Source organism: Callorhinus ursinus, unplaced genomic scaffold (assembly GCF_003265705.2).
Source record: "Callorhinus ursinus isolate GAN/ISIS: 27379988/994484 unplaced genomic scaffold, GSC_fseal_2.0 scaffold8, whole genome shotgun sequence".
NCBI classification, from domain to species: domain Eukaryota; kingdom Metazoa; phylum Chordata; class Mammalia; order Carnivora; family Otariidae; genus Callorhinus; species Callorhinus ursinus.
In genome coordinates this window covers 26,725,263-27,013,620 of record NW_027397070.1, presented here as the reverse complement: position 1 = coordinate 27,013,620, position 288,358 = coordinate 26,725,263, and the positions used below count along the sequence as shown (strand labels likewise).

At 41.9% G+C, this 288,358-nt stretch overlaps 3 protein-coding genes, 2 long non-coding RNA genes and 2 pseudogenes across 10 annotated transcripts; 4 read left to right on the top strand and 3 right to left on the bottom strand.

Moving 5' to 3' along the window:
- Nucleotides 1-11,505: 11,505 nt before the first annotated feature.
- Nucleotides 11,506-69,706, top strand: NID2 (nidogen 2). Of its 2 annotated transcripts, XM_025870044.2 has the most exons (21): nt 11,507-12,335; nt 12,978-13,286; nt 20,836-21,068; nt 25,748-26,469; nt 35,839-35,988; nt 36,430-36,675; nt 37,870-38,070; nt 39,358-39,588; nt 48,004-48,147; nt 48,844-48,972; nt 49,838-49,981; nt 57,409-57,528; nt 58,283-58,513; nt 61,970-62,191; nt 62,790-62,959; nt 65,198-65,327; nt 65,770-65,941; nt 66,607-66,764; nt 67,619-67,742; nt 68,642-68,754; nt 69,041-69,706. In XM_025870044.2, the coding sequence occupies exons 1-21, from the start codon at nt 11,892-11,894 to the stop codon at nt 69,049-69,051; spliced, it is 4,404 nt and encodes a 1,467-aa protein (XP_025725829.2). In that variant the 5' UTR covers nt 11,507-11,891; the 3' UTR covers nt 69,052-69,706. The 2 variants fall into 2 exon arrangements, with proteins under 2 accessions (XP_025725830.2, XP_025725829.2); XM_025870045.2 differs by lacking the exon at nt 69,041-69,706 and having other exon boundaries at nt 11,506-12,335; nt 68,642-68,762.
- Nucleotides 52,602-85,518, bottom strand: RTRAF (RNA transcription, translation and transport factor). Of its 3 annotated transcripts, none has more exons than XM_073895222.1 (8): nt 85,348-85,518; nt 83,709-83,833; nt 80,910-81,009; nt 75,771-75,857; nt 74,791-74,879; nt 72,523-72,591; nt 70,248-70,296; nt 52,602-52,645 (listed from the first exon to the last, which is right to left on the bottom strand). In XM_073895222.1, exons 1-8 carry the CDS (start codon nt 85,406-85,408, stop codon nt 52,617-52,619), a joined length of 609 nt encoding a protein of 202 aa, XP_073751323.1. In that variant the 5' UTR covers nt 85,409-85,518; the 3' UTR covers nt 52,602-52,616. The 3 variants fall into 3 exon arrangements, with proteins under 3 accessions (XP_073751323.1, XP_025725832.1, XP_025725833.1); XM_025870047.2 differs by lacking the exon at nt 52,602-52,645 and adding an exon at nt 69,814-70,133; XM_025870048.2 differs by lacking the exon at nt 52,602-52,645 and adding an exon at nt 70,012-70,149.
- A 5,538-nt stretch (nt 85,519-91,056) lies between these two features.
- Nucleotides 91,057-92,050, top strand: LOC112822399 (non-selective voltage-gated ion channel VDAC3 pseudogene; annotated as a pseudogene).
- Nucleotides 92,051-98,824: 6,774 nt separating this feature from the next.
- LOC112822400 (prostaglandin reductase 1 pseudogene) lies at nt 98,825-99,978 on the top strand (annotated as a pseudogene).
- A 16,087-nt stretch (nt 99,979-116,065) lies between these two features.
- Nucleotides 116,066-239,010, bottom strand: GNG2 (G protein subunit gamma 2). Of its 3 annotated transcripts, XM_025870049.2 has the most exons (5): nt 238,773-239,010; nt 223,335-223,376; nt 170,479-170,552; nt 147,637-147,752; nt 116,066-119,383 (listed from the first exon to the last, which is right to left on the bottom strand). In XM_025870049.2, exons 3-5 carry the CDS (start codon nt 170,486-170,488, stop codon nt 119,255-119,257), a joined length of 255 nt encoding a protein of 84 aa, XP_025725834.1. In that variant the 5' UTR covers nt 170,489-170,552; nt 223,335-223,376; nt 238,773-239,010; the 3' UTR covers nt 116,066-119,254. The 3 variants fall into 3 exon arrangements, with proteins under 3 accessions (XP_025725834.1, XP_073751322.1, XP_073751320.1); XM_073895221.1 differs by lacking the exon at nt 170,479-170,552 and having other exon boundaries at nt 238,773-239,001; XM_073895219.1 differs by lacking the exons at nt 116,066-119,383; nt 170,479-170,552; nt 238,773-239,010 and adding exons at nt 142,474-145,534; nt 238,426-238,697.
- LOC141373244 (uncharacterized) lies at nt 150,269-200,037 on the top strand. Its single transcript, XR_012378986.1, has 4 exons — nt 150,269-150,366; nt 174,598-174,724; nt 176,279-176,375; nt 199,519-200,037. It is a non-coding gene; the product is annotated as an uncharacterized lncRNA (long non-coding RNA).
- Nucleotides 239,011-246,518: 7,508 nt separating the features above from the next.
- Nucleotides 246,519-251,573, bottom strand: LOC112822781 (uncharacterized). The gene is made up of 3 exons (XR_003207780.2): nt 251,271-251,573; nt 249,494-249,696; nt 246,519-247,812 (listed from the first exon to the last, which is right to left on the bottom strand). It is a non-coding gene; the product is annotated as an uncharacterized lncRNA (long non-coding RNA).
- Between the last annotated feature and the right edge of the window lie 36,785 nt (nt 251,574-288,358).

The following is a 288,358-nucleotide window of genomic DNA, read 5'->3' as shown; positions in this document are numbered from 1 at the left end:
TGAGGGACTTGGAAGCACTGGGCAGGGTGTTAGGGTGCTGCAACTGTTTGGTTTTTTTGTTTGCAGTGGCAGTTATATAACTCTAAGCATTTTCAAAACTCCTAAACTATACACCAAAAAGATGACTTTTATTATATGTAAATTTTTTAAAAATTTTAAATGCTATTTTAAAAAGATCTCATTAATGTTTTATTTTTATAAGTCCACAAGTCTTGATTCATCCTATAAATTTTCTGGGTAGAATTAGGAGAAACTGCTTTTAAATGGACCGGGGTACTTGCCAATTGTAAATTAACTGTGATATTCTTGCTACTTGAGGAGAGATTGGGAGTTCAGGGCCATAGCTGGTAAACTCTCTGTATAAGTGCAAACTGTATGAAGTGTGGGTCAATACTCAGTCAGGAGTAGACTGTACAGATTGTGATGCTGTCCCTTAAGGCTTCAACCCCCTTTGCACTGGAGGGTTGCCTTGGCCACCCATCAGTTAGATGCAAAAAATCGTTGATCACATTTGTCTCAAATTCCTATGCTGCTCCTTCCTTTTACCCAAACCTCGAGTGAAGAAGGCCCTTGAGGTCCAGAACAAGCAAGGTTCTCTCCCCTCTAACGGTTTTGTGGATCCTACCTGCATATACTGCTTGGGCTCCAAAATCTATGTAATGCTTAGTGGGCAACATTAGAATAATCTTTAGCAGTTAGCATGGTATTTGGCAAAATAAAAGCACTGTTTCCAATTATATTTTCCCCTTAAGTTTGTGTGTCTTGTGGAGGGGCAACAAAAAAATAAATAAATTTTTTAAAGGGGAAAAAGAAGAAAAAGGAGATAATAAAATAACAAAATCTGCCAGCCTAAGGCTAGAAGCCTGAGCTTTTCTTGGTCACATCCATTCTACAGCTCAGCCTAGAAAGGAAGCCTCCCCTTTTCACATGGTTTATTAATGAGTCAGGCTTGACAAATTTGGGTTTGTTAATAGAAGAGGCTGAAACAGATGGTTCCATATAAATAAGTCTTTAAAGTGGCACCCTAAGTAATGGTTATGATGCCCCAGATGTTCTTAATGAAGTGACCGCTTCACATAACAGTGTGCCCAAGTGTCTACACTGAAGGAAGTGCCCTACCCCAAATGCCTGTCTATCGTTTTATTTCCCTTCTTCTAATAGAACATCTCCTCCTGCCCCCATCAGAAAATAACAGTGGGACACTAGCTTGCTGCCTATTTGATTCTCTCTGGTATTCTGTTTACTGTGGCTCCAAGCTGCTTCAAATAGGTGCTAAAAGGAGGTCTTTTTAGCCCAGAGCATCGACTTAATACTTCCTTATCTCAGTCAAGTGAACAGTGTCTTTGTCTTTGACAGGGTAACAGCCAGAAAGCTCAGGAAAGAGAGTCTCACTGCTGCTTGGAACTGATCTGAGAGAGGGTGCTTCTTCTGATCATCACTGTTTATGCCCAGCATGCCTGCGCTGGGGCTGCAAGGCCTGGAGCTCTGGCTCAGTGATTGCTAGCCTGGGAACTAGGCTTGATTTGTTCCTACTGGCGCTGTGATGTGTGAACAAGTAACCGTAACTTTCTGAGTCAGAGTTTTGTCACACTGAAACAAGGAGATTAGATGACAGGGTGTCCTGGGCCCCTGCCAGTTCTAAGAGACCATGAGTCTATGAAATAAGGGGAAAAAAGGAGATCAAATCAGTGGTGGAGCTCAAGGATACATAAGGCCTAGGATTCTTCCTGAATCATTAACTCCCCTGTGTAGGGGTTTATTACTCATTCAATATGTAGAATACCCAAAGTCAAGCAGCGGCAGTTGGAGACAAGTGACACTACGAGAAAAGGAAAATTTGGAAAGATTGGGGATGTTTCTCAAGTTCTAGGGCACATGGCATAGTGATGTTAGATACTCAAGTTTTCGAGTCAGCCTGCCCAGGTTCAAGTGTTGGTCTCAGTACTTGGTAGCTGTGTATCCTTAGCCACATTTCTTTCTTTGGGCCTCTATACCTCAGACGTAAAAAGTGATAACAAAGGTATTCTCCTCAGAGAATTGCTCTGAGGATTAAATAAAATAATGCCTGCTGGCGTGGATCGTGACACATTTGAAGTCAGTTACCAACACCACTTCTGCTGCTGCAGCTACGTACAGTTTGTGTTGAATGACTCACTCCAGAATTCCACGGAGCAGCGGATGGGGTGAGGGAGGGATGACTGTGGTGGAGTGACTCAGGCACCAGACTTGGCCTCCAAAGTCGGGTTTTAGTTCAAGATAACACAGAGACCAAGAATGTGCCCGCAAACAAATTCCATGGTATAAATTACGTGAGGCATGTACAGCTACTTCCTAGCTGGGTGACTTTGGCCATGTTACCCAACCTCTCCGATCCTCGGTCTCCCCATGAGGGTACACTAATGCTTATCCCCCAAGGATGTTCGAAGGAGCTAGGTGAGGCAAGGTATGGGAAATCACACATTGCCAACCACAAACTGCTCTGCAAATGCAAGGATTCTTAGGAGCTACTGAGATTATGAATGAAAACTCAGGACAGAGGTCTTTCTCAGACAGATTGAGATGACTTGCAATTTTTTTGGATGACTCAGGGTTATCTTCCTGAACATCTATTACTGGCACAACGTACCTGCCTTTTGAGTTTTATCATTTTAACCTGCGTTCACATAGGCAACTTCCTCCTGTCCCCACTGAAAGGCACATAAGCTGTTTGTCCGCATCCTGACCCCATGCTTCGTTCTCATCGGCATCTTCCTTCACAGCTGCCATGGTCTGACCCCTGCTCCCGCTTCTTTTCTCTCATACCACATAGTTATTATTGGAAGCAGATGTAAGAATCATATCAGACATTCATCTCGAATGCTAGGTCAAGGGGAGCCTTTGAGTAAGGAAGAGGCATATTCAGGCGTTTTAGAAAGCTTACCTAGCAACAGTTGATTTGACAGACTGGGAGATGGGGACTGGGGTCAGAACAGAGTCTTGTTATTTACTGACAAGGAAAGGTGGGAAGAGCCTGTACTTGAATGATGGCCGGCAGGAGCAGGAGGAGGGAAAGACTAAAGAGAGCAGGAGGCAAGCTGGCAAGGCTAGAGAACGTTATTCACTCAATAAATATTTATTGAACATTTACCCTGTGTCAGGGACTGCGCCAGGGAATACATCAGTAAGTAAAATAGGCAGAATCTTGATCTCTGTGAAATTATGGTCCATTCCACTTGTCAGGTAACTGGAGGTCAGCGAGAAGGGAAAGGGGGAAATCCAGCAGAGGGGACTGAGGTTTCCAGCTTGCGTATCTGGGGAAATGCTGGTGCAATTGACAGCAGTGGAAGGCAGGAGGAAGACTGGGTCAGTGTGAAAGATGACACATTCAGCGCTCAGCACAATGAACTTGAAGAATTGATATCTAATTAAAATGCTTTCGGGGCGCCTGGGTGGTTCAGTCGTAAGCATCTGCCTTCGGCTCAGGTCATGATCCCAGGGTCCTGAGATCGAGCCCCGCATTAGGCTCCCTGCTCGACGGGGAGCCTGCTTCTCCCTCTCCCACTCCCCCTGCTTGTGTTCCCTCTCTCGTTTTGTCTCTCTCTCTCTCTCTCTCTGTGTCAAATAAATAAATAAAATCTTTTTTAAAAAAATGCTTTTCTAAAATGAAATGAGCTCTGGCTTCAACTCTTGGGTTTTGTGACTTGCACCAGGTGATGATCTATGTGGAGTGGTATAGTTTCTCTGTGTCTGATCAAAGAGACATTCAGATTGGGACTCATTCCTGGTCCCAAATTTTAGGAGACTTTTTTTTTTTTTTGGAAACCTAATATGAGAAAATTCATTAACATAGACAATAAGTATAGTTTTATAAAAAGATACTAAAATATATGTCAAGTTGACTTTTCCCATAAAGACCTTCTATGAAAGTTGAAAGCATAAAAGTAAGTCTTAACCCAGTCAAGGTAGTTTGTGGAGGCAGCAAGACAAAATAATCCAAGTACATTTATTTCTAATGATATAAGTTAATATAGGGATAGAATATAGAGAATATGTCCTGTAGGCTGTGTTTCAAATATCAGATGTGTCTAGGAAACTGTTGCCAAGGGTGGATTTTGGTTAATTTTTGGCCACATTCTCTGCCTGCTCCCTAATACAGCAATATTCACTGTGGCTCATCAAAGAAAGCTCTGTAGACCACAGATATATACCAACAGAGTTGACATGCTGCTGGGAAAATTTAGAACCCTTACTTTTTTTATTCTTTCCCAGGCCAGAGATCATTCTACTGCCTCACAGAGGTGGGCCACGGAGATGGTAAGATCATCGTTTTCTCCAAAAAAAAGTATAGTGAATCTGCTCATACTTCTAAAGGATTTGTTTAAACCTTACTGCTTTGTACCACAGCTATGGAAGAGACCATTTTATCTTGAAAAAAATACTAAGAGTATGTTCAAACAATCAGTGACTTGTAAATAGGTTTTCCTTAGGTCAAAGCAGCCAGCATAAGCTATTTATAAGGAATCTGTAGAACAGTGGTTTTCAACCTTGGCTATATTTTGAATCACCTTGAGAACATTTAAACATACTGATTACCAAGTCCGACCCCCAGGAGCTCTGTTTTATTTGGTCTTTGAGAGAGAAAAAATTTCCCCGGTAATTCTCACGTGCAGCTATTGTTGAGAACTATAGCTGTAGGACACTGGGCTTGAGAGTAAGACTGTATCCCAAAGGGCCTTGCCAACATAAGGTGGCTGAAAAATAAGGTCCAAAAAGAGATACTTATTTACTATGACTGTGTGCTAAAATAGTGCTTTTCACTTTGATGTACTTCACTTTGGCAGTAGAAATGCACCCTGGCCAATTCATGGAGTATCTTTATCAGGTTACATGTCCACGGTAGAAACAAAACAACAAAAAAAGAGGGCAGCCATGGGGCATAACCCACTGTACATCATTTAGAACTTGAGAGTTTGTTCTCACTCATGCTAACCTTGGTAGTAGTATTACATTATAAAGAAACATGAGTAGTATCTGATATGGGCGTGCTACTGCTTGGGGAATCTATCAATACATTAATGGAATCAAGCACTGAGAAGATTTTGTAGCCTTCACATGTTTGTCTTTTCTTCATTTATTTGTTGTTTTTGTTATTTTTGATATTTATGCTTGGAAAATTGCTGGCTCATTTTAGTGCTCACGGTCATTCTGCATGACTTATGCACCAGGTTCCTGTCACCAGATGCATGGAACAAAACTTTACTTACATTTGGTGTGACTGCTGGGGCCATCAGATCCTAGCTCGGCTACTGCTAGTTGTTAGAGCCTGAGCAAGTCAGTTAAAGCCTCAGAATCTCATTTTCCTTATCTTGTAGGGTTGTTGTAAGGATTGCAAATAATATATTACAGTGTCTGTTGCATAATAAATGCTCCATCAGTTATAGCGATTATTATCTCCAAATCTAGATTGCAAACTCATTAAGGGTATTGGGTCATATTTTCTCTATGAAATTTAGGTATTTATAATTCCCTAAACATGCATGAGATGGTTTTCAATAAAGATAACACAATTCCAACTTTATAAATGATAGGGAATATTAGAACGAATTACCTTTATCAGGCTTACAGAATTAAAGGTACTATCTATGAACATGTTCCTGGGCAAAGTAACTAGTCTACCAGGGAATCAGATCCACAGTCTTCCAAGGTTAAAAGCTTGGGTGCTGGAGTCAGACCACCTGAGTTTGAATTCTGGTTTCAATTCTTGCTGGCTGAGTTTTTGATCAGGTTGCTTAATCCCTCTCTGCTCGTTTCTTCGTCTGCAAACTGGATATGTGGAATGGATTAATGAAATAATGTATATACAGTCCTTAACTAGAACCTGGTACAATATAGAGGTTCAGCTAAGGCTTGCTATTATTATCTTTGGCTTTATTAACATTGTTCTGACTCATGCACTAACTTCTAGAGGAAGGGACAATTGCCAGCAGGTCACATGCAATAGAAACGAGGTGACTCAATTTGGTAAGAAGCACAGGATGTCTAGGAAAGAAGCACAGATGAAGCCAAGGACAACAGCCTTTGGAAACACAATCACAGCCACTACCCAATGGAGACAGCGCACACTGAGGTCACTCTTGGGCAGTCACTCAACTCATTAGAAGTTGACCAGCCCTATTTATTCAACATTGTGTCAGAGAGTGGTGGGAGTATTTAAAGGAAGTAAAAAGTAGACCTTTTGAGGAATGTATAGTCTGGGTGGGGAGAGAAGTCTTTCTGAAGAAGATGGATGCTGATGTTAAGTGCTAACTTGTGAGGTTCAGCCTGTGCCCGCCAGGGAGTTACAAGAAGAGAGAGAACAATTTTGGCCTTTCCGTGCCATTCTTTCTAGAGGAAAATAATGCCGTTAACCATAATACCTTCAAATATAATTAGTAGTGAAGGTATCCTGGCTATCAACATAAAAGCCACATCTTTCAATTCCTTTTATTCCACAACAATCCAGAATATAACCAATATGTGAAAAATCAGGGAGTAGGTTATTCAGGAAAAAGTGTGGGCATTATGGAAGATTTCTTTTTATTTATTTAATTTTGGGGAAGATTTCTTTACAACACTTGTTCCCGATTCAAATCAACAGCGGTTTCCTAAACAGCCCAGAATGCTGTACTAGGTACTCTCCTAGACCTGTGATGTTTAGGATGAGGAAGATACGGTCCTGTCTTCAGGGCTGGTTTGCATTTTAGTGACCTATCAAGGCCTGTCTCTTTCTCTGTGCTCAGGCTTGTGGTAAAAATGATCTGAAATAGATGTACCGAGTCCATAAGAGTGCCTGAGAAGAAAAGAAGTCTAAAGTGTGCCATTATATGGAAACTACCCTGAGGCCCTTTTAACCAGTTGAAGGGACAGATATAAATAGACCACTTCGGTATTTTTGGTGAGGACTCGAGGCGGGAGTGTGCCCAGGCGTTACAACCCTCAGAGCCTGCCAGAACTCTGGGAGGCTGCCCATGTGAAGTGATGTCTGAACTGAGTCCTGGAGGCAATGAGAGATCATCAGAAGATAAGAAGGGTGTTCCAGGCAAGGAACAGAATAAACAGGGCACACTGGAGTCAAGCTATCAGTGTGGATGGGGAACTACCAATAGTTCAGTTTTGCTAAAGGTCTAGCTAGGAAAGGGCAGGAGGTGACAGAGAGAGGCCACGCCTCAGGGCCTTTCCAGCTCACGGTTCAGCCTGCAGGTGAGGGAGGATCCACCTAAGGGTCCTAGACAGGAACATGTGGTGGTCAGATTTGTGTGTTAGACTGAGGTAGAGGGAGGAGTTAGCCAAGTATCAGGATTAGGTACTGCTGCGCATAACGTGGCTTACACCAACGTAGGTTTGTTTTCTCACCTCACACATAGTCTGGAGGGAGGCAGTTACTCACCGACTAAGACACACTCATCTCCTACCTGTCTTTTTGCTTTGCCAGGCTTTTGTCCTCAAAGTTGTCACTTTACGGTCAGAAGAGGATTGTCCAAGCTCAAACCAACACATCCACAGGTAAGGCAGCAAGAATGGAGAAGGATACAACTATCCCCAGAAATCACCAAGTTAAGAGCAAATCACCAGCCTTTCCGCACACTGCTAGTGGTTTGGCCAGGACTCCACTAGATGGTGACTCTAGCTGCAAGAGAACCCGAGAGAGCACCACTCATCTCCTTCCGTCTGTGGTGGATTCACACGAGGGAGGAGATTGGGAATATGAGTTGGGTAGCTAACCTATTGTTTCTGCCACAAAAGGCTAGTGGGTGAGAGCCTGACGAGGACCAGAAAACAGAGCAATGGTAATCAAGAAGGAGTGGCTATTGCTGCCATCAGCAAAAACTGAAAACTCAGAAATTCTGAGTAGTGGATCTAATTCTAGAAGTAGGTTTGATATGTCATCCCACCTGGGGAGGGATATAAATGAAAAGCTCAAGTGAAAGCCTACGGCTTGGGATATATTTGGAGGTGGTTAGAATGTAAAGGGATCCCACCAAATCTATCCCAAGCACTACTCAGAACTTCTAAGCAGTGCATGGTTTTTCTTAGGCCTAACAATTTCAATTAAGCCTAAGTCTGCGGAGATGTGCTAATTTGCACAGCCCTGTTTTTTTTTTCTACATGCTAATATACCCACCCTGGAATTTAATGGATAATAAAGTTATGCAAAGAATCACTGTGCGCAACAAGAACCAGAACATTTTCTGCCAAGCCCACCTCCAGTACAAACACACATACATACCAGTCAGGGCTATACATAGAACTTGCTCTTGAATCCCCACATCTATTTGTCACACTGTGGAGCAAATGTGTTTTCATTCTGTTGATTAAAATAACAGGAAGTATCATCATTCTTGAAGTCTCGGTATTTCTAACAGACATATAACCACACACACAAAAATATAACTGTGGAGACCCTTGACAAGGTCTACTGGCAAGGCATCTGGTACCATTCCTGGCTTGGGATAAAAAGTTCTGTACCTGAATCATCTGACCTCTCAACTAATGCTTGGAGCTACCATGCAGATGCAATCCAAGAGGACTAAGATGTCTACAGAGGTCCTCTTAGAACTGCCAACCCCAAAGGGGCCTCTGCCTCTTCAGCCAGTCTGGCAAGTCACGGAAATTCTACTCTGGGACTGGATACAAGAGAAGTATTTCCCCAGTATTTACTTTGACCGGGGAAATTACTATGACAGATTTTTTTCTTTTCCTGAAGACACAGAGTGACGTTTTAAGGGAGAAACCACTGGGTGCCATGGTCTTTTAAAAATAATATTAGAATAAGAGCTCAAAGGAATGTCTGCTCAAGCACAACTGTCTATAGCCTCGTATTTCAAGAAGAATTCGGCCACTTTAAGCAGCTGGGGAGCCAGCACTGCTCATTTCAGCCCCTGCCCTATCGGATCTACTTCGTTGTACTCCGCGTCCGATTCGGAACTGGTGACACCCTCTCAGGGCGATAGCTCTTTTTGTTTGTTGTGCTGCTAAATCTGTGCTCCATTGTGACGTGGCTGCTTTGTCAGATTATTGCTTCGTTTCCCCCCTCCCCCACCAGCTCAAGAGTTTCTTGAGGTCAGGGGTCACCCATTACACTCCACTGTGTCTTGCCGAGTTATGTTTGTCATGGTAAACTTGCAGGAAATAGTTGTTGGATGGATGAATGAAAGAATGACCCAAACTGGAAAACAGTGGAAGGGGAGCTGCTCTGTAGCCTGGTTAAAGAGGAGTCCAAAACTCAGGTCAGATTAGCAGGAAAGGTGGTGTCGGGGAAAGAATGTTTCTTTTGTGTCAGCAGACATGGATCTTAGCCCCAGGCTGGTTTGCTTGCTTTCACTCATTCAACAAACATTTCTCTAGTTTCTCCGGATGAGCAAGGCAAGCATTGCGGCAGGCCCCGAGTAAGACAAAGTCCCTGCCCTCAAGGTGTGGCGGTAGGGGTGAGGGAGACATGGGGCAGTCAGGGATTAGGGGAGATATGGTGGGATTGGCAATATGATAATGGCACACACAGGACACATGGGGTTCTCAATCTGACTGTGGTTTCCAGGAAACTTCTGGAAAGAGAATGATTTTTTATTCAAGTGTTGAAGGATGAATGAGTGTTGGCTAGAGGCGACTGATTGGGAAAAGCATTATAGGTAGAGGGACTAGCATGTGAAGGTGTTCTACGCCATAAAATAGAAGGTTGCATTTGAGAACTAAAGTTGCAACTGAAACGGTAGCTGTGACCAGAGCTGAAGTTAGAGAGGCAGGCTAGAACAGCTTCGCAAAGGACCTTGTGGCAATATGATTTACTGCTTCAGAGCAGAGGTTTAGAAATCAGACAGATTAGTTCAAATCTGAGTTCAAATCCCAGCTCTGGTACTTACAAGTCATGTAACTAACTGATTTTTTTTTTAATTCCTCTAAGTCTTGGTTTCCTTAGCACAGTGTCTAGCTGTATCACTTATCTATTGCTACATAAGAAATTATCCTAAACTATAATAGCTTAAAACAACACACATTTATTAAGTTCTCACAGTTCCTGTGGGTCCAGATCTGGTCTTCTGCTTCAGGGTCTCCCACAAGGCTGCAATCAAAGTGTCAGCCAGAGATGAGGTATTATCTCAAGACATGACTGGAGAAGGATCCATTTCCAAGCTCACTTACATGGTTATTGGCAGAATTCGGTGCCTGGCTGGCCATTGGCCAGAGCCGGCCCTTAGTTCCTTGCCATATGGGCCTCCCCAGCATAAGAGCTTGCATCATCAGTCAGTGACAGAGGGTCTGTGACCAAGACAGATGTAGCCTAATCACTGAAGTGACTTCTTGTCACTATTGCCACATTCTATAGGTTTCAAGTCACTAGACCAGCCCACACTCCAGGGAAGGGGATTATACAAGGGAATGAACACCATAAAACAGGGATCTTTGGGAGTCATTTTAAGCCACTAGCCTATCGCTGGTAGCTTATATTAGTAGCTGATAGCTTATATTACCACCACATAAATGTTAGCTTTTTAAAATTATGCTCAATTGAGAGACTGGGAAAACCTAGAGAAAGTCAGTGCAGGATTTTATATCAAAGAGTAACTTTAGGTGACCTTGGCTAGGTCAAATCACATCATGTCTTTGAGCCTTCATTTCTTCCCCAGTACAGTGAAAATACCTATCTCCCATAGAAATGAGAACATATATATGCAAACACAAATACACTTTTGTAACAAGCATGCAACTCTTCACACTCGGAGGAAGCAAACTGCTTTGGGTCAGTTTTCCATTTTGTGCTGATACTGTGAGTCTCACAATCTGGTATCTTCAAAGTTTTCAGGGCTTGGCCCTGTGGGCCCAGAAGGGTTTGTGTTACTGGAATAAACACCCACAAAAAGAAATTTGTCTTTTGAACATCCCTTAAGGCATTTCCACAGGCTTGCTTTTTTTCCTTCTTTTTAAATACCTTTGCTTCCAAGGACCCCATGGGGGCTAGAGAGGGAAAACAGATGATCTGGGAAATTTCAAGCTCTTGATAATAAAAGCCGTAATAAAATCTCCTCTGGCTCCTGATGCTTCACAGAGGGGTTGTTGGTGGGTGGGGTTCCCCCACATCTAGCAGCTGGTTTCCAGTCCCAGGGAGCGGCTCAGTTTACCACCCCCTTGCCCACCGCAAGGGCAGCCCCGATGCCCGCAAGGCAGCGGGTGAGAGACCCAAGGCACCCCCACCCTGGCGCCTCACCCATTTCCGCTTGGTGCCCAAATGGGATGCTTCATTCCATGCCCCGCATGGAGCCGATCATACACAGTAGTGTTTCATGGTCCTTCCAGGTCCCGTTTTCCCTGGGAAAGGTACACAGCGCTCTCTTGACCCAGACCCAGACCTGTGGGCATTTCGGCGGGTAGCCCAGTCTTCCCAGGCGGTAGTCTCTGGATGGGGGTCGGAACTTAGGAACTGGACACCCCCCCCCCAATCATTCCGGCTTCATACAAAAGCGCGCTTCTCGGCAGGGCGTCTCTGGGTGGAGCAAGGGAGCTGCGGCTGCGACAATGCCTCCAGAGCGAGGGGCGCCCGGGACCCCGCCACCACACCCTCGCCCTGCCAGCCTGGCGGGGCGCGTCGCGCCAGCCAGCACACGCCGCTGCGGGGTTCCCCCTTGGCGCTGAAGTCCTCTCCTGCCGCGTCGCTGCCCTCGGACTTCACTGGCAGTTTGGTCCCGGGGGAGGGGCTCGCCGACCCCGCGGAGCAGTCCCCGCAGGAGGGCAGGAGCGAGCCCGGCCGCTCTCGGACTGCGGAGGCGGAGGCGGAGGCGGAGGCGGAGCAGCACTCCGGGCCGCCGTGGCCGGAGGCTTCTACCTCGCCTGCCCCGCCGCTCCGGCGACCGCTGCCTTAGAAAACTTTTAACAAGAACCAGATGTGGCCGCGGCTGTCGAACTTTCCCCGAGCCGGTGATTGGTCCCCGGCCGAGGGCCGCAGCCAGTCAGCGCGCTGGGAGGGCCCGGAGGCCCGGCAGGCCCGGGCGCCCGCGGGGATCCAGGTTGGAGGCTGGCGCGGCGCGGCTAGTGGGCTGGCGGGCCGGGCCGGGACGCGCTCTGCCGCCGGGCAGTCCAGGAGCCGAGCCAGCATGCGGGGGGACCGGGCAGCCCGGCGACTGGCGTTGCAATCGCTGCGGCCGCCGCCACTGCTGCTGCTGCTGCTGCTGCTGTCCCGGGCCGGGGCGCTGCACCCAGACGAGCTCTTCCCCTACGGGCAGTCGCGGGGGGACCAGCTCCTGCAGGAAGGCGACGACGAAAGCTCAGCCCCGGTGAAGCTGGCGAGTCCCCTGCGCTTCTACGAAGCCCAGTTCAGCTACCTCTACGTAAGTTCAGTCCCCGCTTGGTGTGGGAACCGGCAGAGTTCTCGCAGCTTCTTCCCACGGGCCGATGTAATGTGGATCTCACCGAATCCCTGCCTTCCAAGGGGAGGAAATAGTCCTCACGCCGGACTGTCCCCGAGCGCCCCTGGGGTGGGACGTGGCTCTGCAGCGATGCTGATGTCTGAGTTGCTTTTCTTTACCTCGAGAGGAAGAGCGAGAATTCAGACCCACACATTCGCAGCTACATAAGCGGCCCCGACAGAAAAGGAGGTGGGGATGCTGGGGCGGCCAGTGGGGTTTGCAGTAAGGACGGCGAGTAGGCTGTGCACGTCTGCAGAGCTAGTGCGTTCCCTCCTCGGACCCGGAGGTTTTCTCCAGCGTTGTGCGGGAAGTGAGAAGATACGTGAACCAGGAATTTTAGGGCTCCTGGACCTACCGCACCGCGCTGTGGAGTAGGGGTGGCGGGCGGCAAGCTGGCTGAAGTTGTGCTGGCCGCCCTGAATCGGGAATCGGGTTCCCAGCGGGGAGGGAAGGGGCAGCTTCAAGTCCCGGGCGGTTCCCCTCCCTCCATGCGTAGCCGGGTGGCCGCCCGAGGGCGTCCTGCCGCGTACGCGACCGTCACCTTTTGTCCCTCTCCTCCCACAGGTGGGCACCAACGGTATCATCTCCACTCAGGACTTCCCTAGGGAAACCCAGTACGTGGACGATGATTTCCCCACAGACTTTCCGGCCATTGCCCCCTTCCTGGCGGACATCGACACGAGCCGGGGCAGGGGCCAGGTCCTGTACCGTGAGGACACGTCCCTGGCGGTGCTGGGCCTGGCCGCCCGCTACGTGCGCGCAGGCTTCCCGCGCACCGCGGCGCCCTTCACCCCCACCCACGCCTTCGTGGCCACCTGGGAGCAGGTGGGCGCCTACGAGGAGGCCAGCAGCCGGGTGCCGCCCTCAGGAGAGGTAACTGACCAGGGGTGCTTGGCCGCCGAGCCAATGGAGGGATGGGTTTGGAATTCTGGGCTGGAGCCCAGGGACTGGCTTGGAGTTTCTTTTGAGTCGGCTCTCGGGCTGAACCTGAGGTATCCTTTGGTGGCACCAGGGCTGACGTGGCTTCGAAGTGAAGAAGGCTGTTTTCTCCAGGCCGTCCTCTAAGGATCTGAGAGATGGCCACTTCTAGCAAGGATCGGGTATGAGGGCCCCAGTGCAGATGCGGAAGGCCCTCAGAACACAAGGCCGTTCACTGTTTGGTTGTTTATTTTTAGAATCACCTCTAAGTATATAAGAATTATTTCTAATTATATGTTCATTGAAGGGAAAACATCAGCAAATACAGGCAATTTAAGAAAGAACACTCACTCATTTTCCTACCACTCAAAGGTAATCACTGTTAAACATTTTCATTTATATCTTCCAGAAGTTTTTTTCCTATTAATATCTGTATTTATCTGTCACTGTCTATTAACACTAATGGGTTCGCACTGCACATACTGTTTTGTAAACTTTTTCACTCAGTAGTATATTGTGAATATGTTTCATTGCCACTCAATATGTTTCTACAACATCATTTATAATATCTGCATAATATTCCACCCGGTGAATTTACCACTGTGTCCAGTGGTCATTAAGGTTATTTACAATTTTTCATCATTATAAATAATTTTGTGAAGCACTTTTTTTTTTTTTTTAGCTAAATCTTTCCACATGTCCTTACTTGATATTCCAGGAAGTGGAACTGGTGGGCCAGAGAGGATCTACTTTATAAGGTTCTTGATAGCTTTTGCCAAATTGCCCTACAAACATGAGTTTACATGCTCCCTGGGTTAGAGGGGACTGTCCTCCATTTGTTTTATAGTCTCTACTTGAGAAGGTAAAACAACCCAAGCTCCCAGCCCTGTAGGCTTGGCAGCAACATTTAAAGAACTCCAAATGGACATCAGGTGGGACCAGGGTGGCTTGGCAAATGGTAACCTTCTTCATTCCTGGAATAAGTAAGGGCTTCCTCCTGTGAAATAAGACCTGAATTTAAATTTCATACTCAGGGGCACCTGGGTGGCTCAGTCGGTTAAGCATCTGCCTTCGGCTCAGGTCATGATCCCAGGGTCCTGGGATCGAGTCCCACATCGGGCTCCCTGCTCAGCGGGAAGACTGCTTCTCCCTCTCCCTCTGCCTGCCGCTCCCCCTGCTTATGCTCTCTCTCTCTCTCTCTGTCAAATAAATAAAATCTTGAAAAAAATTTCATACTCAAAGGGCTGAAACTCTTATAATTTATCTCTATTTCACTCATCATAGTGTTTCTTCGCTATAGAAAGATGGCACATATCCTCCCTGAAAGATTAAGCAGCTTACCCGCTCTCACTGAGTAGTTCAAGATGGTGGCCATTCTTGTTTTGTGTTCTGTAAGAGAAATAGTCCCAAAAGGCTATTCAAAGAAGATCTGGAAATAAAAGATATTTGAATTTTTTTTTGACATTCATTTTTTGTCAGGCAGCATTTAGTTTTTTTCTTGAGTAATTTTTTTTTACAGATGCGGGTTTGATATTTCAGTGATTCAGTTCATCAGAATACATTTAAGTCAAACAAATATATTGGCCTTCCTTTGTGTAGGGCATTGGGCTAGGTGGAGGTTTGGAGAAAGATGAATTATGTTGCATTCATTAATTCACTCATTCACTCATTTTTATATAAGGTTAAAAAAACTTATTTAAAATCAGGGGCGCCTGTGTGGCTCAGTGGTTAAGCCACCGACTCTTGTTTTCCCCTCAGGTCATGATCTCAGGGTCCTGAGATCAAGGCTGGTGTCAGGCTCCCTGCTCAGCAGGGAGTCTGCTTCCCCCTTGCTCCCTCTGCCCTGCGCCCCCCCACCCCCGCCCAGCTTGTGGGCTCTGAAGAGAATTCAGCTGCATTTGTCTTACTGTTTTAACAGAATAAGGATGAAGTTGAGTTGAGTGAGATGAATCGGAGATGAGCAGTTACACAGACATGCTGGGATGGTGAAATCACACTAGAGCTTTAAGATTCCATTTTTTTCACAGCTTATTTGAAACCAAAAATTATAATACAGACACGGTGACTTTGTTAATTACTGTTTCAATTTCATCTGTAGCATGGGAATACCACTCTTTCATCCAACTTTCAGGGTGGTTGTGAAGACCATGACAATATAAAAACATTTTGAAAGAAGATGTGCATTATGAAAGGTTATCCAGTGACTTTGGAAGCAATGACTCAGCCTCGTTCTTATTTCCTAACCTGTAAAATGGGGGAGCAATGCCTACCTTACAAGATTGTTGTCAGAATTAACTAAGGTGGCATTTTTAAGTAGGGGTCACAGTATTCTTTTAGACCTAGTGGGTGTGGATGCTCAGCCAATCTGTGCTCCTCCATGTTGGCTTGATAGGAAGATTCTGGTTTTTAAATTTCTCTATCTTGTAAGGACACTGATGTAAGGCCTTTGCATAAGGACCCTTTAAATACTAGGTTTTCTGAACTACAACTTCCGTCTGGTCTCTTTTGGGTGGGAAGTACAGGAGGATTTGTAGATTCCATCTCTCTTCTAGTTAAAATCATTCTTCAGACATTGCCATATGCTGAGTTGGCTTCAGAATTTGTTTCGTTTCGAAAGGAGATAGGGTTCTGTTTGGAGAGAGGATGTATTTTCAATTACCCACGTTGAAGGTTCTTCTGAATACTTTAAAGAGCCCTGTGATTTGAGTTCTTATTTTAATAATTCTTTGGAGATAGATTTTTGGCAAACAGTAATCTGCCTTGCGTGAAGGGCTGTGTGAGTTCTTCGTGGCTTAAACCTTCACACACTAACCCTATGTTGCAAAGTTACGGGAAACTTGAAGATGTCAGCGGAATGGCATCTTTACCACTTAAAACTCTTTCAGTTGTTGCCCTTTCTCTCCATGGATATTCATGATGGGTATGACAGGATGTTGTATGTGATGTTGCAGGAATGGCAAAGTGTAACTACAACTAAAAAAAAAGTGAAGAAATATGGGGTGCCTCGGTGGCTCAGTTGGTTAAGTGTCCGACTCTTGATTTGGGCTCAGGTCTTGGTCTCAGGGTCGTGAGATCTGCTGTGTTGGGTGCCTTGGGCGTGGAGCCTGCTTAAGATTCTCTCCCTCCCCCTGGCTTGCCGGGGTGGGGGGCAGGGTGGTGCACTCGCTCTCTTAAAAAAAAAAAAAAGAACAAATAGTGTTTATCAGTTCAGTTAATCTGAGACTCCTCAGCTGTCATAGGTACTTTATCGGGCAAAGAAGTCATGGTATTGACCTTCAAAGAACTTGTTGACGGAGACATAAAGAGGACTAGTGTTTACTTCAGCTGTGGTTTTGGGGGGAGGGGGAGAATTGTTTTGTTGTTGTTTGACGGATGGGAGCTGTGGAGAACTGGGTCACACAAATCTGTGTGATATGGGAGATGTTTTTTTATTTTTTTGACCTGGAATTTAAGTTGAGCCAAAAGGGCTGAAAGAATGGATCTTGAGAACAAGGCAGCAGGAGAAATTGTTCTGAGCAAGGCCTTGTCCTGGGAGCAGGCTGAGAGAGCTGAGGTAGGAGACATGGATGAGGGGAGTCGTGGAGCCTCAGTGTGGGGACTAAGGTGTGTTGACTTATTTCAAAGGACGACTGTTGTTGACGGAGGGGGGCGAATCCACAGAGAGGAGGAGAGGTAAAAGAAGGACTTTGTTGTAGCTTTTTGACCTCTGGAGCTCAGGTCCGGAAGAGGGGAGGTCTGGGGTCTATCTGAAGACGTTTAACCTGAGGCTAAAATATACTATGAAGCTGTACTGAATAGAGACATATATGGAAATTGGTTAATGAAATGCTTAAGTTTCGCTAAAGACTAAGTGTCAGGAAGGATGTTACCTTAGAGACTAGAGCACAGATCTTTGAATTTGGGGCAGGATCTGTAGGTTTTAGGGCACTCCAATGAATGAGAGAAGATCAGGCCTGTGACAGTGACCTACAGGGGCTGGGAGATGGGGAAGTATATTAAGGAGTGGAGGTTAGTGCTCAACCCAAACCCTGGCAGCCAGAAGTCAGTGATATCACCACGGTGGAGAGTATGTGATCCCAAGGAAGACAGGAAAGAGAACTTTGTGACCCCTGTAAGAGTCACCCTACTTCTTCATTTTCTCTGGAGGCAAACCCGTTTGGGACAAGGCTGGCACTCTTCTGTTTCTTCACTACATGGCTGAAATTAATTAAATGAATTGCAAATTTAGAAGCTTGTAGAGGGGCATGTTTTGTATCCATCAGCCTGGCTCTGCCGAGTGTCAGGTCAGCATTGCTTGGTGATGTCCCATACCTGAGAGGGAGAGTCGGAGCCTGCCTGGTTTCTGCTGACAACTCTGGCTTTTCTCTCTTTCGGATAACAGGATGGCAGAAACCTTGAAGCCAGGCAGCCCCTGGCCCTGATCCTTTCTGTGCTGTTCATCTTCCCATGGAGGCCCCTCTCTCCTCCCTGGGATCCTGAGGAAGTTGGGAACCGGTGACCCTTTTGTGGGGTTTGGCAGCCCATCTGAGGGTTTAAATTCAGAGACAGAGCATGTGCGGTTCTTGCAAAGGCGCTTGTCTCCAGGAATGTGAAGACCTTTCCGGTCTGGAAGCTGGTCGAGGAGTGCTTTGGGAGGAGGAGTCCTTCAGGACTTCGTGAAGTGTGCTCTTTAGCAGTTAGATGTAGAATTTTGTAGAGCCAAGAGAGAGAACTTTAAAAGTGATCATTTGGTGTGTGGGTGGTTTTTTTTAAACAGCCAAACTCTTTTGGCCTGTACTTTGGGATCATAAATTCTATCTAAAATCCTCCTTTTTGCCTATGTCAGTAGAGACAAGTAAATTAAATAAAGCCTTGCCACCTGCATAGTAAGTGCTTGGCTCAGGGATGGCATATAAAAGGCACTGAATAAATTTTCATCGAAATGAATTTATTGACTGACAGAATGAATAAAATAAAGTGCTAAATTCCCAGACTCCACAGTAAAAGCCAGACACTCCCCTTCACAGCTCTGTTTATTTTCTCCCTCCCCTCCTCCCCCATCCCCTTCAGTTCCCTCACAATCTGTGGGACCCCCCTCCTTATCTTAACAGAATTTCTCTAAACTTAGAACCAGGATTCTTCCTATCTTACATTTGTTGTAAGTAATCAATGCCAGGAGCTTTGAAAGCCCAGCTTGTTACATACAACAGGTCCTTTCTCTTTGCTCAAGTGCTTTCCTTCCCCACCCCCCCACCCCCGCAGCTGAACTTTGTTGATTCTGACTAAAGGAGTACTCTGACGTTATGGAATCAACGTTAATCGATGATGTAGTATATATTATGTATAGACATGATGCAGAAGAGGCTTTGTTTACATTTGGCAGAAGTTATGGTTTCCTAGTTTGAGAAATTCTAGAAAACATCCTTTGCCTTTTGTTTCTGGAACAGGCACTTTGCTGATGAAACAACTGCAAAAATAACAAATATACTGCCCCCCAACCCCCGCCATCTTGAAGTGTGTGAGCTTCAAGAAAGAAAGCAGGGGTGCCTGGCTGGCTTAGTCAGTAGAGCATGTCATTCTTGATCTCGGGGTTGTAAGGTCGAGTCCCACGTTGGGTGCAGAGATTACTTAAAAATAAATCTTTAAAAAAGGAAAAAAAGCGAAATAAGGTAAGTGTTTCTATGTTAGCAAAAAGAAAGGTTGTGTGCTTTTTTCCTTGAAAAGCATTTAACACCTGAATTAATTTGTGTTATCAGCCAAGTGTCAAAACTATACTTTGCAATTAAGCACTGAAAGGAAGAATAAACATTGGAAGAGTCTGAGCACCATATGGGGAAGGGCCCAGGACAGAACCAAATGCAGGACATTTTCCTGTTGTTTGCTATTTTATTTAGTAAGATGTGATGTTCTTCTCTGTGCCTACTTTTGCCTGTCTAGCAAAATGGAGAAATGATACTGTTTACCAGTAAATAATATTTCTAAGAGTCACATTATTTAGGAAGTAGTAGTATTTACAAATAGCTCCCAGTTCCCTACCAAATTATAAAAAGAGGGGGACTTAGAGAAGAGTTCTCAGAGTCCTAAATATAATACTTTTTTAAGATAAGGAAGTACCACTAACAGATCATATGGGGGTTTGGGTGGAGATAGCATTACGTAGGTAAAGGCAAAAACTATCTGGCTGAAAATACAAGAGTAAATTGAACTTTAAGGAGTGATTTTATGAGGGCCTGGGTGCTGAGTTTGCGGCTAATTCAGACTCCTGGTCTCTCACTCTGGTCGGCTTGGCTCCTCCTGTGTTTATGAACGTTCACAGGCCACCTCTGTGGGGACGCCTCCGCACCTAAGCCTAACGTCTCACACACCCTTCTCTGGCCTCCACTGTCTTCTCCACCAACTCTCCTAAATGCCAGCCACGGCTGTTCCCTTCTAAGTGTGAGAGTCTCCCTTCCTTCGGTCCCTTTTCCTTTGGCACCAAGCATAATGTCTAGCTTAGTAGGCACTTGGCTGAATTAAGGTGCAAGTGAATTATTAATAAGTGGAGTTTACAAACACTTAAACAGCTAACCAGGCAAAATGAGGTGGATGGTAACTGGAATGGTAACCAGAAACACCCGGTATTATGGATGGTCAGAGAACAGAAATAAATCTACAGGGAATCATAGAATACCTCAGAAGGGCAGCATTAGAGGGTGAGGAGGGTTTCCTGGCACAGGGAAAAATGAGCAAAAATACAGAAGCATTAAAGTACATGGCACGGGGGGTGGGGGGGAATATGACATAGTCTGATGAGGATGCAGTGGATCTAAACCCGGGAGAAGAGTTTGGGGCAGTTATAAACCACCTTGAATGGGATGCTAAGGAGTAGTTGGGGTGGACAAGCAGTGCGGGGCATGGACTCTGGAGCGGACTGGCCTGCCACCATGTACCAGCTACCTGACCTTAGGCAGATCTGTTAGCCCCCATGTCTTGTTTCCGGGTCCGTGAAAGGGGGGTTGGATAACTCAGGTGCTGGTGTGAAAAGGCAGATGAAAGAGAAAAGAGAGCAAGACTGTGAGAACAGTAAGGAGGCCTTTTGATCAGCCAATGGCTAACACCGTGCCTGCCCATAATAGGCGTTCAGTAAACGGGTGAATGAATGAATGAATGAATGATCTACATGAGTGCCCAGGGCAGTAAACTAGGGCAGCGGCTGTGGGAATATACAGGTTAATTTTGGACTTGCTCTTAGCTCTTAAAGAGGCTTGGATGAGAGAAGTTTGAAACCTTAAAAACATTATTTTTGTAACCTGTGGTTCTTACCTACGCATATTTCAAGTATTAAATGATAAAGGAGGATTATGATAATAATATGGCTTACACAATTACAACTTGAAGAGGAAATTAAAAAGAATAAAATATATAAAAGCAATTTGGAGGAGTTCTGAGAAGGGGGAAGACCCTTGTACTTTATGATGCTTTGCTTGCATTCTGTTTTTTCTTGTTTGTTTTATTAAGATTATTTCCTATTTTTTGTTTTTCATAGTTGAACACTTTCCAGGCAGTTTTGGCATCTGATGAGTCTGATACCTACGCCCTCTTTCTTTACCCTGCCAATGGCCTTCAGTTCTTTGGAACCCGCCCCAAGGAGTCTTACAACGTGCAGCTCGAGCTTCCCGCTCGGGTGGGCTTCTGCCGAGGGGAGATCGATGACCTGAAGAGAGAGGGACCCTATTTCAGCTTGACTAGCACTGAACAGTCTGTGAAAAATCTCTACCAGTAAGTAAGCCCTTCCCTGTCTGATGTAAGGACCCTTCGGAGCTACCCAAACTCGAGTAGCCATAAGACCATTAAATAATATCTTGGTGGCTTCTAAGGTCAGGTCAAAACCACACACCACATTAGACCCTGAGAGGAGCAAATTCACCAAAATATAAAAGACCCTTTATTCTTCCTGCCCTATTGGGTATAGATACCGGAAACAGAACAGTGTGTATATGTTTGCACAGCCACTGAGGCTTGCTATGAAAAACATTGCTCTTGGAGCCACATGAAAATGTCCAGTAATATAACTGCCCAGAGTGAGATTTTTCCAGGTTAATCATTTCACAAGGAGGAGATGTTGTGAATTAGTCTTTTAGACAGATACATGTTAAAAGTTAAATCAAGAATAGTGCAATTTGGGGAAAAGGGAAAACCAGACACATGGGTAGCATTTAGAGGCCTCAGGGTTTCTGTATGGCTTCATTAACTGAAACCATACTGGTTGGTTTTCCATGAGGTAGCCAGCACATTCCTGCGACCCATCAGAGGCTTACCCTGCTAGCATAATAATAAGCCCCTTTTGCTGTTTGTCAGTCCACATAGCACCATATCTGGGTTAGCACCAGTTGAGATTTATTAATTTTAGGGCTTGTGAAAAAATATCTTTGCTTTTATTCCTTTCCCAAATCCTGGTCTAGAAGCCAGGCAGAATACATTGGTTACTTAGCCTTGCTTAACTGCTTCTCCCTTCCATTACATTATTCCTGGGCACTGGAAGCCCTTACACTTTTGCGTGCCATCTGCTTTGCTCAGCGGCCAGGGAGCAGGCCCTACCACCAAATATGGTTACCTAGAGCTGACATTTATTGAGAGCTTATTATTTGCCAAACACTGTGTAAAACACTTTCCAGAAGTTATCTTAATTAAAACTCACAAGAATCCTAGGAGGTAAGTTCTATTGTTTTCTCAATTTGACAATGAGTTTAGGGAAGTTAAGTTGCCTGTGACCTTGAAGTTACTCAGTGGCAAAAATTCAAGCACAAGCCTGAAAACCCAAACTACTTCTTTTGTGCCGAAGCCTGGTCTCCTTTCCCAGTCTTAGGACCCACCTTGGGCATCTTTAGGTCTCCTTCCAGGCTGCCTTTAAGTCCAGGTGTGAGAAAACTGAGCTCCTTGCTTTCTCTCCTCTGGTTCCACTTTCCTCTTCCACTCTGGAGCCCCCAGATTCTCTACTCCTCAGACGTTATTGAGAGATCACAATGGACCAAGCACTTGAAATACAAAGGTATCTGAGGCACAGGCCCCGCACATGAGCTGCCTGCACTCTGGTAGGGTGGACAGATGAACGGGTCACACACAGCACCCCCATGTACCTTCCTCCGTGCCTGTATCCGTTTATCTTTGATGCTTCCTAGATACCTCTGAGTTGCTTGACAAGGACAGAAGACATGGGACTGACAGAGGGATTTTTCCTTAGTATAACCCATGCTTATCATAAAAAAGAAAGCAGAATAATGCGAAGTAAAAGTACGAATTACCCACCATCACCACTTCAAGTGCTAGCCGGTATTTGTAGTCATTCTAGAATGCAAGAACTTTTTAAAACCAATATGGTTCTTTTGCTATACATGTGACATTTTCCCACTTATCACTGTCTTAGAGGTATCATTCAGGAAGATGTTTGTTTTATTATCTTAAGGCTACAAACATCGTGTCATATTTATATACTATTAAGATAATAACTTATTGATGAACGTTTAACTTGTTTTTTTATTTTCTTTTTATAAATATCATTGCAGTAAACAGCATAACACACATTGGTCGGATTCTCATTTCCATGAAAGATAACTTCTTGAGAGTAGAATTGCCAAGAAAAGCTATACTTAGTCAAACATTTTGACAAACATGAACACACTGCCCTTCAGGAATGTCCGGTTTATGTTCTCACCAATAAGATAGAGCTGTGATCGGCAGCTTCTTTTCTTTTCAGTATTTGTGAATCTGGTTGATGTCAAATGTTCATACTCTCACTCTTAATTTACTTGATTACTAGTGAAACCAAACACCTTTTCATATGTTTAATAGCCATTTATCTATCTTCGTGACTTCTCTGCCCCTGTCCTTTGCTGTTTTCTGTCCAGGTGTGTCCAAAGAGCTCTTATAAATAAGAAAAAAATATAGTGAGGAAATTAATCCTCTTATACGGTGTGAATAATTTTGTCCAGTCATTCATCTTTAAAGTTTCTTACCATCTACAAGCTGTAAGTTTAGGGTTGGCAAAGTTACTGCTCTTTTATGATTTTAGATCTTTGTTATTCTTGGGAAGGTCTTCTCTACCTCCAAATTGTAGAAATGTTCCCCAATTTGATCTTCTGTTTTACTTTTCACTCTTTAAATTTTCAAAAATACACAGAAGAGTGGAGGGAATAGCTGAATGAATGCCCAAAAGCTCAACACTTAGATTTAGAAGTTGTTGACATTTTGCCAATATTCATCATTTTTTTTGCTTAAGAATTTTAAATTACCAACATCATGCTCATACGAAATACTAGATACTTCAGTGTGCATCTCTAAAGAATAAAGTTATTTTTCTAGTCAATAGAATCTTTGTCTTCCTCATATTTGTCTCATAATTGTAAGCTTAAAGGTAATAAATTATGTAATTCATAGTGGATTTGGCATAACTCCTCTTCTGGCAATTTAAATGTGAATCTACCCATTTGTATTTTTCGAGATTATACTTTTCTATCTCCTCGAAGACAAATTGTAATTACTGAGTACTAATTATGTGCAGAGCCTCATGCTAGGCATTTTATGTGGCTTTCTTACTTACTCCTCCTAACGACCCAGGGAGGAAGGCACTGTCATCCCATTTTGTAGCCTTGTTTTCCTTTCTAGAAAATAAATTCTATCACCAAGCTTTCCAGATGACCTCGGATTTTAGGATAAACTCAAATTGGTTACTTCTCCATCACGCACGATGACAAAAGCCAAGGTAGTGATTTATATTTCATTAGAAGGTTATATTACTTAGTTTCTTTCTGCCAGAATTTGTATTTTCCTACTCTTTGAAGCTTTATTAGTTTTCTCTAACTTCAAGAAGAAATTTCACAGCTGCAACACCTCTGATGTGATAATAAAGGCAGTATCCTCAGATCTTCAGGACTCTCCCTTTTTACTAAAGTGTTCCTTATCTGCTTGCCAAAAAACACCAACATTAAATCTTAGAACATACCAAGTATACATAGCATGTTGCACAAAGGATCATGGTTTTGCTTTCTCTGCTCCTCTTTCCCCAAAGTAACTATAATAGCAGCAGAAACAACTATATGCGTGCACATGTGCACACACATACGAGAGAGAGAGGGAGGGAGAGGTGAAGAGAAGAAAGGAGGGAAAGGGACATTCTCAGAATTGTGTTGAAAAATACTACTGCTATAGGAATCCATGTGAATGTGATCAGTACCTACCCAAATCAGCAAAAGTCTCTTGTTCTTATAATGCTTGGATAAATTTCTTATTGTCTTATTAGTCTTTAACTCTTACACTTCACTGACTGACTTTTGAGGAAATCCCAGATGGGGGACTTTGAGCCTGGTATTTTGCACATTACCAGAGAAGTATAGAAACTGGTGCATTCAAGCTAGCCAGACCCTTGTTTGTTCAAAGTTTATTTTTTTAATTTTTAGAAATCTTATATGTAGTTGTTCTCTTTAGAATGTATCATTGACTAAAATAATGTATCACTGGAACATTTGGAAGACTGAATGGGGTCCATGTTCTTTTCTAGTAAAGAAAATGCATGAGCTCTCTGGTTCCAGATGTTTCTGAACACCTCTCACCTATAACCCATGGCATTTTGACTAAACTGCCTTCTTATATTCCCCTTAACTTTGTTCTGACTTGCTCAACATTTTTTAGACATGGGCATTTATTTTTCTTTGAGTTTTTTTTTTTTTTTACATCAACTCGCCATTGTATGTCACTTAGTTAATTGATTAATCCATGTGATTGAACAGGGAACTGTCTGTAACATTCTGTAAATCAATGATAATTCAGATGCTGTTAATTCAGTATATTGGTTTTTTTGACATAATGTAGATGTTTGGAGCATGGGCTTTGGTGTCAGTGCTGAATTCAGGTCCAAGCTCTGCCAATTATTTGTCGTATGACCTTAAGAAGATTGGTTAGCCTCTCTAAACCTATTTTCTCCTCCGTAAAATTGGGCACGATCACTGCCCCTACCTTGCAGATTGTATCGAAGAACATGAAGCATTTGGTACATGACTAAGTCTCAGAAGTATGTTCTAGTCACTATTGTTTAAGTGTTTGGCAAAGGTTTTTAAGCATACATTTTCCTGAGTGTGTTAAAAGTAGAGAAAGTATAAAGTATTCCCACATTCCCTATTTGTTTTCAAATAACCAGATTTTAGACAAAACGTGAATTTTAGAGCAGATTTCTAATTTGATGGTCTAGCATTCTGAAACCTAATGTTAAGTAAGAGGTAGTTTATGTCAAAATTCCAGTATACTCCTTTTAGTTAGCATGTAGGCCTGGTTTTTATTTGGTTTTATACTAGTGAAAACTCTGAATCTGATCTTAATAGCCTTTCAGTTTTATGATGAATTGCTCACTGTTGTGGGATGGTGGGTAAATGGACACTTGTGTCATGCACTGTTTCCTTTTAATTTAGACAGAGCAACGTGGGGGTTCCTGGAGTGTGGGCTTTTCATATCGGCAGCTCCTCCCCACTGGACAATATCAGGCCAGCCACCTTTGGAGGAGACCTTACCAAAGCCCACCCTTCACCTCCCCCGGAGCAGTCCTTCGGCCCTACGGCAGCCCCAGGAAGTGACTACACTGAGGACAATCTGGATTATGATGATGAGAATGAGGGAGAAGTGGGATACTCCCCAAGTGAGCCAGAGGACGCCTGGGGTGGCCACAGCAGGATTGATGTTTCCTTCCAGCCAAAAGCTGAGCCAAGACCTTTAGGAGGTGGGATATCTCCGTCGGAATCTGACCCAGCCTCCCCTTTGCCACAGCTGACGGCTAGTGATCGGCCCCTCTACCCTGAAACCGAATCTGCCACCTTCGACCCTCAAGCCAAAGAGGGGAGAGCTCTGGGCGGGGTAGATGCCCCAGGTTTAAATGGCCCAGTCGAGTCTTGGGAACAGTGGGGGACCAGAGGCCCGGCTGCATCAGAGATAGAAGGAGATTTGCTGGGTCCTGCCCGGGGAGCCCCATCTCCCTACCCAGAGGGAGGGGCACCACCTTCAGAAGAGGATGTTCCTCCAGTCCATCCTGAGGGAAAGGCCGTTCTTCTAAATTACCCTGCGCCCGCTCACACTCCACTGCTGGGCCCGGGAAGGCAAGTGCTAGGCGTGGAGGATGTCATCGGTTCCAGCACTGAGGGTAAGTGCCTGGCGAGACCGGGTGCTGGGGTTTCATTTTTAAAATGCTGGTTTGCACAGAGTTGCGCTTTTTCTCTCAAGTGAGATGGCGCAACGTTTAGCAAAACGAAGATTGGAACAGACTTTTTAAACCTATGTTTCAGGAGACGGAGTATGTTTCCTTTGCCAGATAAATCTTGGCAGGCAAATTCTGTTGGAATCTCTTGACCATTAATAATGTTTTTTTACAAACGGGCCTCATGAAGCAAGTGCGGAAGAACTAGGCTGCTTGGGCCAGCTACGCTCTCGAGTGTAATGAAGTATTTCAGTTTGAAAGTTCAGCAAAGGTGAAACATTCTGAGGTTTCATATACATTACAGGGTTGGAGGGGTTAAGGCTGTAGTTTTAAGTGGCTGGTTGTGCTGGCTCAGATGAACATTCCCGATTCGTTCTCTGTTGTGGGACAACGCTTGTGCTCCCCTTGCTTAGAGATGCATCGGTGGTGTGTGGGAGCAGAGACCCACAGGGTAAGAAAGTTGCTAGCCACCTGTGTCTTGTCATTTCTGGTTCATGGCTGTGCAGCTGTGGTATTCACCTCCCTGGAGTCCCGTCCTCATTCCATGACTCACTGACCAGAGTGAGGGGCCAGAAAAGAAATGCCGGGAGGAGGCAGTGGTTAATTAATACAGACATGGAGCCATTTTGCCTTCTCCTCCCAGTTGAGACTTGTCACTTCAGTTCTTTCTTCCCAGTCAGGGATGTAAACACGTGAGTGGGAAACTGAGCAGGGATTCATTCCATTTGTTCCAGGGACTGCTCATCTGACCTCTAATAGGAGGAAAGGGGCCAGAGGTGAAAGCACTCTTCAGGATGTCTTTCCCCCTTCACCCCCCCCCCACCTACCTTTTCTGTTTCCCATTCTTTTGTAGTAAAGACATGTTGACCCAGCAAAGAGGGCCTTCTGTGTTCTTCTGCTGTGGTAGTGATCTGTAAGAATATGCTTGAAGAAGTGCTATTTTAGGAGGAAAGAAACTATTTTGTGATGAAAGTGGCATCGTGTCATGATCAGAGGGAGAGAGCACTGGTGTCAAAGTTAGGTTTGAATCCTAGCTGCCTCACTTGCTTGCACGCTCGCTTGCTGGGTGACCTGAGGCAACTCACGGAACCCCCAAGCCTCTCGGATTTCTCCTAAATTTGCTGAGGGGACTAAATGAGATAACAAAGTTCTCAGTGTCTGCACCGGTTGATCCTTTATAAATGGTGGCTGCTCTAATTATAGGAGATTTAAAGAGGTAGGAATGGGGTGGGGGATGGCTAGAGACTAGCCAAGAGGCTTGTTGAGTCACCGGGCCTTGATTTGTGCCGAAGGGCTACATTTCTGTCAAATCCAAGATGTGAATTTGATTGGAAGGCTTCAGAACCTTCACACCCTTCTGACAACCTCCTGACTTTTCAGTGAAAATTCCATATATCTAAAGAAAATGTAAAGCCAAGTATCAAAGATTTTTAGTCAAGGGATTTTGAAGTGAAGATGGAATCCTAAAATGGTCTTTTCGCTTGTGCTTTCCTGCCCTGGGAAGAGGTTGGAATATGAAGAAGCAGATTTGTGGAGTGATTTATTAAAGAGTTCAGAAGAAGAGGCTGCACAGCCTGCTTTGAGCTCTGAGAGGTTGAGCTCACTGGAGTGACAGGGAGGAGGCTTAAGGAACGTTGAGAACAGAGACGGCAGCCATCATGCTTCTGGGGCATGAACTCTGATATTTAGCAGCTGCTGGAGGGCGTCCACTCCTGATGTCTTAGGGATGGCAGAATGCATATGAAAAAGCTGGTTAATACACTAAGACATTTAGAAAAAAATAACTGGACATTTTTGAACCTTGAAGGACAAAAAAAATCAGCAACCGCATGTTAGCACAGAGGGAAGACTTTAAAACCTGAAAGCAGAGAGGGAAAATGGGTGAGCTTCTGTTTTCACCTCAGGCTTTAGGAAGACTGCGTGGATTATGGAACCATGCAGTTGTTAGATACTTTTTTTTTTTCCAGATGAAACATTGGCACCCCAGAGGTCCGTCAGGCAGAAGTGGACTTCCTCTGGGACAGCTGGTGGGTGGGGGTGTCAGAGACGCACACAGAACATTGCCTACAAGGGCCCAGCCGTGAGCCATCCTGCCTGGCTGTTTCTACTAATGGCATGGAGAAGGAGGGATTTTGGTATTAGGTGGACTTGAGCTTGATTCCCAGCTCTGCTGTGTGGTTTGGGGTAAGATATATACTCTGTTTGACCCTCATTTTCCCCAGCTATAACGTGGAGGAAGTATAGACCTCGTGAGGTAGCTGTGAGAACCAAAATTGAATATGGGAAGCTCCAAGCCCCATACTTTAATTTCCCTTTTAAACTTAGAAGTCATCTTGCCAAACAAAGATCTTAAGATTTAGCTAAAGAAACCCCAAATATCTCTCCCTTTCTTTTCAAAATTTTTTTTTTGCCCTTAGGGACTCTTTTTACAGACTTTTCTTGTTGTTGAGAAATCTAGATTCTTTTCAGAACATGTGTACGCCACGCAAGAATGTCCCAACCACCCTCCAGTTCTGGCCTCAAGTGTATCATTCGCTTTGGTCTGTTTTCATAGAGCACAGAACCAGCCATGAAATGGAAATGAAAGCATCCTCAGTCTGAGGTGTCTTGTTTCTCCAGGGAGCTCCAGGAGCTTGTCGACAGCCCAGAAAGTTACGTGCGCACCTGCCACATGTCCTCTGACCAAAGCACCAGTAGAAGTTTGGGCTGGCATTTCCTGCATTCCCACCGGGACACTCAGTGGGAACTTGCTTTAGTTTGTGCTGTCACGATCGCTCTTCTGAACTGCCTTGTGAGGTAGATACTGTTAGTCTTCCCATGCTACAGAGGAAGAAACTGAAGCCTGGAAATACTGACTTGTCTGAGTAAGAGGCAAGGAAGCCATGGAAGGACTGGCCCCAGCTGTGAGCTGACCCATGTGTCCCTGCAGTTTGGGAAGTCTTCGTGGAGGAGGAGGGCCTTGAGCCAGCCCATGGGGTCAGAGTCTGAGTCCAGAGAGGGAAACTGAGGAAACAGTCCGCACAGAGGACTGACGTGTGGACATGGAAAGAGGGAGAGAGTCAAGGGGGCGGGTGAACGAGGTGAGGACGACAGCTGACCAGGACCACCTGTGTGGTGGGGAGCAGGGATGATGACTTCCAGAGCTCTTAGCTATCCTTACGCCTGCTGAGGTGGTGCTACAAGGAGCGGCATCCTGCCTCCAGCTGCATGGTGAGTTAGAAAGGGGGAGGGACACCTGGCTTTCAAAACCTCTTCATACTCCATTGTTGGATCCTTGTGTTTCTCCTTAGATGGCAGTCGAGCCGGGAAAGCCCAGGGTGTCACAGGGATTTCCCTGCGGCTTCTAGTCCCACCATACTTTTGGCTTTGGGAAAGGCTGCAGGAATGTGTTACTCAGGCGGCTTCCACCCCGCAATGGATTAGAGCAGGCTCTGCCTCCCCACCCCGCCTTCCAGACGAGAAAGCCTCTCTCCCGAGTACAGCTCCAGGTTGCTCGGGGTCTGTGAACACCAAGGCCTCCCATACCCGTGAAGACACCTGCATGGCAGAGCCTGCTGGCGTCATAGTCCTAATAACTATTTGCCCAGCCAGCATCACTGTACACTACCCACAGACACACACGCCAGGAATAAACATGAAAACGGGAGGAAAAAGCAAGCCACTGTTTTTCATTAGAAAGTTAGATGTGGTTTTTCTTACTAATCAATCATTCTTCAAGGCAGGGAGACTTGGGAAGATCTTTCCTGCAGTGAAAATGTGGGTCCTTTTCTTTAGTAAAAGCTGTTAAAAGTAAAAGTCACTCCAGCTGCCAGGGGCAGCCCCACGCTGGACACCCTCCATCCCCTCTGTGCTCCCACACTGTGCCTGGAACACGCCCGCCTTCCCTCTTCCACGTGGCTGGGCCAGACCCTTAACAAAGGAGGGCAGGCCCAAGGCTGCAGACAGGTGCTTAAATGTTGCTGGCAAAATGAAGACTGAAGGACAGATCAAATCTGGTGCAGAGTTTTCCATTTTCATGAGTAACTCCCAAATAGGACAAATCCTTGGCCCTGCCTTTGCTTCTTTTATGTACCCATTTTTCTTTCTATTAAGGGTATGAGAAGAGTAAAAAAGCATTAAATGGGAAAAAAAGATTTAAAAGTCCTCATGTAAAGACTGCTTTCCCCGCTGTCTAACCACAGTTCACAGAGCCTTTGCAAACTCAGTGCTTCAAACCTGGCTGGCCTCCGCCCTCCTGCTGTGCCCTGAAAAGCCAGCAGACTTGTCTCTACTGTTTGAGTCTCTGTGACAGGTGCTCTCGGGCAGAGTGGGTCCCAGGAGGGTCTACGAAAGGTAGCCTCTGGGTAAATTCAGGAGAAAGGAGGCCATGGAAGAAAAAGGATTTCTCAGGGTGAGCTCTAGTTCACTTGCACCTGACTCACCTGGGGCCCTTCTTTTTAAAATGTGGATTTCCACACTCCTCCTCCGCTGTCTGAACCAGAATCTGCATTTTTAAACCAGGTCCCCTGGTGATTCCAAAGGCCACACATGAGTACTGCCCCGTGTAATGGAAAAAGCATGGGATTTAGAGCCAGAAGGCCATTATCATGTCCATGGGCCTCTTTTTTCTCATCCATAAAATGGAGATAATATTTCTTTACCAGACTAGGGAGAAGTGTGTGAAAATACATCCAGAAGTCTGATGTGAAGAGGCATATCACTGAAAAAGAAAATTGCCACTTTGTTTTGGGATGAGCTCATCGCACGTCTCATCTAGCTGGGATTTCAGACACTGATTCTACACCTTCAAGTAGTGCAGCATCTTTGGATCTCTCTGCATTTCCCATAGAAATTTGAGAAGGCCCATTGGCCAAAAGTCTGGCTTTTCTTGCCTGGGATTGATAGCTGCATGTGGGATCTGTTTCTAGGTGCAGTTCTGCCTCTTCTTCAGGGAAGGGTCTGGCTTCTGGGCTTCCTCCACTAAAGGATCTTCACGTTGCTTGCTTGTGGCTCTGGGCCCAAGTGGGCAATAAGCACTGAGTCCTGTTGCTCAGCCGGCCAGGAATGAATGTGAGAGCATTCTCTGAAATCCCACCACCCTAGGAGCTGCTGTCAGATGAAATTCATTAACTACGTTAACGAGCATTCCCTAGCTCAGAAATGGAAAGTTTACAAACGTCCTGAACATCATCACCAGTGGGCATAAGAACCACCAGGGCAGTGGCTCAGGTGCAGATACCTGGGATCCACCCCTAGAATGTGGATTGGTAGCGCTAAGGTGTGCCCTGGGAATTAATGTTTTTAACAGGCACCCCAGGTGATTCTGATGCAATAGTCCCCCCTCCCCAGCCCACGAAGAAATGCAGCTCTCCTTCTGCGTGGTTGAATGAGGCCCTGCTGAGGCTATAGGTCCTGTCAGAGGGGGCAGAGCTTCCCTGATACCTCCAAGCCATTGCTGGAACTGATCGCTCACAAACCTCCGCCACAGCGTCCCTGTCTCCGGAGATGGCAGTTCACCAAGATGTGAATATCACGTGGACTTCTCTCTCTCTCTGCTCTGTCTTCTCTCTCTCCCTCGCTCTCGCCTTCTCCCCCTTTCTGCTCCCATTGTCTGCTCCCTCCAAGCCATCAGCAAATCCTGTCTGCTCCATCTTCAAAATATTCTGTATCTGGGCCCTTCTTCTCCAACGGCACTTCCAGCGGCCAGGACACCCGCTTACTGGCTCATTCTCGAGGTATCGTAAGTCTGATGTCATCACTCTTCTGCTCCAGATGTCCCAGTGGCTCCCCTTCTCACTCAGACCGAAGCCCAGCTCCTTCCTGTGACCTGCAGGACCCTCTGCCAACCGGCCAGGACCTGCCCAGTCTTCTCCCGCTGCCCCTGCTCCTCTTGTGTCCTGCTGCCTCTGCCTCCAGGCCTCTGCTCCGAGGTCACATTCTCCCAAGGTCTTTCCTGATCCCGCTGTTTAAAAGAGCGAAGTCCCCTCCCCTGTCAGCCCTCTTGACCTTCCCTGATTTAAGATTCCGTATAGCTCCTAACGACAACCTCTGTACTAAATCATTTACCTGTTGGTTCACTGCTGCCTAGGAGAATGTAAGCTTCGGGACAGAATGTTTGTCTGCTCTATCCCTAATTCCTAGATCAGAGCCAGGCTCATAGTGAGTGCTCCCATTATTTGTTGAGTTAACAAATGAAAGAAAAGCACAACAGGCGTTTACCTCTTTCCCCTGACAAGCTGATGTTGTAAGTTTTAAGTGTGTGCATCTGCGAGCACACCTGTGTGAAGGCAGGCACGGAAAAGGGATCCTAAGGGGAGCCTGTGATGCCCCTGTTAGGAGCGAACCCATCTTCTTTCCCTGTGTAGTTGTCATGGGGCTGGAAGGCTGAGCTTCTGTTTGTGACCCGATAAGCTTCGTCCAGAGAATGCAATATCCCACAAAACTGCTTATGAATATCCCTGAGCAGCTTCCCAATAACCAATAACCTGTTATGATTATAGTTTCAGTTGCCTAATGGCCTTTCACGCGAGCCTAACCACTGTTTTTTGTTGTGAGAAAAATGCAGTCCGTATGGCATCAGCTCAAACTTTGGCACAGCTGCCTTTGTAAGTTGCTGGCTACATCGCTGAGCTTCTCTCCTTTTGCCCATAGGAAAGCCATGCCTGTGCCTTTTAGTTAAATTAACCTAACTCTCCCTATCAGTGGTCTTCCTGCATCCCATCTCTCCCTGTTCCGATGACCCACTCTTGCAATGGGGACTGAGTGCAAGTCTTCACCAAATAACAAATACAGGGAATATAACACAAACCCACCATTTCTTTAATTCCAGAGAATAGGGTTTAGAGTTTGGTTTTATTTTTTACTCGACTTCACCTGAAAATGACTATCCTTTAGGCCTGTATCAGATTGCTTCTTTACCTTGGTACTCAGGGTACGTTCAGGAAAAATGTGACTTCTGGCAATGGAGGTGTGGAGGAGTGTCACCCTGATTCTAGGAGGGAACAGTGCATTTCTGCGGTTTGCACAGAGCCACGGGCACGGTTGAGCTCTGGAGGTGGGGGGCACCCTGCTGTTCTCCCCACACACCCACGTCCCTTCCCCCGCCTTCTTCTGGAGGTGAGTCCTGCCTGAGCACTTGCCCCTGGGCGAGGTCCTCCAGGCGCTGTTGCTTTACACTTAGCTGTTACCTTAGGGGCTGGAGACACCTGAGACTGACAAGTTACATTGGTTTCTTTTCTTTTTTTTTTTTCCATTGGTTTCTTTTTACTCAAACTGGATCCCCCTGGACTTCTTAAACCAATGGTAGACAGTGATGCATAGTTTTCTTCACAACAGTTTCTGTAATATCCACTCTGGGTTTTTTGGGGTGAGGGGGATGTGAGCTCTGTATCACTTTCCTATTTTAAAAAAAACGTTCAGGGTTATGCCTAAATATCTATTTTTATCAAACTGAAATTTTTCAACTGTGTCATCAAGGTGCTCTCCTGACTTCATTCTCCCGCTGCTCCCAGACGTTCCACTGGAGACCGTATTACCTGTCCTGCCAACCCCTCAGCCTGCCGCTCTCTCAAGAACCCGTTAGCATCAGTCAGGGATTGTCCTACTGTCCAAAAGCTAATGCTCTTCCTGTGCTTTGCCCCCAGCGTGCCGTAAGCCCCATCTGGATTGTCTCAGCACTCTCCTACCATTCGTTAGGCTTGATTTATAAAGTATGCCTCAAATCTGACCGGCTGAAGTCTATGCTGATCAACCTCAAGCACCTGATCAGATCCTTAACCCAGCTCTCTCGGTCTAAGTACTTGGGTTGCACTGGAGTACAGCTCCTAGGAATCTGGAGCCAGACCTCCTGGGTGTAAATCCCAACTCTGCTACCTACTGCCTGGATGACTTCAGGGAAGTCCCTTTAATCTGTGCTTCGCCTTGTTTATCTGCAGAACTGGAATAAAAAGGCCCGTGCTTGCGTGCAAACTGAAAGCGTGAATAAATTTCATAGAGCAGTATCTGGCATAGAGGAAGCACTATTTAAATGTTAACTGTGTTCTGTTTTCACTGGTTGATAAGTCTCTGGCTGGGTGTTAACTTAACGTGGTGCTACATCTTCCCTCCCTCGGTTTCTTTTTCTGTTCTTCCCTGGAATCCTGTGTCCCTACCTGTTGATCTTTCCATTTCTTCCTTGCCCTCCGGTTTCCTCCTCCTCAGACCTAGATCTGGAGCACGGCTGCCAGCTAGGTTCACCCAGGGGTCGGGTATCTGTCTTCCTCGGGAGCTGACCCCTTGCAGCAGTCCAGCACTAGGCTTCTGTGCTGTCCCTGCTTGCCCCTGTGCTCCCGGAGTCTCCCCCAACTGCTGCTCCCAGGGAGGTGGAGGCCAGGTGTGCACAGCCACTTTGTCTCCTGGCGGCCACGCTCAGGATTAGCATCATCCCTGGTGTCCTGAGAAAGCCCCCTCTTCTCCATTAGAGCCCCCCAGCCACGCCCCGCTCCCTTGGCCATTTCTTTTATGGACAATGGCATCTGCTCCAATTCCTCTGTTTCTTGGTAGTACAGATGGCCCTCTTTTTTTTTTTTTTAATGGGCCGAATAAGTGGGAGACAGAAGGAACCACTACTGGTCCACATGGGTCTCCCAGAAGAGCTGTGATTGTGGCCCCCTCTCTTATACTGCGTGGCAGTCTGCTTGTGCCATACCCGCCACCAGAAACCCTTCAAAGGCACAGGGCAAACAAGAGCTGGCTCCCCTCTTCCCTCTCCTCCCTCCCTCTCCATAGACTTTCCTTAGGGGGGGGGGGTTGTGTGTGCTCTTGCAGGCCCTTCTCACAAGAAAACCTACTTCCCTGGGCAGTGAGACAAGCTACAAGCTATTCTCTCTAGGTTCAGGGTCCCCCTAGAAGAGAAGAATGCTTGGACCCAAGACTGCATTCATTATTTCTCTCTTCAGTCTTCCTCTTGGGGTCGTTCCTTTCGGGTTGAGCCACATAAACCTGCTATTTGACCATTGTAGACCCACAGGACGGCAGTTTTGTGCAGTTCAGCCTAACATGTGCTTCCTGGTTGGCCTTTCTGTTCCTGCACTCACACCGGAGTGGTGCAGCCTCCTCCGCCTTCCCCAGCTCTGCACTGAGACCAGATGGGAGCCGTCAGCAGTACTCCTTGCCAGAAGACCAAGCAAGTTAATTCCCTTGGGTTGAATGTTGTTCCTGTCTCTTAAACATCAAAAACCCATTTGTTTATTACCATCTAAGCGGATTTTATGGCGCAGATGTGGTGTCCATAATGAAGCTTGACAGCAACGATGCTGGAATCTGTCCTTTTAACGCAAGTTGGTTTCTGCTTTCCAGTCTTCACGTATAATGCTGCCAACAAGGAAACCTGTGAGGACCACCACGGACAGTGCTCCCGGCACGCCTTCTGCACCGACTACGCCACCGGCTTCTGCTGCCATTGCCAGTCCAGGTTTTACGGAAATGGGAAGCACTGTCTCCCAGAAGGTAAGGAGTGTGCACTTGACCGGGCTGGGGGCTGCGCCCTGTATGATTTTGCTGCTCGCTGGTTTGCGACTGGGGCTGTGAACTCTGCTTTACGGACCGCGCATCTCCACTGCATGCATCCCAGCACTGGCCACTTGAAGGTGCTGGATAAATGTTTGAGAAATGAACACATTTGGGCTCCTTTCCCAATTTGAGGATTAGCCAGAAGTCTTTCCTCCTTTTTGCCAGCTCATTAGAGTCAAAGTGGATGGGAGAGTGGGAGGATGGGAGAAAAGAAATTGAAGACAGGTCTGTTTTGTACCTAGACAGTTAATCGGTCGGTTAAGGAATCATGAGAATGGCCAAAGACTGAGTTTTGGGAATCGTGAGTGGAATGATTTTCCACGCGTCCATTGCCAACCTGGACGATGGACCTAGTCGACTGGATTTGCTGTCTTTCAGGGGCACCTCATCGGGTCAATGGGAAAGTGAGTGGCCACCTCCATGTGGGCCACACGTCCGTGCACTTCGAGGACGTGGACCTGCATGCTTACATTGTGGGCAATGATGGCAGAGCCTACACGGCCATCAGCCACATCCCTCAGCCCGCGGCCCAAGCCCTTCTCCCGCTCACACCAATCGGAGGCCTATTTGGCTGGCTCTTTGCTTTACAGAAACCAGGCTGGGAGAATGGCTTCAGCTTCACAGGTGAGTAGGATATTTGAAGGGGCCGCTGGTCACTGGCCATCACACTTTGGTCTTGATATTCCATGAGTGAGGATTGGCTTGTTCCGTGTTCCAGAGCCTCAGGGGGTCTCGCTTTCTGTGGGGGCGGTAGTTGGGAATGGTTTGGTCTCACAGGACTGTTTTTGAAAGACTGATTCCTTCCACATGTTCTTCACATTGTCCTGAGGAATAGGATGATTCCCTTTGGAACATTTAGGTCCTTTCACCCGAATGGGTTGAAGCTTGTTTGTCAGGCTGTGTTTACTTGAGTTGTTAGGCGCAGATCTGTCAAATAGGGATGCACAAATGGTGATCACAGGGTATCTGGAGAGGAGTTTACTTCATGAGTAAACTTCCTTCCTCCTCTCACCCCAACAACTCTGACCGATAATGGTACAGACCAGTCCTTCTCAGACTCTAACCTGCACACAGATCACCTGCAGCCCTTGTGAAAAGGCAGATTCTGGCTCTGTGGCCCCGGGGTGGGGTCTATGATTCTGTTTTCCTAGCAAGCTCCCCGGAGACGCTCATGCTGGTCTAAGGACCACGCTTTGATAGCAAGGGTGTAGAGGATACTTTGGGGCACTTTCCTCCTTACGTGCAAAGGCTTGTTTCCTACTGGATTTATCTTTATCACAGAGAAAGTACTGAGAGAAAAGTTCTTCCCCCCACCTTCAGCTATAGACTCAAGAGCTATTCTGGGGATCTTGTTTTTCGGCAAGTTTTGAATAAAACAATCATCTTCTGCATAACTTAGTAAAAGTATGTGCCAAATATTGTATGAGGTGTATTCTGCTAAAGTATATTCATTATTTATCTGAAATTCAAATTTAACTGGGTGTCCTAAGGTTTTTTTTTTTTTTTTGCTTGTTTGTTTTTTAAGTCTGGCAACCTTACAAAGAGAAGGGTCAAGATGTCCCCAGTAGCTTCTCACAGAAAACAAGCTGTTAGAAAGAGAAGCAGTGTGAAAGGAGGCAGGATGAAACCACACCGTTTAATAGAAAATTTGGGGAACTGATGAAATCAACAGCTAATAGTAGTTAGTCTTGGATATCAGATGATCTTCTTAGGCACCATCTCCAACAGCAGTAGAAATTAAGAAGTATGCACTGATAATTATTACTGGAAGATGCTACCTCATCCTAGCTCTGTGCTAAATTCTTTCTTCCTCTCCAGGTGCTACCTTTACCCATGTTATGGAAGTTACTTTCCACCCAGGAGAAGAGAGGGTTCGAATCACTCAAACTGCCGAGGGACTTGACCCAGAGAACTATCTGAGCATTAAGACCAACATTCAGGGCCAGGTGCCCTACATCCCAGCAAATTTCACAGTCCACATAGCTCCCTACAAGGAGATTTACCACTACTCAGACTCAGGTATGTATAACCAGTTTTGACACCTATAACATGGGGATGGTACATATTTTGCGAGATATTTGTGAGGATGATGAGCTATTACATGGCATGTCCTTAGAACAGCGTGTGGTACATAAAAGGAGCTCAGTATCCTTTTTATTACTCTTATCAAATATATAGTATAACTGAGAGAAGTGTTGGCTGCTGCATAAATGAATATCAGTGTCCCCATCCCAGTGTTAATGTAATGCCAGTGATAAGGTAAGAAACAGCAACCTTGTCTTTGGGGGTGTGTAAGGGTTGTATGAGTACATACAGTTTTAAACCATCTGGACCACAGGAAAGTAGGGATTATTGGAATTTTTACTTGTCCTGTACCCTCGTTTCAGCCTGTTTTAAAATGAGATGCTGCACAGCGTTGTAAAAACGATTTGGAGTCAGAAGATAGGAATTCACATTACAGATTTGTAGTTGAAAATATATGGGGATAAGGTCACTTACCATCTGACAGCCTATTTTCTCCTCTTCAGAATGAGCATAAGAATACCTTTTCTCCTTGCTTTCCGTGGTTGACATGTGTCAATCCTGATGAGTTCTGGAAAACCACCCGAATGCAAGATGTTGGCTTAGTCACAGTTGCTGTCCTGCAGCAGAGTGGTTTGCTTGGAGCTGTGCCTTTCTTCCTTCTGTGGTGTGGGAGTTGGAAGCTGGGCAGGAGACGAAGGGAGGAGAACGGGTGGTGGAGACCCAGACAGTGAACAGAACCCTGGTCCAGGCTTCCCACTGCACGCTCAGACTGAGAAACAGCCCCTTCCTTTGCCCGAACCCTTCGGGCTTAAGTGCAGGGTGTTGGGAGCAGTCACGTCTATGTCCTCTAGAGCGTGGACTGGTTGAAAACTTGGGGTATAGAGTCAGGCTGACTTGTGTTCCAGTTCCAGCTCTATCACATGTTGGCCTCATGTCTTAGGCTACTTCTTGACCTCTGTAAGGCTCCCTGCACATGATCTCGGGGCTCACCTCGCTAGTATGAGGCATGAAGAAGGCCATGCTTATAGAGCGCCTGGCGTAGCTGGCACATGGTAGCAGAATTTATTCTTTGCTAATAATGACAGCAATGACAGCACTTTGGCTTTGCATCTACTCAGATTCCCGGAATTGCCTTGCGGGTTTTCCATATAAACTCAGGAATTTCCCAAGGGAACATGCTCCAGGCATTAGGTGAAAAACCCTACAGAAAAAATCGACCCTACATGAAACTCTCTAATATTTTAAACGTTTACCAGTTGGGCTGAATAATGTCTTTTGCAGCTGTGACCTCCACAAGTTCCAGAGACTACTCACTCACCTTTGGTGCCATCAACCAAACACGGTCCTACCGCATCTACCAGAACATCACTTACGAGGCCTGCAGGCACGCCCCCAGACACCCGGCCGTCCCCACCCCCCAGCAGCTGAATGTGGACCGGGTCTTTGCCTTGTACACGGATGAAGAAAGGGTGCTTAGATTTGCTGTGACCAATCAGATTGGCCCAGTTGAAGGTACATTTCCTTCTGTTGTTTTAGGCAAAAATTGAATCTAACATTGCTTCCTTTTTGAGTCACCTCAGAATGATTCACAGATGTTCCTAAGGGTTACTGAGTGCCAGGCTCTGTGTTAGGTGCTGAGGGTAAGGATGAATAAAGCAGAGTCTTGTCTTAGAGATGGAGACAGAGGTAGAAATGGAACTTTTAGAACAGTGTCCCTGCCAAACAAAGGAATAGAGTACGATATGTGAAGCTGATCTGTAGTCAAACTCCGTATGTGTGCCAGTCTGTGTTGGGGAGACACCTGTGAACAAGGTGAGGCCAAGTCAGGAGGGAAAATGATGCTGACAAGTATTTGTTACAATTGTGATGAGAACAGGGTGCTATGAGCCTAGCCTGGAGGTTCAGGGAAGAGGTCCCTAGAAAGTGACATTTTTAGCTAGAACTTAAAGGAGGGGAACGATTTCACCAAGTTAAGGTAAGACAAAGAGCCAGTGCCTGGAAAAACAAAAAGAACCGCATGTAAGAAAAACCCAGGTTAACATCGTACTCAACGAGGAGAGACTGGATGCTTTCACTCTAAGATCAGGAATTCGACAAGGGTGTGTTCTTGCCACTTCTGTTTAGCTCTGGATTGGAAGTTTTAGCCCGGGCAATTAGGCAAGACAATAAAAGGCATCCAGACTGGAGAGGAAGAAGTTCCCCTGTGATGTAATCTTATATGTAGAAAATCTAATTCATTAAACTATTAGAACTAATAAGTTCAGCAAAGTTGCAGGATATAATTTTTGTATTTTGATCTTGTATTTCTATATAGTAACAATGAGCAAACTGAAAAGGAAATTTTAAATGATTCTGTTCCAAAAATGTTTAGGATTAAAAAAAAATTTTTTAGTATAATTCTTTTACATTAAAACCTATAAGGCATTTTTGGAAAAAAAAATTGAGACCTAAATAAAAAGAAAATTAGAAGACTGAATTCCATGTTTATGAATCAGAAGACTTAGTGTTAAAATGGCAGTGCTTCCTAAATTGATCTATAGATTCAACACAATCCTATTAGCTGGCTTTTTGGCAAAAACTGAGAAATTGATCCTAAAATTCAAGGAAATTTAAGGAACCCAGAATAGCCAAAACAATACTGAAAAAGAACAGAGTTGGAGGAATTCCACTTCCTGATTTCAAAACTTAGAGTAATGAAGACCGTGTGTTCCTAGCATAAGAATGGATATACAGATCAATGGAATAGAAGCAAGAATCCAGAAATAAACACAAACACATTTACAGTCTGTTGGTTTTTGACAAGGTTGCCAAAACAATTCAGTGAGGAGAGAGAATAGGTTTTTTAAACAAATCGTTCTGGAACAGCTGGATATCCACATTCTAAAGAATGATGAGGGACCCCTATCTCATACTACATACAAAAATGAACCGGGGGCGCCTGGGTGGCTCAGTCGTTAAGAGTCTGCCTTCGGCTTGGGTCATGATCCCAGGGTCCTGGGATCGAGCCCCGCATCGGGCTCCCTGCTCAGCGGGAAGCCTGCTTCTCCCTCTCCCACTCCCCCTGCTTATGTTCCCTCACTCACTATCTCTCTCTCTGTCAAATAAAGAAATAAAATCTTAAAAAAAAATTAACCCAAAATGGGTCAAAGATGTTAATGTAATATAGCTAAAATTTTAGAAAAAATAAGGTGTGAATTTTTGTGACTCTGCATTTGGCAATGGCTTCTTTAGAGGGGATACTAAAAGCATAAGCAACAAAGGAAAAAATTGGGTGTCATCAAAATTAAAAACTTGTGCTTTGGATGATACTATCAACAAAGTGAACATACAACCCACAGAATGAGATAAAATATTTGAAAATCCTATACTTTTTAAAAGATTTGATTTATCTATTTGAGAGAAAGAGAGCACAAGCAGGGGGAGCTGCAGAGGGAGAGGGAGAAGCAGATTCCCCGCTGAGCAGGGAGCCTGATGCAGGGCTCCATCCCAGGGCCCTGGGATCACGACCTGAGCCAAAAGCAGATGCTTAACCTACTGAGCCACCCAGGAGCCCCTGAAAATCCTTTATTTAATAAGAGACTTGTATCTAGAATATACGAAGAACTCTTATAACACAATAAAAAGATATTTGGATAGAACATTTGTCAGAAGATAAACACCCAAAGCACATGAGAAGATGCTCAATATCATTAGTTATCAGGGAAATGCAAACACAATCAAAACCATCATGATGCTACTTTACATGCATGTGGACAGCTACAATAAAAAACAGATAATAACAAGCATTGGTGAAGATGTGGAGAAACAAACCCTCATACACTGCTGGCAGGAGTATAAAATGGTATACCTACTGTGGAAAACAGTCCAGTTTCTCAAAGTTAAACACAGAGTTACCACTTGAGCAATTCTACTCCTAGCTATATAACCAAGAGAAATGAAAGTTTATGTCCCCACAAAAACTTGGACACAAATATTCATGGCAGCATTATTCAGAATAGCCAAAAGATAGGAACAACCCAAATGTCCATCAGTTGATGAATGGATTTTTAAAATGTCCTATATCCATATAGCAGAATATTATCAGCACATAAAAAGGGAATGAAATACTGATGGGAATGAATTTTGAAAATATGCTGAGTGAAGGTAACTAGTCACAAAGGACAACATTTTGATTCTATCTAATGGAATATCCAAAAGAGGCAAATCCACAAAAACAGTAGATTAGTGGTTGCGTCGGGCTGGGGCATAATAGGAGGGTAAGGAGTGGATAGCCAAAGGGTGCAAGTTTCTTTTGTGGGGGATTAAAATGTTTTAAAATTGATTGTGGTGATGGTTGCGTAACTGTAAATATACTAAAAAACATTGAATTGTGTACTTTAGATGTGGGAATTATATGGTTTGTGAGTTCTATCTTAACTGGAAAAAAAAATAATTGTAGGGGGGAAAAAAAACTAAAGCAGTGTTTCTCAAACTTCAGTTAGAATTAACCATACCTGTGAAGCTTGATAAACATGATGGTAAAAATGTTCTAGGCTTATGAAGCATTAAGGACGTGAGTAACCCGAAATACACATTGCTAAGCAAAAGACGCCGGTCTGAAAAAAGCTACCTTGGTGTGATTCCAACTACAGTTGACCCTTGAATGACATGGGTTTGAACTGGGCAGGTTTACTCATATGTGGGTTTTTTTTTTTCAGTATAGTACTGAACATGTATTTTCTTAACATTTTCTTTAGCTTACTTTATTATAAGAATACAGTATGTAATATACAAAATATGTGTTATTGGTAAAGCTTTTGGTCAACAGTAGGCTACTAGTTTGGGGGGAGTCAAGAGTTATACAGATTTTCAGCTATGCAGGGGGTCAGCACCCCTACCCCTCGTGTTGTTCAAGGGTCAACTGTATATGACATTCTAGGAAAAGTGAAACTACAGAGAATAAAAAGATCCGTGGTTAGCAGGAGTTCAGGGGGAGGGAGATGGGGTGAATGGGGAGAGCATGGGATTTTTAGGACAGTGAAGCTATTCACTGTAGATGTGGATACATCTACCGAAACCTACAACTGCATGACACAAAGAGTGAGCCCTAATGTAAACTAGAGATTTTAGGTAATACTATATCCATCTTGGTTTATCAGTTATAAATGTACCACACTAATACAAGAAGCTAATGAACTGCAAACTGGAGAAAGGGGAGGGTATGGAAACTTTACTTACTTCTCAGTTTTTCTGTAAACCTAAAACTGTTCTTTAAAAATCTTGATTAAAAAAATAAAAAATGTTTAGGTGAGCCAGAAGATGAGCTTGCAAAGTCCGGGAACCCTAGCAGGTAGGAAATTGTCAGATGGAAGGGACCTTTTATTTATTTTTTTAAAGATTTTATTTATTTGAGAGAGAGCAAGAACAGAGGGAGAGGGAGAAGCAGACTCCCTGCTGAGCAGGGAGCCCGATGCAGGGCTCGATCCCAGGATCCTGAGATCATGGCCTGACTAAGCCACCCAGGTGCCCGAAAGGGACAGTTTAATTCTGAAAGCCAGTAGCTAGTGCTTTCCCCTAGAATGCGAGGGGCACAGGAGGAGAAAAGAGAGGGTCTCCCACACGTGGCTCCATACTGATACTGTTGAGGCCGGAATTGGTGTCTCCGAGAGATGATTCTAGGACTCAGCATTGGAGAGGAGGGCTCCGGAAGCCTCCTCACGCTCAAGGTGCGACGGTCACTTCAGCAATATGATACCGAGATTAAGGCCAGAGGGCCGGACTCTTCAAGGATGCAGAGATGACTTGAAAGGAGAATCCAGAGTTTGCTGGTGCGGGGTGGGTGGGCAGCTTGGTTTTAGGAAACTTGCTTGGGGGTGCAGGCATTGGGACCCCAAGGATTATAAGGTATTGAATTAATAGCATGAAAATGTCAGTTGATTTTAGAGAAACGTGTATCGGAAGAAGGGAAAAGATTATTGTCTCTTTCTCAAAAGATTTGAGCAAAAACAAAGGAAAACCTCCTTCTGCCCTTTGCTGGGTGTAAGGTGTCTGATGTGTAAAAACCAACGATTAGCGGAGGAGCCTCCCAGGCCAAGGAATCCTGCTCCGATTCTAGAAGTATGTGGGGAAAAGATAAATCTCTGGGTGTATTTTTCCTGGAGACCGACCAGATGGGAGTAACAGAAAGAATGCCAGTAAACTGTCAGGTACCAGGCTGCTAATTTGTCTTTAGAACTTTATGTGATTTTCCCTTCCACGCAAGTCAAATCCTAACACTAGCAAAGGATGGTTTACTTGGTGCCAAGCCCTGTTCTGAGTACTTAGTCCCACACAATCCCCTACCCAATAGGCCGATCATCAGCCGCCATGTTATAGAGACTTGCCCAGTCGCAGCTACAAAGTGACCAGCTGGGACCCAATCCCGGGCACCAGCTCCAGAGCCCACCCGGTCACCTCGCCTGGCCCTGCTTTCCCACGTGGACTCCACTGGCCTCAGGACGCCTCAAAATTTGGGCCGAATTGCAAGAGGGAATGTGTGTTTTAACCCTTTGTGTCTGCACCCTGTTGCATCCACCCCTATAGAACACTGCAATACGGGTTATGCTCCCTGAATAGGAGAAAAACGGGGCAAAAGAAAACAAGTAACAAAATCCTTCCCCCACACCCCCTGCACCCCCCTCTCGCTGCCCTCCATGCACAGCATTATCATCTTGAGTGTTTCCGTCTCTCCAGAGGGAATGACGGTCCGGCTGGAAGGTCTGGGCCACAGCGTGGCCGCCCCAGTCGACGTGGGCGCGCGTGGCTTCCCAGGGCCGCTGAGGCCGTGCTGTCGGGGCTGCGTCCGCCCCGTGAGCCGTCAGAGCCTGGGGCCCGGCCCAGCCGCAGCCCCCGCACCTCGCCCAGTGTTTGCGCTTCAGCTGCGGGTCGGCCGTCTCTCCTGGGCTCCTAGAACCGGACCCCCTGGCGCCCACTTCAGGGCTCCTTCTGGCAAGTTGAGGAGACTGGGCAGAGGGCCACGCGGGGAAGCGGAACGGACTGTTCCTTGAAGGAAAACCGCTCTTCTCTTGATTAAATGAGTAAATTAGTTCCAGCTCTCCTGTCAGAGAGTCAGGCTGTTGGAGAGGGTGAGGGCGAACTAGAACTCGTCGTGAGGAGGATCCCGTTGTTCGTGCTGCGATAGGGGGAGAGCGAACCTGCCAGAGAGCATGCATAGCTATGTGGCTTTAGGAATGTATTTTTAAAACAAGGGTTTTGGAAACCGAATTCCGTGAGCAGGGCCTGTGTTCAGAAGGACTCTACACTTGGTTTACTGCTCCGCTGCTGTCCTCTTGAAACTCTTAATTTTTGAGCGAGGGCTCCACATTTTCCTCTTGCACTGGGCTCTGAATTATGTGGCCTGCCAAGTCAGTGAAGCATATTTTAAATCAGTGTCCTGTAATTATGGACATTATTTTCCCCTTAGTTTCAGGTAGGCCAGGGTATCCCATCCAAGTCTGAAAGTCAGCTTTTGGACTGCATTTTTTGCGTGCCTAGCTGGGTGGTAAGCTTTTGACATCTCTGCATACTTACTAATCTTTGCCAGAACGTGCCACAGTGCAAATTGGATGCTGGAAAGTACGGAGCAAGAAGATTAAGCATTAGTGTTTACAAATTAAATCATTTCAAAGCTCACTTCCCCCTTTGGCTGGGTAGGCCAGGCATTTTATACAGAATCTTCTCCTAAAATGGAGAAATAAGAATTGTCTTGAGTCAGGCCTTCAATGAGGATATGACTCTATTGTTCTTAACTATAACCCTGCTGGGGACTGTCTCAGGAACTTGGTCTGTACAACTCTGTAACCCCAGCATTGTGTTTCCATCCTGTCCACCAGGAGATGCGGAGGGAAGAACGAGGAACGTGCAAGGGTGTCTGCTTGCTATTTGGAGCTAGGCTCACGTTGACATCCTTAAGTTCATCAGGTTTAAAAAGTGCCGGAGCCATTTGTTGGTCCTTTTTTCTTGGCAAAGATTCTGTAACCTTCTCCAGCCAGCATCATTGAAGCAATCCAAGGATAAACGCATGGCCCTCCTTTTTTTCTTTTTAGGCCATAATATGGGAATAAGAATATTCCCCTGCAAGAGCACATGGTGGGGGTGTCTTCTAAGGCAACGGGAGGAATTTACCAGAATGCAGGGAGGTCCCTTTGGAGACTCAGCCAAGGCAGCCCAGTTCACAGCAGACTAACACAGAATAGTGGAAGGGTCCACGTGGGTAGTGGGGCAAGCTGTGGGCAGGTGGCTGGACATCCTGAAGGACAGGGAGGGAGTCCAGTCTGACACAGGTGACAGCAGCAAGCACTTGGGTCTAGACTAGGAGTTACATGGGCAAGGCCCAACTGCCTGAGGTAAGAGCGGTGAGGAGATGTGGGTGAGCTAAAGAGATGTGAGAGGGAACCTAGGAGGAAGTGGTACTAGGAAGTTAAGGCAGGCGGTACTGCCACTGTGTCCCCCGATGCCAGGATGCTGGTCCCTGGAGCCGTGAGAGCGAGGCAGGACTTGGGGTGTGCTGAGCTGGCCGTCAAGACAGGGACTCCGGCATAGGCAGAAATCCAAGGCAGAAGCTCAAGTTATGACTTAGACGAAGCCCCATTGGTAGCTGGGATGGCTTGATGTGAAGCCTGGGAGGTTTGGGTGAAGCTCCTGAAACCTTTGAGATCTAAGATCAGAATTAATTCTAGGGACTGAGACAAAGCTGAAACCAAGTGAGGACGAGCAGGGGTCCCACCGAGGAGGAAGAAGGAACGTCGTCCCTAGGGACTGGGTAGGCCTGTCCACAGGGGGAGTTGCCTCTCATATATATCATGTCAGGGTTTCTTTATTTTCTTCAGTTTTAGCAGATATGATCATTATCTTTATTCCTGTTTTACACCCGAGGAATCAGAGGAGTGAATGGAACTGCCCAGTGAATGGATTCATTGTGTCTGGGGTCCTTTCCCACATCACATCTGTGCCCTAGGCTTAGCTAGCTTTATGAAGTTCCTTTGGTGGTGGCCGCAGCAAAGTGGCGGAAAGCCCAGACAGCCTGGCTCTTTACCCCTGCTCCGCCCACCTCTTCTGACTGGGTGACCTTTGCCAGGTCACTTGGCCTCTATGTGCTGCAGTAAAAATGAAGACAGTAATACCTTCCTCACAAGTGCAGTCGTGAGGATTTAAAGGGATGGTATATATAAAAGGTTTCAGAACAGTGCCTGGCAAACAGGTTTGCAACAAGCATCACTACTGTGCTCTATCCAGAAACAAAACTCTTTAGGGAAGATTTCAGATGTTAAGCATCATCAATACCTAGTGGATGGATGGATCTGTGGCAAGGTTAATCCTAAAACGTAAATACTGCAAAAATCACCCCTCCTCAGTCTTCCAAACCTTAAAGGCGGCAAGATTTTCCCAGTAATTAAATTTTGACCTAGGAAATAGTGAATTTCAGTGAGAGACTGCCCAGTTTAGAGGCAGAAATTTGGGGTGTGAGTTCTTGCTGTACCGTTTCCTGGCTTTGTGAGCTGGGGCAATTTTTCCAGTGTCTCTCACTTATCTGTGAAAATTACCAATCATGGGTATGACAGCCCACCTCACAAAGTCATCCTGAGAATCACACGAGGTGATCGAGTGAGAGCGCTTTACGATCAAGTTATGCCATGTGATGTGTTCATTCCCTGGACGCAAGCCTACTGTAAGCAAGAAAACGTTACTTGTCTGTAGGGTAGGCGAGAGGAGGCCGTTGTGGAATTTAATACTGCAACTTAAATAATCTAGCCCGGCTCGGGGTATTAAAAATTTAGCAAGGTCGCCAGGCGCGCCCCCAAACAGATGAATATGTGGGCCATCCCGAGGAGTCCTCGATCTCCCATCGGCGCCGTTCTCTGTAACAACCCGATTGTGCTTGTGTCATCTATTTCCTCTCTACTCATGCAGGGGACTCAGACCCCATCCGTGTGAATCCTTGCTACGATGGGAGACACACATGTGACACGAGGGCTCGCTGCCACCCAGGGGCAGGGGTAGACTACACCTGCGAGTGCGTCTCTGGGTATCAGGGAGACGGACGCAGTTGTGTGGGTAAGTTGTGTGCGCCCTGTTCGTTCACGGGGTCCTCCAGCTCTGTGTTAACAGAAGACCAGCGCGTCTGCTTAAGGATCTCTACTGATGCACGAGACACGTTTAGCAGCTGTTAACCTAAATGCTCCTATTTCAATCCTAAAGCACACTGAGAGGATAGGTTGGAGGTGGGTATTTGGGGCTGGGACTGGGAAAAGAAGACATGTATTTGTAATTCCTGCATATTTCGAGTTCTCAAGTTTGGTCATTTTAACCCTGTAGTATTTCTTATATTTATGAAAACATGTTTTCTGGTTATCTTTAGGTTTCAGACCTTGTGTTCCTTTTACCCATGACATCCCCACAAGCGACAGAAATTTCTTTACATTTCTAAAAGAAAAATTGTTAGTGTGTTTTTCTTTTAAATGTTGAGTGGGTTTTGTTTTTTACTGTTTAAAGAATTCTCAGAATATTCAAATATTTTCCCTGTGACTTATATACTTGAATGACTTGAGATAAAGATTATCTGAAGGTTATCCTGCAACATGCGTTCACGTCTGATGCTTAGAAATACTACATTTTGACATATCCCCCCCCACCACGAATTTATTTGTTCTGTTGGAGCATGATGGTAGTGAGAAAACATTGGGTTTTCAGACCTGCCACTTGGGGAACCGTTGATTTAAGCAGTGCTTTTCTGTCCTTATTTCTTCTTAGATGTAAATGAGTGTGCCACCGGCTTCCATCGCTGCGGCCCCAACTCCGTGTGTATCAACTTGCCGGGAAGCTACAGATGTGAGTGCCGGAGTGGTTATGAGTTTGCAGATGACCAGCACACTTGCATCTGTGAGTGCTAAGGCGCTTCTCTTTTGGGCCAAAGTGGCGTTGAGCCTTGTTCTCTGATTCATTAATGTTTCCACTCTGACCTACAGAAGTTCTGCCATGTGGTTTTAGAAAACAGTTTACGTTGAAATAACCTGAAGCTGTGGATCAGTTCAGCCCTGTGTTGTGGTTTTCCTCTAAATAGATACTTTTGGTGTTGAGTTATTGAAAGGTGTTCACCCAGTTGGGATTCCCGTGTGTCTTGGTATTTGGCCCAATCATGTAGCAAGACTATGAACCTCTAATACCACCAGTTCTAGATAGAAGTAAAATATTTCTCAAATTTAAATGGAATGGATTATAATTCAAAGATGCTTGTTCCACATACCCAGGTATAGAATACCCTCTGTAATAAAGCTCTTTCTAGGGTAAAGAAAAAGACATCTTTGGACCTAAAAGTAGATCCAAAAGAACTAGGATTCCAGATTCATCCCATTGGTAGAGCCAGATGATAATAGAGAAAATACACTTTTTAACCCACTGAGATGAAAAAGTAGCCGTGATCATAGAAATTGTGTGTGTGTGTGTGTGTATGTATGTGTAGTTCTGTTGAGTTATAAACTTTAATCAAGGACTATTTTAATGACTGATCTCCATATCTAGTGTTTTAACAACAAACCCAAAGCAGCACTTCTCAAACTTTAATATGTATACAAACCATCTAGGGATCTTGTTTGAAGTCAGATTCTGATTTGCTGGCTCTGGGATGGGGCCTTCGAAGCCCTCAGATGTCCTGATGTTATTGGTGTGGAGATCACACTGTGAGGATCAAGTCTCACCCATTCGCAGGTCTGAACTCTTGGACGTCCTTGCCTTCTTCTCTTTTCAGTGATCACCCCACCTCCCAACCCCTGTGAGGATGGCAGTCATTCCTGTGCTCCTGCTGGCCAGGCCCGGTGCATTTACCACGGAGGCAGCACATTCAGCTGCGCCTGCCTGCCTGGTTACACGGGCAATGGGTCCCAGTGTACTGGTGAGTACCTTGTCAGCCTCAGTGACTCTGGAAAGTCGCCTTGGATGCAACACCCTCACATAGCCAGAACCTTTCTCAAAAGGACTTCTCCCTTGCTTGACTCACGCAGCCTTGGACTTGTCTAAAGAGCAAGAGAAAAGCTGTCCTTTGAGTCAAAAAGCAGAGCCAAGGGTGATTTCCCTTGGACTAGACTGTTGAGCATATATGGTTGTCCTTGGTGGAGACGTTCCTGGAGCACTAGGAAGCCACTGCCAGCTTGTAACCTCCTGTTCCTGGGAGCTAGTGTAGGCTGGAGGAACTTTGGGAAAGCCCACTCACCTGTTGGGAGGTCTCCATCCTTCAGTGTCTTTGGTTAATGGCTTCATCTGGCACTTCCAGTCATGCCTGACTTTTAGTTGCTATCCTGCTGGTCGAAGTGGCATTTGAAGCAATCTGTAAACATACATGCAGTGCTTTCTCTCTAATTTTTTCCCTTCCTCCTCTCCGGGGAGAGAGAGAGAAAGAACTCTACCGTTCTGAAAGAATAGTAACGAATACCTAAGCACTCACCCCTTTTCTCCCAGAAATCTAAAGACGTTTATGATGGTTAAGGCTTGATACAGTATTTAATAAAATCACTAAACTGGAATGCGGACTGTTAAAATTTAACCTGGTTAAATAGTAATAATGATGCAAGACGTTGTTACTAAAGTAGGTATAATTCTCTGGGTATATATGTACATGAAACCGGGATTAGTAGTACTTTAATACAGAGATTATTTAGCAAATCTGCATAACCCACTAAAGGTTTTCAAAATGTATCCAGTGACATGATGGAATTGAAACTCAATTTCATGCTGTCAGTAATACCCCCAAATTATGGTAAAATGAGACACTGGGAGAGAATGGTGGGGAGAGGGTCTGTTTGGAGATTATGAACCCAAAACACAGGCTTTCCCCCCTTCTCTTCAAATTGCTGCTTGCATTGGCCAGGCCACCCTACACCTGGGCACCCTGAGTTGATTTGCTAGAACAGCTGTGTAACTCCTGGGAGCTTTACAGCAGCTTAAATAGCACGCCCCGCCCTCCTTTACCAGATGTTGGCTTCTCATCTTCCTCCCACGTCGCCTCCCTTCGGTTTCCTTGGAGAGGCTGTCTGTGAACCAGCAGACGGAAGCCATATGTTATGGACAGAACAAATGTGTCCGGGCAGCCAGCCGTCCTCTCCTTCCCAGATGTGACTGGCCATTTGGTATTGTCTGAACTGTCTCTTTAATGTTTCCACGTCTGTTGTACAGAAGCTCTGCTGTAGGGTTTTCTTAAAAACACAGTTTATACTGAAATGACCCAAAGCAGTGGCTCAGTTCAGCCCTGTTTTCTTTTCTTTTTTTTTTTCCCCTCCTATAAACACCCCCCTGCTTTAGAGCTCAAGTGTTTCTCCAGTTAGACCGAGGTAGATTTGGAATTCACAGATGCTTCTCTCACTTGACCAGCCCAAGAGCTCCGTCTGTTATAGGACTCTCCAGAGAGAGGGTAGCCTCCACAGGTGTGCGGGTCAAGGTGTGAGGTGCCCTAACTCCTCATTGTTCTGTTATTTCTCACAGTGGGAATAATATTTTTTCCACTCTCATGGAACTTTGTCATTCAGTTCTTTTTCTTTCTTTTTTTAAAGATTTTGAGAGAAAGAGTGTGTGCATGGGTGTGCATGGGTGGGGGGCAGAGGGAGAGGGAGAAGCAGGCTTCCCGTGGAGCAGGGAGCCCAATGCGGGGCTCGATCCCAGGACCCTGGGATCATGACCTGGGCCGAAGGCAGGTGCTTAACCAACCGAGCCACCCAGGTGCCCCTGTCATTCAGTTTCATTTAACACACTACTGGCTCTAAGAAATGAGACTACATGGAGAATCAAAATCTTGTCAGAATTTCATATTTAAACATCTGGCTGCTCGGGACAGCAGAGAGAGTGCTTTCAAGGTATTTAACTCCTCAGGTCTTTGGTTTAAAGCTAACAAGTTGAAATTAGTTGCAGCCTAGATGTGATGAGTGTTAATAATCAATGTTAATTGAGTTGATGTTTCTTGCCCTAATCCCTTCTGAATCATTCTCTTTTCCTTCTTTTAACTTCTACTTGTCCTGTAAGACTTAGATTACCTTTGGGGTCATATTAGGACCCTGAAACTGGCCATTTTTCCATGTTGAGGACTTTGGAATAATGCCATTCATTGTTATTACTGCCTTCTTGCTGATTTCTGCCGTTTTTTAATTGTCCCTATTCAATCTCTTCTTCTCTACTTTTGGGATTTTCTCTGGAACCCACAAACCTGAAAACATGCCAAACCCATCAGTTGCCTCCCTAGTGTATTAGTTATCTATTGCTGCATAACAAATTACCCCCAAGTATGGCAGCTTAAAACAATACACATTTATTGTGTACAGGTCAAGGGCCTGAGGATGGCTTAGTTTGGTCCTCTGCTTTAAAGGATCCTACAAGGGGTGTGGTAGACTTGGGATCTCATCTAAAGGCCTAACTGGAGAAAGATCCTCACATGGTTACTGGCAGGATTCAGTTCCTTGAAGACAGAGAGCCTCGGGGCCTTGCTAGCTGTTGCCAGGAGGTAACCTGCAGCTTCTTGACACATAGACCTTGAACAAGGTAGCTTACTTCCTCAAAGCCAGTAGCAGAAAGTCTGCGAGCAAAGTGGAAGTTAGATACAAGTTACTCAAGGGAAGGAGATTACACAAGGTTACAAATAGTAGGAGGGAGGGATCTTTGGGGTTCCTTAGAGGCTGCCTCCCAAAATCAGTTGCCATTTAAGCTTTTCAGACTGGAAGAGTAGAAAATGAATAGTCATTTTCCTAAAGACCTATGCCATGCCTAAATCGGTCTGGGCTAATCATGAAGGCGACTTGGAGGATAAGTATGGTGTGTGTGTGTGTGTGTGTGTGTGTGTGTGTGTGCGCGCGCGCGTGCGCGCGCGCACACATATTTAAAGGCATGCCACAGTGTGCATGTGTCTCTGACCACAGAGAGAGAGAGAAAAGAGCAAAATCGAGAAAAATAGAGATAAAGGCTCTATTTTGTGGAAAGCATGCATTCTTGAAGCACACGTATTTTTCTTTCCTCCATTAAAGTAGCAATAAAAGGGTGTGGGGGTTTGCTCTAGCCAGTTTGTCAAAAACTTGAGTTCCCTGATCCGAAGGGGTACGTGCATCCCAACGTTTATAGCAGCAATGTCCACAATAGCCAAACTGTGGAAAGAGCCAAGATGTCCATCAACAGATGAATGGGTAAAGAAGATGTGGTATATATACACAATGGAATATTATGCAGCCATCAAAAGGAATGAGATCTTGCCATTTGCAACAACGTGGATGGAACTGGAGGGTGTTATGCTGAGTGAAATGAGTCAGTCAGAGAAAGACATGTATCATATGATCTCACTGATATGAGGAATTCTTAATCTCGGGAAACAAACTGAGTGTTGCTGGAGTGGTGGGGGGTGGGAGGGACGGGGTGGCTGGGTGATAGACATTGGGTAGGGTATGTGCTATGGTGAGCGCTGTGAATTGTGCAAGACTGTTGAATCACAGATCTGTACCTCTGAAACAAATAATGCAACGTATGTTAAGAAAAAAGAAAAAAGATAGCAGGAGGGGAAGAATGAAGGGGAGTAAGTCAGAGGGGGAGACGAACCATGAGAGACGATGGACTCTGAAAAACAAACGGAGGGTTCTAGAGGGGAGGAGCGTGGGGGGATGGGTTAGCCTGGTGATGGGTACTAAAGAGGGCACGTTCTGCGTGGAGCCCTGGGTGTTATGCACAAACAATGAATCATGGAACACTGCATCAAAAACTAATGATGTAATGTATGGTGATTAACATAATAAATGGAAAAAAAAAACCTGAGTTCCCTGGAGAGACTGGACTTGGCTTTGGGCTCTTAGTCTAGTCTGAGTCACCAGCAGGAATTACTTTTACCAGAGTAGAGTTAAATCTTTTCCAGCTTCCCTCAATCAACCCCGGTTTCAACGGTTTCAGGGTTGATTTCAACCTTGTATTGGAGTGAGCCAATGTCTCTCAGGCCTGTTGGTCCTCCTAGATCTTGGTGACTTTGCTAGGTGCAAAAGCAGATTGTCTTGAGTTAGGATCTTTCCAGGGAGGAGCAAGTGTGAGTTGAACAGGTGGGATGTCACTCAGAGCCCTGACTGCTCAGGAGGGACATGAGAAGAGGTACATGGAGTAGTCTTTCTCAGGTCTCCTGTTCTAAGAATGGAGAGGTTAGGTAAGGTATGGTAAAGTCTGTGCAGCTGCAGGAAAAGAGAGCAGGGCTTGAAAGGAAGGAGTCTCTTACACTCACGGGTCCCAGAGAGAGGGTCACCGCATACCACACGGGGGCACAACCAGTCAGGTGCTTGATTCAATAGGTGGGGAATGAGAACTTGTGGGCGGAAGCCTTTACTGGGGTCTGGAAATTTCACTGGATGGTTTGGAAGCAAAGGGGGTGGGGTGGGATGGGTTGGGGGGAGCCAGAATCTGATAATCCGGTGATTGGGTTTGTTTCAAAGGGACTTCACCTGGTTTTGGGTGTGGGCAGAAGGAGGGCAGTGAGAAGACTGTTGAAACACCAAAGTATGAATGCAAAATGGAGAATTTTAACACATTTTCCATAGTTTTTTTTTTTTTTTTTACCAGTTTAATAGGTAATAGAATGGAGAATTATGCTGAGATGGAGCCATGTTTCATCATCTGAATAGCAAAGGAGCCCTACTATGCCTTAAACTTTGTTGTCTTGACCTCAGTGTCCTGACAGCTCCTAAAGACCCCTGACGTTGATAAGCATCAATGGCAGCTCCCTCCCCCAGTGGTACAACAAGGAGTTTCTCCCTTGCCAAGGGGCTGAAAGTCTTTATGCTTTCTGTCCTGACACTTGACATCCTGTGACATAGGGAGGAGCTCCCCTTCTTTACTCAAAAGCTCCAGTTCCCGCCAAACCCCCACACAGTGTTAGCACTCCTGAGGAGGAGTCATAGTAGCACTCCTGAGGAGGAGTCATAGCCTGCTCTGAGCTCAGGCCCTGGAGTGGCTGACAGGCTTGTTTTCTGTCACCGTGGGAGGTCTGTCTTTTAAGGAGTCATCAAGGACTGTGCTTCGGGGAGACTTAACCTCCTCCAGCCCTTAGGGGATGGGGGCTCCTCACTTGTAATGCTTTCCATCTCCCAGTTGGTCATCTATACCCATTACTAACCCCCGCCCCTGCAACTCTCGTATCTGTGGGGAGGATACCTGCTCTTTCACTCTGATCAGAATTCCTAGGCCATAGGCTTTCCGAACATGAGTTAACTTGGTAGTTCTGGGGCGTCCCCTCTCTCTGAGTTCAAAAATAATCTCAAGAAACTGATCCCTGGGTTCTAGAATTAGGCCCTGTGTCTCAGGAATTCCTGCTTCCTGTCATTGCCTGGGGTTCCTGTTAGCCTGAGAAGTACTTTTAGCATATGTATTATGAATAGCTTTAACTTCCTGCATTTACTTTCCTGCTGGATGTTCATTTTTACAGCTTTGGTTTCACAGCGTTTTGCAGGCCCAGGGAGCTGGGTCGCCACCGGCTTCATCCAGCTAGGTACTGGGGTTGTCCTTCTGAAGAGACAGCCAAACTCAGGGATAATTAAATACGACAATAGAGAACCCATATTGATTAGATCAGAGATAGGGTTTTTGTTGTACTTGGTTTTGTTTGGTTTCTTTTGGTTAACTGAGGAGCTAACCAGAAAACCTGGTTTGTTTCTGACTTTGCGGATGAATGTATAACTACTTTCCCACCTTTGTAGGTGGACAGGAAGGTAACCGGGGAGGCCAGCTGCTCATCTGGGCAGAGCCTCTCTGGGTGGCATTGAACTTGGTTGTGTCAAGCATTCAGGATTCTTTTGGACTTAAGGGAAATCATTTATTTCGACCAAACTTTCCCAAGACTGAGGACACACAGAATGTGAATTTGCTAATTACAGTGTCAGAGATTCCTCTCCTGTGAACAGACATCTGGGTTTCACATCCAGCATGTCCGCTCACCAGCACCTGGGAGAGGAGCTGAGCCATGGCAAAGGGGCTCGGTGAGAGCATGGTCATAACAAGGCTGGTACCGACAGCCCTAGAGCAGATTTCATCGGGTGCATGGGAGGCTGGGCGAGGAGCCACCTCTGTCCCCAGCTGATTCACGTCACATTCAGGCCGTCTCTCCGGCATCCTGGGTTCTATGTGTCTGCTGCGGGCTGTAGCAAATGGATGCAATTCACTTCTGGGACTTCTAGGTTTCACACTGATCATCGCAACCCACATTTTTTCCTATTCACACATTTTTAAATCATTTTTGGGGTATCTTTGTGGAAGCGACTGCTTTCTTTTATTTTCAGTTGAGACTTGATCAGACCTACACCCTTTATCTTCCTTTTACTCTGGAAGACTTCCTGTCTTTGCAGATTGCTTAATCATTGGCCATTGCTTTTGTTTTATGCATTTTTTTTAAGAATTCTTTTTTAAATTTTGAAGTAATCTCTACACCCAGCGTGGGGCTCGAACTCACAGCTCCAAGATCAAGAGTCCTATGCTCCACCGGGCACCCCTGGCCATTGGTTTTAATAGTTTGACCCTCAGAGGTTTTTTGTGGGGAGAGGGAGGAGAGCCTTGCTAATGTCGGCACATTCTGATTGCAGTAAATAAAAGGACTATAAACTGGCATTTGAAGTTCCAGGATGTTGCAGTTTTGAGAATTATGAAAATCTTCTGGTATTGTGTGGAGGGGGGGTGCTGAATTGTTTACACTGATAAGCCTAACAAATTTAGATTTTTTTATGTGTTGTTTCAAAACTACTGATATTTTTCTTACACCTTTCTATTTCTTCTAAAGGTAGAAAGTAGAGAAAATTTCTGATTGATTGGGCATTGTAGATAGTAGGACCCTGATTGCATGAGACTGAACGTGCTTCTACCTTAGTTGAAAAAGCCCTGGAAGCCTCTTCCGGCTGCTTTGCATCTGCATCTCCATGCTAGAGGGACAGCCTAGCCAGCAGGGCAAGAACAAAGCCATTGTTATACACATTCACTGCTGCAGGACGGAAAGGAAGTGAATGATTTACAGTCTAAAGGCTAGTTCAAAGGTGATGACTTCCTGGAATTCACTGTGGATGAAAGATGCTCTAGAAATACACTGCAGGATATTTTTTTTCTGGAAGTAACCACACTGCACATTCTTAACTCCCATCACCCTCAACTTTGTACATTAAGCTTGCCTTTAGCTGTCGTCATAGTCCTGCTCATGTCCAGAGGTCTTCTGAGGTTGACCCCTTGCCACTGACCCACGTGTACTAAGGCCGTGTAGTAGCCCCAGTTGTGTGCAGTGAAGTCACGCCGTTCCCTCCTCCCTCCCCCACCCCCTCATCCCTGTTCCTGCCTCTGCAGATGTCGATGAGTGCTCGGAAAACAGATGTCACCCCTCGGCTACCTGCTACAATACCCCTGGTTCTTTCTCCTGCCGATGCCACGCTGGCTACCATGGGGATGGACTTCAGTGCACACCAGGTAAGGTTTGGAGAGCCAGACAAGGCACAGAAAACCCTGACTCCTTCAGTGCGATTTTTCTACGGCCTTCAGTCCACTCCTATTGCAGACCAGGGCTTCTCCTGTTCCCTCTAGCTGCCTAGTTTGTTACTGAGAGCTCACTGGTTATTAGCGTTCTGGGAGGCCAGGAGTATGACCCATCTGTTGTCCTACCTAGCGTCCCACCCGTTGTGGTCAGCTCCCTTTGTGATGGGCTTTGCCTCAGTAAGTGTGATTGAGATAAAGTACTGAGATCAAGCTTACTAAACAGGAGCCGTATGCACTAGTGAGTTGGTAGTCAGCCCCCATGACTGTTCTAGGAGGTCTTGGCCAGCACGGTGCAATCTAGTGATTGCCATTGACTCGGAGCTTCTCAAGACTTAAATTCTGGACTTCAGGGGCTGAACAGAGTTTTACTTATTTTCTCCCAAGTCTCTTGGGATGTTTGGACAGAAGCCATGGTGGTTCTTCATTTTACCCAGACAGCAGTGGGGAGTCAGCTCAGGACAGGGTGAACTGTGAGAATTAGGGAGATAGTGACAGAACTAAAAGAATCCGGGAGTTCAAAATCTCAGTACCTTGCTATTTTTCCCCATGCAATGCTATTGTCCAAGTATACGGAGGGAAAAACAAAAAACCCCTTGGATAGGAGCTTTGAAGTTAGCTGGTAAAAGTGGATGGGTTGCCGTGTCTTTTATTCCTCCTTTGTACATCTCCTTTACCCCGGCCTCGGAAGACCCCTCCTCAGGGCTGAAACCCTGTGAACAGCAGCAGCGCCACACGCAGGCTCAGCACGTCTCTACCGGCAGCCGGCTGCACATTCCTCAGTGCGATGAGCAGGGTCGCTTCCTGCCACTGCAGTGTCACGGCATGACCGGCTTCTGCTGGTGCGTGGACCCCGACGGCCGCGAAGTCCCCGGCACGCGGACTCCCCCAGGCTCCATGCCGCCGCGCTGCGGACCACCAGGTGAGCCAGTCAGGGAAGAGAACCGCTTCCAGCCTCGGCCTGGGGCTCGAGAAGCAGAACAGTGCTGACTCGGGGGGGGGCAGATGATCACCCCTGCCCAGACCAAGCAGACCCTGGGCCGATCTCCGCCCTGTCATCGGCTCCTTCCTCCTAGGAACACTGGAATGGTCTGTGCACACCTGTGTGCACGTTGCTGTGACAGGGACGGACGGAGGTACACATGTGAATCACTGCCGCACGCTGGACTGTGGCCTCACGCTTGTCCAGGACAAGCCTGGAAGTGGAGACTGAGCGTGTAGGTCAGGCTGAGGCCACTGCCCTGCATCTGTTACAGCGGCTTCGGGAGGTCTTGGAGCGAGACGATCTTGCCAGACCGGCCTTTCGTCCAAAAGGAAAGCTGCCTGCCCATATTCCTATTCCTTTGCTCCACCTTCCGACTTGCAGCAAACAGTATGAGGGCCGTTTTAGTATTGATAGGAAGAACAGGTAGGACACCTGGGGGTGGGTCTAGCTGGTTTGCCCTAAGCCGATCGCCCCAGCTGTCTCCAGCCAGGCCTGGCATGTGGATGGGGAACCCCTCACCTGCCCCGGCCACTGTCAGAAGAGGTGCAGGAACCTGTTGTGTTAGCCCATGCGGCCAGAGATGCTGACAGTGAACTCATCTGTTACTCTCTGAGCACTCCCTGTCTGGGTGGGGCCTGGTGGTCAAGTGCTCACGTTTCATGCCAGGGCAGACTTGTGTTCCTTGCTGAGTTGTTCAGAGTGGGCAGAACTTTATTATGAAGAACATAGGACTGATTTGATACCATTTTAGACAAAATAATTCCTAAACCATGAGCTTGCTATTCAGAGGTCCATTTTTACTACTGACAAAGATAAATACTAATTTTGGCTTTTCACATATAAGAGTAAGAAGAGCCGGAGAGTTACCACCAGTTTTGATCCCTTCAATAATATCGTTATGGCCAGCACATTAGTGCTTCTAAGATGCATATAGGTAAAAATTGGTAATGCTTGATTCCAATGTATGTCCTTGTTTCCACAGTGACACTGCTAGTTCCTCTCTGTCCCTATTTTTAGGAAAAGATTTTGTAGGTCCAAAAAAAAAAAACAAAAAACAAAACCCCACCCAGAAAAATCCTGTTTCACTCCTGTCTACTCTTTAAAAAGTCTCGGTTCTAACTCCATCTGGGATTTAAAGAAATCAGATGGTTGGGACACGCCTTAGGGAACGGTTCAGAGTTCTGTTACACTTACTAAGACAAGCCTGTGTTAAGGACAGTGATTCAGAAGGAAGCCAAGAGAATGAGAAGTTAACGACCAAACGAGGGACATGTTCTCTTGTGCAGACTCTTTCTCCATGGCCCAGACTTCTCTCTTGGTACTGGATGGGCCTTGGCTGCCATTTCTGACTAGTCTCTGCATTAATGGGGTTTGTTTGAAGGGAGGGAAAACACTCTGTGTCCAAGATTTCAAAATATTTAAAAACCCTGCCAACCAAAAACAGAAAAGAGCAAAATCTGTGGTTGAATTAAGAAGGAGCTCCAAATAGTAAGGAACGAGAGGGAGGCACACATATCAGTTATGTGAGGTGCCCATTTCCCAGAAGCTGGGTGTGCTGTGTGTCTGCATTCCAGACAAAGAGCTTTGCCTTATTGGGTGGTCCTCTGAACCAAGAACGTACCCTCCGGGTTTGCAGTGTGGGCCTGGGGTAGTGTTGGGAGCTTCTGCAGGGAATCCCACCTTGAGATGGATGGCTAGTGGTTTGAGGAAGCGACATTTCCCCATCTGGGGTCTTTGAGACACACCTGGGGAAGGAAGTGCGAGACTCCTTCTCCATGAGGTCTTAAAAAGAGCTTGGCTTTCCAAGGGTCATGAGCTATAGAGATGACCTGAAAAGCATCCACTTCCCCCAAACCCGATGAGTCTTGTAGTTGAGCTAGTTGGGTTTGAGCTCTGAGGATTTTATTTACCACCCTCCCGCTTTCCTAGAGGTACCCTTTGGTACTAGAACCAAAGTGTAACGTTTCCAACTTTGTTCTTTGAAGCCATTGGAGGTTTTGACCAAAGGAGTGCCATGAAATGATTGTTTTAAAGGGACTCTTCCTGGCTGCTGGTAGTTTACACTGGGGGGCAGGAAAGGGAGGGAAAGCCACGGAACGAGTAAGAAAGCTTTGGTAATAATCCTAGCAGGAGACCATGGGGCTTGGACCAGGCTGATAGGGGTGGATGAGGTGAGAAGTGAAGATTTTCTGAATGTGTTTTGAAGGGATGGCTGACATTTTCTGACCTATCAGATGTGGAAAGCGAGAGAAAGGAATCAAGGATGATTAGGCCTGAACAATGGAAAATGGAGGTGCTGTTTACTGATAGGGAAAAGTCTAGGGCAGAGCAGCTTTGATGGTGGAAAGGAGGGGCCCCGTTTTTGTTCTGAGATGGATGTTAAACATCCAGGTGGTGGTATCGAGTTAGGTACTTGGCTGTATGATTCTACAGACCACAGGCTTTCAGTTGCAAGAATTAAAAAAGAAGCACCTTCTACTTGAGTTCCTTTAGATAAGCCTATGCTAGATGAGTGGACGAGTTATTTAAACATCCTGCAGCAGAGTCCCTGCAGACCAAGAACCGCTATGTTTACAACAGAGTGACAGCCCTTTGGAAGCAAGGCTGGGAGAAAACAGAGAAACCACTCTGCAAGAGCACGCAGGAGGTTGAGCCTGGTGGGGAGCTGGGAGGGGGAGCAGAGAGGGGAGGATGCTGGAGAAGGGGGGGGGCAGAGCTACATGGCGGGAAGCTGGAGCCTGCCGAAATAAAGGTTCAGCTCTGAGCCAAAGGGCTTTCAGGCACTAGAGTGTCTAACGGTCAGTATGGAGTTGTTGGCCACCACCTCTGCTGTGCTCACGGATGCTAATTACAGCAAGTCTTACTGCATATAGTTTTCCAGTGAGCAGACACTGAGGGCCACATCAATAGAGCACTCAGGGAGTTTCTAAAACACATGGCCAGTCTCAGGATTGCCCTTGGGGTGTTAGGTCCTGGAGCTTGAACCAAGTGGGAAAGAATAAATATTACCTTTAATTATCATGTAGGCCACTGAGTTCCCGATGAGGGTCCCCACCGAGTACTCTGTTAGCAGAGGCTCTGGGCCCAGGCGGAGTGGTCCCCGTGGGCCTCTCCTGGCCTGAGCATGCCTTGCACCCCTGATCTGACCTCCTCTTGCTACCGATGTGGCTGGGCCTTGATGACAAATCCTCTTGGCCCAGGAGTCTTACTTTCTCTGGATTCCTGTGGAGAACTTCATAGAGCACTTTACTGCTTTGGTTCAGTGTCTGGGGGCCTGGCCGAGGCCTTGCTGGCAGCACGAGGTGGAGGGAGGCCAGGTGTGGGGAACTTCAGCTACATGCTATATTCTGTCCTTGGCTCACCATCAAAAGCTTTTTGTCCCCATCTGCTCAGAGCCCACCCAGAGGCCCCGGACCGTCTGTGAGCGCTGGAGGGAAAACCTGCTGGAGCACTACGGTGGCACACCCAGGGACGACCAGTATGTGCCCCAGTGTGATGACCTGGGCCACTTCATCCCCCTGCAGTGCCACGGGACGAGTGACTTCTGCTGGTGCGTGGACAAAGATGGCAGAGAAGTGCAGGGCACCCGCTCGCAGCCAGGCACCACCCCTGCCTGTAAGCACCCAGGGACCGCCCCCATTCACCGCATCTGCTCGGAGGGTTTGCTGGAGGGCAACTGCCAGCTCTGGGTGAAGGTGGGGAAATGGGGGGTCCCCAAGGCCAGTGAAAGAAGTCACTAATATGCCATGTTGATTTGTAATCTGGTGTACCCGAGATCCCAATTTGGATTTCATGCTTGGTTTTGTCATTAGCAGTTTCTGTAATTAGAACATCTGGAACTCAGCTCAATGTGCAGTTACCCCTCCTCCCCAGCCCAGGGTGAAAGGAGACACGTGTCACCCTGGGGGCCCAAAGAAAAGCGGACACAATACTGGCTAGTTTCTTTCCCTTAAAAAGAAAAAATCTTTTGCTTTGTTCTGAGGGGAAATGTTTTGTTGTCTTCCTCCCTAGTAATTGGCAGTGTTTTACATAATCCTTGGGAAGAAAAAAACCCTAGAAATTAGAATTTCCTTTAAGGAACATCTGGAACACATCTGTCTAGGGTAAAAACCTTTTCATGTTTTTGGAGGTTCTGTGTGGAAAGTTAACTTCTTCCCCTCTCCCCACCTACCCTTGTTGCCTTTCCTCTGTTCTTCGTACTTTCCCATGGCAGGTATCCCCACGGTTGCTCCGCCCACAGTCCGGCCCGTGCCGCGGCCTGACGTGACCCCTCCGTCTGTGGGCACCTTCCTGCTCTATGCCCAGGGCCAGCAGATCGGTCACTTGCCCCTCAACGGAACCAGGCTTCAGAAGGACATGGCCAAGACCCTGCTGTCACTGCATGTAAAGTGGATTTCTGCCGTGGGGGTGGGGCTGCACAGGGCTTTCAGATCTGGGCAAGGGCCGGGGGTAGAGGGAGGTCCTGGAGGGTTTCTGGGCTGGACTCCGACTTCCTGAGTCTGACACTGCTCTCACAGGAAGTGGGGGCACTGCTGCCGGGAGTTCTATCTGACTGACCCAGGCTTTCTCCAGTGGTTCATGGGGTTTTGGATAAGTGGAAATGGAGTTTCAGATCTGTCAGGATACTGAGGCAGTATGGTGATCCAAGGCAAAAATGACAGAACCTTAACCCGTCTCTAGGGTGCTCTCCATGCCAGACTCTCCCGAGGGTCCAGGAGGACCAGCGAAAGGGAGTGGTTTCTGTGGTCAGTTAAGAATCCCAAGTGGAAATAAATTAATGACTGCCTCATTGTTGCAGCCCCCTCCCCTCCCATTCCGGTTCTGTGGATCAGTCTCTTCTCTCTTTCACAGAAGATCTGGGTGGAGGGGGAATGCTGGGAAAGGAGTTGACAAGCTTTCCCTACATGCCTGTTGCTTCCTGCACCAGCAGCATCCCTACTGTCAAGGCACTCCATTTTGGGGGAGGGATTTCTTCTCTAAAATGGAGAAAAGAGAAGGGAGTTCACCAGAAAGGCACTGCCACTTATAAAGGAAAGCCATCTGATTCCATTTCTAAACCTCATGCAGCAGGTACTTGCTCATCTAGGATAAAGAACAGTACAGTGTCCGTGTTTGCCTTTACTTTTGTTAATGAACTAATGCCTTACCAGATTCCAAAGAAAGTGTAGAAGCAGCCAGTATTCAGAGGAAGATGTTTTTTCTTAAGATTTAGGTTTTGTAGTCGTGTTGGCAAACACTAGCAAGCTGTTGTGTAAGTTTCTCTAAAAGATGTAGAAACTAAGAAATTGTCAACACCTCAGTCTAACCACCCAGCCAAGTCTGACGGCTGTACCGCATTTCTGAACTTGCCTCTCCTAGGGCAAGGTGGCGGTGCTGCTAGTGGGACTGAAAGAGAATGGAACATGGGTTCTAAGCACATCTTTGGGAAAATTTACTTAAAATGATTTATTCTTCCAAGAAACTTTGAAGTCAATACTTGGGTTAACAGATCCCATGATTCCCTAGGTCAACGGAAACGGACATGGATGTGCATTCCTGCCTGAGACAGAGGACTTCTACTTTTCAAGTGAAACTATACTTTGACCTTCAGATCCTTCCATATATACTGCCCACTTTTTCACAGGAGCCAAATCCGGCTTTGTTCAGTATTTTTTATATTGACTCTGCTCCCAGAGGCATGTCAAGCCAGCCCCAGAAGGCTCTGTTAGGCAAGCCAGGAACTGGTGTGATCTCAGGGACAGCCAGATGGCCCCTAGATGTTGGCTTTGCACATCTGTTCAGTTTCTCAGACCAGGAGTCTGAGTTGGAAATTGAATGAAGCAAGTACTGTGCAGAGTTTTGCAAAGAAATATCACAGACTCAGCATTAAAAACAAAACAAAACAAAAAAAACGACATTTTATTTAGCAATGAAGAAGGGAAGACCTTCCTAGCCAGAGGTTTGGTGACCACCAGTCTCCAGTTCCTTAACCCATCCAACTGGAGACTTTTACTTACGCGTACAACCAAAAAGTTTACTTTGTAGTAGGGAGAGAGATGGGGTGAGGGATGACACCTCGGGGGGAAAGACTATATTCACAGGGGGAGGGGAATAGATTCTGTCATTATATGTTGGTGAATTTTAGAAAGGCTGTTCAAAAGTGCAGATACCATTTGGAAGGAATAACATATTTTTTTGCCCAGTAAAATATTAAGAACTTACTTTGCTAATAATGTTTGTCCTTTAATCATTAAAGGGGCTGGTTTTCCATGAGATCATTTTAGTAGTGCTGGCATTAGTAGCGATTAGGCACTTGCTATAGACTAATGACTGATTAGGACACTGTGGAAGAATTTATGGTGTTAATTTTTAGAGCAGCACTATAAAATACAGTTATCTTCATTTTGCGAATGAGCAAACGCAGGCATAGAGAGGTTAAGTCGCACAGCTGGTCGGCAGCTAAGCCTGGCCGGGCCCCCAGAAGTCCGCCTCCAGGCCCACTTGTGTAACCACGCTGCTTAGCTGCCCCTAAGACTACATTACGGGGTGTTCACTACAGCCATGCGAGAGGCGGCTGAGCGCGAGCTCCAGGGAAACGCAAGGAGTCCTAATTCTTCCAATTTCATGTTTTGTTCCACAAAGGGCTCCATAGTTGTGGGAATTGACTATGACTGCCGCGAGAGGATGGTGTACTGGACAGATGTTGCTGGACGGACAATCAGCCGTGCCAGTCTGGAACCAGGAGCAGAGCCTGAGACGATCATCAACTCAGGTCAGAGACTTCCTCCAGAAGACCCCTTTGTATTTCATCTGACTCTACTAAGTGCAAAAGGGGAGGTCAGGTGCCATACGAGTCACTTCACTGAGTGGTACCAGTACCATACCAGCCCCGCCCCTCTGTAAACACACATTCATAGGTAAGAAACGAGGAGGTGATTCTTACTGAGAAACAGGGCTCCCAAGAGAACTCAGGGTGGCCACAGCTGACGCTGCCTGGCCCCGCACTGTGAATATGCCTGGTGCCATCAGGCCGGTGTGTTTGTCTAGAGGAGAACCAGAGGTGGCAGAACAAGTTCCTCTGTTAACCTGCTCCTTGCAACTGAGAGCCTCTCAGGACTTTCATTTTTAAACTTTTCAAACCTAGAATCTCTCTCCACTTCAAGTTCCCTTTTCATATTGCAAATGCTCCAGTCCTGCCACTGTTCTATTTCCAGGTCTGATAAGCCCCGAAGGACTTGCCATCGACCACTTCCGCCGAACAATGTACTGGACGGACAGTGGCCTGGACAAGATAGAGAGGGCCAGGCTGGACGGCTCTGAGCGCCAAGCCCTCTTCCACACGGACCTGGTGAATCCTCGGGCCATTGCTGTGGATCCAATCCAAGGGTCAGCTGGGCTTCCTGATTCCCCTGCCTCCTGTAGATCTTAATTTGAAGCCCTTGGATTTTAAATGCCATGTGGGGAGGGTCAGAACAAGAGCCTAAAAGCTCCAATGTGTGAATTTAACAGTATATAGGATCTACTGGGTGTAGACACTGTTCTAGGCAAAGACAAGGTCCATTCTTTCATGACTGCTTGCCCTTCCCCACACAAGCACTTGGTATACTTTTTAAAGTGAAAAGAAATTTTACCTACTGTTGAAACTGACAAACTTAGTTAAGTGAACAAAAGGTTTTCTTTTTTTTGCCAGTATTAGGACATTTTTAAATATCTGTTGCTTTACTAGTCAGGCTGGTATGCTGAGAACATTCTAGGAGGAAGGAAGGTAGTAAACTAATGAATAAACTAGAAAATTATTAAGACTGTGGTACAACACACAGAGAATTCAGAGACTATGTGAGAGGGACTGGGGACTGATGCGGATCAGATGATCAGGCCAGGCTGCCTAACACTTAACCTGGAATGAGGCGGGTCTCCTTCAGCAGTGCATTAGGAAATCCTAGTGTTGAAATCCTAGGTTTATCTTCATTAAATGGTGAAAGCAACCAAAACTCTGAAACCGACACTTATTTCTTGGACTGCATTTTCACTATATTTAATTTATCCCACAGCAACTTGTACTGGACGGACTGGAATCGAGAAGCTCCCAAAATTGAAACATCTTCTTTAGAAGGAGAAAACAGAAGAATTCTGGTGAATAAAGACATTGGACTGCCTAATGGTTTAACCTTTGATCCCTTCTCCAAACTGCTCTGCTGGGCAGACGCAGGTATTACTGATGGCAGTGAACACACAGCACTTAATTACCCTAAGGGCCGTTCTCTACCTCAGAGTTTACAACAAAACCAGATCCCATCATGTAGAGCTTTTGGCTTAAATTTTTAACAGTATAGCACAGAACTTACTCCTTTTAGTAGGTGTATAAACTGTTAAAGAACACTTTGTATTGATACTTATAATCCTTCCTGGGGTTTTGCGGGGGTGGTGGTGGTGGTGGTCTGTGAATTAGGTGGTAATTTGAGGGCTAGTACTATGTCCAACTCACCTTTTTTTTTTAAAGTTACATTTTTAAAAACTATTTGAAATTTAAAGCCAAGTTCCATAAGAAACTTGTTTAGGTACTGCAAAATTTTGAAGACTGCTTCTTTTACACTGAAAAACATGAGCCATGTTACCATTTTAGCTACTTTTAATTCCTATCTAGGAAATAACAGGTCTTTAAAAAATATTTAAGGATTTTAGTTAAAAAGCATTATACATTGCTTATGAAGGGCAAGTATTTATCTAGATGTTATGTTTACAATTTACGAGGTGACACTTGAAATTAATTAGAACAAAGTTTATCTCTAATGTCCTACTTTCGGAGAAAAAAATGCAATCCTGTCTTCCAAGAAAGGATCAAGAGTCTAAATTCTAAAAACTAGAATGCTATTAAACAAACTGAAGAGTGATAATAGGAAAATTTTAGTTTCTAATTTGTATCACTGTATATAATTAAAGCGTCTTATTTCCTATTTTACCTTTGTTTCCTTTCAGAAGGCTTCTACCTGCTACAATTTTTGGCAAAGTTTTCTTTTCTCATGGTATGAAAGATCTCATTTTCCCTCTCTGGTGTTTTAAAAGGAACCAAAAAACTGGAGTGTACACTACCTGATGGGACTGGACGTCGCGTCATTCAGAACAACCTCAACTACCCCTTCAGTATTGTCAGTTATGCAGATCACTTCTACCACACAGACTGGAGGAGGTGAGCCTGACACACCCTGGCCAAGCCTGAAAAGGCAAACTAGTCTGGAAGACATACCACCGTTTATGACCTTTTACCTAATGTCACTAATGACTTTAGTAATTAAGCTTTTCACTGAAGTTTTCATTATGTCTTAATTAGTAGATAACATTGTTCAAGCGTTATTGCTTTTAAAATCATACTTAATGGTATTGCTCACACGCTGCTCAAAAGTGGCAGAACTGATACTAAACTATCCAAAAAAGGAAGTACATTAATCTAAATCTGATCTTCAGAGAATAAAAGACTACACTTCAGTGGTACCATGAGCTCTATTAGCTGTGTGATTTAAATTGATTTTTTAAAAAATGACATTATGGACATATTAGTTGTCCACCTGGGAGAAGGAAAAGTACTGTAATTTAGACTAGTTCTCCAAGGAGGAACATTAAAAACATATCTAGATGTCTAAGCCCTTCTACCCCATCCCTTGCAGTCTTGATTTAATTGGTCTGGCAGGAGGCCCAGGCATCAGTATTTTACTAGATCCTCAAGTAATTTGTTCAGCAAGGGTTGAGAAGCACTGATTTGCACAAGTGGTTCTCAAAATTTTAGGGTGGCATCAGAATCATTCCAAGGGATTGTTAAAACATAGTGCTAGGTCCCATCCCATAATTCCTGATTCAGTAGGTCTGAGCTGAGGCCCAAGAATTTGCATTTCTAGCAAGTTCCCACATGATGCTGGTCTGGGGACCACTTTGAGAACCAGTGATAGAGAAAATCTTTGAATCTAAATGAGTCAAAACACATTTGGTTAAATTAAAAAAAATACATTCTAGAAGGCTAGCTAGCTACTGAAAGTGACTTTTTCTCTTTCCCACCTTAAATCCTACGAATTTACTCTTCCTTTCTGTTACCAGGGATGGTGTCATATCAGTAAACAGAGACAGCGGCCAGTTTGCTGATGAGTATCTCCCAGAGCAGCGATCTCATCTCTATGGGATAACTGCAGTCTATCCCTACTGCCCAACAGGTAAATAAAATGCTCAGGCTGCTCCTTTGGACCAGGGTAGAGAAGGCTGTATCTGGTAACCAATTACCTCTGGCCCAAATACAGCTGCCACTGAGAGCCACTTTGAATGGAAAAGTTAATGGCCAACACATAGGGTACTAATGATTGTTCACCCATAAGTCTAGTCTACCTAGCTTAACTATACACATAAAAGGTCAGCCTATTAGGATATCTCCCCTTAACCGTACTTGCTGTTCCAACTGGTTATAAAATATTCACCCCCTGTTCCTTCCACCTCTCCTCACAGGAAGAAAGTAAATATGGCATCACAAAGCACTTGGGAGTTTACAATCAGAATCTGGACCCTAAAGAACACTTACTGCAAACAAAGGTGAAGAAAGTGAAAAAGGAATTGGACTTACAAGATGAACACTTTCAGGACAAAAAGACTATAAAACTTGTGAAAAGTTTATACCTCAATCTTTACTACTGTATTCTGGAAAAGCAAGTTACCCCAAGTTTTAAAAAGTAACAATTTTAATTGCTGCTGATTAAAGCAATTTTTTTATAAACATTTCTATCATATTTAAAAGGTCAAGTTCATTCAACTAAGAACCAATTAGAGTATGTGACAACCCTAAATCTAATTTTTTAAATCTAATTTTCTGGCCAAGAAATCAAGCAAGGTTATCCATGTAAAGACAGACACAATCCTAAAGACCCTAAGCCTTGACCTGGAGAAGGCTATGCACAGCTGGTGGGGAAAAACAACTTATTTATAGTTTTCCAGCGAAAGTTCTAAGTTTGGTTTTTTGTTTTTACCTCTGCATCACTGCATTTCTATTTATATTAAAAGGTGCTAGAATGTTTCAATTTGTATCTTCTCATTCTGTAAGTCCCTCTATAGTTACCCACAGAAGTTACTACATTTATAAATACCAAAGATGTAACAATTCTCAAATTTTCTAGATTACTCCAATAAAATATTTTGTTTTCCTATGATTTGAATATCTGTATTGTCTCTGTAACAAAGCTGGGGGTCGGCATTATAGATACATAAACATAACAGTCAAAAAAAAATCCATTTCCTGAACTTTATTAAAGAAAAAGCAATGATGGTAAATCTCGAGAACAATTTTCTAGGATTCTTCCTTGAAAATGTGACATTTGATTTCCAAACACATGCCAGAGTGTAAATGGTTCCCAATTGTACTAAGTAGGTGAGAAGCTGAAATCCTAAAATGTTCATCTTCCAACTTTCCCCAGTCTGTGGTCTGTCTTTGGATCAGCAATAATTGCCTGAACAGCTACTATGGCTTCATTAATTTTTGTCTGTAGCTCTCTGAGCTCTTCTATATGCAGCAATCGCAGAATTTGAGCAGCTTCATTAAGAACTGCATCTATTTTATAAGAAAACTGCGTTAAATCAGTATTCAAGACCATTTACTTGCCCATGTCTCCCCCAAATATTCACCTAGTCTCTAAAAAGTTTGAATTCAAACAAAATCACTCACCTCCTGTGTCAAAACCAAGAATATGTTTGTCTAAAGCAACAGGCAAGCCCTTAAAAAAAAAAAGACAAAATAAAACTTTATAGTTAAGAATCATGTTCTGTTCTCATCTGTAACTGAATTAAGCTAGCTATTCTGTTAGCCCTTTGAGCTGCAGTGCCAAGGGGGTGGAGAATTCTCTCTCTAGATTTGCTTTTTGATGAGTGCAAGAATGCCCCCTGCATGTAGTGGGAAGCTAGTTCCATCACTCATTCCCTCCTTTAAGACTAGGCATATAAAACAGTAGCTCCTTTGACGGCTACGCTCTGTCGCGGCTGCTATGGAAGGGCGACTGAGCGGGGCTGCTCTGTCCTCTTTCAGCTACAGTAAAGCAGCAGAGTACAGGGCAATGGAATAGGATTACATCACATTGTCTTTATACAAAATCTAAAACATCTATTACCTTTTTTTCAGCTAGCATGATTACGAGATTACCTATATATAATTTAACTTTCACTAAGAGTTCATTTGGAAGTTACTCTGAAATCTAGGAAACGGAATGGGTTCTAAAGCATTTAATTAACCCGCCAGCAGCTCTCCAGAGGTACGCCAAAGATGGTGACCATGATGCCGAACTCTACGGAGTTCACAGTAACAACAAGAAGAGGCAGTCTAAACTCTGCTGATCGTGTACTGTATAAAATCTACACTTTCAATGTTACAAAATGCTAAGCTGTCACTACTCAGTTCTTGCCTAATCTATTAATGCAAATCTACCTAGGCTCCAACTGCTTTCAAATACTACATTATGTAATGAAGAAATAAACGGGTATGTAAATTCAGCAATCAAAGCTAACAAGTAGAATTGCACTGAGTGGCTTTCTATGTCAGTCTTGTTTTCATTTTATTTGCCAACAGACCACCAAGGAACAGCTACCCCTAAAGATCCTGACCAAATGCTAATTATGGTTATAAACAAGAACACTAACTGTAAGAACTTCTCCTCTGTATTACTATAGAGCATGGTACCTTGAGATGATCTAAACTTAAGACTTGGAGCACTGAAAATAAAATTTTACTTTGCAAACAAGAGCAAAAAGATCTGGCTATGCCCTTATTTACACTGCCTTCAAACCTAAGGCATAGTTTTGCTGAATGAATGAATGAATGATTTTATTATGCCAGAACAATTTACTAACTGTTCTACAGTGTGGGTGAAAGAAGCTGATCTTTAATCCAACTTCCAGTGGCCTGATTCATACATAATTAATAAGCAATAAGAGCCTTTAAAACAAACAGTGTCTTTCAGGGGGGACTACACTGCCCTGGCGTTAATAATCTTTTCACACTGCTGGGCCCTGCTAAAGATGAGATCAGAGGACAAAAGACACCGGGGAATTAGGGGAGACAAAAAAGGACCAAAATCAAGAATGTCCCTTGTGCCCAAGGCACTCACTGCGGTATCTATGCACAATAAGAAACGCTATCAGACACCCGCAGCTGCTGCTGCTAACCCCTGAGGACATTCTGTGCACTGTCCAGACAGTCAGTGAGACTCGACGGAGTATTTGGATTTCTAGTGCACTTCATCTAAAATAACGCAGAATTAAGGGAAAAATAGTTACGGTGTGTAGTTTCCGCAGCCCACAAAGCAGGACTGAAAGAGGACAGGTACAGTCTAATATAGCCTCTACGCCCCTACCCCTTCACGTGGGGTGGTCAACTAGCTCATGCAGGCCTTCACACAAAGACCTCTGTCCCCAACTACCGTAAGAGCACTTGGCTCTTCAATCAGACTGCCTGAACTCAACCACTTACCAACTAGGTGGCCTGAGGTAAGTTACTTTCTCATAAGTGATACTAGGAAATGTGAATAAAATGAGAACAGATTTCTCTGAAGAAACAAAAGAGAAAGGACAGGATTTAAGTCAAAAGAAGGAAATTAGTAAGAAAGACAACGTGTGTTCTATTTTCCAGCAATGAGTCAAAATAACCCAGTAAATTTTACAAGGTAAATTCTCTTAAATAAACCACTGGGCATGTGCAGTGGTTTGTGCTGGTAGACTGTGGATGGGCTATTGATAGCTGCTTTAAGGTGTGAAGTAAGTTTTTCACTCAAAAATGGCTGCAATTTGCTTAAGAACCAAATTCAATCCCACTGAAATAAGCTACCCTTTCTCTGGGCAGTTCTAACAAAGAATGGTTACCTTAAGCAGATACATACAAAATTTAAACTCATGACAATACCAGAAGAAACTTTCATTAATAATTTAAAATTTATTTAAAAAATAACGCATACCTCTTTCGTTTGATTTGCTTTAGCAACTGCATCCTGGGTCAGGCGCTCCTGGACCAAAATGCGAATTGCCTAAGAAACGCAAAAATAGTTTTTTGACTTTTTATTGGCTGTTCATCTTTTCTGCTCTGAGTCTAGAGAATAAGGATACCCAGTTTGATGAAGTTAGAATCACCTAGTTCATTAACAAAATTCACCAGTAAATTAAAAACAAAACTGCTAATAGAATGAAAGTTTTCATTTTAATACTTTATAATGTGGAAAGATGCTCACAACAATTAAAAACATTTTTTGGAATAGGTAATTTATACACACGAAAAAATTTTTTAAACAAAGGATACGTGGTTTAAAAAAAAAAAAGGGTCTCCTTCCTACCCAAGCCTCAACCATCCCTCCAGACAATCACTGGAACCAGATTACTATGTATCCTTACAAGGATTCTATTATATTACAAGCATGCTCAAGTATAAATGCACACACATGTGCAAATTTGACACAAAGGGTAGCATATCATACACACTATCCTTAATTTTTTTTCACTTAATTATAGTAAAATGTTTTCAGATCTCTCATACGACACACTGTTTTTCTTCATCACCAAGGCATTTTATTATGGCAGACACAAGTGCATTCATGCACACTCAAAAAATAAGATTTTTTAAATGGAATTTTAATTAGTGGATAACAATTGTAACTCAAGTGCAAAAACTTGAAAAATTATTACTAGAAGAAGCCAAATGCTACATTTAAAAAAGAACCATTAAACCAGTCTTTAATAGGAGTCACAAATTTATTAATCAGTTCAGTTGCCCAATAGTCAGTACATTGATTCTCACACGTGGCAAATTATCAAGATGTTTTTCATACTGTCGTGGATTGTTTGAATGCTACTTAAAATAACTCCAAACATGCAGCTTACAATTTTATAAAGCTTTTGATTATTGCTGATTTATACTTTTTTCCTTTGGGGTTTTAAAGTCTAACAAAGTAACCCAAATATGCTAGTCTATTTGTCTTCTCACTCAGTTTATGATTAAAGGTGACACGACCACTGCACAACTGTTCCAAAGCAATATACATAACTGCCTGAGCAAGGAACAAGCCTCTGAAAGAGCTAAATTTCAATAAAAACAACTTTTTGTCTCTTTTTAAGAAGTTTTTATTCATTTAAGTAATCTCTACACCCAACGTGAGGCTCAAACTCATGACCCTGAGAGATCAAGAGTCACATGTTCTACCAACTCCCAACTTTTTGTCTCTTGGCATCCAATCTGAGTTGAGAAAATCTGAGTTAACATGCAGACTCAGTATAGAGAATTATAATAATCTAGAAACAGTTTTTCTCATGTTACAACTATCATTTAGTACATACAATCCTAAAAAGAGTAGGATAAGTTATGGCTAATCTCTGGTGGGTAGAATGGAATTTAACTATTAAATTTACTGCAAAGTAGATTAAAGTAATTTACATGTATAAGGTATAGTCAAACGCTCTTTCAATTTCTCATAAAATCAGTAATAATTTCTAAGTCTGGAATCTTTTAATTATCTTAAATACTACTCCCTTCCCCCCCATCCTGGCCCACTGTACTATCACAATTACGTTACATAATCTTCTGAAGTAGGAGTATACTTTTCCTCTTAGAAATAAGAGATCTCGTTCAGATCACTGGGTTACCTTAAGTATAGGTATGAACTGAGTGGCCTATGTAGGATGGAGCACTAGGAAAACAAAAACATTCAGTCCTCAAAGAGATTTTGACCAAATCCACCATGACTCATATGGCATTTTCTATTATCTTAGTGAATACAGATCACAAATCTTTAAAAGGATTGACTAAATATAAGTAGGAAGGTAATAGATTCTGCTAATAGAATGAAAGTTTTGGTCACAGGGCCTAGATTAAAATCTGGCTCTCTCATTTTCTGTGTCATCTTGCACATTATTCTCTTTAGGTCTCAATTTCTTCATATTAAAATGAAAGGATAGCAGCATCTACCTTCACTACCTCCAGGACTGCTGGGAGGACTGAATGAAATCATCTTTGCCAAGGACTGAGCACAAAAGCAGGCACAAAGTAAACACGCTTTCATATTGGTTATTAGATAATCTAAAACAGATGGAATCATGAAATCTGCTTTAAGTCCCACACTCCTCCACATTTCAGTCATTTAGCCATACATCTACATACCAAACATAGGTAATTTTTAGAAAATGAGGTTTTTCTTCTACATACAGTTACTGTCAAGAATCAAGAATACGAAACTAACCTTAAGCATTACCAGGTAATCATCATGACGCTGAATCTGAAGAAGGTTAGCCAAAGCCATTACACCAGCCTTAAAATCAGGATTATTTACTATAAAAGATTAAAAATGGATACTTATAGCTCTGCAAGCATGTAATTACAGACATATATATAAGCATATAAACCTACAAAAAAAGTTTTAATTTTTCTAACAAAAAAAATCTTTGTTTTTAAAACTGCTGCTAAGAGCAGTGTAGGGACACTGACAACTAGGTAAGCTGATCAGATCAATGGGTTCCCTATTGATAAGCCAGCCACACTGAGCAAACCAACAACTATGTTAACTCACATAAGGATTGTGCTGTAACTTTTCCTGCAAGGCACATTTATGTAGCAATTTTAAGTAATATTTCTTCCCAAAGCTATTAATTTTAAACTGGACCCCTTCAATGGACAATTTTCCCAAAACCTTTTCTCTAAGCAGCAACAGTCTGTCTAAGCAGCATATTAATTCATAAGGGTAAGGAGCTTATTAATTCATAAAAGTAACTTGTAAATTATAGGTCACAATGAATCTGTCATGAAACAGTAACTTAATTATAATAGAATTAGAAACTTTATACTTTTAAAAAGAGAATACTTAAAGGCATCTGGAAGCGAAAATGATGAAAAATTTTACCACTTGTCTCATGTCATTAGATTAGAAAAAATATTTTATGCATTCAATCAATGCATAAGGCAAACAATCACTGATTAAATACAAATCAAAACCCCCAAATCAGTATGAAGAGATCAAAAAGCATTCTAACACATACTCAGCTATAAGAGGAGGAAGAAAACATCTTGTAAATGATAACAAAAAAAAACCCAGAGATTAAAACATCAACATAAAGCACTCTTAATTTACTAAAACCAAAGAAACCCAGGCTTCCTCATTTTAGGAAATAAAGAACATTTAAAGGACCAAAAAAGTTGATTATTTTTATGCACTTACATACTTACCATCCAAGTTGATCAATGGCTCTGCATTTTTAGCTGCATTGTCAGCATTTTTTGTATTATCAGGTACCAAGTCCTTGTATTTTTCAGCTATAAACAGAGGCAAAAATACAATTTGTAGAACTGTACCTTAAGATAAAATAAACATTGCTTATTTACTGAAGTTACCTGAGCCAAAGTGATAAGACTAAGATAACTCATGCAAAGTTATTTTGTGCTATTAAAAAATCCATCAGAAGACAATGTGACTGTAGCTTTCTGATTAAGCTAAAATGATTACCGAAATATCTATACAAATATCTCTTCAATATCATTTGCAAAAGTAAGACATTTCAAACTCCATCTAAGTTTGAGGAGAGAGGGTGTGCATTTACAGCTTGCTCAGAAACTTAGCAGGGGTAAAGAGTGGGAGGAAGGTAGGTATAGGTTACATGAGATTCAATACAAATTCACTAAAAAGTTTCTTTCCAAATCTTTTGAATGCCATATATGGAATCCAAAAACCTTGCCTTCTAAAAAAATCAGCACTTCAAATACACCATCATATATAAACCTAAAATAATTCTATGGAGACCTGAAACTTAGAATTCCAAAGGCAGGTTTTATTATTTTTACTTGAGAAATACTTAACAATACTTAAAAAGACTTTACAAATGTTAAGTATATAATAATAATTTACTAAAAGTAATGCCCAAAATGCAATCTTTGGTTACAGTGTTTCTGTGATTTGTAACTGAAACAGAAGGGAAAATAAAAGCGTTAAACTTTAAGTCAGACAGGGGTTAGCTTAAAGGAGTTCCCACTGGCCAAATCAGAACAGTGTAAACATCAAAATATACAACAACAAAAAAACCATTATGCCCACTGAGTAAAATAAGAATACACATACCTACACTAATTTAAACAAATAAATTGGAGAGAAGGAAAAGTTCCTCTTCACAGTAAAAAGCCAACAAATAAATGTAGACTGAATGATGAAATTAGAAAAACACCTCTAGCAACCATCATCAACAAAGTAATTGACTCAGGCAAGAATAATCAAATGGAAGCTAAAGGTAGAGGTAAAGTTTGAGGAGCAGAAGCATACTGACATCATCTCAAAGCATCTCCCCACAAGATACATATTTATTACAGAGGGGGAAATATTAACTTTACAGTGGAGAAACCTTATCAAAGTGATCAGAACAACATGACCAGTAACAGGGCATATCACTAACTTAAAAGAACACATTACTTCTGTGTTATTCTTAACAAAAGTACAAACCTTGAATCTACTTATGAAGAAACATCAAACAAACCCAAGCTGAGAGACATTCTATAAATGTCAACATAAAGAAGCACAAATAATGACTGAGTAAATGTTCCAGATGATAGGAGGCTAAAGAAATATAATAACTGAATGAAACACATGGTCCAGGATTGCTTTTTTTTGCTTTTATAAAGAACATTATTGAGACAACTGGTGAAATGTGAATAACAGCTATATACAACCGTTCTGAGTCAGTACTTTATTCTAATTATGTGAGACTTTTTTTTTTTTTGGAAATATGCACTGAAGTGTGTAAGGGGAAAAGAATCATTCACAACTTATTATCAAATGGTTGAGGAAAAAATTACATATATGTATATGTGTACATAGACAATAAGGCAAATGAAATAAAATGTTAACATTTGCAAAATATGGAAATGTAAAAATTCTTTGTGCTATTTTGCAATTTCTGTAAATCTGAAATTATGTCAAAGAATTTAAAAGAAAAACATTTAAGTCAGATTTTAATCACCTTAACTGACAAGCTAATGAAAGGATTCAAAAAGTGTTAAGGCAGAGATAATAAAAATCCACAATGGTTTCATCAAATAATACAAAATTCAAATACCTTAAAAGTCAAGAAGAATGCAACATATTAATGTAAAAGAAAAGAGCAACAGCACCTCCTATTGATAAGGGACAGTATTACTACTTTAAACCTTTTTCCAAAAAATTAAACAAAAACTTGTCTTCTAGTTTAAACTTTTAATATGCTTTTGATACTACCTACTTTTAAACTATAATTCACCTAAAGTTTCACATAAAATTCAATTATAATTTTTCAATATAAAACAATTTACCATACTTCAGATACAAATGCAGATACAAAAACCCACTTTTTGGGTTTTGTTCCCCACTAAAAAAGATCATGCTATCACTGATAGATAAATGTACTTAAGAGCTACAGGCAACTGTAGGGACACACAATCATATGGCATCTACTGTTCTTGGTACCTAGGTAACCTAAATTGCAGTATTATAAAAACAGTACAAGTAAAATTAAAAAAGGGTAAAACAGAAATAAACTGAGATGTGACAACAATTTTATTTGGGAATAGCTGAAAAACACTTTGGAAAAGCTGGAGAAAATTTTGTTGCAAATTAACAGAGTTTCTGCCAACTCAGACCACAACAGATAAAGATTTTGCTAAAGACCCTAAAAATCAACTAATGCTACCAAGGCTTATGATTACATTTATTTATTAAAGGAAGAGAATCACAAGTATTTTCTTTCTAAACTAAAATTGAAAGTAAAGAAAGCCTTAGAGTTTTCCTTAAGATTTCTGCCATGACGCTTCTGAAATTTAAGTCTGAGAAACCAGCAAAAAACACTGGTTGATGCTCCGTATCAGTATACATAAACATTCATACACTATATTCACCAAACATTTATTAAAGATGATAAGCACATCTACTGTGTCAGATACTGTGGCAGTAAAATCATGACTGGTCCCCTGCCTCCCCAAACCCCCAGCCCCAAGATGTCCATTGTCCCAATTCCTGGAACCTACGATTATGTTACGTTACATGGCAAAACAGACTCTGCATGTATGATTAAATTAAGGACCTTGAAATGGGGGGGGAGGGGGCTTATATTCAGGTGGGCTCAATATAATCACAGTATCCTTACAAGAGGCATGAAGAGCAGAGTCAGAGAGGATGTAACAACAGAAGCAGAGTCCCAAGAGAGATTTGAAGATGCTATGCTATAAATCTGAAGATAAACGAGCCAGAGATAAGGAATGCAGGCAGCCTCTAGAAGGCAAAGAAGACAAAGAAATGGATCTTCCCATAAGGCCTCCAAAAGGAACCACTTTAGTCCAGTAGGACAGATGTTGGACTTCTGACCTCCAAAACTGTAAAATAAATTGTGTCTTAAGTCACTGAATTTGGTGGTAATTTGTTACAGCATCAATAATAAATAGAGGTACTACATAGGAAACAATGAGGCAAGTAAGGCATATAAAGCAAAATACAAAGTGATGAATGACACAAAAACTATACAAGGCATAGAGTTAAAACCTATGAAAGTTGAGAAAAAATATTATTGTTGCTAGGTGGCATTTAAGCTGGATCTTACAAGGATAGATAGAATTTCGATGTGTAGAGATAGACTGACATGGCATAATGGCCAAGGAAAAGTGTAAGCAAAGAAATCTAGGGGAGAAAAAAAGATGTAAACAGGAAACAGCACTCTATATATAGTCTGGCTGGGATGTCAAGTATGTGAATACTGGTTAGATACCAGTATTCAAAGGCCTTGAATACCAGGCCAAAGGACCTGGAGCTCCTTCTGTAGAAAAAGGAAAAGCAATGGTGTTTCTGAATATATAATAAGAGCTGTTCTTTGAAGGCAAAGCGTAACATTTTAAAACATTTATGTTTCAAAAAGTAAGCCTGGTGGGCCTTGAGGATGAAAATAGAGGATGACACTAACTAACAGGAGATGAGTTTGAAAGATACTACAATAATTTCAGCAGAAAATGACAAAGAGCCTGAACCAGGGTGATAGCAGTGGGAATAAAGAAGAAAAGGTACAATGGACATCGGAAAAGATGGATGGTGACAGAATGGGAGGAAAAAGGAGAAGACAAAAAGGCTTCAAAAGAGGCGCCTGGGTGGTTAAGCATCCGACTCTTGGGTTTTGTTTTTTTTTTTATAAAGATTTTACTTATTTATTTGACAGAGAGAGACACAGCGAGAGAGGGAACACAAGCAGGGGGAGTGGGAGAGAGAGAAGCAGGCTTCCCGCTGAGCAGTGAGCCCGATGCAGGGATCCATCCCAGGACCCTGGGATCATGACCTGAGCTGAAGGCAGACACTTAACGACTGAGCCACTCTTGGGTTTCAGCTCAGGTCACCATCTCATGGGTCGTGAGACTGAGCCGCCTTGGGCTCCACACTCAGCAGGGAGTCTGCTTGAGGTTCCTTCCCTCTGTCCCTCCCCCAACCCCCGACTTTGTGTGCACACATGCATGCCCTCTCTAAAATAAATAAACCTTAAAAAAAAAAAAAAAGGCTTCAAAAGCAGAAGACGAAAAGGACTGGAAGTGACAGCCCCATAGAAGAGAACATAAAACTCAGAGGATACAGGTAAGATAATTGGATTTGCATTTAGACATTGGCAGGCCTTTCAAAATCAAATGGTCTAATGAGAGGAAACACAAGTTAACTGGATTTTTTTTTTAACTATAGGTACTAATTTTTTTTTTTACTACAGGTACTAATATTCAAAAGTTTCCGATAATATAAGTATCTATAATAAAACAACACAAAGCATAAATAAGAAACATATTTTGGCCTATAGTACCTATTGGCATTAAATGTATGCTTCAGTATCTTGTGAAATTACCTGCTGCAACCAACACTGAAATCCTTATCAATTCTGGGGCTCTAACAATTTAACCCAGAAGGCTAAGGTACAGACTGTGAAAGATACAATTTACCAACGTAATGTTGCTTTGTGAGAAGACAATTACCAGGAGACACCATTCTCAAGTTCTAAAAGAAAAATCTAAATACCAATGAAAAACAGTTGCTTTTCATGTTTTATGATAAAAGACTATAATTTTTGAAAAGAAAACTCTTTCCTAGACAATTTGGGAGTTACCGGGGGGTGAGAGCTGGACACAGAAGGATGATTACAAAAGTAAACTGTTTAATAGATGCTAAAAGGGAAATGAGGATATATAAAACTTATTTACAACAAACCCAAGGTAAAACAATGTAAGACAAAGAAACTCAAACTGGTAAGTTCCCTACATTTTCACACTCCTTTTGCCCCCGCCTTTCCTCTCCCTCTCTTTAAAACACACGTTCCCCACAAAACATACCATTATCTCCATACTCAAGTCTAACAGCTAAACCAAGAAGCCAGTCAATTGCTTCTTGTCGCTCTTGAATCTTGAAAGGACAGTTAACATCTTTGAGATACTGTGAAGAAAAAAATATCTAGTTTCATTATTACTATAACATCAGAGAATGAAAAAAATGGTAGAGTTGAAAGAGATCTTAGTTTGGAGCTCTAAGAATATAACAACATTTACATTATTAAACTGTTGATGCAATTATATAATCCAAAGGAAGGAAACATTTAAATGTACCACTTAAAGAATGTATTTCCATCATGCTTTTGGAAATTTTTACTTTTGCAGATTCCAGGAAGGGTGCCACTGTTCTAAAACAACTTCCTTATTTTACAGATGAGGAAAAAAGGCCTAGATAGTTAAAACTTGCCAATATTTACACAACTTAGATCTGGGACTTGAACCTAAAACTTTCTGATTTCAGGTCTGAAAACACATGGAACAATTAAAAAAAAAACTTTAAAAAGAAGAATATACAAATAAACCAATTATTATCTAAACTTTAGCTTTCACAATATGGAAATGCCACTGAATAGAGTAAACCATGTGACATACATGTAGAATGTAACCAAGTATTTTAGATGATTGCCAGAAGCTGTATATCCAAGTGACCACTGTCCTTCAAATGGGTCTCTTAGGAGCTGAAAATCTCATTCCAGGAACAATGCCATTAGTCAAAACTTGCGCAACTCCCCTTTGGAAATCCTTTTGGGCCTAATTAATAAATCAGTACTTTTCAGCTGTAACTCATTTTCTAACCAAAAATTTTATACCCCTGCTTTAAAGAAAACACTTCATTCACAAGATTTGGTCATGATGCAAAAAACAAATCTAACTTCAAAGTATAAAAAAATTACCAATATTAAAGATATTCAAAATATGTCTCATGATCTAAAAGTAATTCGAAAAGTTATCAACATGCTTTAAACAATGACATCATCATTCCAAAGAGACCAACTTAAAAGATAATGTCTGTTTGGATTGTTTATTTAAGTTATCCTACTTTACTGTCACTTCTAGGTGTTTTTCAGTAGAAAACTTTTTATATTCTTCAAATACCCTTCTGTGAAACTGTGTTGTCTTGTTACACGAATGGGTCATGAGATGTGATATAAACAAATATAAAATCCTAACAACATATTTCCAAGTCTTAAACATACCAAAAATTTCAAAACAAACAAAACTTTTTAAGAGCTAAAGAAAATAATCCAGTAGTAGCAATAATGGTAGTACAGGCAGGGGGAAATAACAAAGCATATAGCACTTGCTATGGGCCAAGCATAGCTCTATATCACTCATTAACAATACATTCCACTGTTCTGACATAGGAACCACTGCTATCCCATTTCCTGATGACAACACTGAGACACAGAAAGCTCAGTAAAACTTGCCTGTGGTCATAGAGCTAGTGTGTAACTTACACATTTCCCTAATTTATAAAGTCTGATTCTAAAGAGAAAGTACCTGATCACTTTGCAGCAAATAAAAAGTCACTTTTCATATTTTTAAAGGAAAATATCTTACTCTTCAAAGTAATATAACTAATTTAAATGTTTAATGTAAATAATGATGCTGGAAAATGTGATTTTTATTCTACTTTGGAAACAATTCCCTTTTCTGCAAAACTGTTACTACAGTTACACTAAGTAAACAGGAAAATTAGTCCAGCCACAAAAATACAAATGGGTATATATACAAAGATATATACACGGACCTTTCAGGATTATTTATATTGTGCACAACAATGGACATCTGTGTACGTTAAACCACAAACAAGAAATAATCTTAGTTTTGAAGCACGTCAGTGTCTTTCTTTAACAAAGTAAGTGTGGGGGCGCCTGGGTGGCTCAGTCGTTAAGCGTCTGCCCTCGGCTCAGGTCATGATCCCAGAATCCTGGGATCAAGCCCCACCATCGGGCTCCTGCTCAGTGGGAAGCCTGCTTCTCCCTCTCCCACTCCCCCGGCTTGTGTTCCCTCTCTCTCGCTGTGTCTCTGTCAAATAAATAAATAAAATCTTAAAAAAAAAAAAAAAAGTGTGTTACTGCTACCTTTTGGTCTAAGGAAAAAATCTGATTTTGGCCACCTTTACCATTTATAGAATACATGTCACCGTTTAAGAAATCTCAGTGTTTTCAGACAAAACTTTCTAACACTGAAGCCCTGTAAAAGATAATGATTTGGGGCGCCTGGGTGGCTCAGTTAAGCGTCTGCCTTCGGCTCAGGTCATGATCCCAGGGTCCTGGGATCGAGCCCCGCATCGGGCTCCCTGCTCCGTGGGAAGCCTGCTTCTCCCTCTCCCACTCCCCCTGCTTGTGTTCCCTCTCTCGCTGTCTCTCCCTGTCAAATAAATTAAAAAAAAAAAAGATAATGTGATTTGCTTTAAAAACAAAAATAAAAAAATTAAATCCCTGAAATCCAGCTTTTCTAACACCGATCATTATTTTTACTTATTTTAAAAGAACAAAGTAAGTAAGTAAGTATGTATGTATTTATTTAACAGAGAAAGAGACACAGCAAGAGAGGGAACACAAGCGGGGGCGGGGGGGGGAGGAGCGGGAGAGGGAGAAGCAGGCTTCCTGAGGAGCAGCGAGCCCGATGCAGGGCTCGATCCCAGTACCCTGGGATCATGACCTGGGCTGAAGGCAGATGCTTAAGGACTGAGCCACCCAGGCGCCCCAGAACAAAGTAATTTTAAGCTTACCTGTCAACACATAATTGTTAGAAAAGCTCTCTGTACTACTTTTATTTAACTTTCTAATTCATTACCTTTTCAAAGAACTTGGGCCAGTCACTGCTGTGGATGTTTCTTAAATTACCTCTATCTTCAATCTTGTAGTGTCTGATTTTCTGGTCTTCAAGCCAAACAATAAAGTTTCTAAATTCTGTTTCATCTGCAACAAAAATATCTCATAAATTACTAGAAGCACTAGATAAAAACACTTTCTCCTTACAAATAAAAGGTCTCGTGGATTTTTTAAAAAACTCAAATAGTAAATTAACTGAGATGCTTGAAGTAGGAGTTGAAAAGTGCAGGTTTTGGATGAACAGATTAACAAATGTTCTGTTCAAATTCTGGCCTGCATTCATATTCTAGCTACAGACACTCAGTGGCTGTGTGAACTTGGGCTTATCACCTTAAATTTTTGTGCCTCAGTCTGAGTTACAAAATGAGCGTAATAATAGGACTTACCTCTTGGGGTTGTTATGAAGATAAAATAAATATAAAAACAGTGTCTGGCACAGAGTTTTGCTATTTAAGTGCTGGTTATTATTCCAGTTCCTTTGCGGGGGAGAATGAGGGAGAACTGGGCAAAGTAAAATTTATAGCAAAGTACAAGAAACTAAATGACAACACAGTAGAAGCTACCATTGTCACTTACTGTCCTAAGTACATACATGAGAAAAGTTCATTCATTTCATTTAATCCTCCCACAGCTTTCTGAGGAAGGTAATATCCCCAATTTACACACGAGAAAACTGAAGTCCAAAGATTCAAATCTAGATCGAAGCTCTGTTGCCACTGACCCTTTTTTTCTTCTTCTCCAAGAGATCAACAAAACACCCTTATACTGCTCAGAAATAATTTTCAATTTCAAATTCAGGCTTCCATTATGAAGTCTTGAGAATTATACAATGGTCTTAGTACCCTGAGTTGTATGGGATCACTTTCAAACTTATTAGTCTACCACAGGCCAAAAACTCTGGAAGAAATGAGTAGTGGTGGGTAGTAACTGAATAACACGGGTAGCAATGTTAATGCATTTTAAAATTTTAATGCTGGGAAATCCCAAATACCTTTCCATCTACAATTTAATAGCCCTGATCACCTATTAACTTTTTTGCACGACTCCACAAGCCTGTTACCGTGCGTGCTTACCCCAAAACTGTCGGTCCTGGACTTAACTGTGCACTCTCTTGATTTCAAACTGCTGGGTGGGCTCCGACTGCACCCCCCCTCCCAGTCACCCCTTAGTTCCTGGCGGCCAGTGAACTAGTCTTCAAGTTACTCAGCACATTCCTCAGATTTCAGCAATGTGCTTAAAATATCGCCCAATTACCCGGGCAGATAGAGCGAAGAGCTAAGTAAGAACGCGAATACTCTCGTGTGCTGGGGGGGGGGGGTGGGGGCTGGGGGCTGGGGGTGGAGACTGAAGTTTAGCAAGTGCACAAAGTGGCAATGCCCAGGCAGGAGTGGGTGAGGAGGCTCCGAAGCCAAGCACGGGCGGCGGAAAACAGGTGCCTGGCGGCCAAGAAAAGAGGGGCCAGGGGCCAGGGCACCCCCCCGCCGCCCCCGGGGGGAAACAAGGCCGCGGAGGATCCCCGTGGGAAGCCCAGGTAGGGGCGTTGAGGAAGCGGCCGCCGGCGGGGTCACAGATGCGCGGCCGGCCTCGGACCGCCGCCTCACCTTTGCAATTGAAGCCAGCCGGGTTGTGGTAGTCGAGGGCCGTCAGCTTGCGTCGGAACATGGTCCCCGCGTCTCGCTCTGGTCCCCCGGGTTCGGCCGGGAGAGGACAGGCGAGGAAGAGCGGGCGGCGCAGGCACCGGCGACGCGGCGAAAAGGCGGGCAGGCGCCGGGACGCTCCGAAATGACGGCGGCCCTCGCCAATCGGGGCTTAGGAACGGCGGAGCCGGCGAATACCCACCAATCGCGGCTCCGGCTGGGGAGGCGGGGCCACGTCGGGGCACGTCGACGCTCAAATAAACTTTATTGTCAGCTTCCTGGTTGTACAATAGGCAGAAAGCGGCTGGGAAGCCAGTTAATCTCGTTTTCCGAGCCAAGTTTCCTCTTTTTTTGCTTGCCTTCTTGATAGAGCAGGCAGAGAATAGTAAATGTAGAATTTCTATTAGCCATTCCTCTCATTGGGCCCTAGAAGTACTGTTTAGTTGTTCATTCATTATATGCCTTCCACATAATAGGTGCTCTTTTTTTAAAAAAGATTATTTATTTGAGAGAGCGCGCGTGCGAGAGAGCATGAGCGAGCATGAACAGGGGAGAGGGGGAAGCAGACTCCCCACTGAGCAGGGAGTCCCACTCTTGACTGGATCCCAGGACTCTGGGATCATGACCTGAGCTGAAGGCAGCTGTTTAACTGACTGAGCCACCCAGGTGCCCAACAGGTGCTCTTGTTGCACTGCTAATTCAAAGACTTTTAGCAAGGTCCCTTTCAGACTAGTTGGGAGACACCCACAAGTAAACATACAACTGTAACACTGTGATCATTCCAGACATCACCACCAGCTGTGGAATCTCTGACGCCAGAAACTGGGAGCCATCCTTTACTACCTCTCACCCCCTGTCATAGCATCCCATAGATCATCCATTCCTGCTGTTCTCTCATGTTTCAGATCCCTCACCTCCTCCCAGCCCACTGATGCTACCTCAAATCAGGCCTTCATCATTTTTGCTTACTCCAATGATCAGATTTCTTAAGGTCAGTCTTGCCTTCTCCAGTCCGTTCCCTCCCACTCCCTACAGCAACCATAGTGCCTTTCTAAAACAAAAATCTGTTTATAATATTTTAATGATTAGTATCTTTAATGGTTAGTATCTTTGGGTGATTCCCTGTTGCCTTTTGGAAATAGTCAAAACTTACTGTATTTAAGACTGATTGAGTCCCTGTTTTCAGACATGGGTGAGACAGCAGTGAGCAGGACAGACCAGGCCCCCACTTTCATAACATTTAAAAGACCACCAAGGGAAGACAAGCAATAAACAGATAAATAAGTATGAACTATGGCTTAAAGATGGCCAGGAGTTCACCAGGCAGTCAAAGGGTAATGTGTTTTGAGGGAGGCAAATGTACAAAGGCAAGGAGTAAGCAGCAGCATGGTCCAGAGGGGCTAGGGCTTATGGGATCTGGAAGGTAGGAGAGAATGACAGCTGATATGACAGTGGGCAGAGATGGGGGCCTGATCAAGAAAAGCCTTTCATGCCATGAAAAGAGGAGCTACTGAAGTTCTTGGGGGTAAGCCAATTCTATATGTTTCATTTCATTCAACAGATTATTATTAAATACTGTATTAGCACTTGTGGGGCATAAAACAAGACATTTTCAGGAAGTTTAATAGCAAAGATAGATACGTAAAAAAAAATACTTATAATCTAGAGTTAGAAAGTAATAATTTATGGAAAATGTAAAGTGTGCTGTTAGATCAAAATACAGGTTTCCCTCGCTATCCGAAAGTAGAGCGTTCCTATGAAAACTTTCATAAGCTATAAATGGTGCAAGCTAAGAAGCAATTACCATTAATTTATATGGAAAAAAATTGTAAGTGTTCCCAGAACTCAAAAATGACCTCTCTTAGGCTTTTCTGATACCTTAAAACACATCTCACTAATGAATGCACAAAATAAATAAAAATAAAGCACAGATGCTCACAGATAGACTTCAAAGCCCTGAGGCTTGATGCAGAGATGCTAAGTGTAGTTCTTGGGGAAGGGGGCTTGGCTGTGCCCCTGTTGCTGCTCTGGGTGCTACTGTCTCTAGGATGGCTCACTGCAAAACAAAAGTGGCAAACTATTTTTGCTTCTCGCCTTTTATTATACTAGCAAAAATCCCCGTCAGATTTCTTACAATTAGCAAAAAGAGGGGCTGATAGCGGTCTTTCGTAAAAGTGAAGTAGCATAATGCAAACTTTTGAAAAGCAGGGGATACCTGTATAGCTTTAAGGAGGCACTGTGAGACAATCTATAGTTTCCAACTAAGCTGCTCAAAGAGTGAATCAAGAAAACCAATTTCAAGAGTGTCTTACCTCAACTGAAATTTGCTCAAAGCTGCAGCTATAGGCATATACTGTGGTGCATGCTAGTTGTATAATCAATGAAATACTAGTGAAAAAAAAGAAGAAGAAATGAACCAGACAAGGAAGGGAAAATAATAAAGGAATGTTTACATGCAGTTGCAGATAATGCATTTCTTTAACAAGCAGAAAAAAGCATCTGTTAAGATTTGTTTTCTGCAATTGACCCTTTAATGCAAAACAGCAGCAACAACAACAACAACAACCTAAGTTGTTTGCACCTGACTGTCTATTTCAGTGCCCTAAGGTTCCAGTCATTTGGAACTGTCTCTGGTCGTCAGCTCCAGCCACCCCCAGGTGTGGGGCAGTTGAAAGAGGATTCAGACAGAATGCTGAAGGGACCCACCAGACTTGAGTAGGGGATAAAGCTAATTCTGGAAAAGAAGTATAATAAGTTATAAGCATTCAATCTCTTTTTTACAAGAAAATCTTTTGTCTTTTTTTCCTGCATTGGAAGGAGTTCCTTTGGCCTATCTTGAATGAAGTGTCCAACGGGAAATGAATCCTAGACAATTTCATCTCTGAAGACTAAGTCCTCTATGCTTCAAGGAGGAGAAACCAACTTTTACCATCAAATAGCCTGAACTCCAACCTAGTGGTTGATCTAGGGTTTGATGGGTCATGAATTCATCTGTTTAATTATCCAGCAAAGCTGTTAAGTGTCATCTGGGTGCCGGGAAGTCTTCCAGGCGCTTTGGATGCACCTGTGAACCTATACACAGAAACCTGTGCCCCCAGACAGCTTGCCATCTGGCAAAGGAAGACAATATTATTACAAATAAGTATTTAGTATTTTAGAATGTGTAAGTCCTATGGGAAAATCATAATGAAATAAGAGGAGTGTGGGGTAGAGGTGGGGACCGTGGGGGGCAGGCAGTGGGAAATGATGCAGGTTGCGGTTCTAAACAGGATGGTCAGGTTAGGCCTCATTGAGAAAGGGAAATGCAGAGACTTGAAGGAGATAAGGGAGTTAGCTTCGTGAATAAATGGAGGAAGACAGTTCAAGATCAAGCACTTGGTACAAATGAGCCATAAGAAGGGCTTATAGATTTTTAAATAGTTGAAAAATAGTAGTTCATGACACAGGGAAGTTGTATGAAATTCAAACTTCAATGTCCTTAAATGAAGTGGTAATGGACCACAGCCACACCCATTTGCTTATTGGCTGCTTTGGTGCTACAAGGGCTGAGTGGAGTAGTTGTAACAGAAACTAGTGCACGGACACTAAAATATCTGTAAGAGTTTATATGGTTTCATAAATGCAGAAGCTATTCTGCATTTCACCATTATTACCAGGCCAACACGTTATCAAGTAAGATTACAAATCATAGATACAGGTTGTTCTTTGAAGGTTATTTTCACAACATTTCTTAAAGTCTTATCTGTTTTACTAGACCCCTTTGTTCGAATTATTCTTCCAAAGACAGTGAACAGAACAAGTTGGTAACACTTAGGAATATCCACAGAAGTCTCTATATTGCACAGAAAAACAAGTCTGATGTTCTAATGAATGTTATCAGTTTAACACCCCATTAAATCAGATCTTTTTTAACAAGTTGTAAATGTAAAGAGGTCTTTCTTCCTTGAAGGCTACTGAAGAGCAAACATCTCCTTCATCTCCTTCTGAGACTCTTTTTGTTATTTATGAAGACTTGCTTTTTCTTTTTCTTTTTAATTTAAGTCCGGCACTGGAATTTCATGATTTAGCATGAAAAGCAAAAAGCAAGGCAGTAGAGCTCAATTTGAAATGTAGAAACAGAATAGGAATAAATAGGAATTTCCTCGGGCATACAAGGATCATGAAGCATTCACCTTCCATATTTGATACAGCAGGGGAAAAGCTTGCCCGATAATGAAAACAACAAAGAGAAAACAGACCCAAGAGGTGGAGAAAGGCAATTTCTGAAAATGTCTTATGAGGGCCTAGACCCAGCCTTTCAGATATGGTGCCAATAAAGTTCTTTTGGTGCTTGAGCCGGTTTGGGTTGGGTTTTGTCACTTACAACTGAAATAGTCCTGGGGCACCTGACTGGCTCAGTTGGTACAGCATGTGACTCTTGATCTCAGGGTTGTGAGTTCGAGCCCCACGTTGGGTATAGAGATTACTTAATAATAAAATCTTAAAACAAAACAAAACTGAAGTAGTCCGAACATGAGGACAGATTCCAGGAAGAGGTAGAAGAGATGATCCACAGAGTTGGTGGGACTCAGTGAGGGATGAGAAGGAGATAGATGGCTTAAAGGTGACCTTGGAAGTGTCGCACATCAGAGGTTTGAAGAACAGTGGGTACAGGCATAGAAACAGGAACACTGGTGGAAGTGAACCAGCTGGGCAGGCTCAGGAATCAAGTTCAAGTTGAATTTGAGGTGATGGTAGGTGTTGCCTATGTGGGAAACTTCTAAATATGCTGTTATAACATAAAAATTATTTTGAGCTGAAAGCAATTAGAAGCAGCAAACCTATCAAAATCTCCCCCTTTTATACCTAAAGACAGGGCATAAATTCTCCTTTTACTAGAGACAGACTCTTACCGGCCCAGAGACGCAACAGAGGAATCTGCAAACAAACTTAACTCCATTTGTTTCCGCTCATATATTTACCTTCCCACGGTTTGCTGCCCCTGGAGACTAAAACTGCTTTGTCCTGTCATTTCTTTACAAATGAATTGTTCCTTGTTGAAGATGCTACATGAGCTGGAATTCTAAGCCTTCATTTCGAGTTACTTTTGGTTTAGGTTTCTGCTGCATGTTGTGCATTGCATGTATTAATACAGGCATACCTCGAAGATATTGAAGGTTTGATTCCAGACCACTGCAATAAAGCAAATATCACAATAAAGTGAGGCAAATGAATTTTTTTATTTCCCAGTGCATGCAAAAGTTATGTTTATGCTGTAGTCTATTGAGTATGCTGTATAGCATTATGTATAATCTCTTTTTAAGATTTTATTTATTTGAGAGAGGAAGCGCGTGCATGAGCAGGGGGGAGGAGAAGAGGGAGAAGCAGACTCCCTGCTGAGCAGGGAGCCCAATGCGGGGCTCTATCCTAGGACCCCCGGATCATGACCTGAGCTGAAGGCAGACGCTTAACAAACTGAGCCACCCAGGCATCCCGAAAAATGTATAGTCTTAATTAAAAAATACTTTATTGCTAAAAAATGCTAACCACCAACTGAATGTGACCATCAAGTCGCTTTTTCTTTTGCTGGTGGAAGGTCTTGCCTCGGCACTGATGGCTGCTGACTGATCAGGCGGTGGTTGCTGAAGATTGGGGTGGCTGTGGCAACTTCTTAAAATAAGTGATGAAGTGGAAGAAGACCTTCAGCGTTGCCCTGGCGGAACGGGGACAGGCCCTCTGGTTGGAGATATGTGTAACACACCGACTTACTGTGACCTAGGAAAGGCCGCCAAGGATGTCTTCAATAAAGGATACGGATTTGGCATGGTTAAAATAGATCTGAAAACCAAGTCCTGTAGTGGAGTGGAATTTTCTACTTCCGGTCATGCTTACACTGATACAGGGAAAGCGTCAGGCAACCTAGAGACCAAATATAAAGTCTGTAACTATGGACTTACCTTCACCCAGAAATGGAACACAGACAATACTCTCGGAACAGAAATCTCTTTGGAGAATAAGTTGGCTGAAGGGTTGAAACTGACTCTTGATACCATATTTGTACCGAACACAGGAAAGAAGAGTGGAAAATTGAAGGCCTCTTATAAACGGGATTGTTTCAGTCTTGGCAGTAATGTTGATATAGATTTTTCTGGACCAACCATCTATGGCTGGGCTGTGTTAGCCTTTGAGGGTTGGCTTGCTGGCTATCAGATGAGTTTTGACACAGCCAAATCCAAACTGTCACAGAATAATTTTGCCCTGGGTTATAAGGCTGCAGACTTCCAGCTGCACACTCATGTGAATGATGGCACTGAATCTGGAGGGTCTATCTACCAGAAGGTTAACGAGAAGACTGAAACGTCAATAAATCTTGCTTGGACGGCTGGCAGTAACAATACCCGTTTTGGCATCGCTGCTAAATACAAGCTGGATTGTAGAACTTCTCTATCTGCTAAAGTAAATAATGCCAGCCTGATTGGACTGGGTTATACTCAGACCCTTCGACCTGGTGTCAAACTGACCCTATCAGCTTTAATCGACGGAAAGAACTTCAATGCAGGAGGTCACAAGGTTGGGTTGGGATTTGAACTAGAAGCTTAATGTGGTTTTGGGTAAAGCATCCGATTTGTCCCTGGAGGTGAAGAGAACCCACTATGTTTTGGCCTTAAAATTCTGTGAAATTTCAAAAGTGTGAACTTTTTATTCTTCCAAAGAATTGTAATCCTCCCCACACTGAACTCTAGAGATCGCAAGTCCATCCTAAGAGAGGTACTTGAAGGCATGCCTGGAAGTTGTCGTGTTTGTGCCACATTTCAGTTGAGTTCCGCAGTGTTATTTTAAATGTGTTCCTCAGCGACAATGTAGTGTCATGTTACAAAGGAAATGACCCGATCCTCCAGTTTGTACATCACGTCCTGCATGTCCCACACCACTTCTTCATGACCTTTTCATATATTGGTCTCTGTGCTGTGGTGGAATCTTTGGTTTTGCATCAGAGTAAAATAAAATAAACCCATCACATTTGGAACATAATCGCTCATCTGACTTGCTAGTGGTGGTTTTCTTAAAAAAATAAAAAAATAAAAAAAAATAGGTGATGAAGTTTGCCAACATTGACTCCTCTTTCACGAATGACTTCTCTGTAGCATGCTTGCTGTTTGGTAGCATTTTAGCCACATTAGAACTTCTTTCAAAATTGGAGTCAGTCCTCTCAATCCCTGCTGCTGCTTCTTCAACTAAGTCTATGACATATTCTAAATCCTGTGTTATCATTTCAACTTCTTCACAACTTCTCCACCAGGAGTAGATTGCAGCTACCCTCTGGGGGCTTCAGACATTTCCTCTGAGGCTTCCTTACCACTCTCAGCCTCCCCGGAAGTGAAGAGAGTGAGGGCCTGGCTCTGGATTAGGCTTTGGCTTAGGGAAATGTTGTGGCTGGTTTGCTCTTCCATCCAGACCACCGAAAGTGTCTCCATATCAGCAACAAAGCTGTTTTGCTTTCTTATCATTCATGTGTTCACTGGAGAGGCACTTTTAATTTCCTTCAAGAGCTATTCCTTTGCATTTGCAACCTGGCTAACTGGTGCAGGAGGCCTAGCTTTCAGCCCGTCTCTGCTTTCAACATGTCTTCTTCGTGAAGCTTAACCATTTCTACCTTTTGATTTAAAGAGAGAGACGTGCAACTCTTCCTTTCCCTTGAACACTTAGAGGCCATCATGGGGTGATTATTGGCCTCATTTCAATATTGTTGTTTCTCAGGGAATAGGGAGGCCTGAGGAGGGGGGAGAGAGACAGGAACACAGCAGGTCGGTGGGGCTTGTCAGAACACAAGCAACATTGTCAATTAAGTTTGCTGTCTTCTGTGGGCACGACTTGTGGTGCCCCGAAACAGTTAGCAACATCAGGGATCACTGACCACAGATCACCATAATGAATATAATTTAAAAAGTTTGAAATACTGTGAGAATTACCAAACTGTGACACAGATATGTGAAGTGAACAAATGCAGTTGGAAAAATGGTGCTGATAGACTTGCTTGATGTTGGGTTGCCACAAACCTTCAATTTGTAAAAAAACAACGACAACAACAAAACCACAGTATCTGTGACGCGCAATAAAGTGAAGCACAATAAAACAAGGTATTCCTGTGAACTGTTTTCTCCTGTTAATCTTTTTGTTACCGGGGTCTCAGCCAAGAACTCGGAGGGTAGAGGGAAAATCATGTCTTCTCTAGTACACCCATACTCACTCCTGAGACTCAGCACTGAGCTAGAGTGAGTCATCCAGACTAGAAATGTCCGCGGGGGAACCATCCACGTCAAGTTGTAGTTGAAACCACTCGGATGAGCTCCCCGGAAAGAAAAGAGCCATGGAAAGCCATGGAAAGAAGAGAGGGGTGATAACTGCATCTCAGGAAAACCCAGTGTTCCCATTCAAGTGGGTAGGAGAGAGTCATGGAAAAGTTTTCATGAGAAAGTGGTTGGAAGGATAAATGGTACAAGGAATACATCGTGTCCCAAAAGGCAGAGAGGAGAGGGTTTGGAGAGGCAGGGCAGGACAATGGAGATCAACATTTGGGGGACAGAATTCTGTGGAGGCTTCTCCTGAAAGTTATTAAAAAGCCACCTTTGAGGGCTTGAAAGCAGGTAATAAGGGAGAGATTACGATCTCATATAGTAACTAACGTACAGTCCAACTGCTTTATAGACTAGATAATCTGCTTTATAGACTCCCACTGATACTCCTCATCCCTCTCCTCATCACCCCAGTGAGCGCTCAGGCGGGTTGGCTCACTCTGAGGCAGCCACAAAGGCTTGGCCATTTCCCTTTTTTCCCAAATTTCTGAGAACTGGTCTTTCTCCAGGATGCTGGGAGTTGGCCCCAGACTACTACTGCAGGGATCCTGGTCGTGCTGGAAAGTCAGGTTTCTCAAAGGACCATGATCATCTTGTAAAAGGCACTGTCCTGTTGGGTAGGCTCCAAATTCAGGCTTCACTTTGGGACCAGACTTCCCAGGCACCTCCCCGCAAACCACAGCCCTGGAGTTCAGCCTGCAAGCTGCAAAGAAGGCAGGGGATGGTGAACTCCTCCAGATAGGCCCAGATCTCACACTGGCTCTCACATAGGAGGACATTTTAGGGAAAATTCTATTTTGATGCAGGAACACAAGATTCTCTCCCTTTTGCTTCAAAGCGTCACAGAATTATTCTGTGCTCAAATGACATTCAAATGCATAAGCCAAAGAGCTCCTTTTGGTGCCTGAGCCAGGTTGGGTCGGATTTTGTTAAATTAGGGCAGTTTAGGAAGAAGTCAGACCTGGCTGAGGGTCAAGGACACTCATTCATTCTTTCAGCAGTTATTTATTGAGCACCTATTATGTACCATGCTAGACCCTTGAGATTATAATGATGAAGACAGACCTGATGCTCATTTTCATGGTGTTTACAGCCCAAGGAGACTGCAAACAACAGCAACAGACAGAGGGGATAGAGATGAACATGACGGGACTACTTTAGATAAGCGTGGTCAGAGGGGCCTGTTGGAGGAGATGTCATTCAGGCTAAGTCATAAGATAGGAGCTGTTACTAGATGTAAAAACGAGGGGAAGTAACACAAACCAGTGTAAGCACAAAGGCCATTTGGTAGGAAGGGTGTGACACTGTGGAAGTGAAGGCACACCAAGTGGTAGGAAGCGGGAGGGGGTGTTCAGGGAGGAGGGAGTGAGGACGGAGGACAGGGGAAGGGCAAGTGACAAAGACCCTTGGGTCCTCTGAGCCCTCTTCTCTCGACTAGCCCTCAACCCTGGTGTATAAAGACCAGCTTCTAACAGCTCACAGCCACATCCCTAAGATGACTCCAGCCCCCCGCCCCCCACCTTAAAGTACCTGCCTGAGAAAACTCAAGGCTGTCAAAAACCTTTACTGTTTGTTCCTGAACAATCACCTGAGGACAGGGCCCCTGCCCCTCAGTTCCATGGGAGGACACAGTCCAAATGTGGGTAGTTGCCAGCTCGCAGACATAGCTGGCCTAACCACATTTATACTGACTATCTCTTTGTAATCTGTAATTTGTCACTTCCCCGACTGTACTAAGGCCCCATTTGCCCCTTCTCCCTACTCCCTCGTTGGCCCATTCAGCTCTACAAATCCAGGTTGAGTTGAGTTCAGGATGGACTCCTTTTTCCTATTGCCATAGTTATTACTGATTAAAATCTGTCCTTACCACTCTAATTAGCGTCCAGCTTTGTTTATCTTTGACTCAGGCCAGCAGGACCTTCGAGGCCACGGCCAGAAGTCTGGGTTTTATTTTCAGTGTAACAGAAAGTCCATGAAGGGTTTAAACAGGGGTAACAAGCTACGACTTGGGTTTTAAGATCCCTCTGGCTACTGCGTGCAGAACAGAATGTAGCTGGGAAAGAATGAGTCAGAAGCCAGTTAGGCCACTGCAGTGGGTGGGTGAACATCCAAGCTACGCACAGTAGCTATCGAGTACATCATAAACTATCAAGAGGTAGCTATCGCAAATTACCCTTTACTCTCTTTCAGCCATCACTGTGGGCGAGTGAGAGTCATTCCCATGAACTGTTTGCTTCCCTACTTCTCCCATTTATTACTCAGCATTGCTGGAGGAGCTGGATCGCCACTTGGGTAATTTTTCAAATGTAGAAAAATAAATTCTAATGCCGAGAGAAAGGAACATTGGAAAGAAAGGGAGAAATACAGCTGTGATCAGTCAGGACACACATTTCCCAGCTCTCCCACCGTGCCTCTTAATTCAAACAGATTTTCCTATTTTCCAGTGAGATGGTGGTCCCCATTCTTCCCCTCAGCTCAGGAAAAGCACGGTAATTTCCCTATATGCTTTTTCTTTTACGAAGCTCCTGGAAAATATTGCCAATGCACTACGACATTCGATACTGAGAGCAAATTTTTTCCTCTAACACTTGAATACAGTCTCTGTTTTTCATGTTCTCTGGGTCATTCCTGCTTTTAGTTTTGGCAAATGAGAACAGCAAGGAGCCTCCTGGGAAGTTAGCATTCGGTACCTAATATTCCATGCTGGGCACGGGTGTTAGCAAGTGCAGGGGACAGGCCGTGTCTCCCATCCTTTCCTCTCCAGCTGAAATCAGGCAGTCTCCCGGACGGCACTGCTGGAACCTGAGACCGGACTTCATCGGTCCCGCTAATGACTGCATAGGAATAAATAATTGAGGTTGTTAATGAGGGCTTGAGTTATTTTCCCAATGAGCCCAGCTTTCTGGCAGCTGCTGTCATTTTCACACGCTTGCCTCAGAGTCAGCAAATATTTGGAATTTTTTTTATGTGGGTGTCTTTGATAGCGCCCCTGGGAAATAAAGTAGGTCCCAGCCTGTCCACTCCAAGCATTGCGGGAGAAAGGGAAATAAAAGCAGTCCACAACTGTGAACCTGTTTTCTGCTTTGAACCTCCTTTCTACACGAGGTAGAAGCCAAGTCACACATAGGGTCTCTTTCTCTCGGGGTTGAGCTTAAATTTGGGGGCAACTTCTCTAAAGCCAAGGAGTGGGTGTCAAGGGGCAGATTGGTTCAGCGTCCTCCTTGACCTCCGCTGGGACGTTCTCATTTGTGGCCAGTCTTTGTTGGTGCACAAGTCAACGCTTTGCCTGCCTCTTGCCCACCACCAGGTCACCGGCTTCTCTGTGTCGTGCTGCCCTCTGTTGTTCAGAAACACCTCAGGGCTCCTGCCCCATCAGAGGGACAGGAACTCCATTTCCATGGCCGCTGGAACCCCCGGCACCACAGCATTGATCCCCTGACACAGCCTGTGAAACAGAGTAACTCAGCCCTACCTGCTCATATTGAAGATTGCACCTGGTGGCCCACATGCGGCCCTCAGATGTGTCTTGTCTGATAGGTACTGATCAATGAAAAAATTAAAAATTAGAGCCATCCCATAAATCAGAAAATTTCACATATTTCAGATTCTCCTCCCATCCTTTTCTGTCTCTTGATGTTCTTGGAGCCCACAAATAGGCTTATATCACCTTAAAAAAAAAATCATTGCCCACAACATGCCTCAATCAGCCACTTCAAGCTTTCTTTTCCAAGTCTGCTTCACAGGTAACACTGTATGGCCCTAAGGACTCAACATTCCCTAAACCCCATGTTTCTCCAACTCTCTGTGGTGGAGGACCAATTTTTAAGTTTCCAATCTATCACAAATCAATCCTTTTGTAAAAAAAAAAATAATAAAAATAAAGTTAAAAAGATACACACAAATACGAGCTCAATTTATTATTATTCTTAGTGTGAACAGAAGCAAAATTACTCTATAAAATTGCTATATAAGCTTTTTAAATGCTTACTCTGAGTTTCTGTACTGCCCTCACTGTGGATCAATAACAGTTGTAAGCATGGCCCTAAACAATTCCCAGACTTTTCTGCTTTCGTGGCTTTGCTTATGTTCTCCCCTCTACCAGGATGCTGTGCTTGCTGTCCACATTCCCTTCCTTCCCTCCCCCACATCGTGCTCAACTTCCAAAGACCTTCTGATCCTTCAAGGCCCTTTCAAATGTAGCCTCTGGTAGGAGGCATCTTACCTGCTCTGGGACCCCCCATTGGGCACAGACTGACTCTCACCCCCTTGGCATTGTATAAGGATAATTGTGCGCTCTGTCCTCACTCCTACCTGATGTTAAACTTCCTCAGCTCAAGCACTTTCCCACGGTACTAACCCAGAGCCTTGTATATAGTAAGCTTTCAACACACTGTTGCTGGGTTGAACTACTTCAATGAAAAAAAAAAAGAAAAAGCGAGGAAGCCATTGGATTGGTCACAGAGTGTTACTGGCAAAGTGGGAACAAAACTCAGTGCTTTGGGCTCTTAGTTTAATTACCATGAATTCTCACAAATTTAGCCCTAAAAGTGAAGTAAGTCAGACAGAGAAAAACAAATACTGTATGACATCACTCACATGTGAAACCTAAAAAAACCCAACTCATATATATATGGAAATTAGAATGGTGGTTACTTGGGGCTGGGGGTGGGGAACTTGGGGAGATGTTGTTAAGGGTACAGCCAGCAGATAAATTAGTTCTGGAGATCTAATGCACAGAATGGTGAATACAGTCAATAATACTGTATCATAAACTTCAAAGTTGCTAAGAGACTAGATCTTAATTGTCCTCACCACAAAAAAGAAATGATAATTATGTGATGTGATGGAGGTGTTAGCTAATCCTATTGCATTATATAAATGCACCAAACCAACATGTCCTACACCTGAAGCCAGCGTCCATTAACACTAGATGTCCTATCACCCCCAGGCTCAGCCCAACCGACCAAGGAACCTGTAAGAATTGCAACCCCACTAGCTTACGAGGAGTTAACCAGCACGACCTTAGAGATATAATCACCAACTGTACCTAATGAATTCTCTAATATAAAGAATAAAGAGACAACCGCAACCACATTCTGTCTAGGTAGTGGAACCTGCGGGCTGGGAAACTTCAGGATGGCTCATGCTAAGAGCTGGACCCTGAAGAAGCCCTTTGAAGGCAGCCCTACTCATAGTAACTTTGAGTTAAAGACAGTTGAACTCCCATCCTTAAAAAATGGAGAGGTCCTGCTGGAAGCTTTGTTCCTTACCGTGGATCCTTATATGAGAGTGGCGGCCAAAAGACTGAAGGAGGGTGATATGATGATGGGGCAGCAAGTGGCCAGAGTTGTGGAAAGTAAAAACTCAGCCTTCCCAGCAGGAACTGTGGTAGTGGCTTTTTCAGGCTGGACGACGCACTCTATTTCTGATGGGAAAGATCTGGAAAAGCTACTCGCAGAATGGCCAGACACGTTACCGGTGTCTTTGGCTCTGGGAACAGTGGGCATGACAGGGCTAACAGCCTACTTTGGCCTACTTGACATCTGTGGTGTGAAGGGTGGAGAAACAGTGATGGTTAATGCAGCAGCAGGAGCAGTGGGCTCTGTGGTGGGGCAGATAGCTAAGCTCAAGGGCTGCAAAGTTGTTGGAGCAGCAGGGTCTGACGAAAAGCTTGCCTACCTCAAAAAGCTTGGATATGATGTTGCCTTTAACTACAAAACAGTAGAGTCTTTGGAAGAAACTTTGAAAAAAGCCTCTCCTGATGGTTATGATTGTTACTTCGATAATGTAGGTGGAGAGTTTTCAAACATTGTTATCCCCCAGATGAAGAAATTTGGAAGAATTGCTATATGGGGGGCCATCTCTACATATAATAGTACTTGCCCTCCTCCCCCAGGCCCACCCCCAGAGAATATTATCTATCAGCAGCTCCGCATGGAAGGGTTCATCGTCACCCACTGGCAAGGAGAGGTCCGCCAGAAGGCTCTGAAAGACTTGCTGAAATGGGTCATAGAGGGTAAAATCCAGTACCATGAATACATCATCGAAGGATTTGAAAACATGCCAGCTACATTCATGGGAATGCTGAAAGGAGATAACTTGGGAAAAACAATAGTGAAAGTATGAAAAAAATGACACACGGAATCTAGAAATCATTTGGATAATTATTTCTTTTTAACCATTTAGTAAAAATGTATACTACCTTCATCATCTAAGAAATAGTCATTGTGATGAGTTTGATCTCCCTAATAAAACACATGTAAGTGGTATGTAAAAAAAAAAAAAAAAAAAGAATAAAGAAATCTTGTCAGATCCCAAGTCTCTCAAAAGGGAAAAGACCTCGAGGGACCCGACAAAGCAGTACCAGAGAACCTGCTAGCATGATATCATGGGCATCCAACCAACAGCATCCACTTTCTCAAAAGACCCCTGCCTAAATTTTGCCCTTAAAACGCCTCCATTTGCAAGCCATCAGGGAGTTCAGGACTTCTGAGCATCAGCTCCCTGTTCCCCTGGATGATGCCACACCAATAGACAAGCTCTCTTTCTTCTCCGCAAAAGCTCAGTGTCCGTTTTTATTGGCTTGCTGCACATCGGGGAGAAAAACTCTCATTTGGTTCAGTTACACACCTTAAATTACACGATATTTTATGGCATATCTGAATTTTAGAAGCAAAAATAAAAACAAAAAACCTTGAGCTATTATAGAGTATCACAGAAAAACCTGATGAACAAAAGAAAACCACAGCTCTATTTATTGTTGCCAAGTGAAATTTGGCAGTCTGAATACCTTACCTGAATTATAATGAATGTTCAGACATCTTGAAGAAGTACCTGTAAAAGCCTCAGAATTAGAATTCGCATGTTCTTTGACCTTGGTACATGTTCACCTAAGAATGGGAATTCCTAATTCTTTTTCTGGCTTAAAAAAGGGGATGGGGAGAGGAACTCAAGAGAATCAGGAGATCCAAAAGAGTGTTACTCAGGTGGGCGCTAGAGGGAGATCATCCAGCTTCAAAGAGATTGTTCTTGGAAAAGAACACCTCTCGGGGCTGCAACAGGGAAGGAACAAGCCAGCTGGGGAGGAATATTGAGGACACATGTAAAATCCTGACTTCCCATTCAGGGCCTCCCTGAAGTTGAGAGAGGCTAGACCATTTCCAGTTTTTGAGGTTTTAGGTTGATTTTGAAAATTAAGGAACTCAAAGCCTTGTAAAAATTGTGGTATATATTGTTTAATATATACCAAATCACGACTTCTCTCCCTCTCTCTCTCTCTCTCTCTCTCACACACAGCATATGTAGCTTGACGTGGAACTTAAAAGTCTGTGAGATTGTTTGGAATTCAGCCAAGATATGGGGGTTCAGGTTATTTGTGGCTGATGTTCCCTTCTTTCTGCCCCCCAAATTTTGAATATTTGCCTCTTAGCCTGTCTTGGGAGCCATTTGCAGCCATTTCCCCCGGTATAGTCAAACATCCCCCAACATTCTTATTCATTTCCATGGTTTTAATTGCCATATGTTTGCTTATTCTCAAACATATACCCTCAGGTCTGGGGAAATTATTAAACTTTCTATGCCTCAGTTTCTGGATCTGTTAAATGGGAATAATAATGGCACTTGCCTGGTAGGCTTGTGAAGTTTAAAATTTAATTAATATATGCACCAATGTATATTGTACATATATTATACATGCATACATGTACATATATGTATGTATATACAGTACACACAAATTTGTATGCAGACATACACATAGTATGCATGTTTTATATATACATACATGTGTATAGGCTTGTGTGTATGTTAATTCATATGTACATATATGTGTATACATGAATATACAAGGAATGTGTTTATGTGTATATAAAGTGCTTGCAACATAGCACACATTGTATTATTTTCTTCTCATGCTCAGTGCTTGAACCACACTGAATCAACAGTGGTTTCCTCTCTTCTCTGCTCCTTTGCACTTGCTCCTCTCTCAGCCTAGAATAGCCTCCTATTGTCCTTCCCTTTGGCTGTCTTTCTGACTCAGATCAGGTCACCACCTTTAGGTGGCCTTAGATCACCTTCCCTCCAGTTAGGTGTCCTTTCCACATGGCAACTCTCTTCAGTATATCACCACTCCATGTAATTATTTCTTTTTTTATAATGTTTTATTTATTTATTCATGAGAGTCAGAGAGAAAGAGAGGCAGAGGCAGAGAGAGAAGCGATGCAGGACTCGATCCCAGGACCCTGGGATCATGACCTGAGCCAAAGGCAGATGCTTAACCATCTGAACCACCCAGGCGCCCCCATGTAATTATTTCTTATCTGTCCCCATCACTAGACTGTGAACTCCTTGATGGTAGCATTTGTGTCTTACTGCTTTGGTATGCTCATCATCTAGGACAGTGTCTAGGTACAGAGCAGGGCTCACAAAATATTTGTTGAACAAGTGCAATCTAAAAATATCTTCAGGCAGGGCTCATATATACATATGTAAGTGTAGACCAATGACCCCTGTGGAGAGCCTGGGCCATCTACAGGAAGGGAGGGAGGGCATAGGGTAGGTATAATGGGAGAAGCCCCTCTATTTCCCGGGTGGTGGAGGAAGGGGGCAGGGTTAGCAGGATTATGGCCAGCTTTGCAGGTGAGTGCCCTGGGTACATTTTGCTGCTCTTACCTCTGCAGTGCTGTAGGTTTCAGCCATAGCTTTGCCCCTAATTTGACTGTGATCTTGGAAAACAACTTTGCTTAACTTCAACTTCCTCATCCCCAGTTAACTACTCTACCTGCGATGGCATTTAGCTGGATCGACCTCTGCAGCAGAGTGGACTACTTCAGGCTGTGTCCCTTCTGACTGGGCAGTGTCCATGCCTTTCTAGTTGTTAGCTTCAAACAGCCACCCTAGCCCCTAGCTACATGTTAGGTATAAATGTCAAGTTGCTTTCCTTTTCATTTCATATTTCGTAAATATTAGTCATTTGCATACCACTTTCTGATTTGTCCTATATTCACATTTTTACCTAAACTAATTTTTGGCTTAACATTTTTATTTAAATTCATCACTTTTTATTTATGCCCACTTTAGCCTTGTTCTAAGCAAAAATATTCTTAAATTCATGAATTTGATATGCAAGGGGCACTTCTGAATACACGTAAAAAACTATAACAGTTACAATGTGTAATAGTCATCTGCGTGGTTTCTACAATGATCTTGGGTGATGGCACGCTCATTACCCTTTGGGAAATCTCAGACACGGGTCGTTCTCAAAGGGGGATTCCCTGGATCAACAGCATTAGCATCACCTTGGAACCTGTCAAGAATGCCATTCTCCAGCCCCACCCGATTTATTGACTCTCAGACTGAGGGTGGGGCCAGCAATCTGTGTTTTAACAAGCACCCCACGCACCCCCCCCCCCCGCCCAGGTGATGCGCTCAAGATTAACAATGCTGTCAGAGAACTTGGTACACTCCCATGAGCTGACTTCCTCTACCCAGGAGTCTCTAATTCAGACCCTTCCCCCAGCTTTGGCTCAGCCCTGCCTCCCTTCAGGACCATTCATCATTCCGGTTCAGCCACTGAGACATGAGCAACAGCACAGATGCACCTGCTTTTCCTGCAGCTAGCACAGCCTTCATTGGAACAATTTCCTTCCCACCTTATTGTTTCCCAATCTTTCAGGCACTGAGTTGATTAAATTCAGAGGAAGAAACAGGTCAAATCCTCTGTTCCATAAAAACTAGTTACCTTCTCTGTCCTCCTCATTCTGTCCTGTGAGGTGGGGTAATCTTTTTCCTTCCTTTTTCTCAGCATGGTCTTCTACATTGTCAAGGCCCTCTCCATGGGGCAGGGGGGCATGAGGACCTCAGATGTTGTGTAGGTGCCCTAAGAGGCATCTCTGGTCCTCTGAGCAGAACCACTATCCCTGAAGGGAGAATCACAGGAGCTTGTAAGCCATCTTGCTTTGCTCAGCCATTGATACTGCAGTATATATATTGATGCTGGCAGTACAAGTCCAAGGACCCAGAATGGGGTCCCACAGAACCAGTCAAGAGGGTCCTTGGCTTCGAGCAGGATAGAAATCAAATGTGAGCCAACAGGAGGTGAAAGCAGAGTTTACTGAAGATATATACAGAGAGAGATACAGACAGAGCATCTGGGACACTCAGAAAGGAAAAGAGGGAGTCTCATCTTTGCTTGGGCTCTGGGGTTTTTACTGATGATTGTCTGGTGCACTTGTCCTCTCAGACATCCAGAAACTTGTCAGAATGAGGACAAGATCCAAGTGGACATCATAAGTCACTTATTCCCTGAAGCCAGGGGTCTTGATGTTGAGATGTCTCTAGCACCAAAGGTCCGGAATATGCAGGATAACTTCCTTCCTCTGGTCCTTCTCAGCTGGTCCTTCCTTAGATGTTATCTATTCTAGAGAAATCATTAACTCCTTGTCCCTTACAAGGAGGACATATACTTTTTGCATTACAAGGCGTGTGTAGAGTGAGGTGGGGGTGCAGGTCCTGGCAAGAATAGAAGCCAGAAAAGAAGCAAAGGGAAAAAAAACAGCTTTTTCCCTTCTGGGGTCCCTTCAGTTTCTCTGTCTCAATATCACTGTTTCCTGCAGGCAGCTTCTTCATCTCTTCTCCCCCTATGCTCTCAACTATGCTGATTTCAGCTATTTCATGCTTCAGCTTCCTACCTGCCAGGGAAGCCTAACCATCTCCTCTGTTCCACCCCCACCTCTCAGAGAAGCTCTACTGTTGCATTGTTATCCCCATCCTCTGAAACACCCAGCCAACAGGTCCAAAGCTAGAACATATCACCTTTGAGGGGAGGGGAAAAAAATTTTCCCTCTACCTTTCTTGGTTGGGGCCCCTACTACAAAAGACAGATTAACAAAAGAAAAACAAACAAGTTTATTAGCTTGTATATCTCATGTATACATGGGACACACCCCGGGGAAAAATGAGAAACTCTCCAAGAGGTGGTTTAGAATTCAGGCTGAAATACCATCTTTAGCTAGAAACAAAAAGGGTATGGGGAAGGCCAGTGTATGGGGATAACCAGGGAAAGTTTGGTCCATCAGAGTTTTATTACGCAGATTTAAGTTGGAGGCTTCCCCACTGATAAGACTTTTTTAGGATTCACTCACCCCTGTCTTCCAGGTATAGAAGGGAAAAACCCTCACAAATGCAGATTTCTTTTATAAATGTAACTTTCCTTTACAAAAGGGTAACTTCTACAATGTTTTCAGAGCTTCTCCTCTGTCTGCTGTTTCTTAAAATAATCAACTCAAAACAATCTTTATGCCAAGAGGGCCTATTTGGGGATGACAAATTCTCACCCTTCACCTTCCACAATAACCCACTTATTTTCTTGCCTTTCCCATCTCAGTTAATTGAGCCAAAGTCTGTTGCATCATCCAAGCCAGAAAACCTTGCCTCTTCCTCATACACATTCAGTGGGTCAGCAAGGTGTGGGGATTCTGCCCCTTCATCCTGAATCTTTCCTCCTTGTACCCTGAAAGCCATGTTCTTAGTGAAGATCCTCAGTCCATTGAGACAATAGTTTCCAAGCTGGTCAGTCCTTTCTGCACCTGCCCCCTACTTGGCAGCTGAAGTAGATTTTAAATAACAAATCAAATCATTTGGCACTTCCCTATGAAAACTTTTTCCACTGCCACCTCCTGGATAAAGTTCAACACTCTCACAAACCAAGCCCTTGAGCACCTGATCCCAAACTTCTTTCCTGTTTTGTTCCCAAAGCATGCTGGAGTCCAACCACACAGAACCATTTGCCATTCCCAGAACACAAGAGCCTTCCTGCCTCTAGGCCTGGGATGCCTCCCCGTGGGCCCTCCTTTCCCAGTTTGGTGATTTCCCACCAGCCCATGAATCCCAGCTCTAGTGTCAACTCTGGAGATTTCTGTGACTTCTCCCCACATCCAGCCAAGCCTGGGCCCTATCCACTGTGCATCTGCAGTAGCTCTTAAATGAGGGCCCCTGCAGAGCTCCTCCCTACTAGAAGGGGATATGGTGGTCTGTCATTTGCCTTGGCCCCCCTGGGGACCAATGCAGACACTAACAAGTATTGCAGCAGCCTACGGAGATCAACCCCTTTCCAGGCTTTGGGGAGGAGATTCTCCTCTACCCTGTTAGGTTTCCTGACTGAGTCTGAAAATTAAGCTGACGAGGACAGATGAACAAGAGAAAAGCATACACATTTTTTTAAATGTTTACATGTACTTGAGAGTCTTCATAAGAGAGAAAGGTGACCAGAACAGGAAGCTTTTATACCATTTAGACAAAGAAACAGTGAATTTGTGAAGAATTGACAAGACAAAGGGATTTGGGCCAGGAGTAATCCAACTAGGGCTAGGTAGTCCTTGGAAGATAAGGGTTAGTTTAATAAGATTTGTTTGCAGATTGCTCTGATCCCATCTATGGGCTGATTGGAATCCGACTCCAGTAAAAGAAGAATTTATTTCCCGCTGACAGAAAAGGGGTAGTTTTCCCCTCAGGGTTTGTTGCTCCTTAACTGCCTTCAGCTCAATTTTTTTTTAAGGTTTATTGATTTACTTTATTTTATTTTTATTTATTTATTCTTAAGATTTTATTTATTTGAGAGAGTGAGAGAGAGAGAGAGAGAGAGAGAGAGAGCGCGCGCACACACAGGAGCAGGGGGAGGGGGAGAGGGAGAAGCAGGCTTCCTGCTGAGCAGGAAGCCGGATGCGGGCTCTATCCCAGGACCCTGGGATCATGACCTGAGCCAAAGGCAGGCGCTTAGCTGACTGAGCCACCCAGGCGCCCAAAGTTTATTGATTTATTTTCGAAAGAGAGAGAGACCATGTGCATGTGGTGGAGGGGCAGAGGGACAGAGAGAATCTCAAGCAGACTCCTGGTGAGTGCGGAGCCAACGCAGGCCCCCATCTCTCAACCCTGAGCCAAAATCAAGAGTTGGATGGTTAACTGACTGAGTCACCCAGGAAACCTCAAAATAACTTTCATGTCAAAGAGGTATAATTTGGGGTGACATATTCTGGTTTCCTTCATGGGCTACCTCATAGCCACTCTAAACATGAAGAGTTGTAAACACGTTCCAACTCCTAACAAATCTGGAAGGTCCCACATTTTGCCTCAAGTCACCAGGGCCCTGGGTGTGCTGCCATCGCATCCACACTAGGCTCGTTAGACAACATTCACCCTCTTAAGAAGCTGAGAACCCAAACCCTCTATCCCCAAACCCTGCAGCTAACTGTCTTTAGAAATTCATCCTCACTCTTCTGTCACCTCCGTTAGCATAACGAGACTCTTACCTTGGGAAAGCAAAGTTGCAAAACTTTGTTTCATTATAGAAATTCTGGAAAGTCTTGTCAAGTCATCAGCAGATAGTTTACATCCTAGATTTGCCTTACCTTGTTGTTTCCCCCAGTCATAGACTGTTATAATCCTTACCCAATCCTTACCGAAATCCTAACCAAATCCTTACCCAATCCTTCCTTCCCCAATCCTTCCCCAATCCTAACCAAACCTCCTTCTCCCCACCTCAAAAGATCTACCTTAGGGGTGTGCGGGTGGCTCAGTCAGTAGAGAATGCGTCTCTTGATCTTGGAGGTTGTAAGTTCAAGCCCCACGTTCGGTGTAGAGATTACTTAAACATAAAAAAAATCTTAAAACAAACAAGCAAACCCAAAACCTACCTTAAACCAGACCTCAAGGTCTTAATCAGACCTTCCCCTTTCCCTATCAAGACGTGATCAGACTTCCGTAGGGTGGTTTGCAATAAACTCAGCTTTGCCTTATTAACAGGTTGTTTGGGAAGCCAGCAGTCAAATGGGCTTTGTCTTCTCTAGGCTTCTCCTACCTAAAGAGGAGATTGTTAGTTTGCATTCAAAGGGAGTTTGGTTCTCTCACCAAGTTCGACAAAGAAATTCTCTATCTTTAGATGTAATGTCCGTGTGCTGTGAAAAACCTGGCCACGGCACTGAGACGATGCTTCATGTCTCTAGCTCAAAATCTTCCTTCGGCTTCTTCCTGGCAGCAAAACCCACCTGCAGATGGAAACACGATGACGTGGTGCCTTCTGAGAACTTACCAGCAGAGGGTGCTCTTGAAAAAAGAATTATTTGGAAGCCGCTTTGCGGGGACTGGAAAATTCCCACACAGGAGGCACCATTTAATTTTAATTATTGTAATTAATGGTAAATGCAAGTGGTGGAGCTTCCACAGGACATACACCAAAACGGGCACAGAGTGATAGAGGTGCCAACGGCGGGAAACCCAGCAGAGAATCTTCCCAAAGTGGCGCTCAGATGAGGATTTAAAGCCTCTGGTAGGGGTTGCCTCCTTACCAAGACTCCTTCAATAAGAGAAATTTCCCCCAAGTAATTCTGAAACCTGCCGCATTTAGCTCATGTTGCGCTAAAGTCAGAACTACTTACTTTGGCGTTCCTGAGAAATTATTCTCAACGTTCATGCAGAAAGCCCCCCTAAGCCAGGAGTTGGCAAACTTCTTCCGGTAATAATAGGTATTTTCACTTTTGCTTGCAGGCTATGCAATTTCTGTCATAACTTCCCAAGTCTGCTGTTGTAGCTCAAAAGCAGGCACAAAAATTACACAACGTATGGGAGTGGTTGTTTTCTAACAAAAGTTAATTTATGGACCCTGAAATTTTAAATTTTGTCTAATTTTCACAGGTCACAAATGTTATTCTTCTTTTGATTTTTTCCAACCATTTAAAAATGTAAAAACCATTTTTAATTTGTAGGTCATTATAGAGACCAGATTTGGCCCATAGCCCGTGGTTTGCCAAACTTCTGCTCTAAGCCATCCTTCAGCCCCCTTTAACTCCATCTGTAATTGCAACACCTCCCTGAGAGAATATCTTTGTAAATTTTTCTCCCCGAGACCATCTAGAAATATCCTCCAAAAATGATGAAACAAAACAGCTCTTTGAGGTCCTACTGTTACCGAGCAAGAGTTGTTGAAAATACTGCACTGGGTTCAGGGATTCATAAAAACACATGATTTTCAAGGGTCAACACAACTAACTACTTTTTCTGGTGTGACTATTTACTGCAAAATGCATGTTTTGCCCGGGAGGCTCTGCTGGGTCAGCACTGAACTAGCAGAGAGAATGTAAGCAAAGCCAGATACACCAGGGTCTTGGACATGTGTGTGACTGAACTGCTTCAGCTGCTCTTTCTTTCTCTGTAAGATGACGGGATGATATTCTCTACCCAAAGGGCCTTTAAGGAGGATGCCAAGAACCTGAGATGTAGTAGGCACTAAACGGACGGTAGCTTTTATTACCCAGAAGATAGAAATGAACCCTCAGAAATACTTCATCACTGTATGAGAACCAGCATATGCTCCAACGTTAGTAATGGGTTATATAGTGTCTTAGTCCATCTGGGCTGCTACTGTCACAGAATATAGTAGTCCATGTGGGCTGGATACCATAGACAGGGTAGATTATAAACAACAGAAATGCATTACAGTTTTGCAGGCTGGGAAGTCCAAGATCAGGGTATCTGGTAAGGACCTGCTTCCTGGTTCACAGACAGCTGTCTTTTCTGTGTCTTCACACAGAGGAAGGAATGAGGGATTGTTCTGGAGTCTTTTTTCTAAGGGCACTGATCCCATTCATGAGGAGTCACCCTCGTGACCTAATCACCTGTTAAAGGCCCCACCTCCAAATACCATCACCTTGGGGGTTAAGATTTCAATGGATGAATTTGTGGGGACACAAACATTCCACGTATAGAATATGGTAATACGAATGGACGGTAAGATCCTTGAGAGCGGGGCGCACACAAAGTTCCTCTTTCTCTGACTCATTTAGTGCCTGGCACCTAAAGAGGGCCTCAGTTGTTGGGGAACACCTGTGCCTTGACGGAAAGCCATGCCTTGCTCCGAGCACACGCCTCTTGGTTATCTGGTTCCCATGGGGGCTCTGCACCTTTTCTTGCCTTTGAGCTATTTTATAACTCTGTGAGTTACGGATAACTGATAGCCATGTGAAATGCTTCTTGCTTTAGATATGCAACTAAATTCTGTCTCGGGGAGGTTCAATTGACTTCTTTCTCCCTTTGCGGAAGAAGAGTTTTGTACCATTAGCAAATTCATTTCAGTATTCCTGATCTGCAAATGTCTCGGCTTTTTGACTTCTGCTTTATAACCAGTTGTAACATTTACCTGATTTCCTTATCAATAATGAGTTAAATAAAATCTTCGACATGTGTTTATTTTACACCTGTGTGAGAGGCATGATTTTTAACTATTTTGTGGAAAATTATCTCCTAACACACCATTTAATTGTGGAACTGAATTCAGGAATGTCTTTTTAGAAAACATTTGAACAGCATCCCAGGGGACAACCTAACATATTTCTGTCTTGCCCTTTTGAATCATCTTCTCTTATGTTCTACTCAGGACTCTGACGATAGCTATAAGACTTAGAATGACACATTTCCTCATCTGCAAAATAAGGGGTTGAAGGAGGAAACTGTTCATAAAGTGGCAGTTTTCAAACTTTGTGGTTGAAGGACCCCTTTCTACTTTTACAATTATTGAGAACACCCTCAAATTATTAAGGCTTTGGTTTTTGTGGGTTATATCTATTGCCATTTATCACATTGGAAAGTAAAACAGAATGTTTTTTAAAGATATGCACTTATTAATTCATTGAAGTAACAATAACAAAACCATTACATGTTAATATAAATAACATTTTTATGAAATATAACTGTGTTCTAAAACAAGAAATACAGTAAGACAAATTGCATTGTTTTACATTTTGGCAAATCCTTTTATTGCTTGGCTTAATACAAGTGCTGGATTCTCATATGTGCATTTGCATTCAATCTGCAGTGACGTCAATATTACGTAGGCTCTCGAAGCTCCATTGTACACTCATGAGAGAATGAGAATAGAAAAGGCAAATAATATCATATTGTTATAATTTTGAGCTATCAGACCCCCAGAAAGGATCTCAGGACCCTCAGGAGTTCTGGAATATTCTTTGAGACCAGCTGTTGTAAAGTAAACCAAGATGTCCCACAAGTGGAAGCAGTGATTTTTTTGATGATGGGATGTACCAGGGCATCATGCCGACCCCTTTCTTAAAGCGACAGTTTCCTTTGGCAAACAGTCTGGAACAGTAAGCTTTTTCTCATGTGTATACTTATGCAAATGCAGGAGCAACCGTTGCTCTGTGCTGGGATCCTGTGTGACAAACCCTGGTGGGATATAGCATATTCCTGGAGTCGGAACAGGGAATGGGGTGGGCGTGGGGAGGGGAAACCGAATGAGCACCATTCTTATCTCTTTCCAAGAAGCTCTGGGTGAATTCTTGAAACTGCATTTGCAAGGGCCTCTGTCCTGAGATTCTTCCTGATCCCTTCTCAAATCAGGGCTTTTGGAATGAAGCCCCTGGAAGCCTCCACTGCCACCCAGACCCTGCTTCTGACCCTTGGAGGGTCACTGGGCTCTGAGATTACAGGGAAGCAGTTGTTAGAACAGCTACTGGAAAGGGAAGGGATTTTCCCCTCCTGAAAGTCCTGAAAAAAAAAAATAAATAAACACTTCAGACCTTCCCTGTCAGACTCCTCCTTCATGGTTTTCCCTGCACGGGCTCCTCGATACCAGGAAATATTTCTTGTGCAAGTGACCACTGTCTAGGTACCAAATGACGACAGTGAAGAAGAGGCAAGGATCGACAAGAAAGAGTTCCCTGATTTCTTCCTTCCAGAAAAGCGATCCAGAGGTTTGAGGTTTACAAACAATCTACTTATTCTACAAATGAGAACAGATTCAGAACTTTCTAATAGCCTACTTCTCAAGTACTTGCATTCCAATTTCCATGATAAGATAGTAATTAAGGGTTAAATTTTTGGAATCAAGACAGATGTAGGTTCTTATCTTTGATCTCCACTTCATAGCAATGGGAACCTGGGGGAAATGTCAACCTTTCCAGATCTCAAATTCCTTAGCTATAAAATGGAGGGGAATTAGTTCGAGTGTCCCCCGAAGCAGAGCCTGGACCTAGACCTTGGGCGAACATAGTTTAATGATGGTGAGGGTGATCTCAGAAAGCAGAAAAGTAGGAAGAAAAAAAACTGAGACAGATCAGAGGGAAAAAATCAATAGGGTGTGTTCCTGGGCTGGTTACTGTTCTGGACAATTGAGGCTCAATCCTGTCAGAGACCCTCTGAGAAACCATATGAAATGTACCCCAGCATTATCTTCTGAAGAGTGGGTGCCTGAGACATTAATCTCATCCCTCATTGCTTGAGGATTGCCTCTGGGGGGGGGGGGGGAATGAATTTCCCCAGGGAAGAATGAATCTCCACCACAACTGTGGCTGAAATCAAAGTGGGTCACTGGATGTGACACGAGACACATAAGATATCTGCTACAGGAGATAGATGACATCCGTGTCATAGAGTCACCGTGAGCATGAAACGCAACGGTATCTTAAAATGTTGAGCATTGTGTCAGGCACATGGTTAAGCGCCTAATAAGTGTTTGCTTGATTGTTGCTGTTATTATGGCAGTCGTCATCATGATTATGATCATTGCACTTTCTTGAATGAGAGACACAGGGGTACCTTGATGGCTTAGGGGACTCCAGGAATGATACCCAATCCACAGCCTCTCTCTTCCGTACCGCAGCCTGTATGATTTACCATGACCTAGGGCCAGTTGTTGTCATTATCACAGTACTCTTATTTTCTCCTTTTTTGTTTGTGCGTGCGTGTTTTGCCAAAATTCGGGCACATTCGGGCACGAAGATAAGGCACCTTCTGTCAGTCATATGGGTGGAAAAAAGGCTGCTAACCGTTGCTCTGGAGCAGCTCTGTCTAATAAGACTTTCTACGGTGATGGAAATGTTCTAGCTCTCTGCTATCCCATACGGTAGCCACTAGCTGCATGTGGCTCTTAGACACTTGAGATATGGCTAGTGTGGCTGAGGCACTGAATTTTTACTTTTATCCCATTCTAGTTAATTTCCGTCTCAGTTTAAATATCCACATGTAGACACAGTAGAGGGCACTTAAGGATGGTGTTCCCAGGGCATGATGGAAAAGACCCTGCCCCTGGGGCTAAAATGAAGGTGATGCGGCCAGTGGTGTAATTCACCTGGCCCCTGGGCCCACAGGTGCCCACTAGATCTCACTTCTGGTTTGGAGGGTGGTGGTATCCCTGGGCTCAAGGAGCTGCTGACTGAAGAGAATGAAGTCCCAGCAACACTAGCTGGCGCCAGTTTGGAGGAAGAGAGGCCACAAGCTCAGTGCAGTTTGGATCACTGTTCTGGGCACAGAGCCAATTGCTGACCATCGTGCGGCAGAGAGCCGCCTTCTTAGTTGCCTTTGGAAGGCTCGCAAGACCAGCGTTTACTAGTTGTGCCTCTAACTTGTCCCATTTCTCTATGCAGGCGTGGGTGCCATGCTGAACCCACAGTACTTGGCAATGATCGCTAATGTTCTCAAGGGCGGTGCAAGGCACTGAGGGCTGTTCAACTGGTGTTTTCTACTCCCAAGGAAATTAGGGTTTAACCAGAAAGACAAGATTTTCATATAAATAAGCCACGGATTCTAGCATCACCTCCTCTGCCCTCCTCCCCTCAGCTACCAGTGTTCTACAACTGTTCATTCCGATTAGTAATTGACTATTTCCTGGTCTCCTTCCGCCACTAAACCACAAAGTGCCTGAAGGCAGGGGTGCAGTGTCTACCCCAGCACATGTCTCATACACAGTCAAATACTAAATTATTTGAGGCTGATGACAGGGCAATAGGAGTCGAGAGGAAAGAGATAAGTATTTCCTGAAGTCATTCACCGACAGTATGGAGTTCAGATGAGGTTTGAAAAATGAGCAAGAATTATTTACTTGAGGAGTTGAGTAATGGCATTCCACGGGCCATAAACCAAGACATGGAGGTAGGATTGAAAATATTATATTTATGGGAGACAAGACGAACCCACAAGAAAGTTTAGAAAACAAGGTAGAATTAGTAGGGTGGGGCTTGCCTCCCCAGGGCCCGAGTGTGGATCTGCTGGGTTGGTAAGAGCACCACAAAGCAGTGCACCCAGGGTGTCTGAGTGTGCTGGAACTGGAGGGTGCTTCCAGGAGTCTGGAAAGATGGGGTTGGCATCACTTGTTTCTGCCTTTAACCTTCCATCTCTCTTCCTCTAGAGGTAGCGCTTCAATCTCCTTAGACCCACTGTTCTGCCCCTATGGTACAGTGACCCCACCTCCATGCCCGGGGTTCAGGGATGGGTGGGATCGCAAACCAGATCCAGCCAATAAGAGTCTTAGGAAGTGTTGCCCGGATATAACCAGGGACTTGTGCTGGAGCTGTTATTATCTTTCTTCTGTGATTGCTCAACTGGTGAGAGCAAGCCTGGAATTGCTGATACTATACTGAGGCTGCAGGGGAGAGTCTGTCTGAGACTTAAACCAGTGCAGGAGGAAGCAGGACCAAAGGACAAAGAAAGACATCTGATGACATCGTCTTAGCTCCTGGATCCAGCTGAGCCTGAAGTGGGACCTATTTCTGAGCTCTTCAGTTTCAGTTAGGTTCCTGCCACTTGCAACCAAAGGAGTCCTGATTAACGAATACCCAGGGTGGGTGGGATGGCTCAGAGTGAAAGGAGACGAGTCAGAGTGGCCACACCAGCAGGTGTTGCAGGAATTCAGATGTAAGGTACCGAGGGTCTGAACCAGAGGGGTATGGTGGCCGAAAGGAAAGGAGGTGAGTCAAGCGGTGAGAAGGAACTATCGAGACTTTCTTCTCTTCAAAAGTTGTGCAAGCAGCGTCTAATGATTCTTTATCACCTCTTCCTTCGTGATGCCTCCATACCTTCTCTCTTTCATTTGGTTTTGACAACTTGAAGCAAATGAAGCAGGTATTCTTGTCCCCATTTTATAGTGTGGAGAAGTTAAAGGACTTGCCCAAGGTCATAGGGGAACTCTGGAGCCTAGTTCTGATTCTCTAGCTCATGCTAGGTGGGCTCTTGCACGGGTACAGTATGAAGACACCAGGCATCGTCTTTCTGTCACCTTAGGACAGCAGTGCATCCCCACCCCCAGCACCCCCAGGACATGGAGAAACAGTAGGAGTTCTTACCGAGGAAAGGTCTGGGAGCCCATGACCCTTTTCATTAAAAATAAATTCTGCCTGAGTCTCCTGGTTCTAAATAGAAGAAAATGTAGATTTGGGGCAGAACCGAAGGGAAAGGGATTTCCCTTGGCAAATTATTTGCAATTTGTGGATTGGAGCTGACCCAGCTCCAATTCCCACGTCATTGTAAGTACTGTCTAAAATGTGACCAGCTTATTAAAGAACCAGAGCTGGAGGCAATCCTTTCACATGGGCTCAACAAAACAGGAGCAGAGTTAAAACCCACCAGCTGCCTCCAAACAGCGTCTCGTGTCCAGGATCTGTCTACATTTTCACCCACAGGTTCTATGTCTACTCCTGGTCAGGCACCTCCTGAGGCTCTGGGAATAAGAGTGAGCATACCCACGATTGGTTTGTGCCTTTCGTTAGGCATTGTGAAAAGCTACCTGTAGCAAATACTGACGTTGGTGGTCCTCAGGCTACAGCCTGCAGTGGAGCCAGTGCAGAAATTCTGAGTGGGGCCCATCATCTGCCTCTTTAATCGTGATTCTGAAGCAGGTGGTCCAGGGACCATTGTCTGCGAAACAGTGATGTATGTGGACAAGTGCACTAACTCCCAAGTGGCCCCTTTATCAGTTTTAGAGATGCTGCTGTCCCTGACACAAGTCCTGGGAGAGCCAGCACTCCCTTCTTTACTAACAGGGTCTATCACTCCCTGGCATCATTTGAGGGACATACAGAAGGTTTTGTTGATGAAGAATATCTCTGAGGAGCTGCTGAATCTACAATTCTAGGCATTTTGTCTCCTCCAGTACTCCTTTTAAATCGTGAACAACTTAGGGAGAAGAGCACTCTCTGTGGTTTGCTTTTTTGTTGTTGTTTTTGTTTTTGTTTTTGTTTTTGGTGAAGGAAAAATCCCAGTGTGGCACACTCACAGCACAGTAGAGTTGTATCGCGGCTCATCTGTCCTCGTAGTCCAGCCTGCCAGAGCCCCGGGCTCTTCCTCATCAGCTTCCTCTGTCCCCAGGCATAGGCCTCTAAGATGTAGGGACCCAGGGAGAAAGGCTTTTAAAGAATCTCATGTGAATCCTTCCTTAGAGCACCTCTATTAACAAAATCCTAAGAAAATGAATGGATTATCCTATTTCCCCACCCATCCTGTTCAAATTAACCTTGAAATCGATGAGTGAGCTGGCCCCCAGGCCCTCACAATGAAATCGACTGCATATGAAATGAATTTGAAAATTCCATTTATTAAAACAAATACATTGTCCATGTGGGATGAAAATGTGCACATCACATTCAGGTTTTCCTGCTTTAACATTCCTGTATTTCCCTCTCTTTGAAAGACACACTCCATAGATCTTATATAGGAAAAAGGTGAACAATCCTTGGGTTGGGAAAACATTAATGATACGTAACAATTCACCATTGCCAGGAGCAGCTTGAAGCAAATATTAAAAAAAAAAAAAAGAAAGAAACAACTACAAAAACTAAGGCAGCACGCTCAATTTCCCCAAATCTCATTTCTGAATAGGAGCATGTTGGAGAAATGGTTTTTAATTATTCCTTGGTAAGCAATCTGCTTCAAATATTATTATCAAAATTAACCTCAGATCAAAGTACTGTTTTGCAACCTCTAATTTAAATTAAATAGTACTTGGTTTAAAATCGAAAAAGAAAAGAAAAGAAAAGAAAAGAAAAGAAAGAAAGAAAGAAAGAAAGAAAGAAAGAAAGAAAGAAAGAAAGAAAGAAAGAAAGAAAGAAAGAGGAATGAATGAATGAATGAATCAGAGTTAATACTGAGGGTTATTGTTAGAGTTTAAACTAACTGCATGACAGATTTTCATTACCATCCAATACATTATATACAGAAATTAGGGCCTTGAATAATTAAGTTAAATTTTCCTATTAGTTATTCCTTAAGATAAAGTTATGCTGGTGGAAATGATCCTTGAATTTCTAACAGAATTAAAGCTCTTTAGAGGTATAAGTCATCAAAAGATTTCTTTCCCCCTTAACAAGTAAAAATACCGATAAGCAAAAACTCATATAAAGACTCTGGTATTTTAATACCATACTACAGGACATGAAGTTATGAAAAAGCCGAAACATTTCCCTTAAACTTAATTTCAGATGGGCTGTACATTTTCTGCTCTTTCTCTTTTGTAAACAAGGTCACAAGTTTGGAACTTCCGTAACTTTTAACTATCAGAGCTGTATTATAGTGCTTCCTTCAAGTTTTAATTCCATTTTAATTGCTCCAAAGATCTAGATTTACATAAAAAATATAAAGCATTCCTCTAAGAAAAATAAATGCTGTGGATTATGAAAATCCTTGGGATCTTACAATGACACCTTAATCACCATCAAAAGGTGCTTCATTCACAGTTGTTTTTATGTGACCACATATGCAATTCATGTTTTGGCTAATTTTAAAAATGTGATACGGTTTTAGCTGATTCCACAGTATTACTAAGCTAAAGGTACAATACTGTATGTAGTTTAGTAAATACTCTGCCGGGGTCTTCCCACTAAATCTTCGTTAGTGTCTCGCTGACTGTAACAACATTCCAAGGTTTGAACAGAAGCATCTTGTTATAGAAGTAGATTTGTACATTTTGCAAATATCTTAGCATTCCTTTGCCCCTGCCCCAGGTGTGAGCTTTATTTGGATGTATTTATTCTTTTACCATCATGCCCATAAAAGGAGCTAAGGAAAATATTTATTAACTCTTTCAAAATCTGTCCTTGTCATATTAACCTTTTATATCTTCTCCTTTCCTTCCTCTCCATTTTTTTTGCCTTGGACCCATTTATTCCCATCCATTTTTTTTTTTTAAACAGAAGGAAGAGAACAGAAAGAGAATAGAATTAATTTGGAAATGGTCTTTTGCAATTTCAAAGTAAACAGCAAGCTGTAAGACCAGTCCTCTTTTGCCTGGGAATGGCACAGAAAAAAGTGATGCAGGTTTCCAGGACCTTCCATTACTGATGAAGGCTAGAGCTGTAATGAAAAATCACTTTCAGTATCATCTCTTAGAAAGAGAGAGTTGTAAATAAAGAGTGAGAGACTCTAACAAACAAGATGGAGAACAAAACCAGAAAAGGTTCTATTGCAAAATTTGGTGAGTGAAAAGCGAAGACAATCCGAGTGGCAAAAGAGAGCCAGAACCCTTTCTGGTGGTGCTGGCTGGGGGTGGGGGCGCATCTGCCCCCTTCTCCCAGCAGGTGAACAGCTAGGATTCTGAGAATGGGTCTTCTCTGGAGCCATTGGTTTATTTCTCCTGATACTTGAACAAACAGAAAGTGTTCTTTCAATCTAGAATTTCCATGATGCAGGGAAAGATGAAATTGGCTCTTACTCTATGACAAAAATGCCTCCCCATTGATGGTGAATCCTTCCTTCCCTCTCCTGCTTGGTGGTTCCTGTGCTGCCCTGGATCCTGGATACAACCAAAATGCTTTGGATTCTGGAAAATACGTTGAAGAGGCGTTTATGCCACTGTGAACTCAGAGGTATTTTAGGCATGGCTAAGGCTCTGAAGTAATCTCAGTTTTCAAGACACTGAGTTTTTCTTCTCCAGCTTCTTTTCTCTCTCGTTCCTGTTCCAAACTTGAGTGAAACAACAAACCTTCTGAATGGATGTAACATAGGGACATTTTCATGCAGTATTACTCAAAAATTGTCACAAATATATGAAAGCACCAGTCACAACACATGATTTACTTTTACTTGCAGAATCAAAGCTATCATGTACAAATGTTAGGAACTGTGATAATAGAACACAGACAACCGGCATTTTTTGTTATTACCATGAAGACAAACCACGGGGAATGGCTCCCTAAACATTTGGGTGCTCATCCTTGGAGTTGTCTTACAGACAAGTCCAGTCTTCTCTCTGTACTACTCTAATGGGAAGGGTGGAAGGAGGGGCAGGGGAGAAGGAAAAAAGAAAAAAGGCACAAAGACTAAACAATGCCATTAAACCAAACCGCAGCTACACTGGACAATTCAGCTTATCAAAGGGTATTCTAAAGGCAATATTCATTCCAAGAAGGTCATACATATCTTAGTTCAGTACAGCTGTCTGTTTTTATTTTTATTATTATTTTTTTAAATATGAAGCAGAAACATAAGGTTTGCGGAGGGATAGCAGAAAAGAAATGAGGCGGATTTTATCTTTACATATTCCCCTCCTCCAGGCAGTTCTGCAGCTATCAGATCTCTTAACTCGGGATGTGGTTTGGCTTTCATTCTCATCAAGGGGACCGGTTCTTTAAACATGCATAGCCTGGAGTTTCCAGGATGGTTCTCCTCCCTCTCTTTAAACGCTGTGGACTAGAAAGGCGCCCACTTTGCTAAAAACTCGACATCAGTGTCCCAGGAGCCTTGAGGCTCTTCAGGCTCCTCGTGAAGACTTAAAGGATGGCGCAGAAAAACTTCTTCTCCCTAAATGGGTTTTCTGAAGCCGGGACGGGGGTCAGCAGGGGGTCTTCCTTGGCATGCGCCTCGCAGTAGGCCATCAAGTCTGCGGCAGCCTTGGATACCTGAAGAAGGGGACAAAAACAACCCGCCCTTAAGAGGAAGCATTTGCGGAAGCACTGACGCATGCGCAAGCAGCCAGGGCCGACTTCTGGGTCCCGCCCCAGGACTTGGGCTCCCCTCGGGGCTCTGCGGGTGTCACCAGCTCGCGGGGAAGTCAGGGGGGTCGCTCAACCTCCTTAGGGCCTCCGTTTCCTTATCTGCAAAGAAGGGCGTTGGTGATCTCGATCTCACGGGGCTGTCTCCGGCAGGTCCCACGTCCGGGACTAGGGCAGGGTGAGTGAGGCTCTTAGGGCACAAATGGAATGGGGTGCTCACTGTTAGGGTCATGTGATAATCAACCCTGCGTTTGTACAACTTTGACAATGGAGGTCTCCTTGAATTGTGTGCCTCCTTACTCGCCTCACCCTAGTCCCAGCCCTGGCTGCAAGGGTTAAATGAGATAATCCACGGAAATAGCTTAGGCACATAGTCGGTTTTCCACACAGAATGCATGAAGCCATGTTGATTTCCTTTTTATTTTTATTTATGTATTTTTATGTATGTATGTATTTAAAAAATGTATTTATTTATTTGAGAGAGTGAGCGCGCAGGAGCAGGGTAGGGGGCAGGGAGGGCAAGGGCAGAGGGAGAGGGAGAAGTAGACTCCCCGCTGAGCAGGGAGCCCCTGGCGTGTCTCCATCCCAGGACCCCTGGATCACGACCTGAGCCGAAGGCGGATGCTTAACCAACTGAGCCACCCAGACTCAGTTTTTATATATTATATCATTATATATAATTTATTATACATCTGAAATATATATTACTTCAGTCTGGTACTGTATCCTTTAGGGAGTCCCACTGCGAGGCTGGTCAGTGATTTCAGTGATGCAGTTATTTCTCACATTCCTGTAGCTTCTTCTTGGGAATGGTCTGGAATACCTTCCTTCAACCAGCCTTCAGAATGGCAAATTTTCACTACTTGAGGGTGGACTTAATTTGGGAAAATAAACTGAAGGTCAATTATAACCATATCTGGGGGCTAGGTGGATGATCCACCTGAGGAATGTCAATTTGGGCTCAATAACCATAAAGTTAAGAGTCACTTTCTTACATGACACAATATACTTGCTGTGGAGATCACTCCAAGAGTTTTTAACATCACTGTACTACCAGGATAGCCTTTCAAAGTGAATACTGAAAGGATAATCCTCTGTAAGATTGGGATGGATGATATCACTGCTAAAAAAAATTCACTGCCCCACCCTACAGGTGGATTACACATACCCACACAATGACATCAGACTTGCTCCGCCAATGAGATGTGAGAGAAGTGATGTGGGTCATTTTGGGGCAGAAGCGTAAAGAACCAATACATCATTTGCAATGCTCTTTCTGCCAATCTGTCCAACTGAAATAATTTACTGAGAACCACCTTAATTGATTCAGAGGTTTTAACAAAAGACACAGTGGCCACACCCTTGATTTGTTCCTTGCCTTATGGTTGCGTTGATTAGAGCTTTGTCACTTAAAAGACCTTTCAATTTTATGGTTTAATGCTTTCCTCTTCTAACCCCCTAAGTCTTTGAATTTTCGGACTCTCTGTTCCTTTCATCACGGGCCAGACAGAGGCAATATTCTGGGTAGAGGCTGCTGCATCTGCCAGGGTCACTGCTCAAAGTGACATGGTGTGGAGTGGCAGCTGATCTGCAAAGGACATGTAGTGGGAATAAGAAGTATAACTTTGTTGTTGTAAGCCCCTAAGAATGGGAGAGGACCTTTTGTTACTGCAACAAAATCCAGTCTACTCTGACTGATGTAAAGAGGTATAGGTATTAGTGTGTTAGTTTCTTCGATTTGCCTTAACAAATTGCCACAAACTGGGTGACTTAAAACAACAGAAATTTATTCTCTGACAGTTGGTGCTAGAGACTGCAAGTTCAAAATCAAGGTATCAGCAGGGTTGGTTTCCACTGGAGGCCCAAGGAGAATCTGTTCCATGCTTCTTAGCTAGCGCCTGGTGGTTTCAAGCAATCCTTGGTGTCTCTTGGCTTGTAAATGTATCACACCAATCTCTGCCCATATCTTTACATAGCCTTCTGTCCTGTATGTCTCTGTTCATGGCATTCTCTTGTCTGTGCCCAAATCTCCTACCTACATATCACTGGATTAGGGCCCACCCTAATCCACTATGAGCTCATCTCAACTTGATTACATCTAGAAATATCCTACTTCCAAATAAGATCACATTCTAAGGTTCCAGGTAGGTTTAGGGGACACTGTCCAATGCAGTATAGTTGTGTAAAAGTCAGTCAGCCTCACTTTCTTTTTGCATTTAAAATAATCTTTTATTTACTTTTCCCCAGCTTTATTGAGATATAATTGATAGATAACAGTGTGTAGCTTTAAGGTGTATATTGCAATGATTTGATACACTACTATATTGTGAAATGATAACTACAGTAGGTTAATTAACACCTCACATAATTACCTTTTTCTTTATGTGTATGGTGAGAGCATTTAAGATCTACTCTTTTAGCAATCTGCATGTATATAATACAGTACTGTTAACTGTAGTAATCGTGCTGTGGATTCTATCCCCAGAATTTATTCATCTTATAATGGGTAGTTTATAGCCTTTGATCAACCTCTCCCCATTTCCTCACCATCCAGCCCCCGGCAACCACCATTCTACTGTTTCTGTGAGTTGGATTTTTTAGGCTTCACATGATATCATACAGTATTTGCTTTTCTCTGTCTGACTTATCTCACATGGCATAGTGCCCTCAAGTCCATCATATTATCACAAATGGCCAGATTTCCTTCTTTCATGGCTGAATATTCCATTGTATGTATATATCACATCTTCTTTATCCATTCATCTACAGATGAACACTTAGGTTGTTTCCATATCTTGACTATTGTGAATAACACTGCAATGAATATGGGGGTGGAGATAACTCTGTGAAATTCTGATTTTATTTCCCTTGGCCATATATCCAGAACTGGGATAGCTGGATCATAGGGTAGTTCTACTTTTAACTTTTTGAGGACCCTGCATAGTGTTTTCCATAGTGGTTGCACCATTATACATTCCCACCAACAGCACATAGGATTCCCTTTTCTCCACATCTTCACCAACACTTGTTATCACTTATCTTTTTGATAATAGCCATCCTAACGGGTGTGAAGTGATATCTCGTGCTTTTGATTTGCATTCCACTAATTAGTGTTTTGAACATCTTTTCACATACCTGATGGCCAGTTATATGTCTTCTTTGGAAACATGTCAACTCAGTTACTCTGCCCATTTTTTAATCAGATTTTTTTCCTTGCATGAGTTCTTTATATATTTTGGATATTAACTCTTTACCATATATATGGTTTGCAAATATTTTCTCCTTTTCCATAGGTTGCCTTTTCATTTTGTTGATTGTCTTTTGCTGTGCAGAACCTTTTAGTCTCATGCAGACCCCTTATTTGTTTTTGCTTTTGTTGCATGTATGTTTGCTGTCATATTCAAGAAATCATGGCCAAGACCAATGTCAAGGAGCTCACCCCATTTGTGTTCTTCTAGGAGTTTTATAGCTTCAGGTCTTATATTTAAGCCTTTGAACCATTTTGAGTTAATTTTTGTGGGTGGTGTAAGATGTGGATCCTGTTTTGTTTTTTTTTTTAATTTATTTATTTGACACAGAGAGATATAGCGAGAGAGGGAACACAAGCAGGGGGAGTGGGAGAGGGAGAAGCAGGCTTCCCGCGGAGCAGGGAGCCCAATGTGGGGATCGATCTCAGGACCCTGGGATCATGACCTGAGCCGAAGGCAGACGCTTAACGACTGAGCCACCCAGGCACCCCGGATCCCGTTTCATTCTTTTGCATGTGATTATCCAATTATCCCAACACATTTATTGAAAGGATGACCTTTCCCTACCAGGTATTCTTGGCTCCCTTGTCAAATATTAGTTGATGGTATATACTAGGGTTAATTTATTGGCTCTTTTATTTGGTTCCATTGGTCTGTGTGTCTATTTTTTTTTATTTTATTATGTTATGTTAGTCACCATACAATACATCATTAGTTTTTGATGTGGTGATCCACGATTTATTGTTTTCATATAACACCCAGTGCTCCATTCAGTACGTGCCCTCCTTAATACCCATCACCGGGCTAGCCCATCCCCCCACCCCCCTCCCCTCTAGAACCCTCAGTTTGTTTCTCAGGGTCCATAGTCTCTCATGGTTCATCTCTCCCTCTGATTTGCCCCCCCTTCATTTTTCCCTTCCTTCTCCTATTGTCCTCCATGCTGTTCCTTATGTTCCACAAATAAGGGAAACCAGATGATAATTGACTTTCTCTGTTGACTTATTTCACTTAGCATAATCTCCTCCAGTTCCATCCATGTTGATGTAAAAGTTGGGTAGTCATCCTTTCTGATGGCTGAGTCATATTCTATTGTATATATGGACCACATCTTCTTTATCCATTCAACTGTTGAAGGCTCTTTCCACAGTTGGGCTATTGTGGACTTTGCTGCTATGAACATTGGGGTGCATATGGCCCTTCTTTTCACTACATCTGTGTCTTTGGGGTAAATACCCAGGAGTGGAATTGCTGGGTCATAGGGTAGCTCTATTTTTAATTTTTTGAGGCTCCTCCACACTGTTTTCCAAAGTGGCTGTACTAACCTGCATTCCTACCAACAGTGTAAGAGGGTTCCCCTTTCTCCACAACCTCTCCAACATTTGTTGTTTCTTGCTCTGTCAATTGTTGCCATTCTAACTGGTGTAAGGTGTTATCTCCATGTGGTTTTGATTTTAATTTCCCCGATGGCTAATGATGATGAACATTTTTTCATGTGTCTGTTAGCCATTTATATATGTCTTCTTCAGAGAAGTGTCTGTTCATGTCTTCTACCCATTTTTTGACTTGATTATTTGTGTTTTGGGTGTGGAGTTTGAGAAGTTCTTTATAGATCTTGGATACCAGCCCTTTATCTGAAGTGTCATTTGCAAATATCTTCTCCCATTCTGTGGGTTGCCTCTTTGTTTTGTTGACTGTTTCCTTTGCTGTGCAGAAGCTTTTTATCTTGATGAAGTCCCAAAAGTTCATTTTTGCTTTTGTTTCACTAGCCTTTGGAGACGTATCTTGAAAGAAGTTGCTGTGGCCTATGTCAAAGAGGTTATTGCCTATGTTCTCCTCTAGGATTTTGATGAATTCCTGTCTCACATTGAGGTCTTTCATCCATCTAGAGTTTATCTTTGTGTATGGGGTTAGAGAATGGTCAAGTTTCATTCTTCTGCATGTGACTGTCCAATTTTCCCAGCACCATTTATTGAAGAGACTGTCTTTTTCCCATTGCATATTTTTTCCTGCTTTGTTGAAGATTATTTGACCATAGAGTTGAGGGTCCATATCTGGGCTCTCTATTCTGTTCCATTGGTCTATAGGTCTGTTTTTGTGCCAGTACCATACTGTCTTGGTGATCACTGCCTTGTAATATAGCTTGAAATTGGGCAACGTGATGGCCCCAGCTTTTTCTTTTTCAACATTTCCTTGGCAATTCGGGGTCTTTTCTGATTCCATACAAATTTTAGGATTGTTTGTTCCAAAGGTCATTGGAATTTTGATCAGATGGCATTGAAGGTATAGATTGCTCTGGGTAGCATAGACATTTTAACAATGTTTATTCTTCCGATCCATGGGCATGGAATGTTTTTCCAACTTTTTGTGTCTTCTTCAATTTCTTTCATGAGTGTTCTGTAGTTCCTATAGATCCTTTACCTCTTTGGTTAGGTTTATTCCAAGGTATCTTATGGTTTTTGGTGTTATTGTAAATGGAGCTGTTTCTCTAATTTCTCTTTCTACTGTTGCATTGTTAGTATATAAGAAAGCAACTGATTTCTGTGCGTTGATTTTGTATGCTGCCACATTACTGAATTGCTGTATGAGTTCTAGTAATTTGGGGGTGGAGTCTTTTCGGTTTTCCACCTAAAGTATCATGTCATCTGTGAAAATAGAGAGTTTGACTTCTTCTTCGCCAATTTAAATACCTTTTCTTTTTGTCGTCTGATTGCTGTTGCTAGGACTTCTAGTACTATGTTGAACAACAGTGACAAGAGTGGGCATCCTTGTCGTGTTCCTGATCTTAAGGGAAAGGCTCTCAGCTTTTCCCCATTCAGAATGATATTCAATGTGGGCTTTTCATAGATGGATTTTATGAACTTGAGGAATGTTCCCTCTATCCCTATACTCTGAAGAGTTTTAATTAGGAAAGGATGCTGGATTTTGTCAAATGCTTTTTCTGCATCAATTGAGAGGACCAAATGGTTCTTCTCTCTCCTCTTATTAATGTGTTCTATCACATTGATTGATTTGCTAATGTTGAACCACCCTTGCATCTCTGGGATAAATCCCACTTGGTCGTGGGGGATGATCCTTTTAATGTATTGTTGGATCCTATTAGCTAGGAATTTGTTGAGGATTTTGGAATCCATATTCATCAGGGATATCAGTCTGAAATTCTCCTTTTTAAAGGGGTCTTTGCCTGGTTTGGGGATCAAGGTAATGCTGACCTCATAGAATGAGTCTGGAAGCTTTCCTTCTGTTTCTATTTTTTGAAACAGCTTCAGGAGAATAGATATTATTTCTTCTTTGAATGTTTGGTAGAATTCCCCAGGGAATCCATCAGGCTCTGGACTCTTGTTTTTTGGGAGGTTTTTGATCACTGCTTCATTCTTGTTACTGGTTATTGACCTATTCAGGTTGTCAATTTCTTCCTGTTTCAGTCTTGGCAGTTTATAGGATTCCAGGAAGGCATCCATTTCTTCCAGGTTGCTCAGTTTATTGGCATAGATTTGATAATAATTTCTAATAATTGTTTCTATTTCTTTGGTGTTAGTCATGATTTCTCCCCTTTCATTCATAATTTTATTAATTTGGGTCCTTTCTCTTTTCTTTTGGATAAGTCTGGCCAGTGGTTTATCGATCTTACTCATTCTTTCAAAGAACCAGCTTCTAGTTTCGTTGATCTGATCTACTGTGTTTCTGGTTTCTAATTCATTGATCTCTGCTCTAATCTTCTCTTCCAATGCATGGCTTAGGCATCATCTGTTGTTTTTCTCTAGTTCTTTAAGGTGTAAAGTTAGTTGGTGAATTTGGAATTTTTCTGTTTTTTGAGTGAGGCTTGGATGGCTATGTATTTCCCCCTTAACCACCTTTGCAGTATCCCATAGGTTTTGGACTGATGTGTTTTCATTCTCATTGGTTTCCATGAATTGTTTAAGTTCTACTTTGATTTCCTGGTTGACCCAGACGTTCTTGAGCAGAGTGGTCTTTAGATTCCAAGTGTTTGAATTTCTGCCAAATTTTTTCTTGTGATGGAGTTCCAGTTTTAAAGCATTATGGTCTGAGAATATGCAGGGAATAATCTCAATCTTTTGGTATTGGTTGAGATCTGATTTGTGACCCAGTATGTGATTTATTCTGAAGAAAGTTCCATGTGTGCTCGAGAAGAAGGAGTATTCTGTTGTTTTAGGGTGGAATGTTCTGTATATATCTATGAGGTCCATCTGGTCCAGTGTGTCATTCAAAGCTCTTGTTTCTTTGTTGATTTTCTGCTTAGATGATCTGTCTGTTGCTGAGAGTGGAGTATTGAGGTCTCCTACAATTAACGTATTGTTATCAATATGACTTTATTTTGGTTAACAGTTGGCTTATGTAGATGGCTGCTCCCATGTTGGGGGCGTAGATATTTACAATTTTTAGATCTTCTTGTTGGATAGACTCTTTAAGAATGATATAGTGTCCTTCTGTGTCTCTAACTACAGTCTTTAGTTTAAAAATCTAATTTGTCTGATATAAGAATTGCTACCCCAGCTTTCTTTTGAGGTCCACTGGGATGGAAGATGGATCTCCATCCTTTCATTTTCAGTCTGGATGTATATTTAGGTTCAAAATGAGTCTCTTGTAGACAGCGTATGGATGGGTCCTATCTTTTTATCCAATCTGCAACCCTGTGCCATTTTATGGGAGCATTTAGGCTGTTCACATTGAGAGTGATTATTGAAGATATGAATTTATTGTCATCATCTTGCCTGTGAAGACCTTGTTTTTATAGATTGTCCCTGTAAATTTCTGTTGTATATCACTCTTGGGGGCTTTCTCCTTTTTAGAACCCCCCCTTAATATTTCTTGCAGGGCTGGCTTAGTGGCCACATATTCTTTCAGTTTCTGCTGGTCTTGGAAGCTCTGCATCTCTCCATCCATTCTAAATGACAGCCTTGCCGGATAAAGTATTCTTGGCTGCATGTTCTTCTTGTTTAGTACCCTGAATATGTCTTGCCAGCCCTTTTTGGCTTGTCTGGTCTCTGTGGACAGGTCTGACGTTATTCTGATGTTCCTCCCTCTGTACCTAAGGAATCTCTTCCCCCTAACTGCCCTTAAGATGGTTTCCTTGGTTCTAAGATTTGCGAGTTTTACTATTACATGCCAGGGTGTTGCCCTGTTTTCCTTGATCTTGGGTTTGGGGGGGTCCTCTCTGCCTCTAGGACAGGAATGTTTGTTTCATTCCCCAGATTAGGGAAGTTTTCAGCTACAACTTGCTCAAATATATCTTCTAGTCCTCTCTCTCTCTCCACCCGCTCTGGGATTCCAATAATTCTGACATTGGAATGTTTCATGGTGTCACTTATTTCTGATTCTATTTTCATGGATTCTGAGTTGTTTTTCCCTGGCCTCCTCTTTTCCCTTTTTATCTATTAAATGGTCTTCCAGGTCACTAATTCCTTCTTCTGCCTCACTTACCCTAGCTGTTAGATTATCTAGATTAGATTGGATCTCACTGATAGCATTTTTAAGTTCTGCCAATTCAGCTTTCATTTCTGCCCTTAGAGATTCTATGTTGCCATTAATTGATTTCTCCATTCTAGCTATTGTCTTCACAATTGATAGCCTGAATTCCATCTCTGACATCTTGGTTATATCTGAATCCATCTGTAAATCTGTGGCATAAGTCATAATCTCTGAGTCTTTTCTATTTTGGGGGTTCCTCCTCCTAGTCATTCTATTGAGGGGTGGTTGAAGGAATGTACAGAGTCCAAATTATTAACCACAACCCAAACAAGATGCACATGTTTTCTAGGGACCTTAGGGTTGCTGGCCTCTTGTTTTCCCAGCCTGTCTTCTGGAGGAGGGACCTGCCACACTGTTACTCAGGCAACCCTGTTTAGGCAGAGTTGCGCAGCCCCCTGTGGCGGGGGATGGGCTCAGTGAAAACCGGTATTTTGGGGCTTTTGTTCTCTGGCGGCTTTCTGCATCTCTTCCAAGAGTCAGAGCAGAAGAGACCATTTCCCACCCTCTGCCTCAGAGCAGAGAGATCGCAGTCTGTTCTTCAGTGAGCTCTCCAGGCCACATTGTCTCCATTTCTGTCCGTGCTGCTATAAACTGCAGTGTCCTGGGTTGTGTGCCCCTCCACAGCGCTCCCAGTCCTGCCTCCAGGATGGGGCACATCTCTGGCCTTTGTGCTTCTAGAACCACCAGCCACCCCCAGTTCGCACGTGCAACCTCACCGCTGGGGGTTTTAGTCCCAGGAGCTTCCCTAAAGTCCTTTCCCCACCGTTACCAGTCTGCAAGTCTGTGCGCAGTCCTCAGCACGGGAGGCTATTGTTCACCCGCAGTGTCGGATCCCTACGGCTGGGCTCTCTCCCACTGTCGTTTATCCTCCAATATCTGCCCACGGAATCATGGCTCCCTGCTTCATACCTTGAAATCAACCTCCTGTGATCTTGTTTGTAGAGATCCAGATCTTCTTACATCTCAGGCTGATTTTGTGGGTGCTCAGAGTGGTCTGGTAGATATCCAGCTCAATTCCGAGGACCAATGGGAATAGGGTCCCCTACTCCTCCGCCAACTGTTCCGCCTCAGGCTGTGTGTCTTATTTTTATTCCATACTGTTTTGATTACTATAGCTTTGTAATAGAGTTTGAAATCAAGAAATGTGAGGCCTCCAGTTTTGTGCTTCTCAGGATTGCTTTGGCTATTCAGGTTCTTTTGTGGTTCCATATGAATTTTTTTTTTTCCTATTTCTGTGAAAAATGCCATTGGAATTTTGATATGGATTGCAGTGAATCTACAGATGGTTTTGGGTAGTATGGACATTTTAACAATATTAATTCTTCGGATCTATGAACATAGACTATTTTTTCCATTTATTTGTGTCTTCAATTTCTTTCATCAAAGTCCTAGTTTTCAGTGTACAACCCTTTCATATTCTTGGGTAAATTTATTCCTAAGTATTTTATTGTTTTTGGTGCTAGTATGAATGAGATTTTATTTTTCTGCTATTTCATTTTTTATGCATAAAAACACAATGGCTGTCTGATGCTGATTTTGTATCCTGCTACTTTACTGCTTAGTTTACCTTGTTGATTAGTTCTAAGTTTTGTTTTGTTTTTGTGGGATCTTTAGAATTTTCTATATGTAAGATCATTTCATCTTCCAAAAGAGACAATTTCACTTCTTCCTTTCTAATTTGGATGCCTTTTATTTCTATTTCTTGCCTGACTGCTCTGGCTAGGACTTCTAGTACTATGTTGAATAGGAGCGGTAAATATGGGACCCTTGGGAAAATGGGGGACCCTTGTCTTGTTCCTGATCTTAGAAGAAAAGCTTTCACTCTTTCATAATTGAGGATGATGTTAGCTGTGGGCTTGTCATATATGGCCTTTATCATGTTGAGGTATACATTCCTTCTATACCCAATTTATTGAGGTTTTTATTGTGAAAGGATGTTGTATTTTGTTAAATGCTTTTTCTGCCTCTATTGAGATGATTATATGATTTTTACCTTTCATTCTACTAATGTGATTTGTCACATTTATCGATTTGTTGCAACATCTTTGCATCCCAGGGATAAATCCCACTTAGCTGTGGTGTATGACCCTTTCAATGTGCTGCCAAATTTAGTTTGCTAATATTTTGTAAAGAATTTTTGCATCTATTCACCAGGGATATTTGCCTGTAGTTTTCTTAACTTGTAGTATCCTTATCTGGCTTTGGTAGCAGGGTAATTCTGGCCTTTTATAATGAGTTTGGGAGTATTCCCTTCTCTTTGATTTTGGAAGAGTTTGAGAAGGATTAGCATAAATTCTTTTTTAAATGTCTGGTAGAATTCACCAGGGAAACCATCTGGTCTTGGGCTTTTCCTTGTTGGGAGCTTTTTCATTACTGATTCAATCTCTTTACTCTTTTTTTGTTCTGTTCAGATTTTCTATTTCTTCATGATTTAGTCTTGGAAGGTGACATGCTTCTAGGAATTTATCCATTTCTTCTGGGTTATCCAATTTATTGGCATAAAATTTTTCACAGTAGTTTCTTATGATCCTTTGGGTTTCTGTAGTATCAACTGCAATGTCTTCTTTCATTTCTGATTTTATTTCAGTCTTCTTTTTTTTCTTAGCCTAGCTAAGGATTTGTCAGTTTTATTTATCTTTTCAAAAACCAGCTCTAGGTTTCATTGATCTTTTCTATTATTTTTCTGGTCTCTATTTCATTTATTTCTGCTCTTATCTTTATTTTCTTCCTTCTGCTAACTTCAGGCTTAATTTGTTCTTTTTTTAGTTCCTACGGTTTAAAGTTAGGTTATTTAGGATCCTCCTCCTCCTCCCCCTCCCCCTTCTTCTTCTTCTTTTTTTAAATGTAGGTGAAAGGAAACTTCCCTCTTGGAACTGCTTTTGCTGCATCTCATAAGTTTAGGATGTTGTGTTTCCACTTTTTTGTTTTCAGGTTTTTTTTATTTACCTTCTAATTTCTTCTTTGATCCATTGGTTTGCTGTTCAGGGGTGTGTTGTATAATTTCCACATGTGTGTGAATTATCCAGTTTTCCTATTACTGATTTGTAGTTTCATACCACTGTGGCTGGAAAAGATTCTTGGTACAATTTCAGTCTTCTTAAATTAGCTAAGACTTATTTTGTGGCCTATTATTTGTCCTATCCTGGGGAACATAACATGTACACTTGAGAAGAATGTATATGCTGCTGCTGTTGGGTGGAATGTTCTGTATATGTCTTTTAGATCCATTTGGTCTAAAGTATAGTTCAAGTCCAACATTTCCTTATGAATTTTCTGTCTGGATGATCTATCCATTGTTAAAAGTGGACTATTAAATTTGCTGTATTATTTTATTATTGTCTATTTCTCTCATCAGGTCTGGTAATAATTTGCTTTTAAAAAAAAAAGATTTTATTTATTTATTTGTCAGAAAGAGAGTGAGCACAAGCAGGGGGAGCTGCAGGTGGAGCGAAAAGCAGGCTCCCCGCCGAGCGAGGAGCCCGATGCGGGACTTAATCCCAGGATCCTGGGATCATGACCTGAACCGAAGGCAAATGCCCAACTGACTGAGCCACCCAGGCATCCCAGGTCTGCTAATATTTGGTTAATATGTTTAGGTGTTCTTGTTTTGGGTGTATATCCATTTATGATGGTTATATCCTCTTGATTAATTGATCCCTTTACCATTATATGAGGACCTTTGTCTCTTGTTACAGTTTTTGGCTTAAAGCGTTGCTCTTTAATTGACATTGCATTGCTTATAAAAAATATTTTTATTATGCTCCTATTATGTTTCAGACATTGGGTTTTCTCTTTTGCTCTACACAATAATCCTGAGGTAAGAAGTGTTAAATTCCTTTCATAAGTGAAAAAGTAAGGCTCAGCAGATGGCTTGAATTGTTCAATGTCATATAGCAAAGCACTTGGCAGAAAAAGAACTGAACCCTTGATGCTTTGCCATCAAGCCACAGATATCTACATACGAGCTACTCAAATGCAGGGCTAGCTCCAAAGGTTGAAATTGAAATTCTTTGCACATCTTTATGAAATGCTACTATGATGGAATGAAAGGAAACAGCCTGTTCTTGTCTTAGCTCCTCTAAATGAAAGCAAAGGACAGACTCTCAGACTGAATCTCAATTACTTTTGTGTGTGTGTGTGTGTGTGTGTGTGTCTTTTACTTGCTTGAGCCATAGTCATTATTACTGCAAACAGGAGCTCAGCACTAAGCAGCAAAGACCAGGCAACAGTAATATCTGAAACTCACTTGTTAAGAAGAGATCCAGCACCACCCCTGCTCTTCTGCAATGTGCACACACAAACACAGGCATACCTTAGAAATATTGCAGGTTCAGTTCCAGACTACTGGAATAAAGTGAATACCACAATAAAACGAGTCAAATGAATTTTGTGGTTCTCTATGGCATACAAAAGTTATGTTTACACTATACTGCAGTCTATTAGGTGTGCAATGCCATTAAAAAATACTGCACTGTTAAAAAATGCTAACCATCATCTGAGCTTTCAGCAAGTCATAATCAGTAGTCACAGATCACCAAAACAAATCATGAAAAAGTTTAAAATATTGGAAGAAATACCCAAATGCGACACAGTAATATGAAGGGAGCAAATGCTATTGGCAAAATGACACAAATAGACTTGCTCAATGCAGGGTTGCCAAAAACCCTTCAATATGTAGAAACTGCAGTATCTGAGAAGTGCAGCAAAGCAAAGCACAATAAAACAAGGTAGGCCTGTGTGTGGAAGAAATTTTCAGTCTTTTTATGATACAGAAAGTGCTATATCGGACAAAACTAATAGTTTAAGAGTTGCTTATATCTTATATTTGAACACTTGATTCCGAATGGTTTCTTTCTCAAAATATTTTCTGAGTTTTATCTTGTTTCCTTAACCGGATTGCAGTTCCCTGTGGGTGATAATCCAACACATGGTCAGAATCCTAGCAGTAATAAGAATAACTATTAATATTTATCTGCCCTTGCTATATGTCAGAATTGTGCTAACCACTTTACATACAGTATCTTATTTAATCCTTACAACAATGTTATGGGTCACAAGCTATTATTGTCCTCATCTTAAATATGTGAATTTGAGGCTTCATTAGGAAGGGGTTTGCCTAGGTCTCACAGCTCATGAGTGGCTGAGTAGTGAGTCCTAGTGTTCCTGACTTAATCCTATGAATAGTCTTCCTTTCTAACCCATAGTGTCAGCCTTGTCCCCTGTCTTAAATGAGTCACAGCAATAGTCTGCCTGGCAAGTCTCTTTCTGACTATCCCTGCTAACGTTCTGCACACAGTGTCCTTTACATTATATATCCCTAGGCCTACTTCCATTAATATTTCCCCAATAACCCTAGGCAATCTCTCTTTTTGGTCCTATTGCTTATTACTCCAAAAATATCTCAAATTTGTCTCATTGTCACTGCTGTTGTGACTACCCAAGTTTAAGCCCCCTTCTTCTTTGTCCATGTTTATGGAAATAACCTCTTAAATAAAAAGTGATTAATTTGGGTTTTCCAAGGGGTCGGCTATAAATTGAATGTTTGTGCCCTCCAAAATTTACATGTTAAAACTTAATTCCCAATGTGATGGATTTTGGAGTTCTCATGAATGGGATTAGTGCTATACGAGAGATCCCAGAGCTCCCTCACCCCTTTCTGCCATGTGAGAACATAGTGCGAATCAGCCATCTATTAACCAGGAAGTGGGCTCTCATTACACATGGAATCTGCCAGTGCCTTGATGTTGGATTTCCCAGTCTCCAGAACTATGAGAAAAAATGTCTGTTGTTAATAAGCCACCCAGTATGGTATTCTATTATAGCAGCTCAAATGGACTAACACAGGATCAACAGAGAGAATTCAGGGGGTGGTCTGGTCTGTGAATGTCAATGATAAAAATTACATCTTTATCTTCACTAACCTCAAATGGAGATTTAGCATTTCTGTCCATTACATTCCCAGATGTAGACAACACACAACAGTAGCCATTAGTAGTCCCTCGACTTGGTTAGCCATAGAAATTGGATATTTCCCATCACATTAGAAGTTTTTGCAAACATCTCAACATTTCATTTATGTTCATCCACTTTATAATTATAGACCCACTATTAGATCTTATATTAGCAGTTAACAAAGGGGTACATATATAACTCTATCACAAATGTTTCTCTAAAAACTATTCTGATAAACTGTATTTCAGTATGATTAGTTTCCTCTGTAATTTGAAAACATTACTCTGAGAAGGAGACCATATGCTTCACTAGGCTGCCAGACAGGTCTAGGGCAGAAAAAAGTTTAAGAATCTCAATTGTAAATGAATTCCCGGCTTTCACTACTGTGCCAAGAGTAGTATTTTCCACACTACAGCTAGAAAGTTAATTTAAAAATATAAATTGGCTCATACCACTCTCTTACTCAAAACCTCTAATAGTTTCCCATTGTACTCTGCAGAAAACCAAAACTCTTAAAACAGCCTGTGGGTCCTGCATGCTTTGGGCCTGCCCATATTTCCAATTTCATGTGTGGCATTCTTCCCTCCCCCTACACACCTCAGCTAATGTTATGGAAGCTCCAAGTTCTTTTCTGCCTCAGAGCTTCACATATACAATTCCCCGGAACATTCTTTTCCCCATTTTCTCAACAGCCTGGCTCCTTCTCTTCCTTTATGAATCAGTTGAAATAATGCCTCTCTGCAGAGTCTTTAATGACCACTTCCTCCAATAATGACTTCCCTCATTATGTTCTTTCATCCCATTCTCTTCCTTTATAGAGGAACACTTCTCACAATTTATAATGACAACCATTGTTTATTTGCTGTTTCATATTTTTCTTTCACTTTAGGCACTATACTCTAGGAAAGCAGAAACCATGTCTGCTTTATCTACCATTGTATGATTAATACCAGACACATGGTAGACACTCAGATAATTGCTGAAGGAGTTCTCAAACATAATCCTATTCAATGAATATTCTATTCAACTAATACTCACTGAGTACCTAATAAGCCAGGCATAGGTCTGGATACTTGGAATAATAAAGGAAGAAAATACACAAAGATTTCTGTCCTTGCAGAACTTATGTAATTTTCTAGACTTCTAATTCAGACTATGATGATAAAACACACACTAATTAAACTGGAAAAAATATAGGAACAATTAGTTTATAAATGTTAGGCAAGAGGCAGCACAGGACAGTGATCAGTGAGAGAAGGGAGATAACACAAGCCCCATGATTGTCCCAGCTGACTGTGTAAAAAGGGTTTTTAGGCCATGGCACAGGGAGGGGCCACCAAAACAGAGTTAAGGAATCTCCTTGAATTGAGGAGAGAGTAACAGAGAAGAAAGAGCTACACAGACACAGAAAGAGGGAGAGAGAAAGTGTGAGCTCTGGAGGCCTCCAGAGGATTCCTTTTGAGTCTTTAGCTGAACACTGATCAGCACATATGTGGGAGAAAACTGCTTGAGGCTGTGCAAAAATATTCAGAAAGGATCAAGTGGAACAATCCCTGGTGATCACACAGGGCTGGAGCAGTTTGTGCCTTTCTACTGGCAGAGTAGAAAGATCTCATAACACTGAGGGGTTGACTAGAGTCCTATAAAGGGTATTGCTGTGGGAGTGGTGCCAAATTGGCCCAGGTTAAAGGCTATTATGGACCCACCTGCCAATGTTCAGTAGTAAGCCTTGAATAGATCAGAATGTTTCCAAGTAACTTAATTGCACTATAGAACAAAACCCCCAAATATTAAAAGGAATACAAAAAATTCCAGTATGCCACAATATCTAGAATCCAATAAAAAAAACTCAGGCATATAATTAAGTGGGAAAAAAAAATCTCTCCCATATAAGGAAAAAAAAATAATACAAAGAGGAAGACCCAGAATTGACACAGATGATAAGATTAATAATGATGTTGTTAAGACAGCTATTGTAAATACTGTCTGTAAAATCAAGAAGGTAGAGGAAAGCAAAACATGATAAAAAGAGACATGGAAGATATTTAAAAGACCCAAATCAAATCTCTGGAGATAAATAATACGCTGGATGGAATTAGCAGATTTAGACATTGCAGAAGAAGAGATGAGTGAACTTGAAGACAACAATAGGCACTCTCCAAAATGAAGTAGAGAGAGAAAGTAGACTGAAAAAATATGAACAGAGCACTAGGCTAGAAGATAACTTAAGGGCCTGAATATAGATATAATTGGGGCATCCGAAGGACAGGAGAAAGGTTGTGGGTGCAGAAGAAGGAACAATATCTGAAGACATAGTGGCTGAAAAAGACATAATGGTTGATGAAAAAAACAAACCCACAGGTTCAAGTAACTAAACAAACCCCAAATGAAGAAACATAAATCAAACCACACCAATGTACAGCATCATCAAATTGCCAATACAGTATTTGAATGGGAGAATGGAGAGAACAGAAAAGAAAGCATAATAGTTATAGAGAACGTTAGAAGGTAGTAAGTTTTATTTAATTAATTAACTAATTTATTTATTTAGAAAGGGGGCAGGAGGGGCAGAGGGAGAGAATCTCCAGCAGGCTCCACACCCCCTGCAGAGCCCAACATGGGGCTCTATCTCACAACCCTGAGATCATGACCTGAGCTGAAATCAAGACACTTAACCAACTGAGCCACCCGGGTGCCCCAGAGGGTAGTAAGTTTTATAAGGAAATGAAAAGTAGAGCAGGGTAAAAGGGATTAAGAATGTGTGTGGGGGTGGGGGGGGTTGGGGAACAGATTGCAGTACTTAGGCTTAGTTGAGAAGGCAATTAATCTTTGGGTGAAAACTTACAGAATGAAGGGGAGGCACTGACTTGCACTGTAAAGGAGCACTCTGAATGCTGTGTGGAAAGCAGTGAGTACTTTGTGGGAGTCAAGGGTCGAAGTAGAGATTGTCCTGGAAGCTACTGTCGTAATCCAAGAGAGAGATGGCAGTGGTTCAGAGGCAGTGTGAAGTGGTATAATTCTGGATAAACAGTATTTGAATGTAGAATCACCAGGATTTTATGATGGACTGGAGAAAGGGTATGAAGAACTATTAAGGCTATCGAAGTTTTTGGACTGAACAAATAGAACTGTTCTCATTTCAGCTGGTGAAAGCTGCAGGGAGAAGTTTTGGGGGTGAGACCAGGAATATAGTTTAAGTTTGAAATTAAAATGTCTGTTAGTGAGATATACAATGCTGGAGTTTGAGAGAGATGTAGACTAGAGCTATAAATTTGGGAATCAAGGACATATAGAAGGTACATAAAGCCTTGGGAATGAACAAGATCATCAAGAGAGTATATTTAGATAGAAAAGAGAGGGACAAGTACTGAACCCTGGAACGTTTCAATGTAAGTAGCTGGGGAGCCTAAGAGGAGCCGGAAAAGGAAATTTAGACATAGTTACCTGTGAGAGTGGGGACTGTTGAGAGCCAAATGCTGAAGAAAATGCTCCAAGGCATAAGAAATCATCAACCATGATAAATGCCGCCAGTAGGTCAAGTATGATGAAATGGAGAATTGACTATTAGATTTAGCCATCTGCAGTCATTAGCAACCTTGGTGAGAGAAGGTTCAAGAGAATGGTGGGGGTGAAAACCTCACTGGAATGGGTTTACAAGCACATGGGGCCTCCTCCTCCTCCTTCTTCTTCATGAACAATTCAGTCTTAAAGGGACTGGGTGAGACTAAGCAAAGTGGGCTCCACACCAGGTCAGGGGCCCACAGTGGGAGGTCAGAGCTTGAGCAAGGTGAGGAGAGCATCTGTACAGAGGATAGCCGGGTGAGTAGTGTAGGAGCCCGAGTGGGATGTGAAGGCACCCATGTTGGGAAGAGAGGTCATGGAATGGGACCTTGGTTCCCTACAGGACAGTTGGCTAAATAAGGACCAGGGGAGCTAGGATCCTCATTGTCAGTGAAGGGAGTTACAAATATGGGAAGTAGAAAGCTAGTATATACTCTGTGGTGTAGGACAGGCCCTGGTGGTATTGGTGTGAACTCATGGTTACATATACACAGATATAAAGATAAAGAAATAAATAGACATGTATAGCATTCTCTAACTCTATCCCACTGAGAGGAACTTGGAGCAGCAACACTTCAAACACTTCAGCAATGAGAACAACTAGCATCCAGGTTTTCATTTCTAAATGCCATTCTCAAAGGAACTAGTGTTCTTAGGGAAAAGGGTGATTCCAGTGTTGTGGCAGGGAAATAATAAGAGGACCCTACACGATCTTTTTGTGCCAAGCACTAAGGAAGCACTCAAAGAAAGATGGAGTCATGTCAGAAGGACATGATAGCTAGCTTTTTAGTCTGTGCCAATTAAAGCATCAAAATAAATGATGATAGTAGCAGATTATAAACCACCGAATAAAAGAGGAAGCCATGAGTCCAAATCAATATAATTAAATAAATTTTTAAAAAATAGAACGTTTGATGAGGAGTGGGATAGTGAATATAGTCTCAAGGTCCATCTCCCAAGATCCAAATATTTATTAATAACAAAAGACAAAAGAAGAACTTTACATGAAAAAACGGGAAGATAACACCTTAATTAAGTAATCGAAGTTAACATCACCAGTGACAATTCGAAATCATATGCTACTGATAAAATGTAATGAGACAAATATCCCCATCAATTCCATATTAATGTTCCCGTTTTGTTACCTGAATTTAATCATAAGGAAATAGCTGACAAACCCAACTTGAGTGGTATTCTCCAAAATGAATGGCCCATAACCTTCAAAGGGGTCAAGGCCATGAAAGTCAAGGACCTCTGTGGACAGGACAACTAAATGCAACACATGATTCTCAACTGGGTCCTTTTGCTCCAAGGGATATAGTACTAGGGTGATTTGCAATACTTAAATGGGGTCTGAAGATTAGAAAATAGTAACGTACCAGTGTTCACCTCCTAATTCTGACGACTGCATTATGATTATGTAGAAGAGTGTTTTCACTTATAGGAAACACACACTAAAGTATTTGGTGGTGATGGGGCAACTGTTGACAACTTATTTTCAAATGGTTCAGGGAAAAACAAAATTCTTTGTACTGCATTTGCAACCCTGTTGTACCTTTGAGATTATTTCCAGAGTAAAAATAATTTTTCAAAAGAAAGGGAAAAGAGACATTAGAGATAGTAAATACAGACGACTTCTTCAAGAAGTTCTGAAAAGCAGAGCAAACAAATGAGGCAGTTGCTGGAAGAGTAAGTGGGCGATTCAGAGAAAAAAAATAAAATTTTATTTAAGATGGAGAAATAACACTACGTTTGTACAATGATGGAAATGATGACATAGAGAACCCAAACTGATGATTCAGGATGGACAGGTGGTAGAGTGTAACCCTGGATTAGGGAGATGATATCTGATGCACATGTGAAGGGATTACATTTGACAAGAGTGTGGATCTCCTCAGATTGACCACTGCTGAAACCCAGCTATCCAGCAACCTCTCCAAACTAGACAGGGCCTGAGAACCTGGAAGTAAAGAAACGGTGACTCTAGAGAGTCCCAATAAAGGCCGCCAAACTATGATTTTGGGCTCTGAAAAAACAGGAACCTACTCTAGGAAGACATTCTGACAGCTCTGAGAAGCAGTTGTCAGGATAAAAATCAGACCTAAGATTTTAAACAGTATGTAAGGATATAGTTCTGTCTTCATTACATTCTGAAACGAAGACACATTTTAAAATTCATGTCGCAAAATTCTTGCAAGCCATCAGGCAAAGAAATAAGCACTGACGGGTGGTCACTGCCGATTTGTGTGGGAAGTCACATGTGTGTTAAGAGCATCAGTCGTTCAGTCAAGTCCTTCAGTTGAGTTGCCTGCATTAAAAGCACCACCCAGGGTTGACTGAACTTTAATTTGTTGCTTAAAAAGACCTCAAAGACTGTGCTGGGATGGAGGCTTGAAATGGGAAGTTCATTGTCTGTCATTGGCTTGGCAACATACCTGAAGGCAAAAGAAACTGCCAAACCTCTGGGAAAAGATAGAATTTCCAAGCTAGGAGAGACTGGTCTGACATTTGTCTAGAAAGGTCTTTTGCTTAGGTCAAAAGCAACTGGCTACTTTAAAGTCTTCATTTTTCTTTGGATCATTAATATGTAATTCAAGTAAGAAAAAATGAAAACATCCAGCTTAAACACTAGTTTGGGAATGCAGGAAAAACCTTAGGATTCTTTGACATGCCTTGGAGCCATACTGAAAATATAAGAGGTGCTCTGGACAGCAAGATTACTAATGTCAGGAATGAAAGGCAGCAAAGTGCCATGATGTCTCACAACCTCATGGCGCCTGTATCACTGCTAAAGGCTCTGTCCTGGGTGTGAAGAGCACCCAGGATCAAACTTCGATTGTGATCCTAGAGGAAGTAAAATTGTATGAATAAATAGTGTCTGTTTTTTTATTTATAAAATAATGAGTGAATCTTCTAAGTAGTCTTCCCCTCCCCTCTCCTCCAAGGTGCTATTAAACTAATGGTACATCAATAGGATTTTTCTAAAAAAGGAAACAGAATAATATTTTTGAAATGAATAGCTTCAAAAGAATCATCAAAAAAGTACCTTATATTTAATTTACTCTATTTAATAAAAAAAGAAAGACATTCAAAGTGTCATCCAAAGTAGTTACATTTTTAAGAAGGAAGACTTCATCTGGCCTGAAAACTGGGCTATTCAGAAGAATTCATTTCCTAGGGATTTCAAATTATCAAGGTTTAACAGTACTACTGCTATAGCTCCTAGACACAATGAATAAAGCTAAGAATGTACACGGTGCTTAATAAATATCCACGGAACTTTTTAAAGTTATATCAACTCTCATAAAAATGAAGTGTCAAGCTTAGTTACTAATGTATGTGTGAATTCAATTTTATATTTTTTTGTTTCATTTTCAGCAAATTGGATGAATTAGGACTGGCCATCTGTGAATACGGCCCTTTCTTCTTCATGTCCTTTGACATACTATCCTGATTTTATTATCCCTAAAAATAATCTCATCTGGCCTATGAGGAGGATAATATCTCATTCTCCCTAATCAAATGCAAGCATTTTGGGGAAAAAGATTTATTTATTTATTTATTTATTTATTTATTTATTTGAGAGAGAGCAGGAGAGAGAGAGAGAGAGAGAGTGCGAGTGGCAGGAGGAGGAGAGGGAGAGAATCTTCAAGCAGACTCCCCACTGAGCATGGAGCTGGATGCAGGGCTCAATCTCACCACCCATGAGGTCATGACCTGAGCTGAATCCAAGAGTCAGACTACTCAACTGACTGAGCCACCCAGGCGCCCCTCAAATGCAAGCATTTTAGGGAAGAGATATTAAAACTTTCATTTCTAATTCTGGAAAAATACTTCACAAGTCCCAAACCTAGGATATATGTCCCCTCTCTACTACCAAGGATGATGTCTAACTGGTCCATTTCTCAGTTCCATTTTCGGTGAAGTTCAATTCCAATCTTTTATGAGTCAATCATCAGAAAGATGATTCAGTCATTAGAAACACTTGTGTTTGTTTAATAATTTATACATATTTTTCAGTTATGAAAATCAGTCTGTTCTTATGTTGAACTGTTATAAAAATAAGGTATACAATAAATGCTGGCTACTTATAATCAAACGTAAGACATGAAACTATTTACCTGTCCTCTCTTCATTTTTGTATTTCAATGAATTTTCTCCTATGATCACAGGTTTTTTTTTAAAGATTTATTTATTTTTCCAGGGAGAGAAAGGGAGAGAGAATCCTCAAGCAGACTCCCTGCTGAGTACAGAGCCCAACACGGGGCTTGGTCCCAGGACCCTGAGATTATGATCTAAGCCGAAATCAAGAGCTGGACACTTAACTGAGCCACCCTGGTGCCCCTATGACCACAGTTTTATTTGGCCAGTTATAGTCATGCTTGCAATTTCCTAAACCATAAATGTCATTGGAAATGTCATGTGAAATATAGCTCCTGATGTCCTGTTATATGACATTCTAAGTACATGAACTTGAAGCTATCCACTAAAAAAAAAATTTCTTGAATGCCTGTACCCCAGCACCCTGAAGGATACAGAGAAGTAAATGACATGGTCTTTGACTTTGAGGACTGTGTACTCTAATTGGAAAAATTTATTTGATGAAAATGAAACCAATTAGTAAATATGGTCAGAATGGCAAGAGATTCATGGACAAGTGGGGACTAGAGTTGACCCCAAATGAGGGAGTAAGGTTTGGACAGGGTCTTAGTTGGTTCAGGCTTCTGTAACAAAATAGTGCAGACTGGGTAGATAATAAACAACAGAAATTTATTTCCAACAGTTACAGAGACTGGAAAGTCTAAGATCAAGGTGCTGGCAGATTCAGTGTCTGGTGGGGGTCACTTCCTGGTTCACAGATGTCTTCTCACTATTACCTTGCATGGTGGCAGGGATGAGGGATCTCCCTGGGGTCTCTTTTATAGGGGCACTAATCCTATTCATGAGGGCTCACCCTCCTGATCTAATCATCTTCCAAAGGCCCCACCTCCAAATACCACTATATTGGGGGTTAGGATTTCAACAAATGAATTTTTTGGGAGGGTTGGGGGAGAAAAACATTCAGTCTGTAGTAGATAGGAAAAGAATGAGGGGATGGGCATTCTCACTGAGGGACCCAGAGTAACCAGAGAGGTGGAATTTACATAGCATATTCTTGGGATAATAAGGGGAGCAAGCCGGAAATGTCTATTAGGAATATTTGGGAGAAATGGGAAATAAATTTGACATTTTTATGGGGGTCAATTTATGGAGCATTCAATTAGTTAAGAAGCAATTATTTTACCCACGCTCCTGGCCTTGGCTTTCTTTTGTTCTTACATCTACATTATTCTTCATGATGCTAACGATGCCCTCCGTCAAAGGGCATCTTTCCAGCTTACAATGATTCTCACTCCTTAACTATCCAAACCTTTCCATTTCATAGGGGTGGGTTAATTCCTAGGAGCAATGTTTGTGCAATGTGGTTTGATTCTAATGTCCGTTGATTGAACTGCATGAACTGCAGATGGTTCACTCTTATTAGAACAGAGATGCCATTCTAGCAATATGCACTTGAGACTAAAAGGAATTGACTCTATCTCTTTCTTCGTGGAGCTGGAAGTGAAATGGAGCTCTGAGTGGCCATCATGTCCGCCGCATGGAGCAGGCAGCTGAGAAATCTATTCTTGCCCGGGAAAAGAAAGAGGCAGACACACAGAGTGAGGCAGGGGCAGAGAACAGAGCTCTCCTGGTTTCTGATGGTCTTCCAGCTCTTATTTCTACTGCTTACCCAGCTACATTTCTGCTCTTGGAATCTGAGACACACTGTATCTTTTATAATCAATCCCTTCTTCCTGCTTAAGCAAACTTGGGCTAGGCTTCTATTATTAGAAACCCAACGAGCCCTAATAGAGTGGTGAATAAATAGATTTACTGAAACCTGCTGTCCTTTACTTTTGGACATGCTCTCTCAACTTGTGCTCTAAGGACGAGCTTCCTTTTATTCATCTTTGCTCACCATCAGTGTGACTATATTGCTGTCTCATACATCTGAGTGTCACGGTCTCCACGTCCCTCTATGTCCCTGTCTCCAGATCCCTTCCCAGCTTCCTTTGATTTCTCTTTACTTTCTGTCCTTGAATGAAATGCTAACAAAGAAACAGAGAAAGGCTGGGAGTATAATTTATATATGCCTGAGGCTTATGAACAGATAATGGGTTCATTAGCTCAATTCTCCCAGGATTTGTGATGCAGAAGGATAGGACACAAGAAGGTTTAAAAATGAATATGCTATTCAGATCCTCTTACGGTACAGCTTCTCTCTGCAGCCCGAGTTATTCTGGAGGCCACAGGAGGGATAAGGCCACCCCTGCTGATGGGGCTCTCGGAGCTCCAGTGGCAGCGGTGCTCCCTGCCCCCCGTTTCTCATGGCCTCAGTCACAGTGGGCTCTACCGGATGTACATAACACCCACTGCTGCCCTACAGAGCTTGAAGAGGTCACTACTCCGACTGCAGAAGCACCTACATGGGATCTTCAGAGAGAAGCCCTTTCTTGCTGACGGGATTACGCAGGGAAAGTAGGTAGAGAAGCCAGAGTGCTCAGAAGTCTTTGAAGGGACTCCTAAAGGCAAATAACCAAGCCCTAAACCAGCTAGCTGACAACTCTGTCAACACAGTTGCAGTTCAAGCCAACAGCTTGAACTCAAAATAATCTGACACTTCGCCACAGCATGCCTGCCTGGCTCTGATGTGCAGGACAAAGGCTGAATGACAAGCTGCTGCTGTATTTCCAACAACGTGAGACCTAACGAGGTACGTAGCAAGGGCCAAAAGATTTGGATGTGAAGATTGCCTAGGAAGATCACCACCCAGCACTCAGTTTGTTAGATGAACGCTTTCTCTCTCTTACAGTGGCAATGTCTTTGGTGCCTTCAGAAGTAGTATATGTAGGGAGTCGGGGTGTGGTGCTGCATTCTTTCTGATGACATCTGGTGATTATGCTCCTTGGATATCTTATTTAGGTCAGTGATAGGTCTTATTCACATTTTCTGTAACCCCCTCCTAGACTAGGAGATCCTTGAGGGCAAGAGCCATGTCTTCATCTTTCTCCATCTCTGTATCTCTAGGACATAACAAGGTCTGGCCCTTTAAAAAGCTGTCAATAAAGTACTTATTAGATAAAAGAATAAATGAACAACGGAAAATTGGTAAAAATCCAGCCCTATGATGGGGGCCTTGGAGAAGGATGTAATGACTGGTCTGAGTCCTCACGGAGTTACCAGAGTTTAAAGCAGAAGGATAGAAAGGAGGAGAGTGAATGTTCCAGGCATCTGAAATTTTCATCAAGGGCGTCAGAAGTGGCTCAGTATGGCAGGCGGGCAAAAAGAAGGGGAGGAAGCTAAAAAGAGGGGCAGAGGCCAGAAGGACCTTGCATACTCTGCCAAGGAGTTTGAATGTTATTTTACAGGTGATGGGAAGCATGAACAGATTTTCTGTGGGAGAGGGACCTAATGAGATTTTCTTACAGAAAATTTTCCTTGGTAGCACTATGGAGGGTAATTGATGGCAGGGCTGGAGACAGGGCTGAGATGGATTTCAGGGATCAACTAGGAGCCCCCCTGCACTCAGTTATTCAGGTGAGGGAGGATGGAGGTCTGACTTATGGCTGAAGAGCCCTATTTCCATCCTCTTCTTCCACTGCCAGCTTCTCATCACCTCCAACACCGTCACATGCTCCTTCAGGAGACAGGTCTGAGGGTGCTGAGGAGGAACAGAACACGCCAGCCACGAGGGTGCTTCACAAATACTTGGTATCTTAGTTGGGCCACTCTGAAAGGCAAAGTGACATTTTCCAGAAGGTCCATGTGCAGAAGCTTCCTCGCTCCCCACCCCTCCCAAAGAAGCACTAAATGACTCTTTGATGCCACAGTCCTTGAGCCACCTCACTTCTTGCAGCAGATTCTGTGCCCACCTTCCACTTTGTACTTTTTCAGCAAGGGAGTGAAAAAGAAGAAGCCAAGGGAAAAGAGGAAGGTGTTGTAAAGGAGCAAGGCAGACGAGGAGGACCCCTTATTGATCTCATTCATGAATAATAAGAAGAGTTAAAGCTGTTGAAAGAAGAGAAGCTGTTTACGTGGCCGCATTATCAGAACTCAAAAAAGATTAGGACAGATAGATGCCCATGGATATCTGCTCAGCTTATTTAAGAAGGAAGATCCTCTTTCCTTTCACTCTCTAGCCCGCATCTGATGGGAGTTAGAAGGAGCAAACCCAGGTGTCTGGCTGGCTCAGTTAGTAGAGCATGTGACTCTTGATCTATAAGGGTCATGAGTTCAAGCCTCACATCAGGTGTGGAGCCTACTTAAATTTAAAAAAAAAAAAAAGGAGGAGCAAACCTTAGATTTTATTTATTTGAGAGCGAGAGCAAGCATGAGCCGGGGGTGGGGGTGGGGGGGGTTGGGGGGAGGGGAGGAGCAGAGGGAAAGAGAGAGAGGGAGAAGCAGACTAACTGATGAGCAGGGAGCCCAATGAGGGGCTTGATTCCAGGGTCCTGGGATTATGACCTGAGCCAAAGGCAGACAGTTAGCCCACTGAGCCACCCAGGTGCCCCTCCCCTAGGTTCTTCACCTTGGCTATACATTGAAACTAACTGATAATTAAAGAAAAACGCAAAAAAACCACAAACCTGATGCCTGAATCATACCCCAAGAGATTCTAATTTAATTAGTCTAGAGTGTGGTCTTGGAATTGGTCTTTCCAGAGTTCCCTGGGTAATCTGAATGTACAGGTGGGCTGAGAACCACTGTTCTAGACTGGGGGTCAGCAATGTTTTCTGTAATAGGCCAGAGAGTAAATATTTTATGTTTTGTGGGCCACATGGTCTCTCTTGCAACTACTCTGCTTTGCTGTTGTAGTAAGAAAGTAGCCATAGACAGTATGTACAGGAACGGCTATGTTCTAATAAAACCCTGGTCTGGCTCATGAGCCTTAATTTATTGACCTTTGCTCTAGAAGCATACTCCAAAGGTTGGGTGGGTTGTTTAGGTTGCTAACTCTGGTATGGAGAAAATAGGAAAAATATCCTAGTTTTAAAAAGAATTTGGCATTTGGATGAATGTTCTAGCTTTCTTTTAATAAAATGAGATATGTTTCTGAGTTCCATCTGATAAAATACTTTCATTAACCTACTATGCTGTTTGACTTTTTAGGGACACCATGTGTGATTTTTGTGTTTTGAAGGAAAAAAAAATCCAATAAGTTACTTTTAGAGATAATTACAGGGGTGCCTGGGTAGCTCAGTCGTTAAGCGTCTGCCTTCAGCTCAGATGATGATCCCAGAGTCCTGGGATCGAGCCCCGCATCGGGCTCCCTGCTCAGCGGGGAGCCTGCTTCTCCCTCTCCCACTTCCCCTGCTTGTGTTCCCTCTCTTGCTCTGTCTCTCTCTGTCAAATAAATAAAATCTTTAAAAAAAAGAGAGAGATAATTACAACCTGCAGTGGTGAAGAGAAAGATTAATCATGACAGACACTTCAACTTAGAACCTAAACCAAGACAGAAAAGCTAAAACCCAAATGAAAAGACAGTCTCTACAGAGTCAGGGAGGTCAACTGGTGGCCTGGTAAGTTTTGTGTGTTCTCCAATTTCCTTGGCTAGAATTCAACCATGAGCTTGTTTCTCATTTGTCTGTTTTTCTGTTATTGTTTTGTTTTGAATTCTCCGTGAAGAATCAGTTTTAATTTATGCTGTCATTTTATTCTGGAGAAATCTGGAGAAGGCAAAGACACATTAGAAAAATGAACTTTTTGCCCAATTATTAAGTTTCTCTCCTGCCCTCGCCGCTTTCATCACTCTCTATAGAAGGGGAGTCAGGCTGCAAATCGCGCTCCTTATAATCAAGGCCAGAGGATCTATGTGGGTTATGCGGTCCTCACCTTTATCCTATCGATGTTGGCTTCCATCTTCAGCTGTTCTACCAGCTTCCTGGCTTGTGCTATGCTGGCGGTGTTGTTGCTGGCCATTGGAATGCTGGGTGGGTTTTTCAGATACACTGGAAAAGAACACAGGAAGAAAGAATGCATCAGAGAATTCAGGAGCTGCCAAACATGCAGGTTCATCATCATGGGGGAACTTCAAAAGAGTGGCTGTGGTCAGGCCTGGCTCTCTCAGCCCTCTACATCCCCAATCCAGCACCGAGTCTGATTGCAGGCAGACCAGGGGATGAGGTGTGCTTTTCCAAACACCACTCCCCCACCCCACCCCACCTCACCCCAACACACACACACACACACACACACACACACACACACACACACACACCCCTCTGCACTTCCATCCCTTCTTCTGGGAAAAACAATGAAGAATTGTTTACCAAATCAGTTAGAATAAGATGTGCCGCTGAATTAAGAAAGCAAGTCACTAAAATTATCTTAATGTATGAAATGAGCTCAAAATGGTAAGGTTGACAGTATGTATTATAACTGCTGTTATTTTTCAGGTACTACTATTGTCAGATACTCTGTTTAGGTGCCCTCAGATGATGAAGAATGAAAGGCAAGCAGAGAGGAATGGTAAATTGAATAATCCTTTAGGACTAAAGACACCAAGTTTACAGTGTTCTCCTGATGAGCTCCAACACCAACTTTCTAGTTAACTGTAACCACCTCAGTCTATTATACTGCAGAGACACTGCATAGGATGTGTGGCTTTTCAGCCACAGTGTTGTTTATCCAGCATTTTAAAGAATAGCCTTTTCTCTCTATTCTATTTGAAATATGGCTAGACACAACTATTTACTTAACTCACAATTTTTCATCTGTAATGTCAAGGGGGAAGGATTGCCATGTCTAAATTGTTAATTACATCAATGAGTTCACCAGAATTCTGTATTCAGTATAACGGACTTATTACTTTTATAAATATGGAAATGGAACACAAATGTTTAGAGAGTGGAATTCTGTACTTATGTAAATTATGAGACGGTTTCTTCGCCTCTGGCTTTGCCAGATCTCCTCCCCATCATTTCCCCTACCCCCTTCAAGTCCTATCCCAATTTCATTTCTCTTCTAATTCTTCCTTGACCCACTATCTCAGTTTATTTTTGTTGTTCATTTCGGAAAGTACCCTATTTTATTTCTGGTGCCCATTTCCTCCACATTCTGATTGGGTCTCGCTCCATGTCAAGGTGCCATATGCTATTTCAGGACTGTCTGTGTTAATGTGCCCTTTGAGGTCACTGACACCCTACAGTGAAGCGATGTCTGAGAGCAGCAATTTAGCTAGAGTGCATGACCCAAGAAATGAGAGGCATTAAAGCCTTGCTTCAGTCAACAGTCGAATCTTGTTCTGAAGACATATTAAAAAACATGACTTCTGTTAGCTTTGGGGAATATTTTTATCCAGGGATAAAGTAAAATCAGGCTACCATCTCAAAAAGGAAAAAAGACACATAGAAAACCTGAGGAAGGAAATATAACCCATAGTAAGTTCAATACAAGACTGTTACTTATTCAGTAAAATCAAAAAACAATTTTTAATTGTTAACACCAAAAGAGCATAAATATGTAAATTATCTTCTTTGGTTCTTATATCTTGGTATCTTGTTCTTCAAGACAAAAAAAGAAATTATGTATAACTCTCTGTAAACAAAGAGGTCCCTTCATAGTGAGGGTTATTTTATAAAGAACACCGCACAATCAGCCACCCCAACAGCATAGCATTTACAGTATCATTGGAAGATAATTAACTGTTCCCTCAACTTATTTTCAAAGGCATCAGAGACAATAAAATGGAAAGGAAGACTGAAGGGATTTTGAAGCCACAAAGATCTCTGAGCTCTACTTTCATATGCTTGAAGATCAGCGGAGGGATCTTTATGTAAAAACAAAAAAAAACCAAGAAGAGGCTTTAACAACTATGATTTCATCAGCATAATTAGGGACCCAATCATCTCAGCCCCACAGGAAAATTACATGTCCCCAAACTGAACAAAAATCTAACACCCTTGCAAAATGTTACAGGACCAAGATGGAATCGTGACTTACCCAGAAGGGTATTTATCCAAAGTTGGAAGTAGTCGTGATCTATAAGACCCTGGACACTGTTCTGTGATGCTAACATTTCTTCCAAGCTGGAATTTATCAGACTAGAATACAGATTATCACAGAATTACCAAATCCTCATTGGGCCTGAGGGAGCTTTGGGAGTCTGGCCAGCTATTTATCTGCCCTTGAATATCCAAAGCAGATCACATAGTAACCTGTGTCAGAAACCATAGGTTGCCTCCAAATACCGCATCTCCTCTTTTTCATTAGTAATAACAATTTTTTTTTATCTTTTTAACGGAGACCACAAGAACCTGAATTTTAGCTGGGCATACTTTACTGAAATATACATTCTTCAGCCTCCCTTGCAGGTCGGTATAGTTATATGACCAAGTTTTGGCCAATGAGATATAAGCGGAAGTGCCCTTGAAAGGCGGGAGGTGTGCTCTTTGCCTCCCTTTCCTTCAGATACTGGCCTGGAAGACAGTCTTGTTGACCATAGTGCTCCACCTTGAACTTTTAGGTTTACACTCTAGGGTGAGCAGGAAGGATCTGGGTGCATACTGACACTGTGGAGCCACCATGCCAGTAGTGAACTGGCTATCATCTACGTGAAGAGAAGTAAGTACCTACTTTGCTTATACCACCATTATTAAGAGTATTTCTGCCATTGGACAATAGATCTGCCATTAACTGAGTAAATGACCCATTATTTTCACTTGAGTATCTAGGAAAGTCTATGTTCTAATGCCTGTTCATGTTCTCTGGGAAAGCTATGGCTGTCCCAAGGAGATTAAGATAGAAAGTGTATGAGTTTTCTATTGCTATGATATATTACTACAAATGTAGGAGCTTAAATACTAGGAATTTATTATCTTATAGTTCTGGAGGTCAGAAACCTGAAATAGGTCTCACTGGGCTAAAATCAAGGTGTCAGCAGAACTGCATTCCTTCTGGAGTCTGTAAGGGAAAATCTGTTTCCTTGCCTCTCCCTACCTTCTAGGAGCTACTGGCATTCCTTGGCTCTTGCCCTATTCCTCACTTTCAAAGCCAGGAGAGGTGAGTTGAGTTATTCTTATATCACATCACTCTGACCTCTTCTGTAGTTACATCCCCCTCTGACTTTGCTCTGCTCCCTCCTTCCACTTTTAAGAACCTTGCAACTCTACCGGGCCCCCTCAGATAACCCAGGACAATCTCCCTATCTTGAGGTCAGCTGCCTAGCAACCTTAATTCCATCTGCAACCTTAATTGCCCTTTGCCATGTAACATAACATAGCCACACGTTCCAGGAATGGAGACATGGACATCTTTGGGGTACTTCATTCTACCTACCATGGAAGAAGACCTCTGCACAGGCAGAAAAGAGAAGTGGGGAGATGGTGGCTGAGATGGTAAAAGAAGAGGAAAGGGGCAGGATGCAAGTCTAGAAATGCTGGGGAGAGAAAACATTTGAAACCTAAATGGACTTAGTAAGAAAAAGTAAACACAGGCTTTGGTTTTAGTTTTAGGAAGATACACCCTCAATGTTCTAGTTTTACTATATGACCCAAAAGAATCTAATGTCACCTACTAGGGATTTACCCCAAAGATACAAATGTGGTGATCCGAAGGGGCACCTGCACCACAATGTTTATAGCAGCAATGTCCACAACAGCCAAACTATGGAAAGAGCCCCGATTTCCATTGACAGATGAATGGATAAAGAAGATGTGGTATATATATATACAATGGAAGACTACTCAGCCATCAAAAAAATGAAATTATTGCCATTTGCAATGATGTGGATGGAAGTAGACGGTATTATGCTAAGCGAAATAAGTTAATTAGAGAAAGACAATTATTATCTCACTCATATGTGGAATTTAAGAAATAAAACAGAGCATAGGGGAGAGGAAAAATAGGGGAAGAGAGGAAAAAATAAAACGAAAGGAAGACAAGCCATAAGAGACTCTTAATCATAGGAAACAAACTGACGGTTGCTGGAAGGGAGGGGGGTGGGGGGATAGGGCAGGGTAACTGGGTGATGGACATTAAGAAGGTCACGTGATGTAATGAGCACTGGGTATTATATAAGATTGATGAATCGCTGACCTCTACCTCTGAAACTAATAATACATTATATGTTAATTGAATTTAAATTTTAAAAAAGTCCAGTGTCACACTTATTGATTTATTAAAAGATTTATTTATTTATTTAAGAAAGAGGGTGTGAGAGAGAGCGAGCGAGCAGGCAAGCATGAGCAGGAGGGGCAGAAGGAGAGGAGAATCTCAAGCAGACTCCATGCTGAGTACAGAGCCTGACTCGGGGCTCAGTCCCAGGACCCTGAGATCATGACCTGAGCCAAAACCAAGAGTGGGACACCTAACCCACTGTGCCACCCAGGCGCCCCAAACTTTTAGAATCACTTCGTGCATTTTCTTCTTTTTCATATCTAGCTGCTTTCCCGTAAAATCCTCCTCCTGAAGACTGAAAGTGCCATAGATTCCTAGACCAGTGTTCCAAACAAATATGTGTTTTCCCAAAAAGTGGCTATGGTAAATAAGAAAAGTTAGCCTGTCTTCTAAGCTTGAGGTATTTGGACAATGCATCACATACATGCACACACACATGCATACACTCAGAACGCTTTTCATCTTATAAAACTGAAACTCTGTACCCAATAAATGTAAGTCCCAATCTTTCCTCCCCTCAGCCCTAGAAACCACCTTCTACTCTCTGTTTCTATGATTCTGGCTACTCTAGGTATCTCATCGAACTAGAATCTTACAGTATTTATCTTTGTATGATTGGCTTATTTAACTGAGCATAATGCCCTCAAGTTTCACCTGTGCTGTAGCGTGTGTCAGAATCTCCTTCCTCTTTAAGGCTGAATAATATTCCACTACATGTATATACCAAATTTTGCTTATTCATTCATCTGTCGATAGGCACTTCCATTGCCTCATTTTAGCTACTGTGAATAATACTCCTATGAACATGGATGTACAAATATCTCTTCAAGACCCTACTTTCAATTTTTTTGGATATAGATGTAGAAGTGGAATTTCTGGGTCATATGGTAAATCTATTTTTAACTTCTTGAGGAACAGCCATCCTGATTTTCGTAGCAGATATGCCATTTCACATTCCCACCAAAAGTGCACAAGGGATCCAATTTCTCATCTTCCCAACACTATTTTCCATTTTTGGGTTTTTTTGTTTGTTTGGTTGGTTTTTTGGTAGTAGTCATCTTAATGGGTGTGAGGTGATATCTCATTGTGGTTTTGATTTACATTCTCTAATGATGAGTGATGTTGAGCATTTTTCATTTACTTATTGACCATTTGCATATCTCCTTTGGAGAAATATCTATTCAAGTCCTTTGCCCATTTAAAAAAATATTTTATTATTTTTAAGGGATCTCCACACCCAATGTGGGGCTCAAACCCACAACCCTGAGATCAAGGGTAGCATGCCCCACCAACTGGGCCAGTCAGGCGCCCCTCCCCACACCTTTGCTTATTTTTGAATCAGGTTTTTTGTTGTTGAGTTTTAGCTCTCTATATACTCTGGATATTAATCTCTCCTCAAATATATGGGATTTGGAAACATTTTTTTTCATTCCATAGATTGCCTTTTCACTCTGTTAATAGTGTGCTTTGATGCACAAGAGTTTTTAATTTTCATAAAGTCCAATTTTCTTTTGTTGCCTGTGCCTCTGGTGTCATATCCAGGAAATCACTGCCAAATCCAATGTTGTGAAGTTTCTGCCCTATGTTTCCTTCTGAGAGTTTTATAGTTTTAGCTCTTACATTTACGTCTTTGATGTACTTTGAGTTAATTTTTGTATATGGTGTTGGATAAGGGTTCAACTTCGTTCTTTTGCATGCGTATATCTAGTTTTCGTAGTACCATTTGTTGAAAGATTGTCTTTTCCAAGTTGAATGGTCTTGTCTCCCTTGTTGAAAATCATTTAACCGTGTATGTGAGCATTTATTTCTGGGCTCTCTAGTCCTAGGTTAATTCTATTCTAAGTCCCTATATATTTTATTATTTTTGACACGATTGTCAAATGGAATTGTTTCCTTAATATCCTTTCCAGATTGTTCATTGTTAGTGTATATAAGTGCTATATCACAGATTCCTAATGGGGGAGACAAAAACTTTTGTCTTTTGTCCCTACCTGAGCTGACAGCAATTGCATGCAATGAGAAATGTTGAGAAAACAGTGCTGCACCTTGTGAGCATTATCAGGCCAAGAGAAGGTGTTGATAGAGTCCTTTTAGGTGCTTAGGCAGAAGCATAGATGCATATCAGATATCCTTTGCTAATGTTCCTGTTTCATTTTAGATCTGACTGAAATTGGGCAGACTTTTTTTTAAGAGGGAAGGAAATGGTTTGAATATACCAACCACTGAAATAGCTAAAAGTAAAATTCTGCTGAAAAGATCACATAGACAAAGCTTTAAAACACACACACACACACACCCCTTTTAAAAAACAAACAACAAAAAACTTTTAGTTAAAAAGAGAGGGTGATTAATTTCTATACACTGCTTCCCCCTCACCCTATCAGCTAGTCTTTGGACTGCCTTGCGATATACCATAGTTTACCTTTGCAGGGGCCCAGCCTGGCCCTGGAACCATCAGAGGCCCACCTCAAAGATGCACCCTGCTGTGGACTCTAACTCTTCTAGAAATCAGTGAGGCAAAGGGAAATAGAGTCAGCATCTGGTTCTCCTAGGGAGAGTCTGGGTTCCTGAGCTCACTTCTGGAACCTCAAAACATCTCTGGGACTCAGCCAGGGTGATGATCAAAGGTTGGTAGTGCTGGCATGACACTCTTCAGTCCAGCGAGCCATCTTCAGCCCAGCAATCGGTAGCCCCTCCCAAGTACTGAAATGGGTGGTTACACAACTCTGAATTTGAATCGGAGAACTATAATGCTACAGATTCTTTCAGAACTCCACAGCCACGATCTCTTTTCAAAATTCGAACAATCTACCCTCTGGAAATTCTAAATGGGATTCAACCTATTCTCCAAGCCCCACACTAGACCCACTGGCAATGGTTCTCAACCAGAGGAAGTGCTACCACTTAGGAAGCATTTGGAAATGTGTGGGCGTGGCCAAATAACTGTGGGTTATGACAGTAATTAGGGGTGCTAATGGCATTTAGAGAGCGGAGGCAGAAACTCTAATGCCCTGTGGAGTGCCAGGCAACAATGAACTGGACTGCTCCCAGCCCCTCAGTGAGAAAGGACACTGAAAAAAACAGCCATAGATCCATGCATGAAAAGTCTGCTCAAAGAAAGTACTCCACAAGGAAAGGTTCAAGTAAATTGGCTTTTATATTATGTTTTAGGATCCCTATTACCTTCCCAGGGATGAATAAATGTTAAGTGCTCATAATTATCATTAGCATTATTATGCTTTATGGATATTAGTCCCTGCTGATTTAAAAGAGAGCACAATCTCTTGCAGTGTGCTGGTGGAATGAGAATATGCTGGGTCATATCTGCCAGTGAGCAAAAAGAATACAACCAAAGCTCCTAGAACAATTATAGAGCTTGTGTGAGAGAGATTGGTAGGACTCTGGGAGAATGTTCTAATTATCCCACCTGAATTCCAAGCCCAAGAATCATACAGAAGGCATTTTAGTCTTTTCACTGATGAGAGGAGCATCCCTCCCCCTACCCCTGAACATGAGAGATAGGCTTGTTATAGAATAATAACCATTAGATGAGTTTTCTTTTTCTAAAAATACATCCAGCATTTTCATTTCTTTCAGGAGGAACTTTTCTGTTAAGAAACCATACATTTTCTTGTCATTTAGGCTTGGGAGTAAACACACAACTCCTTATTTCTGCGGCACAAAGATAAATAAATGTTTTGATAATGAGACCTTTGCGTTAGAAAGTATAGGCTAATTGTGGAGGATGCCATTCTTTTCAGGTTCTAATGGTGTTTTTTAAGCACGGCATCCATTCTTCGTTCTGGCCTTTCATTTTAATTACAACTGTGTGTTTCTCAGAACTGTGTTTTGATATTTGCAGTTGGTGCTAAGGGGGCTTGGGCTTGATTTACTTGTTTTATATATTTACAGGTTAGGATGACACTGGCAATAAAACAAACAATTCTAGGTCTCGAAAACAAATCAGAAGTTTACAGTCTCCCGCTCACTTGATGATATCTTTATTATTCTCATTTGTCAGTGAGCCGTATCGCTGGTGAGCGGTTGTTAGCTTCTTTTGAATTAGAGGACTAATTTCTAACAATTTCAATTTACAGTTCTTCAGCGCCTCTACAGTTAGTCACCTGGGTAAATGTCTCTGTTAACTGTTCATAACTCAGCACAAGTTTACCTTGGTCATTTTGCCAAACTCATTTTTTGTTTTGTTTTTTGGATCCCTACTCTAATTTATTCCGTAGCAAGTAAGAACACCATCATCAAATTGATGAGAGTATAGATACAGAGTCCAGGGAAGGGCTTTCACAGTCAGAACACAAGTGAGTTTCTGAGTTGTGGCTGCAATGTGAGTTGAATAATAATCGTAAAAACAGCCCGCCCGGTTTCACGGTACTTTTTTTTTTGTGAGATATCTTTTCCTATTACCAGCTGACCACTTTGACCTGAACATACCAAAATAGCACATTTCCGTGTCTACTAATCAGCAAACACTAATTTCTTTTTGGTTCTCCCACCACTAGGGATATTTTAAATCAACAGAGGATTTATTTGTGAAGCTTGTTGCTTCTCCCTTAACACTTTCAAGCCCTAGAGTGTCAGGGCTGGAATCCACCTCACATGCTCACTCTTTCCTAATCATGTGTTTCAACAACTGGAGCCGTCACAAAGATAGCTTTTGGGTGTCACAATGTCCTGGCTTCCTCACTTGCCTTTGCTCATTTTTGAGCAGCCGTGTGGAGGCTGCAGGTGGCAAATAAAAAAGAGATGAGAATGGGGAGGGGGGTCAGGGAAGGGGTAGGATAACAGATGTCCACACAGACTTGGACGGGGAAGCATTTGGGGATGGAAGGTATGAAATGATATTGGACTCCAGGGGGCGCTGGTTGGTATTTGAATAGGGGAGGGGAGGGGAAGGAGAGCCAGGAAGGGGAGGGGAGTCAGGGGAAGGGAGAAGAGGCACAGGAAGATGACCTCCCCTGTGGAGATGCAGGGGGCTCATGAGCACCCAGAATGCAGACAGCTAGATGGCACAATGCTGGCTAAGGATGGATTTGTAAATAAAACAAAACCAGAGTCTTCCAAGCACCTTCCCCCTCCTCCTCTCTCCCCTCCCCATCTTTCAGGGCTTCTCATTTCTGGGAATTTGATTTTACAGCTCTGTTCTTTCTCAGAGGACGTTCTCAGAGGACCAGGAACTCATACTAAAAATGAGCCTTAGCTCCTAAACCAAGGGCTTGCCATGTGCCAGGCTCTGGGCCAAGTTCCTGTTTCATCCTTACAACCCCAGGGACGTAAGAAGTGCATCCCTACCTGGAGGAAACCAGGGCTTGGATTAAGTCAGAACATTAGAGAGACAGGTGTTTCTAAAACAAGCCCCCCCCCCCCCGCCCAATCAGGGAAAGCTGTTCTTCCAGCCCTTCTCAATTCACATTTTCAGATGCAGCAGACTGAGCCTAATCTGGGGACTGTGGTATATGTTTGGCCGTTTCACAAACATAACAGCAATTTTTACGGTCTTTGTAGCTAGAGAGAGAGAGCTAATGGGAATGAGATCTAGTGCAGAAGTTGTACCAAACAAAAATGCTACGGGGCCAATGGGGAAGAACATGAACCAAGGGACCAACATATCAACTTAAACTCTACTCTGGACTATTTCCATGTGGTTTTGCTGGGACGTTGCCACTTACCAAATGGGAGAAAGACAAGATTGTGTCTGATTTCCCTCAAATCAGCATGGGAGCCGTCTATGCTGTGTAGGTGGAGAGTAAGACACAACACAGCTTCCCTGACTTACTTGGGTGCCAGAAACCATTATTTGAAATGACAGCTCTCTGCTTTCCAGTAAACTGCTGTTTTTGAAACAACATCTCTGTGAGATGCAGCCTTCTGCTTGGAAAGAGCATCACTGGTTAGCTGCTTTTAACCACCTTGACAAAAACATAGCCCTTGAAAAATGCTGGCTCAAAATCATGGGTTTCACAGATTTTGTAAAATGAAACTGAAATGAATAGACCATGCCGCAACTTAAAAATGACACGTGAGCTTGAGTTTTTATCTGAGCCCTGGATAATGCAAGGGGCTGTGTCCACAAATGGGAGCTGGCATTCTGAGATGTTAGATGGGCTTTGATTGCTCGAAGGCAAAAAGACTCATATTTTGTATGGCATAAGCTGGATTTTCTTTAAAAAAAAAAAAATGGAAGCCTCGACCATGAACCAGTAAGGTTCCAACAAAAGAGAAATAATGAGCTTGTTTCCATAGAAATGGCTCTGTTAACTTTCCGCTCCTCTACAGCAGGCAAGGGGGAGCTGACAGGCAGTGGCCTTCTGCCTCCTTGTAGGAAATTATTTATTGGTTAATTAATTTCTCTTAAAAAAAAACATTGCTTCAATTCTAAATCCTCAGTGGATCTCAAGCCTTAGGCAACCCCTGGAGTTCAGGGAGACTAGCCTGCCTGAGCTTTCTTGCCTCTGCTCAAATGGACCCTTAGGCTCACAAAATGGTAACATCTGAAGTCCTTTGACTGAGCTCTTCAATGCAGCCCCTCCAGTAAGAACTGTACCCCCTCCACTGAAGTTTGCTATTACCGTGTTGTCTAGGGATATTTCCTGTGATGTAAGTGACAGGTGGTACAAGAGTAGAAAAACAGTTACTAGGAGACGGTAGACCTGAATTTTGGTTCATTCTGACATTCCTAGCTGGGTTTTTTTAGTGAGAAAATCACTTCATCTTTCTGGGCCTCAGGAGCTCAGCTGGATCGTAGGACTGCACAAGTGTGCCTAATGTTTGTGACAACACATTATAAAGTATAGAGTGCTACAGAAGGAACAAGCACAAACAGGAAATGACCTCTGCCATTTATGGAGCAACTACTAAGCTCTGTAACCTAGAAATATTACATACATAATTTCCAATCCTCACAACAAGGAACATGGAAAAGGAATCAGGGACTAGGAAAGGCAGAGGGAAAAATCCAGGATTATGACCAACTGTGCCCTCTATTAACTGGGACCTTTTTTTTGGCTGGGGGAGGTGGGTAAATCTTCACATCCCATTTTTTTTAAAGGTTTATTTATTTGAGAGAACGAGAATGAGAGAGAGAGAGAGAGAGAGAGTACATGAGAGGGGGGAGGGTCAGAGGGAGAAGCAGACTCCCCGCTGAGCAGGGAGCCCGATGTGGGACTCGATCCCGGGACTCCAGGATCATGACCTGAGCCGAAGGCAGTCGCTTAACCAACTGAGCCACCCAGGCATCCCACTTCACATCCCATTTTGAAATTTCTAATTCGCATTGATGACTTCTTAAAGAGATGGTGATTATTTGAAAATCAATTGTGATTTAAAAGTAGTAAACAAGGATTTATTAAGTGCTTACAGTGTGTGACTCAGAAGCATGTGCATGTGTTAAACATAGGAAGTTTCTACGGAAACCAGCCACGAAGTAGATGTGAGAATCCTGTGGGCTCCCTCAATAATTCTAAGAAGGCGCTGCTATCTTTCACTAGTATCTTCTGGAGGGAAAGGCTCACGTCCACCTACAGCATTTGTAAGGGTTTCCTGTGGGCAGAGAATAAACTTGCAAGCCAAGCACCTGAGGCTAATTGTCTTCTGCTTCCTCCTCGGGTCTATTTCCTGTGTGTAAAGACCAGCAGAGCATCTGTGCACACACAGCAGCTTTTCCATCAAAATCTACTGCCCCACATCACTAGCCCTCACCTTCAGCCAAAAAAGCCTGTTCTCTGTTCTCCCAACACAGCCCATGCCCGAGGCAGGCATGATTTCACTACACCGCTCTTTCCCTCACGTGTACCTGTATCTTGCAGCCAGGCCCTAGCCTCTCTTCCTCGGAGAACCCCTCCTCAGCAGCTACCTACCACAGTGACCTCCTCAGTCCCTCAAACTCGTACCAACCCAGGAGCCTGTGCTAGTAGAAACCAAGCTATTTCTCTGGCCTTTTTAACAAAATTACATGCTGTTATTATCAATTATTAGTATTTTGTCTAGGCGTCCTCCCATAAATATTTATTATACCCTATCCTTCTCTCTCCGAAGTTGCCCTGTTTGTCTGTCTTCACTGGTTGAACAGGCCAAGCCAGGTTTCACCCCAGGGCCCTTGCACTTGCTATTTCCCCTGTCTGCCAAGCTGCATTGCTCTGGCTGGTAGTGCCCACGGCTGCTGCTTTCTCCTTTGAGCTTACGTTCAAAGGCCAGGTCTCCTGGTTACACTATCTAATAAAGTGCCCTGTGTAGCCCATCGTTCTTCCAGCGCAGCACCCTGTTTATTTTTGTCCAATGCATTATAATCATCTGAAGTTACTGAATTTTTATACCATCCATCTTTCTCCTCTAAATATAAACTAAGAGCAAATAGTTTGTTGTGCTCACAGTAGGTACTCGAGAAATATTTGTTAAATGAATGAAAGTCCTCCATGTAGCACCCTCAGCACCCAGCCTTATGGGTATTAGATGCTTCAGTAAATGTCTGCTACTTGTGAGGATGAGTACCTGGAACACAGAATCATCCATGCCCCTCACTACAGCCCGATCAAACATTGCTCCCCAATACAGGTTGCTAACGGTGGCTTTTGTTTGGTGGCAAATTGGCTTATGGAGCATATTCCCTAAAAGGGCACCTCCCAGGCCCTTGATCTCATCTGATCTTTAAGTATCCCCACATGATTAGGGCAAAAGATAAGCTTGTGACTTGTATCTTCTTCCCTCTCTTCATTTCCTGGCTACTGCCAAGAAAGGGACAGATCCTCAGGTAACCACATGCCCTGTGGGTTGTTTCTGGCAACATATAAATCATTTGCAACTGGGAAAATCAACTTTTCCCAGTTGCAAAGTTACACAAACACACTGTTTGAAAGTGTAAACATCAGTCTGATGCTGAAAGCTCCTTTGTAGCTTTGGCCTCACCTTCCCCCCACCTCCACCCCAGCGGTGACCACTGGCTCAGGCAGAAACCCAGCGTGAGGCCACAGCCCTGGAAATGCCGCACAGAAGGCTTTGGCTCCTTTTTCTTAGTTTAGTGTCAGGGACAGCAAGGAGCACATTGGTCTCAAACCGACTTTTAAAACTATCTTTAAAATATTAAAAAATAAATACTGAATTTTTTTTTTACTTTAAAAATATCTAAATATGTAAAAGAAATACAGAGCCATTATCAGAAAGTTGGAAAATGCAGAGATTCAGAAAGCAAAATTCCCCTATAATCTACCATCAGGAGACAGCCAAATGAACCTTGCCAGTCATTTTTCAAGCGCCTTTCCCCAATTTGGAATGCTTACTTTTTGGGTGTATAGTGTCATGTTGGGAAGATAATATTAACGAATATACATAATCATTTTCTGGGCCTTGCATCAATGCTGACTTTCTGAGACGTTTTCCCATTATGCACACTGTAAGATTTATCCATCCCTCTCCCCATATCTGTAAGAGAATGAAATGATTTTAATGTTTCCCCATTACTCAACTGTCACATTTTATACCCTCTTTTAAGGCTATTACACATCTCTGACATGTAATGCAGAGCCATTTTTTATTCTTCTAAACAATATTGTTTTTACAACTACTGCTCTAAGTGCATGAAATAAATCGCCCTGATGATATCTCTGCTTATAAGGACTGAGTAGAGGAAAAACGTAAGAAATTTAAGGTGAAGTGACAGGTAACCCTTTCTTCTACTTTATCACTAAGTAAGGACACAGACAACTCTTGCCCACACTGATTACCCTGCAAGTCCCCTGGATTGGAGAGGAAGAGAATCAAGAAGGGGAAGAAGGGGACCCTTCTCCACAGCACAGCTGTTTACTTGCCATCTTGGAAAGGCAAAGGGATTTGTCTGACATGTTGACCAGGAGACCATCTTACAGATACTTTTTTTAAAGTCAGGTTTATCAGGATATAATTCATATACGTTAAAATTCAACCATTTTTAGCATGCCGATGAAAGGGTTTGACAACTGTGTACGTGTAATCCTGAAACCACCTCCAAACTGCCCATACTATTTTCAGGAGCTACTTAGCTGCTTTGCTCACTTTCTTCCTTTCCTAGCCTGGCCTCCCAGAAAGCACACCTTTGAGATCAGTCCCCAGGTACCGAGAGCAGTTCCAAGAAAGCAAAGCCTGTGAACTTGACTGACCTTCCTTAACATGGAGTTCACGGAAGTATGAAATTTCAGAGCTTGGCAGGAGCCAGAAGTTATCTTGTAGGACCATCTATCCAAAACAAATCTTTTTTTATATTCACTGATTTAATATACTTTAATCACTTGTGACACAGGTTTCGAAAATACCTCTGAATGTCTGGAGCTTGTGGTTGGCACTGTGTTTTACTTAACAAGTTTAGTTCTGTTCTGGCAGCCCCTGGGGGCTCATGGCAGGAAGGCCTCTCCAGGGTGAAGGGTGAGGATTTTTATAGGAATGAGCAAGTTAAAAAATTTGCTCCAAAATGACTCCTCTGCAAATGTATACCACTAACCCTAAAAGAGAGGCCAAGTACGAGGCATTTGAAACTCACTGAAACAAGACCTTACTTCACAGATACAAAACAACAACGACAACAACAAAATTAAGGACCAGAGTGGTGAAGTGAATTGCTTTCAAAACATAGCTATAACCTAGTGTCAGAACCAAGGACTTAAACCTGCTTCCTGAGGATGTCTAATATCAGAAGAATTATTGAGGTTCAAATTTCTTCAGATTTCTCACTAAGTCCCACCCCGCCCCCAGAGAAATCCTATCAGGAGGATGGGTTGGGGGGGCAGGGAGTTGGTGAAATGAAAAAATACAATCCTACTCTCTCTGCTGACCCCTCACCATGCCATGATGATCACCACCCAACAGTGAGACTGTCTGATCTATTAAGGCTAGAGGCACTGGGCTTACTTTTCTCACCTTATGTTTTTTTTGTACTATTTTTGTAAGAATGTAAATACCCAGCAAATTTGACTACCAGGTGCCCCGATTAGTGAGTAAATGGTATTTGCTAAGCCGATCTCTATACTTTAATAAAATAGGTTTAATGTTGTGTAGAAGGAGAAACTTATGTAGCTCTCCAAGGAAGTTTCTGGAGGCCATCTCTTTGGAACATGTGTGGTGTCTTTGGATGGGAGCATGAAGGGAAGACAGAGAGGCATGGAAGCAGGAGAGCTGTGAGGAGGCTTTCTGAGCTGACATCCATGGCACCCCAAGGTACTGAACCTATGTTCACAAAGAAAATGTGGGAATCAGGGTAATGCAGAGTGCTGAATCCCAAGGCTGGAGGTCCGGATTCAAGTATCAACTTTGTCAAGGGATCACAGATGAGTCATTCTAACCCCTCTGGACCTTGGTTTCCCCTTCTGTAAAATGAAAGTGTTGAGGCGAATGATTGCTTCTTGTTAGTTGTTTTAGAGATGCTAATATGGTTTCATTCCCGTCAGTGTATCATTGAATCTCACAGGTCTAGGACTTTTTCAGCACAGTTAAGTGTCAGCCCAAATTCCAAAATTAAATGTCCAAGGAGAGTGGACAAACATGCACAAAAGCCCTAAGACCAAGAGGACCCCAGCTGGTTGAAAGGAAGATTTCAAGCTTTCTATTTTCCATCTTTCCAGATCACTCCCGCTGGACCTTGATTATAAAAATTCAGGACACCCACCTGCTGAGCGTGCCTCCCTTCCACCGTCCCTCAAAACCTTCGTGTTCTCATGTGCCACCTTACCAGGCTTAGATTCCATAGTCCATTATGTGGTCCACTCCCTTCAAACTCAAAACAACACTGCCTCTTTCTCCCTCAATCATACCAGCTGATTAAAAAACCCCAACCCTGATTGAATCCAATTCTCAATCTGTCCTTGAGCAGCTTAAGAGTACTGAGTAAAACACAACCACAAATCCACAGATATTAACTTCAAGTAAGTCCTTAGTGCTGTCCAGTTTTTCTTCCACATTTCCTTAGTCAACTTCCAGTGATGTTTTCCACACCTTTTCCTCTCTCCTCAAGCCTCTAAATCCTCCTCAATCCCCATCCTCAACCTCAGCTGATGACCTTGCTTCTCATTTCACTGAAAAACAGCACCCAGCAGTACCTAGAAGAGCACGCCATGTCCTCCCATGACCAAAGTCACCCACTCACGGGCACATGCACGTCTACGCTCATAAATACTGCCCTCTCTTCTCTTGTGATGATGAACTGCTCATGCCCTGGTTTTTGCTGTTGGTGGTGGTGGTTTCTTTTCTTTTCTTTTCTTGTTTTAATATCTTGGTGAGGAGCCCCTTCACTTCAACACTGGCTCCCATCTCTCCTACTAAAGGCCTTGAGCATTGTCCTTTTTCTTTCATTTTCTCCTGCGTCATCTGTTTTCCTTCCTCTTTACTGGAGCAACCCCATCAGCATATAAACATGCCCAAACATCTCCCATCTTCAGAAAAACAACAAAACCTGTCCCTTGACCTTGCATGCCCTCCCAGCAAGAATCCCATTTTTCTGTTTTCCCTTACAGATGCCTTGGAAGACTTGTCTAGCCTCGCTGTATCCACTTCCCTTCCTCCATTATTTTCCTGTAGCCCCTCCAAATGGCTTCTCTTCCACTTACTTTACAGAAACTACATTTGTCTAGGGCAGCAGCAGGTCCAACTTCCAGTTTTCCAAATCCAATGATGACTTCTCAGTCCTCTCCTTACTTGACATATTTTTCAGTCCGCTGTGGCTGCTGGAACCCACTACCACAAACTCAATGGCTTAAAACAACAGAGATTTAGGGGCGCCTGGGTGGCTCAGTCAGTTAAGCGGCTGCCTTCGGCTCAGGTCATGGTCCCAAGGTCCTGGGATCGAGCCCCGCATCGGGCTCCCCGCTCAGCGGGAAGCCTGCTTCTCCCTCTCCCACTCCCCCTGCTTGTGTTCCCTCTCTCGCTGTCTCTCTCTCTCTGTCAAATAAATAAAATCTTTAAAAAAAAAACAAAACAGAAATTTATTCTTTCACAGTTCTGGAAGATAGCAATTCAAAATCAGTTCCACTGAAGGGAGATTAAGGTGCCATCAGGGCCATGATCTCTCCTGGACTCTCCTGGACTCTCCATGATCTCTCCTGGACTCTCCTGGACTCTCTTTCTAGCCTCTTCTAGCTTCTGGTGGCTGCTGGAGATCCCTGACTTGTGGTTCCATCACTCCAGGCTCTGCCTCTGTGGTCACATTGCCTTTTTCTCTTCTGTGTGTTATCTCCCTCAGCCTCTCTCTTGTAAGGATACTTATCATTGGATTTGGAGCTCACCAAGGTAATCTAGGATAATGACTCCATGTCAAGAACTTAATCACATCTGCAAAGACTCTTTACCCATATAAGGTTACGTTTACAAATTCCAGGGATTAGGACCTGATACCTTCGGTGGCCGTCATTCAGCTACTACCATCTTCTGGCAGCATTTAACACAGTGCATCGCCTCCTTCTCCTTACCTACCTTCTTCACCTGACTCCAGGGATGCTGCTTGTGCTTGACTGATTGACTCACTGCTTGCTTGCTTGCTTGATTCATTCATTCATTCATAATTGTGGCAGGAGACACATAAAATTTACCATCTTAACCATCTTTTAAGTGTACGTTACAGTAGTGTTAACTATATTCACATCATACAGATCTCTAGAACTTTTTCATCTGCAAAATTGAAACTCTATGCCCCCTGCAACTCATTTCCCTGTCTCCCCAGCCCCTGGCAACCACAATTCTACTTTCTGTTTCTATGAGTTGACTACTTCAGACACCTCATATAAGTGATGTCACACAACACTTGTCTTTTTGCAACTGGCTTATTTTATCCACACTGTAGCATGTGACAGGATTTCCTTCTTTTTTAAGGCTAGTATTCCATATATATACACATATATATATGTATTCCTTTAAAAATATATATTTATATAATCACATACACACATATAATATATATATTATATACATATCACATTTTGTTTATCCCTTCATCCACTGAAGAACACTTGGGTTGTTTCCACCTCTCGGCTGTTGGGAATAATGATGCTATGAACACGGATGTACAAGATCCTACTTTCCATTCTGCAGGATATACACCCAGAAGTGGGATTGCTAGATCATTGGGTAGTTCTATTTTTAATTTTTTGAGGAAACCCCATACTGTTTTTCATAATAGTTGCATCATTTTACGTTCCTACCAACGGTGAAGTGCACAAGCAAGGGTTTCAATTTCTCCACCTCCTCACAACACTTGTTATTTTCTGTTATTTTCTTGATTCTTATCTTACTTTCCCATCAGTTCCTTCCCAGTCTCCCTTCTTGGTTTTATTCATCTCCTTGATCCCCAGGTCTCAGTGTGTTTGCACTTTTCTATGTTTACATTCAAACCAGGTGATCTCATTCAGACCCACGGCTGAATTACCAGGCCTTGGCTTCCTCTCTCAAGCTTCTATCTCCACTAGCAGTCTTGCTTTTGAACTCTAGAGCCAACTCCCTACTCAACCTCTCCACAGGAATGGGCATCTCAGACTTGATATGTCCTAAGCCAAATTTTTAATTTTCTCACCCAAACCTGCTCTTCCTACAGTCTTCCTCATGGCAGTCAATGGCAGCTCCATTCTTCTGGGTGCTCAGATTAAAAACTTTGACATTCTTGCTTCTTTGTCTCATAGCTCACCTCCAATCTCCCAGCAAATCCCTGAATACTTCCTTCAAGATATATCCAGAATCCAGCCCCTTCTCCTCCCACTGCTACCAGTCTGGCCTCGCCACCTTTATTTCCTGCTTGAACATTTCAATATCAGCCTGTCTTCCCTGATTTTTGCCCTTGCCCATTTCAGCGTGTTCTTGATATAGCAACTAGAGTGTATGTTAGTAAAACGTATGTCAGAATGATGTCAGTCCTCTGCTTATGACTCTCCAACAGCTTCCCACCTCACTCAGCATAAAAGCTCAGGCTTTGCATGGTCTACAAGAGCTGAGTGATAAAGTCCATGGGTAACTCTCTAATTTCACCTTCCACCAGTCTCTTCTTGTTCACTCGAATACAGTGATAGTGTCTCCTTGCTGTTGTTTGAACATGGCAGGCATACTCCTGTCCCAGAGCCTTTGCACCTCCCGATCCCTCTGTTTGGGCTGTTCTTCTTATATTTCACCCCCTCACTTTATTCAGGTGTCTGTTCAAACATCAACTTGTTAAAGGCCTTCCCTGATCTCCCCTGTCTAAAAAAGTACTCCCCCTTCTTACACTCCTCATGCTCCCTACCCAACTTTATGTTCTTTTTTGGTACTTGGAACCAACTCACGTATTTTATCTTTATTTTTATTTTTATTGCCTGTATTGCCTGCATTTATTTAGTATAGCCTACTAAAATATAAGCTCCATGAGCACAGAAAATTAGTCTGTTTTGATCACCGCTGAATCACTAGTGCCTAGAACAGTGTCTGGTTCATGGCAGGCTTTCAGTAACTATTTATAGAATGAATGAGGCACCTATAATGCCTTTGTCAAAAGAATCATTTCCCAGAAGGAGGTTTGCTTCTATTGATTATTTGTAGATGGGCCTTGAGAGCTTGGGCACTTTGGAATTTTTAAGAAGGCCTTACAGGAAGTTAGCTTTAAAACAGGTTTCCTGTTGGAACCTCTAAACATTGCCTTTATAAACTGTAGGGGATTTGATGCTAACTTGTCAGAGATACTCCTGAGGCTTATTTGTTCCATTTAATTTTAGGCCATCAATATAGAATGACAAGTATAATAGTGGAAGGTTACCTTTAAGAACTCCTATTGTATTTTCCACTGTTTGGGGGAAACACCTCTGAGACAAACCTGAAACAGACTTGCAGATGAAGAAACAATAGCAAGATCAGGTGACTTGACCAAGGTCACAGATGGTGACAATAAGCCAATTTTTATGTCTCTGACAACTAATACTTTCACTTGCCCCAGAAAATCGAATCCATTTCTTACTAGGTCTTTCCTGTGAAAATGACTAGTCTCCTCCACAAAGCAGGGCTAAGGACAGAGCTGACATCAGAATCACTTTGCTTACAGTAGTGATGGATTAGTCAGGCTCATGACTCCTATGTCCCCTATCACCAGGGTGGGATTTACCAAGCACTTCTGTGGTCCTGCAACAAAACAAAGCTGACCCTGCTGAAGAGGAATGAGAATGTTCCAACCATATTTATACAGTGTGCTAACCAAATATGCCAAAGGAAGGACACCCACAAGGCAGAAGAGCCACTCATGCCTGGTTGGATCATTATTTGCTTGGCTAAGGGTTCTTCAGAGTCTACAGGTTGAGGCTCTGGGGTGATGAGTCATCTGTATATAGAAACATATTCTGGAATTTCTTTTTTTTTTTTTAAGATTTTATTTATTTATTTGAGAGAGAGAATGAGAGAGAGCACGAGAGGGAAGAGGGTCAGAGGGAGAAGCAGACTCCCCGCTGAGCAGGGAGCCTGATGTGGGACTCGATCCCGGGACCCCAGGATCATGACCTGAGCCGAAGGCAGTCGCTTAACCAACTGAGCCACCCAGGCGCCCCATATTCTGGAATTTCTAGAGATAGATGCTTTCATTACTGGTGAGTTTAAAAGTAGGATGATACGTTTTCTTTGAGCTGATGAGAACAGATAACATCGTCCTAGCAAATAGTTTTCCAGAGGCATTAAATAGCCTATAAAAATGTTCATTTACCTGCCAAACTGGCATCAGAGGAACCCCCACCAATTACTCCTGCCAGCCCCTTCTCTCAATGCCAGTTCCCCACCTTCCTTATGTACCCCGCCCTACCAAGCACAGAAGGATCAAGGCAGTGCCTGTGGCCAGTGGAGTTGTCTCCTCTCATCCTAAAGAATATTTCCATGAAAATCAAACAAATTACGAGTAGTAGCAAAGAGAGGTAGACAGACTTTTCGTTTCAACATTTGGATATTCATTAACCTCACCCACACCCAATTACTTTTGGCTCTAGGCACACAAAGCTTATATTCATGACTAATGCCTCGTATTCTTTCTTTATGTTTTGCCTCTCTGGGAGTAGAAATTCTGCTGGAACTGCTAGAAAACTCTGTGGGTTATGGATACTCATTTTCAGAAACACTGTGTGTCTTGAAAGGCTGCTTCATGAGTGACTGGATTCCCAGCACCCGCCCAGCTTTTCCCTTCTTCAGCAAATGTTAGATGGGTCAATGCAGACAGGAACTTCATCCACCACTGGGGGTAGATAGGAATGGGAAGAACGGAAACAGGCAGTGGTCCCATTACAGCAGCTATTCAAAATAGCTGGAAAAGAGACAACACACAACCAACCCTGTATCTAAGGCAGCTTACTCGCTGGATCTGTCATTCAGGTGACTACTGATTAAGCAAATGAGCCCAATTCATTTTACAGAGATCTAATTCATACTCTGACCTTACTGAGTCATTTGAAATTCCTAGGATTTGGTCCTAAAAACCCTAATGTCAGTAATCGCACTTGTGAGATGCTTCTATTCCTAAGAGCTCCACATATCCACAAACGACAGAACAGAATCTTTAATAGAAGTCTTTTAAAATACTAAAGATGTGGCCTGATGAGAACAAAGGATACATGATTTATATGAGACAATGGTTCAGCTCACACCAGATACTGTGATTGTACAAAGTCTGAAAAAAGGCAAACACCCAACAGGGACTTCAGAGAAGACTTGGTTTCCATGAAGTATTCTGATGTCATGACAAACCCTTAGGATTCTAATGATACGAGGGCATCAGTTCATCTTTCTTACCATCATTTGCAAAGAACACCAGAATACTTGGTTTCAAAAACTTTCAGTTTTCTTTGACATAACAGATCATTCTTCCTTAACTTCTGGGTGGCCTTATTTAATCTAACTGGGCAATTAAACAAAACTCTTGCCAGCCCTCTGACACTACTTTTCTATCAAATATCAGTGTAATCTAGAGACTTACGTGCCAGGCAGTGCTGGGATCCAGGGAAGCAGACATGAGCTCAGTGCTCAAGGAGCTTATACTCTAAAGGTAAAGGCTGGCCCATAAGTAGGCAGTTGCAACATGGTGTCTTATGGGCTAAGACTGGAGAAAGGCCAAGTGCCAGAAGCACCTAAGAGGGGTATCTGAACCATTTTTCTTTCCAGAAAAAGAAAGAAAAAAATAGTTTATAGCACTAATGTGAAATATAGTGGTCAGTTAGGTTAAATAAGAATTTCTTTATAAGTAGAATGGTGGTTTCCAGGGGCCGGAGGCCAGGGGCGAGGGGTAAGGGAAGTGGGGAGATATTGGTCAAAGGAGACAACATTCAGTTATAAGATAAATAAGTTCTGGGAATACAATGTACAGCATGGTAACTATAGTTAACAATACTGTATCATGAACTTGAAAGTTGCTGAGAAAGATCTTAAATGCTCTCACCACACACACACACACACACACACACACACACACACACACACACACACTAGTCATGAGCCTGACTAATCCATCACTAATTATGTAAGGTGATGGATGTTAACTAGCCTTATTGTGGTAATTATTTTGCACTATATACATGAATCAAATCATCATATTGCACATCTTACACTTACACAATGTCATATGCTGATTCTATCTCAATGAAGCTGGAGGGAAAAAAGAAGAATCTGGTGCATAAAGAGTCCCCCTAGAAAACAAAATAAGCACTACTATGAACTTGCTTTGCAATTCCTGTGTAAGGGACATTGTGGAATCACAATATGAGCCAGTGACATAAAGAATCAGACCTGACTGACTTCGCAGGTCTGGTGTTATTTATTGTTATTCATCTAGTGGCAGCTGGATCTTAATCGAACTGGAGACACTGAATTATAAACGAAAATCGGAGTTTGGACACTTTTAATGCTATTAAACCGGGAAAGGGGAACAGAGAAAAGATGTGTAGTGACTGTAATTCAAAATGATATCAGTTCCAGATAAACAGGAGACATCTGATTCCAGACAAAATGATTTGCCATGTTGCCGGACTACCTATGCACTCAAATGGGATTATCTGACCAAACGGAACTGCTAATGGTCAGGGGAGACAAAAAACAAGAAAGTCAGCACAGCCCAGGAATGAGGAAAGACATTTCTAATTAATAGCCCAAGGAAAGGAACCAGTAGAAGTGTATTTGGCAACTTGCCTCAATTTAGACAGTCCCATCTGCCTCCAAGAACTGCCTCTTTCTGATTGATGATGAGCTTAGGAAAGGTCTCCACACACTCCAGTTACTATTGATCAGGCCCTAAGTAAAAAGCTGTTGAACATGAATGAGTCTGAAAATAGAGAAATACAAACATCTGGCACCTATATCCAAGTATTTTCTCAAAAAGATGATTATCTTTTGGTGACTTTAATACCTAGACTATAAATGGTAGTCTGTTTTTTATTGACTTAAAAAAAATGATCGAGTACCACATAGGGAATATAGTCAAGGATATAAGAGCATTGTGTGGTGACAGATGGAAGCTCTGCTTGTGGTGTAATACAGCATAATACATAGACTTGTTCAATCACTATGCTGTACACCTGAAACTGTGACATTGTGTGTCAACTATACCCAAATTAAGAAAAAATAGAAATCTGTGACAGAGGTGTTGGCAACACCATTCTGTGTCAGTGATTCGGGGTCGGTCGTGGGGTGCTGAAATATCAAACTTCGCCCTACATTTCTGCCCACCGTACCCTCTGTGCCTGCAAAAGTTAGTCCAGAGCTCATTCTTGAGTCAGACATAAAACCTCTGCCTTTCTCCTTACCTATGAATCTACTTTTGCCTTGAATTTCTATGACTTGTTTAGAAGGGAAGAGAGCATGTTTTTAAAAGTTAAGGCTTAAAGTCCACTATTTTGCTTTGCTCTTCACGACTTTTCTCTAAATAAATTTAGATGTGCCTTGGTGAAGCCGGGAGGTAGAAGCAAACATAATGTCAAACTGATGATTTCAGAAGATTTGCAAGACAGCAAAACAACTCAGTGTAACTTATCATGGCTAACAGCACATCTGAGAGTTTACTTCTTAAAAAAAGGGGGGGCACTTCTTTAAAAAATTGACACTTTACATTCTCAATGTCCCTAGACCTCTGTTCTTCTCAAACTCTTATTTAGCTTAAAAAACAAAACAAAAAGACGACTGACTACTTCCTTGGAGCCTTTTCCTTTTGGGCCCTACTCCATCCTCACCTCCCCAAGTATATTTAAGGCTTCAAAGTCAAGTCCTGTATAAGAGAATTGGAGCACTAGATTCCAAAGAAGAGTGTCCTCTGATTTTCACAGAAGCAGATTCTGAGCGCTTCTTGTCTTCTGCACATTTTAATTACTGTTACTTACAATGGTTCTGCCATGGGTTGGGAAGAAGGAGAGACAGAATCTGTCCAGGTCTGTAGTCACACTACCTCATTGCAGTCAGATCTTCTGCCATATACCAACTGGTCAAGTTGTTTAAATACTCAGCCTCAGTTTTGGCAACTGTAAAATGGGAGTATTATAGTGTCTAGTTCTTTGTGCTAGAATAGCTGCCCATTCATAGTACACGCTTAGTGCATGTACGTAGTACATACCTAGGACCTAGTACCTGGTTGCTGCTATTATTAGATGATGCACACCAAAGAAGAGACAATGGGCAGGATTATCAGAAGTAGATAAGAGCATTACGTATTTTGAAAGCTAAGCAGGACCAGTGTTCACCTTAAATTACGTATACTTTTGGCAGATCCTTATTTTGAGAAATATGATACCCAGAACTCCATAGACTGTGTCTTGGGGGTTGCCTAACAATTGAAGATGAATCTCAACTATCGACTTTTTCCAGGATAGCAGCTGGGGCCATTGGGTGTTTCTACCTCAAGGCTCATACGCTGAACTGCAGAACAGAACTGTGTTCTGGCATTTTCTTGCCTCCTTCTTCTCTCCCTTCTCTGCTCTGATTTGTAATACTCTCAAATACTGAAGTCCCTCAGTGAGGTAATGCTGTGAGCCTGATCTTCCCAAATGTCTTATATTTCAAAATTACCTCTTCCTGTGCCATTCTTCTTTATCTGTTAACTAATCGCAACTAAACTGTATTAATAACCATGAAGATATATCACTAATCTCAACTAAAAGTACTGAGTGGTGACTGATCTTTAAATAGTACTTCATAACTTGTGAAGGTCATCCATGTGAATTATGTCATCCTGACTTCATAGTTGTTCTGTTATGGCAAAGCAGATGCTAGCATTCCTATTTTCAGATCAGGAAACTGGGGCTCAAACGAATGAACTGGCTTGCTCTAGTCCACAAAACAGTTAAGTGACCCTACATTAGGAACTCACAGTTTCTGATATGGTTTTCGAAGCCAGTCGAAACAGCTATTTAGGTAATTAATTAGATAAGTTAGGTAATTAATCAGATAGAGCTAATATGGTAATTCATACTAAGATGTGAATGACCAACAGCTTAAACCCGTCAAGAGACCTATGCTTTTAAAAAGAGAAACCGGAAAGGCTAATAAATTTATAATTATAGAATAAAAACGGGAGTGGGGAATTTAAGTATCTTTAGGCAGAGAATCTTTTTGATTTCTGTTGCCCATTCTTGCTGGACCTGTATGGCCATCTGTTAGCTAAGGCATCTTAGAGTATTTGCGAAAGCTGAGAGAAGAGAGTAAATCTATGCCCCTCAGGAATCTGTGGGCCTTTCCAGTCATAAGCAAGGGCTACCTTCCACTTTTATCTTAAAGTCATATCCATTTCTCATTCTATTCCATGTTTGTTTTACTATAAAATAATTTTTAGATAAAATAAAGTGAAACTTTTTCCCAGATTAATCCTGGTATGCAGTTGCATTCTCCCAGCTTAAGAGGGCACTATGAAATCCATTTAGAGTCCCACAAACAAGTGTCTTTTTACTTAAATCTAAAGCTCACACACACTCACACACACACACAGACATTTACTAGTACAGAATGGAAAAATGTAAATGTGTTTACATACATATTTGTGTATGGATGGGGGAAAACTCAAAGTAACCATTTGATTTCACAGCTTCAAAAATGTTGTGAATCACTAAACCAACCCTCTCTTTACTTCTACAGTTCGGATTTTCTCCAGGCTTGATGACCTCAATGTAATTCTAACTTAAGACCCAAGACCCAACAGGGAACTCTTGCAGAACAGTTCTGCCTGGCCCTGGGCGCCATCTTGATGGCTTCCGCAGGAAATGCAACACACTGGCTTACCGTGGCAGTGCTTTGCAGGCCGGCAGCAGAAAGAAACCTTGGGTTCCAACTGTTTCCTACTTAACGCCTGTTATTTTCTCTGCTCAGTTGTTATTTTAAAATAAGGGTCTTTTGTGAAAAAGAAAACCACCCCGTACACGGGAATGCATAAAGTTATTTGGCGGAAAGACCTGCCCTGCTAAGACGACGTATGTCGGGCTGTTTCAGGCTGAGCTCCTGGGGCCCCTCTGAGTAACTCTTGTGGGTAGTACCTACATGGCCACATGCACAGCACTTCCCCTTCTCCTCCACCCCCAGGGCAGCCTTGGAAATTAGCAGTGGCAATCTTTGACTGGACTCCATTGAGCCGTCCCACCCGCGGCTGCTCAGGAAGCACATACCAGCAAACAGAATGAAAGGAGCCTTTATAAACAGCAGTCGGATATTTCTTAAACAGACTTCCACATAAAGACTTTTTTGTTTCTTACTCTTTAGGAAAACTGAGCTCCTCTGAGCAGTCTTTGGAGAGGGAGAAGAAACTGAAGATGGAGTGGAGGCTCAATGGGGGATGCTACTCGGCCAGGGACAAAGGAGGGGCAGGGCCAAGTGTCAGACTTCTGAGGTAAAACCTCCAGTGTCTCTGGCTGACAGGGAGTGGGGTCAGGGCTAAGGGGCACTGGTTTGGTCACAACCACTTGGGGTCTTCTCCCCAAGAAAGGGATCTACCCACACAAGGAACATTTAGGAGAGATCCTAGTGCACTGGCCTCCAGAAAAATGCCAGGGAATGAGGTTCTTTTTTATAAAAAAAAGCTACATTTTATATTTCATGAGTTCACAAGCAATTTCCTTCCTATCATACTATCCTGGTTTCTCTCTCTTTTACTCAAGAAACATAATCTCCTAAACTATTTCAGACATCCCCAAATCTGAGGAGTACGTAGGAAAGGGACTGAGTTATACAGTTTGACGTGTTTGTCACATGATCATACACACATGCACACACATACACAGAAAAAAGGGGATATATAAAGTCTCCTTAATTTGTTAAACATTTAATGAGTTTATCATCATATAACTGGATGCAGGTGGTACCTCTATAGGAAATGCTAAGGAAAACAGTACAAAGAAAAAAATGACAGGATTTCAGAGATCGGTATGCATTAAGAAGTGAAGAGAAAATGACGCTGTTTATTGCAATTCTGTATTAGCTTCGTTAAAACAGTATCTATGTATAAGTCAGCTACAGTTAATACTTATATTATTCTAATACATTTATTCATGATTTGAAAAATCCTTCCCAGATTTAATTTACAAGATCTCATTATGTTGCTTAAAAAGAACAACTCATTGCCTTAGGAGAATCCACATCTAAGCCCCTCCGGGAATGGCATTTATCTCTGTGGTCGTCTTGTCCTGGCCGCAGGTGTGACAGCATTATGAAATTAGCACTAGTTTAATAGCCTGTGTACCCCTCATACCCAGAGGCATAATCACCTGCCTTGTCCCAAGGAAGAAGAGAGTGCCTGTGGGTATCAAATAAAGCACTCCATGGTTTATGGCCCCTCTTCCAGCAATACAATGTTGCCCCTTTAAAACATGCCGGAAACAAAGGGAGCATGGTAGGAATTGTGGAAATGTAAGTCTTGGTTTCCACACACTATTCTGTTTATATGTTCACTCCAGTGTCCTAAGCATTCTGCTTCTGTTGGAGTCCCATCCTTCAAGGAGGTGACCTCCTTTCAGTAACAGTAGTAACACCATTACACTAGTAACAATAGCAACACTAGTAATAATAGTAACACTTCTTAAGAACTTGCCAGAGGCAGGCATGTTCTAAGTACTTTACTCTAAATTGATTCACTGAATTCTCACAACATTATACAGTGGGTACGAATATTCTCCTCCATCTCACATTTTTGGAAATGGATGCACAGAGAGTTTAAGAACCTCTGCCCTCTTCTCTCCTCTCCATCCCAAGAAGAAGTGAGGTCTTCCTAAGGAGCCCAATATGCTTTTTACTGTTCTACATTGCCTCCCAAATTCCACGGCCCCAACAATTGCAATTTTTAGGGCTATATAAATTCGTGATGCCTTGGCATAGAATGGCCAACATCAGTAGTAACATAGTTAAAACTCACGGTTGGGGCACTCCTGTCATCTTCCATTGTTTACAGAGGATGAATGGGAAGGAAGGACTAAGAACCATTCAAAGGGTACTATTCTCAGAGCTCAAATCTCTGATGCGCACCTGGACCTTTGCATTTGTAAGTTGTACCCAAACTAAGTCTTCCCTACTGTATGTATCTCATGGCACTTCGCTCCCATCCTTTGGAGTACTTCTGCAGTGTGCATGTGTGTGTATGTGTATGTGTGTATGCATGTGTAGTTGTGTGTATGTTTACTTCTTGTCTCCCTAGACAGATTATAAGCTCCATGAGGACAGAGGCCATATCTGGTTTATTTGCCTATAAATGCCTGGAACCTGGTATAGAGTAGGTACTCAATTCATATGTGTTCAATGGGCTTACCCCAAAGACTCAGTAACACAGTGATAAAAGACGATCTTAGGCTGTGTCACATTTTGCCAAATAAGACGTCTATTCTTCAGGGCTCATGACCTCTCCCCATCACTGGACCCCATCCGTTCCTAGCGCAGAACACGCTCAAACAGACAAAGTCACCATCAGCAGCAGTCTAGCTGACTTACAAAGCTACCTTTTATTCAGGGCCCAGGAACCCCCTCGATGGGGCTGGCTATATTAGTTCAACCTCAGTCATCAAACTAAACAGAAGGGAAGACCAATCTAAAACATCCTAAATAATGGAATATCTCAGGGTAGATGTATTACTTTTTAAGTTCTGAGGTGAATTCCAAAGTATGTGATCTGAGTGTACTACAAGGTATTTCATTAGCGACTTGCTTGAAAGACTAGAAAAAACAATCCGTGTTTGGCATGTTCGCTATTTACATGTAAAAAGCTATTTCTAAAGACATCAAAGGTGTCCAAAACCAAATCGTTCTTTTAACATTTTAAACACTACAATCTTGTTTATAAATTACTGCATTTTAATCACTCGCCTTATGATCCACAAAGAAAAGTTCTGTTGAGTAAAATGAAATGTCAATCCAGTCACTGTCAGAAACGAAACCAACTGTGAATTAATAGAATTTAAATTAACAAATCTTTTTACTCTAGCTGAATTACAAAGTTTTCTAAATTCGGTTTCCTTGATGGTAACGTGTAAGAGTATCTCCAAAAAACGACACTAGTCTTGAACTCTTTCACAGGAAAACAGATTCTAGTCAGCAGTGTTAATTTTGTGTTAAGTAACCAATACACTTTAGTTTCTATTCCACAGCCAGCTCCAAGTAAAAGCTGTCTTATTTTTGTGCTATAGATGTTAGCGTATTTATTTGTTTACTGATTTTGAAAAGAGTCTGCAAAACAAGGTAAATAGGCACTCTCTCGGGGACCACGCCAGAGATGAGCAACTGCTCTTTTATTTTTAGAAAAGACTTTTGTGTAAGTTGGGATGGATAGTTTTTAAATTTGAGTTCAACCTTAGCCCCATCTTACAAAGATGAAACTACAAAATCTGCTCTTTTCTTGAAATGAAGGAGATAAAAGTCAACCTCATTTTTTTAAGTGCTCTCCATTGGGACTTATGTCTACATAAGAACAACTAAGAAGCAGACTGAGTAGAAAGCCGCTCTGAGCAGGGCAGCGCCGCTCCTTAGCAACACGCATGATTCCATCTTGGTGATGTGGCCAAATCTTATTAGGGCGCAACCTCGGCAGGTGTCTTTGACACTGTTAAATAAAAATCACTTCTATGCCACCGAATCCCACTGCTTTCCCCCTGTCACTCTGGCTCTTTATCCTGTAGCTCTGGTCTCTTTCCCTTTTTTTGGAGAGGGAGGTGGGGCTTCTTTGTTAGTTTTAAAATAATACAGTATTTCTGATGTTTGATGAGGAAATGATAAAAAAATTCAGATTTGCTTTTATGATTGAAGTAACCACGGCAAAATAGCTCAATGGTACGGTTCAAAAAAAAAAAAAAAGCCTGATTTTTACTTTCGGGGAACAAAAATCTCCCTTGATTAATCCTAAATACCTTTAACCAGAGGAAATTCAGCCCGTGCAAGATTTATACCATTTTCTGAATGTTAAGTAATAAAAAAGACATGGTTCTAATAAACTCGGCAATGGGCTAAGGATGGTTCTAATAAACTCGGCAATGGGCTAAGGTTCTGGCTCTAATCCCCTAGAGGATGTTGCATCTTATAGGAAGATCCCAGAGGAGACTGCAGTATGAAGGAAATCAGTCATGTCACTGCTGTCTGACAAACGGGATGCAATTTTCCTGTGCTTTCCTCCTGGGGCTGCACAAGAGCATCTGTGGAAAAACTGCTCCTTCTCCATCCCTCTTACCAGCAGCAGCTGGGTTTCACTGGGAAGTGTGGTGACTGAGAGCATTTGGGGACTGCTTCTACTTTGATGGAAGAAATTTCAGAACGGAGATATCATTTGGAAGGGGTGGGGGGAGGAGATGGAGATGTGCCTCCATGCCAAAGGGCTACCAAAGGTTTAGATCAAGTCCATTAGGCAGGTCTTTCCTAGCCACCATCTCCTCTCCTTTCTACCTACAGCTGTATTTTCAGCAGGCTCTGCTCACCTGGTACCCAAGCCAGCCCTGAACAAGCCTGGCACTATATATAAAATCAGATCTGCAGCAATGGGTGAGGTTTGAGCCCTACAGCTTGATAGCCAGAGAGCTGCAGAACACCTAGGCACCCAGGTAATGTTTCCTACATTCTGCCCCCATTTGGCTGGGTGTTCTGCCAGACCTCCAATGGCCAGAACTTCCTCCTTGAATCTTAATAAACACTATTAAATGGGAGGCAGCTTTGCAGATGGCAGATGACACTGGTACCTTATACTATTCTCTACCTGACATCCCCTGTCCAGCACACTGCACACCTGGGATATCTACACCAACCTGGGTGTGATCCAAGGTGGCCCTGTACTGCCCCCACCAGACTGCACGCAGCTAGGTCTCCAGGGGCCCCATACTTCTGCTCCTGGCTTCCTCCTCTCTCATTGGCCACTGATGAAGATGCACTAGCTACAAATCCAGTTCTCCCAGGAGAGTGTGTTTAATTTGATTAATTTCCATTTCTTTTTTTCAGAATTATTTTGGTGGTGAAATGTTAACACTTTAAGATGTTATAACATAGGCATCCCAGTGACTGAAATATGAAATAACAGCACAGAACAGGTCCTCGTGGGAAGCCAATGTGCAAATTTTCCCACCATGTTCTGCCAATGGTACACTATTCTCAACTATTCCATTTATCTCCAGGGGGCAAATAATGGATATGTTCCAGCACCCACTCAATTTCTGTGTTTTCTTCTGGCTAAATAATAAGATCTAAAATATGACTTTCCATCTAAAATTAGCCCTTGCTTAGACACTATCAGCTACCACTCAACACAAGGAAATTTCCTACAGAAATAAAATGATTATGTAGATAGAATGATGCCTAATTTCAACCACCAAGTCAATCATTCTTTATGCATTTGATGCTTCTTCTGTGTAGTACGTTGTGCAATAGGGGATAAAGAAATAAAGAGAAAGAGGTTCCTGTTCTTAAGGAATTTATCTTTAAGGTTGACTTTTATATTCTTTTAGAGTCCCACTGTATCCTTTGTATTTCTATTCTAATGCCTCCCTCTCTAAAAATGACAGTAATTATAGGTTTACTGTACAACAAATATTGTTGCACCTTTGACCTCCTGCCAGACTCCCAGGAGAACAAAAAACCCTGGATGTGGTGTGTCTGGTGTGTTTCTGCCTGAGAAAAGAGTATAGCAACTATTTCCAAAGTTCTCAGCACATACCCTTACTTCACGTGGGTAGGCAAAAAGGATTATTTCATGCTAAGTATGTGCTTTTTTTCAAAGAACTAATTTAAGGCAGTGCCACTTTTTTTTTTTTCAAATAGCATTTTGTTACAAACCATTTTAGAAAAAATATCCATTTTCTGTTGCAGAGACAATTTTTTAAGGACCTAAAATTTATAGAGGAAGGGTTTTTTTGTTTTGTGTTATTTTTCATGAAAAGTCGTGTTAGCTCTGATTAGAGGGGAAGGCATCAGTGAGCCCTGGGGTTTGCTTGAAAGGGAGTGTGAGCCAGACCCCATACTGATAAGTCTACTGGTAAAAGAGAACTGGTAGCTTCTAATAGGTTATATTTATATCCATTTTCCCTCTCATTTTCCATTTATCCTAAGTTCAATCTGCTGCCTCTCTAAATCAATCCTATATCCTAAGAGCAGCTTAGGTATCTTCAGTGCATTCGTTCATGCTCTTTATTCTATTCATTTTATTTCAGGCAATAACAATTTATAAGGAACAAAACACAGAATAAGTCAGTCATAATTATTACACTCAAATATGTCCTTTTCCCTTATAACAGAGCAGAGACACACTACAATTAAATATAAATTTCTCAACCCCACATTGCATTCTTATCCATGAGCTAGTTAACTGCCTTTACAAGGCTCTTTTCCTTTAAGGACAATGTCCTTATTCTAAGAAAAGAACAAAGAAGATGAAAGGGAGCATAGGGAACAGATAATTAAACTGATTAATATACTTGAGCTCTAAACATGGCTCAAGTTTCTTACTAGCTGAGGCAAAATGGTGAACACTTTGGGTTACATAGTTTTCTGACAGGGTAAAGGCAAAGCAAACTTTTAAGTAGAAAGAAATTACCCCTGAAATCAAAGCCAAGGAAGAAGTCATGAAGTGACAGGCTCTTTGGCCCCTCCTGACGGCAGTGCACATGGCAACAGGCATCACACCAGGTCACGCATATCTTTTGTCCATTTCCCTTGTTTTATCACGGGATCCCAACCACATTATCTTTATGTTTCTCCCAAAGCTAAGAATTTGTGAGTGACTTTGGCCAATATTAAATACCAGTTCAAACCCAGACTACACTTAAAATACATACCCGTACACAAAAACACTTGAAATAAAATCTGATCAGGCTAACTGGCCCATGGGAACCTGCCCAACAAGTTTCACTGACTAAAATCTGTTAGTGGACCCACCACATCAGGGCTGCGCAGGAACTTCCCTTAGACTGCCTTAATCAGGTATTTCACTTACAAATGAATTAATTAATTAGTGATAAATACCTGAAGCACATTACTTATGTGGTCTATTTAAAGCTTTAAATAGCTAAAGATTGCTGACATCTCCTTACTATCGGATAATGTTACACAGGAGCTTAGCATACAAGATGATTTACCAAACCTTTTCCCAAAACCGTTAGCATTTATTCTAACCCCTCCTCCACCCTGGATACCTGAGCAGGGAGAATCCTTCAGAAAGATTCAGGAAGAAAGGATTAAAGCAGGAGCTATAGCTACTGTGGTCAGCTCTACTTCACCAGGATTTCTGTGGTCTTAATGAAGCTGCCCAAGATGGCGGTCTTCTTCCGTTTTACCTTGGTCTTGACGTCCATTTCATGTTGCCTAATGAACCCTGTGCAATGGCGCTACCATGTATGGCAGCCTGTTGCTGGAATAAAAGTGGTGACAGACCTACACAGGAGCCAAGGAAAGGACTACAAAGTGCTTAAAGATCTCCTGCAAAAGTAAATAAAAAAGCAAGCAAGCAAGCAAGCAAAAACCCTTGAACTTTATACAGTGAGTCCCAGTATTAAGCGCACCAGTGGAAATTCCTACAAACCCAGCTCAAATAGGGCTACTAAATACGGCAAATTGGGTAAAAATTTTTAAATTAGGCCAGAAAGAACTTTGCATATCCTTTATGAAACTCATTTATGCAAATAAAATAATTTGCTTACTTATGGACATAATATGGGCCTACAGATGAAAATATGTTTGTCACGAAACTAAATGAATTATTGGCATTGATCTTTCTTGAAGAAGCCACTGGGAAGATTCCTATTGAAAATAATCTTGTGGGGGCTCCTGGGTGGCTCAGGAAAACACCACTAATCCCATAATGCCCTCCCACAGTACAGAGATCCCATAAGTAGCAATTTTTTTTTTTTTTACTTCTTCCCCATAAGCCTTATTCTTTTTATTTTTTTAAGATTTTATTTATTTGACAGAGAGAGACACAGCGAGAGAGGGAACACAAGCAGGGGGAGTGGGAGAGGGAGAAGCAGGCTTCCCGCCGAGCAGAGAGCCCGATGCGGGGCTTTAGCAGAGAGCCCGATGCGGGGCTTGATCCCAGGACCCCGGGATCATGACCTGAGCCGAAGGCAGACGCTTAACGACTGAGCCAGCCAGGCGCCCCACCATAAGCCTTATTTTTTAATGCCTTTATTTTCCCCCAATTTATTTTTTAAAATTGCAAAGGCACAGAAAAGTTAAAATAAAACAATAAACGCCCATATACCATCAACCTAGATGTGACATCATCACTTCGGCTTCCTGTCTCCCCACCCACCATTTGAAACGAGGTAGCAGACATGATTAGACTCCATCCCTCTGGAAGCAAAACTATAAGATTACAGGTTAAGATAACTCCCAGCAAAAGTTAGTGAACTTCAGCAGTTTTACCTAAATACGTATTTTAGCTTTTCCCACACCCTCTCCCACTTCAAGGAAACAAAACAAAACCAAGCCAGGTAACTGAAAGGCAAATTGCAGTATTTGAAATATGGATTATACCTTGTCTGGGGTAAGGTTTTGGTAAAGGACTGCCCACACGATGTTATTCCCCAGTGTGGGGACTTTGGCCTCATATTAGAATCATTGACACATTAGAAGAAAGAATCTAGGCTGGTAACCCTGCAGGGAATAAGTCTCCTCTAGAATGTCAGATCTGGTCAATCATGCAATTCTGTTTTGAGAATTTCACCCAGGGACTTCTGGTTTGTCGGAAGAAGCCAGGCAGCAATGAAAGTGGACTGGACTCAACCCACAAGAGGGGATCTGCCCTGGCTATGGTGGCAGATACCCCGGATAGACCCCTGGCCAGCCTTCACTAACCAGGAGGGCAGCTGCAGCACCAGCAGAAAGTGACTGTCCCTCTCTCTCATCTAAGTGGGATCAAGAGGTTTCAGTAAGGGTGTTTAACACTCAGGCCATACTCAGTATTTAGTCTGAGACACTGGACTTAAGGGATGTGGGAGTGGGGGATGAAGGGGTAGTGGTGGTGGATGCAGGGCGGAGAGGCTCACAGTCAGGTCCAAGGTCCAAAGGAATCTGAGTGTTCTCATCTACTGTATTTCTCCCCTTCTTTCTTCCCTCCCCAAGAATAACGACCTCTGATATTTGCATATGGCTGAGAGGCAGTGTGGCAAGGCAGTGAAGAGCTTGGACTGAGCCCAACAGTCCAAGTTTGAGTCTCAATTCTGCCATCTCCTAGTCAGGCGATCTTGGGCATCTGGAAAGTGGGGATGATGAGAATAATCACGCATACCTCCTGGGATCTTGGAAGATTAAATATGTGAATATATTCAAGGCACTTAGAACAGTGCCTGGCGCTGTTAGCTGTATTTTAAATCTACTAAATAATCATGTTAAACAGAGGCCTTTTCATGCCTCAACTCTTAATCCTCACAAAAACCCCATGAGAGGAGTACCATTATTTCCATCTTACAGATGAAGAAAATGAAACTAAGTTCATTAAATCTACGAGGTTTCCCAGATAGTAAGCGGGGGCGGGAGGTGCCAGGATTTGAGTTCAGACGGTGCATCTCCAAGGCCACATACTTGGCTCTGCGGCTTCCCAGATCAGGACACAGGAACACCAAGCTGTGCTCAGGGACTGTCTCATTCTCACAGGGCTGGATGAGCATTCCCTTCCCTGCTGCAAAGCAGAACTCTCATTTTCTCCATTCCAAACACACACACGTGCACAGTTTTTATAAAGTGTTTGACATTAAAAGCATGACGTCAAGCCACGTTATACTTTCCGTTTTGCACGATTGCAAACGCTGAAGCTGACCTGCTTGGTGAGCAGCACTGACGGGTCCCTGGCCCAGTCCCTGAAGCCCTGACCACATTCCCTTCTTACCCCCAACCGCACCGCTGACAAATGCTGGCACCTCGAGGCACCGCTCTCCACTCTACCCCTCTTTATTGATTAAATAATGGCTCAAAACTGACTTGAGCAGCAGTGACGCATTGCAGAAGTTCAAAAACTAAAGGCAAAAGGGAGGAAAAGTAGGTTGTTCTGGAAGCTCTGCCAGCTAATTCCATGTAGACAGGTGACCCATATTATGTCAATTAAGTGCCGCTTTAGAGGCATGCTGCAGTGGGCTTTTTTAAAACATTGAACATTGTAAGGTAACAGTGGAGATGGATTAAGGTTTGATGAATGCACTAGGGCCTTCCCTTTGTAATTCAATTAATGGAGTCAGGTGTGGACTTTTGTTGGCATCCTCCCAGGCAGCTGAAAGGCAAAGTGGGGCACAGACTTTTAAGTCTATGGGGGGAGAATAGTAGGTCCTGGCAAGGCTGCTCAGCCCCTGAGTATGTGCCATGTGTCATGACGGGCCCCAGCCCAACAGCACTGTGCCGGTGAAGACCAGGTGGATGCTGAGGTACAGGAGGCGCATGGCTAATGGAGGAGATGAGCTTCTTATCCAGCTGACACGTCTCCCTTCCAGCCCCATGTCCACCACTTTCCGCCTTCTCCTCCATATCCGCCTTTATGAACATTTCCATATCCTGAATTCCTTTTTTTCAAACTGCTTCTTCTAACAAAATGTGTAGGACCTGCATGATCTGGCTCTGGGCCCTTTCTCTATCCTCATCTCTTGCTATGACTCCCTCTGGCCCCACGGACCTGTTTCAGTTTCTCAAACAGCTCAGCTCCTTCCCACCTCAAGGCCTTTGCAAGCATGCTGTTACTTGGTGTTCTGCCCAGTGTGATTCTCCCAGGGTCTCTCCTACTAACCTCAAACTCATCCATCCATCCATCCATCCATCCATCCTTATTTATATTTAAATTCAATTGATTAACATACAATGTATTATTCGTTTCAGAGGTAGTGTTCAGAGATTCATCAGTTGTAGCACTCAGTACCCATTACATCACGTGCCCTCCTTAATGCCCATCATCCAGTTACCCCATCCCCCTACCCCGTCCCCTCCAGCAACCCTCAGACTCAACATTTAGATCTCCACTTTCCTGGCTCCCTTAAATACTGCTCATTCCTAGACATCATTACAGTTTGTAAATATATATCATAAGTCATATATATATATCATATAATCACAAGATTATTTGAATATTGTCCACCTTCTCCACTAACTGGCAGCTCCAAGTGGGTACTTGTTTTGGCTCATGATTATATACCCAGGGCCTTTGGTAGCTGCTGGCCTACAGTGGGTGCTCAATAGTTATTTGTTGAATGAACTCATGAATAAATGAATGAATTCCATGCTTTCAGAGTCTTAGTCTCTTCAACTAAGGTGAAATAGTAACTTGCTTGCACATTAGTGGCTGATATCAACATCACTTTTCTCGGACAATCTGTGTGCTGTTTAAAGGACCTTGAGTCCAAGGTGTCAGGCAAAGCAATGGTGAGATTTTCAGGAAGGAATGGTGGGAGGCTGTTGGGAAGAACTGGGGAGGCTGGATTTTTCTGATCCACCTATCTCCTGTCTATTACTTCCTTCACTGATGCAAAGACAGACACTTGAAGACACCAGAGCCATCCCATTAAGAGATGAGCAGCAAACATCCCCAATGTTCATACTCAAGGTAGAGAAGCCACAATGGGGCTCTAGTGCTGTGTGAGCTCTGGACCAGTCTCCCTGATGACTGTCTGATCTCACTGCAGCCTCCCTGCCGCCCCCACCCTTCTTTGTCTCCAAGGTCTCTCTGCCGAGCACACCGCCATTGTCTCCCTCAAAAATCACAGCAAGGAGTATCAAAGTAAAGTAATGCTGACATTAGAAGGCAGGTGTTTGGGGCGCTTTTGTCACAAAATATTGTAAACACAATATTTTTAGCAGACAGTTCTGCAATATCTAGTAAATTTTTAATGCACATCCTTTTTCACTCAAGAATATACTTTGAAAATTTGCTCTGAAGGATTCTCAGACAGCACGCAAAGATATATGTACAAACACGACTCTTATTTTTCAAAAAATGGGGGAAAAACTCAACTGTCCAACAGTAGGGACTGGTTAGATAATTCTGGTACAGGTATCCTATTTGCTACAGTCCTTTCGTAGAATATTATGCAGCTTATACAAAATGAATGTATACTTTGACTTTGAAAGATTTAAGCAATATCCCGTTAAGATTCAGAATTTCTTTAAACATATTTTACAGTGATATATAAACATATACTATAAATTGTGGTTATAAGGAGTTCATGTAAAACATTAAATTTCTATATTGTACACTAGTGTCTATTATTTATAGTCTTTATAACAGCATTTTACTTAAAAATCATGTTTATGCTTTTAAACAGATATAAAAATTGTTTTCAAAGTACGATGGGTCATTATTAACTTGATCAAGAGGCTGTCCTTAGACTTACAAAGAAGGCAACTATCCAATCCATGATTTCTAGAAAAGTTAGCCATTTGAACCGGTAGTAGACAGCCTCCAGGATGACCTGCACTAATTCCTGCCCCCGGTACTCACATCCTGTGCAATCAATAGAATGTGGCAGAACTGATGGTATGTGACTTCTAAAATTAGGTTATAAAAGACTGTGGCTTTGGTCTGGAGTTCTCTCTCTCCTAGATCACTCAGTCTGGGGGAAGCCAGGTCATGAGCAGCTGCACGGAGAGGCCCCTGTGGTGAGGAGGTGAGGCCTGCTGCCAACAGCCATATGAATGAGCTTGAAGCCAGTCCTCCAGACCCAGTCAAGTCTCAGATGACTGCAGCCCTGGCTGACACCTTAGTGGCAGCCTCACGAGAGCACCTGAGCCAGACTCTGCAGCTAAGACAGTTCAGGATTCCTGATCCCAGAAACCATTAGATAATACTTGTCTATCGTTTGAAGACACCTGTTTGGCTTCATTTGTTATGTAGCCATAGATCACTAATGCAGGACCCAATCAGCTATATAATTTTTTTTTTAAAGATTTTATTTATTTATTTGAGAGAGAGAGAGAATGAGAGATAGACAGCACGAGAGGGAAGAGGGTCAGAGAGAGAAGCAGACTCCCTGCTGAGCAAGGAGCCCGACGTGGGACTCGATCCCGGGACTCCAGGATCATGACCTGAGCTGAAGGCAGTCGCTTAACCAACTGAGCCACCCAGGCGCCCTCAGCTATATAATTTTTAGTGCCTGTTTCCTAATCTACACAGACAGCCTTTTAAAAGTTACCATCTCTGTGCTCTAAACTTGGTTTCACATTGGTTCCTGCTTTGTACCCACCTCAAATTGGTAAAGACCAGCAACTAAAGTTAGTATAGGGCATTTTGTCCTGTCCTCGGGAGGGTATCACTAATGATGAGGGGTGTGGACTGAATCCAAGGGAGGTCACCAGAGACACAGGGACCTGGAACCAATATGGTCTCAAACCTTCAAATTAAAATCCGATGCTTTTACTTCTGCCTTTTTTTTTTTTTTAAATCTGATCCAAACCAAACATCACATTATTGATCCAGGCAATGGTTCACATTAAATGTCACAAGAAAATTCCCATAATTAAGAGAAAAGGACAGACCAGCTGAAAAAGCTGCCCATTATTTCCTTGTTAAGTGGGGTCTCTGATAAAAGAAGAAATGGACTCCTTTCACATGTAGGTTTAATTCTGCTTAATGCCAAGCGCAGAAAAGGAAATGAGCTTGCATTGTCGTAGAAGACTTTTCTGCTCTCCTGTTGGTGATTTTCCACTCAAGACCCTTGGTTTTCAATCCAGCCATAAGCATCTGTTCAAATAATTCTAGGAATGGCTTTTATTTTCTGCTTGAAGATGGCTTGGACATGTATTGCACATTTTTGTATAACCGAAAAAAAATGTGTGTATGAACCCTCACCTCAAAAATCAATGAGGGGTCAGGGAAGGATAGTCAGCATGTCCAAGGAGAACCGATCTCTCCCAAGGCACCACTGATTCAGCTTGGTCCAAGGAGACTTGGCAGTGGCCGCCAACCTGAATCAAATCGAGAGCTGGTGTGTCTGTGCCTCCAGGGTGGCTTAGTAATGAAGTCATGGAGTCCTCACAAGGAGTTCTCAAAGAGTGTACACGTAAAATATATTCTACACATACGTGTTCTTCTATTTTCACAAGTATAAGTAGATGCCAGTGTGAGCCATCAAATGCAAACTCATTTAAAAGTACTCTTGAACTAATAGCATTCTTCACCAATGGATATTAAGAGTACCACTTATATACTGAGATTTATAAAATTTTACTTAAAAAAAAAAAAGGCTTTTCCACTTGATATGTTGAGAATCATTGTTCTAGAGATGCTACAGGGAGATCAGGGAGATAAAAATTTTCTCGTTCTCCACTGAGATGTAACTGCATTCTAATTTCGTTTCACCCACTCCCTGAATGTGAGGATTCCATATACTGATTAAAACAAATCATGCTTTATGTATAGATTTACATTTTCAGAATATACATTGTAAACCAAAAGAAAAGCGGTCTCCTTATAAAGTCTGGCATATAAAATATGCTATCTCGTAATTCCCAGTAGGCCAAAAACTTTAATATGAAGTAATAAACTATGGGGGAGGAAAGAAGCTACAGAGTGAACTCCGCTCACATAGGCTGTGCAGGACGGTAAGACACTTCCATCATTCTTTTTCCCTTCTTTTTCTACCTTTCTTCTGACATTTTGAGGCAGAGGCTAAAATTCACTTTCCTGGCTTTCTTGCAGCAAAAGCACAGGTGCATCACCCAAGTTGCTGCCCAGACTCCAGAATGGAAGTGAGAAATGGAAATGAAACGTGGAGATTTGGGGATGGTTGATGTGGGTGTGGTGGCAGCTGTGGGAGCTACAGGGTCTAAAGACCCTCCATCTCTCCCAGAGATTCCACGAGCATTGTGTATTCTGCTGATAAATTCCTTTTATGGTAAAATTCACCCATGTTAGTTACTACTGCTTGCAATGAAGAACTGCCACAGTGGGTGGAGCTGGGGAACAGAGCACAGCTCTCTGAGACTTGAGTCTTTTGACGTCCAGCATGGGCTTTCTAGTTAGGATTTAGGTCACAGGCACCCTGGCCCCATCTGAGTTCTTCCCAAACCAGTTCTTCCCAAAGAAGTGGTAGTAGTCAGTTTCTGATCTTGTGGAGACAGAAAGAAAAATACTGGATACATCTACTAAGGTGCCTGCCATCTTCTTAGGATTTATTACGCAGGTCTACACTACTCAAATAATAATGTTCTTGTTGATCTTAGAGGAAAAAAAGGATTGAAAGTCATCAAGGTCTAGAACCATATGTGTTCACTACCAGAGCAAAACAATTTACCATAACCTAAAAACAGACGTCTTTTTCTGCCTTGCCCAAGCTTTTGTTTGATGATATTGGACCAGATGTGAACACATAAGTTTATGCTCCCACTAAAACCACAGTCAATTCTCATTATTCATGGTAGTCATGTTCTACAAAGTTACCACAAACACTGAATTAGCGAATGTTAATTAGCATTGCATCTAAAGGAAATGCAGGGCTAGGTTCCTGGGAACCTCTGGTCACAATATTTGGTCAAATGATCAATATATAACCTTGTTTTATGTGTATTTCTGTTTAAACACACCTTATTTAAGACTATTTTTTGACACTTTAGGGGTGCCTGGGGTGGCTCAGTTGGTTAAGCGTCCAACTCTTGATCTCAGTTCAGGGCTTGACCTCAGGGTCATGAGTTCAAGCCCCACATTGGGCTCCACACTGGATGTGGAGCTTACTTAAAAAAAAAGAAAGACACTCTATTACTGATTCATTAACACTGAACAATGGACCAATGGCACTATAACTCATGCCTAAACAAGGCTTATCTAGCACACATATTTTCTCCAAAAGTCACCTCACACAGACTTTCTGAACTTGGGAACAACAACACTTTAACACTATGCTTTGGGGGCTATTTTAAACAGTAAAATCACCATCAACAACAACAAAAAAGGCACAATAATATGAAAAACATGGCACTAAGTAGATCGTGGAAAGAACACTTATTTCCAGTATGAGAGTTAAAACAAAAAGGCAGAATGTTGCTTTAGTTTGACTTCAGCTGGGTGTATGTGTGTTGAGCAACTCAGTATTTTCATTCTGTTTTGCCTGCAAATTATCACAGAAGTGTCATGAGGACTGACTGGGGGGTTACGAATAAATTTCAGTGAATAGGCAAATTCACAAACATGAAATCCGTGAATAATGAGGATTGACTGTACTTTGTTCACAAAAATCTTTCTGGATATCATGAACTGCTTTTGAACATTGTTACTACACCCCTCACTCTGAATTTAGGTATCATTAATCTTTGAGGAGCAATGTAAATTGCAGGGAGAAAATAACCTTCAGAAAATACATTTGGACTTAAATATTAATTGCTAACAATGATCTTTGTGACATCCTAAATTGGCAATCTGTACAGGAGGTAAAGTTTTAAGATTTCTTGTTCATTCATGAGCAAAAGCAGCTTAATAAAAATTACACCCTGACGGCTTTTCATCTAGATACTCTCCATTGCCCCTCAGATTTTCATTCCACAGATAGATGTCATGTGGTTTTCAAACACGGCTGCAAACAGACTGTGCATATTAGTTAACATTTTTTTCTAAACTTCTTATGTAACACTCGCGTGTATCATTTCAAATGAGTGCATACTATTTCACCGAGCTGTCGTATATTTTGATTGGTTCCAATTTTTGCTATTATAAACAGCTCTACTATAAATGTTTTTAAAGAAAGTTTTCATTTCCTTTAAACATTGTTTCCTAAGGATAAATCCCTAAAATGGGTGAAGAAAGTAAGCAGCCCTGACTGCTAGTAATAAATTAAGTCCTTTCAGAAAGTGGTGACAAGTTTTCCTTGTTTCCCCAGTGGTTCTCTGCCATTGGTTTTATTTCTTTAATTTGCTAAATTAATAGGTGTGAAATTATATCTCATGAATGTTTTAGTTGCATTTACTTAATTACTGGTGAGGATGAAAAGCTTTTTCATATATTGATTCAGTCATTCACTTAGTCAATGAACTTTTATCAAATCCCTACCAGGAGACCAGGCCAGTGTCAGACACTGTCCCTACCCTTAGGGAACCTCCCTTCTGCCTGTTTTTACTTTTATACAAACTGCCTGCTAACATTCAACTGTCTGCCTACTGGAGGCTTGTGTCATTTTAGCTTTGAATAAGCACCTATTTAAATTTAGACAATAAATCTTTACCTATGTTATCAAATCTTCCCATTTCATTTTTTCCTTAGTTTTGATAGTTTGATTGAATAACTTTAATTTCTATATAGCCAGAAGTAAAAGTCATATTCAAAATATTTAACAACTGGCAAGATAAAATTAATATGTAATAAACCAAAATATTTAACCAAAATATATTTAACATTCCTTTATTTGCTAAACTAACTATATCCTTAAATACTCATAAATAATATTTTATGGAGAAAATTATTCACCAAAACTTTCTAGGAATTTCCAAATCACTTGTTGATTTTTACAAGCTGTGCAATCTTAACATAGCTGTCATCTAGCTAAGCGATGCCCGTGTTCAAACCACGTAAGAACCATGTCAATGACTTCACCATTGTATTAACAGTCATTAGATCTCCAGTATCTTTGTTCCAGCTGGACATGCTGAAGGCTCTTCACAACTGGTATATACCTGGATGCCAGTGCCCCCCAGAGGGCCTGTGCCCACTTTGCCACCCTTACCAATTCTGGGCAGCTATAGGCCAGAGGCAGGGCGCTGCACACCCCTCCACCGTTGCCTCCTAAACCACTCAGTGGCTGGGGCAGTGAGTACCTGTGTCATGCTCCTCCCAGGTCCCTTACCACCTCCATGGCAACTGATGGGAGACATCATTAGATACTTCATAATCTCAATGGAGAGATCATTTCTCTTCACCAACCAGTATGAAAACATTTCAGTGATTTAACACCCAATGTAGCTCTACTACTATCTACCAGCTGATTATTAGGCCTGGCTAACCCAAAATACGAGTTTTATATGAAATGATTATTCAGAAATGTAATTCCTACAGATTTGACATCTGCTTAGATAACAGATCCTAAGCATTCCTAAACACTTTAGGTGGTCAACCTGCTGGGAACATGGGAACACACTGGAATCATCCTTCAATGCTCCACATTTGAAATTTGCATGCACTGGCTGAATATCTAACCTAAACACACAAAACCCACAGTCAATCTAACGAGAGCATTTAAACGCCTCTGGGTAAATTTACACCATCACTTTTATCCAATTATGAATACCGAGCTACTCTTTCTGACAATTAGACAATCAGTAGATCCAAATTCCTTTGAGGCCAAGTCATTCTGGCTGGGAAGAGCTCAGAAAGGTGATAGTTAAGTGACTGAAAACCTTCCCTCTGCTCTGCGCTCAGACCAGCTTACCCTCTTCCACAGGACTTGGGAACAAGGAAACAGATTGTTCTCCAAGAGTAAAACTATTAAGACTGCTACAAAAAATTTTTCCAAAACTCAGAAATAAGGCAGAAAGATTCGTGTGTCCTTTCAATGTGATACAAGAGCATGGTCTAACAAGCTCGCCCAGCTTCATCTGACCCTGCGGAGAAGGATGGTTTTTTGATTTACTGCTGATTAGGGTGCAGACTCTATAGAGCTAGATGTTCACTGATACGAGGCTGATGAATTACAGATGATTTTTTCTGGCAGAAATACAAATTATTTAATTGGAAAAACTAACCCCCAGATTTATGCCTTAATTGCTCAACAGAATATTAGCCAGTTTGGTATGGAACTTGATGATATTCAGTATTCCTTCTTTCATTGGCCATATACACTTCTTGTATTCTTCAAATCAGGTTTTTCATTTGTTTCCTTTCACGAGTTAATTAAATCCTTGACATGTACTCACTATGTATGTGTATGAGATTCACGTTCTCAACTTTTTCAAAATTGACTTTGACACTCATAAACCAATAGGCTGCGGTGAAGATGTGCAAAGGCATCATCAAAGAGACAGAATTACTTCCAGACACGGCTGGCTAGGTTGACGACAGTAACTTGACTGAATTGATTTCATCACCTGTCAGGAAGGGGAACTTGGTGGATCAGCAATGGAAGCTTCATAAGTAAACATCCATCTATCAAAGCAATGACAGGGGGTGGGGGCGAGGGTGATGCGGGGTCCACTCGGCAGGTGTATCCCTGCGTCTTCAGTAGGCAACCAGCCTGATGTCACGAACACACAAACCGTTTATCTTGCCCTTTTTTCCTGCCATGTTCATGCTCACTGAGTAACCTTTGGATTGTAAGTTGGTTTCTCAGGCAGGAAAATGATTCACTGGTCAGGCCAATATGAGTAACCCATCCAGTTGGCAGTTCCTGTAGATTAATAAACTGTCATTGGCGTGTGGTTTTACATTCCAGTTCTTTGTGGAATGGACAGCATGTGTCTGTGTTGTGACTTAAGTCAACTCTGGTTCTTCTAGTAGATCAAGTTTCTGGCCTCCCGGCTGTGGCCTACCCCAGATCATGTGATTCCACCAAGGGAAATGCCAGCTGGGCAGAACTCTGGTGACTGCTTCTCAGACAATCTGCGGCTGTGGACATGTTCTTTGTTCATTTGTTGGTTTTTAAATTTCCAATCCCTGTGGACCAAGGCTTTCATAAAATTCAGGAAAAATAATTTCCACAAAAGCAAAATTTTAAAAAGTCATAGAAAATATAGGCCCATATTTTATTACTAGATTCAATTGAATCCAAATTACTCTGCAATACAGAAGTTCCTTTTAAAAGTATAAAAGTCTCTAAATGCTCACTTCCAATTTATGCAATTTATCTCAAGTCCAGGGACTACACTGTATATGGGGACTTGTTAGAAATGCAAATTCTTGGGCCTTATCCCAGGGCTCCTGAATCAGAAACTCTGGGGCTGTGGCCCAGCAATCTGTGTTTTAACAAGACTTCCCTGTGATTCTGATGCTTGATCAATTTTATGATCCTAGGTGAGAAACACCTAGAGTATACATCAGAAGTCATAAGCTCAAATGGCAGAGGGGCCAGGTAGGCACAGAAATGTAACTGTGACGAAATGAGAATTATAAGGAATGGTAGATTCCTTGGCAAACTGTAGCCTAGATGTCCAGCATGGGAGCATTCAAATCCAGACACACACACACACATGCTCACATACACACCTCTGGACAAACAAAACTTCTAGTAGCTAGTGTGGGACCCCTGGTCTATTACTTTTTCTAAACGTGGATTTATAGTAATCTCAGCCTTAATAAAATGATGATTTGCTTTTTCCTGACAACTGTTTAAGCTCAGAGTATTATATATTAAATCCTGAGTGTATGAAGGCTTATTCTTGAGGTTTCTATTCTGTCACAATAATCTATTTCCATTTCTAATTCTATATCATGCTATTTTGAATTATGAGACATTATAATACATATTGAATCATCCTTATTTCTTTCTCTTTGATGGTTTGAAAGTTAACTTTTACCAATTAGTTTTGGAATAATTTTGTTATACTCCAATCAAGTGTTCTGTTAACATTTCAGCTGAAATTGCTAATAATTAAATCACACTTAGTTCACCTGGTGATGGGTTAGGAAAAAAGAGGATTTTGGTTCCCATCCCAGCTCTGCTGCTCAGTGACTGTGGCTTGGGGCCTCATCCTGTCAACTGGCACTACCCATGCCTCTGTCACAGGCTTGCTGTAAGAAATTAATAAAACAGCATATGCTAACCACCTGTCCATTTGCAGTTTCTCCAAAACATGACTGCCCTTTCGCTTCTTCCTATCCTAAAACACTGTAGACCCCTTCTCTTCTCTATCCAGTTAGCAGTTTTCTTTACTTGAGGGGCGAAATAAATGAAGAATAAAACAATCCTGAAAGTGATACATTTCTTCCTTGGTACTGCTCATCTACAACTTAATTATTTTATATATAGTACTGTCCTTATAACTGTTTGGGGTGAGGCATACTACAGTCATAAAATGTGACATCTGATATGATTTCTGATTTCCCAATTCTTACTGAAACTTTCCATGCGTTCAAGTAGAGAATACATTTTTATAACTTCCTATGTGTCTGAGAAAAAAAATGTTTTCCACAGGCAACAGAAGAAAAAAATAGATAAGTTAGACTATGTCAAAGATACGAATGTGCAAATAAGAACACAATCAACAGAATGAAAAGGCAACCCAGGGAATGGGAGAAAATATCTGCAAATCATATAATGGGTTAATATCCAGAATATATTTAAAAAAAAAACTCCTTTACAACTTAATTATAAAAAACCCGATTAAAAAATAGGCAAAGGACTTGAACAGACTTTTCCCCAAAGAAGACAAATGGTCAATAAGCATCTGAGATGATGCTCAATAATCAGAAAAATGCACATCAAAACGAGGAGCTATCACCTCACATCTGTTAGAATGGCTATTATCAAAAAGACAAGAAATAACAAGTGTTGTGAGGATGTGGAGAAAAGGGAACCCTCCTGCACTGTTGGTGGGAATCTAAAATGGTTCAGCTGCTGTGGAAAACAGTATGGTGGTTCCTCAATAATAAAAAACTGAACTACTATATGATCCAGCAATTCCACTTCTGGGTATATATCCAAAGGAATCGAAAGCAGGGTCTTAAAGAGATATTTGTACACCCGTGTTCTTAGCAGCATTATTCCCAATAGCCAAGAGGTAGAAGCAAATTAAGTGTCCATCTGCAAATGAATGGCTAAACAAAATGTGGAATATGGGCGCCTGGGTGGCTCAGTTGGTTAAGCGACTGCCTTCGGCTCAGGTCATGATCCTGGAGTCCCGGGATCGAGTCCCGCATCGGGCTCCCTGCTCAGCAGGGAGTCTGCTTCTCCCTCTGACCCTCTTCCCTCTCGTGCTCTCTATCTCTCATTCTCTCTCTCTCAATTAAATAAATAAAATCTTAAAAAAAAATGTGGAATATGATTATTCAGCCTTCAAAAGAAAGGAAATTCTGACACATGGATGAAACTTGAAGACATTAAGCTAAGTGAAACAAGCCAGTCACAAAAAGACAAATACTGTATATAAATACTTATATGAGGTACTTGCATAGTCAAATTCATAGAGACAGAAACTAGAATGGTGGTTGCCAGGGGCTGGGGAGAAGGAAGAATGGGACATTATTATTTAATAGGTACAGAGTTTCAGTTTTACAAGATGAAGAGTGTTCTGGAGATGGTTAGTGGTGATGGTAGCACAATGAGAATGTGCTTAATACCACTGAACTGTACGCTTGAAAAGGGTTAAGATGGTCAGTTTTATGTTATGTGTATTTTACCACAATTTAAAAAAAACAAAACCTCAAAAAACCCCAAGATATTTATTTTCCTTTTCCTACCCTTAATTTTGATGTAAATCACAATTCTGCCTTATTGTTGGTACCATTCTTGCTTCAGTTCCTACTAAGATCTGGGCTGGGGATGGCCGGAGCCCCAGGGAAGGGACTCATTCAGAGTCTGTGGGCTCCGCCCAAGAATGGTTGGATCTTGGCCGAGGCAAGGCCATGCAAGAGCAGATGGGCAGAAATGGGCTGGGACAGGGAAAAACACTGAGTTCCCCCAAAGACCCCAGAAGCAAACTCTTATTTGTCAGCAAGGTGTCAGAACCAGAAGTATGCTGCAGAGACAGGGGAGAGTCTCAAACAAGCTGGGACACAAGTCCTTGAAGGTCAATTCCAGAGTAGAGATGGGTTTCCAGAAAGCTAAGGAGGCACTATCAGAGATGGAGATTTTATCACAAATAGCCTTCTTTCCATTTCTTTCCCATCTCTCTCTGCTGCTGAAGAAGAAATACATCAGGTCTTTATTAAATACTGGTCTGGACCACCTACCTATATTATTTCCACCGAATCCTCATGGTTTGGGGGCAGGAAACTCGAAGGCAGGGCTGACAATGTCCAGGTACTCTAGTGGTCTATCCAAGAAGGCCGGGGACAGTGACTTGGTGGCACTTGTCTGGGAAGCTGTTCCCTAAGGTGGCAAAGGCACCCCATCTCAGGGGCTGCGCAGTTACAGAGCAGACAGGTTCTGCAGTGAACCCCACATTTGTATTCAGTGCATATCTTACCATTTGTAGTTATTTTTAATTCAGACAAAGAACTTTCCTTTGTCCTCTGTGGCTATTTTGTTTGTTCCATGGGGCTTTTGCTGGCACTATTATTTTGACAATTTTCTCTTTCTTGTTTTAATGAGTGATCTTTTTATCTTTGTTTCATGTTACTGTATTGCATTTTTTCACTTCTATTAAGTGGGGATAAGGGAGCAAGAAAAGAACTATGAGGGCAATCTTTTCTCCTGGCCAGGTCTGTGGTGTTATTTCTATGTATCTACTCTAATGCATACCTATGGGAGACCCAGCAAAACCTAAATGCAGGAGCTATTTCTCCCATTAAAATTCACTATGCAAGTCATTCAAAAGAACCACTAAGAAAAAAAATCAATTCTCAGTCCTTTCCTGTATAATTTAAATATTTCACAATCATTTGTAAGCAATAATATTAGCTTCAAAGGCAGCTTGGGGGAAATGGTTGGAATGATACCATTCCAAAATTTTCAGAATATGAGATCTGTAAACTAGACTCTGTGGTCTCTAACATATGTAACCACAGGACAGAGACAATTTGCCTGAGGAGTCCAAGCCATAGATGGAAAATAGGATAAATGAAAAACAATACCCAGAGGGCAAGAACCTTGTAGAGAAGAGCTGAAGAGTGTTAACTCTACAGTCAGAGGGTCTCTCTGCTGATAGAGCCCCTTTCATACTGGCCTGCCTCCCAACAGCTTCATTTCAAAGCGGAACTTGAAAAGAATGTTGCTATTATGCAGATTATTTCCCATGACCTTCCTTTAAAACACTATTCCTTCAACACATTGTGGGACATGCAGCTGTTATAACCTTATGGGACTCTGGCCTCAAACATGGTAAAGCCAATCACATGCTCTGTCTGCAGGGCCAGGTTCACTTCCAACTAGCTTTTCACCAAAGGAGTTACCGACTGTCGTCTCAGAACCAGGTGAGAAGGGATCACAAACTATTTGGGAATCTACTCAGGGAAAGACAGGCAACATTACAGATAGGCTTATGTCCCTAGGAAGCAAAGCTGATCACTAATTCCTCCACCTAAGAACTTTTTCATCAACCTTCTCAATCCATCTCTCCTTGAAGTTACCGTCAGAGTACAGATTCTAAAGAAATGTGGTTCCAACTGTATAATCTGCTCACCTGACACCTCTTAATTCTAATGTCACCCTTTTTGCATCGCAGATTTATTCTCCCTGGAGTTGTGTAATGTGGCAACCCTGCCTCCAAATCCCGTTCCATTCTCATCAGCTTTGGAGCAATCTCTTTTACAGCTGGCTGACCTCAGGAAGTGTCTTTGTCTCCAAGATGTTCAAACCAAGGAAACTCATATATTTCCCAACTGTAAGAGAATGAATGGTGACTCCACTATATCTCAGGGCAGATAAAGCATGACTGTCTAACTCTACTCTGTGTTAGTAAACCAGGAGGTATACAATATTCATTCCTAAATTTCAAGAGGCCAAAGCTCTTCCCTGGCTCTCAGGGCTCTTTGAATACACCCCATGATAAGTTGACCTTCACTCTTGGAATGATGCCACCCAAAGCAGATCTCAACCTAATACCACCACTTGTGCATGTCAGTGTTATTTGCTTGTTCCTTTTGCTTGTAACACTTTTCCCCTTTAGCCATTTTGTTGTGATATTCGTTCTCAGATATCATTATTCTCAGTCTCCTTATTGTTTAATTAATGTATCATAGTCCTACCTTATATTTTAATATATGACCTTTTAAGTGCATTTTTTTCATGTGGGATAAGTGATATGTTATGGGTGTTATATTTGGACCATCATCTATCATTATTTCCTCTTATTTTTGCTATTTCTTACTTTTGCTTAATACATGCCACCGGTATTAACTAAACACTGTAATATATACTTCCATTTCTTTTGAAATATGTTGGGAAGAAAGCATTGAATAAAACTATTTCTACTTAAACCAGATCTGTACACTAACACACACACATGCACACAATCATGACGATCATCAAATTCATTTTTCTGTTGATTTCTAGTCATAGCCATGATAAAGCCCCAAATTCTTAGGCTTCTTTAAATGAGTAAAAAAGGACAGCCCTTCTCCATCTTATTTCGTTCTGTCTTTGGACTGTTATTCTGAAACTTCTATTTTTCTTGCAGGTCAGAGAGACATGTATTCAAATTCTGACTACTACTTAACAAAGCAAGTTATTTAATCCGAGACTGTTTTCTCATCTGGAACAAGGGGATCTTCCCACCAGAGGTGTGAAGATTAAACGAAGTGATGTATTCTAAAGAACCTGATACATAGTACTCTCTAAATATTAGTTCCCTTTAAGTTTTCAATCACAGTCTTATTCTGCAATAGGCCTGTGGTCAGAGCATTGATCCTTCCTACTTAGGGTTTCTAGTCCCTCGTACTGAGAGAGTTGATAAGGCAGCCACACTATGAAGAAATTCCTATTTGGGACCCAAAGCATAAGGTCAGTGACTATTTAGGGTTGGTGAGATATGTGAAAATCTTTCTTTAGGTTTCCCAAATGAATGACATCTTGCCTGGATAATTTTTTCCATAAAGGGAACTGCAGATGTTTCATTTCCCTGGGGAGTTTATGGTCTCAATTGCAGCTGCATCTGAAATCAGTATTTTGAATATTATCTGGCCTTTCTTCCAGATGTTATAAGATTTCTTCTTCACTAAAGTTTGAAAATGTTGTTAAGTATTGTCTTGAGATTTTTCTCTAGATGTTAACATCCGTGTATAGTCTAAGCCTCTGATCAATTCTGGAAACATTTCTTACCTTCAATTGTTGATTCTTTAAAATGTGTTTCTTCTGTTAGCTTAAGTACTTACTCTATTATTTTTAAGTTAAAACACTGTGCTCAATTCTAGAAATAAGTCACTGTGGTCTGCCATTATTTATACATATTTACTTAAGCCATCTAAAGCTAGATTTGAATCTATAGTTAATAATCACACTTCCCTAATTAACTATTCGGAAGTTCTCTCTGTAAACTCTTTACTACTTCTAGAAATGCCCTTAATTGTATTGCAATTTTTACTACATGGCCTTTGTTTCATGGTTTTCTATCTTCTTTATTATCATGTAGAGTATATTTAAGTCCTTTCTTGAATTTCAACTGAGACTTTTTGGTTGTTCTGTATCAGACAATTTTAAAGTTTATTTTTTTAATATTCTTTTATAATTTTGTTCTTTGGAGTTCCAACATTTAAAAATTAGTTGGGTTATTTTGAACATTCCTTTTCACTTTTTTTTTTAATTTTTGGATACTGAGGTTATTTTATTGAAGATTTTTGAGACATTTTCATTGGCACTTTAGTAAGCTTACAATGAAGAAGGCTGTCTATACCGCTACTTAAGCCATTGGTTTCTAAAAAATTTTTGCTTGTAAATTCTACTCTTTAAAAGTAAATACAGGAGTACTATAGGTATTTTTTTAAACTGATGATAAAATTCTTACAATAAGTAATATTCCTCATCTACCTTATACCTTAAGATTTTGTTTTTATGAGGCTCTGTTCAACAGATAAAGTTACGTTTCAAAGAAAATTGAAATGTAAATAGTCTCCTCTGTTAAGATCCTACTTTTAAGAAAGTCTTGGCTAATCCAGAACCAAATGAAGAAATAACATGCTTAACCAAGCTCAGAGTACTGCTTTCAGATATATTAATGCTGCCCCATAGCAGCAAAGCTCTTCTTTAATATTCTTTAAGTCAGCTTATCACATCTATCCCTGGGGACTAAGCTAGGAATTCCTCTGTATTTTAGTTTAAGAACAAGTTTTAGCACTAAGAGAAGAAAAGTTATATATTTTTATATTTATCTTATATCTAGCCATTTAACCAAATTACCAATTCTAAAAGAAACAAAAACTCTCATATACTGAAGAACACATTTTTTTTTAAAGTTCAGTATCTATTTAAAAACCATTATCAAATATTTTTGAAAGATACAAAACAAGACTTGGAACAGAGAGACATGGGGAAAAAAAGAATACAAAAAAAGTTGATCCTTTCCAAATTAGCATATGATTAATGCAGTTTTAATCCAAATCTCCAGTGGTTGTTATCCCCTTTTTAGACTGTAACAAAATGACCTTAAAGTTTATATGGAAAAAAAAAAGCCAAATAACATCAAGAAATATTGAAAAAGAAGAGTAAAATGGGACTTGGTTGCTTTTCTATATATTACAACCTAAAACAAAATTACTGAATCAAAACAGTATCATATGGACACAAGAATAGAAGATTGAGCCAGGAACTATAATGCAAGGTGCAGAAATTGATATAAGTATATATGAAACAATATAGGACTACGGTGGCATTGCAATTCAATAGAGAAAAGAGGGTTTTAAAAATAAATGGTGCCATCAGACTGGACACGCATTTGAAAGAACATAGTTATATTCCTACCTGACACCATATACAAAATATATTCCAGATGGATTTAATATATACATATAAAAAGTAAGTCAATAAAAGTATTAGAAGAAGAGTTAGGAGAATATTTATATTACCTTAGATAAAGGAAACCTCCCTAAGCAAGATAAGAAACCATAAAGAAAAAGATACACACGTGACTAAATATAAAAAATATTTTTTTTGTATGGCAAAGAGACTATAAACAAAATCGAAGGCAAATGAGACACCAGGAAATAAGTAACTACAACACACAGAGCAAAGTCTTACTATCACTAATAAATGAGAAGTCCCCTATAAATTAAGGAGTCAGATAACTTTACAGAAACATGGGCAAAAGATAAGAAATGAAAATTCACAGAAGAAATGCAAAAGAGCAATAAAAGCATATGAAAAAATGCTCAACCTCACCAAAATTCAAGGGATATCAATTAAAATAGAATAGCGTTCTTCACCCAGTAGAGTAATAATACCCTGTAGTCACCAGAATACAGGAAACAAGGAGTCTCATACTTGCTAGTGGGAACCTAAACTGGTACAACTTTTTTGGAAAGAAATTTGGTAATGTATTTTAAAATTTGAGATATATGTGCCCTTTGACTCAACAACACTCCCCCCCATGCCCCACCTCTGCCCTGGGATTCAACCAGAGTGAAGCACCAGTGTATAAAGATACATTAGTCAGGGGATATACAACCACAACCAAGGGAGACAAGGTTAATTTCTCCTCACAGGGGACAATGCAGTGAACACGATGCACTCATTAACATGACTGAGTCAGATCCATACCAATGAGCTGGGTGAATGTGACATTTGTCATGTAAAACATAGTTGATGGTAAAATTACATTGGAAAAATCTTCAAAAACACAGTATGCACGTGTGTGTTATTTCACTGTAGGAAATTGCTGATATGTGTTTGTGATGGAGCTATACAAAATTGCTGATATTCAACTGCTTCTGATCTAATAAAATGGCAATTTCATAGGTCACAACCTACATGTGTTTATTACATATGTATGAGCATGAAAAAAATGTGAAATGATACAGCCCAGGGCACTGACACTAGTTATCTGGAGAAGGGAGGAGATAAGGAAGGAAATGGTAAATCAACAACTTTTCATACATCTCTGCACTGTTTTACCTGTTAAACATGCAAATTAAAAATAGCTAATAAAAAAAATTAAAGAAAAAATAGAAAAAACTAAGATGCTCAGGCCGGATATTACTTGAACACCTATATCTAGGGGCAAAATCTATAGCAATGGTCTTTAATTTTCTTTTTCTTTCTTTTTTATTTGTTCATTTGAGAGACAGAGCAAGAGAGAGCATGAGCAGGGGGAGGAGCAGAGGGAAAGGAAGAAGCAGGCTCCCCACTGAGCTTGGCACCCTACACCTGGGGCTCGATTCCATGACCCCGGGATCATGACCCGAGCCGAAGGCAGACACTCAAACTGAGCCACTCAAGTGCCCCTATAGCAATGATCTATTTAACTTTATCAAATGTAGCAAACAAAAACCAATTTATTTCCTTGTCTCTTTCACATTAGTTCAAACCAATTCTTTGTTATTTAAAAAATAGAATTTCAGAATAATTTGCAAAAAGACTAGTAAAAATGAAAATTCAGAGAACATTAAGTATGACAAGGGAACAACAAAAACACTTTTACACTACTAATGAAGAATAAATTGGTGTAACCACTTTAAAACCATGGCATTACCTAATAAAGTTGAACGTTGCATATCCTATGACCTAGCAACTAAACTCCAAAGCACATGTCCTAGAAAACTCCTGGCTGAAGATTAAGACACATGAACCGAGGGTACACAAGAGCATTTTCATGAGAGATAGAAGCTGGAAGCACCCGAAATGGGTAGAATGGATCAAGTGTGGTATATGTCATACAGTGGAAAAGCAATAATGATATACTAATTAATACTTGACAGAGGTGAAAATAAATGAAGTCGTCTTTTTTTTTTGAATTTTTTTTCCCTTTTTCAACCAACATCTTATCAATCCCTTTTTTAAAAAATCTTTTTTATTTTTCATCCTTAGAGTCATATTCTATCCCTTCATAGTAGTTAATCTTATTTTGTTATATATATATATATATATATATATATACATATATGTGTATATATATGTGTGTGTATATATATATGTATATATATGTATATATATATGTATATATAAGTTGTTCCCTCTTTAAAATTTTGGGATATAGTTTCTTCTAACAGACCGAAATATACCTTAAATCTCTAGCGTATGGCTTTGTTCTAGTCTCCTGCCTGATCACATTCTCTCCCTTTTTTTTTTTAAATCCTCTTCTTTCTGTTTTCAACCAACTTCTTATTAATTCCTTTTATAAAATCTTTTATAATTTTTATCTTTACATTCATATTCCATCCCTTCATCATATTAACCCTTATCTTTGTACATGTATAAGTTTTTCTTTCTTTAAAATTTTGGGAGGCACTTTCTTCTAACAGACCAAAATACGCCCAAAATCTAGAGTGTGGCACTGATCTATGCACCAGCCTGATCATATTTGATCATATTCTGGGATTTTTTGGTTTGTTGGTTTGTTTTTTTCTTTTTCTTTCTTTTTTTTTCTTTTTTCGTTCTTTCCCTTTCTTTTCCCCTGGTTCCAGGTCTCTTCTGATTTGTTTAGTGTATATTTTTCTGGGGACATGTTACCCTGTTAGCATTTTGTTCTCTCATTCATCTATTCTCCTCTGGACAAAATGACAAGATGGAAAAAATCACCTCAAAAAAAAGAACAAGAGGCAGTACCAACTGCCAGGGACCTAATCAATATGGACATTAGTAAGATGTCGGAACTAGAGTTGAAAATGATGATTTTAAAGATACTAGCTGGGCTTGAAAAAAGCATGGAAGATATTACAGAAACCCTTTCTGGAGAAATAAAGAACTAAAATCTAACCAAGTTGAAATCAAAGAGGCTATTAATGAGGTGCAATCAAAAAGGGAGGCTCTAACTGCTAGGATAATGAGGCAGAAGAGAGAATTAGTGATATAGAAGACCAAATGATGGAAAATAAAGAAGTTGAGAAAAAGAGAGATAAACAACTACTGGATCACGAGGGCAGAATTCAAAAGATAAGTGATACCATTAGACGAAACAATATTAAAATAACTGGGATCCCAGAAGAAGAAAGAGAGAGAGAGGCAGAAGGTATACTGGTGCAAATTAAAGCAGAGAACTTCCCTAATGTGGGGAAGGAAACGGGCATCAAAATCCAGGAGGCACAGAGAACCCCCCCTCAATCAATAAAAATAGGACAACACCCCAACATCTAATAGTAAAACTTAAGAGTCTCAGAGACAAAGAGAAAATCCTGAGAGCAGCTCGGGATAAGAGTTCGGTAACCTACAATGGTAGAAACATTAGATTGGCAACAGACCCATCCACAGAGACCTGGCAGGCCAGAAAGGACTAGCATGATATCTTCAGAGCACTAAATGAGAAAAATATGCAGCCAAGAATACTATATCCAGCTAGGCTGTCATTGAAAATGGAGAGATAAAAAGCTTCCAGGACAAACAAAAACTAAAGGAATTTGCAAACACAAAACTAGTCCTACAAGAAATATTGAAAGGGGTCCTCTAAGCAAAGAGAAAGCCTAAAAGTAACACAGACCAGAAAGGAACACAGACAATATACCGTAACAGTCACCTTACAGGCAATACAGTGGCACTAAATTCATATCCTTCAATAGTTACCCTGAATGTAAATGGGCTAAATGCCCCAATCAAAAGACACAGGCTATCAGACTGGATAAAAAAACAAGACCCATTGATATGCTGTCTGCAAGAGACTCATTTTAGACTCAAAGACACCCCCAGATTGAAAGTGAAGGGGTGGAAAACCATTTACCATGCTAATGGATAACAAAAGAAAGCTGGGGTGGCAATCCTTATATCAGACAAATTAGATTTTAAACCAAAGACTATAATAAGAGATGAGGAAGGACACTATATCCTACTTAAAGGGTCTATCCAACAAGAAGATATAACAATTGTAAATATCTATGCCCCGAATATGGGAGCAGCCAATTATATAAGGCAATTAATAACAAAAGCAAAGAAACACATTGACAACAATACAATAATAGTGGGGGACTTTAACACCCCCCTCACGGAAATGGACAGATCATCTAAGCAAAAGATCAACAAGGAAATAAAGACTTTAAATGACACACTGGACCAAATGGACTTCACAGACATATTCAGAACATTCCATCCCAAAGCAACGGGACCACATTCTTCTCTAGTGCCCATGGAACATTCTCCAGAATAGATCACATCCTAGGTCACAAATCAGGTCTCAACCGGTACCAAAAGATTAGGATCATTCCCTGCATATTTTCAGACCACAATGCTTTGAAATTAGAACTCAATCACAAGAGGAAAGTTGGAAAGAACTCAAATACATGGAGGCTAAAGAGCATCCTACTAAAGAATGAATGGGTCAACCAAGAAATTAAAGAAGAATTAAAAAAATTCCTGGAAACCAATGAAAATGAAAACACAACTGTTCAAAATCTTTGGGATGCAGCAAAGGCAGTCCTAAGAGGAAAGTATATAGCAATACAAGCCTTTCTCAAGAAACAAGAAAGGTCTCAAATACACAACCTAACCCTACACCTACAGGAGCTGGAGAAAGAACAGCAAAGAAAGCCTAAACCTAGCAGGAGAAGAGAAATAATAAAGATCAGAGCAGAAATCAATGAAATAGAAACCAAAAGAACAGTAGAACAGATCAACGAAACTAGGAGCTTATTCTTTGAAAGAATTAACAAGATTCATAAACCCCTGGCCAGACTTATCCAAAAGAAAAGAGAAATGACCCAAATCAACAAAATCATGAATGAAAGAGGAGAGATCACAACCAACACCAAAGAAATACAAACAATTATAAGAACATATTATGAGCAACTATATGCCAGCAAATTAGATAATCTGGAAGAAACGGGTGCATTCCTAGAGATGTATCAACTACCAAAACTGAACCAGGAAGAAATAGAAAACCTGAACAGACCTACAACCACTAAGGAAATTGAAGCAGTGATCAAAAATCCCCCAACAAAAGCCCAGGGCCAGATGGCTTCTCAGGGGAATTCTACCAAACATTTAAAGAAGAATTTATACCTATTCTTCTGAAACTGTTCCAAAAAAAGAAATGGAAGGAAACCTTCCAAACTCATTTTATGAGGCCACAATTACCTTGATCCCAAAACCAGACAAAGACCCCATCAAAAAGGAGAATTACAGACCAATATCCCTGATGAACACGGATGCAAAAATTCTCACCAAAATACTAGCCAAGAGGATCCAACAGTACATTAAAAGGCTTATTCACCACGACCAAGTGGGGTTTATCCCTGGGCTGCAAGGTTGGTTCAACATCCTCAAATCAATCAATGTGATACAATACATTAATAAAAGAAAGAACAAGAACCATATGATCCTCTCAACAGATGCAAAAAAACCATTTGACAAAGTACAGCATTCTTTCTTGATCACAACTCTTCAGAGTATAGGGATAGAGGGTACCTACCTCAATATCATAAAAGCCATCTATGAAAAACCCACAGAGAATATCATTCTCAGTGGGGAAAAACAGAGCTTTCCCCGTGAGGTCAGGAACACGGCAGGGATGTCCAGTATCACCACTGCTATTCAACATAGTATTAGAAGTCCTAGCCACAGCAATCAGACAATAAAAAGAAATAAAAGGCATCCAAATCAGCAAAGAAGTCAAACTCTCACTCTTTGCAAATGATATGATACTTTATGTGGAAAACCCAAAAGACTCCACCCCAAAACTGCTAGAACTCATACAGGAATTCAGTAAAGTGGCAGGATAGAAAATCAGTGCACAGAAATCAGTGGCATTCCTATACACCAACAACAAGACAGAAGAAAGAGAAATTAAGGAGTCAATCCCATCTACAATTGCACCCAAAACCATAAGACAACTAGGAATAAACCTAACCAAAGAGGCAAAGAATCTGTACTCAGAAAACTGTAAAATACTCATGAAAGAAATTGAGGAAGACACAAAGAAATGGAAAAACGTTCCATGCTCATGGATTAGAAGAACAAATATTGTGAAGATGTCAATGCTACCTAGAGCAATCTACACATTCAGTGCAATCCCCATCAAAATACTATCAACTTTTTTCAAAGAAATGGAACAAATAATCCTAAAATTTGTATGGAACCAGAAAAGACCCCGAATAGCCAGAGGAATCTTGAAAAAGAAAAGCAAAGTTGGTGGCATCACAATTCTGGACTTCAAGCTCTATTACAAAGCTGTCATTATCAAGACAGTATGGTACTGGCACAAAAACAGACACATAGATCAATGGAACAGAATAGAGAGCCCAGAAATGGACGCTCAACTCTATGGTCAACTCATCTTTGACAAAGCAGGAAAGAATGTCCAATGGAAAAAAGACAGTCTCTTCAACAAATGGTGTTGGGAAAATTGGACAGCCACATGCAGAAGAATGAAACTGGACCATTTCCTTACACCACACACAAAAATAGACTCCAAATGGTTGAAAGACCTAAACGTGAGACAGGAGTCCATCAAAATCCTAAAGGAGAACACAGGCAGCAACCTCTTCGACCTCAGCCGCAGCAACTTCTTCCTAGAAACACCGCCAAAGGCAAGGGAAGCAAGGGCAAAAATGAACTATTGGGATTTCATCAAGATGAAAAGCTTTTGCACAGCAAAAGAAACAGTCCACAAAACCAAAAGACAACCGACAGAATGGGAGAAAATATTTGCAAATGACATATCAGATAAAGGGCTAGTATCCAAAATCTATAAAGAACTTATCCAACTCAACACCCAAAGAACAAATAATCCAATCAAGAAATGGGCAGAAGACATGAACAGACGTTTTTCCAAAGAAGACATCCAAATGGCCAACAGACACATGAAAAAGTGCTCAACATCGCTCAGCGTCAGGGAAATCCAAATCAAAACCTCAATGAGATACCACCTCACACCAGTCAGAATGGCTAAAATTAACAAGTCAGGAAATGACAGATGTTGGCGGAGATGTGGAGAAAGGGGAACCCTCCTACACTGTTGGTGGGAATGCAAGCTGGTGCAGCCACTCTGGAAAACAGTATGGAGATTCCTCAAAAAGTTGAAAATAGAGCTACCATACGATCCAGCAATTGCACTACTGGGTATTTACCCCAAAGATACAAATGTAGGGATCCGAAGGGTACGTGCACCCCGATGTTTATAGCAGCAATGTCCACAATAGCTAAACTGTGGAAAGAGCCAAGATGTCCAACGACAGATGAATGGATAAAGAAGATGTGGTGTATATATATACAAGGGAATATTATGCACCATCAAAAGGAATGCAATCTTGCCATTTGCAATGACATGGGTGGAACTGGAGGGTATTATGCTGAGAGAAATAAGTCAATCAGAGAAAGACATGTATCATATGACCTCACTGATATGAGGAATTCTTAATCTCAGGAAACAAACTGAGGGTTGCTGGAGTGGTGGGGGCTGGGAGGGATGGGGTGGCTGGGTGATAGACATTGGGGAGGGTATGTGCTATGGTGAGTGCTGTGAATTGTGTAAGACTGTTGAATCACAGACCGGTACTTCTGAAACAAATAATACATTATATGTGAAAAAAAGAAGAAGAAGAAGATAGCAGGAAGGGAAGAATGAAGGGGGGGAAATCAGAGGGGGAGACAAACCATGAGAGACTATGGACTCTGAAAAACAAACTGAGGGTTCTAGAGGGGAGGGGGGTAGGGGAATGGGTTAGCCTGGTGATGGGTATTAAAGAGGACACGTACTGCATGGAGCGCTGGGTGTTATACGCAAACAATGAATCATGGAACACTACATCAAAAACTAATGATGTAATGTATGGTGATTAATATAACATAATAAAAAAAGAAAATAAAAAAAGAAAATAAATGAAGTGTAACTGCACATATCCACCTGTGTGAATATCAAAACATAATATTGAATAAATTCCAAATGAGAGAAAAAGCATGATTCCATTTCAGAAACAGGCAACACTAAACAATTAAACAATTAAAAAAAAAAAAGCAGGAGAATGATAAAAATCCAGATTACAGCTTTCTAGGAATGGGGAGAAAGGAGGAAAGGAACAACGATAAGAAAATGGGAGTCTTTAAAAGTGATACTTATCAATAAAGCTAGTGGGGGGAAAAGATGGGGAAATGTATGTGTGCATGTTTTATTAGTAGTCTTTAGTGTGTGTGTGTACATGCAGTATTCTTCTGAAGTATGGTATGTTTCACTCACACACACGTGCACATGCACACACACAGAGAAAGAATCTAGGTCAACACCCCCTTATGCCTACAAAGCCTGTCCTACTACTGGAGAAGTCACTTACTTATCTTCCCGGCATATTTTGCATTATAGATGTTATAACATAAATGAATGGATATGTTTCTAGAATGAATAGATATCATCTATCCCTATATATATATTTCTAGAATGGACGTATATAATATATCCCTATATGTATTTCTAGAATGGAGGGATATACTACATAAATGGATGGACATCCCCGGGAGCCATCTTCTTCCAGGATCAAGGTAAAACAGAAATTTCTCTTATGCAATTTTTTTGTAGTGCACCAGAAGCTGGACAAAATATCACAGAAAATCCAAGATAAACAACATGTCACCTTCGGAAAACTTCATTTGCTAAGTTACAGCAAAAAACAAAGGTAACATTCCTGAGTAGAGTTCCATGGATTCTACTTTCACCCTGGGTTCATACCTTTCATTCCCATTATGATTTAAAATGACACCAGCACTCACACCATGGCTATTAAGATTGCAAAGAGTAGGAAAAGAATGACTTTTATCCACTACAAATCGCAAGTACCCAGGAAACACTGATTTATTGAGAGCAGACCACATGGAGTTCTATATGCAGACTTTACAGTGTTGGTCCTGATTCACAGTAGTGGGGCAGTTAAGGGTATTCTAAATAAGGCGGTATTTCACCAGGTAAAGGAAGGCAATTAGAAAAGGAGGAAATCTGTCTTGATTCCCATCCTCTACAGCTGCTTGAAATAAAAGTTATACTTCTGACTGACTCACTACCAACTCTAAGCTACTGGCTTCTTTTCCTTTCCAAGGATTATTTTGAATATTTGGACTTCGACTTTACTCACTCTATTCTGTCTACTGCTGTTAGGAGTTTGGTAAATACTCTGATTTAGCTAAGATGCTTTACTGACAGGATATCCTGCATCTAGTTAACTGAGGCCAGAGGAAAAGGTGATTAGACAAACTGAATACATGTTATTTTTAAAAGGAAAGGAAAAGACAAAAAAGTCATTGTAGCTATAGGCCCCTTATCATCTCAAGTAAACCAAAACAATATGATACTGAACCACCTCCAAAATACAACTTATTTACAGATGTGACATTTTTACTTCCTAATGCTAGAAAGTTCCACATGGTGCTCAGGACCTGGAAATGCAGGTGCAACATGATCAATAAGGAAAATAGCCTTAAGTTTTCCATTAGCAAATTAAAAAAAAAAAAGGAAATTAAATTAATTGCTGTTGCAGATTTTTTTCTCCAAGAAGCTTTACAGACTGCTTTTTAAAATAACAGCTTCATTGTAATATAATACACATACTATATAATTCACTCTTTTAAAGTGTACAGTGCAGTAACTTTTAGAATATTCACAGTTATGCATCTTTCACCACTATTATTCCAGAACATTTTTATCAACCTGTCAAAAAATCCCATACCCATTAGCAGTCACTCCCCATTTCTCCCTCCGCCACCCCAGCCCCTGTAACCACTAATCTACTTTCTGTCTCTAAGGATTTGACTGTTCTGGACATTTCAATAAATGGAACCATCTAACATGTGGCCTGTTGTGTCTGGTTCCTTTTACTTAGCATAATGTTTTCAAGGTTTATCCACATTGTAAGCATGAATCTGTATTTCATTCTTTTTCATGCAAATAATATTGCATCGTATAGATATATCGCAATTTCATCCAGGGACCGGTTGATGGACATTTGGGTTGTAACCTCCAGGTTGCTTATTTCTGTTAAAGAGCAAAAGAAAGCCAAGGAAGCAGAAGGAACTGAGCTTCAGTTCAGAATCAACCTAAGCCAGGGATTAATAAACACAATTACTGTTATATCTGCATTTATACCCAATTGTTGTAAGCCACCCCACTCCCAGAGGGTATCAATGGAAATGTCAACTGTGGTAACATGGAATATGTGAGAATTTTTTCTTACACTATTAATGAAGAAAGAAGGGAAAAGGAAACAAAACATATCCTCCAATCGGTGAGCAGACAAACTGTGGCACACCAATCCAACAGAATACTACTCCATAATAATAGAAGCAAGCTACTGATCCTTACAACATGGACGTGTCTCCTGCAAATATGCTGAGCAAAAAAAGCTAGGAAAAAAACACATAATATGAGTGCATTTATGTAAAATGCTAGAAAATGCAAACTCCTCTAGAGTGACAGAAGGCAGATGAGTGACTGTCTGAAGATGGGGATGGGAAGGAAAGATAGTTATTGGGTATGAGGAAACTCTGGGATGGAAATGTTCATTATCTTGATTGTGGTGATGGATTCACGGGTGTCTTCAGTTAAAACTCATCAACTTTAATTATGTATCATTTACTGTATGTCAATTATACCTCCATAAAACTATTAAGAAACTTTTTTAAAAAGTGAGTATACCCCCCAAAAAGTATTTGAATGACTACTGTGTGAAAACACTGCCTTTGTTTTGCATATATGGTTTTTAATTTTGTAACAAGTCAAATTATTCTTATTTTATACATAAAGAAACTTGAGATTGAAAGTTCAATAATTTGCCAAGGTGGCCGCCATCAATATTAAACTGAGATCTCTAAATCTTAACACACAAACCCACCTTCTTTTCTCTATACCACACTGCCACTCACTGTTCCTATTACAGACTCAACTCCTTTTTCTGGAATCCCTGAGTCCTAGCATTTCCCCAGTCAGGGAATTTTCGGGCCTGGAGAAGAGGTTCATGCTTCACTGTGGTATTCCACATTTGCTTTCTTTTGCCCATCATGGTATGCTGCCACAAATACCTCTCCAATTATGGGGATTTGTCCGAGTCAGTTGATTTATTCATTTTCAGTGGATCAGAGCAGTTAATCTGGGCTAGATCAAGGCAAGTAATCCTGGTCCCTGGGTCAAAGAAGTGAAAATTATTCATCTGAGATTAAAAGCAAGCTGGACAAAACAAAACTGGCCATTCAACTCACTAGCTGAGCATTATACTTCATTGGGATGATAGGTCCCTCTTTTGAATATGGGAGGTCCAAGAATGTGGACTATTCAAGTTGCTCTGAGGTGTCTATCTACTTTGGGCCACCCCTAGCACTAAACTTGAGCTCTAGGTTGAGGTTGCTGTCCCCCCTCTGTTTGGGACAAGCACCAGAGCGGCTCCCTCACCTCTGTACAGCCTCCTGATCATCTTACCACATACACAGCTGAACTTTGTCCAAATGCTACCATTGTACTTGGGTCCATTTGATCATGGGCTATAACCGGGATTAAGTAAAATTAATGAAAAAAATGTAAGGTGGTTACAACATTTGTTTTTGTAAGATAGCTAAATTTGGGGGAGGAAGGAATGCCATTCTTTCATGCAAGACTTTCACAAGGAAAGTCCACTATGCTAGATATCTCCATTTGCCCCTTCAGACCCATTCTCCCTCCCATTCCACCAAGCTCTATGCCCTAGGAAACTAAACTGTATGAACTCAGGAGCGGACTTCTGTGTTCTTTGTCTTCCAGTGGGTTTGGCCAATGGGGAACACAAGCACTTCAGAGGGAGAAAGGATCATTTCAGTGTATAGGTGTCCTGGGACTCCCTACCTCCAGGATCATTAGAATCTGGCTCCACCCCTTTCCTGAAGGCTACAGCTTCTCTCAGGAGGCCTCTCCTCCCAGCCCTCCTCTCTTCAGTCCCTTAGATAGTAAAGGAGCCCCAGAGAAGTGCACTTTCCCTATACTCTGCCCATGTCCTCGTAAATATGCTCTTTATTAAGCTCTCCTAAATTTAACCAGTTTGAGGATGCCAATTGTTTCCAGTACAGTGGACACTTTCTGAGGGCTAAGAGTATGCCTTATTCAGAAAATGAACTTACTCCAAGTCCTTGATTTATATGAAAACACTGACATTCGTGGGGTTGATATCAAGCCCAGGCAAAAATAAACAATGGCTAGGTGAGGTGTGGAACGGAGAGCTCAAATACCACTGATTCAAACTTTTTGCACTGGCGATCATGTAATGCAAAGACATATTCACAAGATTTACGAGCACAGTAAAGGTGGCAGATGCATTTCTTGGATTTTAAAATGTGAAAGACGTAAAACATTTCCAGGTTGCTATATCATCCTTCTTCATGCTTACAAATCATATTTCCATGGTGCCTTCCACATTTCTGCATATCTTACTTACTTAGATTGAGACTTTAAACCACTTCTGGGGAAGTCTAACGATCAATATGAAGAAAGAGATGTTTGCTACAATAAAAACTGCCTAAATGGCAAATCTAAGAAAGAGAGCAGATTTCAGAGGTACCATCTGTTTTCCTTCATTGAGAGGTATTATCATATATAGTAAAAAATGCTATAAAAATGAAGTGATGCTTCCTGTGTCAGACATAAATTATAATCTCAAACAGATTTTGATTACTGAAAGCTTATATCAAAGATATAAGTCCATTAAGGAAAAAGATGGATCTGATCTCATCTAAGCCCAAAACAACTAACCTCCTGTCTCCAGAATTAACCCAACTGTATTATTCCCAAATGAAGAAAATTCTATAACTAGAATAACTACATAACTACTTTAAGGCTGATTTTCTTTGATGATTTTTCTCTAATGAAGGCAAAATATCATGTAGCACAAATCTCTTAAGTAAAAAAGCTAAAATGTTGAAATATTAATATGGTGCTTTATTTGTGTTTGTTTTGAGTGTGTGTATGCGTGCATGTGTGGGTGTGTGCATGTCTGCCACCGATTACAGCCACATATCGAAAAGAGAAACTGCTTGAATTAACTTGAGCCAGCAAGGTAAGCTCTATTCTTATATTCATCATGAGTGCCTATAAGAACTCAAAGAGTATCTGAAAGAAGATAAAAAAAAAAAAAAAATCTGGAGGACTCTGGCAGCTTCCATTTAATTTTGCATAACACCAGATGGCTCTTACAAAGTTCTCACTTCTTATTTTCCAAGTGAGTGGTAAATTCATGCTTTTGATTTTTCCTAAGCCAGTGCAACATATCAATGAATAATATCACTTTGCATTTGTACAGAATTTTACAATTTACAGCGTGTTTTCCAATTCATTATCTCAACTAATCTTTACAGCAGTTCCGAAATAGTCAGGGCAAGTATCATAACCCCCATTTTACAGATGAGAAAACAGACCTGGAGATATCATTCAGAACTCTTTGTAGCAACTTGAATTAGCTTAAGTAAAAAATGGAAATGGAAATGTATTGACTCACACCAACTGAAATCATGGTCTCCGACTGTTGGTGAGCTCTCTCCTTTCCCATTATCTGTCTCTCTCGTTTGCTTCCCTTCTGTGCATCAGACTTCATTCTCTCACCAGACTGAAACACGGCCTTATGTGACTTCACTGCCTTGAGATGAGAAAGGATGGGACCTCATCCTCAACTTGGGTTGGAATATTCCAGAGGAAGAACCTACTGGCCCCCGCTGGGTCACATGTCCACCCTTTGAACCGTCTCCTGTGGTCTGGGGATGAAATCCTGTGGCTTCCCCAGCTTGGGTCAAATCCCCACCCTTGTGGCCAGTATTACCCAAACAAACAAACAAAACGGGAACAGACAGAGCCAGTGAGGAAACTACGAGGAGAGCGCCAGCCACCCTAATTTGTATGTACTGCATTATATAAATTGCCCCGGGGCCGAATCAGAACGGCCTCATACCCAGATCTTCTGAGTGCTTTACAGCACAGCCCCGTCATGCAGGAGCCACCACGGTGTCATGGGCCTCTTTGTTCCTCACAGTTATCAGTGTAGTCTGGCTCAAGAACATCACTTGGAATAGACTCAGGTTCAAGTCTTCATCCTGTCCCTCGTCAGCTGTGCTCGCGGGCAACTTACTTAACCTCCGAGAACCACAGCTCCCTCCTTCATAAAATAAATAATTCCTGCGTCACAGGGTCATCAACAGGATCCAGGGAGATAATGTACTCCAGATGACTTTGAAAATTATAGAGAACTCCCTTAGGGTTTATTACTTAAGTTGTAAATGTAAATTTGAGGGAGGCTAAAATTACACAGTGACATCCTTCGTGTGGTCCTCCCTCCCACCAGGCTCATTTGGCATCACTTTGGTGCTGACATTTTTTTCAGTTTTCAAAAGGCACAGCTCAAAAGGAAGTTCAAGTAGCATCTCCAAATTAAAAGATTTATTCCAGAAGAGCAGCATTACTAACATATGGTTTAGTGGCACTTATCATGTTCACCTTTTCAATACAGATTAACCAAAAGATGAACATTTCTGGAAGACGCACAAGAAACTATTAACAGTGCTCCTCCAGGGAGTAGGGCTAGAAATTAGTGTTTGGAAAGAAACTTTTATTTTTCATTTATGTCTGTCTCGACTGCTTTAATTTTAAAAATCTTACACATCTATTCCTTTCATAGTACAAAAACTAATTAAATTAAAAGCATGGTTATCACAGGAAAGGAATATAGTATATACCTCGTATAGTGTCTGATGCATAAAAAGCTCTCAGTAAGTTCTTGTTTATTGATCAAACTAGGTATTTCTAGTTACCACCCTTTCAGCAAAGTAAAATCAACTTCACTAGAATAAAAGCCAGTTTTCATCTCTGTGACTGTACATGTTTTCCATTAATCATATCGTGAGGAATGTTCACTGCCACCCACTGAGGATATGATTTTAAGCTCTTACACCTTCACACACCAGACATGAAAGCTACCTCCTTAATTCCCAAGTATAAAGCACAGTGCTTGCAGCTGCCTCTCAACTCTGTTACTGCTGTTCTTATAGGCACACTTCCCTGTTAACTTCGGAGAATGCTGGGCTTCTAGGAACCATTCTATTTTACAGCTGGGGGTTGGCATGATATTTTCTAAGACATTAAAGGTTACATGGCAGCATATGCCAGAGCTAAAAGGCAGATTTAAATGGTATTTTTTTTAAATGATGCAATGGCTATGAAGTTTGGATGCTGTGCCCTGGCTAAGTGTGGTTACTGGTTGCCTAGTTACATCTCTGTAGAAAGGTCAAAATGGTTGCCTCTAAATCTAGAAGGAATTAAAAAACCTTAGAGCTTCATAATTAAACCAAGGATTGTGTGAGTCCTTATGTAAGCATCCCTTAAAAAAAAGTCCCCATCAGACTTCGATCACATGACAGCCCCTGGGGATGTCAAAGGAGATATTTTAATAAAAGGCATTTTGGTATCTGAAATTTGTTACCTTGCTCACATTTCATTAAAGTTATCACATCTGGACTCTTCCCATTTTATCATATCCAGTTGCAGTCTGCAACTACAGGATATTAAAAAACTGTCCAACCTAGTTGATACAATGTCTATCCCATGAAAGACAGAAGATTGTCCAGTGTTTTAAATGGTTCAACTTAAAAAATAAATTTCTATTGTAATCAGCTTTGCAGAGTATAGGCCAGTGTATAATCTAGTGACAAAACCTATACATCTTAATAAACAACTAGTGTCTTAACTCTCAAGAGATGTCCCTCCTTCACCCCCTGGAGCACTTCCTCATCAGTTCGGCCTTGCAGACACTTTTATGTCTAAACATCTTCTCTGAGTAATGGGACAGGATAGAGCAACAATTTTGGTCTAGAAACTTAACATGAGCGCCTTAAAACGGCTAAGACTTCTTACAGAATTTAAAGAGAGGGAGAAGCAGTTTTTTTCTTTTTCCACTTGAAATCCAATCAGTTTTGTTTTGTTTTAGGTAAAATTCACGTAACAGAAAATTAACCATTAACCATTTTAAAGTGTACAATTCAACAGCACTTAGTACATCCACAGTGTTGTGTGGCCATCACCTCTCTCTAGTTCCAAGGCATTTCTATTACCCCCAAACGAACCCTGTACCCAGAATAGTAATTTGGATCTCTTATTTACATTTACTCTCTAATTGCTCTCTGGCAAAGAATAAAAGACTCTGGGTTTAAATGACAGCATAATGATTTGGTATGCTTTCATTTCTTCTGGAACTTGTTTGATTCACAAAAAAATAGCAGAGGTCTAAAGCTGAAATGATGCTAGTCCTAACAAAACGAAATCAGGATTGGTTGTCCTAGAAGGAAGGAACCCAAAAAAGGGGTTGAAGAAGGTATCAAAATAAGTCACGGTTCTATCCAAGATCTATTCTTGTCAGAAAACCAGACCCTACCCTCCATGACTGAGAGTGCTCAATCTATTTTGGGAAAAAAAAAAAAAAGGCGGGGGGGGTGGGGACTGGTTATTGAAGGAGAATTCCTTGTACCCACCAACTAGGGCAGTTTGGAAGACAGGGAACACTAAAAATACATTCAAACAAAAAAAGAAACAAAAAAGAGTGTTGAAAGTCAAAAGTCTGTTCTGGGGAAGTTAATTTACTGTTCTTGCAGTCTTCTTTGTCCCAGTGGCTTAAAGAACAAAAATATCCAAATAACGGTCACAGAAATGTAAAAAATGAGACCCTAGGGCCTTCAGTATTCCAGTTTTCCTGGTCTGGCTTGCTGAGGCTAACACAGGGCAGTGTATGATGGAAGCAGGGAGGAAGGACTAAGCAAGAGTCTACCCAGACGCAGCTACTTCGATCTGGGCAAGCAGCTCACTCTCTACAGCTGGAGGTTCGGGAAGCACCAAGTTCTTGAGCTGCGAAAGATGCTAAGACAGGATCCACTCCAATCCCTTCCCCTCAGGCTTTCAAGATCATCTTCCTAATACTTATCTCTTTCGGGACAGTCTATGCTGCCTCTTAGGTGGGGAAAGGTCAATTTTGTCGTACAAAAAGACAAGATTCAAACTCAGAGAGTCCTGTGCTGCTTTGCCAAACAGGTTTTATACTTTCCATACATGCTGACATGCTGAATAAGATGCAGTGAGGTACTGTGGTCACTTCAGTGACAAAGTTATTAAAGATGTGTTCATGGAAGGCATCCTGTAGGAGGGTGCTGGTAACGCTGGAGAACTGAAAGGGTAGGGCATGAAATGTAACACTTCCTAAATGTCACAGGTTCTTCTTAGTGCTGAATCTGAGGGTTTGGGTTTTTGTTTTTTGGGTTTTTTTTTAAGTTGGTTTGGGCAAACATGTATATGTGGATACAGATTTTCCAAGAGTTGGAGTCACTGCCGTCTTCAGTCCAAACGCTGGGGGTTGTTGTCATTACCTAGTTCAATCGAAATTTCTATTTTGGGGCACCCGGCTGGCTCAGTCAGTGGAGTGAGTTACTCTTGATCTCAGGATTATAAGTTCGAGCCCCACAATGTGTGTAGAGATTACTTTAAAATCTTTATTTACTTATTTTAATTTTTTCTAAGTAATCTCTACACCTAATGTGGGGCTCAAACTCACAACACTGAGATCAAGAGTCGCATGCTCTTCTGACTGAGCCAGTCAGGCACCCCAAAACCAAAATCTTTTAAAAAAATTTTCTATCTTAACAATTCATGGACATGACAGCTACTTTCCACTACAGCCATTTGTTAGACATCTGGTGGGGGTGACCACCCGTCCCGATTTGCCCAGGACTGACCCAGTTTTAGCACCAAAAGTCCTGTGTCCCAGGAAACCCCCAGTCTTGGAAAAATCAGGATGGTTTTTTACCCTATTGCTAGTCCTAGGTTTGGTCTTCAGATCTGCATTGTTGGAACGTCTAGAAGTGGATAGAGAGGAGACTTGCTACAGAAATAGCTGAAAAAACTTAAAATCTCCAACGAAAATTTCCAGCTCATTCTACTCCAGAGATGATTTTCAAAAAATAACCCAGTGGTCTATTTCACTCCTGAGGCAAGAAATGGTTTCTTACTTTGTGGGGATGACCTACCTGGTATATGATGGAAATTAAACCATCCGTTGAAATTAGCTATAATAAATACCACTAGAGTGAGGTTCTAAAATATTATGTTATTTTTTCCTCCAATTTCTACATTTTAGAGCCTAATACATAGAACATAATATGACAGGCAGACATAAGAGCATAAAATAAAAATCTCCAATTTCTTTGGTACTATTCAAAGACCTTGGAACCTGCACGTTGTGGGCAAACACCCCGGAGTTAGAGAAACTCCAAAGGCAGCACACTTTCTAGAGGCCACACCCATAGTACCAAAAAGTCTGGCCAAGAAAGGAGCTGTGGGACTTCAACCTGCCCACCGGATCCAATGCCAAATACTCCAAGAAAAGCAAAAGACTTCAGGGGCTATATCTACAAAACAGGATTTGCAGAGTCCAGACAAGAACTTGCTTCAGCAATCTGGGAACCCTAACCCTGCTCAACCCTACACGATGAAATGTTAGATACTCCTACCCCTGCCACCTGAGGTCTTTCTGCTTTTCTGAACAACTAATCTCTTTCACTTTGTAGCAGACAGAATAATAGCCCCTAAATAAGTCCCTGTTCTAATCTCTGGAGCCGGTGAATATATAACCTTTACAAGGGAAAAGGGACATTGAATTAAGGACTTTCAGATGGGGAGAGTATCCTGGATTATTCAGGTGGGCCAAATCTTACCACATGGGGCCTTAAAATCAAAGAAGATTTCAGAGTTAAGAGATGTAGATAGAGTAGAAGACATAGAGAGGCAATGCTATTGGCTTTGAAGATAAAGAAAGGTAGACTCTAGAATTCTCTCCTAGGGCCTCCAGAAGGAAAGGCAGCTCTGTTGATATTTTGCTTTTAGCCCAGTGAAATCCCTACAGAACCAAACCAGCAGAACTGTAATTTTTATTGCTTTGAGCCACTAAGTTTGTGATAATTTGTTACGGCAGCAAACAGAAAATGAATATATCCTTCATTGACACTGCTGCTTTTCAATTTGCCTGATGCTTTAGTAGTATTTTGCTCCAAACCCTAATATTTGACCATTTCTTACCCAGTGTTTAATTGGCTTCTCTACATAGACTTAAAAAAAAAACATATTTGGTACTGGAGAAAATTTGCATAAAATCCCTCTAGTAGTGCAAAACACCATTTTTCTTTACATGTCTGCTTCATTGTGTTTCTTTCTTTAGTTTGTTAGCACATGACCACTGATATAAGGAACCACTCAGCATAACTGAAATCAGTAATTTTGCATGAAGCAAAAATGCTTGTGAGAATGGAAAATGACAAGCCCTCTAAAATTGTGTGCAAAGACACAGTAGTTCTCAATGTCTACTTAGGGTGCTCTGGATATCACAATGACTGGAAGATGCCACTGGCCTTTTGTGAGCCAAGAACAGGAATAACAAAGAGTTACAATGAAGAATTGTCCCATCCAACCTGCCAGCAACTCCCATTGAGAAACTCTGCCTGGATTGATTTGAAACAAAGTCCACTCATTAGCATGAAAGAAATCAACATAAACATCAGACAGAGAATATCAAATACTTCTAAGACAGTCTTCATTATGAGCAATATAGTAGTCCCCACTTATCCATGGTTTTGCTTTCTGCAGTTTCAGTGGCCCTTGGTCAACTGTGAGGAAACAGGTGATCCTCTGCCTAATGCTTTGTCACAATGCCTATGTCATTCACCTCATTTCCTCTCACATGTAGGCATTTTATCATCACGTGTCATCACAAGAAGGGTGAGTACAGTACAATAAGGTATTTTGAGAGAAAGACCATAGTCACATAACTTTTTTTTACAGTATATTGTTATAAATGTTCTATTGTTGTTGTTCATCTCTTACTGTGCCTAATTTATAATTAAACTTTACCATACGTGTGTATGCATGTGTATAAATATATATGTGTGTGTGTGTATATGTATGTATATATATATGAAAAAGCACAGTATACATAGGGTTCAGTACTAGTGCCGTTTCAGGCATCCACTGGGAGTCTTGGAACATATCCCCCACAAATAAGGGGGGACTACTGTATTTGGTAGAATGTAGGGATGGCTCTGTACTCACTTGTAAGATATTAAGTACTTAAATCCAAAAGAACCTCAATATGGGGTAGCTATATGTGGTCTTAAAAAGCATACTCACACAGGCCTTTCTTCTTAAAGCTCTAGATCACAGATTCTTTCTTTTTTTAAATTTATTTATTTACTTGAGAGAGCGAGAGAATGGGGGAGGGGCAAATGGAGAGAATCTTCAAGCAGACTCCCCGCACTAAGTGCGGAGCCTGACGCAGGGCTCGATCTCACAACCCATGAGACCATAACCGGAGCAGAAACCAAGAGTTGGACGCTCAACTGACTAAGCCACACAGGCGCCCCTCTCCACCAGAGATTCTAAGTTTCTAATACTAGCAAATACTAAATATTTGCTGAATAAATACATGGATGAAAGACTAGCTCCAGTAAACTAAATCAGGTTATAGGTAGGTAGTATTTTTTATTAGCACTTTTCTATAACCACTAAATAGTTATGTAAATAAACAATTAAAAATCCAACCACCAAATTCAAATCACTGACATATAATCCAATGGGGAAAGAAGAGAAATAGGTGGTGGGATAAATGAAAAATATTGGCCATGAGTTGATAGTTGTGGAAATTGAGTGATGGGGATATGGAAGTCCATTATATTACTCTATTTTGGAAAAAGCTTGAAATTTTTCCTAATGAGGTTAAATTTTAAAATAGGGGGAAAAAAACCCACGTTGCTGACTACAGATCCAGATCGGGGAGGGCAAACACATTATCACCTGTCTCAGCAATACGATGAGCTTTCAAGTTTACAAGCAGATTCAAATGGCTTTAGCTACTTTCAAAAGCCAAGTTAGCTTCTTTAAGAAGAAACCCCTACAGCATTAGATTGACCTTTTGTTATTATTGTTTGTTGCTGCTGGAAAAGCCCCTACAATGTCTATAACCAATCTATTAAGAACAGGGCTTACCCTTCTCTGATCTAATCTACTATGATGTCTGTCTTGCACAGGGTATGTCTGCAATAGCTGCAACCGATTAATCCTGTATGGTGCCATAGGAATACATTTTCAGGTTGTGACCTCAAGGCTCTCCAGCTCAGGTTTTTAGAAGAAAATGGGAAAATCTAGGTGAGAAATCAGACTTTATCTTCAAGGATAACTGCTTTTTTTCTTAAATCCTGAAGTCCCGTTTAATTTTGCTAAAGCCTCTATGCATATTTCTTATGGATAAACATCACATGTTAAATGCATTTGTCTACAGGATCAGTTAAGATAATCTTTTCTGCTTCAAGTTCTGGTTAGATTCAAGAAGCTCCTGGGAGAAAATATTCCTTAATTCTTACCTCTTCAGTTCCCAAAGCCTGAGGCTCACTGGCAGATCTGGGCTGTTGAGAAAGCAGAGAGGAAAATGAATGCTGTTGTTGTCGTTGTTGTTGTTGTTGTTTTTATAAAAAGGAAAAATAACATGATACATAAGAGCTGAATAAGCAAATGAGTGTTTCTATAAATAGGGTTTGGTGGTAATGGCTGAATAGCTCTAAGGGCAGAGGGTCTCACAGGCTTACATTTCTGAGCTAAGAACAAACATTCTGTTAACACTTTTTCTTTTAAGAAACAGATATGAAAATAAGAGTCCCTTTCTTTGTGAACTTCCCTTCACAAGAAAGGCCTTCATGAAACATAAAGTGGGCTTGGGAACCTCAAGGGAAGCAGAGTTCTTGGTGACAGAAATGATTAAATGAGATGACTAGGAATAAGTTTTTTCCTTCCTGACCTAACCCGGTTTGCTCCCAACAGGGAGCAAAGGGGCAGAGGCAGAACACATTCTTGCTCCAGGAGTTATGAACAGAGCTGGATTTCCACTTGTGTGTATCTAGCCCTTAAAGAGGGTAGATTTGGACAATTTAGGAATGATAAAGGCATCTTTAGTATCTAATGTTTCTGTAGGCTGTTCAGCAGTAGAGACACTGACACCCCTGGCCACAGGGACTTCGGAGGATGTCAAGTTCACATTGGGTCCTAGGACCAAATGAACATCTGTGTCTATAAAGACACTTCAGACTGGTGGGTGTGCTAGAGTCTCAGCCCAACCAATTATATTCCCAGATGACTAGAAGGGATCATATGCTTTTAAATGAGCCAAAGTTGTTAGGAAAGCATTATCTCATGATTAATGACAGCAAAGAAAAAAAAAAAAAAGCCAAGGGCCAAACACAACCTGTTTTCAGAGAATGAACCCTAGGGATAACAATGATTAGTGGGACTTGCAAAAGAAGCCAGTCTGAGGGTGCTTGGTGCCTAGCACTCTCACTCATTACTGGTGCTAACAGCCTCTCAGGGAGATCGTTTGGCACTATTCATCAAGATCCTCAAATATGTTCTCAATCATTGTCTTAGTGAGAACACTCCTTGACTTTATAAAAAAAAAAAAAAATCCAAAATGTAGACAAAGAATTATCGCCAAGGTGTTAGAAATAGCTTTAATATCAGTAATATAATTTATTAAGTAAACAAAAACTCTACATGATGGAACTTTGAAATGATGCATATAAAAACCTTAAATGACCAGGAAAAATACACATGCCCTCTCCTTCCCAACATTCTCCCTTCCTGCTGGTCATAAAGTGGGATCCTTAGGGCAAGCTACTTTAGATGAAAAGCAAGAGAAACAGGCTCAAGTGATGGTCGAACATGATAGAAAAAGCCTAGATCCCTCGATGATCTTGTAGAGCAGGGCTACCTTTTCACCCCTGGACCACCCACCTCTAGGTCATTATGTGAAAGAGAAAGAACTTCTATCGCCCCACTGTGAAATAGGTTACATGCGGTTCAACCAACAACCTAATTAATAGAAGGGGTCATTTCTTCACATTTTTTCCCAAATTTTCAATAATCACCATGAATTACTTTGCCAGAAAAAAAAATTAAGTTAAGCATGGTTTAGTAATTTTAAGAAAATTAAGATAGCACAGAATAGAGCTCAAGCAACATGTGCCTTCTGTCCATATATGAGAGAAAAAATGAAATCTACAGTTTCAAGAAGTAGTTATTATATTTTCTCAAGGGCATAAATCACACACCAACTCCCTGAGTTTGTAAGACCTTTTCATCACACTTCATGGCACTTTATTTCAAGCCTTCTGAAAAAGAGTTTTAATACAGAAAAGTTCTTTAGCTTTAAATAAAATCTGCTTTAATATCTGCTTGAGGAATACTCTAAAAAAATGAAATAAAACTCTGGTCAACATATTATAATTCTCCAGTTAAAAGGATACTTAGACCTCTTAAAGTAAACTTAGAAACATTCTTAAAAAACAGCTTTATATGCACTAACTCATACCTTTAATTTAAGGGTGTTGTTTGTTCCTCAGATAGAATCATAATGACTCACTCCTACTGTAACCACTGGCCCAATAACTCTGTTGACTGTCCATCAAACAAACATTATATTTTGATTTTACTTTCCTCTGGAATGGCGACAGATTCATAAGAGCTCACATAACCTCCCTAATCTCTGTGGCCCATGGGCCTGTATTATAAGATGACTGTCCAAGATAAAAGAGTCATATCTACTCCATAAAATAGAGAAAAGATATCTCATCTACTTGGGGATCAGCTCTGAAACAATGGCCTCACTGAAACCAGTCTCTACCCATATTAAAATAATGCACTTTATAATGCAGATCCCTTAATCTGCAATAACATTTTGCCAGTGGTATCTGGTGCCTTTTAGAAGATCATTAAAGCTCTGTGCACCTGCTCACAAGACACTTCCCCAGGTAGACCCTAGAGACTTACATGTAATTATACATCAGATAAAGGACCTATTTCCCCTCCTTCTCCCCAAGAGAATGCCAAATGGTCCTTTTCTCTCCTGTGAATCACAACACCCGACACTAATATGGCTAACTTATATTCAATAACAAAGGCAGGATGCCAGAGTTTCCTCACTTCCCTCTTAGGATGATTATGCCAGTACGTTTTCAAGAACCCCCTAAACTCTCTCTTGAAATAGGCAAATAGAAGCTGATAGTCCAAGCTCTGAATTCTCGGTTTCTCTCCCCCTCTTCTCTTGACAGGAACATAAGCAAGCCAACTCAACAGGCCTAATTACCATGGTAACAACATGCACTGTGATTATGAGTGTGTTTGTTTTTTAAAATGACTCACAGATTGTTCTCCCAGAAGCCCCAGACACACCGGCTTCTGGGTGGTTTATAAAAGCTATTCAAAGTTTTCGTGCAAATTTCTTGCTCCTATTAGCATAACTGCTGTGATGGAGAGAGATTCATCAAATCAAATATGCCCTTCTCCTTAAGGATGAAAAAAAAACCCACTTGGTTCCTTAACCGCTCCAAGATTAATCAATTTAAAACTTGGGTTAATAATGAAATTAATTTGAGTTTGTACACTGGAGATAATTAATCTCTCCCTAATTTAAATAATCAAGGTATTTCATAATGTAGTTTTAGAGACCCAAATGAAATAATCAAGTGAAACAAAATCGGCAGTAAAAACTATCCAAATAAAATAGCCTAAATCTGTGGGTACACGGTCAGTCACATGTAAAGTGTTATGAAAGAATAAATATAAGTTTTAGTACCAAGATGTTTTTAAACCAATGTCTAAAATAAAGACGTTTATTTTAAAATGCAAACATGGGGCGCCTGGTTGGTGCAGTCAGTTGAGCGTCCCACTCTTGGTTTCAGCTCAGGTCATGATCTCATGGGTTGCAAGCCGGAGCCACAGGTCAGGCTCCTGCTCAGCGCAGTCGGCTTGGGATTCTTTCTCCCCAGCCCTCTGCCCCTCCCCCCTGCAGGCACTCACGCACACGTGCTAATAAATAAATAAATCTTTAAAATGCAAACATGAAAGAGTCCAGGCATTTGGAAAAACTGTGGACTGCTTCCATTCATTTATTCAAGACATATTACTTAAGATCCTCTACGTAGTGTTATTGTTTATAACTGGAACAGTGCCATAGGGCTTAGGGAAGACCATTTTCTTATTGGAGACAAAGGCCATGGGTGTAGCTTAGTTTATCATCTTATCTTAGATTCTTTGCTTCACAAGGCACCATTCTGAGTAAGCTCTCAATGGGAGGGACCATTTTCCAATGAAAGTATTGAGCCTAGAATTCAGAGTCCTGACTTAGGCAAAATGGTTGACTCTAAAAAAAAAAAAAAAAATAGGCTGGCAATTTTGCTATGTCAGTTTTCCTCCATATGAATTGGATATAAACGTTACTTTAAAAAAAATGTAAATGGAAACTTATAAATCTATTTAACTTAAAACTCTATCTCCTGATGTTTACATATAACACAACATATAACACACACACACACACACACACACACACAAAATAGTCATTAGAAATTACTGTCTCCCAATAGCTACATATTTTATGTACTATTACCAATAATATACTTTTCCTCTAGAGTTTGAAGGGGTAACCAGCATGAATCGGTCAGGATAGGCTAGGTTATACTGTGCGGTAACGAACAACCCCAAAACCTTGGTGTAGGACAGCAAAACTTACTTCCCACTCCCACCCCATGTCCATCGCAGGTCAGTGGATAGGCCCATCCCGTCTTTACTCCAAGACCCAGGCTCAAGAGCGCAGCCCCCATTTCTGTGCTTTTGCCACTGCCAATTGCCAAGGACTGCACTCACATCCTGGTTCTTAAGAAGCTTCTTCCCGGAAGTGGTAAAAAGCACTTCTACTCTCATTTCACTGGCCAATACAAGAGATGTGGCTACACTTACCTAAAGTGGACAGAGAAGTGTAAAGTAAGCCTATCATGAGTTCAGAAGGAAAACTGGAAATATTTATGACTGAGCGCATAAATTACTGGACAAATAGTGTTTAAGTCAAAACAGTGACATCTGGCCACCCCAGAGAAATAGTCCTCCTTGGGTGATTCCTTCCTCCAAGTTCTTTGTACCTGTGACTAATGTTGGGCCGTAACAATCACTTCTGCCAGAATTTGGTAAGAATCCCATGGATAGAATAAAAGATGCTCTACTACAGGTTTGTGGCAACAATAATTGAATAGTGATACCTCTAAATAGTTACTATATGTCACGCACTATGCTAAATAAACATTTTAATACATTATATAATTTTCTCCTGACAATTCTGTGAGGTAGGTATTGTCATTATTATTTCCATTTCATAGATGATGAAACTGGGGCATAGAAAGTAACTTGCTCAAGAGATTCTGATTCCAAACTGGTGTTCTTTAACTACTATACTTGCCTGTGTATTAAGCCTTAGAAAATTGTTTTTTACACTACAGTATTTGAGGATTAAGCCTTATAGTAAAAAACAATTTTTTAACCTAGAAATTTTCACCTTTTCTTACTTAACTTTTGTATTATTTTAATTAAAAGAAAATCTACAGGCTGTTCAATAGCAAGGTTTTTTTTCTTTCTCTTAGTGAAATTAATGTCCATCCACAGCAATGTTCCCTAAACACAACTATCATTTATGAGATTTTTAAAAAATGGCAAAGGATCAGCTCAGTTCTCCAAAAAGACTCTAAAATGACAGATCTTTTTTTTCCTGTTAAAATTTTTTCACAATTTTTCTCATTTCTGTACAGATCAGATAAGTACTCTTCTTAAGCAGAGCTCTGTTGGCAAAGCCTAGAAATTAACTTCACTTTCCTGTTTAAAAATGTAAATATGAGTAGGAAGCACTCCATCATTTATTACAGAAAAGGTACTCCTACTATTAATCCTTAGTCTGCTCTGATGAGGATGCAAAGAAAGCACACCTCAAGACAAGCGGTCAAAACACTGTAATATTAGCAATTCCACTTTGAAATTTCCCCTTTCCACTAGGGCTGCCTCACATATAGAGCCTCTGAAATACACCACCACCACCATGGAAAGTAGGAACCATGAAGAAAAGGCAACAGTAATGGAAGTGCAAGTTGCCTCCAGAGTTGGAAAGTGAAAACCAATTTTCGAAATAACTCATAATCAGCAATTCCAGAGATTAGTCATTCTTCTCTCACAGGTGCTGTAATCAACAAAATACACACCTCTCTAGAGAAAACAAGCTTTCATTTGAGTCTGACAGACACCATACACAGAGCCCTTGGCCTTTCTAGCTCCTGTCTTGGCCCAGAGTGGATTTTATTTACATTAAATTGACTTAACTGATCAGTCAGGCAAACTCAATTTATATATATATATATATATATATATATATATATATGTATGTATGTTTGTTTGTTTTTACAATGGAGATAATGCAAGACTAAATTAAATGTTGTCTAAATTAAATGACATTCTTATTGCTTTATAGGACCTGATGTGTTTTCTTCTGGGATTATAGGTTTAGAAGGTTATTCTTTACTAAGTCTCGCATTAGCCATTTTGTATTTTCTTTCAGGATTCTTTCTCCAGTCTACCTAGGTCACCACCATTAACAAAAACAAGCTCTTTGTTTGTATTGTGTGTGTTTTTCAAAGGGAAATGCATGGAAACATTGTTCAACTCGAAGTTGTGTGATCTTAATGTTTTTTAACCTTTTTGAGCCTTGACATCTTCACTTATAAACTGGGAATAATAATGGTGTCGGACTCCACTGGCTGGCTACCTGATAATCATTAACTCCTTCTTTGCTAACAGAACCAGACATTTTCTCTGGTGACTGTGCTCTTCAGAGAGGCAGGGCTGCTCCACGGCCTCAGGAGGAAACTCTCACCTGAGCCAATCACAGCAGTTCCATCTGCCTCGTCTCTACAGATAAGGCATGTGAACTGTGGGGGGGGAATTCAGCTGGAGACAGCTTTTCTGTCACACTAATAAGAGGTACATGAAGAGAAATGAGTCCCTTCGCTGTGCCTCTAGATACTGAAATCCGGCAGCTAGTCTGAAAGCAGCCATCTCAGCATGGGGAAGGGAGCAGCCTCTGAGAGTGCACCAACCTGCTGAGGATGTCAGAACAGGGGGAAGGAAAGAACGCAGGTTGCTAAGAACAGTGCCCAGTGGCGAATAACTCTGGAGTTACCTTTCCTTCAGGATGACTTGAGGCAAATTCCACTGTTGAAGCCATTTTGGTAGGGTGTTCCTTTACCAGTGGCCAAAAGTGTCCTAACTGAAAAACACTCTTCTCATCTCACAGGGTGATTTTTTAAAACTCATGGCAAACAGTAATGTACATAAAGTATTCAACACACAGCAGCACAAACAGCATGCCCAGCAAATGCTAGTTCTCAACTTCATTGCTGAAAGGTGTTGATCTTCGCTCATTCAACCATGAGCGAGTGCTTGACTCTGTGTGGTTTGAATGACTCTGTGAGGTTTTCCTTGGCTTCTCCAAACAGAATTAAGGGCAGAAATCATTGCTTTCTCTACTTTGTTCATCTAAGAGATAATATCAAATTCCTAAGGTTATTTTAAACAATAACATTGGCATTTAATTCAGACAAGCCCTGTAGTGCTGATTGCAGTGTAGAAAAATATAATTAAACAAAGCAGTCTTCCTGACTGTGTAATCAATTTGATCTAAATAAAATTTAACCCAGACCAAGTACTCAGCCGAGCAGCCAAGTGTGCTGCATTTGGAGTCTGCCTAGTTTAATAGAAAAGCTGCTTTCTGGAGAGGAAAGACCTATTTCATAGATTATTACACACATAGGTGAAAAGGACACATTTCCTCTGGAACTTCACTCCATCCTTATGTCAGGAAGGCACCTGCACCTGCTTGGGAACCCTCTCTCCCCAGAGCCTCACATGGCATTCTCCTCACCGCGTCTCAATTCAAACGTCACTTCCTCAGAGAGGTCTTCAGGGACTACACATTCCCATCACCACCACCATCCTATACACGATCCCCATCATTCAACCTGTTTCTATTTTCATCCATCTCAGCACTTCTCACTACCCGATATTTTCTTTTAATATAATGTGCTTCTGTTGATGGGGTCCAAACTTAGCTATGATCTAATCAGCCTGGGCTGAGGTTGGAACCTGGGTATTTTTTTCAAAGTACCCCTCAGTAATATTGAATGTGCAGCCAGATCTAAAAGCCATTTGTTTATGTGTTTTCTGGATCTCTCGCAACACTAGAATGTGAGTTCCAAGAAAACAAAGAACTGGCCTGTTTTATTCATCCAAGTCTCCCTGGCCTCTTGAAGGACACGTGGCACATTCAGACATGCGGTTAAGACTTGTGGACATGCTGACCAAGTGGATTGTAATTATGTCAGCATTTGCCTGTTTCCCCTGTAGTTTATGAGCTCCTAGAGAGCTCCTAGAGTATCTAGCCTAATCTGCACCAAAAAATAAGTGACGAAAGTAAGTTCATTAAATAAATGAATTATAAACAAAGTGCATTTGTGAACTTAAATGTTCACACACACACACACACACAAAATAACAGATATGTGAAGTGAGGGATGTGTTAATGTACTCAATAGAGGGGATCCTTTCACAATGTATACGTGTATCAAATTGTCACATTGTACATTTTAAATATCTTACCATTTTATTTGTCAATTATACAACAAAGCTGAAATTAAAAACAAATAAACAAACAGAAAAAAACCCATAGAACTGTATTTGTGTGCTATAAGGAAGACAAAGATGGAACTGGGTGTGGCCACTGTCCTCAAATAGCTGGCCGAAGGGGAAAAAATGCAGATTGTCATTATACACGTTACAGTGTGCTAACTGCTGTGAAGAAAGAACAAAAGATTCCAGGGGAGGTAAAGATTGTTTCTTACTGGGGAGGGCAGAGAAGAAACCAAGGAAGGCTTCATGGAAGAGGGAGCATTTACAGAACAAATGGAATTTGGCTATTCAGAGAAGTAAGACTGTGGACTGTGGGGTGAAGTGTGGAAGCGGAAGTAGAAAAGTTATTCTAGGGAGAGGCAAGAACACAAACAAACCAGCCCAGCTGGAGGTTAGGAGGGCCTGAACTAAGACACCAGCTATTAACATGGAAAAGAGTAGATAGTGTCAAGATGTATTCCCAATGACAGTGCAAAAAGCTATGGGATTGGCTACCACTTGGGACTGTTTGTTGAGAAAAACCAAAATTGAGTTTTCATAACTGAGAGAATGGGGTGTCGTTAATAGTCGGGGAATCAGGTAGGAGCTGGTTTTGAGTGGGGAAAGGCAATGGTAGCACAGATTTGGACATGTGAGTTTCATTTTCAGGGGGCTGAATGTTTGCAGGGTACTTGATGTACAAGTTTAGACAGTAGATGAGTGGTCAGGATGAAGGATCAGATTTGGAACTGACCTGCATGGTGACAATGACTGAAATCATAGAAAAGGATTTGATAAAGAGAGAGGGAGAAATTAAGGGGCAGAAAATTCAAATCTTGAGTACAAACATATTTAGGGAGCAGAACTTGGGAGTCAGTGGGGAAGTTGGGAGCCTCCAGGAAACTATGAAGGGTGGCAGAATGTGCCACCCCAAAATATGCCTCCTTGACATAAGGATTATTTTGAGCAGGTTATTTTGGGAAACAGCAGACACAGGAGAAATTCTGAAAAGACTGGAAGTTACCACTTGTGTAAGGGAAATTTACATTTATAAAGGAAATCTCCAGTTATAAGGGCGCCTCCCTCTCCTACCTGAAAGGGACAGATGACTAAATCACTAGACTCTTAGTCAGAAGACAGGCATGACCTCAAGTCTGTATAAAAAATCTTATTCTTATTTACCATGCTTTTCCTGGTCACCTCCCCATAACTGGCCTCCTCCACTCCTCTTTCTCTGTCTTTAGCTGCAGTTGGTATTTCAGCATGAATTCTAAGCCACCACTGAGAGTTACTCTCTTTTCCCTGGGTATGTCCCATGTATACATGAGGTATATATGTTAATAAACCTGTTTGGTTTTCTTTTATTAATCTGCCTTTTGTTACAGTGTTCCCAGATGAGAACTTAGAAGGGTAGTGGGAAAACTATTTTTCTTCCCCTACAGGTAGAAGGAGAATAGGTTAGTAGAGGTTATAAAAGTCAAGGGGAAGCTTTGTTGGCAGCAGGTTCAATTTTAAATTTATGTGTGTGAACTAATCATATCTGCAGGCAAAGAGGAAAGGACCAATAAAGAGAAGAAACCTAATACATAGGAAAGAGACAGAATTATTGTCAGAACATAGTCCCCTACAAAGTAAAAGGAAATGGAATGGAGAGTCCAAGTAGAGAGTTTACTCCTGGCTTGAACAAAAGGCTGTGTTAATTTGACCTAGGAAGACAAGGGAAGAGAATGAATGGAGACAGAGAGAAATTTTGAGGTGGTAAGTAATGAGGTTGAGGAAGCCTGTAATAAATGCCTTCTCAGATAAACAGAAGTGAGGTCACCTGTAATAAATACAGGTAGGACTTGGGTTTAATGGATTTATTGAAAATGCATAGGGGATAGTAAAATATGAAATTAAAAAAAAGAAAGAAAGAAAGAAAATGGTTTTCAAAGAATAGCAATGGCCCTGCTGATGTTGCCATGAATGTGGAGTAGAACCCAGCTCCAGACCCTCTTTATTAGCTCTGAGTGCCAGGTGTCTGAGGAGAGGATTGTGGGAAGGTCTGACCCTGACAACCAGGCTGGCAGGGAGACAAGGAAAGGCCAAAGGAACGGGGAGGAAGGGGTCAAGGGACTGGTTTTCCCGAGCCTCTCCAGTAAGAGCTTGACTGTTTACATATATTTGCCAAGAGATAAAAGAGCTGATCCTGTCTTATCTCAAACCTTGGCATACCGTGGTACCATTTCTAAGAAACATGTTATCACTAGAGTTTAAGATTGAGCTCCCTCTTTTTAATATTTAATGAAGTCTTCTAGAGACTGTCTGAACAATGACTCCCATTAAATACAACTTATTTTCTTTAACATAAGAATTTTGGGGAACACATATATATCTCTAATGCTCTTACCTGGAAATCTGAATCTCAAATTCCACTGTGGCATCTTTACATTTAAACAAATTTGAACACAGAAACTGCATACTTACATAGGATATTAAATTTAAACATTACGGTCTTCTTTTTAAAGAAAATAATTTAGTCTTACAATTTCAAAAGTGACAAAAGTGTAAAGACTTTCTCTGCCCATTTGCCCTAATATGGAGGGAGGTGAAATGGAGATTGAATTGAGGGGTAAGGTATTAGTCATCTGTGCAACTCTAGAAAGGTAACTTAAATTCTGGGCCTCTTTCATTATCCATCATGGAGAGTTTGATACATGCCAAGCTCATCTCCAGGTCATTTTCAGTTGTACCACTTTATGAGGTCACAGGCCAGGGACTAGGTCTTAACACAGCTCTGTAATTCCCTTCTCCACCCTGGATCTAGTAAAGCCAGTCATGGAGCCTCCCAGTAATTGCAGAATAAACATCTGCAAATTAAACAAAGTGGGGTTCATTATTCAACCAACCAACACACACAAATAGTGCATTACAAGAATTTCACGTACGATCATTCAGGAGCTCTTCAAATCATTCAAGGTCAACCTCCACACCCACACCATAAGTCTCAGATACTGTTGCTCTTAACAGAGTCCTCCTTCATCTTGCTGCCCAACTCCCCTCAGCCTTGTCCACACACTGCCTCACCAGTTTCAGGCTCAGGGGTGAAATGTGTAGTAGGAAATGAAACCCAGAAGTATTCTCTATTTTCAAAAGTGAAATTTAGATTAGAATCACATTTCGTTAGTAGAAACCTCTCTCAGAAGTCTATTGTTGTTTGACTACTATAGCCCCTTCTCCATAGGTTAATCCTGTCCATTATAAAGAGCTGGAAAATAATTTAGTATTTTAGATGCTCGTCCCTTTTTCTGACCCTGCCAACTATTGGGCATTCTTTCTCATCCAGCTAATGAGAGGAAACTAGAAAGATGTGGGAACAACAGTCCCCTAGTGCCTCCTTTGTAGTAGCCTGGTCCACATGTGACCAGCAGGGTCACTAGTGTGACTGTCTACAATAAGAGTTTGGATTTCACTATCAGGTTCTTGGTATCACCAATTATCAGGAGCTATGCAGATTTTCTTACTTTCTCCTTTTGATTTTAAAAGTTACTTCTGAAAGAAGTATTTTACTTGGGCAGGGATAATACCGGTATATGCAGGAGATTAAATACAAATATTATAATCAGGATCTTTAGGACACATTATGTTAAGAGATCTCACCATTTAAAAATGTCTCCCTGAAAACAATCCAATTAAAAAATGAGCAAAGGATTTGAGCAAACATTTCTCTAAAGAAGATATACAAATGGCCGATAGACCCATGAAAAGATGTTCAACATCACTAATGCTTAGGGAAATGCAAATGGCAAATACAAAGAAATACCAATTCATACCCATTAATATGGCTCCTATCAAGAGCAGACAAACAAAAATCCCTGAGAAATAACAAGTGTTGGTGAGGATGAGGAGAAACTAGAACTCCAGTGCACTGCTATGGGATTGTAAACTGGTACAGCTACTGTGGAAAACAGTATGGTCATTCCGCAAAAAATTAAATAGAATTACAATTTGATCCAGCAATTCAATTCTGGGTACCCAAAAAGAGTGAAGGCAGGGACGCAAACAGATTAATTGTACACCCATGATCATAGCAGCATTATTTATAATAACTAAAACGTGCAAGCAACCCCAGTGTCCAACAGATGAATGAATAAATTGTGGTATATACACACAATGGAATATTATCCAGCCTAAAAAAAGAAGGAAATCCTGACACCTGCTACAACATGGATGAACTCTGAAGACATTATGGTAAATGAATGAAGCCAGGCCCCAAAAGACAGATACTGTAGGATTCCACGTGTATGAGGTACCTAGAGTAGTCACATTCAGAGACAGAAAGTAGAATGGGGGTTGTTAGGGGTTGTCAGGAGGAGCAAATGGGGAGTTATTGTTTTGTGGGAATGGTTTCAGTTTGAGAAAATGAAAAAGATCTGCAGATGGATAAGTAGTAATGGTTATACAACAATGTCAATATACTTCATGCCACAGAAGGTTTATTTAAAAATAGTTAAAATGGGAAATTTTATGTTATACATATTTTACTCCAATTAAAGAAAAAAGTCTCCTGGAACCTTGGAGGTAGTGGCAAAGGTGGAGAATATGCTAACTTTTCCTTATGCCACCAGGGAAGGAAAACTGACATCTGAGTACCTACTACGTACCAGGCACTCAACATGGTCATACACTAAAGCAAAACCAAAACACAACAACAACAACAAAAAACAAAAAAAACAAACCTTGATTATGTACTATTAACTCCTCTTTACAACGAAGAAACTAAGGTTTATACGTTAACATACAGGGGCAAATAGTAAAAACCAGAGGTAGGATTCAAAGGCAGATCTGCCTGACTCTGGAAGCCCGTGTTCTTTTCACTCCATGATGTTCTTTTATTCTACCCACAGTTGTCTTTTTGAACTGGCTCTCTGCTTTGACGATACAGCTTTTATACTTAAAAGTTAGACCTGCCTTCTGAAGTGGGCTAAACAAGTCAGTCAACCAAATACATTCACTATGTGCCCACCATATGAGGCCCAGGGCTGGCCACGAAATAATGGAGTCATGTTTCCACTCAGCCATTGGCCATATGGCAGAAAAAAAACATACGATTAAAATTTCAGCTTAGGTCGACTCCCTCAAAAGCCCCTGAATACTCTGGGCAAAAGTATTAGGTCTTTCAATATTCCATATGGCCAGAACAAGTGGAAAGAGTCTCATTTTATAGCACTGGAGCTTTTTTATCTTTTTCCTAAACCTTCTACCATCACAGTTACTGATCAGCTGTTACTCACTAATGTTGTGCTTCAAGATGGAATTGAACAATTAAGGAAATGTTTTGTGTGCTGCAGAAAATAGGCAGCTCTCAGCTGTTTTGTGAAAGAGAACAGGGGGCCCTCTTGACTCTCCTGCGCCTAAGGGCCAAGGTTTCATTTTCTTACTCTTTTGTGAAACACACAGGGAAGAATAACGCAGATTGTCTACACATCCCCAAACAAAGCAGGGTGTTGGCAGGATCTAGTGAATCCACAGCCTGTAGGTGAGTAAGTACCAAGGGTGAGCCCCATCTTCATACAGCCCAGATTCCCAACTTTCCACTTCATTTAATGACCCACAGCTTGATCATGGAACTTCAATTAGGAGCATTCTAGAGCCAAGGTCTACCCTCCATCTCCTCTGTGGAAGATTATCTTTACATATTTTTTACTTTAGGAGGGAAATGGGAAGTGCAACTGTGAAATACATGGAATGACTTATCTTGCCTACAGGTTTGATTAAATTCAATGAGTCCACAGGGAAACTCCATGGTTTCAACACCAGCAATATTTTGCCCCTTAGACACAGAACAAGTTTAATTTAATAAGTAACCTCAGAAAAGTAGACATTTTTTTCTTTAGTACCTAAAGATTCTTATCTCTGAAAATGTGCCGCTACACCACAAATTTTGAGACGCCAAATCAATTTCAGAAAGATGGCATTAAAAAAACAGACCTTACAGCTCTTCATAACTGAGAATGGTGATAAAGGAGGAAGCATATACATTCTCAATGGCATAGTGTTTAAAAACCTATATTTTAATAATATGAGGGTCTAAATATGACCTTTTTACTATTTTTACTCCACTATAAGCAATTCTTTCTTTCCTTTGAAAATTTATCTCCTCTCATTCTAAAAATTCAAGAGAAAACCTTTTATCAATGACCATTTATTGCTCACCCACACTTTCCGTTGGAGACAAAGCTCAGTTTCTTAAATCATGCTTCACTAGGGTCTTAAACTCTTTCTCCTACATATCCTGCCAAAGAAATCTCACAATGTCATTTTCAGTCTGTTGGACCTATTTATTGGACTTTTACATATCATTCATAAATTAGAACAAGTCATGGTTATGGACTCTCATTAACAGGATCCATTGCTCAAGATAATCAAAGAACAAAAATTGCATTCTGATTTTACTATCTGGCTCTGGTTACGGGGTACACAGGTTAAGGAAATAACCCAGCTCCACTTTCACATTTTGTCCCTCACTGAGGTTAATATGCACCTTGACCTACAGATGAATAAAATCCATATAAACATCAAATCCATACATATCTGATTCTGGACAAGTTAAACCCGCCACGCTCCTTTGAGAAAGGATGCAACTTCAGGAGGAGACCCACCGGCAAATGGTAGCTATTTCTGAGGCTATCCTAAAAGCAGCGGCACAGAGCAGAGGGAGGAAGATACCTTTTTTAAAACGGTAAATACTGCCCCTCACATACGCAATTGCAGTCTTTGTTGGCAAATTCTGAGTACGAAAGGATTTAACCAAAAAAAAAAAAAAAGAAAGAAAGAAAGAAACAAGAAAAAAAAAAAGCTCAGTCACAGTCATTATACTGCAAAACAGAAGACACCTCAGTGAAATATGTAAGAAAGACAATGCAACCAACATTTTCCGCCACTTACACCCTTAAAATGAGGGGACTGCAACGATCAAATGATGAGCCCACAGCTTCAGAGCCCCAGTTGATTTCAACTGATGCCTGCTTTTCTTCCAAGAGGTTGCAAACGGTTCCTTGCATGTAGCAATGCTTTCCTGACGAATGATCAAAGCTAGGCGCTAAAGATATTTTAAGGCAAATGTGCCACAAATTTGGTCATTCTCCAAAGCCCTTCTAAAAGAACGCATCCTAATCCTTTCCCCCAATCCTGAAGCAAAGTCCCTCTCTTCCCTTAGCAATCTGCCCTGAAAACCGCAGGTGGTGGTCATTTTCTCACTGAAAAAGGAGCAAGCTGAGAAGCGTCCCCTTTACCTTGGCGCCCGCGGCGGGTCGGAGAGTGGCTGGTGTCCTGTGTGGGAGCCGAAGTGTGCAGGCGAGCCCCGGCGCAGCCCGCCCAGCGCAGCCCGCCCAGCCCCGCGCAGCGCCGCGCCGCCCAGCCCAGCCCAGCCCAGCCCAGCCCAGCGCAGCCCAGCCCAGCCTAGCCGTAGTAGGAGCTGCCACGGAGCGCCGCCGCTGTGCGCTGTGCGTGTGTAGCAGCGGCGCCTGCAGCCCAGGGACTGGTCCCCACCCAGCTTTGTCTTCAATCATCGTGCTTTCTACAGGAAGCAGCGCATCTCCCACTTCCTCCTCTTCTTGGTAGCTCTTAGCCGCTTTCTTCTTTCCCTCTCGTTGAAGCTCGGGCTTTCGCCTCCTCCTGCGCTGCTCGCATGTAGTGTGCCCAGAATCCCTCTCCCCCTTTGTTCCATGTCCCTCTGGTGCCTCTGTTCCTTCCTTCCCCTTCTCATGCCCTCACCTCCACGACAGCTTCCAGCGACTGCCTCTCCGGCCCCCCTTCCCCACACGCAGGCTGCTTCTTAGCCTGCACTGGCCAGTTGTTGTTGATGGTGCTGCTGCTGGTGGTTTTGGGGGGTCCACAGCCCCTGGCCAGGTTCGGGTCCTGAAATCCAGCACCAGCTTCAATGGCTGCTCCTGATTGACTGTAGTCCCTAACAAGGCAGCTAGCTGGGAGCCTGCAGCTTGCAGCTTCTAGCTGCACCATTTCGCTCTGTGGCCAACATTCCAGCCGCTTCATTTCTCCAAGGTCCCACTACCACTGAGATCTTACTTAACCCACATGCTCAGGAAGGAATGGCCCTGATTTAAGTATCCTTGTAGGGCACGGGAGCCAAACAAAGTCCTCCACTGCTACCTGTAGCCTAGCAGTGAAGACATATTCCCAAAAGTTTCTCCGGGGCTGTGAAGGAATGGTGTGTATTCCCAGCCTAGGAATAGATCTCTGCCCCTGCCCCCCACTCCCCCCCCCACACACTCACACTGGTAGGGCTCTAGGGACCCTCACGATCCTCTAGTCCTTTGCCCTCACCTTAGGACACATTGTAATGTTATGGGTAAGGGAGTCTGTCTACCAGGATTGGAATCCAAGCTGTCATTACTGACCACATGCACTTGGGTAAACTTCTGTGGTCCTTGACTTCCTCATCTGCAAAATGGAGAGGATGATAGTCCCATGCCACAGCAGAATGTGAGGATTAAATGAGATGTACACAAAATGCTAATAGTACCTGGGATTTAAGAAGTGTTCAGTACGTATTAGCGGATGTGGAAGCTCAGAGACAGCAAGTGACTTTGATAGTCAGCAGTCACACCAGGACCTGTCCTTGGTTTCTGGATTCCCCGCAGTTAGTATATTCACCACTAAACCCCCATGCACTTGGTGACAATTTATTCAGCTTGTAAGTCACTCTCCCCTCAATATTAATACAAGGTGCTTTGGGGAAGCTACAGATTAAACGTGGCCTGGGGGCGGGGGGAAAATCCTTCCAGGTCCAGGCAGCGCTGTTAAGAAACCTCTCTCTAGGCTTCAGTGCATGGAAAGTTAATTCTCCCTAGCCCAACTCCACCTTTTTAAATCCAGTCTTGCCTTAACCCTCCAGCAGGTACTCCTAACCCACCTTGAGACCACAGCACATTAACTTGGAAGGTACAGGATTTAATTTCTATGAAATATTCTGAGACAGTCCTAGTATACCCTGTGTTTTGAATGGACGTTCCATGAACAGAGTTTGCTTTTCTTTCTAGAAATCTTTGATCAAAAAGGACCCCGATGTCAACTAACATTAGAAAATTACAAAATAGATTTTTTTTAAAGATTTTATTTATTTATTTGAGAAAGAGAGAGAATGAGAGATAGAAAGCATGAGAGGGAAGAGGGTCAGAGGGAGAAGCAGATTCCCTGCTGAGCAGGGAGCCCGATGCGGGACTCGATCCCAGGACTCCAGGATCGTGACCTGAGCCGAAGGCAGTCGCTTAACCAACTGAGCCACCCAGACGCCCCCAAAATAGATTTTTTTAAGATTAAAAATAAAGAACTACTTTTGAACCACCAGCAAACAGAATTGTAGTAGGGGGAAAGAATGGACACAGATGCCCACTGTGTCCAGCAACCCAATGAAAATGAGACATGAATTAACTCCAAATCACAAATCTTCATGTCAAAGGTTACCAGGAGCTTTTAAAGAAAAATTTAAATACAGTATATGTGATACAAGGCCTAAAAAAAATGAGAAGCACAATTACTGGTGACTGGAAAGATTATGGAAACAAATCTCTGATTAATTTTAGACTAGTGGATTTTGGCGTTAACTCTGGATTCAAACAGTTCCCTCATTTTTTTTTTAATCCTCTCTCCCTTTCTCTCTCTCTCTTTCTCACATACTCTCTCAACCGGTAGAGAGTGGTTGGTACTTACCTTTACATCTATGTAGGAAAATCTCTTTCAGACAATGAAATCTGCCAGGAATTTGGCCTGTTGCCTTCTAATTAGCTCTCCTACGTCTGGCCCTTAGAAAACTCTTAGTAGGTTCACCTGGCCATTGCTGTGAACTTCCACACAACCTCCATTCACAGCTGAAAACTAGATTTTAAGATTTTTCTCTTTCTGTCATTAATCTCACTGCTTTCAACTGGTCCTAATAGCCTCTTTTTCTGGAGAAGAAAGAAAAATATGGGGGTGTAGCTTGGCCAAGAGAGAAAATTAATCCAGTACAGATCTCTTAACACAAGCATGGTAAGTACACACTAAGTCTACAAAGTGTTCATTTCTTAGGAGATGTAATTACATCTCACCATTAGTAGTACGTGCCATTCGTAACTAAATATGAGCCTATCCTTGATGCATTTCATCAACGCATAACACAAAAACCTGTAAAATACTCCACCTTTCATCAGTGGCCCTAAATGTAGGCATTGATACCTTGTATTTCTTACATCCACCATGTAGAAGAGGTTGATGGTCATAAAGAGGCCATTGTTTTGGCCTGATATCTCTCCTGTATTACTGCACACTCTAGCTGAATGTCCCTTGAAGTTAACATTCCCCAAATTTTATATATTGCCTCAACTAAAGCATGTTCTCCTTTCCATAGTCTCCATTTCATGTAATGAGGAATACAAACCAGTTGCCCACAGAAGGAATATAGGAAGACCATCAAAACCATTTGTCTCTGTTACCCAGTGTCCAATTGAAAGTTCCACATCCTTTCGTTCCCACCACCAAACTATCCCCTTGACCAAATCCCTCCCATTTCCTTGCCATGGTCTTATTACATAAATGCTTCGCTCTCCCCTATGACTGCAAGACTCCTTACTTTGTCCTTCTACCTCCAGTCTCTAAGCTATGCCCGCTAGAAGTGCAGTGCTAAAACAAGCAGTTGATACCGTCACTGTCCTACTGTACTTTGTCAGTATCTCCCCTCCCCATTACCCACAGGACACAAGTCTTAATTCCTTCACCTGGCACACAAGGCCTTGCAGAATGTCACCCGACTACACTCTTCACCTTATTACCCAACCTGCTGCAAGCCCACCTCCATGGCATGCTTCTCATGGGACCGTGGTCTTTTCTCCTCTGCATCTTGGCATATGCTCTTCCTTTTGCCAGAAACGCCCTTATTCCTCCCTCCATTTGGTCCGCTGGCAACCCCTCCTCATCCCTTCAGACTCCGCTTCACTCAGAAGCTTACTCTAAGCACACACGCAGCACCGGGCGTTTCCTGCTGGGAGAATTCACGGTGCCTCGAGTCTCCCTCTGTGTCAGCACGAACTGCCTGGCTTTGATGAGTTGTTATATGTCCACCTCACCTGTGGCTATTTGAGCCCCTTAAAATTAGGGCCATGTTCCATTCATCTTTGCTTGTCACAGAGCAGGTGGTGGACAGATGTTTGTATAATAAAAAGGCATCGTTGGCAGAAATTTCAAACCTGCCTTTGTATTCCTGTGGGTCCTGAGCTGGGGAAGAAAAGGGAAAGGTCTGATACGAGAGGTTGGTCATGGGATAAGAAACAATAATCCCTCATTTTTTTTTTTTTTTTTGCAAGTTGCAGAAAATCGTGGTACCGGAGCACCACATTCAAAATTTTTGTTATAGAGGTGAATCCTTGTTCTATGTCCGCACAGAATTGCTTATAAAGAAGCACAATCTGGCAATAAAAGGGAGTTTAAAAAAACAGATTTTAAAAAGAAATCAAAAAAAAGGAAAGAAAGCTGTTCTTTACTTGCATTTCTGGATGAACTTTAAAGAGACTAATTTATAAGCCAGAAACACTTTTCACATTCCCTCCTGCATGCTCCAGTTTTTGCCACCTCGCAGCTGTCCCAGAGGCTCTCATATGCCAGATCCCCAAACTCTTCTCCAATCTCTTGACAATATTGTTCCTCTCTCTCCTCCGCCCTCGCCGTGCCTACTAGTTCTTTACTATTTTGACTGACTTGCCTTCTCTGGCTAAGCGCTCTCTCCTTTTCTGTCCATGTCTCAGTTTTGATGTCTGTCCTTCCTCGTTCTGTTGTACCAGACAGGAGCCATAAACCAGGAAAGCCACTCCTGGAGTGCACATGTGGCTGTCACGAAGGGAGGAGAGTGAAATGGGAAGAAGGTGAATTCACATATTAATAAATCTTGTCCCACTCAGATCTATGTGGCACAGGGTCACTGCCTCCGTCCAGACGTCTGAGCCTACCCCCAGCTGTTAGGAGTCAAGAAGACTGAATCATGTCTGGTTTAAAGAGAGTCGTAGGGTAAGGGAGGCAGAGAGTAGCTTTTTCTCAAGAGAGAGAGTGGCTGCCTCTCACTAATGAAAAATGGCAGTCCCTCTTTCATGGTCAAAGAGAAAAGCTAGTAGGATAAGGGATCTGCAGAGGAATGACCAAGGCTTCCTCTAGGGGACAAAATGTTAAAGGCATGAGTTCCGCTTTCCCTTTAGCTCAGGCAGGGCTAATGAGGGGATTAAATGGAATAACATGAAACACACCCCCTCCCCCCGACCCATACTTCTCTGATATTACCTGAAATGTCACCAAAACTAAGCCAATTTGGGTTATCAACCCAAATATATATGTGTGTGTGTTACATGCCTAAAGCCCTGGGGAGGTTGTCACTGATGAAGGAGTTCTAGAAATTTGCTTTCCCAACACCTCATGAGAAAACAAGCCCAAGTGTTGATGGGAAGGGAGGGGGTGGGTTCAGAGGCTGAGGGATGCTGGAAGCTGGGAGTGGAGGAGGCTGACTATGAAGCTGGAAAAGACACTAAGTATGGAGGGACGCAGGAAGGAAGCGGGCGGAGATGAGGAGGGAGGCAGAGCCCAAGCTGGAAGTAAGTCAGAGAGGCCCGGATGTGGAGCCAAACAAGGGGAGCCTGGCCAGGCTGAAGAAGGCTAGAAACTCCCTGAGTGGACACTGCCTGCCACGTGTCTGTAGTTCTGGTCTCCCCAAAAGAAGACAATGTTCCAGACCCTCCAGTGGCAGAAGCGGGAGCTGGACCATCGACCGGGTTGTTGAAAGAGTTTAAACCAAAAGCATTGTTACCATAAAAACAGAAACAGCAGTTCTGCAAAATACAACTTGTTCCCTCTAAAAAGTCTCTGAAGATCCACACAGAAAACCAGGGGCAACAGGAAGTGAGGAACAGGATCCAGAAGAGGGAGTCGGCAACGAAGCATGACAGAGGTTAAAGAACGCGGTGCGCAGCAAAGCCTTGGAAAAACCACCATTGGAAGGAATACCGGGATTAAAGGATGTGAATCGGTGAGATTAACATCACACAAGTAAACCATTCTGAAGTGTCTTGAAAGCAAAGCGAGGGGCGCCTGGGTGGCTCAGTCGTTAGGCGTCTGCCTTCGGCTCCGGGCGTGATCCCGGGATCCTGGGATCGAGCCCCGCATCGGGCTCCCCGCTCCGCGGGAAGCCTCCTTTTCCCTCTTCCGCTCCCCCTGCTTGCGTTCCCTCCCTCGCTCTTTCTCTGTGTCAAATAAATAAATAAAATCTTTAAAAAAAAAAAAAAAAAAGAAAGAAAAGCGATACAGTAAGAACTCCAATCATTTTGCGGGCAAGGCAGAAAGGCAAGACGTGATTTTCCTGGGCCAAATATGTCAGCCAGAGAGGGTGATCTATTTCGATTGTAAATAGGTTAACAAAAGGCTGGAGAACAAAAGAAGACGTTGGGAGGCCTCAAGGGTGTTTCCTTTCCTTTGTTGATTTCCCTACTGTTAAGAGTATTCATAGGTTTACTTACGACCTTGGTCCCCCCCACCAGCTCTGTTTTTCTCCTAGGTTCTCACTTTGAATTTTCCTATGATGGAATTTCAGAAACAGAAGCACAGGCACTGAGGAAGGCTCTGTGGTGTGAGGTGTTGGGTGGTGAGTCTGTCTTTCCTACAGAATCCGCTCCTGTCTACTATGCAGCCTGAGGCCTAAGGGCTGCGCCTCTCTGCGTGCTCAGCACCTTGCCTTAGCATTTGGCATGTCGTGTGTACTCAGGACACATTTGTTGACTTTAACTGAATCTAAACAATTAGACTTTGACTGAATCTAAACAACCTAAACAATTAGGGAGACATTTAGGAGTGCTACCGACCACTGTGAAAACACAAGAACATACATTTTACAAAATTCTAAGAGAATGAGCAAACAAACCACGGTGGCTACTTACAATATAACCCAAAATGTCCCTAGAAATCGGAAAATGAGAAGACATGGCAAGGTGGGAAATGTGACACTGATGTCAAAAAGGGACAGACCCTGACATTACCAACTGACTAATGTTAAACTAGTATGAAAATCCATTATTTGCTCAGATGACTATCAAGTCCCACCATATGTAGAAAGCTCCAATAAAGTTTTATCAATTGATTACTTGCAAATCTGTACACTGGAAGGTGCGTCTTCAGTAATGCAAAACATTTGCTGTAACTTCCTATGTAATGTTTACAAAAATGATATCAGCTATAGTAGTAAGAAATTATTCAACATTCTTTAAGTATCACTCAAGGAAATTTCAACAGAGAAGAATTGGGTGGTGTATAGTAAATGCGGAAATCTCAAATTATTGACTTGATAAAAATAAACAATACAATTCCTTGGGAAATTACTGTTTTCACATGTGAAGTTTTCTCAAAGAAAATGGCTGGGTTAGGAGTGCCTGGGTGGTTCAATCAGTTAAGCATCCAACTCTTGATTTGGGCTCCGGTCATGATCTCAGGGTCATGAGATCGAACCCACATTGGGCTCTGCGCTCATCAGGGAGCCTACTTGGGATTCTCCTTCTCCCTCTGCCCCTCCCACACCACACCCCCCACCGCAGTCGCTCACTCTCTCTCTCAGGTAATAAATAAATAAATCTTTAAAAAAAAAAAGAAAGAAAGAAAAGAAAAGAAAATGACTGGGATTAGGTGTAGCACCGCCTCCTCCACAAATCACCTCTTGCTTCTCCTGGTTATAGTTATCACACTTGATTGTCATGGTGTGTTTCTCTTTCTCTATCCTCTACTCTATGTGGAATTCTGGAATACACAGGTAATGTCTTATTCGGTGATATATCTAGTACCTTCCACGATGCTTAATGCACATCACATAGTAGGTATGCAATAAATATTTGTTGCATGTATGAATAAAGGCAAAGGTGTGCCAAGTAAGGGACACAAATTAATTTAAGGAGGAATATTATAAGCCAAGCATTTATGGATTTATTTGTAATTAAAAAAGATTAACACAGTCCTGTAGTATCTTGTTGGTAAGCAAGTTTGTCATTTTTTGTACATTGTCCTTTATGGCTTTGTTTTCAAATGAAAAGAATGGGTTACTTGCTCAAGACCAGTTATTGTCATTGCATCCTTCCCAGCTCAAAATATTCGAATTCACCCAGACCACAGCCAAGTCATTTGTTTGCTACTAAAATATTTATGTACATTTATCCTAACTCCCCAACCTCAAATTTTACATCTAGAAAGTAGGTGGATTTATAGGAACTAAAAAGTAGTAGCATAAATATGACTAAAAAAAACCCCACCAATACCCAGTAAACACACTTGGCACTCTGACATTTAAGAGCAGAAAACTACATGACCTGTATTCTTACCTAAGGATTACATGTGCCAGTGGTTTTATATCTGAAAAAAGTGGCAGCAACAACTTCAAATAATATAGTCAAGAGAGACAAAAAGTTGTATATGCTCATAACCGAGGGCACGTCACTAGAGAGAAACACGATTTCAAGGAAGAAGTGAAAGTGTTCAGAATGAATAGATTTGCTTAATTGTTAGTGAAACAGACTCCCATTTTATTCTGGAATAATAGCCTAAGGAAATTCTTCAAAGACCCACCATTTCTGACAATCATGGGATGGGAAAATCAAAACACATTTCTACCCCTAAATTTCTAGGAAGATAACTCTGTGCTTATCTCGAGTAGCCCATGCCTTGATGGTGCTTGGTCCACAGTAAATTCTAAATCTTTGTGAAGTGAATGAACATTACAAGAATAACAGAAACTCAACTATTCCTATTCATAATGCATATATATGAGGAGGTTTAATATTAATAAGAGATAAAACTGTTGGTTCTAGTGTGGATTCTGAGTAGATAGGCCTCATTACCAAAAGGAATTATCACGAAGACTTCTGTGTAGATTTCATGTGGTGCACGGGTACGCAGGTGGTACTAAGTCATGTCTGCTCACCGTGTTCTCTTCACACCAGTGTGTGTCCTCCACTCCTGCTTCATGGCTAACAGATTCGTTTCTCCCGATTCGTATCTAGAAAGGTGTTCATTTATAACGCACCCTCTAGGGCTGCTGGAGCAGAAACCTCCTTCCACTCACCGTAGATTGGAGGCCTGCCTTCTTCTTACAGTCAGTCAGTTGGGATAAAACAGCACAGACATGGGCTCCACAGTGGCCCTGGGCGTCCAGGAGAAATGTTTTCTGCTTGCTCTCTGTTCTCTTCTGACTGTCGGTAACCAGAGGTCAGCAAACTCTTTCAACTCAGAAGTGCCACAGAGGACGAGAAATTTCCACAGGTGCTCCTGGCAGATTTCAGGAAGAAGCAGAGGAGGGGAAATAAAAGGGGAAGATTAGGAGGGAAGTGTTTCTTTTTCTCACGAAAACCACTTTTGAAACGAGACCTCTGAAAACAGAACTCACCTGAGAGCCAGATAAACAGAAAACAATTTAATTTACTTTTAAGAGGGAGAAATGTGAAAACTTGGTTTTAAAATGAAGGGAAAACACTGACAACTACACCTCAAAGGAACACCTAACAGAAGAGGGAGTCGGGACTAAGAGGCAACTGTGCCGTTTGCAAAGCTCCCAGAGGCAAATTCTAATTCACTGAGTAGTGTAAGGTACTCCTTGGTGGTGGGTGGGGTGGGGTGGATAAGCTTTTACGGGTTTTTTTGTTTGTTTTTTTTTTTAAGATTTTATTTGTGAGAGAGAGAATGAGAGACAGAGAGCATGAGAGGGAGGAGGGTCAGAAGGAGAAGCAGACTCTCCGCCGAGCAGGGAGCCTGATGTGGGGCTCGATCCCGGGACTCCAGGATCATGACCTGAGCCGAAGGCAGTCGTCCAACCAACTGAGCCACCCAGGCGCCCTGGATAAGCTTTTAGTTTAAAAAGGGTGCGGATGTTACTGGAATTGCTCATTGAAAAACATTTACTTTTTATCTAAAATTGTATACAAATTATACATTTAAATACACAAGTATTTATTGGAAGCTTGCTAGGTGCCTAGAAGAAACAAAATAGACTCCATCTCATCTCATGAAGTTTATAGGATAGTGGGGGAATCAAAACTAAAACACAGGTGACCCTCGAACAGCACGGGTTAAACTGCACCTGTCCACTTCCACGTGGGTTTTTTTTCTCCATACAGTACTACGAATATACTTCCTCTTCCTTACAATTTTCTTAACATTTTTTTCTGTAGCTCACTTTATTGTAAGAATGCAGTATATAATACATATACAAAATGTGTGTTAATCGACTATCTATGTTATGGTAAGGCTGCCAGTCAACAGTAGGCTAGTAGTAAAGTTTTTGGGGGGAGTCAAAAGTCATGCGTGGATTTTTAATTGTGTGGGGCATCAGTGCCCCTAATTCCTATGTTGTTCAAGGATCCACTGTAGTTACCAAGTAAATATATGTCAGGCAGCATCAAGTCCTGTGAAGAAAAATAAAAACCAAGTAAAAGGGAACAGAGTGGCAGGATTGCATACAGGTTTTTTTTTAAGATTTTATTTATTTTAGAGAGAGAGAGAGCAAGCATGAGCAAGGGGAGGGACAGAGGGAGGAGGGAGAGGGAGAGGATCCCAAGCAGACTCCACATGGAGCGTAGAGCCCAACCCAGGGCTCCATCTCATGACCCTGAGATCACGACCTGAGCCGAAACCAAGAGTCAGATGCCTAACAGACTGAGCCACCCAGGAGCCCTGGCATATGGTGTTTTAAGTAAGACGGTTGCTCGCCATTCCCTGATTTCTACCTTTCCCCATCCTTTTCCATTCATTCTCCACCCTTCTTTGTTGTGTTCTGTGCTGTGGTATCTCCTAGATGTTCCAGTTATTACTGGCTCCTGGTGCACACCCTTGTGTGGTCTCCTCTCAACTTGACTCCGGACTGCTAGTATGGGGCTGGAGTGACTGGATGTGATGTTCGAGCTAGGTCAGAAAGGGCATCGTAGCTTCCACCTTGGCCTCTTGGGTCATTCACTGGGGGAAGCCAGGCACCACGTTGTGAGCATTCTCAGGCAGCCCTGTGGAGAGGCCCACGTGCAGAGGATCTTCGGTCTCCGGCTGACAACCAGCAACGATTCACCAGCCACGTAAGTGAGCCATCTTGGAAATGGATCCTTCATCCCACACAAGTCTTCAAATAACTGACATCCTGAATGCAGTCTCATGTGAGACCTGGGGCTGGAAACAGGAAAATAAGCTGCTTCCAAATTCCTGACCCACAGAAGGAGATAATGAGGGCTTACTGTTTCAAGCCACTGTATTTTGGAGCAATCTGCTGCACAACCACAGATAACCTCTACAGCACCCAATACTGTATCACCCGGACTCCCTTGGACTCTGGTTTCCAGCTGTGTTTGGCCAATGCACAGACAGTGAGATCAGTGGCTTATTCCTCAGCATTCTGTTCTGGGCAGCCCCAAGGGTCTTCAGCTCTCTTGTGTTCCTACAATACTATTTCTTCCCTTTGCCCCCTCAAGACTAGCTATGGCCTCTGGTCTCACTGTTGGCTTCCTTATTTCGGCACACAGCGAGCAAGTCCTTTCATTCTCCTAAAACTTGTGTGACTTTCATTTCCAACCAAGACTCAGGCTGATACAAAAGGCTTCCTGTAGGTAAGGACATTTAGAGACGTGAAGGAAGTGAGGGAAGCAGGCCTCCTAACAGGTGGGGAAGAGCAGTCCAGCAGGTGCAAAGACTTTGAGATGAGGGAATCTTTGATGTGTTCAAGAACAGCAAGGTCCTCGTAAGAGAGTTACAATGCACAAGTGAGAAATTGTGAGGGTATGAGGATGGAGGGGTAGGCAGGGGCCACATCAGGTCATGGTTGCATTCTGAGTGCTGTGCGCAGCCCTGGGGTGTGTTGGGAGGGGTCTCAACAGGGGCATGACATGACCTAACTTGCCTTGCCTTGTGAGACCAGGGTGGGAACAGGGAGACCAGTCAGGACGCTCCTTTAGAACTCAGAAAGATGACAGAGTGGGTGTGATAGGTAATAAAGGTGGAGAGAAGAGACTGAATTCAGAATATGTTTTGAAGCCAGACCTGTAAGAATCTGCTGCTAAATGGAATGTGAGAGAAGTAAGAGTAAGGAAGACTCCAAAGTGAATGATAAATGCTGGAGCCACTTACTGAGATGAAAACAGGGAGCAGAGGAGGGCAGTTTGGAGGAAGGAGGGGCAGAAATCAAGAGTTGGTTCATTTCATTTTCAAAAGAGGAAAAGAGTAACATGCTGCTGTTAAAAAGGAAGATGAGAGGTTTTTTTTCTCACTTTACAAAACAGAAGATCTCCCCTTACAGAGGAACTTTCCCATTTCCCTGCCTGTTAGGGTATTGCCATTAGAAAAATTTTTTAAAAAATCAAGTAGTGTGTTCTCGGGTTTAGTTATAAATGTGATCAGTTATGGGTCAGTTCTGGCTCCCCAAAGGTCACACTAACTAAATCCAGGAGCCAAGTCTGTTCCCGGGGCCCAGGGTGCCTGTCATCTGTCATAAAACACCATCTGTCTAGCAGCTGAGGATTCTAATTATTAAGTCTGTAAAAGATAATCTCACTGGTTAACCTCACATGATTTCTTTTTTAAAAAATTTGAAATATGACTACCATCAGCCCCAGAAGCAGATGTGACAGGAAACAAGACTCAACAGACACTTCCGTTCTTCTTGGGACAGCACCCTTTGCCCCATTTCTGCCGTTCAGGGCTCTTCTACCATAAAAGCAGAGCTGTGCCCCAAACCCCCACAAGACACTCACCTGCTTACACAACATCAGTTACCTGCCTTTCCTGTGCAGACCTGAGATTTTAGAAAGAACTGGGCAATTCCGTGCTGAGCTTGTGCTGATGGACTTCCCTGTAGGGACTGGCTAAGAGACCAAGTCAGCACCCAGTGCTCTGAGGGGAGAAGGCAACGCCCTTTATCTCCTTGTAATGTTGGCCACACGCTCCCTGGCACCCTTGTCTACAGAGAGCTTTGTGATGCTGGTGCGCGGTTGTCCTGATACCAACAGGCAGCCTTTGTTGTTATTGTTGTTGTTGTATTCAGAATGACCTCTTGCTAAAAATTCTGTAGGCTTCCTGGAAGGGACACAGCCTACTGTGATAAAATGGACTTCTCCCTTCCCCCCCTCTGGTTACTATGACAACTCTGAATGACTGATTTCCTGGTTGCCATGTAAATGCAGTGGGATCCCCGCCACTGCACCACACAAAGACGTCAGTAAGAGTAGTAAGAAAACAAAAATCATATTTAAAAAGACAAAGAGTTTCATCGCAAGCCTTTTTCTCACACAAAGGCAGAGGAAAGGAACCAGTTGTAATTCGAAATGGTGCTCTTCCTGAGGTAGGAGTGTGTCTCTCCCTCACTGGAGGGAAGACTGAAAAAGAAGGGGAAATCCCTCCTTTGTAGTGGAGTTGGCATGGTGACAGGAAGACAGATGCCACTCTCAGGTGGCAGGAACCCCTCAGTAATCAGCCTGAGTCCCACAGAGAGGAAATCTGAACTATTTAACTAGAGTGGAGGAATCAATTTGAATTGAAAACAAAATAAAACAAAGAACAAGTCTCTTGAACATTGTTTAGAATGAGTTTTATAATTTTAGAATTAAGATTCCAAATGCTTCAATTTAATATTTGCTTGACAATGAATTTTGGTTTCTCTTCAATAACTTTGGAGACATAAAATTCAGTTATTTTTCTTTTTTTTTTAAAGTCTTTGTAACATCCTGATAAAACCATATGCCAAATACTAATTCAGATTTCTATGATTTTCATAGCCTGGGTGTTAATTGTGTTTAGTAATACCTATAATAAACACTGGCATGAAAATCTATGTGATATATTTTGTATTACTCTATGTATACAAAAACTAAATTTGTGGATAACTCACCTCTTTGACTTCTCATCATATCTTAGAACCAAATGGTTTAAAATTAATCTGTTGTTTCTTTTCCAGAAAAATCTTTCTACCTTTGACTCATGTTTCATATAAAGGTTTTCAAAACCTAATCGGGCAGAATTTCCATAGGTTTGCTGAAAAACACATATAGAGAGAGCTATTGGTGCTTTACTATTAATTTTTGGCAGTTGAATCACAAGGTAATTGTTTTGAATGCCTATCTTGGGGAAGGTTGGAGCTGCAATGAGCTAAAGCCTCCCATGTTTTATAGATGCTAGAGAAGTGACACCAGGAGATAAATTTCTGTGCCTGGGGTACTCCAGGGTACAAAGCAGACAAAGCCAGGCCCAGTAACTGCACTTCTTAATATTCTTTCTGGCATTCAACCCTGCCTCATCGCAAAAGCCGGCATGTTCCAAACTGCGTCAATAAGTGTTGCACAAGGTAAAAAGTTGGGGCAGGAAATTCAGAGCTCAAATAATTTTGCGAAATCTTAGGTTAAAGAATGTTAAGTGGGTTTATTTACTGTACAGCTTCTCAGTGATTTTGATATTCCAGTGTCTACGGTGATTCTTCAGGAAGGGGCTCTAGATAATATGCTGTTTCCCAAATGAATCTGACCATGGAGTGATGTCGTCACAGAATATCTCTAATTCTTCAGAGCATACTTTGAGAATGCTGGGCCATATTTCTTTAAATTCTAATTATAACTTAAAGATACACAAATGTTTATTTATGATTTAAAATTACAAAATTTTAAAAAGTGATTGGCTCCATGTGATACCCTAATTTAGCCAATAGATTCTAAAGAAAGCCAAGAGAAAATTTAAAAAAAAATTTTTTTTGAAGAATCCAGGATAAATTAGGTGTCTTTTAGAATATTTATTTTGAACCTGAGCATATGAGCAAATCTTTTTCTTGTCAAGATGTTACTGTTGCATCTATAGGCATAACAGGTGAAATTCTCTTAACAATAAGCCCCGTAAGACCTTTCAATTGTTTCAGCAAAAGTTTTGGCAAGGAGCAAAGAGGGATGCGAGTGATGCCTCCACTGGGGGTGGGGGGAAGGTCAGCTGGAGTTGCTGTGGATTCTCTTGGGAAGGAACCACCAATGCTTAAGGGACTTTTTGGGACTGAGTTCCCTTCCATAGAGATTTTGGGGCTTCCATCTGACCACACTGACTCTTTATAAGACTACTCTTTCCCCTCCCCTGCAACCAACCAGCTGTGAGAAACAAGTGTTGCCAGCGGCCTCATTACCACTGAAGACAAAAGAGAAAAGTGACAAAGGGAACCTTCTCCTGCTCCGCTTCCTCCTAACTCTGATCCTTTGAGAAGGGGACCATGTCAGGGGTGACTGGGTGGCTCAGTCAGTTGGGCATTTGACGCTTGATTTCAGCTCAGGTCATGATCTCAGGGTCGTGAGATCGAGCCCTGCTTCTGGCTCCTTGCTCAATGGGGAGTCTGCTTGAGATTCTCTCCCTCTGCCCCACCCCACTCCTGCATGCTCTCTCTCTCTCCCTCTGTCAAATAAATCAATCTTAAGAAAAAAAAGAAGAAGAAGGGGACCATGCCAGAAAGCAGATGCACCCCCAACCCAGCCTTCTCCAGTGTGCCCTGGAGAGGGGTTTGTGCCAAATATGAGATAGTTAACAGGACCGGATTGTCTTAACAAACGGAAGTGATGGAAGAGTTCTGGGACAGAATGAACTATTGTTAAGGGAGCTTGCTACCCAGAGGGAAAGGAGAGCCGACTGGAACAAAGTGGGTTAGCAGCCATGGGAAAGATAAAATGGGTCCATGTTTTTACCTCAACAAGTTGAGGGTCTTCGATCAAACTGGCCAAGTAGCCGGGACAGCCATGTAAACAATGTAGGAGCACAGAGGGGAGAAACTGAGAAGAGGAAGCATAGAGACAAGAGAGATTTATTTTGCCTGGATTACCAGGAGAACCTTTAGAACAAAGTTAGCAATTGAGATGGTGGCTGAGGGCTCAGTAAAAGAAAAGGGGTAACTGTCCGTTCAGAATGAGGGTGGGAAAGAGTATGACTTATTCTGTGAACCATGAATGGTTTCTGAGACAGGGAGGAGAAACTGCAGGTCTTGGACATTTCTCTGTGGTGTGGCATAGTGGGAGCAAATGGCCGGGCTGTATTGGTGAGGTACTCTGTGGATTGCAGAGGTTGCCTGGGATCAGTTTGGGAAGTACCTTCTACGACATTTCAACCAGTGTGGAAAAATGAGAAGCACAGAAGATTTTAGTCAGAGGACTGATATAACCCAGATTTGCATTTTGGAAAAACTATTCCATGATGATGTGGAGTAGGCTTCTTTGAAAGGGGGTAGGGTAGAAGATGAGAGCAGAGCAGACACACAAAATATTTGAGTGGTTTCCATAGCACGAAAATCTGAGAATGTCTTGGGAGGAGGTCACAGGGGGAGAAGAGCAGGAAAGAGGAGGTGAGGAGCACTCTCAAGAGCAAAACAACCACAGTGGATGGTTGTGCCTTCGTCTATCCATTCAACAACTATTGATTTGCATTAGTATAAAAACAACATCTCTTCCCTCCCTTTGTCCTGAAGACCTTCCCTGTGATTCACAGTAAGAATAGTACTGATTGGAATCACCTGAAATAGTTCAGCTACTTATAAGTTAATTGTGTTGTTGGTCTCTTCTGCTTTCTAACAACATGGGTCTCTTGCGACGGCATCTCAGTCTGTTACTTTAGTGGCACCAAGATTTTTTTTTTTTTTTTGTCTGTCTTCAGTTTTGGCTATAACTGTGCTCTGGGAAAAAGGGTCACAGAGGGGCCATCTGTCTGGCAACACCGGCCAAATTTAATAAATTAATTGTGGGCCCCGAACAGGTCCATGACTATTCTGGTGGGACATCAGGAAATGCCACTCCTGCGCTGGGACAGTAAGTGGCCCGCTTCTCAGCGATTTTGTTTAGGTGTGCAGAGCTCTGTGGCTGATGCAAAAGAAATTCTGCCTGCCAATCACAGGTTCAGTTACTGACTTTGACAGCTCTAGAGGATGTAGAAAGAAGAAACACCGTTAACTGCTCTCGCGAAGACCTGAGGAAGAGGTTTGCCCTCACTTTCTTTACAAAAATAACACATATTAAAATCAGAGGTTTAGGAAACTTATTTGAAGACATCAACTCCAGACTAAAAGATTCTAATTGTACCTTCTTTCATAAGTCCCTGTGTCTAGACTAGATAATATCAGGACAATTGTCTCATATCTGAATAAGCTTTTAGTGTCCTGGCTCTGAATAGGAGAGTTTTTCCAAAGACCTCAATTTCATTACTGTTTAGGTCAGGAAAGGGCGAATAAGCATGACATCATGGTGTCCATGTAGGTTAGACAAAAAAGGAGGCCTTTTACACAATGAGAAAATAAAACGCAGTGGAGTAAAAACCTCCTTAGGCGGAATGTTCAGAGGTTAGCATGTTTCCCTTGATGGGACTTTCTGGGTGCAATGTGTGAAGAGTTAACTCATGTTAAATGTCTTTCTTAAATACGTTAATATGTACTTCATATTTTGCTTGCTTTATTTCCTCTTAATAATTCTGTTGAAATGTTATCATGACGTCTGAAGCCAGATTACCTGGGTTCAAATCCTGGCTCCACCACCTACTGGCTGTGTGACCTCCCCGCTGTGCTTCGGTGTTCTCCTCTGTAAAATGGGGTGTTAGGACCTTCCTCCCAGAGTCCTTGTGAGCTTCCTGTGAATGAACATAGCACCATGAGGGGCTATTTTCCTGGCAGAGCCTCTGCACATGGGGTTCCCAGACCTGGGCAAACATCAGAATCCGCTGGGGAGATATCTTAAATACAGATTCCTGGGTCCACTGCCACAGATTGTGATTCAGTCTGTCTGGAGATGGGCTTGTTGCAGCCGATTCATGCAGCGGCCGTTAAGAACCCCAACTTAAAACTCTGACTCCTGTGATGCAATCCTTATTCTTCCCCCCTATTCTCTTGAGCTTCCCCCATGTCCCGTTGTCCGCTAATGGCAAATCTCAGATTTTGTAGCATTTGGTGGATTTGCCTACCAATGGTGGACCTCTATTGAACTACCCATCTTCTTACTAAACTGGGATCATATTATATATGTCTGGCCACTTGTCAGGGTCTGTGACCTCTAGTCTTAGAAAAAATGATCAGATAGATACATGAGGGCTCCAACTCATCCATGTTTCCTACAGTGGGAGGTAATGGGCTTTTGGCATTAGACATGCATGTGACTGAACTTAGTTTCAGGGCTCCAAAAACTGCAAGGTAGGAGAGGCTTTGCGGACTTGCTCATGTAATGTAACTTATAGAGAAGGAAGGGAGGGCTCTCCTCTAGCTATAAGCATAGGAGTCTCGCCAAAAGGCAGTCACCTAGAGGGGTGTGAAAAGTCAGACTCTTCTCCTGGGTGCTAGACCGAGGGGCCAAAGGGCAAACGTAGCTTTCTTCGCTCATCATCTGTTCACTGGATCCAAAGCCTTCTTCAGCTCTCTCCAGGAAAAATACAGAAGCAATGGAATAAATGGCAACCCAGGCCCAAATTTCAAGATGCAGAGGGTTTTAGGAGATTGGGAGACAAATGGAAGGGGGAGGACCAAGGAAGGAGTCCCTCAAGAGACTGGGAGCTGGGCAGTTGTTGGGCCTGCATCTAGAGCACAGATCTGAGACTCTGCTCTCTCAGGAGGGACAGGAGCCCCCAAGGACAGCTCCAGGAGCCCAACAGGCTCAAGGAGCTACTTCTGATTTTCTGTTGAAGGTGGCTTTGGTGTGGAACATTTCATAGCTGTCAGAGGGGGCATGATGGATGGAAAGATGCCAACAGACACAGGACAGGAATAAGAAGTTTCATAATGCTAAAATGATAAAGGATGAAGTTTTGGAGTCAGGCAAAGCAGAAGGCCAGGTGACAGGCTCGCAGACCCTGTCCAGGCTTCAGGTTCCCAGGCTTTGACAATGACACAGAGCTACTGATGAAGCCAACCAGGTGGAGTAACGGTTTTATCAGACATGAGAAACTCACCTTGCCCATTCTTATAGCTATTTCTATACCTTCTTGAGCACTTAATAGACCCCTAATTGCCGGATGTAAGTAACTGATGTAAAACAACGATAGCACATTGCAAATGTTTCCCGCAAGATAGTTAAGTAAAGATGAATTCTCCAAGATCACCCTGCAACTGGCCAAAGTTCTGGGATTGTTGGAGATCTAGTCCTAGAACTGCAGTAACTGGCCATGTCTGAAGTTAGACATGGTTCTGCACATATTCTAGGACTCCTTATGTGTAATCGAATGACTTTTTTGGTAAAACACTTTGTGGTACATTTTGTTCTTTTTTCCATTAAAAAAATTAAGGTATAATTTGCATATAGCAAAACGTACCTTCTTAAAAAGTATAGTTCTGTAACTTTTAACAAATGCATACAGTTGTTTAACCACCAGTGCAGTCAGGATATTAAACAGCTGCATCACCTCCCCCACCCCCAAATTTCCTCATGCCCCTTTGCAGTTAACTTCTCTCCTGACCTCTGGTCCCTGGCAACAACTGGTCTGTTTTTATCCCAATGGTTTTGCCTTTTCCTGCATGTCAAATAAATGGACTCATACAATATGTAGCCTCTTGTGTCTCTGGCTTCTTTCACTCAGCTTAATGCACTGGTGATCCCTGCATGTCGTCCTGTGTTTTTTGGGTCCGTCATTGCTGAGCATCTTACTCTTGTGATGTTAAGAGTGTTGTGTATACACTGGTGTGGGAGGTTATATGGATCCAGGCTGGGACATTCAAACAGGGCATACAGGAATCCAAAGAGAAATTTTTCAAGTGATTGAGTGAAGAGAGTTTGAGGTAAGATTTTTGATTTATTTTACTTAACAAACACCTGTAGACTGTTGTATAGATGAGAGAACTGAAGTACACAGAGGTTAAGTTACTTGCCAAAGGTCACATAGTTAAGCAATGGAAATGGGATTTAAAGCCAGGCAGCTTAATTGTTGGGTGTTTTTTTTTTTTTTCCCCTGCTCCAAATCATAGCTGTCCAACAAAGACTCACCCACGGTAATAAAGAGAAGAGACAGCAAATTCAAAGTCTGGCCATTGAAGGAAGCAGTCTTCCTTAAGGTCCTAAATTCTATTAATTTGTGTGGTAGGAATGAAAATAACTACATATTTAGAAATACAGTTGTAGATTGTTTAAAATGTAAAGCCAGGATCTCTGCAGAAACTGCCAGTTTTCCGTAAATTAGTGAGTCTGCCTTGATTTAGGTAAATGATCTAATATGGGCCAGAACAAAACACTGAACATCAACAAAAAAAGGCAAAATTCCACTCAGAACAGATAATGAACGAAGAGGTGTGCAATCGATATCATTCATAAACATTTACTGAGCACCATGTGTTCACTATCTCCTTGGTATAGGCACCCACTCTGAAGTTAGATCTCTCCATATTAATTGTAGTTTGTTTCTATTTATGGTTAGATTTATTTAAATGTGCATAGTTCTTTACACAGTAGTAATCAGGTTCCTAACAGTCTTTTTATACAGTGCTAAATTTAAAGACGCTCTCTAATATTACTAAATATTTTTATCAAATAGATTTGATTGGTAAATGCCACCAAGACCAAGGTATCCAAAATGAACAGAAGGGAATGTATCAGAAAGGCACAATTTTGTTTCAGTATGTTACACTCACCTATTAAAGTAGCCCCCAAATTGGAAGCACTGGGATCCATCTACTCGCTCCAGATAGAGCTAATATTATTTGCTTTCACTTTCTCAAACCTAATGCTTTATAGAACTATCATATTATTTCCTTTTTTTTTATAACAGGAAAGGTACCAAACTTAAGTGCAGATGAATACCTATTCATATCACAAAATAGTTAAAATTAAAGAGTGACAATATCAAGTGTTGCTAAGGATGTGAACTTACTGGAATTCTCATACACTGCTGGTAGGAACGTAAGCTGGTGCAACCCCTTTGGAAAAATATTTGGCAGTACCTACTAAAACTAAAAATACATATAACCTACAACCCAACAATTTCACTCCTGAGTATACAGCCAACAAAAATATATGCTCATGCACACAGAAAGGATAGACAAAAATACTCTTAACAGCTTTAGAAATTATAACCAACAATTGGAAACAACTCAAGTGCCCTTTAGTAAGAGAACAGATAAATAAGTTTGGGTAGATTCATACAATGGAATACAAACAGTTTTTTTAAAAAGAATCCTAGCACATGCAACAACATAGGTGTATGCCACAGACATAGCTATGAGCAAAAGATAACAGACACAAGAGAGCAGCTACTGTATGACCCATTTTATGAAAAACAGACAAAACTAATCTATGGTGAGAGATGTTCAAAACAATGGTTACCTAGGGTTAGTCATGTTGGTAGCTATTGAGTAGAAAGAGGCATGAGAACCTCTGGGGCACTAGAAATGTTCCACATCTTGATCTGGGTCATGGTGATATGTGTTTGGCAAAAGACACACATACACACACACACACCCTTATATGTAAAAAGCGTTAAATTGTATACTTAACATATCTGCACTCTACCATATGTATGCTGTATCTCAATAAAGAAAATTAAAACATTTTTCTTTGGCCAATATAGGCACTGTAGCTAGAAAAGCAAGGATTTCATAATTCAACAGATCTAGGTAATCATTTGTTATATTGAATTTGAACAAATTTCTTTGTCTCCCTGATTTCAGTTTCCTCATCTGTGTAAATGGAATTAATAATAACCACTTTTCAGAATTGTGTAGATCACACAAAATAACAAAAATGCTCTCATACACTATGCATAAAGTACTGTTAAAAACAGTCATCATAAATTTGGAAATCTGTAAGTCTTTTCAGTGTTGAGCAAGGGTTGGGTGTAGACCTGTTGGGTGGATTATCTGATTTTCTAGGTGGGTACTTTTGTTTGAGTTGCTATTTACTATCAATTAGTATATTTTGGAACTCTAGAAGTATAAAAGTTAACTTGCAAAAAACTGCTAGCGATGCAAAATGTTCTTGTCAAAGAGAAATGCAAATTAATTTTGTCCAGAAGAGATAAAGCTGTTTTCTGGATTGGAAAGATAACTCCAAGATTATCCTGTTACTGCACCCTTTAGGACATGAACCCGATCTACACCTAAACTACAAGTTTTATTCAAGTGTTCCTCTTTCTTTTTCAGCCTCTATAAATACTTCCACCTTTCTAATTCTTTTTGAACCATCTTGCGGTTCCCTCATTCATGAGTTAAAAAGTCTTTGGCACGTGCTCCCTTTGAATGAGTCATGCTTTTAACTTTAGATCTGACAATACTTAGCAGAGTGCTTTGCTCATAGTGATGTTCAATAAATTTTAGCTCTTATTCTCATCCAACTTTTTTCCTCTCTTCCAAGTCTAGGCATGCAAAACAATGTAAGACGAAGTGTTTCTCTGATAACAGGTTTTACAATTAATGTATGTTTTATTTTATCCATGTTAGGATTCTTTAAAAATAATGCTAAAATATTTTACTGCATTTATAAAAACAAGATTTTTACTATAGGCTGGCTTGGAGTCCTTTCTTTAGTCGGGAAATTGGAGCTTAGGGGCAAGAATGGATAATCCTATAAATGTGCCTTATAATTTTTTTTTTCCAGGTGCATCTGTTTAAGAGCATGTAGAGGAACATGGACCATGAGAAGAAGTGGGTTAGATGTGATATATTTTGGTCATGTTATCCAAAAGCGAATGGCAGGTGATTATTGGGTGCTTGCTGGGATTGTGGGGAGGGAGGGAATACCAGGGAGGCAGCTGATACATGGAGTTAACTATAAAAACACGTATTTGTATGGCTTTTTATAACTCTAAAAACTTTTCATATGCATGGTCTCATTGGACTCTCAGAACACCACCATAAAATGTGTTTTTCCATTTTGTATAAAAGAAAACAGAGGTATGAAGTGTTCAAGGTCCCTCAGTAGAATGAATTAGTGACACTGCTGAGACCAGTCCAGAGTCTTGTGCTTGCCCTGTCACGTCACACTGCCTCTCTTTACCCCCCAGATCCACTTGGAGCATAATCTTCCCCACAGCAACATCTCATCCTGCAATATTCAAGTTTGAGCATCAGAGCTTCTTTTTAAGCACCTGTCAGTGAGAGATCTGACAATTAGGAGCAAGACTAACATTTACAAAATAGTAGGAAACAGAAAAATACAGTATTTTAGCTAAGATTTTCCATTTTGTTAAATGATAACATTCATTCCCAATTCTGAAAGGAAGAGACTTTGGGAGCTTCATAAATTTGTGTCTTTCCTTAATGGGAAGTGGTAAGTTCAGTGGCAGGCGTGAACAATCCTGTAAGTTTGCCTTGATATGTCTTTCTTTAGGTACATCTGTTTAAGTGTTTGTAAAGGAGCATGGAACAGGGGAAGGAGCAGGTTTGAGGCTGATATGCCCAGGTCAGTGTATCTCAGACCAGTGGTGGGTGATATTCTGGCCCTGCAGGGAGGGCAGAGGGAACCAGGGAGCATACTCTGAAAACCCCTATCTTATTTATCTATCTAGCCTTGGATCTCTGAAATATTACAGATAAAGAGAGAGAGCTGGGAGATCTGAAGGTATGAAAATAAAGTAATTTTTCTCCTTCTCAAGATAAAAGACCTGGAGTAAGAAGGTAGGTTTAGATGCTGAAAGAATAAGAAACCTGGATGCTTGGTCTTTCTCTTCACTTCCTATTTTCTGGCTTTATGTCTCTTATCTGATATGATTAGCTCAGTGTTCCTTCCTGCTCCACATGGTAATTACTGAATCTCAGCTCCACTCTCTTCCATGGAGCCTGGGGCCATTAATAAACATCAGATTAGCCTAGGAGCTTTCTTTTGTCTCCTCTTTTGCTTATTCCTCAGAGGGCATTAAAAAAAAAAAAAAACAAAAACCGAGTCTTGGTAATAATTCCAGGCACTAAAGCCTAATTCTACAGAGTTTGCCTTCTGTTCATTTGCATTCCACTACTTTGGTGAAGACCCTGCTGACCATCGGAGTCCCCTGCTCTTTTTAGCACGGAATTTGTCCTTCTCCGTTTATACATTAGCTGGGTGGGCATTAAACCAGGCATATGATAAAAGAGTTCTAACTCAGAGCATAAAGGAAAATGGGTCTCTTTGGACACAGCAGAAATACATGTAATGCCCTAAAGGGAATGGAAAAGAAAATCTATTTCCAGAACATTTGCATTCTATTAATGAGTACTTCAGGCCATGTACCCAGTAACTTTGCATTCATTACAGCCCTCATTGTGTTCCCAGAATCTGCTTAAGCAATGTCCCTGATGCTTTCCTTCTTCCCCATAAAAGGGATTCTCCTAGATAATTAAAGTGGCTTTAGCAACCTCATGAGTTTTTCCTACCCACGACCCAGTGGCGCTGGCATCCACAGGGCACATGAGCACAAAGCCCGTTGCACAAGGCAGGAAAGCTTTTCTTCTGACTCGCTACCCTCTGGAGGGAATAACATTAGCACCTTGCCAGGCTTTCATCTGCTACCTGTTCCCAGCATTTGACTCTTGTCTCCCAGCTGGTTGACAAGCTCTGTTCTCAGTCACCAGGGAAGGCCTAGCTTCCGTGTGGCTCTCACCCCAGCAGGGAAGCTGGGGCAGGCAGAAGCCAGGCAAGCCCAGGATGGAGACCATCACAGTGCTGGCACTCCCGCACTGCTGTGCAGATTCGACATGCTGAGCACCAGCCATGCTTTGGAGGATTTTTTTTATATATAGAAAAATAGGCATTTGCATTCACCTAGTTACCTTCTCCAAAAGCCTCACTGCATTATTTATTTAACGCACTTTCTGAATGAAATCAACATTCTGCAAATCTACTTGCCAATTTTTTTTTGTCTCTTTCAGTAATTGTTCAGAGAATAAGACCATGTTTCTAACTCAACTGGTATTGCACGATGAAGGGGACCTACAGGCATTCTGATGCTCATGTTGAGTGCATCTCAAGCCAGCTACATAAGCTAGGAAAATGCGGTGGATCCCATACTGCCCATGACAGCCACCAATATCGTTGTAAAAAGAGGAGAAGTGGCAAGAAGTGGTGGCTGTTCTGACAGGATGGCGATTTCATTCATCATCCCAGCAGACGGCACAGGGGAATGATGCTGTGATGAACCAGTATGGGGACAGGTGAGTGATATTCTGTAGAATCCGTGTTCCTGGTGGCTTTTCAAAGAATCAATACTGCCATTCTTTATAACCCTCAAATATCACACACCTCATCCCCCCTACCTGAAATTCCACAAAGAGTGGTTTTCATTCCTTTGATTTAAGGCTTCCTGATTCTTGTTTAAAAAGGTGTACATTAGGCTTTATTACGCATTCCCACATTAGTGTAAAGAAGTATTCGATTTCTCCCAAAGAGTAAAGTGTTGAGGGGGCACATATGACTATCTTCATATTCACAATCTTATCCAATTCCTATCCTCTTCTAAAAAGGGCTCTTTTTGCCTCTTGCCAAAGAGATAATGGGTAGCAAGAACTAGAAGTTGCTTGGAGATGTTACAATGATTTATTTTAGAAAGACATGCGAAGAAATTCATGGACCAAGAAAAACTGGAGAGGAGTTTTGAATGGGAAGGTAACATTATGCTAAATAAAATAAAATAAGTGAGACACGAGAGGACAAATATTGTATGATTCTACTTACATGAGGTATCCAGATTAGGCACATTCATAGAGACAGAAAGTAAAAAAGCATTTCTCAGGGACCGAGGGCAGAAGGGGGTGGGAGTTATTGTATAATGGATGCAGAGTTTCTGTTTGTGATGATGAAAAGCTCTGGGAATGGATAGTGGTGATGCTTGCATGACATTGTGAATGTACTTAATGCCACAGAGTTGTACACTAAAACATGATGAAAATGGTAAATTTTGTGTTACATATATTTACCACAATAAAATACACACACACACACACACACACACACACAGAGTTTTGAATGGGGAAAGGAGAATCAGTGAAAGATGGAGATTTTTATGGAATGTTTAGAAGAGAAGAAAGATTTGGGGGGAGGTGTGGAAATTGTTACAAAAGGGCTGGAGATGGATTTTCCATGAAGTTCTCACGAGGACAGACCCCTTTTTAAGTTGCTGGGACTCAAGGACCGTATTTACATACTCATATTATGTTCTTCTTCATAGGGAATACCCCTCCCCCAACTGTACAAACTTCAGACCTCATAAATCTGAGTCATGAGTGGGTCTATAGAGAAGCAAATGAATGATGTTAAGAAAAATTTTCCAAACACTGAAAGGCGAAATGACTTCCTTTTTGTGCTAGGGCCCTGTGTAATAGGGCTTGGTAAGGGTATCTGAATTCAGAAGGGTATAAAGTTGTCTAACTACCAATTATTTATTAGACCATTTAACAATTTGTAAGGGTAGGCTTTCAACTTCGCAGAAAACTGCTAATGCAAATGTTTTTTGCCTATTGCTATGGACTGAATTGTGCCTCCTTCCGCTCTTCCTCGGTTTGTATGTCAAATCCCTAACCCCCAGTATGATTTGGAGATGAAACATTTGGGAGGTTATTATATTTATGTAAGGTTATGGTGTGGGGGGGGGGGAAGTGCCTCATGATATGATTAGTGCCCTTATAAGAAGAGACACCAGGGGAAAAAAACCCAAACAAAGCAAAACAAGCAAATAGAAAAGACAGCAGAGTTTGCCTTCTCTCTCTCTCTGCCACCTGAGGATACACGGAGGAGAAGGTGGCCATCCTCAAGTCAGGAAGAGATTGCATCAGAAACTGATCATACTGGCACCCTGATCTTGGACTTCCCAGCTTCTAGGACTGTGAGAGAATAAATTTCTGTTGTTTAGGCCACCCAGTCTATGATGTTTTGTTAGGAGAGTCTGAGTTGACTAAGACACCTATAGAAAATAATTTTTGCCCCGTAGAGAGGCAGATTATTTCTGAAAGTAGAAAAGAGGACTCCAAAGATAATGGTTTACTGCCCCATATGAAATAAACTAGTTTTGTATCTAACAATCTTCTTCCTGCATTCATTCATTTTTGCTTTCACTAACTGCATATACATTATATCCTCTTATCATCTTTGAACTGGCTTCATCAACATTTTAATGAGTTAAAATAAAACTCTGACATACACTCACTATGTACTTGTGTAAGAATTGTGTTTTCAATTTTAAAAATAATGCTTTCAACAGGGTAGAGAATTCTTTAGGAATTATGCCACATGTTGTGTAGTATATTCCACTTTGGTATCTCTTCATGAGACTTCAGTAAAGATTTAAATAACATTTTGGAACAATCCGAAAATGGAATCACAAAAGACCTCAACTAGCCAACACATTCTTGAGAAATAAGAACAAAGCTGGAGGCATCATACTTCCTGATTTCAAACTATATTATAAAGCTATGGTAATCAAAACAGTGTGATACTGGCATAAAAAAAAGATACATAGACCAATGGAACAGAATCAAGAGCCCAGAAATAAACCCATGCTTATACAGTCAACTAATATTTGATAAGGAAGCCAAGAATACTCAATGGAGAAAAGACAGTCTCTTTAATAAATGGTCCTGGGAAAATTAGATATTTACATGTAAAAGAATGAAACTAGACCTCTGGCTTACACCACTTGCAAAAATTAATTCAAAATATATTGAAGACTTAAGTATAAGACCTGACACTATAAAAATTCTAGAAGAAAACATAGGGGGTAAACTCCTTGACATCGATCTTGGCCATGACTTTTTGGATATGAGACTTAAAGCATGAGCAATAAAATAAAAATAAACAAGTGGGACTATATCAAACTAAAAGGCTTCTGCTCAGCAAAAGAAACCATCAACAAAGTGAAAAGACAACCTATAAAAAGAAAATATTTGTAAATCATATATCTGATATGGTTTTAATGTCCAAGATATATAAAGAACTCATACAGCTCAACAGCAAAACATATCAATCCAATTAAAAAATGGACAAAGTAACCTGAATAGATTTTTCCAAGGAAGATATTCAAATCGCCAACAGGTACATGAAAAGATGTTCAGCATCATTAATCATCAAGGAAATGCAAATCAAAACCACAATGAGATATCACCTTACACCTGTTAGAATGGCTGTCATCAACAAGATAAGAGATAACAAATGTCGGCAAGGGTGTGGAAAAAAGGGAAACTTTGTGCACTGTTGGTGGGAATGTAAATTGGTACAGCCACTGTGGAAAACAGTATGGAAGTTCCTCAAAAAATTGTAAGTAAAACTACCATTTGATCAGCAATTCCACTTCTGGGTATATATCAGAAGGAAATTAAATCACAATATAAAGGAGATATCTGCATCCTCATGTTCAGGGTAGCATTACTTACAATAACCAAGACATGGAAACAACCTCACTCTCCATTAATTTATGTCCAATAAATTTATCCAGTTAGTGGATAAATAAGTTGTCACACACACACACACACACACACACACACACACACACACTGCATTACTATTCAGCTATTAAAAAGAAGGAAATCTTGCCATTTGTGACATGAATAGAACTTGAGGGCATTACGCTAAATGAGATAAGTCAGACAGAGACAAACACAGTATGATTTCACTTATATGTGGAATATTAAAAAACAAACAAGTGAACTTATAGATACAAAACACAGATTTGTGATTACCAGAAGCAGAGGGCTGAGGAATGAGGGAGTTGGGGAAGGTGGTCAAAAGGTACAAACTTCCAGTTATAAGATAAATAAGTACTGGGGAGGTAACATACAACATGATGAATGTTGTTAAAAATGTTGTACGGTATCTTTGAAAGTTGCCAAGAGAGTAGATCCTAAAAGTTCTCATCACATGGAAAAAGAATTTGTAACTGCATGAGGTGATGGATGTTAACAAACCTTATCGTGGTACTCATTTCACAATATATACACACGTCAAATCATTATACGGCACACCTTAAGCTTATACAGTGTTGTGTGTCAATTACATCTCAATAAAACTGGAAGAAAAGTATAAATTAGTTTTTAGATATTAGACTGATTTCTTTGAAATGTAACACTATGTTGGCATTGGCCATGAGGTAGTTCAATGATATTAGGATTTCTCCAGATTTATGTTAAATCTGAGTTTAGGTTAACATTTGAAGTCCACCTCCCTACTGGCCATGAGAGGAGGAGGAAAAAGCACCAGATAATATCTGATTGCTAACAGGAAATTAGTTTCTCTCTTCCTTCTCATAGGATTGGTTGCTTATGCAACATGATACTCTTCTGTGACCCCTTTTACTATAATACTTCTCCCTGTGGATTGTGGTTTCTGATACTGATGGTTTTATGGATGAAGGCTGCCCTCATTGTTCTCTTCATCTGTGTTCATCCCTTCATTCAGAAAATACTTATTGGACACACAATATGTCCCAGATACTTTCTAAGTACTGAGGACAATGCAGGGATTTAAAAAGGTAACAATTCCTGTCCTGTCCCAATGGAGATTATATTCTATCAAGGAACACATACAATAAATGAATAAATACATGTGTTGGATGGTGGTTAGGTGTTGGGAAAAATTTTTTAAAAGCAAAGAGGGATAAGAAGTGCCAGAACCGAGGATGAGGAGATAAGTTGAAATATTAAGTCAAGTGGTTCCTGGGAATATGACAATAAAGCTGTTGGCATTAAACAATGTTAGGAGTTGGGGAACTAGCAAAGCAGATGTCTGGAGCATGAGCATTCCAGGCAGAAAGAAAAGCAAGTACACAGTCCTTGAAGCCAGAACATGCTTGATACGTCTGAGGACTCACAAGGAGGCCACTACGTGGCATGAACAAAAGAGAGAGTAGTAGCACACAGGTCAGAGAAGTGTAGGGGGAAAGAAACGCCTGGTGTTGTAGGGCCTTGTCAGCCATATTAAGGATTTAGCTCTTCCTTCAGTGAAATGGGTCCCTTGGGGAAGTTTCTAGAGGAGGAACTTTGCCATCTAATGTTTGAAAAGAATCACTTTGGCTGCGGTATTGAAGCTTGAATGGAGGAGGAGCAATAATGAAAGCAAGGAGACCAATTAAGAAGCTATTGCAATAACTCAAGTAAGAAGCATTGGCAACTTGGACCATGGTGGAAGTAACTGGAGTGATGGGAAGTGGTTAGCTTCTGGATATATATTGAAGTTTGCTGATGGATAAGATGTAGGGTCTGAGAGTAAAAAGAAGATACAGGGAAGACTCTATGATTTTTGGCCTGAGTAATTGGAAGGGTAGTTAGAGTTGCTGTTTACTGAGCTGGAAGAATTGTAGGAGAAACCATCTGAAGGTAAGGAGGAGTTCCATTCTGAACCTGTCAAACATGAGATGCGGGTTATCTATCAAGCAGAGATGTCCAATAGGCAGTTGGCATGCGAGCGTGGAGTTCAGGTGAGAGGTCTTTGCTAGAAATATAAAATTGAAAACATCAAGGAAAAGATGGCAATTAAAGCCATGAGAAGAAATGAGCTCAGTAAGGGACTGATGTACATAGAGAAGAAGTCCAAAGCCTGAGCTCTAAAGTGCTGCACTATTCAGAAGTCGTTACGATGGGAACAAACCAGTAAAGGACTCTGAGAAGGAATGGCTAATGATAGAGGAGGGAAAAACCAGGCAAGTGTGGAATCCTGGAATTCAGAAAGAAGAAAGTGCTTCAAGAAAAAGGGAGTGAGTAGCTAAGAAATGCTACCTATCGAGCAAATAAGATGAACACTGAGAATTGTCCACTGAATTTTGCAGTGGAGGTCTCTGGTGGTCCTGGTGAGCGCAGTGCTGTGGGAATGGTGGAGGGGAAATCCTGGTAGACTGAGTTCCACAGAGAACAGGAGGAAAGAGATCAGACAGTGAAGACTGACAACCCTTTCAAGGGATTTTACTATCAAAGGGGGCGGAGGAATGGCTCAGCGGCTGGAGGGTGATGTGGGATCAAGATAGGGTTTTTGTTTTTAAGATGGTAGGAAATAATTATACAAACAGTGAGTCTGTGGTGTGTGATGAGGTGGGTTTCACGAGGCTGAGAGCTGTCGCCTGAGTACACTGGAGTGAGAGAGGAGAGTGAGAAGAGCTCCAGTGATGATGATGATGAGCTGTGGAATCTGAGCTAGATAGAATGAGGGATGGAGGGATAGAGAAAAGGGGGTAGGACACAGCCTGTAGGTGTGTCAAAGGTCTGCTGGAATTAAAGAAGTTTAGAGCGGGAGAGAGAAACTGCAAGGTCAGCAGAGGGTGGCTGGGATGGAGAAGGGGCTGTTGCTGATGGCAATGACAAGTGCAGGGTATACCCATGGGAGCGGACACCTGAGGCAGGGTGGATAAGACCCTGGGAGGACTGTGAGGCTGGGTGGCCAGGAGGTACCCTGCCGCTTTATGGAGCTGGGTTCTGTTCTGGCTGATCAGTGTCTTGGCCCTATCGGCTGTTACACAGGTGAAGGTTATTCCTAAGTCCAAGCAATTGAAAGTCTCACCAACGTGGACCTTGACGTCCCCAAGGACTGTAAGAGGAGCCTTTGGGGAGTGTGCCAAAGGGCTAAGAGCCTTCAGGGAGTGAGGATCTGTAATGACTGCACATCAAAACACCAGGCGGGAGGACGAGGGTAACCCTCCATGCTGTCTCCAGCCCTGAGCCGCTGGGATGTTCCTGAAGGGTGAGCACAGAACCATAGGGTGAGGAAAACCCAAAAAGGATTTCCAGAGAAAAAAGACCCCCAAATGGAGTACAATCAGAAACAAATTTCACCAGCTTCACAATTTAGTCTTGGAGCAGTCCCAGCAATTGTACTGGTCCATAAAGTAGGCTACCTCTTGTGGCCGTAAGAATACTTAATTCATATGTGCTTATAATTCATTCCAGAATTCTGTGTGCCTGTGAGTCAGAGAGAGATCATAAGTGAAACTACTGAGCCCAGCAAAAAGGATCTGTTTTCTTCTGCTTTTGTTATCATCTTGATTTATTCCTTCCTCCCTTTCTCCTCCTGTTTCCCTTATCAGTCAGAGCCAGGAGAAGCTATATCTAAAAGTGTTCAAGGTCTTCTGATTCTGCTTTCCTTTATGATAACAACTGGGGCCTGGAACCATTTTCAGGCGGGCACATCTCTGCTGGTAGAAGACCCAGAGCTCTGGGAAGGAGGAAAGTCTCCCAAATGAAAGAGCTAATCGAAGACCAGGCCCGTCCACCACCCATCCAACGTGACATGTCTTCCTGAGGCCTGCAGTACTCCACCCATTATGAGGCAGCCTTCCCCAGGACTGTGGCCTTCACCACATGCTGACTCAGATCTCTGGGGGTGGGGGTGGGGATGATAGTACTGTTTGGGACCATCAGCCACACAGGCACCAATAACTCATGCTGAGGAAGCGAGTCGTTTTTACCAAGTCGTTTTTACCAAGATTGTCCTACCGATTATCATGGACACTGCCTCAAAGGAAAATGGGACCTGCCTCCTTCCCCATCCTTCTATACCCCAACATCTCTCCTGCATTGTTCTTTTGTCTTCTGTAGCTTTATGCTTCCTTAGTCTGCTCCTCCCACTCTCAACCCTTTTCTCCAAACTTTTTACCCCTCCTACTATGCCCTCCGTAGCCACCGTTCCGCAGAAAATGCTTCTCCATTTTTCCTTTACAATATTATTCCACCATCATAAACTGAAGCCTGCCTTCTCCCAAAGGCGCACGGTCTCTTGCTTCCATCTCCCGTGGAGGCTGCTGTTTTTCCTGCATGTCTGGAGGCAGGGGTTGGAGTCAGGACACACCCTGCTCCCTGGTGCTCCTTCTCCACCATTTGTAAACTCTGCCAAAGTTTATGCCTCTTGACGTTACCGTTTTCTATCTCCCATAAACCCTGAAAATCTAGACACGTGGCCTGTATCGTAAGTTTTCTCACCATGCCCAAATCTGACATAATTCTGGGATATTTAAACATATATGTGGATGATTATCCAATACACTACCATCAAAGCTGAGCTAGTTGCAGCCTGGAAATGCTTGATAGGAAAGGATACCAGTCTTTCTAGCTCTCTCACTACACCCACTCTTTGAGGGATTACCAGGACCAACATTCCTTTTCCTCCTAATTCAGCAGTTGTCAAAATTTAACAAAATGAGAATCACCTGGAGGACTTGTTAAGCCCGAGTGCTGAACTCCAACCCCAGAATTCCTGACTCAGTAGGTCTGAGATGGGGATCAAGAATTTGTATTCTAACAAATTCCCAGGTGATGCTGATGTGCTGGTTTGGGGGCCACACTTTGAGAACACTGTGCTAATGTATGTGCCCAGTGGTTCGCAAATTACCTTCATATCAGAATTCCCTGGGGAGCTTCGAAAAGCATGGATGTTTGTGTCTGCGTCCCATGTCCTGAGATTGATTTAATTCACCTGAAATATAGCTTGGCCTTTGAAGTTTTTAAGAGATCCTAAGGTGATGCTGTGTACAGGGAAGTTTGGAAACAGCTGGTATCAAGACCTTCTATCTTCCCCTTGCTCTCCGACCCATCCTCGTCTATACGGTTAATCATCCAAACTATACCTCCCACCTGGATATTCCCCTGCATCCTTGGGTGAGCCTCCTCCCCTCAGGAAACCTGTGTCAATCCATCTGCTCACTGTTCCTAAATGCTAGCCATCAAGTGTGGCTGGAGAAAACCACATAGCTTTCTCGTTCTATGGCTCACCCTAGTTGTGCTCACTCATTGGCTTTTAACTTCTCCTTGGTTCTCTCTAGTCTCCATCTCCCTCACTATAATTATCATTAATAATTAACAATAATTTCAAAACTTCACCATTCCAATATCCCTCTGTGAACTCTTCAGACGACCTCCTACTTCATCAAGTAAAACTGATTGCATCAGAAATGATCTCTTTCAATTTTACACTCTATCCAAATAACAAATTTATCTGTAGTCACACCCTTTCTTTTATCCCTTCATCTCAGAGGATGCACCCCTCTTTCCGTATACCTTCGCCTTCCCCTCTCTGCCGGCTCTGGACCCTCTGCTCCAGCTCCTCATCTTTCTGTACTCTGCTTCTGCCTCCTTTCCTTATTGCTCTCTCAGACACATCCCAGCTACCATTTCTCAGCCCTTGTTGCCCACTGATGGCTGACTCCAAAGTAGGAGTAAATCCTTCCGCGTGCTTCCTTTGGAGGCTTTAGAATTTGGTATTCAGAGTTCTTGGTCTTAATTTTTTTTCTTTTTTCCTCCTGCCTTGCCATGTGACAAGGGACTCTGCTTACACTGTCAACACCACACTTCTCTTTATTTCTAAAACACAACTTCTTTGTTCAATAGGTGAGGCACTAATGCCTCAGAAGCATAAAGCTCTATACTAACGATACCTTTGTGCACAACACATATTCACCGTTCAACAAAAGTCAGGCACATAGCTCCTGTCAGCACAATGAAGAAACAACAGATCCAGCAGCCCTTTGGGAATCCCATTGTCTGGGGATTTGAGGGTCTCCTATTCACATGCTGACAACTCCAGCAGAGGCAGGGGAAGAAAAAAAAGAAGGAAAATGACAAAAACACACACAGGAAGCACAGTCCAGGAAGGAAATCAACAAGGCAGACAAAAGAGTGTCTGTGTAGTTTTGTTTGCTCAACTAATACAATTAAATAAACCTTGGCTTAGGAAGTGTGCCTGTATTGGTACTGTGGCCCAGGTGTCAGACTGGGTCTGCAGGGCTAGGTGATATATAGGGGATTTCTTTCATCGTGGCTGTGAAAAACCTTACCACTAATTTATAGCAGAGTACAACTGTTGCTTCTATTCAAAATACAGAGTAATTTAGGAGGGATAGCAAAGAAAGCTCTGGTGCTAATTTTCCTCAGAACATATACTTAATATAATATCAAACAGTACATTCATATAAAATGACATATTATGCATGTGATGTTAAATGTTTCATTTATATAAATTTCTTATTTTGACACAATATAAAAATAGTTGACATCCAAAGCATGATATTTAAAAGAAAAAACTGCTAAATTGGACCTTACCAAATTAAAAACGTCTATGTTTCAAAAGACACCATTTAGAAAGTTAAAATATAAGCCACAGACCGGAAGAAAATATTGACAACTCATGTACCTGTAAAGGGCTTGTATCAAGAATATATAAAGAACTTCTACAATTCAGTAATAAGATAATCAAAAGATGTGAATAGACATTTCACCAAAGAATATACGTACCCGTGGAAAGAACATGAAAAGATGCTCAACAGCATCAGTCATTAGGGTAATGCAAATTAAACCCACAATGAGATACCATTACACACCCACTAGAATGACTATAATAAAAAAAGATAATACCACATGTTGGTGAGGATGTGGAGAAATTGGAACTTCTATGCATTGCTGGCAGGAATGATAAATGATAAAATGATACAGCCCCTTTGGAAAACAGTTTGGCAGTTTCTTAAAAAGTCAAACATAAACTTACCAAATGATCCAGCAATTCCACTCCTAGGAATCTTTACAAGAGAAATGAAAACATATGTCCGCATAAAGATGTAGATATAAATGTTTATAGGAGCATTATTCATAATAGCCCCAAATGGAAACTTTTGAAATATCCATCAACTGGTGAATAAACAAAATATGGTAAATCCATACAATGGAATAATATTCAACAATTAAAATGAAAGAACCACTGATTTATGTTACAACAAGGATGAAACTTGAAAACATTATCCTAAGTGATGAAGGCCAGATGCAGAAGACTGTATATTGTATGTCTGATTCCATTTACATGAAGTGTTTAGAAAAGGCAAATTTATAGAAACAAAAGCAGATCAGCCGTTGCCTAGCGTTGGGGGATGAGAGCTGTGATTAACTGTAAATGGGCATGAGGGAAGTTTTTGAGGTGATGGAAATGCTCTAAAATGAGATTATTTTACCTTGATACAGCTGTATTTTAAAGAAGTGACCAATTCATAGTTCTTTAAATTACCACTGCACCAAATTTCCATTTTTAATTGCTAGAAATAAAACATGAGTAAACGCATTCAAATATGGTGTAAAAAATAACTACCCATCCCCCCAACCCCAGCCTCAGTCATTTGGTACACACAGAGAAGAGGCTTCTGGGAGCTTCTGGTAGTTCATGAAGATGGTCAACCCTGCATCTGACCAGACTGATAGGAGGAGTTGGCCATTAACGCCCAGACTGAAAAGTTTGCACTCCTCTGTTCTCACTTCCCTTCACAAAGGAGAGAAAAGCAAGGAGTCTGGATAATCTACAAATTAGATCATGATTATTGAATGCTAAGATAGTCAAATCATTTTTTTTTTGCCAGATACCAGTTATTTTTGCCATCATTATATATTAACTATGGTTAAAGCTTGTCTTGTTCATCCTTTCGGGCTGTTCGACAGCATGGAATAAATGCACTTGTAGTATTTTCTGGTCTGGGACTGTACTGAAAGGTGTGTGTGAAGCACCAGGACCATCTCCAACATTCACTGAGCATCTTTCACTCATTGGGCATGTAAGCTGGAGAGCCAAACAACAAAGATGATGCAGCCTTTGCGCTCCAAGAATCTGTAACCTGGCTGGGAAAGAAAGCTAAGAAATGCTTATTAGTAGACAATTAGTAAATGATAAAAAGCACCATAAAATCAAGGTAAAAACCTCAAAATGTTGCACTACAATATGGTCTGAATTCTGTACTGCTTGAACATTCTGTCATTTTTTTTTTTTTTTTTGAGAAAAGTCTGGATAGCTCATATATAGGCTGTGGCTGGGTAACTTAAGGGTTTGTTATGTTTCTGTGACAACTACTTATTTAGTGATGTTTTCTGGTCTGTTTTTTAAATTGTATGAATTACAAAATTGTTTCATTTCCAAGTCAAGATCTCATCAGTAAGGTTGAGCCAAACATGTATGTGCGTGCTCTCATCTACGCAGTTGCAAATTTTCTCTCTCTCTCTCTTTTTTTTGCTGATGCACTCAGTCCTGCAAAATGACAATGCTGATATTATAAGAAGTAGTCTTTCTGTTATGATGACTAAAAAGGGCACAGGGCAAATTTCCCAGTACTGTGCATGGGCATGTTAGTTTACTTGGCCTTCCAAACCACACAGAGGTCCTTCGCAAGTGATGCTAAGTGTTTTCCCTCAGTTTCCCAGCAAAATCCAGATCTGTTAAGTGAAGGCAGACCACCATCATCTGTACTGATACTCTTGATCCTCTTCTGTGGTGAAGGGAATGGCCTCATTAGTGATTCCTTTCCTATTAGAAAGTCATCCCAACTTTTGAATATACATGTGAAATGTGCATATTAATAATAACAGCCTAGATTTTTGCAGACAAATCTGCATTCAGTTTATACAGCATTCCTATAGTTTTTAATACATTTAGCAAGTTGTAGAGATAGGAGTCATTGTTTAGCATAAGGTCAGGATTGAGGTTGGGGTATGAAGTAATGCAAATTAAAATAATATCTTTCCCATCTGCTTTTATTCCCATCTCATTGTATTTACAGACCTCCACAGGAATGGAAATGGCAACATACCTAGGCATTGCTCAAGTAATCCTTTTATGTGTGAATGTTCCTGGGGTGGAAAGGTTCTATAAAGTACATTCCTGCTTTTTCTATTTGTACCTGCACCAGCCTGAAGATACTTCCAGAAATGAGACTCTTCCTGCTTCCAAGGCGTGTCTCATACTTAGCCTCAACCTGCCCCCACCTCTTAGAATGCCATACCCTTCACTCATATTCCAAATTACATTATGAGGTCTTATTTCATCAGAAACATTATCCCGACTTCGTTTTAACAATCTTGTCTTGAAATGCAATACAATGCAGAATATTATATTATTGAAAATGATGCTTACCCAACTGCTTAACTCTTGGGAGAAAAAAATCACGTTAGACCTTTATTTCACATGACATGCCAAAATAGATTCAAGTGGATAAAAGCATTAAATATGAGTCCATCAAAAACATAAAAATACTAGAAGGAAAGATAGCTAAAGATTTATCTGATTTATGGCTAGGAAAGCCCTTGCTAGAAAAGGTTAAAATCAACTGAAAAAATCATAAAGGAAAATATTGAATTGACTACATAAACAACAAAATCTATATGTATGTGAAATTATTAATGAAATTAATGAGTAAGCAAGAAACTAAAAAGAGTTGTGCAAATATCAATAAAAACTAATATTTTTATATAGAAAACTTATTTAAATCAATAGGAAAATTATAATATTTCTATAAAAAACTAATATCCTCAAAATATGAATAAGCAATTTGTAAAAGAAACCAATTTATAAATGGCCATTTTATTTATTTTTGTCTTTTTTTCATATTTAAAGATTTATTTTTTAGAGGAATTTTAGGTTTACAACAAAATTAAGAAGTACAGAGAGTTCCCATATTTGCACTGCCCCCCAACATTCATAGCCTCCCCCTATAAATGGCTATTTAAAAATGTTCAAGTTTCACCCTCAGCAATGGAAGTAATAAGAATTTAGGCAATAGTAAAATCTGATTTTTTTTTTTTTTAAAGATTTGTCAATCTGATGGGGAATAGCCGCCTAGTGTTGGGGGAGAGGCAGCAAGAAATGCCTTCTTATTTGTGAGAGAATGAACTGGCCAAAACAGTTCATTCAACAGGAAGACATTTTGACAAGATGTATCAAATGCCTTTAAAATATTCATATGTTTTGACAGATTAATTCATCTGCTAGGAATTTACATTATGAACCACACACAAATGTATGTAGGAGAATGCTATGTTATTTACAATAATTTCTAACAAATCACAAGTAGCCTTTAGGTCCAACATTAGTGGCGTAGTTAAGGAAATTAGGGAGCAACCATATAATAAACTATTATGCAGTCATTAAAAAATATTTGGGAAATATTTCAGATGACACAGGAAAATGTTCTTGACTTCATAATAGTAAAAGGAAACTGCAGCAGTATAAAATGTAGTTCAGCCATGGAAAATTCCGTTTTAGTGAATATAATAAAACATGTAAAATATTTACTGTACTTTTGAGTAGTGGGATTATAGTTGATTGTTTTTGTTCTTTATACTTTCTGAACTTATAAAATTATCTACCATAGTAGGCATCAGCTTTTAATAAGAAAGAAAAATGTTTTTTCATGATACCATGAATAATAATATAAAAAATTATGATATTCAACATCCTATGATATGATTACCTCAAACTAAAAATGGTTCTGCTCAGTGAAAGAATCAACAAAACAAAAGGCAACCTATAGAATAAGAGAAAATATTTGCAAGCCATATAGGTGATAAGGGGTTAATATCTAAAATATTTAAAGAATTCCTACAATTTAATAAAAACAAATAATCTGATTTTAAAATGGGCAGAGGATCTGAACAGACATTTTTCCAAAGAAGATATACAAATGGCCAACAGATCTTGCCATTTGCAACGACGTGGATGGAAATGGAGCGTGTTATGCTGAGTGAAATAAGTCAATCAGAGAAAGACATGTATCATATGACCTCACTGATATGAGGAATTCTTAATCTCAGGAAACAAACTGAGCGTTGCTGGAGTGGTGGGGAGTGGGAGGGAGGGGGTGGCTGGGTGATAGGCATTGGGGAGGGTATGTGCTATGGTGAGCGCTGTGAATTGTGCAAGACTGTTGAATCACAGATCTGTACTTCTGAAACAAATAATGCAACATATGTTAAGAAAAAAGAAAAAGAAGAAGATAGCAGGAGGGGAAGAATGAAGGGGAGTAAGTCGGAGGGGGAGACGAACCATGAGAGACGATGGAGTCTGAAAAACAAACTGAGGGTTCTAGAGGGGAGGAGGGTGGGAGGATGGGTTAGCCTGGTGATGGGTATTAAAGAGGGCATGTTCTGCGTGGAGCACTGGGTGTTATGCACAAACAATGAATCATGGAACACTATATCAAGAACTAATGATGTAATGTATGGTGATTAACCTAACAATAAAAAATTAAAAAAAAACAAATGGCCAACAGACACATGAAAAGATGCCCAACATCACTCATTATCAGGGAAATGCAAGTCAAAACTACAATGACATATCGCATCACACCTGTCAGAATGACTGTTACCAAAAAGATAAGAGATAACAAGTGTTGATAAGGATGTAGAAGAAAGGGAACCTTTGTGCACTGTTGGTGAGAATATAAATTAATACAGCCACTATGGAAAACAGTATGGAGGTTCCCCAAGACACACACACACACACACACACACACACACACACACACACACACACACACACACTGGAATATTGATGAGCCACAAAAAAGAAGGAAATACTGCCACTTAAAACAACAGGGATGGACTTGGAGGGAATTATGCTAAGTGAAATAAGTCAAACAGAAAAAGACAAATTCTATCTGATGTCATTTGTATAGAGAATCTAAAAAAGTCAAGCTCATAGAAACAGAAAGTAGAACAGTGATTGCCAGGGGCTGGGAGATGGGGGAAATGAGAAAAATGTTGGTCAGAGGATATAAACTTCCAGTTAGAAGATGAAGACGTTCTAGGGACCTAATGTACAACATGATGACTATAGTTAACAAAACTGTATTGTGTACTTGGAAGTTGCTAAAAAAGTAGATCTTAAATATTCTCACCACATTCACACAATGTAATTGTGTGAGGTGATGGAGGTATTAAATGCTAACCTTATTGTGGTAACCATTTTTGCAATATATATGTATATCCAATCATCACATTGTACATCCTAACCTTACTCAATGTTATATGTCAATTCTATTTCAATAAAGCTGGAAAAAAAATATTTAACAATATGAAAAAATTATGATAATCTTAGTGGAAAAGCAGAATTCAAAATATTAAATACAGTATGTTTATGCTTAGGTAAAAATAAATTTCATCCATAGGAGTAAAGATAAAAATTACTTAAAGGAGAGGTACCTGGGTGGCTCAGTCAGTTAAGCATCTGGCTCTTGATTTCAGCTCAGGTCATGATCTCAGCTGAGATTGAGTCACACATCGGGTTCCACGCTATGTGTGGAGCCTGCTTGAGATTCTCTCTATCACTCTCTACCTCTGCCCTCCCTCACTCTCTCTTTTTCTCTCAAAAAACAAACAAACAAACAAAACAACCCTAAATGTGACTGTAGTTCATTTTGGGTGGTGAGACCACAGGTGGCTTTTTTCTCTTTTCCATTTGGATCAAAATGTATTGATGAATTTTTATAGTTTAAAAATGTTGTCAGCCATTTGTCAAATAATTCATGCAATAAACATTGATTTCCTAACTCTTGTGTGCCAGGCCCTGTGCATGCCAGTTGCTGGAGATTCCAAAATTGTTATGACAAAGTTTTTGCCCTGAAGGAAATCACAGCCTTGTATAGAGACAAGAATAAGATGAAGAAGAAAACACATGATTCAAATATCTGATCACGGGGCACCTGGGCGACTCAGTCGTTAAACGTCTGCCTTTGGTTCAGGTCATGATCCCAGGGTCCTGGGATGGAGCCCTGTGTCATGTTCCCTGCTCCGCTGGGAGTCTGCTTCTCCCCCTCTGCCTCTGTTCCACCCCACTAATACTCTCTCTTTCCTTATCTCAAATAAATAAATAAAATCCTTAAAAAAATACCTAATCGTAAATTCTATAACAGAAGAAGGGACTGGCTACTATTGGTGCTTTTGGATCCCAGAAGTAGGGCAACTAATTCAGACTGACTTGGAGAAGAAGAGTCATCGGGGGCAAATTTCACACGAGGGTCACAAAATAATGAGTTGCCATAATGGACGGTTTGAAGAGGCGGTGTAATTTGTCATGTATTCAGATGGCAATATCTTAATCAGGGTGACTGTCATGTGAAATGCTTTCAAAGGAGGAGTCTAGGATGACCTGCAGGCTTCTGGCTTAAAGGTGCTGATATCCTTTAAAAAGACAGGAATATTGTTTGGGGGCAAGATGCTGTCCCCAGTTTTGGTCGTGTTGAGTTCAGTGTACCTGTGGGCTATACTAATGGAGGTGTCTTGTAATAGGTAAGGGTTTGGGAGATGGAAGCAAAGATCTTAGTTGTGTGAATCTGGGTGAAGAACCCAGGGAGGATGTAGAAAGTGAGAAATGAAGCCAAGAATCTGGGACAGGGCTCAGAGGAACACACACATTTAAAGAGGCACCTGAGAAGAATCCCTCAAGAAACAAAAACCAAGAGAGACTGAAGTCCAGAAGCCAAGTGGGAGAGAGCTATGGTTAGAGGTGCTGAGTGCTACAGAGAGTGCCAATGAATGAGAGCTCAAGAGCCACGGCTGGAGCCAGACCTTCTGTCCAATCTGTAAACAAAGGGAGAGCAAGGTAGGAAGAGAAGCTGGGAAGATGGGCGAGAAGATGGGAGCTGGGGAGTAATAGTGCTGTTCAGGCATTATTAAGGTCCAGAAGTATGTTACTAACATCCAGAGGAAACCCACACGCGCCAGACGTTAGGGTCTTGGTATAAAGGCAAGTAAGATATATATCCCTGCCCTTACTGAATTTAAGATGTTATGGGAGACAGGCAACACCCAAAAGACTAGCTAAAGAATAACTACTTTTCTTAAACTTCTTCCAAACTTGACTCATGGTTACAGTATCTAATATGTCAGTTAAATGGCTCTCAGCAATACAGGCCTGCCCATCTGAAACCTGAGTGAGAGCCCAACCAAGCTCAGACAATGTCATCGCCAAAGAGGTTCTTGTCCTCTGTTACATTCAGTTGCACTTCAATGGTTCTGCTGCTAGACTCATTAAATTCTCTCTATTTCCAGCCACCCTGAATCCCTGCCAGGGCAATATTGTCATCCAAGAGCCTCTGATACATTTATCTGTCCCCACAGAAAAGCCGTGTCTATTCAAAGGACAAGTAGGCACAGATCTTCTGCCTTCAGGGGTGCAAGCTACCTAGTTGCTGGCATGCTCCTCTTGGTCCTGACATTGTTTTGTGCTTTCTAGGGTATGTTTTGTCTCCCCACGTGAACTGTAGAACCTTGTAAAATTGGGAGATGAAGTCTAGTTTTTCTTATGCCCCACAGACTCCAGTGCTCGGTACTTTGTGCAGCCCGTGCCCCTTCCCCCTTTCTTTCTGCTTTGAACCTGGACATGATGTATGGAGTGGGAAGGGTGATCTTGGGACCAAGAGGTGACCAAACACAAGGGAAAGGTCAAGAGCATCACCGAGTTTCTAACCATGACATCATCAAGCTTCTGAATCAATGCGAGCAGCCAGCTAATATAATAATTTATGTTATGAGAGAAAAATGCTTTTTGGCCCAAGCCACTTGTAAATTGAGTTCTGGTTCCTGCAACTGTATGTCATCTACCCAGCATCCAACCTCCCACTTCCTCACGAGCAGAATCCTGACTTCATTCAGATATCCCTCCCCCTCCACTCAGCTAGGTGCTCAGGTGATACTGATTCCAGCTCGGGTTCCGGGGGTGGCACTGATCGGCCAAGTGTAATCCCATTCCCCTTGCCAGTGTTAAGGAATCAGTGAGGCACGGGGTGGGGGAAGGGCTGAAATCTGTTTGGGGCTTCTGAGGAAAGGCTCCTACGACAGATCAGTAAGAAGAGTCTGTCTCTCCCCTTCCAGAGGATGTTGCTGTGTCCAGGTTTGATATCTTGAACTATTGCAGGCACCTTGCCGTTCCCCTGAGGATGATGCCAACACAAAAGATTGTGGGGTGAAGAGACAAAGATAACCTTGGTCTTTGTGGACTTTGTTGCCCCCCTGAATCAACTGGCTTGGAAGGCCGCCTAACCCTTGAGCTTCCTGTGCTGTCACGAGGTAAATTTCTTTATTCTCTCATGTAGTTTGAGTTGGGGGGTTTGTTACTTCCCCTGAAAGCACCTTTGCAGATAATGAGGGTATTTTTTAAAGTTTTGTTTTTGTGACGATCCAACTCCAGCTTTTTATAAGAAAAAGTACATCAAGCATCAGCCTGTGTATTTAGCATTTTCCAATGCTGACTAGTATTCATTTCCTCCCTCCTGAAGGTAAAAACTTTAGATACAGACAAGGGTTTAGCTCAACATGTGTCCTGAAGCAAATGTTAATTTTATCCTGGTCAACCTGACCCAGCCAGAAGAGTGCTCTGATTTATTAAATTTATGTCTCTAAGGAAGAGCGAGAAATCGAGCCAATACTAGACTATCTTCACTGATAGGGTTTTTGGCGGGTGGGGGGGGAGGGGATGAGCCAATGAGAAATAACACTCTCACTTCTGATAAGACTTGAGGAAGAGAGACCAGTGATTCTCTCATCATAGGAGCTGGGGCTGGTGCAGAGGGCATTTACCTGACCCTTAACATTTCAGTCCCTTCTGGGATTACAAAGATGGGGACACCAGTGAATGATCTGTGGTTGGTGCAGTCAGTACTAATTAATTAATACGAATAAGTAATACTATGTCTCGGAGTCATTTCATCCCAAGGGGAGGAATGCCTTGAAACCTACAAGGTTCATACAGCTGACACAACGCTTGCTACATAAAAGGCACTTGACACGACGTGTAAATGGATGAATGAGGGAAACTAAGACAGGTGGGACCATTTCTATAGTTTCCCCTCCCCCTACCACATTAGTCCAGTAAATTGTCCTCTTTGTCTTGTTTAGATGTTCATTGCTGAACATAGCTGAACTATGCAGGTGGTTTAGGGGGACTTGGAGTCGCCTGTCTGAGGTCACTGCGCTATTCCAGAAGCCTTCTACAGCACACTGCCTCAACTCCTGGGCCAAAACTTTAACCCCAGAACATTTTTAGAAGCTGTGGGCCAGAGGAAAGCCCTTCCCAAAATATTGCCAGGGCACCCAGGATTTAAGCACACGTTGCTGGCTCCAGTCCCCAAGTCTGCCGTGCTCTTCTGAGAGCATGGTTGCCTGAGTCTGTCACTATTGCCATGACAAAGCCTTCAAAAAGGAACTTGGAACGTTCCAGGGATATAGCCATGTCCTTCACCCACTCACGGTGATAATCCCAAGACTGTGTTCCCAGACAAAATATCAAATGTCCACCTTGCTTTTGAGGCTCTTTGGAAGATGTGTTTTCTTAAAAGGCTTAGATCTTACAGTTTTTCAAATGCAGGTTTCCCGCGCTATCCGAAAGTACAGCATGCCTATGAAAGCTTTCGTAAGTAGAAATGGAGTAAGCGAAGAAGCAGTTCCCATTAATTTACATGAAAAATTTTTTGAGCATTCCAGACCCCAGAAAGAACCTCTCTTAGGCATTTCTGATACCTTAGGGTACGTCTCGCTAACTGACTCACAAAGCAAACTGAGATAAAGTCCAGATGCTCAGAGGCACAGTTCGAAACTGGCGGCCTGATGCCGAGATGTTGAGTGTAGTTCTCAGGGAAGGAGCTGGACGGGGCCCCTCTCCCTGCTTGGGGCACCTCTGTCTCTGTAACAGGGGCTGGAAAACAATCACCGAACATGCTGTTTTCACTTTTTACCCTGCCTTTTTTTTTTTTAAGATTTTATTTATTTATTTGACAGAGAGAGAGACAGCGAGAGAGGGAACACAAGCCGGGGGAATGGGAGAGGGAGAAGCAGGCTTCCCGCTGAGCAGAGAGCCCCATGCGGGGCGCGATCCGGATCACGACCCGAGCCGAAGGCAGACCCTTAACGACTGAGCCACCCAGGCGCCCCTGCCTTTTTTTTTTTTTTTTTTTAATGAAAATCCTCTTTGGATTTCTTTCACTTAGTGAGAACAGGTGCTAATACAGGTCTTTAGTAACAGCAAAGTGGAGTAAGGTGACCTTTCAAAGAGAGGAGATACTTATATTACACTTGCTTACTAAGCAGCATTATAACCAGACATGTATTCCCAATTTCAACCCTGAATGATCTCACAGGGGCTGAATAGTTTCACCTATTCTTATATATATGTACCTTCTGTGAATGCCCGTGATCCATCATAGTGAAACCTAGCTTAGTGCTCAATACAATTTGTAGAATTAATGAATAAATTTCATGGATAACGAGAGAGGGAATAGACATAGGAGATTCTTTCCTGATATCTAAGTACCTCACATTTATTTTTTTTTAATTTTTTAGAAGATTTTATTTATTTATTAGAGAGAGAGAACAGGAGCAGGGGCAGAGGGAGAGGGGGAAGCAGGCTCCTCATTGAGCAGGGAGCCCGATGCGGGGCTCGATCCCAGGACCCTGGGATCATGATCTGAGCCAAAGGCAGGCACTTAACTGACTGAGCCACCCTGGTACCCAGTACCTCACATTTAAAGCAATGTATCCTCCCCACCCTCCGCTTCATTCTTCCCCTCCTGCTATCTTCTTCTTCTTCTTTTTTTTTTTTTTAACATATATTGCATTCTTTGTTTCTGGCAGATGGTCTAGCTGACAAATTGGATAAGAAACACTGTAATGGGAGGATCTGAATGTTGAAACTAGAGGGTTTTCCACCTTATATCATCATAAATAAATACTACATTTGTTGTTTATCCTATATATGTGAGTTATTGTCATCGTATTAGGTGCTACATATGTGACATTACGTTTTATTCTTACAATGACTTTGTATAGTAGATACTATGGTTGTAATTCTTATTCTGTAGATAAGGAAAGTCAGGACCCAGGGGATTAAGCAAGTATCCTGTAGTCACATGGCCAGAAGTGGTCTACGCATGTGCTTTGCCCACTGGGGGGCCAGGGTACCTCTAAGAAACTGATTTGATCTGAAAGAGGCGGCAAGAATGGAGAGAATTTTCACTCAGATGGACACTAAAAACATTTCAAAGCTATAAAGAACTCTTTGGGCACTACTAAAACCCATCTTGGCATGGGTTTGGCTGATATTTTGTCCACTTCCAACGAGAAATTTTCAACTCTTTCCCTATAAAAAATACCTTTAATGCTTTAATCCTAGTCATTGGTAACACTAGACTTGTGTATGAAGAAAAACGCCAAGGAAGAAGAACGGGAGGTAAATGCTTACCCTGAATGACAGTGCTATCACGGGGGCAATCTTGTTTAATCTTCGTAACATGGATGCCCATCCTGCTCCACAGCTTCACTCCAGAACTTGTGTGTCTTAAACTCTGTGTTGGAGTTTCCTCTTACCCCCAGAGGGCCCTTCAGGGCCACCACCATCAGCCTAAATCCTGCTCTTCATTAATGTTAGCTCAGACCTCCTCACCATTCCAGCCCGCAGTGACAATCCCAACTGTTAACACTTACTGAGCCCTTACGGTATGCCAGGCTCTGTGATAAACACTTCAAATATTACTTAACTGCCACAATAAAGGAACTCCTGCTAGTCTACTGATGAGAAAACCAAGTCACAGAGCAGTTAAATAACAGCCAATGGTCACATGGCAAGGAAGTAGTAGAAGAGTTATCTCTTTTTACTTGTTGGTCAACCATATTTTTTAAAAAATCGATTTGACTTTGGGACGCTTAAAATAGTCCCTGGTGTGGTATTTATTTATTTTAGTCTCAGGTGATTGTCTTCAAGACACTAGAGTACCTAGATTCCAGGAAATGCACCCACTCTAACTCTAGTAACTATTTGGGTAATTCTCACATGAACAAACCACCTTTTGGAAATTTCTGTTTTCAAGGCATGTATTCATTCTATGCCATCAGTAGGTACTTGACTAATACCCTAATCCCTCAACGGAGCTTCACGATGCAGCTTGGCTATGGAATAGTTTTAGTTTCATCAGAATAGGTATTGTGATGCTCTGGGAAAGATTAAAAAACTTAAGACATGGTTTCTATAAAAAACATTAAAATCATGATTTTAAAGAATAGCTAACGGCATGGGGATATAGTTAATGAAAGCATGATATAATACCAAATATATAATATCCACCCATAATTTAAATTTAAAATATTCACCTATAGATACATATTTTAAAAACCTGGAAATAAGTACAATAAATGTCAAGAGTGGTTAGCTCTAGATGATAGAGTAATAGTGTTTTTCATTTTCTTCTTTATACTTTATTTTCCAGATTTTCTACAATGACATGCGTTGCTTTCATAATCAGAAAACAACAGTACAAAAGCATTCTCCAGTAAAAGAAACTAAGGCACTTTGAGGGAAATATCTGAGTCCACGGCTAAGGCAGGAAAAGTACAAGGTGAGTCTTGACATACTGTTTCAGAAAGAAAGAAAATGCTCAAAGGCTAATGGGATTGTGTCAAAAGGTTTCAAGAACCAGACCAAATGACTCCCACTAGTCAAAGTCAGAACAATTAGAGCATCAGAAATAATGAGTATCACTAATGGCAACACACTGAATAACAGTGATAGAAAAAAAGAGAAAGGGAAAAGAAAGAAGAGACTTGCAAGATAAGAAAGGCTATCATAATGATAATTACTAACATAACCATTTTGCAACCCCCAATGTAATCTTTGATTAAGGCAAGAATGATCAACAGATGTTAAAACTATCAGGTGAAACTTGCTGGGGAACTAGATAATGTCACTGTACAGACCATTTATTTATTGCAAAGAGAAAGATGTTCCCTTAGCAAGGAAGAGATTTGGCAGATCTTACCTTAGCCAAAAGATCCAGCCTCACATCACCAAAAGTGGAGCAATCTGACAGCATGTGCTTTCTGATATGATACAACATGAAGTTCACATCTCTGATGTACTCTTGGCAAAAATATTTAACCTGAATCCGATCAAGCCTCTAGACTTGAACTGAGGAGAAAGAGAAACAAGTCAATAATACCATGAGCAAACAATAAGACAGATTCAGAATGTGATATACCTTGTAAGACAATTGTCTTAGATTCTTCAAAACAATGGTGTAATAAAAAGAGTAGGATTGCCCTTCTTTTTGTATTTAATATACCTTGGTTTTTTTAGAGCCGTTTTAGGTTTACAGAAAAATTGTACACAAAGCACAGAATTCTCATATACCCTCTCCCAACCCCTGCAATTTCTTTTACTATTAGCGTCTGGCATTAATTTCTTATATTTGTTGCAATTGATTAACCAATATTAATACATTATCATTAGCTAATCATATCCATAGTTTACATTAGGGTTCACTATTTGCATTGTACAGTCTGTGGGTTTTGACAAGTGTATAATGTCATGCGTCTGCCATTATAGCATCATACAGAGTAAGCTTCGCTGCCCAAAAGAACCCTCTGCACTCCACCTATTCATCCCTCTCCCAACCCCTTCACTCCTTGGCAACCACTGATCTTTTTACTGTCTCCATAGTTTTGCCTTCGCCAGAATGTCACAGAGTTGGAATCATACACTATGTAGCCTTTTCGGACTGGCTTCTTTCACTTAGCCATATGCATTTAAGCTGGGATTACTCCGAAAAGTGATCAAATATAGTAACACATGAACTTACATTAGATCCCAATTTTTTTTTTAAAAAAAGGGGATATAAAAGACATTCTTGGTATAATTGGGGAAATTTTAATATGGACAGGATAATGGATGATATTGGGAGAATTAATCATTCCTCAGACATGGTATTTTGGTTGAACCTAAAAAATGTCCTTATTCTTAAGAGATACAGCTGAAATATTTAGACATTAAGTATTATGATGTCCGTATTTATCTGCAAGTGCTATAACACATATGTGTGTGTTTGTGTGTATGGATTTGAAGGGTGGTTGAGAGAGACAGAGAGAGAGAGAGAGAGAGAGAATATGGTAATAGCACTATTGCTGAAACTAGAAAAATATACAGATACCACTATCACTTAAGCTTTTGTATCTGTTTGACATTTACCCCTTAAATATTAAAGAATTTGCCTGCCTTTGCTACAAAGTCTCTTTTGGGTTAGTTCTACCAGAATCACTAGCTGTATTCCTCACTGTGACTCTCAGCCAGTAGGGCTCCTCACTTAGCATGGCTCGGATGCCTGTGATTAGTGCCCTCAGTAAGCATATTAGTGGGTAGTCAGTTGTTCCCCATTA

What these genes read in the sequence shown, in the direction of transcription:
- NID2 (XM_025870044.2), top strand. Translation starts at nt 11,892, where the DNA reads ATGTGGCCGCGGCTGTCGAACTTTCCCCGAGCCGGTGATTGGTCCCCG. An exon ending in GGGTGCCGCCCTCAGGAGAG is followed by an intron (nt 13,287 to 20,835) that starts GTAACTGACCAG and finishes TGTTTTTCATAG; the next exon opens with TTGAACACTTTCCAGGCAGT. An exon ending in TGAGACGATCATCAACTCAG is followed by an intron (nt 65,328 to 65,769) that starts GTCAGAGACTTC and finishes TTCTATTTCCAG; the next exon opens with GTCTGATAAGCCCCGAAGGA.
- RTRAF (XM_025870047.2), bottom strand. Translation starts at nt 85,408, where the DNA reads ATGTTCCGACGCAAGCTGACGGCCCTCGACTACCACAACCCGGCTGGC. An exon ending in ATTACCTGGTAATGCTTAAG is followed by an intron (nt 72,592 to 74,790) that starts GTTAGTTTCGTA and finishes TGCGTTTCTTAG; the next exon opens with GCAATTCGCATTTTGGTCCA. An exon ending in TCTTGGTTTTGACACAGGAG is followed by an intron (nt 70,134 to 70,247) that starts GTGAGTGATTTT and finishes CTTATAAAATAG; the next exon opens with ATGCAGTTCTTAATGAAGCT.
- GNG2 (XM_073895219.1), bottom strand. Translation starts at nt 238,541, where the DNA reads ATGCAAGGAACCGTTTGCAACCTCTTGGAAGAAAAGCAGGCATCAGTT. An exon ending in AGTCCCCTCATTTTAAGGGT is followed by an intron (nt 223,377 to 238,425) that starts GTAAGTGGCGGA and finishes CTTTCTCAACAG; the next exon opens with CCCAGATCTGCCAGTGAGCC. An exon ending in AGGCTTTGGGAACTGAAGAG is followed by an intron (nt 147,753 to 223,334) that starts GTAAGAATTAAG and finishes GTTCTTTTCCAG; the next exon opens with TGTATCTGAAAAACCCACCC.